The sequence below is a fragment of the Lepisosteus oculatus genome, chromosome 17 (assembly GCF_040954835.1).
Source record: "Lepisosteus oculatus isolate fLepOcu1 chromosome 17, fLepOcu1.hap2, whole genome shotgun sequence".
Classification (NCBI taxonomy): domain Eukaryota; kingdom Metazoa; phylum Chordata; class Actinopteri; order Semionotiformes; family Lepisosteidae; genus Lepisosteus; species Lepisosteus oculatus.
In genome coordinates, this window is record NC_090712.1 from 10,996,763 (window position 1) to 11,205,284 (window position 208,522).

Sequence of the window (208,522 nt, forward strand, 5' to 3'; positions counted from 1 at the left end):
CAAATTAAACTAGTGGTATGAATGTTTTTCAGAGCTTAATTATACTTTTTTTTTCTTAAGTTAACCGTGATTGACTTAATTTTAATTTTCCATTTCTAAGTGATATTTCCCTCAGTCAGTAGGCCAGTTCTCACTGTTCGATGTACACCTGTATGTCAAATGTCTAAATTCATGTTTTAAAGATTCCCTGGCAATCTCCATTTCAGCAATACTCTACCTGTAAGGAGATTATCTTTTTGTTTTTGAACTACATTTATTTGACAAATTATTGTCTCATATCTGTTCTGTATTTACATTTTCCATATGAACAGACACCTAAAGAGTTACTTTCTAATTTAGATATCAGTCTTTTAACACTCTAACACTGTATCCAAGTTCTCTAAGGCCACGTGTTTTAAACTATTTTCTGTATGTCCACACTTTCAAAATATATGTTTGGTTGTTTTCCTTTGCTCACAGTTTTTGTATAGATAATTGGATGACAGCATGTTACTGCCATGATCACAGTATGTTGTTGAATTGGTTAATGAACGAAAGCATTTAAACTGGCTAGAACAAGACTGGTGCTTTGCGTTGGTGGTCTGAAGACGGTATTCAGATTTGTAATCCTTACAGATCAGGTTATATTAATCCAGAAATACTACAGTCTCTAGATGGAATGCTTACACAATGTCCTGTTTTCAAACGCTTAGACACTTAAATTCCTACAGGAGACAATGTGGATTTAAGTGTTTTATATATAGGACCCTTTGTTTTTGAAAGGATCCACATTGGTTTTTCCCAGTGACAGCAGACACCTGGTTTGTTAACTAATTCCTGAAAAGGGAAATGGAGGTATCAGAGTTCAAAACAAACCAGTGGAACAAATTGTTTACTGCAAGCAAGTACTTACATTTTTTAATATAGCACATGGTCCCTTAGTTCAAACAGTTTTGTAGGATTGATTTAAAAATGTTTGTTACTTTCTGGAAGAAATGTAAGATCCAGTTGTAGATTGGATCTAACTAGATTGTGGTTCATCGGAGGAGGCTATTGTTACTTTCAGCATCTTTTCTCATTCAGGCTACTTGACTATGATACTACACTATTATATGGTTACACCCTACAGCACTCTTGTTTCAACTTCAAACTTAAAGCTAATACACTATATTGTAATAAACAGTACATACACAACACAAAATGAACACAATAAAGGACATATTATTTGGTATGCAAGATACCACATCCATTATCACTGAGGTAATATGTATAACGTCATCAACCATCGGATACAATTTGAGGTGACTATTCACATTTGTTGTATTTTTAATACCTTTCAATATTCCTTAAATGCAGCACTGTACATCACCGGTGTAAATGACAACGCATTAAACGTCTGAGATAACCTGATAATTTTCTTCCCAGTCTCAATTCAGAGTGTTTTCATGTACAAATAAGCACATTTTAAAACCACTATATTGTATTTCATGAAACACTTCAACTGTATCTATAACTTAAGATTTGCAACAAATTTTTCGGCAGAGGTTTTACCTCAACATACTCTGGAGCTAGGTTAGTTTTAAGTGTTGAGCTACAGCACCATCTGGTGGTTTTCTATTTTTGTGAGCTATCATGATTTTTTAAGTCAGAATTTCTTGGGGGTAAAAACTTATACATAGAAAATACCAAAAAGCACTCTTTAATGAAAATAACAGCGAACGATACACATATTCACAAGTATCACACACTGAGAAATGTTTGAATTGTATAATTTCTATTTAGTTTCCAAGTACTGTTAAACACCTATTTATGTTTAATCTATTGAACTTATGTAAGAAAAAAGAATGTAGATAAATCACACGAGAACTTTTCTTGTTTACATATTTTTATTAAACATTAATTAATTTCGACTAGTATGACTACATTAAGTAGCTTAATAAATACTTTTCTAATAACGGATGGATGACTTTTTAAAGTTATTAGTTTGCTCTACTGTGTATGGAAATACCTTGACGTGCTGTGGACTTTGCTGTAAAGCAGACAGTGGCTTTTTTTTTCTTCTGAGCACTTTTATATAACCATACAATTATCTGGTTAACATTATCATGCCTTTAATGGGAGTGTCACCATGGTGTCATTCACTGTGGGGCTGGGGCAATATAATGGCACTTTTCTCAGCGATACAGCAGAAAATCTTTGAGCTTGCACCTAAACAGCTGAGAAAATGAGGAATAAAAGTACTGAACTGTATGAAGACATTGGCAATGCTGAAAATGAAAAGGAAAAGGAAAAGCAGCCAATACTTCTTACTCAGAAAACAGATGGTGAGTATAAAATAAAAACTTGCTTATGTACAACGACAGACAGGTGGTTATCCAGCGAATATAACCTGATGTAAATGCATTGTGACAATCATATGATGTTATGTTTAACCACCTGCTGCTCACCTGTGATCAAGAAAAAAAATGTAATCTTCTAATGAAACTAGCTTGAACAACTAGTAATGTATCTGGAAAAAAAACAGCAGCTTTATTACTTACCTCTATTGTGGTTTGCATCGACATTAAACTATTAGCTCTTCAAACAGTGAAATGAAAAAAAAAAACTAAGCAATGATAATCTTTGGATTTTTAAAGAATGAATGATCTATTCCAATGTATTACAAAAGCAATAGAAATTTGAAATTTAGGCCACATAAGCAAAAGCATAATACCATTTTCTGCATTTATAATAGCAAATGTGTAGAATTCAGGTATGAACAGATTTCAATAATTAATTAATGTTCTTCTTGTACTATTATGTGGAGAATATTTAGTCATCTGTTGCTCAGACCAACTCTAAACTAGCAACACCATCATAGTGTCGCAATTCCACCTGTCTTGAAATTTTCAATTCACTTTTTTATTTGTTTCATTTTAATTCAGCCATTAACAGTTTAATAGTCACAGAGTATGAGATGCAAATATCACAGAGACCATTTCCATAGTTCTAATTTGCATTTTGGCTAGATAGCTTGTCATTGCAAAAGTGCCATTTTAATGGGACAAAAACCCACTTTATTGTAGTTATAACAGCTTTAACTGAATGTTTTATACATGCAATATCTGTGGTACTACTCTTAGATATCCAGGCACTTTTCCTTAATGTTTGTGTTAGGCTAAATTCATGTAAACTGCCAAGCATTCATTGTCAACAGTTAAAATCTTTGCAGCTTTGCAAGTGTTTTTTTACATACAAATATTGGCCTTTCAAATTTAATTGTTGCTGCTTGAGATACATCTTTCACATTTACCAAAATTATATATAAATGAGCTTCTGATAAGATACTATTCCGATCCCTTCTGTTATGTGCATGTATTTTTTGGAAAACTGAAAGAGAATTTTGTGGCCCCTGGAGACCCTTATATAATAACCTATATATTACGATATATTGAGAAATGGGAAATTTCTATAGGAACGTTATTTTTCATAATGACAGTTTGAGTGATTAATTTCATGGGACTAAGCTCATGTTGTCATTGAATTTTGGTTATGCGATTGTTGAAGCTAAAACTGGGATTCATATCTGATTCTGACATTATTCATTTGATTATTCAAAATGTCATTCCAGCTTTCATATTCAGCCATTATATTATGAAAGTACTGTGTTGGGTTCTGACATCTATCTAATTTCATTGCAACTAACAATGTCTGCTGGTGCCAAACCTGTGGGGAGCTTTCAGGATTTTGGTCTAGTGTTGGTCTTCTATATTTGCGAAGTTTGTTTATTTTTTGCATAGTTTTCAAAGAATGCTTATTTTCAGGGGCTAATTCCCCTGGCACATCCTTAGAAATATCCCAAGTGGTCCCTAAAATTGTCCTTGGAATCTTCTAGTATTAATCTGATCATTGAAATGATGATGCTGTGTTTGTGTCACTTTAAATGGGGGGGCATATGGAAACATAGAGTAGAATCGTCGATTCCACAAACAAAGGGATCACTTTTTTTTATTTCTAACCTGATTTTGTATAAAATCTAAAACATTACACTCCAAATCTGCTCAGGCCTCCGACCTATTCGACAGCAAGTCTTTACCGTTTTATAATAAAACATATATACATATATCATTTTTATAGACTCTCGGGTTCGCTTTCACCTTTAAACTTGGAGTAATTTTCAACAAGATATCTAATAAAGGAGCTCCACGGGCAGATATTGTATGCATCTCCTTACACCATCTCCCCCAGCGAAGGCGTTTTGGTTACGCGTACGTCTTACAAAACGACCCCGAGACTAGCGTGCGCGTTCACGAGGTCTCTACTGTTTCTACTTCCTGGTGCAACTCTGGCCAGTCAGCATTTAAGTGTGCTTAGCAAAGATGTGTATAGCTTCGGACGGTTTGTGAAGAGTTGCTTTGTGTTTGGATGAAGTGGATATATAATTGCTTTTGTGAGAGAAAATGAATTATTCTGGGTCGGACAGTGAAACAGATGACAATGAGCATCCCCTGTTGCCTGGAAACAAGCCTTTTCTTAAAGTTGAGAAAGGTATGTTTTTGTGTTTTACAAGTTTTAACTTGTGTTTTTCTATTTTGATGTGCACATTGTTTAAGGTATTCATGTACACTAAGTAAAATGTGTAGATGTTCGTTAATAAAGTAGGCATTGAGGCGTGTTGTATTAATTCTGTACATTCCCGTTGATTTGCTTCCTCGTTTAAGTTTTTACAATATTTTAATATTTTTTTGTGTGTTGCATTGTAAACGCAGTATTGTACAAATAGTAACACAATTGATCATGTTTATTACCTGAACAATATTCACGTTTTAAGTAAATAGGTGCATGTAATAAGAATTGTTGGGTTTCTTTTGAAGAGACGTAAAATAAGGATATGATCTTGTATCGCATGCCTATTGTTTGTAACATCCCTTTTCGTCTGAACCTAAACAGCTGACTAGTTCAACTTGTTTCACAGAAAATAGCAACTCTCTCTGCACATCTATACATTTATATAAAAATCGTTCCACAGGCGAAACGTAGTGTTTATTTTCTTTACCTCTCTGAATGGAATGAAGCTTTTCCAATTCCTGTATAAATGTATATTTTCATAACATGCTTTAGTCTTGAAAACAATCAAGGAACTGTTTACAATGTTTAGATGCAAATATTTGTATTAGGTTCACAAATAGAAAACCAATAACTTCCGAAAACGGTATAACCTATTGCTTTTGCCGTGTGCTCACCAAAAACCTTTCTATTTGCATTTCAATTCTGTGAACTGCACAACGTTTCCTTATAATGTCATACAATATCTGGTAAACAGGTAATCACCGCAATGTAACGTTACGATTAATAATGACAAATTTAAGCATTGTGTGTCGGGAAATTAAGACTTTTTAAAATTGCTAACTTATCAAAGGCAGACATTAATTTTAAATGGGTATTTTTTAATGCCATGCTTATAAAAAAACTATTACTTTCAAATTTTAAAAGCTATGGTAATATCACTGGGTTTAGAAGATGTATTCAGATCATCCTATACTACATTTTCATTATAATCTAGCTATAGTCTTTATTTTCTTGTTTAATTTCGTGGAAGGAACTATTATTTCCAAATCAGCTGATCTCCGATAAAGAGCTGGGCTGTTCTTGTGTGATAAAATGTTAACGCATCCTGCAGCTAGTTCATTCAAAAACCACAGCACTATTAGCTAATATGAGCCAGCAGCCATATCACCCTGCAACTCACAACTGGCAACCCACTGGAGCTCAGCAGGTGGGAGCCTGGTCAGTACCTGGATGGGAGACTTCCTGGGAAAAACTGAGGCTGCTGCTGGAAGTGGTGTTAGTGGGGCAAGCAGGGGGCGCTCACCCTGCGGTCTGCATGGGTCCTAATGCCCCAGTATAGTGATGGGGACACTATACTGTAAACAGGCGCCGTCCTTCGGATGAGATGTAAAACCGAGGTCCTGACTCTCTGTGGTCATTAAAAATCCCAGGGCATTTCCCAAAAAGAGTAGGGGTGTAACCCCGGTGTCCTGGCCAAATTTTCCATTGGCCCTTACCAATCATGGCCTCCTAATAATCCCCATCTCTGAACTGGCTTCATTACTACTTCTCCCCACTGATAGCTGTTGTGCTGTGCGCGTTCTTGCGCACTATGGCTGCCGTCGCATCATTCAGGTGGGGCTGCACAGTTTTCGTGCATTTTCTTTTCTCTTTCAGCGCCGCTATGCTGCTCGTCACGCTGTAGCCTTGCCATCCTGTCCAGCTATGCGTTCTTTGTGGCGTACGCACTGCGCGTCAACCTGAGCGTGGCCATGGTGGACATGCTGGACAACAACACGGTCAGCAATTCCAGCTCCCAAGTGTGTCAAGGACATGCTGGGTCCAGTCCCCCTCCACACAACAAGACGGTTGGTAGCCATTACAGTCCCTCCTGCATGTGCCCGGTTAAGCAGGGAGATGGAACAAGACAGAAAACAGTTTAGGACAGAGCTCTTAGGTAAAACGAAAGGAAAATCCTTACTATTACTGCACAGAGATTTTTTTTTTCAGTTGTTTGATTTGGTTTGCACTTCTTGCTACAGCTCTTCGCTTTAGGTAAATTTCTTTTTTACCATTTGCCGACAGAACATACTATTTTTAATAATTTGGTCTTTCATTCTTTCTTTCAGGGTGACTTACCATGTTTGTATTTAATCTCTCTAGCATTTTCACAATTTGGCAAACTATTATAATGTAAAGAAGGCTCCACAGCCGAAACGTTGTTTTCTTTTTTCTTTTTTTCAGCATGGAATAAACCTATTACTCGTTCTATTATAATTTAATGCCAGCTTGGCATAGGGTTCACTCAGAAAATTTAATGATAGTACAGATGTGTATTCCAATAAAAATATGCAACAATAGATTGTTCCATTAAAAGTGCTTCACAAATCATGTTAATATTACTAATTGATGCTCTTCTGTATGATATCCTCTTCTTCTGCTAGCTGTTGTTCATCTGTAACATTTGAAGCTTATTTAAATAATACCAATGTTTTTCCATTGTGTGACAGGCAAACGTGTACAACTGGGACTCGGATACCCAGGGCTGGATCCTCAGCTCCTTCTTCTATGGATACATTTTCACCCAAATTCCCGGGGGATACCTTGCCAGAAAATACGGAGCCAAGTGGTTCCTTGGGATTGGCATTCTGGGAACAGCTATATTTACACTGCTTACACCTCTTGCTGCAGATCTGGGGGCTGGATACCTCATTGCAGTTAGAGTTCTAGAGGGTATTGGTGAGGTATGCTTATTTTTTTGAAAACTTTCTTACGGAACTCTGTTGGTGAAAGTAAGCTAGTAGGTTGGTATGTGGCTCTCTATGGTGAGAAAACAGAATAGTTAGGACTAGTGCAGTGTTTCAATGGGTTTGAAGTTTCTTGCACACTAAACATGCAAGGATCTCTTTGAATATGTAGATTACTTAGAACTGTGCTTCTTTTTTTCTGATAATGAACGACTTTGTTGTGCCCACTAGGGAGTAACGTTTCCTGCTATGCATGCCATGTGGTCCTCATGGGCTCCTCCTCTGGAGAGAAGCAGACTCCTCACTATATCATACACGGGTAAGGCAGGTTCTTACATTTTTGTTTTAGAAGCCCATAAATGGAAGAGGTGTTAGTGGGGCCAGCAGGGGGCGCTCACCCTGCGGTCTGTGTGGGTCCTAATGCCCCAGTATAGCGATGGGGGCTCTGTACTGTAAAAAGGCGACGTCCTTGGGGTGAGACGTAAAACCGAGGTCCTGACTCTCTGTGGTCGTTAAAAATCCCAGGGTTTTTCTTGAAAAGAGTAGGGGTGTAACCCCGGTGTCCTGACCAAATTTCCCATTGGCCCTTACCAATCATGGCCTCCTAATAATCCCCATCTATGAACTGGTTTTATTACTCTGTTCTCCTCCCCACTAATAGCTGATGTGTGGTGAGCGTTCTGGCGCACTATGGCTGCCGTCGCATCATCCAGGTGGGGCTGCACACTGGTGGTGGTGGAGGGGAGTCCCCATTACCTGTAAAGTGCTTTGTGTCTAGAGTGTCCAGAAAAGCCCTATATAAGTGTAAGCGAATATAATTAATTGTAAAAGCATTTAAAAGTCTCTGATGTCTCTAAGTATAATTAAATACTTAAGCTGTAACATCTACAGATATTTTAATATGAATGTTTCACTTAATAAACTTTCAGTATAATGCTAGGCCTATGCATAGTTTTTATTTTTAGTTCAATCTGTCATCTTTTCATTTGAATAAACTTGTTTTTACAGGTGCGCAGCTGGGTACAGTAGTGTCACTTCCTCTGTCTGGGTTAATTTGCTTTTATATGGACTGGACATATGTCTTTTATATATTTGGTAAGTCTGCCATGACATTAGACCTTCCAGAGATTGCATGTCGTTGTATGGAAAATTCTTGAGGAATACCTTTATTTCCTTAGAGATGTAAAATGTAATTTTGCCTGTACTTGAAACATCTTGTTTTGTCTCCCTGGTGTTTGCAGGAGCAGTTGGTGTGCTGTGGTTTATATTGTGGACATTGTTAGTTAGCAACACACCTGAAACACACAGAAGAATATCTGAGAAAGAGAAGGCATACATAATGTTATCTTTAAGAAATGAGGTAATGAAATGAATTGCTTATGAAAACTGTACATGATGAGAGGCCTATTGTTAATGAGTAATGTAAGAACCTGAAAAAAGATGATGATGATGAGTACAGGTAACTCAAGCCTTCTTAGTATATCTATTACAGTGTCAAGCACAGACTTGGAACATCCCCAGAATCTCCAGCTCTACTACATGTCCTGATAATCCAGTCCAACCAGTTTCTATTTGTCTCCATTCTAAATATTGAATTAACTAGAAATAAATATTGTGGTCTGCTTTATATATTTGCATTATAAGTATAAAGACCTCATTCAGATCTCCCTTCACGTGTCATCCATTACTGTGTGCAATACTCCAAAGTCTTATGTATTGTACAGTTTCTATATAACATCTCTTTACTTGTATTCCTCACTTGGCTGTGCAACCATACATTCTGTTTTCCTTTTTCATCGATTCTTTGCATTGTCTCAATCCGTAGAGAGGTGATTCACCAGCAGCTTCTAGGTTCTTCAAACAACTAATACTTTTTTATTGTGCATCTCCTACAGTTTAATTGTCTTGTTTTTTTTTCTTACCTACTGTATATGCAACATTTTCTGTAGACAATTCTAGTTCTCAATTCTTGTGTCCATTTGTTTTGTTGCTTCTTCTTCTACAAAAAAAGATGTGTTAAACAAAATTCCTACTATAGATCCCAGGTTGGCTAATACAGTATGTTCCTGGTCAGATATGGTTTTAGTTCGCTCTAATGTTTCATATGTCAAGGTTACTGGCCTGTGCTTACCTGGTTCCATATATTCACTTTTTTCATATTACATTAGTTTTCTTCCAGTCTCACTGATATTGTCAAGAATCCTTAGGTTTGTATCCAGTGACTAAAATTACTATACAGGGTTCAATTTCTTTAACATTTGCAGTACCATAATCTGGAATGTCCCATGGTTATTTAGCAGTGGGCATATGTGAAATGCCTTCATTAGTAAAGACATTGCTGATGAAGTTATGAGGCATTATCTGCAACATCTTGTTGTCCACTCTCACCCCTTCAGTTTTATACACATTAATCCGTTCTTAATACTTCCCTGCTTCAATATTGGGGGAGAAAACAGGTAGCGATGCTTTTTCAAACTGGGTTTTGGCTATTCTATTTTCCTCTTTCAGAGCAGACCCATTTTCTCTGACCCTTTTATGAGCTTCCGAAGTGTCCTCCTTGTGCAGCTGTTATTACTGTTTTCTTCGTTAGACCTTTCCTAATGCATCTGATTCAAGGCCTTTGGTGAATTCTTAACATTGTTTTCCTAACCTTTGGAACATATTCTAAATCCGCAGCAAGATTAATCCTGCAAAACACGTTAAAGTTATTCTCTCCTATCCCATTTACTAATTAACTGTCTGGTCAGTGTTCTGAAAACTTTCATTTGGTTGAACGTAGCCTGTTCGAAATTAAATACCTTGCTGTCGTTTATTCTTTCTACTTTTCAGCGTGAAATTAACCTTTATGTGATCCTCTGTTGTTGCCCACAGTGTTAAATTAGTATTTCCTAGCAGTTTTATTCATGAGTCATATCGTATTTTGTGTTGTTTTCCCTTCTCAGCTGTCTCCCTCAACTAAACACATTCCCTGGAGGTCATTATTGACGTCTGTGCCACTGTGGGCCATTGTTGTAGCTCATTTTTCCTACAACTGGACTTTCTACACTCTGCTGACCTTACTACCCACCTACATGAAAAACGTTCTAGGATTCAACATTCAAGAGGTTAGGACTTTTTGAAACAAGCCTGGGTTTTTTTTATCTTTGTCTAAAAATAACATCTGTTATCTCTATAAATTTATTGCTGTTATTTCATTAGATAATTCCAGTAGAACTAGGGCTTTTTGTTAATTATAAATTGTACACTTTGAAGATTTGATTGATAAATCCTTAATGATTAAACATTTTTTATAGTGTCAGCATGTTAATTGTAAACAAATGCTTGGTTTTTATTTATAATCTATAGTACAAATATTATTAATTTATTTTTTGCTGAATGTCAATATGTAATTAACACAATTTTTTCCCATACAGAATGGATTCTTGTCTGCTTTGCCATATTTGGGCTGTTGGATATTGGCACTTCTAGGTGGTCAGCTTGCAGATTACTTGAGAGAAACATGGATGGTTTCTACTGTAAGAGTGCGCAAGTGTTTCTCATTGATCGGTTAGTTGCACAGAAATATCGTTGTTCTTGGAGAGCTCCTGTGATTTCCAAAGCCTGTTCACCCTGATAAATACAACTTGCTATCAGCATTGCTGTGTGTGTGATATGAAGATGCTTCAGATACTTACAGTATATAGCAGATGTTTTTACCATTAATTATTTTAGAGTTGCCAATTTAACCTTCTTGCCCAATTTGGAAATGCTGGTTGCTATAATTTGGCTCAAATTGGCCAGAAGGTTAACCTTCAACCAAGCCAAATAACCATAACTTCAAATTCTCAATAAACCATTTAATATGCCTATTAATTGGCTGTTGTCATTCCCGGTGAACAGTGTGTTGGGAGTCTAGGTCACATTCAGCTAGTGACTTGATCTAGGCCTTTTTGAAGTTGGTGCACTTTGTGGCTTACTTACAGTGGACTGAAGCTGTTATATACTGTAGGTATTGCTTCGGGGGTTTTGAGTGACCCTTGATAAATGCATGCTATTAACAGTGAATTGATAACATATGTACATGAGAAGAATGTAAACAATTATTACAATTAATTAACAAAATGATTGAGCTTTTAAGATGGGTAACAATGTTGTGCTAATAACTGGGCATTTAAAGTGTTCCTTGGTCGGTCGAATTAAGTAATTTGCTTCTCCTAAATTTAAGGATCACTGACATGAGATCTTAATAAAGAAACCATTCACCAAGCATATTTTTTTTCTTTAGGAATGATTGGACCAGCTGTATTTCTGGTGTGTGCAGGGTATACAGGCTGTAATTATATCCTGGCTGTGACTTTTCTGACAATCTCCTCTGCCTTGGGTGGGATCTCTGCATCAGGCTTTAGTATAAATCACCTGGATATTGCGCCATCGTAAGCAAATTTTCCACACTCATTCTTCTTCAACGAAAAGAATTTCTTATTGAAAAAACCTTCAGTTAACCTCTGCTGCTTATGGTTTCTATCTGTTCATTTGCTCTTTAATCTAGGGTAATACTCATTTATTAAAATATTTAAAATGTATATATTTTTCCTTCTCTTATTTAACACAGAAATATAGAAAATGTATGTGTTTTTGAAGTTGTTTATAAATTTGATTATTAATTTTACTTGTGGATGTTGACACATGATGCACATGTCCTCAAAGAAAATGAACTCCCTAAAAGTCTTAATGCTACATAAATTGAAGTATTGCACAGTGCTGAGAAAAAGTTTGTGAACCCTCTAGGCTGGTCTGTATTCTTGTGTTTTTTAGTTCTAAATTATTAGTACTAATAATTCAATATCTTTATTTAAGACTTTCATGAATTTTGTATATAAATGTATCACACAAAGAAGTGATACATTTGAATTATTACATTTTCTCAGCGTTGTATAGTATATAGTCGCGATTTCCTTGTAAAAACATTTTATCTGTTTTTGTCTTATTAGTTATGCTGGGATATTACTTGGAATTACCAATACATTTGCCACTATCCCTGGAATGGTTGGACCAGTTATAGGCAGAGCCCTTACACATTCTGTAAGTCTCATGAATTGGCATAGAAGTATTTTCTTTCTCTTTTAACAGTAACAAGCCTTTACAGAACTATTTTAGTTTAATTATTTAAGATTATGTGGCAACACTCGAAATAATATTTCTACTTTCTATTAATTATTTCCAATGTTTATATAAAGCATTCAGTAAACACATTGCAATGAAAAGTGACAGATGGAAACTGGCTAAAAGAGAAGAGATTTTTTAATCTAAAAGTTATGCTTTCACAATAATCTTTGCTTCTGTGAATGCTGATATACAGTACAGTAAGACATTGTTTTGTACTTTATTGCAGAACACTATTCCAGAATGGCAGACTGTCTTCTACATCGCTGCTGCTATCAATGTGTTTGGTGCAGTATTTTTCACCTGTTTTGGTAAAGGAGTGGTCCAGGGTTGGGCAGTTCCAGATTTTCACTCACATGGCAGCTAAGCTCTCGGAAAACGAATCACTTTCTACCGAAATCAGGAGACCGCGCTGACCAATGTGATATGCTTTTTTCTGTTCTGCTCAACATCGCCAAATTATTTCATTGTCGTCTAATCTTGTTTAAACATGTTACTCAGGATTTTGTCCTTGCACCAAATTTAGTGAGACATAATTGTTAGATTTTCAAACATTTGCTGACAAAAATCAAGCCACCTTTGTGCATCAACTAAAACTAAAGATACTGAATGGCATGTTATTGTTTGATTTGTGTACATCTTTGACATTATTTTTATTAATTATGTATGTTTAATTCAGACTAGTTTCTTGAGGGGGCAGAAGAAGATTAATATTGACTGCCAGTGGCAGTTTATCATCAAGTGTAGGTTTCCTGAGCAAAATTTGTTCTTTGAAGAAAGTATTGTTTATTCTAGTGAAATTGCACAATTGCCATTTCCTTGGGTTTTATACTATTTGTGTTTTATAGCAAAATCCCAAGGTTTTTTTTTAAAACATGGTTAACGTAGTAAAGTGGGGAACTAGTGAGTTACAGTTTCCTATTTGTTGATATTTGGATTTTAAGTACTGTCAAGTATTTAGAAATTTTATTCAGTGCCTTTATTCAGTGTAACATATCTGAAAGCATGATTCTTGAATATTTGGAATATTAATGCCAGTCAGATTTGATGTCTGCAGACGAGATTTCTTTTCACACTCATGTGCTTGTCAGGGAAATTGGAATATGACCCATATTCCTAAATGCAAGATAGAAATAGGACAAATGAACACTATAAAATGCATTATTTAGAAATATTAATTAGCTACAGTAGCTGTATGAAGGTAATTTGTCAGCAGAGAAGCAATGACACTATAACTAAAAAAGTGGTTTATTTTTCAAACCAGATGTTTGGCTTGATTTTGTTTGTTTTTTTAATTCTACACATTGTTTCCTTTTTTATTTCAATTTCGTAAAAGTTACAGCTGTTATTTGTTGTGATAAGGTGATACGTTACTGCTTTAACAGCAACAAAAAGTCAAACTTTATGAAGTTTTGCTCTACTTAAAAAAGCTGACATTTAAAAAAAGAAGTGGCATAGCTTAGCCCCTTTTTTCCTAAATATTTTTAAATTATAATGTTTTTAGTACAGTAGGTTAAGAAATGTTATTGTAGTGAATTCTAAAGACCTTTCTGTACTTCTGTGAATAAGCTTTTAGTATGTAATGGGAATGTGAAGTATATCACATTGAGGCATCCTTTTTGTACAAATATTAATACTCTTAACTTTAATCACAAATAAATAAAAGCACTTTATTTGTTCAGGAACGTGTACAGTGCTGAAAGGAGTAAATCAGTTTAACATGATATTAAGTTGCAAGGGAAATAAAAAAAAACTTTGTTACGACTATAATAATTTGTATCATTAAATACAAATTACTGGTGTATTTTATTTTGTGACAAATGTTAAAACCAATGTACATGTGTGAGTATCTCTTCATCACCAGAAAAAGGATTCTTGGAATTGATCACTTTAAAATGTAAAACTCTTTCTATTCTATTATTTTTATGTGTGGTTTAGTTGTACTATTTAATAAAAGTGTTGTGTTCTCACCAAAACGCAGAGTGCTTAGCGAACTGTATGAATTTATCATAAAAATCATATAAATTTTATGGCACCTGCTGTGAAAACTTTTCATTCTGTACACAATATTTCCTGGTCAATATTGAACTTTAAAAAAAAGTTCCTGAACTGCATGTATAAATGAAAGTTTGTCATAACGAAATCAATCAGCGCTTGTTAAACACCATGGCTTGTATTTTTTTGCGTACCATGAAATTAAGGAGACTAGACGAACACTAGAGACACACCTAGCAAGGGGACTACTCACAAGTTAAACTGCACTTTCACTAAAGATATCCTCAAACCTACTCTGCATCCACCTGCTTAACATCCCTATTAGCATCCTAGCAACAGAACCGCGAATTAATAAAAAAAGAGCGGTGGTAGTCTTTTTTTTTAACGATGATGTTTGCCCTCCTAACGATTACAGTAACGCTACTCTTAAATGTTTTCTCACCGTCCCTGAAGATGCTCTGTCCTGGCTAAGAGGGGGTATTAGAAATGTCAGTCCTGACGACAATTGCTGTACCCCCTCCCGACAGAAATATAAACGGATCAGCGGCGGCGCTCGCTCTTTTCCGCAACGAGCACGCAGAAGCTGGAGGCAGGTAGGACATTCTGGAATGATAATTGCAGCATCTTTGTTTACTGGGAAAGCCTCGTCTTTTCTTTGGCGCTGGGTGGCATGCTGCGCTGGAAATGAGCCAGCTACACGGTGTATTCACGATTGCGATGCATGTGTTAAAAACGTCTGGATTTCTGAAATGGTTATTAAGTTAGAAACACACATTGCGCTAATGAATAACAGCCTTTGAGCATTGAATGAGGGGAGAATATGGCGGCGATGGGGGGGAGGAGTAATCTTCAGACATCTCAATTATGGGACTGTCGCCCTTCACAGCAGTTTATAACCTAAATTTGCAGCTTCCTAATGTTTCATTGGCTTAAGCCGTTCCGTATCGTTATGGCTGATATTTGATTTTTTTGTAGTGGTTCAGAGCATCAGATTAGAATTTCACACAAGGTGTTTTTTTAATTGCATTTGCCCGTTTTTAATATAATAAACCGATTATGCCTAAAGACATTATATATTGCATTAATATTTAAATAAATAGGCTCGAGGGGGACAGCTACGTTTTAAAACGAGGTTGCAGATTTTAAAATAAATACCACATTGAAATACATAAATATAATCCAGGCAGACGTTTGTCAGTTGCCTATTCAGCAGGATCTGGCTGTTGGAAGCATTTGAGAAATCTATCATACAAACTGATGTTTTGTTACCGATTTAAATGTTTTCTTAATTCTTAATAGAGGCGACACCAATACTCGATTATTCCCAGTTACAGGAATGAATATCCTAATTTGTTTTTTTTTTTATTGTGTTGGTGTAAGATGAGCATGTCTGCCTTATCCCTCTGTTGTGTAATGTGAGCATGTACAGTATACGTCTATAATGGCTGCTTTGTCAAGGCACTGGAGATTTCCTACAAAATGGAGGGAACATTGACATATGCACAGTGCTCATCCACCTTGTACACAAATAGAAATCCGTGGAGTGCGAAATAGAAATGACGAATAACTGCCCATCTCCGGAGAAACGCAAAGCAGCTGTCTGGGTGGAGCAGCCTGATGCAATCTTGTGCCAAGGACTTGGCTGCTGAACTTGAGTAGTATTTGCTGTTCAGAAAATGCTCAGATGCCAGAGACTGTGGTTACAAGTAAGATATTAATGCTGGCATACAGTACAATTAACATAACATCACTTTATTAGCCCTGTACATTTTCTTGTATTAGGAATTCATCTTTTCACAAACCCCAGCTTGCTCTCCATGAGACACAGACAGGGAGAGAAGTTTGGGGTCAGAGCACAGGGTCAGCCATTGTACAGCACCCCTGGAGTAGTTGGGGTTAAGGGCCTTGTTCAGGAGCCCAACAGAGTAGGATTCTTCTGCCAGCTGTGGGATTTGAACCAGCAACCTTCTGGCCACAGACGCAGATCCTTAGCCACAGAGCCACCCCTATACTATACATGTCCATAGTATTACACTATAGTATACACCATACTATACATGTCCATAGTATTCATGACACCTGTTAAAGCTGCTGTGGTTATGGTCTGTGTATAGTTGTGGGATATTTTGTGTTCAAATGTGTAACCTTATGTAAATCTTGTGTTGTAGATTCTATTGTTTAGTATCATCAAAAATTCACAATGGGAAAGGAAAAGACTCACATCAACATTGTAGTGATTGGCCATGTGGACTCTGGCAAGTCGACCACCACTGGCCATCTCATTTACAAGTGTGGTGGCATCGACAAGAGAACCATTGAGAAGTTTGAGAAGGAAGCTGCTGAGGTATGTTCACGGTTTAAGAACACCTTCCAACAGTTTTAAAAATTAGAAAGTCTGGTATGGTAGGCTTTATTCTGAACTTGCAGACCATGGGATTACTGTACTTTATCAGGCAGGTGAAGTGATATTAAGCCCAGGTAACCTTGTGCCAATAAACTAGGTTGTATTTTTAATAGTGCCGCATGGTGTTGCTGAAGCACTTGTTACATGCCTGGTTTAAATAGCTTATCGTATGCTAATTGGTTTGTAGATGGGCAAAGGCTCATTCAAGTACGCTTGGGTGTTGGACAAGCTGAAGGCTGAGCGTGAGCGGGGCATCACCATCGACATCTCCCTGTGGAAGTTTGAGACCAGCAAGTACTACGTGACCATCATTGATGCCCCCGGGCATAGGGACTTCATTAAGAACATGATCACCGGTACATCGCAGGTTTGTACAACTGTATTATCAGTAACCGCCATGACAAGTGACCAGACAACAACAACAGCTCAGATCACCTCTCTTTGTCGCCACCTCGCTTTTACAGGCAGACTGCGCTGTCCTCATTGTTGCGGCGGGGGTTGGGGAGTTCGAAGCTGGTATTTCAAAGAACGGCCAGACCCGCGAGCACGCCCTGCTGGCCTACACCCTGGGTGTCAAACAGCTGATTGTTGGCATTAACAAGATGGATTCCACTGAGCCGCCATACAGCCAGAAGAGGTACGAAGAAATTGTCAAGGAAGTCAGCACTTACATCAAGAAGATAGGTTACAACCCCGACACTGTGGCTTTTGTGCCCATCTCTGGGTGGAATGGAGACAACATGCTGGAATCGAGCCCTAATGTAAGTCAGATGGAGCTTACTTGGCTGTCTGGTGTAGCCCATCTTAGGACACATTGCTTGGAATACCCTTTGTGATTTTTGAGCACCTCTTTCTTTTCACTTAAAGATGACATGGTTCAAAGGCTGGAAGATCACCCGTAAAGATGGCAATGCTTCAGGCACTACTCTTCTAGAAGCCCTGGACGCCATCCAGCCTCCCACACGCCCAACTGATAAGCCCCTGCGGTTGCCTTTACAGGACGTCTACAAAATTGGAGGTGAGAACTGTTGGTTTCTGTGTAAAGCAAGGTGTCAAAGGGACAGAGTAGCAGTCCGTTCCTTAACCCACGTGCTCTCCGGCCTTCCCAGGCATTGGAACCGTGCCCGTGGGGCGCGTCGAAACGGGGGTCCTGAAGCCGGGGATGGTCGTGACTTTCGCGCCGGTCAACGTCACCACTGAAGTGAAATCTGTCGAGATGCACCACGAGGCCCTGTCCGAGGCGCTCCCGGGGGACAATGTTGGCTTCAACGTGAAGAACGTGTCTGTCAAGGACATCCGCCGCGGAAACGTTGCCGGAGATAGCAAGAATGACCCCCCCATGGAAGCCGCTAACTTCACTGCACAGGTGGGGTTGTCCATAAGTGACTGAAAAAAAAAGAATATTAACTGGATGGGTGCTATTGGGGGGAGGGAGGCTGTAGGTTGTGTTGATTACCTTCCTGATCGGACAGCAGCATTCCTCAATCTTGTGCCATGTTCTTCTAAAGATCAAAAATTGACTTCAGTTTAGAATTTTGTCAGGAAACCAGAATCTGCATATTTTAAGGTTAAAACTAACATTTCTAGTGTCCAGAACTATGAATTGTTTTTGTTTTTATACAATGTGAAGTAAACATTCTTAATTTCTATCTGGAAAATAAAATTAAACACGTGCACATCAATTTGCCGTTTTTTAAATTGGCAGATTACATATTACAAGCATGAACGTATAAGATACAAAATAATGAAGCTTAAATGATTAATGAAAAAAAGACAGGTTATTGCAATTTAAATGTCATTTTGAGTATGTTGCAAAACGTATGCCAATCTAAAGTATATGCAGTACTCATGGAAGTCTAAATCTGGTGTCATCCTGGATTGTATTCAGTGCAGACTCACAGATAAAATCAAGCAGTCTCAATGTTGTAATACACACTGTACTGTTTATGTATTTTTAGGTGATCATTTTAAACCACCCTGGTCAGATCAGTGCTGGCTATGCTCCCGTGCTTGACTGCCACACTGCTCATATTGCCTGTAAATTTGCTGAGCTGAAGGAGAAGATTGACCGTCGTTCTGGCAAGAAACTGGAAGACAACCCCAAATCCCTGAAGTCTGGTGATGCTGCAATTGTTGACATGATCCCTGGAAAGCCAATGTGTGTAGAAAGCTTCTCTGACTATCCTCCTTTGGGTGAGTATAGACATCATGACTATTTTTCTAAAGCACTAGTAATAGGTTTAATTCATGCTGAAAAGACAAGAAGGAAAACGCAACATTTCGGCCGTGGAGCCTTCTTCAGGTTTTTCGGCTCCACAGGCCAAAACGTTTCCTTTCTTCTCTTTTCAGCATGGAATAAACCTACTATTACTAGTTCCTTTGCAGCCTATGCATGCTGACGCAGCTCCCCACCTGAATTATTTTTTGTATAGACTATTGGATAAGATCTGTTTAAAAACATTCTGGTATATCCGATATCCTAAGCATTCAGTCTTGCTTCACTTTTCATGCCTTAGCTTTTTGGTGGACTTAAAAGTAGTCTTGGTATGACAGATGCAATTAAAAAAAGTGGGACACACAGGACATTTGTAGAAATCAGGTTCTAAAATTCTGCATTTCTTGCTCATGTTTTGTGTTAGTTGGTTCTTTGCACTTGGGAGTGACTGCACTTTACATTTAAACAAAGTAAACAGGTTTTATTGACTTTTTTGGTGTATGGGGCAGACCTACTGAACGTGAAGTAAAAATAACAGCATTTGTTGACAAGATCACACTATGTTTGAACTGTAAATAGTATGTGCTTTACTGAATTGAAAAGATGGATAACTTTACAATAGCTGTATATAAATATGAAATACTCTGGAATATAATTAAGGTCAGTTCATCTTATAGTCTTCCTTCCTTGCTGGAAAGATGCAGCCTGGAAATATATTAATTCAAAATATGGTATATATGGGATTTTAACTGAATTTTAGAAGCTAGACTTGGTTTTATTTTTATGATAGTATATTTGTTTATTATTATCATTCATTTCCTCCTGTGAATATTTGGACACCAGATCATTATATAAAAATTAATGTGTTTATATTTTATTGATGCCTTTATCTAAATCAACTTGCATATGACCCCATTTCTACAGATGGGGTATTGGAAAAATTCACATTAAGTACCTTGTTTAGCAGTTCAACAACAAGCAGTGTCTTTACTGTTAAGAGTCTAAGACCTCACCACTAATCCAGCAAGGCTGTCACATCACAGATGACCCGAGGAAAAACTTCAAACATGTAAAAGAGCCAAGACTTCTGGTAATGGATTAATTTTCTAAAATATTTATTCAGATTCTACTAGCTGCAAAAACTTAAAAAAATAATGTTTCTGCACTCTACATTTTAAGAGCCTTGCAATTAAAAGATCATATCCACAATATGCCCAACAGAGAAGGACTGTTAACATGATATAGAGTTACATCTTGTTCTGAGTGTAGTAACATGCCTGATTACATTGCATTTTTGTAGACAGCATGGAAAGGCAGTAAAATACCAGGATGGTATGAAAGTCATCAGTATTTTAGCTCAGTGTTCTTCTTCCTTGAGGGTGAAGTACCACTTGCCATCTTCCTCTCCCGCAGGGCGCTTTGCTGTCCGCGACATGAGGCAGACTGTGGCTGTGGGTGTCATCAAGGCTGTGGAGAAGAAGGCATCCACCACTGGAAAGGTCACCAAGTCTGCCCAGAAAGCTCAGAAGGCAAAATGAATGCTGTGTTTAGCTGCCACCGCAGATGCACTTCATGGAAGACTGGTCTCTGAAACCTTTATTTCAATTGCCCATTTGGGTTTAATAGTCAAAGACTGGTTAATTATTACAATGCATCGTAAAACTATCAGAAGGAAAACAAAATGTTATGTGGACCATCAGTTTCAATCTGTATTGTGGCAGTGTTTTTGTTTAATTAGTCTGTACTTTTAAGTGGGAACAGCAACATGACCAACAGCCGTGTGGCAGAAATTGTTTTAATTCATTTAAACTGAATTAGGAAAATAGTGTGCTTCAGGGCACAGTTTTACTTAGGTCCTCAGACTTTGTCTTGCTTTAGTGTTTGTTTGCAATTAACAGGTGTTTATCTTCAGCTGATATTAAAAGTTTGGACAGACAAGTTGAAAGATTTTGTTCTAATGGATTTTCTTTTTCCTCAAGAGCATGCTTCCATCCTGTGCACTTTATGTTGTTTTATAAGCTATGTGGCACTTTTGCACTCCTAAACCTTGATTGGCAGATGCTCCATGCACCTTAATTTATTGTGGGCAAGGGCCTTTCAACATTACATTAAAACTGTTTAAACTTCTAAAAGAGTCCGAGTTGTTACTTGAGTTTTCTTTCTCATAAGCCTCAACTCCCTTTACAGCAAAATCTAATTTTAATGGATTTAAGAAACAGACAAAATTCACACATGAGTGTCAGGCAAGCCTCCAGACTACCTGCCCCCAACTGACTCAAGACTGCGGTTTCAGTCCAAATGCTCAAGGCTATCTTCTTGATTCGTTCTCTGCATGGGTGAGGGGAGTATATCCATCATGGCTTGTTGGTGAGAAAAGAAAGCATGTTAATTGGGGTGCACATCAGAAACTAGAACTTGAATATGGTGCGTCTTTTGCAAGGGTGTAGGAAATAACGGTATAAAAAAAAGTGTCAAATATAAAAAGAAAAGCTCTTGGAATTTTCAGTAAAATTTAATGTAAATGTACAACTGTATCAACCTCTGAGCTTGGTGAATCTAAGAATGATTAGAGTATACTGATTACTGATATATTACTACATTATGTATAAATTGATTTACACTATCTGCTTACATGTACTGCACGATGAAAATTTTCATTAGTACTTTGAAGATTATATGTCCACAGACAGTTACACACAGTATATGCATTTATATATTGTTTTACTGGACACCACTAATACTTAAGCCCCTATCAGCCCTGCTTTAACACTTGATCTAGGCTGAGACACTGTTCTTTTTGTATTACCACACTGACAGTTGTGGTGCATTATTCTCAATTCCACTTCAGTCAGTCTCACTTAAGCAAACCTTACTGACATTACAGCATGAACTTGCATTATTTCTGCACATAAACCCAAAAGAAAATTGAAATTCTCAATGCAATTACAGAAATCCAGATGTTTTCATGAATGTCATAGAGATGCAGTGTTTTGACATTAGTTAAGAAAACTGTCAGACCAAAGAGCTGTATGTAATACTCAGTGGGATTAGGTTTAGTAAAGAAATTGTGTGGCATTCTACAGTCAGTTGAATATTCCTTCATGAGGGATCAAATTAGAGCCTTTTGTGCCTTTATTAACAATTCTGACATGGAAAGGCTTTTATACAATGTACTTCTCAGTAATCTGAGAGGCATACCCTGCTCCAAAGAATAACAACAACATCCAACCCAGTGTTAAAACATATGAACCTCCAGGTTTAGACTATAGTGTACTAACCAATGTAACGATATAAAAACACCAAGTTGAACAATGCTGAAAAGCCATATTGGCAGGGAAACATTTTTTTTCCACCCAAAAATGCTTGTTTTAGCAGATTTTAGCAGGTTTAGCATTAGTTGACAAAGTTACTGTTATTGCGAACTGTTCATGGAGCAATTTACATTACCGAGATGTAATAGGCATAAATTCATCAGTGGAAAACTTCTTCAGTTCCATAGCTTTACTTTTAAGTAAGCACTTTTTTATGGATGTCTTATAGGCTAAGGAAAAAAATCATATTTCATATTTTGGAGATTGTATACGAGTATCAAGTACAGATTACAGTTTTGCACTAATCCTAGTAGACAGCTCCATCAAGTGGCCATTTCTCAAAATGCAGAAAATTGCACACCAAGCATTACATTCGTCCCCCCCGGATGGGTGCTCAAATCAGTCGGAACCACAGAGTATTGCTTGTAAATTACAAACTTAAATCTAAATATATTTTAAATTTAGTGAAAAGGCTGTGAAATCCGATTAAAATTAAAACATACATGAAAAAAAACTCTGCTGTTATGCGATTCATCTTAATTAGAATTTAGAAGTGTAACATATTATATAGGATAGTAATTAAATGAGATTTGGGATTGTTTTAATTATTTCGACGGTCTAATGATAGGACTCACAATGTCCTGTCCTGCAATATATTGATTCCATCAGCATCTGGAAAAAGAAAAGAAATTAAATTAGGGTATTGATTCTACGTTCGCGAAGTCGACATTCAATGCCCTCCATTTCTGTTGCAAATCAACCTAAAAATGATTTTAATCTAGAGCAAGACATGTTTCTACGAAAAACTGCATTATAACAAGAGCAACAAAAAAAACTAGGAGCAATAAGTAATTACGTTATGGTAATTAATTTAGCTCAACTGAAATTTAGAGACGAGGTGATGACCGCATGTCGTATTTGCGGGATAGATCTGGCGTAAACTCAACTTCGAGAGCGCAGAACACTATGTTCAAAAACACAAAGAAATTCAGAAACCGGAACAATAATTATGTCTGCATCAGGAATATTAAAAAGGGATTGTGTAATCCTGTTTTGTGAATCACAGTAGTGTCTGTACTTGTTGCCGGTTGTGTAAATCCAATTTTACTGGCAGGATTTTGAGAACTCCCGTGATTCATACACACAAACGTTTGTTAATTCACTTATTGTATTTTCTTTTACTGATGGTATGTGCAGAACGGTAGTAACTGATAGTATGGTAAACAGTAGTATTTAAAATTAAAGAATGTTACAATTGAGATATCTATAATAATATCAACACACAAATACAGGAATCATTCAGACATACTGTACAGTAGCTTGAGTAACTTCACGACGCACTTCACAGGTGAATGGGATATATCCCCTGTTCGCAAATACAGGTCAATTTAGCCGATTGTTTTGTCAGCCACCCAATATTAATATATTATACGAATCGGTTATATTACGCATACATGTGTACAGTATATAAGCTCGTACCTTTAACGTAAACATTTTAGACGAAATATTCTTATTCAACTAGCAATCCAAGCACGTTCACTGCATAATCCTAATAATAGTTTTATTTTAAATCACAAAAAAGGTAGCGCCAAAAGAAATGGTTACCGGATATTTTTTTAAAAGTGGGTGGAGAGTTGATTCAAAACATATTTCCGTTCAATAAAAGTAGCTTCTGACGTAGCAAATTATTAACACTCACCCACAGCCCAGGACGTCCTTTATGCCTTCTTAGCCGGGCGCGCATAGAAACCACATCCTAATGGACAAAAAGGCTAAAACCTCCAGTACCCGGGTTAAAAGCCCAGTTCGGGGCCGGACTTTAAGAAGTCCCCCACCAACGAGAAGAACGGCTCCACCTCAGAGAGAAAACCCACCTAAAACCAAACGAAGCGCAGACGAAAGCAAAGTAAAAAAACCATGCCCCAGAAGTGCGAAAAGTCCGACCTGTCAACGCCCTAATGGACCAGAGCCGCACAAGAACCGCAAGGCCCGCTCTCCGACCCGCAAGCCAGAAGCAGGTGCGCATCCGACTAGAGGGGGCTGCAGAACCGCCAGTGCCGGCGCCGCACCTGGGGCGAGAAGCCCACCTGCAGCCAAAGCAGAAAGACCCGGTGTAAGAGGCCAAACCGCAGCTGTGGAGAAGATTCTACTGTCGGTACTCGACAACTTAAAGATTAGGAAACCGGCCATTTCCGAAAGCACCAATAAAGTTAACGACGTGGTGGATGGCATCATTAAACACTTGAAATCGCATACATCCGAATACTTCAGCCAGATAGAAAAACTGCCTACTGGAAGCTACTACGAGAATGTTAAGGTACATGTACACATCTTTTTTTTTAATACGAGTTTAGGACAATGCTACATACTTGATATTTTGAATCACGTACACGGCCTCTCAAATGATAAAAACACTGATGTATTTTTGTTAAGGCAACTCGATTTTAGCAATTCATTTCTGAGCTATTATCGATATCCAACAGGAAGAACATTAAACTAGTTACACGTGCAAATGCTTTGCACACAAGTTAACTGTCCATAGACATTTTCAACTTCACTATACACTATAAATATAATGAATACGATAGTGAAATCATTTTGAAGTATTTTCAGCTCGTCTAAACGAACGGTAAATGTTCCCACATAAACTGGGTTAACCATGTTATGCGATTGTGTAAAATTAACATACTGTGGAAGGCAAGACAATAATTCGCAATGTTCTCCACAGATTTCTGAACCAGACGAATTTGATGTGATGCTCACTGTACCAGTTCAGAGAGTAGAGATACAACAGTTCGATACGACGGGAGCTTTCTATAGTGTGGCGTTTAAAAGAAACCCTCAGAGAAACCCACTGCAGCGCTTTGTACTTTCGGGTGGGACCATCTCCGCGAGTGGCATGCTCAGCGAGTTCAGGAGTCAAGTTAAGCAGGCTACCGAAACCATGCCAGGTCAGTAGTGCTTCATTTCCTTGTACATCATTCGAACAAAAATTCAAAAGGGTAAAATTAAGCATTCCTTGAAGTGCATTTGTGGGGATATTTATACCTCTCTCGATAAAGCGCATTTACGCTGTAATGACATGTATTACATTACGCTGTAATTACATTCACCTGGAATTCTATAATGAGAGGTTTCAGTTCCCAAAAACCTGGTAGGAATCCGGCATGTAAAGGCTTTAAAGAGCACACTTAAGAAATGGCATTATTACATCTCTGAAAAGGCGTGCAACTGGAGAGGAAGAAGAGGGGATCCCCAGCGGTGACCTTGGCCGTTAATGAGAACCGTCGTGTGATCAGCGTGGACATCGTCCTTGGGCTAAAGGTTCATATGCAGAGTTGGCCATCTTGCACCAAAGACGGCTTCAACATTGACAGCTGGCTGGGGACCAAAGTCAAAAGAGACTTCAAGATCGCACCGTTCTACTTAGTCCCGAAATACACCGGCAAGGGCAGTGATGAAAAGGATGGAATATGTGCAAAAGGTAACATTTGTGAGTCCTTGATTTATCGGGAAGAGACCTGAAACAAAGCTACATTCAATCAGTCATCTGTAGGGCACGCCAATAGGAATAATGCTAGGCACTTAAAAATGAATGGAATACTTTGTCGTTTTAATTATAGCATTGTCATATTTATGCTCCCAAAAATAAATATTAACCATAAAGCGTTTTAGTCTAAAGTACTCCTATTCAGAATAACAAATGTAGCAGAATTCTAAACACATTTAAGATTGAACTGCCATTTTTTGCCACAGGGCCCAGCTATTATATCATATTTACTAAAATCAAATTGAAAGCCACTGTACCTTGTGCACACCACATGCACTGTTATGTCAATTTTTATATAAAATTCACACCTTTTGAAAAAGATACATTTTGCATTTCATAAACATAATTAACTTGAAAAAACGTTTAATACTCTTGACAATGGATTTCTTAAGAGAATATTAAATCACATAACCTAATCATACACAAAATAATCACCTTGTTAGTGCTAAATACACTAGCACAGGAAATGAAAATGTCCTTAAGTGCCTTAATTTCTCATCTTGTCTAGCTGTACGCTACAAGCAGGTTGTGAGGAATGTTCTTTGTGTTTGTGATGTAGATGCATGGCGAATTTCTTTCTCACACGTGGAAAAGGGAATCCTGAAAAATCATGGCTCAGCCAAAACCTGCTGTGAATCTGGAGGTTCGCAGTGTTGCAGGTAAACTAACCAATATAACGAATGACAGTGGAATAAAAATCGCTTCACACACTACCAGTAGTGCTTAAACAGTTCTATGGAACTAGCCTTAGCAAACTCCTTTGTAAAAGAACAAAAAGGTAAATAAACATGTAGCATCTGAGGTATTGAAAAGCTAGATAAAGAGCTGATAGTACAGTAGCAGTTGGATCTAATGAGACAGATGTTATGCACAAACTGTTAAGTCTTTTCACCTGAGGCATGATATCGTAAAAGCCTAGAATGATGGGAAAATTACTAATGCTGCACCTATCAATAAGCAAATCAATTATAGACCATCACATCTTACTACTTTTCTGTATAAGGTTGTGGAAACAAGAATTAGAACTTAATTGCAGGGTTACATATGGCAAATACGATTTATGGGGACTGTGAACATGAATTTAGGAGAGACAGGTCTTGCTTAGAGTTCTGCAAAAAAGCAACACCTAAAAGAGAAAAACAAAGCACATATGGCATGGGTAATGCTCCAATTTCCTTTTGCCATAGGATATTCCTTTGTACTTACCTTTTGCCAATTATATTTCCCTATTAGAAATCTTCTAATTATAAATTAATTCAAGCTGCTTCACTTCACATCCTGAGACTGTTTTGTCTCATCCAGTACAATTTACATGTGATGCCAAATACCAGTCAAATAAGTATGAACTATTTACCCGGTTTATGTCTTGGTCTCTTAAAGGCAGCAATTCTTGTTCAGTGAAGTATACACTTCTTGATAAAAGCCACTAGCTTTTATTAATACATAACCTAAACAAAAATGATGCTCTGAAGTAGATCAATAACACTGTTCATTTTAGCCAATCTTTCAGAAGACAATTAACAGTGTTAAGAATTCACTGCATTACTCCCTAATTTTAATTATACACTGCAGTCTCAGTTTGAAGGCAGTTTAAAATACCATATAATCTAAAAGCAGACAAGGTAACTCTGGCTAAAAGAACCAATCTTTTTTTTAAATTGCAAACAAAGAACTAAACTGAAAACTGGAGGTGCTTTTTTTACACAAAATATTATAGGAGCATGGAACAAGCTATAAAGTCAATACCCTGACTTCTTTCAAAAAGCTACTGGATGAGATCCTTAGATTAACTATTATGATTTAAACAAGCCAAATGCGCCTCTTTTCATGCGTTTACAGGAGAACGTGAAGGGTTACACAACTTACTGCCATTGTCAGACCTCACATACCCAGGAGGCTGGTTTACAGGTCTCCCACTTTGCAGAGTAGACACAAAGAAGGAAAAAGGAGAGGAGAGAATGTGTGTGATGTAAAAAGAAAAGACAAAAGGTGAAGGCAAGAAATCAGTGGTGATGACGAAAAATGAAGGTTAAAGAATGGGAAGAGAGGAGACCCATTAGCTGAGGGGAGATGCCGAGAGTTTAAAATAGCTGTTAATGGGAAATGGTTGCAGCAGAAGTATAGCATGCTTGGCATTGCAATTTAGGCTTTGTAGAGTGCTAAAGGCTTTAAGTCAGGGTGTTTCAAATTGGAGTGTAGCTGCAGAAGAAAAATAATCTATGCCCAGAGTAGTTTTTCAAATGGAGGATAAAATACAAAGCCACATAATAAATTGGATATTCCGAGATTATGAGGTATCTGGGGAGAAGGATTTTTTTTACATTTTTTTAAATATTTCCACACACTGCAGTATCTAAATAATACATTCAGAGCACCAGGTTTTACCAGTTTTTCATGTTTTGATCAATTTGTGTGGATGTTTTTACCATTCCACAAACAAGACTGTTAATTCATTTTACATTATACACATAAAACATGCACCCATCAATACAATCTTAATATTTTGGTACCCATCAGGTTTGCCAAATAATTTTAAGTTCAGTATTCTGGAAGGCAATTGTAAATGCAGAACATGACCAGATGCAACCAATGTAATTAGAGGGTTTAGAAAAATAGATATAAACATCATAAAGATGATGTGACAGCAGCAGAAAACAGATGTTTGCACAATTATAAACGGGCAATAAAAATAGTAGCTTTTTTCCCCCCTCTGCTGGACTGCTAAAAAGATGGTTAAATCAAGGTAAAGCTCTTTGAAGCAGCTTATTTTTTCAGAGAGAGCAAGTTTGTTTCACCTCCGAATATATTTATACACACACATACACACACTTAAAACTGATTTTAAATTGTCCTCCAGAATCTGAATTTCTGGAAAACAACCAAATCATATTAAATCATGTTAGAATTATTGGTATGGAAATTTCTTAATTATATAAGTTTATAGATGCTGAGTTTCAGGGTTGTTAAGCAAGGAACTGTAGACAGTATGGAAGATGTACAATGGGGAACATAAAGGAGGAAAATCAATTTTCATCAGATTTGCCCACAAAAATTCAATTTTAATTAGCATTATCATTTAACACCGTTTTAAAGATCAACAACATAAGAATCTTTCTAATTTATTTTTTAATGTTATTTTGAATATAGTGCACTTGCTTCTTTGAATGCATTCGCAGGTTTCCTACTGTATTTAGTCAGCCAACTAAGGTGCAGGTACTTAAATACATTTGTGATTGTGGGGGATAGGTTGCACTTTCTTTTCAGAACTTTCTTTGTTGTTTTGCATTTATTACTGGTCTCAAATAGCCAGGGGAAATAAGCCCAAAGCTCATAAGAACATAGGTGTCTGCAGAGTGAGACTCAACTAAGACAGGTTCCAAGTAAAGCAGTCTAAAACTTTTGCATAAATAAATTTACTTTTGATTCACAGGAAACAATGTCTTAAATTATTAAAACACCTACTGCAAAAACTAAAAGAGGCCCACCCCAAAGAACTGTCCAAGTTTTTCTCCTATCAAGCTAAGACCACACTACTCCACGCTTGTGTGAAGAGACCGAAGGACAGTGACTGGGAGAAGGGGAATCTCAGCACCTGCTTTGACCTGCTGCTCCAGGATTTTATACAGTATTTGGATCTTGGGAAGCTTCCTCATTTCTTTATTCCGACTTACAATCTTTTGGATTCTGGATGTGATTCGAAAAGCATGAAGTCTTTAATACAATACATTAGATATGAACAGAATAACATGTTTCCCATCTTCTGTGAAAGAAACAGCAATTGGTGTTAAATGCTTTAAAAGGCGGCTTGGTGAAAAGATATTTCAAGAAAATGTTGCAGTGCCCAAGCAGAAAAGCTGTCAGCCCAAGACTTCAATTTCAATTTCACCCTTAGATAGGGTGGAAAATACTTGTTAAAGATGATTAAAAAAATTAACATCTTTCTTCGTCAGAGAACGGTCAGTGATGGGTAAATCAATACACTACCAAATATTTGCCCAATACCTGTTTCAATTTTAAAATTTCAACTAAAGAGGGTTATACTTTTAAATTGAAGAATTAGGGGATAGCGTGCCACTACTTTAAATCACCCAGAGATTACAAAGTGTGTTTCATCTAATTCCACAGTCTCGCCCAGTACATAAATGCAAATTGATCACTCTTAATAGGAATGGTTGGTGCACTGCAAATGATAAAAAGGAAACTTAACAGTTCTGCAAATATAAGAATTGACCACCTACTAACTAAAAAAAAAAATTCAAATCTACTTAAGACATTCCAGCTGTAAAAGAACAGTTAGAGTTGTGACTCAGTCATTGAGCCAGGCCACTATTCCTAGTGGAAATGCTGTACCGTAATAAAAAGGCAATAAACAACCCAACACATGACATAAACATCTTGATGTGTCATACCTCCTTCCAGCGGTTTACGGTTCAAAGACGGTAAGCAAACTGGAAACAAATACAAAACCTTTTGTTTTAGAATTGAATTTCAGTTTATCTGGGAAGTTCATGGAAAATCCCACCAAAGGTAGGGGATTTACCATGGCAGATGGGAATAAACATGGAAATCCACGCATACACATCAATGGGCACTGCACTTAACTCACTTGAACTGCTTAGTAAATTTAACTTTGTAAAGACTTAATTATGTTCTATGCAACTGCGGATCCGTCTTATCAAGATCAGTACTAATTGAGTACTTGGTTTACTATACAGTTTTGAACCAGAGAGAAAGATGTTAATTTGAGATGATCATAAAACATGGATAGGGATCCTAAAACTTTAAGAGGTCCATTGCTTTCATTGCTTGTGTCCAGTTAGAAAAATATGAAACTTAACTTAGTGTTGAAAAAGCACAGATGTGTACGCTATTTACACTTTTCTCAAAATATGCACTATTTCAGTACATATTTCAACTTGCATTGGACAGCAAACAATGCACAAATTTCACACAAGATACATTTTCATTTGCAATATCTTATAGTTCATACTTAGTTCTAATTTTCTAATTAAGTTATTGTACTGTTAAAAGCACAAACTGCATCATTTGTGGGAAATTCCCAAAGGAAACTTAGTGATCCTCAAGGCTATTTTGGCTAAATAGGAATTTTGGGTAAATTTTATCATCTAAAAAAAGGGACTTTAATAAATGGTGTTTCTGTAGTCATACACTCAAATAATGGTAACCACACAAATGCATAACAAATCTGAATCAAAATTCTTTTGCAGTGTATTTTTTTTTTAAAGTGGAGGTTAAAAATAACTCATATTTCAAAACCGATAAAACAAACGCAAATGTTAATGGTGTTCAATGTAAGAAGCATGGCAAGCCCTAAATGCAGAACTTTAAAAGTACAATTATATTGCCTTTACTAGTTTGCAGGTAGCCTTAAAACGGTAGATTAGAGAACAGAAGAAAAATCTGAGACCTATGTGATGACCTAAGAAATAAGAATAACTACACAATATTACTTATGTTTAGTAAAACCTGGTATAAAAAACCTTCTTATCAGTGAGCCATTTTCTGTATTATTATAATATGCTTTTATAAGTGTGAACAACACAAACTCTGATACTAACTGCACACATGAACAGTGTGTAACTGGCACACAATACTTTAGCACTGCAAAGCTTTGAGGATTCTAATGACCAAACTGGACAGTGCTCCAGATGATGGGAATAAATCGCAGTTCACCCACATGCTGCAGGTCAGAGTTTCCAGCTGGAGTTGGCACGCTGCTTTTCTCTGCCCCTCCTGCCACCCGCTCCTCTGCTGCTGCCCCCCAGCAGCTCCTTCTCGTGCTGGTGCTTCTCGTACCGCTCTGCCATCAGCACCAGCTCCTCGGGGACAGCCTGCAACACAGCCGCGGCGGGTAGCCAGACCACCCCTTAGGAAGAAGCTGAGGATGAGGCAGTGCAATGATCCATCCTGATACCATACTGTTTAACAACGTGCAGTGTGCCCAGTCCTGGTCACGGAGGACGAGTGTGTCCACAGGTCTGTTTAGAGCACCAGCTCCTAATCAGTTAGTTTAATTGTTGTTAAATCGGTCTGCTCAAGACAATGATGAGCATATTGAGGGCATTAAGAGCCAAGAGGAAACAAAAACCTGCTGATGCAGTAGCATTCCCAGGAGCTGGACTGGACACACTGGGCTTTATAGCATACATGTGCACTGCTTTTTGCTCCAGTTGATCTTTTGATAATTGAACTGTACGCTGTGATTTAACTTGTGTGTTAATCTGGCCTTTTCAAGTTGTTTTCAGCTCTGCATCATTAAGAAATGTTTAGATTAGCATGCAGGAATATTTGTATAACTCAGAAACTGAAACTTTTAGGGGCAGAAATCAAAGAGGTCCAAGTAATTACATTAGCTCTATTAAGCAACAAAGTCTAGCTGCAATAAATCCAGGAGACATTGTTGTCACTAGAACCAGGACTGGGAAGCATTACCCTAGTAGTAAGTTACAAACATGGGAAATATAAATCAAACCTTCTTGTTTGGTTGCACAGGACTTGAGAGTAAAAGTATCTGAGCTAATGTAGTTGCTGTAAGAAGCAGTTCTGATTCAGGCAGTTACGTTAACCCATCGGTCCACATGTACTACTGTTTTTTTTTACACTTCAAGTATGTATCAACTTCTTTGGAAAACAGGTGAATAATTCAGGTATGTGTAACAGTGACAGTCTGCGGTTAAACAAAAGGCATTGTACCTGGTTTGCCCTTTCAAGAATGTGAACAAGTTCGGAAGCTATTTTCCATTCTTGCCTTGTCACCAGGGTTAAAGATGCTCCTGAGCGGCTAAAGGTTTGTGGGGAAACAATGTGGAAGAAATAGATTGTACACAATGTAAATTGCAGTTTTACAGGTTTTGGAAAGCGCAAAAAAAGCAAACTGCTACTTATATACTGTACATCTACTGATGCTCTCCTTAAGTCAAGAGCTGCATCGATTATTGCTGCTGGCCAGAGGTTGAAGTCCCAGTTTCATCAGGCATTTCGACTCTTATCCACACCTGCTCTTCCTGCTAGGGGGTCAACAGTAATAGCCAGTCACTGCTCATCTTCTCCTGGCCTTAATTCCTGCACTGTACTGTGCAGTCCCAATTTGCTCAATTTAAGAGAACATTTAAAAAAAAAATCAAGGCCTCAACAACCAGAAGATGCTTTAGCACTAGAAGTATTTCAGATGTCAAACTGTGGAAGATGAGACTGAGGAAATGCGAAGGATTTTATGGCATACCCGGCTCTTCCAGTTCTCCCCACCCGATGGACGTATTCCTCGAGGTTTCTGGGGAAGTCATAGTTAAACACATGGGTGATGTCATGCACATCAAGCCCCCGGGATGCTAGATCAGTAGCAACCAGTATTCGCACTCTACCTGCCAAGAAAAAAAGTGCACAGCAATGGAACCGACTCCACAACCAGGACATCATACTTGTGTAGCACAAAAAAGCAGAAAATTACAATTAAATCCTAGAAATCTCATTTCAATTTATTTTTATAAAGCACCTTGCACAACAAGGTTGCCACAAGGCACAATCTAACTAGGAATAAAGAGCAAAATATCTATGAGTTATCCAGTACTTTTCCATTGTTAATAAAGTATTATTTATTTAACTGTACAATTCAGCCCACTCAGTAAACTGATGCTCTCACATTTCAATGGATTTGTTTCTGACTTGGCTTAGATAAAAAGCAGTTAAGACTCAGAAAGCACAAAAAAGTACAACTCGACAATAGAAAAGCAAGTCAGAGGCTGTATTTAATTCAAAGACTGAAGAACTTTAATGTCAGTGAAAACGTCCTAAAGAGGGCATACGAAAGCCTTCTCAAGGACATCCTGGCATTTAACATGACAGTTTGGTCTGGAAACCTGGAGTTGAAAAGCAAAGCAAAACTGTCCAGGACTGTGAAAACAGCAGGAAAAATACTTGGGAAACAGCAGGCCCCAGCTCAGCGATTTAGATCATAATACAGTTCTCAGAATGGCAAGGAGCATCCCAGCTGATTCCACACATCCTCTCCATTACCAGTTCATTATGCTCACATCGGGAAAATGGTATAGGGTACCAAATTCAAAGAAAACATCTATAAGAAGCTCTTCATCCCCTCTGCAATAAAACTGCTCAATGAATGTATGTAAATATAGTCCCCCCACTACCTATTTACACATTACCTACTGTTGTGATTTTCCTTGACTTACGTTTCACTTGTGTGTTTTGTACTTTTATGGGAGAAGACAAAGACAAATTTCCACGGTAGTGGATAATAAAAGTGTCTATCTAGACTTGAACAATTTCATTAGGAACTCACTCCAAAAATCAAAAGTAAACTGTTTGGGACAATTCTACATCTGTCTCCTAGTTACCTTTCTTAAAGTCATCCAGTGCTTGTTCTCTGTCACACTGGTCCCTGTCTCCATGTAGAGACTGCACCGGAATACCATGAAGACAAAGGTCACTTGACAAGTCATCAGCACTGTTAATGACACGAGGGTGACATGTTATACAAAAAAAATAAACCTTGGTTCCATTGCTTTTGGTAGAAATAAGTTTATTTTGTGCAAGTACCAAAAGAAGAGCATTCTTTCATTAAGAAATGTGTTATAGAATGCTGTGACACATCTTAGTAAATTGTATCATGAATTAGTGAGATGAGATAAATGCTTAAAATAATGTGAATACCACACTAAATATTTATTTTTGTCTAAATACAGATATGCACATTACATTTAAAAAAAACTGCAGTGGTTTCAACCCCAGAAGTTAATATTTGTTTAACAAAATGTATTAAAAATGGTTCAGGGTTTAGTTAGTATGAGTGAAGTCAAAGCAAGCATTCACTGAATAGCTGCTGCTGCCTTTCAGGTTTCAGTAGGCATTGATCCTTTAAGGAGGAACACACCCATTTACCATAATTGATGCATTTTATGCCAGGCAGCCATACTATGCAACTTGTGTAATGTTGAAGGATCCATTAATGTGGCCATACAACACCATGAAAACAGCTGGAAAGCAGAAATCATATATTGCTGTTAAATAAGGAAACTGAAGTAAGGTCTATGCTATGGGAAGAGCTAAATATTAAGAATACTGTACTGACAGTGCCAGTTTTTCTGTTTTCAAAAGTTTTTAAAAATGCTGAAGTGAGAGTAGTTTTACAAAACTGAAACTTATAGCTCTAGGTTTCTATTTCTTTGGAAGAAACACTTGCCAAGTTTCATTTTCCCCCTTCAAGAAAGTCATTATATGTTTACTTACACAAACCTTGATAGTTGTGAGTGAAAAACCAAAACTAATCTCACACTACCTTTACCCCAGTTAAAGGCAAGCAATTAAAACCTGATTAAACATTGAATGAGAAAGATAACTCACATCAATACTCACAAAAAAACAGCATTAACAGGGGCACTTTTATTTACTTTGAATGAAAAAATAACAGTCCACTGGTAAAACCATGAAAATTGGATTTTTGCCAATCAAAGTATTTTCAATTTAGTGAAATAATAATTAAACTCTAAAGATGCCACTTTATGTAGTATTTAAGATTACAAAACTTTTAGAACAATTTGGGAGACCACCGAAACTCATGGAATAAAATGTGAAAACCTTAGGGATATACTGAATGCACATTCAATTACATAAACTAAAACACAGGCTTTACATTCTTGATATACCTATACACAAGATGATTTAGAGTGGATTTAATCGTATGGATTGAATAGTAATCGTATTGGCTTTATAATATACTGCACAGAGAAATGTATATACCACAGAGACAGAGATGGTATTGCTCAAATCAGATTCACAGAAAAATGGACAGGAATGTTGCTACATTACTGAAAAGATTTGAAAGACTAGCAACAGACCAATTTCCCCCAATTTTTAGAATTTGTTGTAATATTTGTAGCACCATTATTCAATGGTGCTGCCACAACTACGGAAGTGGATTACTATTAATCAAGTCTGTCAGAGCAAAGTAGTCTATTAGGCATCAATGTTTTAACTTGTTTTAGCTGGCACATGTGATTTTTAGACTTGGTGCAGTCTTTCCACTTGTTTTCAGAGCTGCATAAAAGTGGGGTTAATGCATCAAAGAATCAAGCAAAAATCAGGTAAAAAAAATAAATCAAAGCCTTGCTTTTCAGACTTCTAAGCAAAGGATTTCAAGACCAACTTACACTAGTTTTTTTCCAACAAAAATTAGGACTTTGTCTTCCGGTCCCATCTTTTGGATGAAATCAAAAACATAATCCTTCTTCTCCTCTTCTTGTACGATAAGAACAGCTTGTTCAACAGAGTTCACCGCCTTTAAAAAGGAATCGAGTTAGCTCAAACATTCAAAATCCTATAAACCAGCTGGAAATTTTTGCCATTTCAGGAAGTCAAATCATAACGGAAGTAATCACTTCAAAGAAAACAAAACATCAGGACGAACATTAATGCTTAGTAAAATATTCCACATTACACTAGTTCTATTGGACAGCTTCCATCACATCACTAAAGAAAAGCATCCGCACTCACGGCTAAATCCAGAGTTCCCACGTACACCATCATAGGGTCTTTGAGGTAGGACTTGGCAAGACGTCGCACACCAGCCGGCCAAGTAGCACTAAGGGACACAATGCCAAGTGATGCATTTTTCAAATAATCAGTATGGAAGACCATTCACAATAGTGAACACGGTCCCAATGACACATGCTCAAAGCAGACAAAATACCAATCAAGTGTGTTACTGTGTACACATTAAGTTACTGCGCTAAGTCAATTTGAAGCAATACTTTCAAGAATTGTGATAATGCCATCAATCGAGGTCACTTTGAAGGACCGGCCTCACTGCCAATTTCTCCCTAGGCTAACGGAACTCCACTTAGCTTAAAATGGACAACCTTAGCCTCACCTTGTCATTATAGTCTGTCTGTCTGGCCGGATGTCCAGGATAATCTTCATGATCTGAGGCTCAAAACCCATGTCCAGCATGCGATCTGCCTCATCTAAGACCTGAGAACAAAAGCACAAAAAGGACTGTTGGTGCATCTTGACAGGTCATACCTCATACAACACCACTGTCCAGTATTAGTTCCACAGTACATGTACAATCTTCATAAAAGATTCGAATTTCCGAAAAAAGATTTCATTGGAAAGTTAAAATAAGCTTTAACCAAACCTGAGATACAACAAAGACTAAACAGATAACGGCCTTATGAGTGACCTACTACAGACAATATGACCCCACCCCCCAAAAAAAATAAACACAGAAAAGTACAGTAAGGTTACAGATCATTTCTGGTTTTATAAATTAATGAACCACATGCATTTGTGCTTTTCACGCTGAAAATAAAAATTAGTTGTCAATGAGTGTTTTACTTACTCACTGAAAACTATTCTTGAGTAAAGAGTACTTTAAGTTACTTGGCAAAACCTCAATGTAGAACAGTAAATAAGATAATGTATTAATTAAAAAAAACAAAGTAAGAGAAAATCATTCATGATGAGGAAATGCCATACCAAGTATGTTATGCTCTTCAGATTTATATACGCATTCATCTGAAGGTCATTCAGTCTTCCCGGTGTTGCAATGATGATGTCCACTCCTTGTGTCACCATGTTTATCTGGGATTTTCGGTCTCCTCCTCCATAAATACAAATGCTAACAAAATTAAGAGTATGCATTACATATTAATGTGTAAAATCCAGCTGTACTTATAAACTTACAGCCCTCAAATGGTTTTCCAGAAATCTTAGTAATTTCTTGGAAAAGATTAGCAACACCGAGACAAATTAAGGAATGCCCGCAGAGCTCAGAGAAACAAGATGCTGAAGAGGACAACACCAGGGATTCTCACAAGTACAATTTCATTTCCAAGGAATGGAGGTGTAGTTACTTCTGGTTACAGTTACCATAGACCTGTACCATCTTTAGACTGAAGTCCTCAGTTGACAGAAGTGTTATAATAGGCATTTAGCTTCCAAAGTGCCTTCGCGTAGAAGATTTGAGAGATGTTTGGATTGGACAGGTAGGTTCTTGGTTCAGACAACACCAATGAAGTAGCTGCTCATGGAGCTCATCCACACCCTTATACATTTATGAAACAGCATGCTTTCCTTGCCATCAGTTGAAACACAGAATCAATACCTTGTGAAACCTTTGTAGGTGTATTTGGCACACTCGGCCTCGATCTGCAAAGCCAGCTCTCTGGTTGGAGTGAGAACCAGCATTCCAGGACCATCGCGTTTCTTCCTTGAACTTAAAAATACACGTTTTCCAAAGTCAGCATTAGTACAACATTTAGAATAACACAGGTGACTGCTCAGGCCAGCAGGAGAAAGCGACTTTTTTTTTGTTATACTGGCAATGACATTGCGATACATTAGAATTTACACATTAGATTAAATTAGACAAATTATTTAATTTAATTAAATGACACATGAAATACATTAGATTACACTAACAAGATTAAGAGGGAATAAAATTCAAGCAAACTCCTAAAACACAAATTCCACTGTATTATGTAAGTGATACTGTATGCTATACTGTGTATTTACTTTTATAGTTCTTTGAAACTAAGAAATACAGCCAAGAGATGCACTTCAAAATAAGCCATTGCTGTTGTAAAAGTGATAAGGAAACAAAACGAATCAGACATGTTATTAGGTTTAAAAAAACACATACACAGGCTGCTGGTCCATATGGATGAAGCCAGGTAGAAGGTAAACCAGGGTTTTTCCAGTCCCAGTCTGGGCTATTGCAATTAAATCAATCCCCTTCAGTGCAACTGGCCATGCCTGTGACTGAGAGATTAACTTGGCTGATTATTTTACAGTACTAACGATCCACACAGCTAAATGAAACACTGAAATTGAGAAAAGATTCTATTAAAAAGTCATTTTAAAGGTTTTAAAAAGTACCAATGTAGTGAATATAATGATGAATTCCGTTTTACTATAACCAGTACCCAGATGCTAACTGAAGACCCTTGTGTGTTCACTGAATTCTAGAAAACACATATGTTTCCTCTGTTATGATTACTTTACAGAGATCTTTAAGATATTTTCTAAGCGAGAGATTATCCAAACTGTAACTCAATGTTTTGTTGTTAGTTTATATTTCATCAGGGGTATGAATGTGGATGTCATTGCATCTTTACATTTTTTTTTTCATTTTAAGACTTGGAATAGATACATTGTGAATGTAATTCTGAATATTTCCTATATAACATAAACAGTATTTAAGAATAAGGGAAAAAAGGTAAATGCTCAGTGAGGTCTGGATTACATTGAGTGATGATGTGCCTCAAGAAAACATGTTAGAAACCACCTTTACGTGATCTATTCATTACATACCTAATTACGTGAGGGAAAAATGTCAAAGTGTGCTATTTCACAATTTCATAATCTTAAGAAAAAAAAGTATGAGAATACCACCTAACAGAAAGCCAGAGTGTGAGATAAAGAATGTTTTAAAGATTTTAAAAACGCTTAAATTGTGCTAGGTGTATTTTAAACATTGCTTCTTAATGAAAGGTACAGTATCAGGCACCTTTATGGCAGGCTTTATTGTTGAAATTCCTGTTAACAGTGTTAAAGAGCGTTACCTGAATGGGTGTAGGCTTTTGGAATCCCACTTGGAGAATATTTTCCATGATTTCCGGATAATGGTGAAAAGCTTCCTCAAATGTTCTAACTGGATTTGGAATGGGACGCTTTTCTCCATCTTTCAAGTCATCGACATAAATATTGTTGTTCTCCTTTCTGTGAAGACGTAGTACAAGATATCAAACATACACTTGCCCTAATGAACAATCAACAGGAACATTGATGTTTTTTTTAAATAAGGATTTTAAACATTTGTAATTAACTCCATCATTCTCCAATGCTCATTAAGTGCTTCAGAAGAAAAATTTACTGGTTTGAAAATAATTCAGAATAACTACCTGATGTATTTTAGACTAATTGTTCACAGTACTCCTGTGAAGGCATAACTTTGCCAACTTTATAACCCAACATTAGTGGACAAATGGATATGACAGTGTGAATGGTACAAGAAGCAGAAGCAAAACTTTTCTGCATCCTGTATCACTGGTACAATAGCACTTAATAGCTTGGAGCAAAGTTCCCTTATCTTTTTACTCTTCCCGCTCTCCATTTGCAATGCTAACGACAATCGGGGGCTTTCCAACAATGGATCAATTCTAAAATTAAAATAAGTGCATAAAAATAATTCTGCTGGAACTAAATTTCTTCTCTGGTGTCCTAGTTTATTCAAATAACCTATTACAACAGTAGAGTGTATATCTTGTCAAGATTTATATGAATTCTGAAGAATGATGCTCCAATTCTAAACAAAGCAAGATATCTTTGCTCATCTTTGCTAGAATGGAAGGGAGCTTCCACGAAACTTGTATATAACCAAATTAACTTTATGCCAATTAACAAAATTGACATTCTACTGCAGAGCAAGTGGCCTGATTGACGTCTGTCTGCATGAAATACTGAAAAATACACAAATACGCTTACTGAGCAATTTGAATTCTACGTCCCAATGACTCATGCTCTAGTTCAGTCAAGTGGAATTCCCCCCCTTCCACCTCAGCATTATGGGAAGTTACAAAAGCACAAGTGAAGTGAGGACAATCAGTTTATACAGACACAACACACAAGAGTGTGTTTCAAATTTACTGCTCAGCTTGTTTAAACAAGGGGGGGGGATTCCATCACCGCCAACACAAAACCTCACTTCATTTTGTCAGCTAACTTAGATTTAGAGAATCCCTCACTTAACATTTAACAGCTGTTTAAATGACAAATTAAGGCTAATTAAATGCAAATATCCAGGGGTCATTCCAAAAATGTAAATGCATTTAGGACACCTGAATTCACTACACTGACTGGAGATGGAAAGAGTAGATGAGTTGGACGTCAAATGGAAGTGATCCTGCGCAAGACATCAAAACCATCTTTACCTCCACTTTTCCACTTCTTCTGCTGTAAGATTAGTTACACTCTCTGCCTCAATGTAGAACTCCTTTTTTACTGGCGGGAGATCTTTAATGGGAAAAATACAGTATAGCTGAAAAATATTAATCCAGCATCCTCTTAGCCCTCCTACAATAATCTACAGGTAAAATGTTGATTACTTTATAATTTAATACTTACATAATGGGTCAAGTCTGAAGTGAAACCATAATGCTTTGCTTTTATGCAATCATAAATCCAATTAAAACATTTGAAGGCTTAATATAAAAGCCTTTTCTTCAAGGTGAAATTTATAAACCTTAAGCTTTCAATTGATTTTATTATAAGATCGTTGCTGCAAAATATCTTCTATCCTAGTCATAATACTTTCTGCACATTAGCCAATGTAATGGTCACAACAGACCTTACAACAGAAGAAACTACAGCTATGAGGAGTAAAACAAAACTTACTTTCCCACTTCATCGCTTCATATCTATGACGGTTTTCTCTCAAAGAAACCCAGTCTATTGGCGGTGCTGCTGAAACCTCTGTAGACTGCACTGCTGCTTTACTCCAGCACAACTCCTTTCTTCCACTATTACAGGTGTCCCTGGAGCCTTAACAAAAAACCAACTCATTTAGTGACGGCAAGAGGTTCTAACATAATACCTTGCCTCCTGTACGTGTCTCTAACCCACCATGGTCAAAACTGTAAGAAAACTTTCTACATCAGTCACCTCTTCTGTAGCGCAAGCCATCTTCCGAATTCTCGGACAAGAGCTCATCAATCAGCTCTTTGGCTTTCTGTTGAGCATCACCTCTTCCATAGATCTGCACCTCACCTTGGTATTCTCCTCTATTTACCTGTGCAAAAGGTAGAGACAAGTATTTTGCTTGGATCTCAAATAATATGACTTGTTCTGGGGGGGGGGGGGGGAGAATGTTTTTTGGGGAGTGATAAGAAGGAAAAAATATATTTTTTTGCACCAGATTCCACAGCATTATTGGTATCAAGTAAGATGAATCCAGAACTTGGGTTGGCAGCAGGCACTTTAGCCCTTTCTGAATATGGATTATATGGATTTTCTAACCATAAAATCAGACATGCCAAACTTCCTGAAAGGTCCATCTTTTTCTTAATTATGCCCCCTTTTTCTTTTTACATTAGGAGTTTCTCATTACCACGTGATCGCAAAGCTCAGTTAGCTCTCACTCCACCGGTAACTTCCTTATTAGACATTTTGAAGGGGTGACAGCAACAATATTTCTGCATGTGCTTGCAGAATTACTTTACTGTGGTCCAGGAAAATTAAAATCCTAGATCCAGTTTCACTTGGGTGTTTTTCAAACATCAAGCAATTTTCCTACAACTCTAAGCACAAACTCTTTGACAAAACAATTTTTTTACAACAATCACAGGAAACTGGACAAATGCCATGAACCTCCAGGAATGGAGAACCAATGTGTACCGAAGTTTCTGCATGTGATGAAAGATCACTTGCTTTGAACGACAACTTGGTTAGTGACATCATCATAGTATGCATCATCATGCTGCATAACCTCAGTATACCACAGCAGCACATCCAATAGTGTATTGTAATGAAACTTCAGCAACCAGTGATAGCAAATAAGTTGCAGTCATGCAGAATAAAAAGACCATAATGGTCTCATATATTCCACATGAATGTCATTTTCTCAGCAGTGCAGTGGTTAGCATTGCTGCATCCTAGTGCTGAGGTTCTGGGTTCAACCTGGACCTGACCTGTTATCTCAAAGGAGTTTGTATGTTCTCCCCATGTTCAAATGGGTTTCCATCTACAGTCCAGAAACATACAGGTAGGTTAAATGGGTTCAGGGACAATTGGCCCTCATGTGCCCTGTAACGGACTGGTATCCCTTCCTTGTGCCCACTGGACAGGCTCTTTCTCTGTCCCCCGAGGAAGCACTCAGAAAATGAATGGATGACAGCAATCTGCAGAACAGCACATACCTATGAATCACACTGCAGCTTGCTCATCAGATTACTAGGTTACTTTCCAAACTGTGAGTCAGGACAAATCTTTCTAAGCAGCTAAACAACACTTTTTGAAACAAGATCTATTAACCTAGTTCAATCTACAAGCAATGTAATGTTTTGGGTGTATATTGTAATAGATGGTTGTTTTGAGCTTGTAACAGTGAAAACACGGTATATTAATAGGTTATTCCCGCATGTCTTCGCTGGAAATACACTGCTACGGCACTGATGAACAGTACTTTTTAGTAATACCATGGATCTACTCAGTGATAAACGTACTGGTCTTCCCAAAGGTTGGATTCTTTTAATTCGTAAAGGGTGTAATTATCAATGGATAATAAAAATAAAATCCACTTCCACGTTACCTTTATTCTTGTTCCGGTAGTTTCTTGTAGTTCACGGATTTTCATACCCCCTCGGCCTGTTTTGAAAGACAGTTTTACCTAAAGATCACGAAAGGCGCTTAAAAATATATGGCGTACCTGAAAGACACTCATTGCCCCATGGGATGCTTCCATAATTTAAGGGGAGAAAAGCACAAAACAACAACACTATGGACCGTACCTATTACTCTCCCAATTGCCGAGTTTTCAATTGTAAAGGTCAAGGCTGCAGTCGATTGCGATTTACTTCTCTCCCCAAATCGAGATCCGGCTCTGTTCGCACCGTCGCTGGAGCTCTGCCAACTTGGCTGCCACTGGAGCTCAACTCGCTCCCCTCTTCCATGTGGCTTTGGTGGACCCCATCCCTCTTTTCTCTCAAAACGACTGTTTTTCCAGGATTGTACCGGCTTCCATTCCCGCTTCTCAGCTTTAATTACACGTTGTGTCTCGTCATCGTCCGCTTCCCAATCCGACATTGCGGGTGCTACCTGAATATACCACTCCTCTACAGGTTTGCAAGCACGAAAATCCCCCCTTCCGCTTTACCTTTATTGCAGATTACACTCTTTTTCGGCTCATTACTGCCACCTACAGAGGTGGAGTAAAAAGTGCAACCACTAAAGTATATGTTCAGTTCAACGAGGTGAGTTAATCTAACACACAATAGAACGATTTTTTTTAATTTTTCAGGAATTGTTGCTATTTGAAGTAATTGATGTTGCTAAGAGTTCATCAGGAACAAAAACAAGCTGGTCTCTATTCCAATAGTTTTGTATCGTCATCGTCTGTTTCCCAATCTGGGTACTATGTGAATATTGTAACGCAACGGGGGCTCAGTCGGGCGCCCTTGCCGCATTAGGTCGGCCCCATCCCGACTGGAGGCTCGAACCCGGGACTCCCGCGTCTCTCTGAGCTAAAGAGAGATCTCTCCACAGCCCAGTAGCTGTAGTCCTGCTATCACAGGGAAGGGCGGTGACATCACCTGCTCTGTTACGCCGGCTCTTACACAGTGCCCGTCGGCCGTAAGCGTTACAATATTACGCTCTTTTACAGGTTTTCAAGCACGAAATAAGCCCTTTCCTCTTTCGCCTTTTTAACAGATTGCACTTCTTTTCAGCGTATCACTGCCATCTACTGTCTCGGAATAGAAAGTCCCATAACTAATGTCCAGATTTATACCCATGCTACATATGCATATCTGCATATCTCTGTACATATCATATACAGAGAGACTTTCTGTAAGAACTCCATTGTACCAGTACATGTACCGGTTACATATGGCAATAAAGTTCAAGTTCATATCATCACATATTGTGTGATCGTAAGAGGGTGGTTCAAGTAAGATCATTAAACTACATCACTGTGGATAAAGGCATAAGACAGGTTCCCAATAAGTGGAGGTCAATCAGCCATTTTGTATGGCTCTATTGCTCTGTAGTGACAATGTTGTCACTTCATGGTTTCTGGCATCAAATCCCTCTGTGTGAAGTTATCATTTTCACTAGGTTCTTTGATTTCCTCCCATAGTTGAAAAACCCATTGTCAAAATCATTAGCATTGTTAATTTGCCCCCTATATACAGTACATTTCATATATGTGTCTACGTAGGAGAGAATGTGTACCCGTTTGTGCCCTGCAACAAACTGTCCCATGACAGGCCCATGACATGGCCCTGTTAGCTGAAAGAGGTATAAAATGTTAGACATTTTGGTTGTGTCTATAAGAAGAGGGAGGTAACAGGTCTCCTGGTTTTACTAAAATATAAACAATATAATGTCATCTCTTAAACGGATCTAAGATCTTGTTGAAATCTCACTTATTTCAGATTATACACTTGTACTAATGCCAGAAGATAATTTCTGAAAAATCCTTTATAAACTTCTCATACATTTTTCCTTACTACTGTTTAAAATACTACTACAGCTTTACAGGTAATGGTGACTCCCCTTCACCAACACCCATGTGTAGCCCTCATCCGGATGATTGCTGAAAAGGATAAAAGTGCTCTGTCCTCACACCACTAAATAAGAGACAACAACATCCATTTCAAAGCACCATGGCAGAGCGTTTTACTTGTTGAACACAACCATCAGCTTTGAAGACATTGTTGGGTAGTTTGTTCCAGACTCACAATCAATGGTGTAAAAAGTGAACTGTACAAAAGACCAAACTCATACTGAACACTGATCACAGTTAGATTATAACTTTGTCCCATCTTGCCATTATTAGAAGCAAGCTCTACCTTTCCAGGCCTCCAGGGGTACTGTACCTCTTCTTGCCCAGTGGGACCTCACCATCAGGGTATGTCATTTAGAGATGGTGATGAGTGTTTTTAATTAAAAACATAAGTGACACAAGTGTACTTTTATGTCATCCATGTCATCCTCACCTATGGTCCTTAACTTTAGATAATGACCAAAAGAGCACGACTGTGGATACAAGTGATGGAAATTAGGTCTCATTGCAAGATTCCAGCTGTTTGGGAGAGCCTCTGAGTACAGCTGCTTCTTCTTTACTGTTCTGGAATAAGAAGAGCCAGTTAAGGTGATAAGGACACCCTTGGGAGACTTTCAATGGAGCTTTACTGGACAGATCCCACTGGCCAACCTAGGACATGCTAGAGGGGTTACTCCCCTGGGCTGGTCTGGGAACACTTAGGAGTCCCCTAAGAGGGGGTGGAATCAGTTGCCAAGAAGATGTTGCTCAGTCCTCCCTTTCTGATGCCGTGACCCACACCAGGAAAAGCAGACTGAACATGAATGAACGAGGAGTGCCCAATTACCCATCCATGTAGACGGCTGAAGAACTGCTCCACTGCATTTGTACATGTGCTGTGTTCTTTTCTAACTCAAAGCAACAATATGTCAAATAACAGATTTGCTCATTTTATTTACACATCTTCCCTTGTTATTTTATTACCTGAGGAAAACATTGAGGGTTTTGTAAAAGGGAACCTTTCAAAGTTATAGGTTTATTAACCCTCATAAGTATTCATTGACATTGCCTTCTCTTAGTCTTCACAAGAAAATATGAAACCATTAGAAAATTTGGTTATACTGTATATTTTGTTCTTTTTTTGTTATTTGTTTTAGGAAATAACACACAACAAAATGAAAACATACATCTTGCTTTCCTGGTTTATTGAAGTATGAGAAAAAAGTTAAATTGAGCAGTTTTTTAAACTACAGTTTATGTAACCTCTGTTATGTGCACATAATTTGTTGAAATAAATTAGATACATGAAACAGAACTTTAAAATTCTCAAGCATGTAAGTTAAGGCCAGTTTTGTGAAATAATTTACCAGTGAAATAATTTTTCTAAAAAATGTATCCATGTCTGACATGGCATTTGGGGATGGCAGCAAGAAAAAAATAAAAGCAAACTGATGTTTATTTCTTATCACAGCTTCAGATACCAACTTTTCACCCCACATTTGAAGTCAAAAAGCAAATGTTTAATAGTTTGAGTAAAAAAAATAATATGCAAGAAAGGCACCATAAAAGCATATTTGATTAAGGAAGGGAGAAGAAAACATTAAAAACGGTATAGTTTATGTATACTTTATACAATACTTTAGTTTTACACACTGTGTTTGGCTAAATGCAGACATTCATTATAATCTGGATCCTTGATCGTTTTAATGAGTCACTTGTGCCAAATGAGTATTGTTTTGGAGGTTTTAAAAATGTAGTTTTCTTTGATATACCACTTTAAGGAGTCTGACATGTATGTCTGTTATACACAGCCCATAGCATTACAAAAGGGATGTGCACTGGCATTTCTCAACAAATTGTGCTTCAATACACCTCTCTAGGTTCCAATAAGTGGCTTTTTCAAAGCACCATCTATGTTACACTACTATCCAGTACTTGTACCTCTCATACATATTAATATGCTGTAATTCTATATACATTCTACAGTATGATGTTAACTAACATAAGCTGTTGTATAATGTTCAAAAATACAACTTGGGAAAAAGGCTATCACTTTTCAGAGCACTTAAGATGGATTTAAGACTACAGTATCTTCCTGTCCAAAGGGTGTCACCACTATTTAAAAGGTACAGTATGTACATTTTGTATTAAAAGCATTTTCTTGAGAACAATGAATCAGTGGTAAACATCACTGACTCATAAAAAAGCATAAAAAAGACATTCAGAATATGAATATTAGTTGCAACAGCAGATAAATTATGACCTTGTGTGTTTTCTACGTAGCAGCCAAACCATGATTTTCTACTTTTTCCTCAGTACCTTTCTAGCAGCTGTATATTTATTGAACTGTAAACATAAAAGATTCTTTCTTATTGTAACTTTCAGCCGTGGAGTAAAAAAAAATATTTATATTGGCACATATGGAGAACAGCAGGCTAATAGATTGTGTATTTTAATGTGGTATGTAATCCTGTCCCCATAAGTATACTGTAATCGTAATAGCTACACTAACACTACAATATGCATCCTACTGTTTTGTCCTATAGACTCTTGTCAAGGCACTGCCATTTTTAAAAGGTCTTCCAATACATTTATCCTACCAGCGCATGATTCAAAATGGATTCTCACACGGATATTTACAGGCTACTTTTTCTGCTTAGTACAGCAGCAGAAAATCATGAATATTTCTATAATTATACCAAATGCCTTAATTTCTTCCATAGAAATTGAATCCATTTAATGCATTAAACACTAAAATAGTTACAATTTGGCTAAAGAGTTAAGATACAGAGGTGATGATCTCCGGGAGCTGTTTACCTGCTATCACCCATGTGATTTGTTTATATTTCATTATATTTTAACCAATAGAGAAAAAGACAGAAAATTTAATCTGAACTGTTGCATATCACTAATTGCAGCAGTGAACGTAAAACCAATTAAATAAGTAAGATTTGGCAGATCCTTGGTGCTTTAGCTGGACATATAATGCCTACGTTTCTATGCAATCTTGCTAAATGAAAGGGCTTGATGTGTTCATACTATCAATTAAATGTACTGTAAAATCTAAACATGCTCTGGTCATGCAGTTAGAGATCACGGGCTCATACCACTGCCTTTCGGATTCTTTCCAGATCTTACAAGATTTGTTCCGATTTCCATTTGTTTGTCATTTTGCCTTTTATGCTCTCTCTTTTTTAGAATAGTCCATGCAATGATATGTATGGTTAAAGGAAGTACTACATGTACAAATAAAAGTGGGTGATGCTATTTTAGACGGACATGAGGCAAGCTGAGGGATTCAGAACTGTCCCCAGTTTTGCTGATGCTTTGAGATGATCCTCCTATTCCAGTCCTTGTAAAGTCTTCAGAGAAAACGGTCTCCACTGTTGGCTGAGAGAGAAGATCAAAGCTCTCGGATTCAGCTCCAGCATCCAGATCCTTGTCTGTTATAAACAGCCTGGGCTCCTTCCAGTCAGAGCACATCTCCTGGCTCACCTGGGAGCCATTTGAGTCACTACTAGAAAGGCGAGTGTTGAGTTCATCTGTGGACTGCATCAGGTTTTGAACAGAAAGGGATTTCCCTAGGCCTCTGTCTGTTGCAGTGGGCACTGATACCAAGGGTTCTGTCTCCAGGCTCAGGTGCCTTCTCCAAGAGCCCTCTTCCTTTGCATTAGGCTTTGTCACCTGTCTGCTTTCTTTCGAAGCAACAAGGCAGGCAGTGACATCACCAGCAGACTCCTGGGTCGTGACTGGAATCATGCTTACAGGTCTGTTGATCTGCTTAAGGGGAAGCAGAGAGGGTATCTGCAATGATGTTGGCGCTGCTGGCTTGGACATTTCAGCCAACTGACTTGACAAGTTATTGGGCGTCAAAATTGGTACTGTTCCCTCATTCTGACTCATTGGCACCTGTGTGGGTAAGCTGTGCATAGTTGGTGAGAAAGAATAGTATGGTGCATTGTTCAGCTCATTTGGTGTCAGTATCAGCTGCAGGCCTCGTGGCATGTTGGCACTGGTAGATCTGGAGACACATCTGCTTATCTGTGCAGAGCCTGATGATGCATCCTTGCTTGCAATAGAGCTCTGATAATCAGAGGTCTGATCCAGCTCAAAGAGGGGCAGAGAGGCAAGAGTCAGTGCTGAGGAAGAGCCTTTGCTTAAAACTTGCCTATAGATATCCAGCAAGGAGTCCAGCTTCGTTTCTATAGATTGTACCTGTAAAGGAAATTGAACAAAAAGAAATCACAAATACAACTTCTGTCAATATGCAGTGAATTGAAGTAGCTTAGCTGTGCACAAATTGGCCATCTTACCTGTTTTTCCACTTTACACACTCGTCCCAGCATGCTGAGGTCTTCATTAGCTTCACTCTCCGGGAGAACTTTCTCTTTAGTTTTCTTATCAGCTGGTATTTGTCCTTTTCCTAGAATTTGGTCAACTCTGCAACAAAGACGGCAGATATTAAGGGGGTGAAAAGGTTCTGAAGAATAGCTTACTCAAAGCACCCACCACCACAGGACACGCAAAAATCTGGCAAATAAGCAAAGGACAACAAAAGCAGTAAGCATCTTTAATCTAGTCATTAGTTTTATAAAACAAATGATTCCAAGAAGGCAAGCATCTAGGAACTAAATCTGGAGTACTTGGATTTTCTTCAAAAAGATATATCCTAATACACTCCACTAAATTGTTATTGAAGATAAAATAACTATTTTGTGTAATATGCTATGGTATAATTTTATAATTAGCCATTGTCAGATTTGCTTGGCTTAAAAGCAAGGTTTTAATAATTCAGGTGGGTTGCTGCGTCAGCATGCGTAGGCTGCAAAGGAATAAGTAATAGGTTTATTCCATGCTGAAAAAAAAGAAGAAAGAGAACACAACGTTTCGGCCATGGAGCCTTCTTCAGGTGAGCCTTCTTCCACACCTGAAGAAGGCTCCACGGCCAAAACATTGTGTTCTCTTTCTTCTTTTTTTTAGCATGGAATAAACCTATTACTTGTAAGGTTTTAATAAGGCACACAATGCACTTTTCTTAGGAAACATCTACTAAGCTACTGAGAAAAATAAAAAAGTCAAAACCCTTTTTAAGGTTTGCAGCCTTATGTTATTGACTATTTCTGTTCAGATACTTTTGTACACAGAGTTTAAAAGTGATTTATACAGTTTATGCTGGGATGTGACACAGTTGCTATATGATACATGCAGGAAATTATTATTTGATGCAGAAATCACAAGGAAAAAAGATTTTGATTCCCTGATAAAAGAAAATATGAAAGTATGTTTTTCTAAAACAGGGGTTCCCAGTTCTGTTCCTTGTGTTCCACACACCTGCTGTTTTGTTCTTCCAGCTGTGCATTCACTGAAACTTTTATTATACCACAATATTAATAATAAGATTAATTTTTACTCTTGAAATATTTTCAGTTCTTAACCATGTTGGACCATTTTAACAATTTTAAGCAGAAAATAACTAGCAAAGGCTCTAATCAAGCAATTTGTTTTAGCCCAATTGTTCAATTAAGTAATGAGTTTGGCTAGAAATGAGAACCAGCAGGCGAGAGTGTCCCCAGGGCAGGTACTAGGAACCCCTGCTCTAACATCCCCAGTTTAACACTGCAGTTTCACAGTAAGGTGCCTAACCCTGGTGTGGACTGCTTTTTGCCATGTTGACTGTAATATAAGTGCAGAGAGGGGGAAGAAAAGGTCTTGACTTTGGTGGCCAGTTGCTGCTGTGGACCTACAATGGTGTCCAACCTGTGCAAAAGAGGGTAAATTAAACAGGAATAAAAAAACATAGGTACATTAGAGTATCCATTTAGGTTATTAGGAGAAGAAACAAGAAGCCATGGGTAATGTAGTTTACCTCTGACAAGTATATATCTTCATTTGTTAGGCATACCACAACAAGGCTGTTATATAGTGGTAGACAAGTAAAAAGTCATTTTCATCCTGAACAGTAATTTAGTTATTTCACGCCAAAACCAATAAAACAAAGATGCAATAAAAAACTGAAATAAAGAAACACATTATTAAGTATCAAATTTGGACCCTTATCAGTTGAAAATGATTTTTGTTATTTATGATAAAGTCTTAAGAAATTGAAATTTCTGCTCTATGAATCTTCAGGAAAGGTCTGTCTATCTTAAGCTGTCTGGTGACACAGAGTCTCCAGTTTTTAATCACGTGGCCTCTAACTTACAAAACAAAACCTGTTATTAAAAGTCACTACTGCCTTTGGTGATTTAAAGATATCATCTAGTAGAAATCTTTGGTTGTCCAGAACTAGGGATGTTTTCCCTGCTTTAAACCATATTTGTTATGTCAGACAGTCGCAATTTAACAGCTGAAGATGAGAAAATCAAATAGTGCCACTCACCGCGTCTGGAGGCTCTTGATTCTACACAGCATATCCAGATGACCAGCTGAATACTGTTCAATTACATCTTTTACATCATACGGTCGCAAAGTCTCCTTGAATTTTCTCTTTGCCACATGAAACTTCATAATTCTGTCAAGGAATATAGAAACTATGTAGATGAAAATGGCAAAGCTGACAACAGCCAAAGAATTCCAAAAAGAGAAATCAGATTGTAGCACACGAAAGTCAACGCCACCTTTTCTCTATCTGTGACATTTGTAGTGAACAACTATAGATGCTGTAAAAGAAAATTGAATATTTTGTATGTTCTGGACTTTGAGGCAAGGCATAAAAGAATGAATTGCGATGCCAACCTTATCCACTAGATGACGATGAACTCTTGATAGTCTCTATAGCTAGAGAGTATCGAGCGTTTATAACCCTCTAGGGTTTATAACCCTCTAGGGGTGTCTAGGATTGGCATCGCAGGAGTTTCATTCTCCTGCCACCTTACAAAAACATTTATATCCTATAATATTTAACCTGAAGAAGGCTCCACGGCCGAAACGTTGTGTTCTCTTTCTTCTTTTTGTCAGTTTTTACTTTTTTTCAAATTAAAAGGATGGTTTATAAGAAAGAAAATAACCACCATATGCAGTGCTTTTCCATCAATTTGGCAAATATTATAAAACATAAATAAGAAACACGGAATCAAAATATTATACGTTTGCTTCCGTATCCCTTTTCAAACACAGAAACGAATACACACCAGTTGTGGATGCAAACATCACTTGAACTTAACATTCTGACCAGGCAAATATCATACTCTCTAAAATTGTCTCCTAGCTATTACCTCTCAGATATGCTTTTTGAAGATGTGATACTCCAAGATCACACACACTTTACCTACACAGATTGTGTTTTAGCCCCAGAGCTTATATTTATGTTGTTATTTTTAGGAACGCGATACCTTTGGAATGTGTTGTTTGGGGAATTCAGAACGGAAAGGTCTGGGTTTCGCAGCGTAATGAGAGACATGCCCGACTGCAGCAAGTTGGCCGCAGATCTTTCCGAAACAACTGATCGCTGTTCTCTGTGGGAACTTCAGGCATCTGCGCGCAGTATTATTACTGCTTGGTGTAATACAATACTACAGCAAACATTGATTAGTTACGAGCTGTTTCCGCAGCATGATGTACATTATGTTAACCGTATTACAAGATAAACAGTTCAAAAGGAAACCTTTCATAATTTGTAATATTAATATATTTGAAATGAACACAGTTAGATGCACCTTTAAGCACATCTGTGTATCTGTATTTACTCCATATGAATAAATGTAGTAAAAATTTGCATTTAAAAAATGGTGAACTCTCATATATGGTGATGTATGGCAGCAATTAATGCTATAGCCACTAGAAGGCACAAGATAATAAAAAGTAAACAAAAACAGATTCTTATAATGATGTTGAAGAATAATATATATTAGTGATATAGTAAGAAAGAAAGTAATATCTGATAAGACTAGTAAAAGTGGTAAGCGTTATGGCTGGTTTTTGTAGTAGTGCATACAGCAAGAGCTTATAAATACATGTTGATACAGGTTAATATAACCTCACCAAATTATCAAAGCCAAAATTGATATTAAATGGGTATTTAAATAATTATAAAGTTGTAATGTCTTGTTACCATTTAAATATACCAGGCACAAAATTGAGGCAGAAAAAAACTTCAAAGAGGCCTCATGCCAGGTTCTATTCTGTTAAGAAAGTGGAAAGGTACTCAGACATGGAGCAAACAGTAAATAGTTCATGCAGAAAGTGTGAATATAAGCATTTCTCTGCCAAGCTGATTTAAAAAAAGGACTTGACCCAAAAAAGGTGTCATGTTCTGGAATGTAGAGCAGAACTATAAAGAGCGTTCAACAGTTCATCAGAGGGAGAGCTGAGCCTCATGTTCAGGAACAATGTCATTTTGGCAACATTAATTAAATGATGGAATTCCAACAACTAATAAAAGCGAGAAGTGAGAGTCGTTTTCTTTACCTCATATAAACGCAAAGAACCAATAGCATGATAATACAGCAGACACCAATCGCACACTTCTTCCCTTACGCGAAGGGAAAGGAATGTGCAACAAATAAATGAAGGTTTAAGTGGACCAGATATGAACATTATTCACTGTCAAGGGGGGTACTCTGTTGACAGGCGGCTGTGATGTCTATACAGAACTGACCTGTGTATGACAAAGGTTGGAAAGTACAGTAATGGGCACCAAGTGAACAGCTGACCACCTGTTTAACTCCATGCAGGGGGGGTCTAGGTTTGTGCATTTTCATGGTTATTCTTAGCTGTACTGATGATTTGTTTTGGTAAATAACTCCTTCTCGTGACCCCTGTGCAGATCTTGGGTAAATTAGAAGGTTTATCAAATTTTCACTTTGGTAAAGAAGTTATATAAATTCCTGAACCTACTGTATTGTAAAGATCCATGCAGTAGTCTTCTGCAACTTCAGAGTGGCACTTAATCATAAAGGCCTCATGATATCTGGGCTGAGGATAGCTACAGGTAAATTATAAATGGTAATGTTTTTTCTGGATATTTCATGATAATCTCCATTCACTGTCTTTGAACAAAACTAGGGTCATTTTACTGTTTTTTTTTGTAAATTAAGTAAAGATTTCTGATCATTAAATTGTACTGAACTTTCAGCAGTAGGATTTTACTCTGATGTCCAGATTCTAGTCCATGTTTTGTCAGATCACTCTTTAACTTCTGATCTTCTGTCTTGTACTCTCAATAGTCCATGTTAAAAGAAGGGATGTTATTTGTTACCACAGATATTTGGTGACAAAATGACAGCAAAAGACAAGTAAATAAGAATTGTTGCAGTAAGCAAATGAGCTCTCTGTATTACCACGCAGCTGCCTGTCTCCCCCACCTTTTCACTCACCTGACAGCTCTAATGACAGTTTTGAGAGCTGGAGTGAGATCCTCCACAGACACATCACAATGACACCCTTTCTCATCAAATCCGTCATCTGTTCCGAGATTGGTGTCAGCTGGAAGATAAATTGGGATTTTAGCTCAGTGACATCATTTGAGAAGGTGTTGAACACACTGCCTGACTGTTGTTAAGGCAATTCCGTGAAAACAAAGTCACAGTCCTATGTCTCGATCTCTCCTTGGTTCTCATTTGACTCTGACAGGTTAGCTTAAGTGCTTCTACATACAGTGTATATATATATAAAAAAATTCTAAGTGTGTTATTTCACTTTCAGCTTTTTCCAAAACAAACAAAGTCTTGAATAAAGAAGACTTGAAAGGAACCTTATTCAAGTATACAGATTCCTCAAAAGAACCGATGAAGTCAAACCACAGCACTTCAGACTCAACAGTAAAACATGAACCAGAGGGACAAGTGGAATCTACAGGGAAGGGCATTTATAGAACTGAGAACAGGAGGTACTTTTTATATATTTTAGGGGTTGTAGGAGTCTGGAAGAAGCTACCTAGCCAAGCTGTCAAAGCCCATTGTCTGGTTTCTGTCAGAAAACATCTGTTTAAGATCTTATGATCACTAAGATTATAGTTACCAAAGGAGCTACAGTAGGTAGCCAAATGGCCTTCTTTTTTGTAACTGTTCTTATCAGCTTAGGCTACTTCATGACGACATCTTTTCAAACTAACAACCTGTCAATTTTGCCCCTAGACACTTGGTGTGTTATAAGTCCCATTATGAATTTCTACATTAAAAGGCAGAAGAACAGTTGATAAGTATTATTCCATCTGTGACTCATTTGCCCGAAAGAAACAAATATGTCCTAGTTTGCTTCTGTAATGATATTTGCAGTCATCTTTGCCTTAAAAAGTAGCTTGAAGCCTCTTTGACAATGTCTGGACACCTAGTGCCTCCTATGTAAGGATGCAAAAGAAAAATATATTATGGCAAATCTCCCCAAAACAAGGAGCTATCTTTGCATTTATTTTACAGTTCAATTGGTTGTGTGTGGCTGGGGAAAGAAAGTAATGTAACACAACAGATGTTAAAAGGCACTTGCAATACTTACCACTTAGTTAACCACTCATTAATGAAGAGTAAGAGTGTTACTTAACATACTGTACCAGGCCTGTATATTAAGCATTTGGACACCAAAGAGTGAATAATAAATAAGAGCTAATATAGCTATATTACTAACAACTGACAAGGAGTAACTGAATAAGACAACTTTTTAAAACTGCAGTAGATAATGGTACACATTGGATAGAGGTTACATGTTGAGATGTAGAGTTAAGCATTTTCCACAGCTTTATTGCCATGGGTAAAATCTGTAAGCAATTTGAAAGAAAACGGGTCCTTAGAGGCTTGTCTGCTTTAACTACTACATAAATCTTGTTTTGTGGCTGCCATTTTCATAGGTTACTTATAGACTTTATAACCCCTAAAGCAACATTTGATGCTGCAGGGGACAAAAGTTATCTCTAAAAAGCTTGCTGATAACAGCAGAAGTTTTTGAAACACAACTTTTTTGTAGTAGACTCAGAATGTTAATAAGAAGTCTATTCTTAAATAATGAGCAACAGAATTTATATTATATCTTAGGTATACAGGAATGCTCTATTTTTCTGTACTGGAAATGGATTCATGTTAAAACATAACACTCACCACAGTAAACCACCAATGTACAAACAGCCTTAATATTTTTAGTGAAACAAGATTCTGTTGTGAAAATCAAAGACTCCAAAGGGAAATGTGACATTAGCAATATCAACCAATAAATGTATCCATAAGGCACTATTAACCTATAGTTAATTAAGTGCTGAATCTTTTACATTTCCCTGTAAATGTTACACCATCATATTCATATTGTGCATTTCCTGCCCGTATTTGAAATAAATGGTAATTTTTTTCTCCTGTAAAATGATGTTTAATTGGACTACACCTGCCACAGAAGTTGAACAGTTTTCCTTAATTAAATGCATCACAGTGTTCAGTAATACAAACCTATTTTATTTAAAATAGGTTGGAAACAAATGTGAAAAAGCTGTTTAATTTTTATGTTGAATTTCTTATTTTTTCATGAAACCAGGGATGGTGATAATTTGTCCATCCATTATCATAAAGCAGTTTAACCCTGGTAAGGGTCATGGCTATCATATTCATATTGTGCACCACATCCAAAGCCTGTCCTAGAAGCATATGGGGAACGGCATGACTACATCCTATGTGGAATCCCAGTCCATTGCAGGGTACACACACACACACACACACACACACATTTTCTGCATGTGTCCAGCAGGTGAAAGGAAATCAGAATATCCAGAGAAAAATCAGGTGGAGCCAAGGATACTACAGAGAAGGCATCACTCTCCATAATAGAACCCAGGACTAAGAAGCACTCTCTGCCAAGCCACTGTGGCCACTCAGTGATAATTCAGTTAAGAATAAATAAATGTTGAGAAAAACACTTGAAACTATACAATGTTAACTGATGTACTGAAGATGTCTGTTTGAATTTATTCTCCTATCAGAGCTTCAAAGAAACACGCGAAACCTGGGTGAAATACAGCACATAAAAATACACAAAAAATAAGTTAAAGGAATTGCATCAGTTATTGTCATGCAGAATAGAAATATTCTGTGCTTAAAAATAAAAATATAATGATCATATAGCACTTTCTCTGTTGTGCTAAAGCAACTTCCACAGAGGAATTTATTTTTGTGACAGTGGTTTTGTTGGTGGTAAAGTTTAATTTATTCCAGTGAGTTATCATCCAACTTTGTTTGTCATTTATCCTTCAGTGCAAATGATCAAACTACAAAACCAAAAGAAAATGAAAGAAAAAAACAATTTGACAGAGCATGAAGACCAATTTATACTTTAAGAAATGTAACTCTTGTGTCCATAATTCTTAAAAGAAGGATGCATGTTAGCTTAATTCATCCTGTTCGATTTCATCAAGTACGCCTGATTAACTGCAGAGGAATATCAATGGAACACATTTCAAAGTAAGGATTTATTGGTGCTCAAACAAGCACTGGGGCAAAGTCAATTGTGAAGAGGTATTCGTTGATTTATTGAAATGTCAGAGCTTTAGGACATACAGAAAGGAGAACAAACATCTAAGTGGCAGAAAAAAATGTAATTATTCAGTTCTATTGTTTTTCAATACCTTGACCATTCAAGGAAATGCTCAATTTTATCAAAAGCCAAATGAAAACGAAAAATGATCAGTCAAATCAAAATAGCATCACACTCAATGCCTGCTGTAGAGGAATTAAACCATTTTTGTGTAGTGTGTACCTTGATAATAGCTTATTTTTTATGGCATAGTGACATACAGTATGTGTTTGACTACTACAAAACAATGTAACCCTGAGGGGACCTGTTCTAAACGTTATAAAGCCAGGAGCTATAAGATGCAAATAACCATTTAGTTGTCTTGTGACATTTTTGACAGTCGTTCTTTTCTTGTCCAATTTGCAAATAACTCCAGAGCATGACTTGTTTGTTATAATATGATAAAGCACACAAGAAACCACTACTGCCAATAACAAAATTAAAAAAACAGGCTCATTAGGACAATGTCATTTCCTCTAAGCATGACACGAAAGGCTGCTATCTATATCCTACATGCAGAGGCAGAGTGATGGACCAGCATTCCTCTGCACTGTTCCTACAGTATATATTTATAATCCTATATATTTAATCGGAAACTCTAAAGCTGTTTACGTTTGGGAATGTTCTGTGAGTTCTGTCTGTAGTTTTATTTTACTTAGTCATGAAGAAATTTTATCTTTTCTCAAAAGAAAGCATGAATCCAAATCATTGTTAACTTTGCCACACACATTGAGGCAGTTCTATAGTTTTCCTAGAAAAGCATGTCAGTTAGTTTTATTAGGATGAAAACAAATGTAAAATGTCTCCGGAATCCCCAATCCTTGTCCCACTTCAGGATGACAAACGGAAGTGCTAAGGGACTTGTACCATCTGGAGTGGTCCTGGACTGGCTCTTGAGTCTCAGTGATGGGCGAAACCTTGTTCTGTCATTGAAACTCCAGCTCTTCTGCACCTTGGCTGGACTGGTGTCAGTGGTGATGTCAGGGCCAGGTGATCGCCGATCCCCAACAGAAGTTTGCCTGTACTTCATGCTCTGTCCTCGTGGACTGGCCATTCGTACCCGTTCCTTAAAGCTTAATTTCTGGCTGCAAGAGACATACAAGGAGAAAAACACTTAGTAACCACAATAGGGCCTGCAGTCAAAATGTTGCAAATCACATAATGTAAAAAATACAGTTACATCCGATTCACATGATGTAATGAAATTAGTAATAATAAGTGAATGAAAAGAGGTATAAAGAATTTCAGCAGAGATTGTAGCTAGCAAGTCTTTTTTAATTTATGCATACAATTCAGTGAGCTTTAATTTATTTTTAGTGCCAAGTATTATGTTTAAAACTTAAATTTAAACTACTTTTGACATATCTAATATACATGTATATACAGTATTGCTTTGACGTTTTTCTCCTATATAGTAAGAAACCAAGGACAAATAGAAAATCCCTACGTGTAAAGGTCGTGATTAACTTAACACAAATACATGTAGAACAAAATAAGGGCTCTGCATTAAACACACAATGCACTGTTTTTTGCTTATGTAGGATGCATAAAGCAGACTACTGATGCATGCAAGATGCTCCATCTGAACTGTATTTCCTTCATTCTGAGTCAAGAGAACTATGTTACATGACTGTTGGATGTACCCCATTCAGCTTAACACTGGTGGGTGAACAAGATATAAAAACACTTCCACCAGAGTTTCAGCAGTATGACTGTGATGGCGAGTTAGGATTAAAATAAGCATGTACACTGTTTGCTGGCCTTATAATGGGCACACCACAGCATATTAAACTCTTCACTTTATAACAGGAGCTACAAGTATAGAACAAAATCCACGTGAGAGTCTGTCAGCCTCTGGCTGACTGAATGAAGTAAAATGACAGCTACAGGTTATGCTGCATCCCTTGAAAAATAATGAAACTATAATCTGCAGATGCAAGAATGCAAACCAGCATGTAAGCTTGGGGTAAGCATCAAGACAAGCATGCAGAAGTCAGAGACAAGCAGCAAGCAAAAGATGAAGCTCAGAGCAGACACATTTTTCATAAGCTGATGCAGTTAAACAAATAGTTATGGAGAAAAATATACAGTTTGGACATCAACACCTCCAGAGCTATCTTGCAGTTTCCAAAGTGATCTGTCCTTAATTGTATAACTAGAAAGATTTACATAAACTCTGACTATGACTCGGAACAGAACACCAGTTTCAAGGCACATGTACTATACATGTTGCAGGAGAAAAAGTTGTTTTCTTATTGGGCTTAAAGTCCTACTTTAATCCCTATTTGCTTCTGCATTGTACAGTCATCACTTTTTCTTTTGCACTGATGGCTTCTAACTTTTACACCAAACTGAGGAAGACAGAAAATTGTCAGCTTTGAAGTTACTTGTGTATTTGAATGCTTTTTGTGTGGGATCATGTGTTAGAAAACAAACAAAACCACAGCAAATCTACCACTAGCAGCACTTATCTAGTATTTTGTGAGTGCAGTGAGAAAAATAGTTTTCATTCATCACAAAAATGGACATCCACATGTCTTTCACGTATATAGCAAAACTGACATTATTATTAAACCCTACATTATTAGTGTTTATAATTATACAAGTGATACTACAATGCAAATATTTTGCAAGAAGCTGTATTTGTTAGCAAGGATTAAAATCATGTATATATGCAAAGTTCCAAAATACAGTAAGCAAATATAAAACAGTAGTATTAGTGATGTAGCCACCATATCCTCCTCTCCATGCCAGAAACTACCATGGATAAAACTTCCACTTTTTAACAAGATGCTTGAGGGTAACAGATCATTATTTTTTTACAGCTGTTGCAGTATTCATATAAGACATTTCACTTGTCTTACTTAACAAAAAAATGTACTTATTTGTTGATGTAAGACACATGGTCTGACAGATATTTTATTTTCTGTGCACACTGTTTTGTATGGGCAGTACAACACAATTAGTTGTTTTTTTTCCAGAAGCATTGAGTTTGACTTGCAAATGTGCTAAGGATTCTTAAGGAAAGAAACAACAGACTGCTTCTTTGAGTACTTAAGCTATGAGATACGACTTCTGGTGAGAAAGACACACGGGTCAGTGAAGCCTAGCTAAGACACATACCATTGCTGCTGACATGCAATCCTGCAATTCCTAGTTAATGAACTGAATCGGACATAGGCTCCACAGGCCATATCCGAGGGGATTCTACTTTACAGCAATAACAAGTACAAGTTATTGAACTAGCCTATTTGCTGTTCCCACAAATGAATTGTAGCATGCTGCAAGCAAAGAGACAGGTTTTCTGGTAAGACATTTGGAGAGTATTCTAATCCTCACAAATGTGTATTTTGACCGTCTAAAGCCATCACTGAAATAATCTCAAAAGTGCTTATCAAGTGCCAGGCCCAAGCATGACATTTGATTCAGAGTTTGAAAAATAGGCAAGGACTTCAAAAAAAGATTGCAGAAGTGAATAAATAAATGTTATCATTGTATTGTAATCCAAATGTTGTGGAAAAAGTAAAATTTTTAATCCACTTAAAATGTAATTCACTGGAAATGAATAACTGTGATAATATTGCAGTGTCATAAATTCCTTTCATTTATTCAGCAATCCATACAAAGGGATAGCTTGCATTCTTTTTCTTTTGCTCTGAATCAAAGTGACCAGGTTGAAGGTTGATGCCTGTTGCAGGGCAGGGTTTGGAGATGGGAAATGAGCATGTTGGTTTGATTGGTCAAAGAGCAGCACAAGGTTTTGACAAGCAGTGTCAAAAACAAAACAACAAGTCAGACCCACCAAATCAAGAAAAAGTCCCTAGAAAAAGGGTAAAGGGCAAGAACATTTGGGTGGCACTTAGAATGAGTTTTCATTGTCCATGCACCTGCTGTTAGTTTGCATTCTCAAAGATCATGTGACTGGAGGGGATGCTGGGTACCTAGGTTTCCGTGACGTATACATCCTGAAGAGCTTCTGTTTATTACTAAGAACCTTACTAGGAATGAGGGGAGATAGATTATTACTTTTCATTTCACTAAGAAGAAAAAGAGGATTCCTTTTTCAAATAGTAACAGTACATGAGGGTAATGGTAAAACCAGTGTTAACAGCACATATACATTCCAGTGTGCAGCGTTTTTCAGACAAAATCAAGTGATGGACAATCAGTGCATGGTATTTAGACATCCACAACACTATATCAGATTGGGATCACCTTTAGCACTCCTCCAACTAAATGTGAACTTAAAAAGATTGTTATATTTTAGGGGGCATGGAAGGCAACAATTAGATTTTGCTTTAAATTTACAGTACTGGTTCTTTTAGGATTTTCTAGTACCTGTGTAACTCGAGCTTTGCAACACTGATACTGTACATTTTTATATGATGAGTAACATAAATCATCATTAAAGAAATTATAAGAAACATTTCATTTTCATTTTATTATTTTTCTACTGAAATTTCTACTGAAATCCAATGAGAGTTCTCTCCCAGGCAACATTATACAGCTGCACAGAATGTCTATATCTTAGATTTTCCTTCTTCTTTTAAATGCTTAGTACACCTCCCAGAAATCTCCAGTTTATGATCTAATTGATAAATTAAGAATGTTAACCATTTTCTTTGACAGCACAACGGTTAGTCATGTTTTAAATAAAAATAGTTAAAGTAAGTCAGAATTGAATTCGTAAAAATTGTTTAATAAATTATTCTGATTAAACTGCAAAACGATTAGCATTAGCCATGTTGTTTAATTCCAAGTGCACTCAATTAAATGAATACATTATTTCAGAAATCCACTTAAATAAAATAATATCCATACTCATCGGTCAATCAGAAGATATTTTAATGTAAAATATCCAGGGTTTTGGCCGATGTTTCTGTCCAAAAAGTCCATTTGATTGCTAATCTTTACAATACAATACTAATATTCTAATAATAATCTAAATATTATAAAAATACCTCTTGAAAGCACTGGTTCTTATTTAATAAATAATATAAATAACTCGTAATGGAAAAAGTACATCATCAAACAGTTCCACCAACTGGAAATCATCATCTTCGAAAGGCTGAACAAATAATTACAAATGACGCCAATTTTCTGTTTAAATATTTTGGAGTTTTGTCGACCTAGTTAACTTTATTGCCTTTACATATTTGAGTATTCCACAGTAAACCATTAGTCACTGTCAGCTGTACTTTTTGACAAAAAGCAGAATTTAGGGTTGCATCTGCCAATTTTTTTTTCACTTTTGATTTAGAAGTCTCAAAATATTTCAAGGAAAAAAAATCCACTGATTTGTAATTTGTGATATCTTAAATACAATCTCTGTTTTCCCCCATCCAATATCATAATACCGATTCTGGCATGCAGTTTTCTTATATAAATATATACTCCTCAAACAGTCAAATGAACTTAGTTACAAAGGAATTATTTTTTATCAAAATATCTCTTTAAACTACATTTAGATTTTTTATGCAATGGTATTTTACGAACATCTGCAATTACTTAGTGTGCCAATTCTAAAAACAACTTCAATCTCACGGTCTCGATCATCTCATGGTCAGTTATAAAAAAAACATATCTTGAATTTTCTTAGCAATAGAAATGAACAGAAATCTAATAATTTCATATAGATAAGTGTAACAAACCTGCTAGCAGACTCCCCCTGGTCTTTCCTTCAGAGATTAGTAAATAACAGAAAAGGGACAAAGTTAAAGAGATTAATTATTGAATATAACAGCACCCAGCAGTTAAAGAAAGATATAAAATGCATATATATATTGAAAATAAATCAATATATTCACCTGCTACTGCTGCATACAGAGGTATATTTTTAAAAACACACCACCAGGCACAATACCATTAAAGCAGGCCAGACAGAAGAAACCACAGTCATTCAGAAAAAATGGTCAATTCAGCAAGACAAACCACAAACTGGCAACACACACCAAGCAGACATGCACTTTATGCACAATACATACCAAGTCAGATTGTGCTAGAAAAGCGAGATATATAACAGGGACCTGCAGATTTGGTATTCTAGATATCTGGAGACTGAAATGCCTGTATTCACGTGAAAGCAAGAATTCTTTGTTATATCAGGAAAGAATATCACAAAATGCCCTATGATATGCTGTCTCTTTCAACACTGCAGGCTGTTATCTTGGGCATTCGGGGGCAGACTGTGGTTATTGTTGGTAAAAAGGGATTATTAATCTAAATGTAAATTTATTAGTATCTTCATCTATGTGTTCTCAGCAGATGGCTCACCCAATATTTCCAGGCTCCACTAAAATCTGCATTTACTGAAATGCTGCAAAAGAAAACATTAAAAGGAGCTTTCGCGACCTCACAGTTGCAGGCAAAATATTTGCATCTTCGTATCAGGCACATCTAAAACTTTTTAGATTATGTTAGTATGGAAATTACCTGTATAAGGATGTATTTCACCATACATGTAGAATGTTTTGGGGACCTGGAGAAGTACTTTCAAAATTGAATGTTTGGTATATGTGAAAAAATGTGTACAACAATTCAGCCTGTGCTCTACAGGAATAAAGGAGAGAATTTCTCTTTCTGTGGATTTGCTGTCAATATTCCAATAATGTTCGTAGCTATTCTGACAGTAACCACTAATTCGGGTGGAGGTAGGGTAAACACAAACCCATAAATTGGCAAGTTTGTAGCTATATTCGGCTATTAATTTCTTTGAACTAAATATTAGTTGTAACTATTACTTGGGCGAGTAATTAGAAGTTAACCACTAAACCCTGTATACACTATTAAAAGAAAATATCTAAGGGAGCCTGGACAATATTGGTCTGTTTGATGGCTGTGACCCTTTTTTATTAAAAGGCAAAATAAAGAAAAAAAAAGGCAAAAAATAATGAGAGCTTTTGAAAGAGAGAAAACAGACCAAACAGAAATAACAAATATTTAAAAGCTACAGGAACACAGACACCAAATACAACACCAGCTGCCATAGTTGTACCTACTTTGTAGGGCTGCAGGTATGCAAGGCCTTCAAATGAGGCTTCCAGGTAGCAATGGAAACCGAGTTCTCATCAGCCGCATAACTACGCCATACACACTACGTGCAGGATATACAAAACAAAAAAAAAAAAGAAAAGGAAAAAGAAACAAGGCCAGAGGGAGCAGGGATAAAACAAAACAAAAAAATTGAAAAGCAGATTAGTAAAACCCAATACGAGTCATTGCTTTATCATCTTTCATAGCACATATACATGCCTGAGTGGTGGGAGAACACTTTCATAGTATCGCCAGGTGGCATTCAGGTATGTTCGGCTGGCATCAGTGGAGTAAAACCGCCAAGCAGCCTGGTATAGGAGGAGAGATACAAAAGGCACAGAGGAACCACAACAAGTGAAGCGATATGTCAAGAGATAAAAGAAGCGTCCTACAAGCTTTGCTCTCAATGGGGCTGTTTCAACCAAAAGGCCGCATTTCACTCTGCGTCACATGGTATGACAAAAGAAAAGCATAGGTCACGCTAGCTTTGCCTCAGAAATTAAAGGGCATGGTGTAATGTAAAAAGAACCGAGAATACAGCGAAGAAGACAAACAAGACAACATGAAGTGGTTCAAAACAAAACACTACTGCTCCCCACTTCTAGTCCTGATTACCTCTCTGCACACAAGATGAAAGCTGTGAATGGAATAATGCGTTGTTGAGAGTCATTGGGTGAAATGACACATGGTACTACGGTATCTATTTGAGTTCCTTGTGTAGTTTGTATTCATAAGTGTTTGCAAGCAGTAGATGAGTTACTATTCCCAGTATCACTAATAAAAACGGCCATCCTTTTTGTTGTAAACACTTTCTCTTAAAATGAAGAATCATCCTCTAAATTCTTTCCACAGAACAATATAGTATATATACTGTATATAGTCCAATCATTCCTTTGGATGTACTGTAGTACAAATTGATAAGTATCAGCACTCTTGCATATTGGAACACTCTTTATATAAATAAAGTTTAATAAATGTGTGAAAAATAACAAATAACTATATGATTTAAAGGAAAACAAACAGTTGAGGAATAAAAAAATATATTATCCTTCACACAAGACACTAGGTAATATGTGTAAAGAATGTAAGATTGCAGGATTTGGTTCTTGTTGTAGAGAACTTTCATCTAGTCTCTATAATCAATGGGTTTACAGGGCTGTTTCAGAAAGGTTTTGAGCCACACTTTGCCAGTAGAATCTGAAAACAAAATTCGGCTGTGGGATAAACTCATTTGTTTAGAACAAAATATTTCTACAAAAATACTACATTTCAAATGAACAGATCTTATGATATTTACATTATATGCAGACATGGAGGTATTGTAAGGAAAAGAAAAAATGTCAAATGTTTTACATTTGTGTGTTATGTTGTAATAAAAAAGTGACATCGAAATTAATTAAGAAGATATTGGCAAGTGCAAAATGCTGGATACAAAATTAAAAAAAAACATTTTGAAGGAGTCGAAAACCTTCACTTCCAAACCAATGTGCTCTGTGTGTTGTATTGTAATAGAATATTTTTGGCTACCCAGCCTCATTTAAAGAACATTGTTGAGCTACTGTAGAAAGGGTCTAGCAAAAATGTTTTTTAACTGTTAAATACTAAGATGAAGTGTCCCATTAATAAAGTTAGAATTTAACTGTACTGGACATGTTTTACAAAATTCTAACAACCACCTAGTAATGAGTTTGTTGAGAAAGAAATTAAACATTAACTTTGAATGGCATTTGAGGAACATCACTCATTTGCATTGATGACTGATGGCATAACTTTGCTGGGAAAGCTTAAAATAAAATAAAAAAATGAACACTGAAATGGCATTAAGCAAATACTGCATACACTTTCAAAACAAGAAAACCTGCAGAGAATTCATGTTAAACTTCAGAAACAAAGTGATAGATTAGAAAAAGCCACAATACATCTCTGAAAATTAAGTAAAACTTATCGTTAATCATTAAAGCATGACATTAAACAATAGTGACACAAAAGGTACTCTGTTGATCTAATTCGGGATGTGATTTCTTGATTAAACCTTTTTAAAGATTCTTTTTTATAGTTCTTTTATAGTTTTTTATAGTTTTATATGTGATAGCTTTCCCCTTGCTGTGGTACTTTATGTTTATTTTTGTTTAAATATGTAATTAATAAAGCACATGGTGAATGTCACATTGTGGGTTACCTGGTTTGGTATATAAAACCAATCTATTGATCTTTACTCATATGCAGCATGGAAGACAGAGGTCATGAACAGGGTCCAGTTCATGGCCCTGTAGGCCATGGGTTATTTCATGGCAGCTAATGGCAGCTCATAAAAATAAGAGGTTGTGAAAAACGTGCTGGCTGTTTTAACATTAGGCTTTTTGTTTTTACGTAAGCAACAAAACTGGATATAGCTTATAAGGAATATAGCGGTAGAATATTTGATCTGAAATAAGTGATGTTTCCATTGTGTGTTGCAATTTTACATTATTTCTGCACTAATTAGTCTAGAGATTTGTTGAAAATACTGTATGCAGCACCACAAATTGTACATGTGACAGCCCATTCACCTTTCAATGGGCCACCTAGTGTCCAAAGGTCACCATGATCAGAACAGATGCTATAAATTAATTATGCTGACAAGGAGTGTATTTGTCAGTCTCTGAAAAATGCTGTACAGTCAGTCAGAAACAAAATATCAATAGAACACTGCTGGCAAAATAATGATAAAAAGACATTTGAAATAATTCTGCAGAATTAAGTGAAGGAAAATGAAGGAGATTTGGTGTCAAGAATATTTTTTAATAAAGATATTATAAGCAGTTTTACACTGAGTCAATGTAAGATGCCCCATGCTGCTTTGAAAAGTTTATTTACCTGAATTAAACTGGCTGCTGGGTTTCGTCTTTTTTCAAAATGTTTCTGTCGATGCTGCTCCTGTACCTTCAATGCAAACCCTGAGCCTAGAATTCCCTGAGAAGTAAAAAAATAATTTGTAGAAAACAGTACCCCTAAATTAGTACATACGGCACATAAACCATTCTAGATGCCTGTCTTCACCTAATTAGCAAATCGTTTTCAAACATTGTTGGAAGTTTTTAAGTAAAGATGCCACCTTCAGCATAATATCTCAAGAGTACCATGCTAAACACATAATTTCAGTATAAGTATTGTATACAAAAAATAAAAATATTGGAATAACTTTATTGGACCCCTCAGTTTGTAAGAAACAGTTGGTTTATATTTTATGAGAATGCACGGAAAAAGATTATAGGTCTCACAAAATCATGGAAGAAAGCATATAGTATAAGGTTTAAGAAAGGGTAGTTTTATCACTTAATTTAATAACATTTTTGCTAGTTTTCTATATTACAACTTAAAATGACTTTATTTTTATTGACTGAAGTAAATTCACAGACTGTCCAATCATTAATGTGTCTCTTATTTCCAGTATGTTTGGGTCTATACTGTCCACAAATCTAAAATTATAGTTGGTCCCCTAGTGCTTTAGTTACACAGCTCACTCGCAAACCTGCACTGTACAGATACTCACAGCAGGCAGAGCAAAAAAGGAGATTCCAAGCAGCGCGAAACCTGCAGACAAAAGTCTTCCTGTCCATGTGTGAGGTGTCTTGTCTCCATAGCCAATGGTGGTCAATGTGATCTGTAAATAAGGTTGGTCATAGAAGACTCATTAAGCTGGTTTCAAAGACAAAGTCCTGAATCATACTGAGTCTTCAGCCAATGAGATCACCAAATGATGGTGTTCTATATGTACCAAAGGCCAAATGCAGAAGTAGAGGGGCTGGAATGTTTGTTGCAGCTGATGGAGTACAATTAACAATGAACACAGAATTAGAGAATATTGTTTTTTATAGACAATTTCTGATTTACATTTATGTTTTCCTTATAATTTGTGTCTGCTCAGGTTGCAGCACTTTCAGCTGGATTGATTTGGTAAGTGGGTGGCACAGTGGCAGGGCAGTCGCATTGCTGCTTCTCAGCAGTTGCGTCCTTCGATTCTGGCCTGGGGTGCATTCTTTCCATTTTCCCACCCACAGCCAAACAGTCCAAAGATAGGCTATCTAGGATAACTGACATCTCCAGATAGTCCCCTGTAGTTAATTTTTTTGTTGAATAGTTCGTAATCCTGGTTTCCTACAGACTCAGCCTTTAATTAATTAAGATGTCTGAACTTTCTATGGAAAAGTGCACGATACTAGCGTAATTGGAGAAATGTACAGCCTAAATGCTATAAATATCTGTAACAAAATAACCTACTCATCATATTATAAATATGCAGTTCATATAAATAAGTGGTTCTGATAAAATAAAGTCTGTGCAAAAGAGTGTCAAATTTTGTCAGAGCGACATTACAAGGCAGCCTTTTAAGGTATTCCTTCTTGCAGAAGTATTGTATTTGTACTGCTAATGTCTCCCAGATGTCTTGGGTCACTGACAAATGACCACTCTCACAATATAATATCTACTGCACCCGCTGATATCTCATGAACATCAGCGTATGATTCGTGCAATCAGAATCCTTTGTGCTCTAATACTGGCCGCAGAAAAGTCATTTAAGAGTATTTGGTAACTTAATAGTCTATCATTTTCCCCCTTAGTGTGTTTATCCATGTGGAAATGTGACCCAACAGGAGTGCACACATTTTATTTCACTCTTATACACTCACAATTTCATTCTGAGAAGTAGCTTTTAAAATCTGGGAAAGGTGTTTTTATCAATAAAATGTACCAGACTCTTAGTTTTTGTAAGAGGCATGGCTACTAAACTACTACTAAAGTTTATTACTGAACATCCATCATAAACACTCTTTCTCATCATTATGTTACAATGGCAATTACTGAAGAAGGAAACAAAGGTGAAGTGTAAATTACATTTTTTCTGGAAGCACATAAAGCAATTTCAAAGCTGTATTTTGTTAAAAAGAAACTTTCTGAGTTTCTTATTCTAAAAAAAAATATTTTAATAAGCATTCCATAAAATGTCTATCCTTAAAACTCCTGCCCATAAATCCCTTTTGCAGGAACTGTCTTATCAGATGACAAAGAATTGCTTGTGCACTGCTGGAGTGTTTTTCTGTTTCCTAGGGGATATAATAAAGCAGGGATTGTTAAGTTCAAATGATCTATGGAAAATTCATACAGAAACAACTTTCCAAATATTTAGAAAGTATAAATACCTGCTCTGTTGATGGATAAACAAATTACTTTTAATTCAATTAGAAATGCATCAGAGTATTTACTTTGTAGAATGGACTTACTGTGCCCCACCACAGAGCGTCTGCATAAGTAGCGAACTGGGGGTTAGCTTCTTTTTCCACCAGGTAGACAAGAAATGATGAAAATATGAGAACAAGAAATCCAATATACCAGGCTGTGACCAGCTCCTGCAGTGACAAAATACAAAGTATACACAGCCAATTATAAATGCTTGAGAATGCGGTCAAAATCACAATCTATTATGGAATACTGAAGAGTTTGGAAGGTAGCTGCAAGACAAAAATACTGTGCCTTGTTATACATGATTAAATAATAAGTAACTAAAAAAAGTATTTAGTGATACCTATTTGATACTTATGTGTAAACGTTACATTCAAATATTCCATTTTAGAAAACAGGCTTTTAGACACAGAACAGTACAGCATTTTAAAAACTGCATAAAAGCCAGGAATTATTATTATAACATTAGAAAAGAGAAGGTCTCATGTGGGCGACAGAGATTAATATGCAAAATGGAGAGCTTTGCATGTGTTTTCTCTGGCAGGGGGGTTTAATCCCTTGAAGTAAGAACACAGATAAATGAAAGGAAGCATAACGCAAATTTGATGAAGCCAGACTCCTTAAAAAAGTTTCCATCATGGAAATACAAACCTGTTACAATCAACCTCCCGACTCCACAGATATTATAAAGGGATAAAAATATGGCTACAACTTCAGTAGCTCACCATATAGAATAAAAACAAGCAAAAAATAAAATTTAACAAAAGAAGCCTTTTCTTTAACCATATTAGTAATTTTAATAATAATGATTCCCATATCCCACTCTTTTTCAAATCTACCTCTTATAACGTTAGAATACGGAAGTGGAATACATTTTCCATTTCCTATTCTGCAGCTGAAAATAGTGCCATTTAATACAAGGATGTCTTAGGACTTTCAAATGGACACTGGTTGTCTGCTGCTCTGCAGCTGGAGTAGAAAAGACCTGCCTTGCTGTGGGCATAAACAACAGAGCCCAGCAGCTTCCAGGTGCCTCCTCTCCTGTCCATCCGCACCATGCGCAGGATCTGCAGGAATCGGAGACTTCTCAGTGCCGACGTAGCGAAAATGTTGCCCTGACTTCCAGCAGAGACCACGGCCACAGAGGCGATGAGAACAATGATATCTGGAAGGAGGCACAATAAGAGACAGATCAGACAATACTTAATAACTTATTATTGCAGATGATGCAATACATCATGTGTATTGAAGGGGAAAGAACTTCAGAATTTGTTTTTGAAGTATATGGAAGCCAGTGTTTCAGATTTCTGTACTATTTCTGTCAAAGATAGCTTTTTATGGTTTGTGTACAGGAGTATAGTTAAGATACATCTATTCATCATTGTAGTCATATTAAAATACCAACCAGGGAGTTGTATGTAGAAAGAAGATACTTTAGAAATCATGTACCAAAAATCATTACAAAAGAAGTTAAACTGACCGTTACGATCAACATAATGTTGATATGCTAAGTGGGTTCACCAAACCACATGAAAAAGGATTCACATTAAAATAGCATAACTAAAGAATAGATACCATTTAACCACAAAATCAATTTCAGCATGCAATTTAAAATACTTTTCATTTCGAGCAAGTGTTTAGCACGTAGGTACTGACAGGTTCACAAGCTTATTTCCTGCCTTAAGCTTTAGTTCCGTAACACTGATCAATTGCTACTGTCTTCATTTAATTATCCCAACAATGTTTTTCTGATGCCACCCATGGAAATCTATATTTGCAAGCATAAAAGGGAGAACACCTGCTAATGATGTAAAGGCCAGGGCAATTTATTTTATTAACACCTACAAAGTGAGACGATTTCTCGAAGACTTGGAAAGGGCATGGAGCACCACAGGCTAAATAACTACAGCGCAGTTCCTTTTCTATTGACGTAATGATAATTAACAAATTGATATAGAGTTCAGATTCCCCTGCTGTGTGTATAAAGACCTACAGAGCAGAAAGACCAAAAAGATCATCATGCTTCCACCATCCATCTCTGTTCAGAGCCAATATCAGCTGATAAAAAACACACAATTTCTGAATCAGTGTGTGGAGACAGATACCACATCCTGTATAGTAGAAAGACGTATTGAACCAGTGGTTTTGACTAAGTGAATAATCAAGGAGGAACATGGATAATCACTGAAGACAGCATTTCAGATGGCACCAAGATTTAAAGGCTGCAGGACATTTAAGAAGAAACCATTCCTTTTTTAAAATAGATTCCCCCACACACCCATCCATTTTCGAACTGCTTCAATCCAATTCAGAGTCATCCGGAAGCTGAAGCCTATTCCAGCAAGCAACAGGACCAAGGTGGGATGAACCCTGGACTGGACACCAGTCCATCACAGAGCACAGACAGACACAGACATGCACACACACACTCATGCCACAGGCAATTTTCAAAGGAGCCAATTCCTCATTCCTCTACCTCATTTGAACTGTGGGAGGAAACCAGAGCACCCAGCAAAAACTGACAGAAACCCAGGAAGGGCATACAAGCTCCCTGCAGATAGCACCCCAGGTTTAGAATTGAACCCAGGGCCCCAGCAACGCTGACCACTGTGCCACCCTGCTGTTCTACCATTACACACATAAAAATTACAATTACATACTTCTTTTGTATTCAGGGACTGGCATTCTAAACGATTGGATGTTTTTTCACTCTTTCTAGTAAAACATACTAGAATCCACATGTCTCTTGTAAATGGTGTCTCATCACATTAAGAGGGGCCTATAACTGCAGAGAATTAGAAAGAAATTAGGGACAGATATAATCATTGAAAAAATGATCCTGTAATGGAAACGAAACAATTTCATTACAGGCAAGCAAATGTTCTAACAATACTTTTATGTTTAGATCTTATCAGTCTGAGAAGCTACATTTAGATGCCTAAACACACTTTGAAATTGAATTGGCTGAACATCACATGTACACTTATCTCAACAACATCTGGACTTCTGATTTATCCACTTTTAAATCTGCAAAACCATCCTGATTCATGCCATCCGGTCTGCTGGACCTTTCCAAAAGCTGATGTGTATGCCATGCACTCATGGCTCAAAGGCATTTGCTGGTACTGTACATAATGTGATCACACGATCTTCTTCCTTCCCTGTTTATGTCATTTTGTAGATGTTTATAAAAACCTATGTTTCAGTATTTACTACACAATAAACAACACAACAAAAGTATATTAAAGGTGAAATATACTGAGAAAACACTTTTTTATTTGTTAAATATACAGTGCCATTGCAAAAGCATACTGATGAACGTAAACAAAAACTGGTCGGCAAGTGTGTGATGTTTACTGCGCACTGTGTTAACAACCGTAAAATCATAAGTTTTTACTGAGAATTTGCGCTGGTCAAACAATTTCAGACACAGTATAAGTAATGTCTTAATGACCAATATTCTATATTCTACAGATGTTTGTTTTTGGCATTTTAATAACTCCAAAGACAAAAGTTTAGAATTGAAGAAACTTATCTGCTGCAGTATTCTACTCTAGTTTGCATTACTCCACAGAAGTGTCAATACAATTGTATAATCAGTCCAATGATTAAAACCACAGTCAATAAAAAACATAAGCATTTCTTTGCATTTTAGCTAGGAAATTTCCACAAAATAATCTCACACTAAGCAAAGCTTTCTGGCAAGACCAACCCAAGAGGAATAATCCCTTCAGTCATTACCTGTCGTTCTGCAGCTCCTCTTATTACATCATAAAACTTGTGATTACACTTCAGCTCTCTATAAGTCTCACCGGAAAGTGCTTTAACTTGCCTGGGATCTAATCTAGCTTCTGAATTTAGCTGGGGAGGGGGGTTACACATGGCTGTAGGTAACTTCTGCTTTTGATGTGTTGACACAGACACCTTCAATTCCAGAGGAATCCAGTTTCTATGTAGTAACACAGAGAGGGTTATCATAAATCAGGGCCTGCTGTATTAAGTTGCTGGCACACCACTTGCAGGAAATTCTTTGGTCACATGGATTTATTTGACCCAGCATATGGAGGATGCCACTTCATCCAAAAAAACAAAAGAAAACAAAGCAAAGAAAAAAACAATTCACTACAGCCCTCTACTATATCTTCCAGCTAGCCGCTTGTCTGTTTGAAAAGTAGTCTAAGATTGTGTTATGAATGGTGTTCCTTTGAGGTGAGATGTTTTTAAACGGCAAAGTGGCTTTGAACCTTATTTAGGTAGGTTGACCATTTAATCTAGTGTCTCCTTTTCTGAGCAAATGAAAGAAGCCACAATTTTAGACTATTCATAAGATGATTGCTTGCAGTCCCTGTGCACAAACAACTTCAGTGTTTAATTTCACAGATGGAGCACATGAGAGACACGTATATGATTTATTAAGTCTTGTATAACCACAAGGAGTTTGGACTTTTTGATATGGGTGAGTGGAGTTTAAAAAACAAAAATGACTCATTTCCATCTCAAAGCAAATTAATCTTCAACATTTTCATCAGAAAACACTATTCTGCAGTTCCAGTCAACATGTGAGGAAGGTAGCAGCATCACAAACCAGCATTAAGTATGCATTTTTATTATTGGTCCTTGTGGTGCACCTCATCTTTTTGTTGAGAAAGCTTGATTACTCCGTTTTGTAAGAAGATACGTTTTTCTAAATGACAATGAATTTAATTTTTTTTATGTATCCCTTGATATTCAGGAGTATTCATGCTGAGTCTGCAAACGTGCTCCATACAGAATATTGAGATTCACAGTGAAAAGTGATTCACTGATTGGCCCTATCAGTTACTTTTCTATTCATTAGCTTTGAGCAGAGTGAACCCAATTGATCAGAGAAGTAGATACTCTATGCTTATGAAACAGTTCAATACTGTATCATTGGTATAAAGTGCGTAATGGAATACCACACTACATTCCCCTTTCTCTCTTATCAGGTGTATAGCTTACAGTCTTACACTTATCAAGTGAGGCATGGTTCTATACTGTACTGTAGGTGGACAAGTAATTTAGCACCTAATTAGTTTACCCCCTTAACCTACTGCTTTTCCTGATGGTGACTGTAAAAAAATATCTGTTGTTCATTAGAACATGAAAAGCTGTGTGGAGTAGCGGTTATAGTTCGGAAGAACTCCCAAAGGTTTTGGGTTTGAACGGTGGGCCGTGCTCTTGTTGCGGTTTCAATTAGATTGCTTCAGTAAAATTGACAATTACGGTATATAAACTGTCACAACTATACAGTACACTGCTCTGGAAAAAAGTGGTAATTGAATATTAATAATAATTCAGGCACAATTGACAGATTTTATTAGAAGAAAGCAATACAAGGTTTGATGACAAAAAGATGAAAGAAAAAGACCCTTCTACTAAAATGCTATTCCAGAATGCACTGTAATAGTTCTGTAAAGCACTTTGAGAAGCCACCTTAAAAGGAGCTATATAAAATAAAGTTTGGATATTACGGGACAGAACAACTGAAAGGCTCTCAAACCAACAGGAACAGCAAGACCAGGGTGGCTGTTTTCAGAAAGGAAGTTGACATTATTGCAATGCATCACAAGGATAACTTTCAATAGCATTCAAATTACACCTAGCACTGGGATAGCTCAGAGAAAAAGAAATGTCATTATTATTATGTCTATTTTTTAATTCTGTAGGAATTCTAATGTTCTGTAGACATCAAATTGAAGAGTATTTGCACTTTAGTAATATGGATGACAAAATTGTGAAGTATAAAATTTTGTTAAGCTACGTAGATGAGAGTAAACTTACATCATGTTATGGAGAGGAGGAGGAATCTTTTGTACTCTTGGTTTTAGAAGTGTTCAATGAAACTCTAGAGACAGATGATTATTTGAGTGTTGAAAGTGTAAAAGAATATAAGACATTTCCATAAACTACAGCGACAGCCTGCTCCCTTAACAACGGTGTAGTACACTTTTTGTAATGTTGCCTTTGAACAATGTGGTTTAACATGATCTATTGAAACAGGACTATTTGTGTCTTCAGATCTTCTCATGGCCCATAATATAAAACATATTTTTGTTTAAAATACAGCAAAGTGCAGAGAGGCTAACAACCAAATCTTCAGTCCTTCACTGCATATACCCACTTTGAGCCCTTCAACACACCTGTTGCCTTGGAGAGCTCTGCCTTGTGTGTGATAGTGATTTCTGATCCCACAGCATCATGCGCAAGACAGAATGCAGCAAACCCTGAGCTTTCAGAGACTGTAAAGCAGTGCATTGCATGGAATGGAGCCATTTTCAATAAGCATCAGGTCCAAATGAGGACTTCATTATATCCACAGAATTTAATGACTAGAAAATGCTTACCTATGACACAAAATGGCTTTCTTGCAAAACGGAGCCGTCCTTGCCACCCCCTGTAGCGGCAGCAGCAACCAGCAGACCAGATCCGAATGATGTACTCTAAACCGAACACGACGATCATGACGAACTCCTGAGAGGAGACAGGAAACACAGCTCAGCTGAAGGGGTAACAAGTTCCTCCTCTCTTCTTATTACATTTCTTTCTTCAAACTTAGTTACACTTGATAGACGAAATTAACTTAAGACTGTATACTTGTAGCGGACTACAGCTGTGTGTACTGTATCTTGTACAAAGTCTAAGGGCAGTCCTTCATCCTGTGTGTTCTTTATTCCCTAATTAAATAAAAATAAATTGTTTCTCAAACAGTGAGTTGCATATTTTCATTACAAATGACGATTCTGTTATAATGTTACAGAAAATTGCTTTTTTTAGTGGTAAGGGGATTTAGTTTTATATAAACACAATGGAATTTAATTATACTGCTCCAAACATAGTAATGAAATGGGACTTTATGATCAAATTCTAATTACTGTAACAATACACTTTACATTACATTCGTTAATGGTTTGTGCTCTACAACCATATACCATTAATAAATTCTTTATTTCCCAATGTAATGATACTGTGCAAAGGAAAGAAACTTCCCCCCGGTCACATATTGAAATATTTGAGCGTATAATGCAAAGATAATAGTTGCAAAATCATATTAAATTATTTTACACTAACATAACATTTTCATTTTATTAAGTTGTTATGATGACAATACAGTTCAGAAACATGATGGAATATAACACATATAACAAAATAGGATTACAATGAAGGAAATGGAAATTTTGTAACACACCCCCTGCACTACTTTAAGTTCATTTCTTGGTTTCAGTTCATACAGCTTTATCTTAAAGTTTGAAAAATTTACTAAATTGTGTATTTATCTTCAAGAAGAAATTAAAATATAAAACACAAAACATAGGACATTAATGGAAATGCACACAAACACAAACATCACAAATATATAACCATACACTGGCTTCACATTCTGTGTAATCTACAGTTAACTGTAATTCAGTGTCACTACTGTACATTGTTTCAGATTCCTCTATGTGACTTTTTTAATGGTGATCCTATAACTTTCTAAATGAAAGCACAGCATTATTAGTGGTTACTACATGTTCCTAAAATAGTTTTTTGTCAAAAATGCTTCTCGATTTTCTAATAAAATCACAAATTTCAAATCTTGCAAAAAAGCAAAGGGAAAACAGTACACAAGGCACAGAAAAGCAAAGAGGTTGTGTAAAAGGTTGCAAAAGGTGACAAGTGCGTAAATCAGAGACCAGTAGCAGAACTCATGTCCCATTATCTCATCTGTTCTACGTCTCTATTAACAGCTATGAAAAAAACAATATGCTGGTGGAAACGAGGGATAAAGGGAAGTAATTTACCATAAGATAATACTGATTGTGTTTGATGAATTGACTGCCTACTGTTGGGAGCAATAGGGTTTATAGCTAGGTTTGCATTTGCTATTGAGGAATAGTATGGAAAAATCAATATGTGTATGCTAATAAAAGGTAAGCCGCATACTGAGACATGCTTTTAAATTACAAGACAAGATGCCCTGTTTGCATGACACAGAAGTTCAGCTGAGAGAACTATTGCAATAATGTGCCTCTTTGTAATTGTAATCCAATTAAGTCTGAGTATACGTACAGTATTTGATTTATATTTAAAGAACAGACTGGAAGAAATACAGTATCCTGTCTGTTAGTGACTACCAGCTAATGACAGGAAGGAACTTATTTCCATGAATTTGTTCTTTGTGTATTTAGGAAAGTCCCTCAAGATTGAAGGACTAGCACTAGTTTGGTCTTGCCTAACTTAACAGTCAAGGATTACAGGAAGACCTAGTCTATGAAACTAGCAATTTTAGAGATAGTTTTACATTTTTTTTCGAAATTTTAACAAGCACAATCAAACACAAATATTGATCTAAACATTAAACATCTCATACATAAAACAGACAAAATATAGATCCCTATTATATTTTTGGATTGTGATTCATTATAAATCTAAACTCAAAGTCCTAAGTTCATCATAAACATTAACTCCTCACTGAAAGATCCTCAATAACTCTAAAACATACATGAGTGTGGCTTGAATAAATGGCACTCCTTTTATATTTTCTTTATTTAGCTTAAATCTCAAGGCGGCTAACTTTAAAGCAAACATCTGCCATGCCCCGGAGTGCAGCTTGACTTCTGATGAGGGAATAAAAGAATACTGTAAAATAATGAGCATATAAATCACATTTAATGACAAGCTTATTAAACAGTGTTCTGTTTCAGCTCACCAGGATGAGAAGATAACGGGAGGAGAGGTCTTGATGGACTGGGATGGTGGAAAGCACAGACAGGACCAAGCAGCCAAACACCAGAATAAACCTGTAAAAGAAAGCAAATAGCTTAGTGTTGGGAGGTGGCACTCATTTCATTACTGCAGAAATTTGAAGGGGAATCTCCACTACACTGCAAACCAAGCTCCTGAGACCTCAAGAGGACAAAGTAACAGTGCAAATAAAAAAAACAACAGAGGGGGAACTGGGTTGTACATTCATTTGTACCATGATATCCTTTTGATATATTATTCTGACATCCATTCAATTCTTAAAAAGAGTCAAAATCAGTTATTCCATAAAATAATAACGCAATAATGCATAATATTCTAAAATGTTATTATTATTGTCATTTAGATAATCATAAAACAACTGTGTTTGAGTTATAAATAGACAGAGTACATTAACTACTGTAGTTGAGGGCACTGAAGTTCTTCCAGTCTTTATGCTACCTTTATATTTGATGGCAAAAAATAGAATAGATAATAGAATAACAGAGTTTATTTGGTCAGGGCACCCATTGGTTTGGATCAATCCGGTAATCCGTTGTTAACAGAAAGGTCTGCAGGAAACCAGCCCTCTAGGACTGGAGTTCCCCATCCTTGACATCGGGTCTTACCACTAAAATTAAAAATCTGATCTGTTTGCCATTAATGATGTCTAATCAGACCTAATTACAAAAAAGGAGAATAAAGAAAGACAGAAGACAGATAGACAGGCATGGTATTTATAACATGATATTTATATGAAAAACCAAATATCCCAAAATTAATAAACTGTGGGTGACCTCAATTATTTTTTTACTTGTGCAAGATCTCCTGTTTAGAGGAAACTTATTTTATTTTAAAGGGTGAAAAGATTTAATGTATGCAATGACTTCCTTTATTAAATGCCGTGGAAATGCGAAGCAGCTTGACAACAAACTTGATTGTGGAAAAACAAAGCCAAAGGGAGGGAATGATTTACTCATGGAAACTTAACAGTTTTGAATTTGAATGCATTTGGGGTTTTTTTCAAACATATACAGTAGTTCCAAACAGAAGCTAGTAGATTTTAAAATTTTAGGAAACATTGCTTGGACATTCTTAAAACCTCAATAACTGGATTGCAGTGCGGGTAAAAGTGCTAGTGAGATAAATATTTTACATAAAAATCAGTAAAACTATGACTCATAAAAGTGATTATAAGTGATCATAATTAGGTAATTCACTTCCAACATGGTTTGGAAGTGTTAATTCTGAGGATTCCAGTCCTTAGCATTCACAAATAAGAAAATTATTTTCAGATTGTGAATCCCTCATCACTTTTTTTAACACAGCGGAAAAAAATAAAAAGTTAAGCCGTCGCATTTAGCTCAAATATCTCTAATCTGCCATCTTCATTGTTTTTTTTTAAACATAGCAAAAGATTAATAGTTAAATGTACAAAAGGAGAGCTGAAAGCTGGCTTTAATATTGTCAATGTTCCCACTTTAACTGTTTGAAAAAATCTAAAAAATCTATTCCATAAATTCCAAACGAAGTTATGTGGATTATTAGGAGGCCATGATTGGTAAAGGTCAATGGGAAATTTGGCCAGGACACTGGGGTACCTCCTCTACTCTTTTCAGGAAACACCCTGGGATTTTTATGACCACAACGAGAGTCAGGAACTCGGTTTTACATCTCATCTGAAGAATGGCGCCTTTTTACAATATGGTGTCCCGGTCACTATGCTGGGGCATTAGGACACACACAGACTGCAGGGTGAGCACCCCCTGCTGGCCCCACTAACACCTCTTCCAGCAGCCATCTTAGCTTTTGCAGAAGGTCTCACATCCAGGTACTGGCCAGGCTCACACCTGCTTAGCTTCAGTGGGCTACCAGTTGTGAGTTGCAGGGTGATTTAGCTAGTGGCACATGCTTTGCGGTCTGTGGTGACCTGTGGATTTGAACCCAGATCCCCAGTAGCCGTAGACCAGCACCCTACAGGACGAACCATAGCGCCGCCTATATGAAGCAGAATGATCATCAATAGCTTATAAAAGAATATAGAGTAAACTCATCCACGATTCTTAATGTTGCTAAGATATTCAATGTGTAAAAACAACAGTAATCAAAAAGTGAGTGAATCACTAATTAAAATACATCCTCGATCTTGCTTAAAACTGCCTTGTGAAGATCTTACATAATCAGTGCTCTTGCTTGTTTCCGGACTGAAAGTGTGCCCTTTATTTTAAAATTCAAATGTCTGTATCTTGCTTGTTTTGCTGAATAAACAGATGGTCTGTTCTATCATGCTTTTTTCTACTGACAGTAAAACACTAGCCTTGGGCAAAGAACTGCAGCAACTTATTCATCCTCAGTTTCTAAGATATTTTTAGCCAGAGAATTGTATTTTTTCTTTTTATCACACCATCACATCTCATCAGTTCAACACTGTCTGTACACATATGCACCAGTCTGAAAGCATGTGCTTATTGCAGTGCATTTGGGTAACTTGTTTGCAAGGAATTTGACTTTGGTTCTCAGATACAATCTCTCACAGCTGCCCTCAGTCCATCTCCATCAACCAAAAAAAACTGGAGCTAAGATAAATGCATTTGTAGTCATGATTCTGTTCTCTTAATACTCCAGTTTAATACTTAATTAGGGATGAAGGTGATATGCTAGTATTTTGTTATTACTCCTGTTATACATAGTAAGAATACATTAGACCTACATGGTTAGCACAGTATATCCCCTGGAGAAGATATTTAGTCCATATTGGATAGACAAATCATTAAAGCAAGGCTTCAGCTAGTGAGAAAGGTCTCCATATACTGCAGTCAGCTAAAAAAGTCACTTGTCTACCCATCTTACAGTAACTATTCCACCTTTCATATAGCAGAAATCTTGCAGCCTAAGGCACAGATTTTATATAAGGAACTACTTCTGCTGACTTCAGTTTAAAAATAGAAGCATGCAGCAATTCTTCCACAGTGTCAATGAGTATGCTGTATACAAATATTAAAAATTCGAAACCATTTGAATCTAATTCACCTAACACACATAATAATCAATTTAAGAATGAAAATTTTTAAAATTGCAGAAGGTTTATGTTCTTGTCTTTCAGTCTTGTCTCTTCGCCTAGACCTTGCCTTATAGTCATTTATAACAATTAAAATTAAGCAAAGTTTTTCACTTGATTATTTTACTTAATACCAAAAGTACACATTTCAAATCTATAAATATGAGCAAAATTAGAGTACTATGCATGACAGGTTTCCCACTGCAAGTTACAATTTATACTCAAGAGGTCTGCATATCTATGTGCTAGGTTTTATTATTTAATCAGTCGTTAATGTACAAGTGAAAGGATAAACAATAAAGATCTTTAATGACCTTGATTGTCTGAAGTAATTTTATAAATAGTAAAATCTTCAACAAATCCTTAAACCTTAATTAATAGTACTCTTGATTAATGTCTCTCTCCTCAAAGCCATAGCCATATGCCTGTAATCAACTTAATGTTGATAAGTTGCAAAAGTGATAATGTCATTTAATATATCCATTGTAAATACATATACATTAGTATTCTTTACTGGTTTATCCTTTTCACTCAATTGATACATTCCAAATTAATTCTAATACCCAACTTTTCACTACCTGGTAAGATTTATGTGTTAGCATTTTAAGTCAAGTTCTAAATAATGGAACTCCTTTCAAGGCCTAGTCTCTCAGTACTAAAATAACTTGAGTAAAGACCTTAACAGGATGAAATACACTGTCCAAGCCCAAAGGATCTTAGAAGGGTTACAAATAGAAGAAAGCCATTTATCCCATCTAGCCAGTTCAATTGCTAGTGATCTGAGAAACTCATCCAGCCATCTTTTGAAAGAAGACAAGGTATCATCTTCAACATAGCATGTTACAGAGCCCCATGATTCATGTTTCACTGTCCATTCTGAATTGGGTTGAGGTTGAGTTTGTCAATGATTTTAAGGATGTGAAGTACCTGAAGCAGATCCTTCTTTTCAGTACAAGCCTAAAAAGATTTAGTTCTTTTAGTCTTTCAGTGTAGGACATTCCTTAACACCTGGAAATCTAGCCAGGAAATGTGTCCAGTTGCTCTTCTCTGGATGATTCTAGAGGCGAAGATGACAGAAGGTCCATATGTCAACTATGACAGACATAGCAAATGATAAGGTGCAGAAGGTCGTAGTTCTGTCTCTTCTTTTCTCCATCCTTCCTCTCAGCCCCAAGAAAAGAAAGCATAGTCAAGTACATAAAGGATCACTTTAGGTGAACTGATCAGCAAAATGGTTCCAGGAAACTAAAATAACAGGCAAATATCTTAGAAATCAAATTTTCCACATAATAATAGACATGGCAGCAGAAGTGAAATCTAAGCTAGTAAAAACATAGGAAAAGGAAGGGACACCACCATAACTAAACAGCTTCAGGTATATGGTTTTGTACTATACAGAGCCACTAGTTCTCAAACAATGACTCTTTCATACTAAACATGGGCATATTGTAGGTGCTTGGCCTCCTTCAGCTGCAGACAGTTGACTTTCTGAACCTACTCGGGATATCCTGTTTCTAGTGTGGTCTTGCCTGTGATGAGAAGTTTTGGTTTGGATAGATGAGGAGGACATAGAACCATGAAAGCTGGTGTTGTGAATTCAATGCAGTTCACATGAAACATAGGCCTTAAGCACAGCATAATGTTCATCTGCTGTTTTTTTGCAATTCTTAAAGTACTATAGAGACAAATACCACAAATACTTGTCAAAACCTTAAAAGCATGCCTTCTCCTTCTATTATTATGTGCTTTATGAATGAACCTTGAAACAGAGAATAAATCAAAGAGACACATTTTCCAAAGAGGCTTATCTAGTAAAGTCTCCTTCTAGAATAGAACATCAACATGGCTTTCAACTGGAGTTCAACGTTTTGATGTCCCTTTGCTTGAGGTGACTAGGAGATCCCACAGAGATGCCAAGTGTGTCAGAATGCCACAAAAGGGAAACACAACTGCAACATGCGTGCGTTTTGTACGACTATGTATTGCAAAATGTGAGCTGTGGCTTTTCTCAGTACCGCGTATTTCTTTCTGGTGTTTCAGTTTTGAGAAGTCAGTACAAACAACTTGCAAGAAGATGATATGATGACCTAAAAGAAAAAAGCTAAGCTGGTCATAAATAATTACTGGATACTTCAACAGGTCATGCAGTGTAAAAATATTGGATAAAGCTGCTTCAGCAAGACACAGATCTTTAGACAAATAGATCATAATAAAGTTATTACCATTCCCCTCCTTAAAACAAGAGAAGCATTTTGTAACAGCGACATAACAAGATGCAGTCCTATTTATAAATGGATCTACTTGAAAGTCTTTCAAAAGATAACTGTTCACCTTTAAAATTGGGGGTTAGTTTGCACTAATGTTTCCATAATTTTAAAAACACAACTTTCAACCAATTAAGAATAAACTAAAAAAATAAGAGACCCCAAAAAAGAGGATAAATATATTGTGATTAACTGTCACAGTTTTTGCTAAAAAATAGTTGGTAAAATACAACTGGTAAAGTAAAAGAAATGTTTTTTCTACACCATCAAAACTGTATAAAAATTATAATTATTAGCCAAAATTCCAAACTATTTTGGTATAACAGGAAATTCTAAAAATTACACATGACAAGACTTTAATATGATGATGCAATATATTGAAAAAATTTTTTTGGGCCAATAGTGACTAAGTGCTGTTTGCACAAAATGCCAGGTAAAGGTGATTTCAAAACTGGACCACAAGCACTAGCAACTTCCTCAAAGAGTGATTCAGACCTTAAACCTTACCTGTTTTAGACACAGTGAAGGACACTCTCCCTTCTCTTTTCATCCACTACTTTCCAAAACAGACTTATACCAAAGGAGAGCTTATGATATATAGTATAGGCACTGTACATACTGTACTGAGTATTTAGTCACATCATGCTATTGCTGTTAAGGCTTTCCTTTGAGGAAGGTGTGTCTAAAACTTTCTTTTAAAGAATTTTCCTCTAACACCTTTTCACTTAACACTTAACACACATTCATATTTATATTAATCATTATATAAGTAGTTTGAAAGTGGAGATTTTATACATCTAAGCAAATATATACATTATATTCACTGTACTTGTATCTGCCCCATCCTCAAAAATACAAGGGAATTTTGTACACTAGAGGTCAGTCTTGTTAACTTCCAGTCCAAAATATCTAAAAAATATAAGCATGCCTATTTAAAATATAGCTAGCCAGAGCACTTTTCCAAACATAGAAAGAACATGCAGCCTACACACAGACTGATGACTCTAGACTGAAATCGAAGTGTTAACCACGACAATACTGTGGTACTAGGATCATTATGTCTCCTGTCCTATCTTATAACCATTTTATTATCAGAATGAAAAAAGCTATAACAATGCCACAGAATAAATCTGCATATTTTTGTTAAAAGCATATTGGGCTTGTGGGAGTACATTTGAGCACAAACAGTACAAGTCATGCATGTGACTAATACATTATCATTCTTTTATGGGCTACAGGACTAACCGTTAAGTACATATTCCATCTGGAGAATGATCATCAATTGCAATGGCCTGGATTATTTCAGAACAAGAGATGTTGTAAAGTGAAATGTTAGGCAATACAAAAGGATGTTTATTTTCATTTTAAAAATAGTCTTCCAAATTTCCAAATTTAATGCTGTGTGTATATATATGTGTGCTGTGCATATCCAATGTGTTTGCTGGTGTCAGATTATAATTTAAGTAAAATAAAAGTCGCTTTCATTAATTGGTTCCAATTGTCCTCCTCTTAAATCCGACTATCAAAACCAAAATACCTCAAAATAAAATAAAAACACAATACCTCTTTTTATTTTATTGATTGAACATCAAAACCGATAATTCTTCAAATTGTTTAGACCAAAATCTGTTATACTACATCCCGTCCTACAGTGCTGAGCTTACAAAATTGTTCCGCTTGAATCAATTTACAATTATGAGTACATTTCAGCACATATCTGGTAACACCAATATCATAATTAATAATGAAGATAAAATATGTTTTTCCTATTGAACAAAATCATTTTCTTCACCTTTCTAGGCAGGTAGCAGTCCACACAATGGAAACAAAGTTTTCCATATTTCCTTGTTTAATGTTTGCTACTAGTCTTTTTTATACCAAAAAATGATATATTCTGCACACCGGGAATCATCTGTTTTTACATGCTAAGGAAATGATTCGCCAAAGTTTTATAATAATAAATGGACAAGAAAATGACAACAAAAAAGAGCAGACACTGCATTTTAGAGTGGAAATAAAGCAAAAAATCCTTGGGCCAAAAAGAAGTTGGCTCTTCCAGCTGTTCCAGTCTGTGGCCAGTAAATTTTCCTTTCACATGATTAAGATAATTCATTTTCCATTAGATTAATATGAAATATAAAGAGGGTCACTGTCCAAAACGTAATATTGTCTGAATTATAACAGTTGAATTTTGAATTATTGAATGCTTTATACAAATACTCTCTGTACATCTGTGTTTAATATTTTCTGAGCTCCTAATTACCTTTTTCTGTCTGAAACTGAAGACATGAGTACTGTATCTTATTACAGGTGGTGCTAAAGAGTTTGCGTTCTTTCTGCTGCCTCTTTAGTGCTTGGAACCATCAGACAAACCTTTAAATATGGATTACTATTAATGCTCAATTACAAAAGCACATCTGGATCTATGTACAACTGAAAACACATACTGTAGAGTGTGTGGTCTCCCACTTCTTTAAAAATAACCCTAAAACAAAAGTTTTGCATGAGAGAAAATCATGTAATGGATGATGACTTTGCTAAAACATAAATAAAACTTAAAGCTTATAGTACGCTGATGTTGCCTTTGTGTATGGAAATGAATATTATATGTCTTTTGTCTTATCACAAAGTGATTTATTTGATTTGACTGTTAATTGATTTGCAAAGGTACCTTGGAATAATAACAAAATTAGCATAGTCAGTTGGCAATTTGACTTCCTCCTTGAGTTATGTAATGGCTTAATTATTGCTAACGTTGCAATCAGCTCTTTGTGTGTATTAAAAAAAATATTTATTCCTTTCCACACCAGTGCTTGTGAAGCAAATGAATCTCCAGGTTTGACAGTAGAAAACAGCTTTTTTTTGGCAGCTGTTTAGTTATGGGAATAATCAATGTGCTTGATCAATTTCAAGCACAAACATCACTGCAATATGATTAGATGTGTTCAAATGAAGCTACATTTCTTCATGGTAATTCAATAGAATTTTGGAATTATGCAGAATTCTGCATGAGTGTTGATAATATTTCCCATAGAGAATAACTCGGAGTACCTGAAAGCACAGTATGCAACAATACAGGTCTCAATGAGAAATAGCTTTATTGTATATTGTATATCTTATGGAATTACTTGTTCATTTATTCCAGTGGCCAGTTCAGTCAGTTCAGACACAACACTAAACCAGCTGTTGTACTTAATTTTTTAAGTATGACTATTAAACTGCCTTCGAGTCTCATATAGGATTGTGATTTATGGAACAGATGAAAGCAGTAGTAAGAGGGGGGACTTCTCCTTTGAAAATGTCGGTGTAAAGGGTCGTGAATGCAGGGTCAAGGCCTAGCGGTTCTGTGAGATCTTGTTTTCCTGCTGCGGTTTTTCTAGTAACCCAAGGAGAGCCGGAGTTCAGACACTGAGTGAGGTCATCTTTTTCCTCCCGACGGTTTCTGCACCTCTCCCCCTGACCAGCACAGTACCAGTCCTGTCAGATTCTTTTTCATACACTGGCAGAGGAGGTTGTTGGGGCGGAGCTGAGGACGAATATTATGTTGGGCTGTAGGGTGCAGAGGGTTAGAGCTGCGTGTCATGGAATGTTTGTGAGGAAGTCTGCTGCTTCTAGTATGTCTGGCTCTTTTACACTGACTGTATGCCTGGACATTCTTTTGGCACTGCTAATATATGCCTGACATCTGTAATGATTTCTTTTATTAAATATTGAACTGCAAAAGCAGCTCACTGACACAGCTTATGTCTTTAAAGGAGTACCATAAATCTAAGGTGATCAATTTCCATTTCAAAAGCTTTCAACTGTCTTTTTAAAAAGCGCTCTCCTGCTGGGAAATAGGCTGGTGTACTTTGGCTGCTTTTAGGCTACACAGCATGTCATAACAACAGCCTGGCACTTAAATCCTACGGTCCTTCTTCTACTGTTGAGATTTACAGACGGCTAAAATGAACCAAATTCTCTAAAGAAATTTCCCCATAAACAACCTAAGATGAAACTCATCCAGCTCAGATTTTGCCTGTGTTATTTTAGTGTTAAAACTGAAATCTACAATTTGCAAACTTGGGCAAACGGTCCCATCGTTCATCAATAATTAGCAGCTTGGGAAAAATGTGGCCGTTTATTAAATTGAGAACATGACAGACACAGAGTCATGTTTAATTGATTCCAGTTCCATCACTGCATTTGACTCTGATAAAATAAATGTCAACATAAATACTAAAGAGGCTAATTTCATTAGGCTGCTCCCATTCTGTGTAAACTTCTGAGATCCTGGTATATTTTATATGCATGGTATATGCAGTATATGCAGTTTAATTTGGAATATCTGTTACTCCACAGGCGCAGTAATTAGCAAATTCCACACAATGCCCTTGCAAAGCCTTTAATACTGGGCAAAAAAGATTAAAAAACCTGCTCATCTTATTCATCCTAAAAGGCAGAGAGCATACACCAGCGGCCTTTTCCCACTTTAGAAGAGTTTTCTAAGACACTTTTGCACTCAGGTGTCAATGTCATCTTTCCTGACTGCCTGCTCTCCCTCATAGATTTGCATAGTGGTTTAATTGCATACACATATGTTCCTAACTGCCATGTGCCATTCAGTGTTTGCCGCATTTGTTTGAGCTAAAAACAGTTTGGCTGTCATAATGGCTTCAATTCATATTACAGTGTTATGCAAGTTTCTTTTTTTTTGGTTTATGCTTTAAGTACATTGATGGTAGATACTGTACTCGCATACTGTACGTCTGTGAAGGTAAATCTTTAATTTGTCATGTATTCCACCTTCAAAGCTATCACACCTTAATTCTTATTCTGTTATAATGTGGTTATATAAACTCTGGTAAAAGGGAAATATTGGTTTTACTGACTTAATTTGCTATAATGTTTATTATTTAATCATTGGAGTCATTAAGAATGCTGCTGTATTTGGCTGTTGTACGTGTAATGCACAGCAGTGACCTGATCAACATCTGATGATGCACAATGTCTTGGTACCAAGACATCAGCTAAAGTAGAATGATAAATATAGCTGGATGCCTTAAGTCTAAAATACCCTCCCTTTATGCTGAAAAACACATGCTTTATGAAAGTATGCAAGACTGCAGTTTTAACATTGCACTACTGACTGTCCCTTAGGGACAGTAATATCTGACAGGCAGCATTGTAAAAAAGTATTTTATAAACATTTGCCTCTCAAAAGTATTTCATTTATAGATAACTTAATATAGGACTTTTCATTTCTTAAACCTTGATTAAGAAAGTTCTTAATGCTAAGAATGAATTCTAAAAAGATGAAAGTATCCACAGAACAGAAGGTTAAAAATTAAGACGATGTTCCTCCTGTTTTTCTCCACTGAAAATGACATAAGCCCGTTTCTCATTATTTTCTTATTCTGCGGGTGGTATCTTAAGTCTGCAGCAAATCAGATGTTATAATTTTTTTATGAATGGCCCTTAACCTTTATGCAAAAATCAATATATATAGACAAACAGAAGGATGTATTTAATCATATATAATTCGTTTAATTAAAGACCAAATATTTTTTTCTAGACACAGAATCCTTCTGTACTCTACATCATCCATTGAATTGATTTTATCTGAATAGATTAGCAGATTAAAATGGGGGGAAATATGCTTTAAATGTCCTTTCTTGAAAAATCATATTTTCTACTTTGCCCACTGTGGAGAATTATAATAGTGAGGCTTGATTCATGACATGGGAGTTGGGAACCTAGCTTTTAACAATCATTAAAAAGATGCTTATATTGCTTGTCTTTGAGGACATCTTGGATCAGCCTCCAAAATCAACTTTTTCTTCTGTCAAAAGTAATTCTTGCACACCAAACTGAGAACAATCCTGTACACAAAGAGTTGTGGAAGTATGGAATACACTACACAGCCACATCACTGCTGATATTCTGACTTCAACAAGCAGTTGGATTAGATCCTTGAATCAATAATCTACTGAAAAACAAGATAAACAGCACAGGCACTCATTTGTAACCATTCTTAAAAAAAGCCTCAGATAATTCTCAGCACCTGGAATATACTCATCCAATGTATTAAACCGGTTATCTCCTGAAAGACATCAGGGCAAAATACATTTAGAAGCCAAGGTTACAGGGCTGTGAGCTGTCCAGGGTGCTGAATCCACTGATTATAAATGTTTTATAAACCCTCAAATAGCATTTTATTATTGTGGAGGTTTGAGTTGGGAGCTATGTCAGTGTGTATTGGTTACATTAGAATGAGCAAAGGTTTATTATATGCTGAAAATTAGAAAGAGGAAAAACAATGTTTCAGCTGTAGAGGCTGCTTCAGCTGTGAGGAAAGGTGACATTGCTCATATCTGAAAAAGGTGCTTTAGCAGAAACATTATTTCTTCGTTTTACTTTTCTATGTGGCATTAACCTTTTTATAACATTGTTATGATTGTTATATAACTGTTCATTTTATTACTGTTACCATTTTATAGAATATATTGGTCACTTATTACTTACAAGCTCTACTTCCAAAGAACAATCTGAAACCTTTCATTCTAATACCTGCATGTTGTATAAACGTAATTCAAAGGTAATCTCAAGGGGAGTTATTGAAGTAAAAATCAGTTTAACTTATGTAGTTAATAATAAGTTGTTCTAAATATATTAATGTTTCAATTTTGCTTGTTCTATCATATTTTAATTATGCTGCAGGCCATTAACATGATAAGAATCTGGCTGAATAATGACTGATTCAATTTATCATTTGCACCTAACTGCAGATCTGGACAAGACCAAGTATGGACCACACAGTAATAATAATCTTCTAATTCATGTGCACTGAAAGGACCTGTTACTTGTCAATCCTACAACACAAACAGACAATGGGTCCAACACAATGACTGCTTTCATCTTTCTTCTGAGTTTTTACTACTACCGCTTTTCTCCTTTCTTCTATTTAAATAGCTACACCTACAGCATATATTTTTATTCCTAAGTCTCCTAAGTAATACTCAGGCCTTTCATCTATGTTATCTTTAAACCATTTCAAAACTGATAAACACTGAAGGCCACTCAAATTATTTCTGTTCACCTATCAAACACAGCTGGTAAAAATGATTGACTGACAAGAGCAGCATAAATCCTTACTGTAGCCCAATATCTACCACTAAAAATTAAACATATAAATTGGAGGTCCCATGGCCTTTAAAGCATTCAGCTTTGTTATGACTGCCTTATAATTAGTATTTTAACTGAAGGTCAAACTAGGTAAGAAAATCTTCTGTTGTGTTTTTTCTGTTTCTAATCCAAGTAGTATAACTGATAAATCAAATGACTTTACTTTGGACAAGGTTTAAAAGAGAGATAGAGAAAGAAAGACACTGTACATGTATTTGCCAACACTTTATTACCTTATAATCCAACTGTTTATAAAGTTGGGTACAATATTTTATAGCACAATCAGTTATACAAAACATAAGGTTTTATATCTAAGCAACTACTTGACAAAACAGAATCTAGCCAAGGTTTCTAACCGTAGATTAATTACTTGGGTCAAACTGAATTTATATTCTGTTTTAAGAACCATTTGAAGGCATGGGTTTTAAGCAGGATAGTTCAATACTTTTATCTTTATCAGTTATTTTATTAATTTTCCACTGAGTATCAGTTGAGCTTCTATTCATTTCCTAATATTCCTCTGATTCAAGACAGCATTTGTTTAAGATCTTTAAACTTTGGTTTCCTAGATCCGTACAATTTCACCAATTTATAGAAAATTGGAGCAATAAAAAGCCTACGTGAAAAGAAAAGTATTTTTCTTTTCTTAAAAAGACAGAGTTTTATCTGTGTGATGAGTAATGTGATGCATTCTGTTCCTTATACTGTATTATATTGGTGCTACTGACTGCCTTAAGAATTGTCTATCAATTAAATCATTCAGATATGCAGCATAATAAAACACAGTCTTAAAGATCTAATGGAAAAATCACCCCCTAAAAAACTTTTCAAGCCACACACCACTCACTCTCCAACATTTACGGAAATGGAAAGATTTTCTGGAACTATCACTTCGCCTTTGGAATTTTTTTAATGGGTGTGGGCTGTGCATTCCCTTCATTTCCACTGTACCCAAGATCATATAAGAAAAGCAAACAGTTGCCTTTCCTATTGCTTAAAGGTGGCTTTCTTTCTGTGACATAGTAATGCTTCATCCTTGTGAGAAATGTAAAAAATGTACAAAATACCACTTTAGCACTGTTAATCTAACACTTTGCAAACAAAGCTGGGTCTCATAAAACTGCTTGCTTTGACAAAAATTCACCAAACCAAAGAGAAAATTGCAGGAAATGGGTCTTTATATAAACCCTGACTCTATGACAGGAGTTCATGCATTTCGTGAATATATCATCTAAAATACATATAGTCACGAATGCTGTAAGTTTGCACAGTCTTTATGCGTAATTAGAAAACGTAAGGTAAAAAATATTTTTGAGTCATACTAGGTACTGTAGAATTAAATGCTGCAGAAATTGTAGTAAAAGAAAAAAATGAATAATCAATCAACAGAGACCTAGATCAAATCGGACTTTCAAGCCATCTAAAAAATTTAAAACCATGTAGCTGGCTTAACCAACTGCTTGCCTGGAACACAGTTTTAGCCCATAGCCCTGACGTCACTGGTTTGAGCCTGGTGCATGACAGCAGTGATACTGAGTGCTCCTGGGATAAAGTGGACTAGTCAGCCAAGGTTCTCTTCACCTTTAGTAAAACTTGTGTGACTTGTGGGGTGCCTGCAAACTGCACTGATGCCAGAAAAGGATATGCTGCTGCTTCGATTGGCACTAATTCCCCTGTTTAATTCTTCTGGCTCTGACAGGTGTGTATGTTGGAGAAGCAGGTCTGGAGGTACTCATTATCCCCCTGCAGTAAATGTGTTTTATCTGAAAAGCCTTAAATTTCGTGTTCTTCTGTAGGTTTTTTTTCTGTGAGGTTTGGAGACTGAAGTCTGTGTTTGGTGCATGGGTTTTTATTTAATAGGGAACATAGTTCTTATATTCTTCAAAAGGTAAAGTTTTCAATTCTGCAAACTTTTACTGGTGAATGGCATTCAATTACATACAGCATCCAAAGAGCTGTATGTACCAGGCAGTGCATATGTGCATGAGCATGACTGGCGTGATCAGTTCAAAGTTATTTAAGCTAAGAAAAAAAATCGTCAGTACTTTTTTACACTGATACGCTGAAATATATGGAAGCCGATTTCTCTCATACTATTGATGGATGATTACAAATTATGTTCACAGCAGGACAGATTTTTGCTGTTAAAAAGAACATGCAGAGCAAGCACAAAATGAGTCTGCCTGCTGTGATCTATTCATTTCGGAATAATTTTATTAGGCTAACTATAGTATGTGGCTCACTGTCCATTTGCACCTTGAAATTGGTTACAGGAACACAACAGGTTTTTAATTAATAGACATAAATGCTTAACCATACAGTTTGCAGAAGGCAATGGGACAAACATAACTTTGTCAGACTCTAATGATCTAAACTGAATTTTACATCACCAGAAGCCCCAAAACACCAGCCAAATTTCCATGATGTAGCAGACTTGAGTGGCTTTGAAGATGTGAGCCAGTAGACTTTTACTATTAGGGAAAAGAAAGCTCTTTTCCATGAGATGAATACAAATCCTACTTTAACAGGATCCAGATAAAAAAGCGTCTAACAGCTGACAAGGTTAATAAACTACACTGGCACACGCAGCATCACCATCAGGTTTCCATCAGCTCTAATTCCCAGGCTTGCCCTTTTTCCTCTGACTTCATGTAGCTGTGTTAAACAGATGTCAGGCACCATTTGACTGCATATGAAGCATTTTAGAAAAAAAAGCAACTTTTCTAAACCATAAGAAAATCCACTCTTAGAATGGGTATTAGTATAGTGATAAAATAAACATCTGCCTGTGCAAAGACAGCGTCAGATGGGCTGGAGTAATGTGCATGATGACCTAAGATGTTTTTGTAGTACACCCAGCCTTTTCATGTGCAGCTCAGTGTGCGTGTTGAATATTAAATACTTTTTCCTATAGTTCTTCTACCTCACCTGTTCTGAAACCCAGTTAAATGTCTAATAACCCCTGGTCATCAACGAAAAGCTTCATTTAATTGTATGAAATGAACTGTTTTATTAAGAAAACAAAACAATTGCATCAGTGTTCTCTCTACTGTAACAGTGAAGAAAAAGACAATCTTTCTGTTCCAGTCTAATTTCTTTGCTTGTTTAATACTTCCTGACCAGTGCAATTCTAACACAATGAAGGTTACATGTACTGTACTATGAATGTTTACTCAGGACACAGTTCATTCGTAAATCCTAGGTAAGCAAAGACTGTTGTATGATAAGAAGTTATGTAGTGGGTAAATACAGTAGACTCCAAAATGACATGGGATTCAAATTAATCAGCCGGCTTTAGAATTTTCACATGTTTCTTATAGGGCTTAATAGATTTGTATTGTTTTTAGCATTAAAAGCAAAGCACTTGCTTCATTTGAATTGACTATGTTTCACACTAAGATAGTTAACACGCTGTATTTTCTACTATGATATCAAAACTAAAGTTTATTTAATGCCTTTTATATGACCATTTCATAAAACTATATAGTAATATAAAATACAACAAAACAATCTCATATTTTGTCAAAAAAAACTCTCAAAGTACGGAATTTAATGAAAAAAATAATGGCCTTTTTTAATTCTTTTTTTATCTTTGCTTTGTAAACTCAAAAGTATTCTATTCAAATTCCACAGTCAGATTTTACCTCATTGTTTTACCTCCCTCTTCACTTTCATTAGCCTGGAAACATTCTGTCCCTTAAAGGCTTGCCTGAGGCTACACAGAGGTAAAGAGGCTAGTTTTTTTTAGGTACTGTACCTTTATTTTTGGATAAAAACAGTCTATGGAGCTTTGTAAGACAAAACTAAACCTGATCTAAAAATCCCCTATTAAAAATAAAGGCTTTGAGCAGAGCTAGCAAAAGTCTTGTGTCTTTAATGCTGCATAACACAAGTTATTAAGTGCACAAAGACCCAGAGAAATATGCATATAGGAGAGGAGTCAGGACAAAGTAGTTAGACAAACACTTGCAGTACTATTCTGCAAGTGTGATAAAAAATTAACCCAAGTTATGCATTCAGGTGATAAAAAATTGAGTTCTCTCATGAAAGCTATTAGTTGAAATGAGAGTATGGATTAAAAACTTTAGCATTGTGCTCAGTAACATTAAACAATTCTTTGCGCAGTTGCATTACCACTGACAACTGCTGCACAGAAATTTCCTTTTTATGGTATTCTTTGGTCTTCAAAGACTTGTGAAACTCATCAGACTTTAAGAAAAATTTCTGATGTAGGATTAAAGAAAGGATATATTACCCTCTGCCTACCAAAAACCCTTAAACATTTAGTTTATTTCTTATTTTGTTGCAAGTTCATTTATGTTTTACAGCTAACAGTAATAGTGCTTGAAGCCAGCATCTTTAGTTCCTATCACTACCTTTGAGATTTACGTAAATGTAAATAATAGTTCCACTGAGATTTGTATATTGTACTGTATATGGCAGTATGCTTCAGTTTTGAGACGTTTTGATTCTATGACTCTAATAGATTGGGGGTTCTCAGGCATGGTCCTGGAGTGCCAGTATGTCTAAAGTGTTGTCAGCCAGCTGGAATCTTTACTTTAATCAGCTTGTTATTGGCTTAATTCAACTTATTTACCAATAGATTGGTCTTCAGTTCCTGCTGTTCTTAAAAGACCTAGACCTTTTGCAGACACACCGGCCCCCTAGTATGTGGATCGAGATTAGAGACCCGTGGTTTAGAGAGAAAACCTCTAAAAATCTTATTTTTTTATTGTAATAGCATTGATTATTCATCCCTTAAAATTCCCTCCTCAAAGATCAAAATTTTCAGTAAAAGCAGGCATTCTTCAAAGTATTAAGTCATTAGGGCTTGTGATACAATAGGAATACACCTTCACAAGCCCTGATGATGCCAATGCATAATTGTTTTTGCTATATAAATTTAAATATGACATAATTATTTTTATATTACCAAAGGCATCATACTTTTACTGCAGTATCTGTTTAGATAACGACCAACGTTTTTATTCATTGTTGCTACATGTATCACTCTCTTGAGTAACATTTGCTCTCTCGTGATCAGCAAAACTGGAGCTCCTCAACACAAAGGGTGTCTATAAAAATAGAATGTATCCATTGAATTTTAATATTCCTCTTGATTATCCCACTTAGTATTTAACAGAATAAACTGTGATCATAAAACTGCTATCAAGTGGTACTAAGAAGGGGCATGAATAAAAAAAAAGAAAACAGACTGTACACTTTCACTACAGCCTCTTTTGCAAAGATGATTAGATAAGAGCTGATGAATTTTCATGCAAACTGATCACTGTTAGAGCTCCAGCACCTGCTTCAGTGTAAAAACAGCAGTACCTAAACACTGGGGTTAATGAGTAATATGTTGCTTGTTAAATCTTAAGTGATCGTTATATAAGCAAAATTTGTATCACAGAACACAGGTAAGGTCCTAAATCACAGGTTTTATCAGAAAAGCTTTACCTGTCCAAACAAGATATTCACACAAGTATTTATATTATAAATACAAGTATTTACACAAGTAATTATACCCATATTGTGTAATAAAGAGGGAATTTCTTGCACAAAGAAATTTTCATTTAACTTTCTATTTTTCAGAAGATGTACTTGAAATCGATGTTTTCTGACTTGTCTAAAAAACAAGTTATCTGTACAAAACAAATATATACTTTAATTTTGTTATATTTTTCACATACTGTATGTACAGCTCCAGAAAGAGGTACTTGATCCATCCTTGGCCTTACAGCTCACAGTGATGGACATCTGGAGAAGCTATGCTAACTTTGACTTTCCTCAAGCAATTTTACAATGCTATGGGATCTAGTTTGACACAACATTTTGAATAGATTTATATCTGTTTATATCTTTGTATGACGCACCTGATGCAATGAATCTATAAGTCCAAAAATCACTAAAAAAAAGACAGTCAACATTACATTTCAGAAACACCAAGCCCTAACTTGTGCAGAATGAACTACTGTATGCAGAAATCCCACTGTAAGTTCATCCTGAATAAAAAGACAGTGTTAACGTTATAAGAATTATTCCAATTATTATCTATTTTATTATTCCAATTATTAAATAGATAATTTTAATATTTTATCATGTAGCTTACAGTTTTCAAGGTGAATTTTGTTTTCTATTTTAAAATTAATTTGAGCTCAGCATTATACAGTAGTGGTTATTGTCACATGGGGTGCAGACAGTTAATTTTTAAAGATATTTGCTGATCTCTGTTTGGGTTATATGTGAGACTGGAATTGGTAAAACAGGCTTAGACTAGACAAGCTGTTAAGTCGCTTGCTGAAGATAAGACAAATTGGAAAAAAATAACGTTTTCATTATTGAAATTGAGGGTGCCCAGGTTTTTGAATGTTAAGTAATGCAGTAGTCCTTAAAATTAATTGCGCTCCACTAACACAATGATTAATAACAGAATGCCTCACTTTGGCTCATGGAACACTAAGTTAATTTTACTCATGTCAGGCTGATGAAACTAAGAAAAAACAAATACATAAAATGACTTCTAAATTTAATTTCTTTATTATGTGCTGCAAGACCAAATATTAACTCAATATTTTTTTATTCACAAAGTCAAAGTTCAAAGTCAAAATTCAAGTGCAAAATACAATCAAATGTTAGTTTTTTTAGCGATTTGCAAGAGTTGCATGTTAATGTTTTTATAAACAATGCATTTTATTGTACAGTATATGAAAATAAACTGTTCAGGTTCCTGTGCATTTTGCACATTTGGGTATTTTGATATTGTCCATACATATGAATACATGAAAAATTAAAATGTTTGTAAAAATAACGCCTTAAATGGGCAGGTGTCCAGCTGGAGCCCTTGCTGGGTCCAAATCCATGTGATTTATCTAACGTTTTTCTACACTTTCACTACAAACATCACTCTGAGCCAAAGTAATTTACTCTAATCAAATGCATATTGTCTACTGTCAATGTTCAATTATTGTATTGTCAGAATTAATAAAACTGAGTTATGCTACAGTGATAACAGCAGACAATGAGTTATCTTTATCCTACACTAATTTAAACGTATAATTAAATGCAATTTACATTAAACATGTTACTCATTAAGAATCTCATGCTACATTTTTTAAATCTGCATATTCAACTTAAAACAATATAATCAATATACATTTTTATTAATTATATATACATCTAATTTAATATATTAGTAGGTTTTATCATATTTGAAGAAAAAAAACTATAAAGGACTTCACTCCATCTTTACTGCTTGTTGGTAATAAAAGGTATTTGCAGTGTTCCGTGATAACACACAACAGAATGATACAAAAGTGTAACTCGCAGAACTTTATTTGTAATAAATACTCAAGCTGGTAATGAAATTTAAGACATTATTCATATCTTGCAAAAGTGTTTTTCATTCCTTTTTAACTACATCATAACAGTACCAAAAAAATTCCAAATACTTGTTTTGGAATTGTTATATTTCAGTTTTAAGCACTAGCAATACCAGTCTTTTTATTTTTTGCAAGGAAACACTTATCATCATCATTTTGACCTACAGAATTAATATTGCTTGGTTCCACTACCTCAGGTCAACTCTTGTTATTCTGAACTTTTTTTTTCAAAAATGCATAAGTGTATTTTTGGCAATGCAAAGTCTTATGTGAACCTATGATTAAGAAGAATGATTTCATCATGGAAACAGCAGCCAAGTCAGATCTTTCCTGGTTTATGAAAATCAGTTCAGAAGTCTTGCCAGTTCTTACATCAGGTTAGTTAAGGCAAAAATATTAAGTATTAATGCACTAAAAATATAAACAGCTATGTTTGGTGTAAATGGTTGATGTGGCTTCTCCAAGAATGAGTGGAAACAATAGTGAATGGTTAAAAGAGACTGTAGTGTTGTTCCCAGAAATGGGCTGCACATCTAAATCAAATAAGCCATCAATTCAGACACCAAACACACTCAGAAGAACAAGTCCAGAGCAGCTTGAAACTGAACAGCCAGGCCTTCTTATTCACTGTTGTTTAAGGTGCAGTGAATACTGTTGCCTAGAAATGGTGTTGAGCAGAGGAAAACACTTTAAGAGGTTGAATGGTGGATGGAAAATATACATGGAAGAGAAACAGCCTTGACCTTTTCCTTTGATACATTTCTTTAATTCAAAAGTTAAGACTAGGACTGCACCTGAAACACTCTTTTCATGTCCAGAAGCTGAATAGCCTGATCACCTGGCAGACGTGAAAAACAAGTCTTAAGTCTGTGACATACAATGCTGTACAAAAGCCTTAGATATATCAAATTACGTTTACTTATTACTACTCTTCAGAATCAGTGTTTCTTCTTCTTAATGCAGGAATACAATTCTATGTTAGTGTTCTACAGAGGCATTTTAATTTAAGCTAACATTTATTTTTTAGATAATCCTGACAGATCTATTTGCAGAAAAAAACAGTCTTTTGTTTAGTTTTTGTATACTGTAGCTTAATGGAGACAGGAACAAATGATGTTAATGAAAAGGAATGCCTGATACGGACTAAATTAGCTTTGATTGGTAACAATGATGGATTAACTACAGCAAAATATATTAGTGTCATGTGAAGCATACTTTGAGTTGTTATGATCACATTTTTTAATATTCTAATTCATTTGATTTAAAGACTACTTAAACTTTAATAATATAAAACAATAGTGGAGGCTTTGATTAAATTGTTAAAACATTCTACATATAATTGTGATGCTTCATTATGTTTAAAATGTTATGACCTTTGCAATGCATTGTAGATCTGCAGATTTTAGTCCACATGTTTTTTAAGGCTAGATATATGTTAATTTTAATTAATGGTTGGACACATCCTAACACATTAACAAATTATTATGTCGCTGACAATTGGAGTACCATGGACATCTCTTACAGGAATATACAGTATGTACTGTATATGTAAATCCAATCATTTGAAAACAGTAAAAATTACTAGCGAGCTAATTTTGCCTATTTAGTTTAAAAGATACCTTTGATTGCTTTTTGATTGTCGTAATGATAATCCATAAAAACATTTTGGACCATTTTAACTAATTAAAATAAAAATAAAAATGATAATCTCTGAAGGCTAATGAGTGAGTATTTGAATTACATGTTTATCCCCTTGGCTTTTTTTCTTCTAAAAATATCCCTGCAAGTATTAAGAAGATTCAGAACACACATGCAAAAGTTTGTAAATTGAGCCACCTACACAGATAAAGCTAGAAGCAGTTTGCACTCTGAAAAAGGAACAAGGTGCTTAGCACAGAATGAACACCAAAAGGTCAGACACACTCAGATGCATGCCACAGAATTCACACATTTATAGTACTGCTTTAAAGCACTACATCACAGTCACATAAAGAAAGGTGCCATGGTAGTATTGAAAATACTGCTGTATGATTCAGCTTAGTATGCTTTGAGTAGGTTTCCCTTATTCCAGGTTAACCACTCACACCCAGCCTATCCATTTGCACTGGGGGAGTACAAAACCAAAAAGACACTTCACTAACTGTTGGGTCCTAACACTGAAAAATCACTGAATACCAGTTGTACGGGCAAGCTGAATACAAGCTCCTTTTCTTTTACTTTCAATGCTTTAATATCCACACTTTTACATCTGTAAAAATATGTGAGCCTATATACACCCTCTATGAGAACCTCATTTATAAAACCAAACAAAAACGGAAAATATAGTACATTCAAAGGAGTTTAAACTTATTCCCACCAGCAAAATATACACTCACAATTTACAACAAAATAAGGGACACAAATCTGTCTTCATTGTGGCTTCTTCCAGCAACGTGGCAGTAAAATCTTCATTAGTTTAATAGGCTGAAGATTGCATGCCATTAAACTGCAGGAGTCTGAATATTAGAAGCAGCAGCTTATTCTGTAATTAACTAATTTTCCAATATACAGTCAATTGCTATAAGTGCTGTACACATGCTGGTTTCATTTAGGGATAAGCAAGATTGCAACCAGTCATACTAACTGTGGTACACTTTTTTGCACACTTTTCACTCCTGCAGCTGGTGTGAACATTTGCCCATTTTCCAGAGGAACCACAAAGTTCCTTGAGGTACATCTGTAGTTTGTGTTCAGCCCCTTTATAAACCAAGGTTCCTTGTACTTTATTCTGTGCTAATGACCATATGCCTAATGCTTTTAGGATTATAATGAATGTTATCAAACTTTATTTTCTGTCTCACTGGAATTCACTTAACCATTAGTGCAGATGTTAATCTTTGTTGTATGTCAAGGCAAATGAAGTAAATGTTACTCTGGTGTGTTGACAAAGTCATTTATAGTGATGCACAGGGGATTTTAAAGTGCAACATGCTGTTTACAACAGAAAGCTTTAGAACTGCACAGTAGTGCCATTTCACTAGCTTGTCAACAGGCCTGTGGATTAATAAGAAATAACTATGTTTAAACATTTTTATTTCTGTTCTGCGCTACTCACTGCTGCCTATCACACTTCAGGGAAACAATCAGAGCTCTGGATTTGTCACAGTAAACTATTCTCACTGAAGTCACACAATCAGTTTCTACAAACAGAAAATCTAATCTATAAAGCTTAATATGATCCACATAGAGGAAGACAGTGAGGCTTAAATGAGATTTTGATTCTTGTCACAGCAGGCCAGATTGAATTGGGGTAGGCTAATAAGGGATTTATAAAGTTTTTCCATGGAGAATGATTAATTGCAGTATACAAATCTCATAGTTATGGACATTGTGCCTGTTTGTATGAGGAAGAGTTGTTTGGTATCCAGGGGAACACTTTAAGTGGGTTTTCGAAAACAGAGGGTAAAAAGCTACACATGAAAGCTACACAAAAGGGGTTATTAGTATACCACTCAAACAAAAAAACACACCATGCAGATTTTAAGTCTTTTTATGTTTATTAGTGTCAACAAACTAAGCAATGGCTGTGTTTTTGTTTTGCCGAAATCAACAGAAGCTGTGAAAATTGTATTTTTAGTCATACAATGATGGAACTGTCACCGAGAATGTTAACACATCAGTTGGTATCATAGAAAATTATTCTAATATGTTTTACAGTTCATAATTGATTGAAAATAAAAGTTTTTAAAAAAAACATCAGCTGGATAAATTATGATTAATTAATAATTAGAATTCCTTGAATTTCTCTCCTTGAATTGGGCCTTGAAGAGATGGAATGTACAAATCATCTGATGCTTGGTTAATATCTTAACCATTGCTTTCTCCTATAGAAAAACTACCCAACTGGAATGCTTTCTAATTAGGTACAGGGCTAATATTATGTATTTCTCAATAAAAATAAGTCTACTGTTGTAACACCACACATCTTAACAGAATCACTTTCAAAATATCTGGGATTACTTAAGTTTGTGCTATTACCTCAATTATATTTAAACATAATACTTCCCTACAATTAATTAACCAGCTGTTTACCATGTTCCTCTTTTCCCTTATTGTGAACAGAGAAAATAATAAATACAGTAAATTCCCATTTAAGGAGGTGTAAGTGTGGGGAATCTTTTGAGAATGAACATAGCCGTGCAAAACAAGGAGACAAGTGTACAACTGCAGAGGACTTTAACTTTTCTGCTGAGATTTATTTCTCAATCATTTTAACATAGTTTTCTAGTATCAATTAGTCAATTAGACTGCTCCCACACTTTCACTAAGAAAGTGAAGAATGGCATAGACTGTAGTACTAAACGTTGCCAAAAGGAAAAATGCTTAACTAATACTTTTAAAACATAAAGCCATCAGCAAAACTGCCAAAGAAGTGATACAGGGCTCCTGCTGAAATAATGTAAAATCTTTAAAGAGACAGCAGGTGAGCATAAAAGCTTTGCACAACTCATGAGGTGGTACTTGTGTTTTACAGTAAATAAGAATCTTCTAGGAATTGTTTTAATAATGAGGGGCCTTTAAGCACAGAATTCATAAGCTTAAATTCACAAGGATTTGCCTGTGCATAAAAATCTACTTTAGATACCTACAATTTATAAATGGGGTTAGAACTAAATTACCATGTAAATTCTCTAGATCTACGCCATAACTGGAAAACACATTTTTGTAACTTTCCATTGTAAAAGAACAAGTAAATCAACACATCTGCACAACAGTTGCATAGACAAAAATAATTTTCAAGCTGCAAGAATTTCTCCTTTAAAAACCCTACAAATGAACTTTTCAAAGGAATAAAAAGCTGATAAAATGAATGCTGATTTGGGCACTGAAAATCCACTTTAAGAACGGAGCATGTTCTTGCAAGCAAGAGGGATTTATCACAGTACTTTCTCATGCCCCACATTCTCACATGGAAAGAATAAAAGGGAATTTATCAGTTGTGCATGCTACAATTAGGCAAGAGATCACAGAAGTCCTTGCAAGCCATATTTCAAAGACAGGACTAATTAAAGTCTTGAATGAACAAAAGCATATATCATAATAAAACATTTAATTAAAAATAAAAACCATCAAAATCCAACTGTAAAGTTTGCACTCTTGCACCTTAAGGGATCTATCCAGGTAGAAGGGCAGAATATAAACAAATGTTTTAAAAATGAAAGAAAACAAGAAATTCACATTTTAAAGGCAAACAGATGGATTTATAACTTTTCTAAAGAGGGCTGATTTCTGCATATTTTATTGAAATGTTTTTGAATGCCCTAAAAGCATATCTTGCAACTCTTCTTGCTGAACAGATTTATGATGATATAGCATATTTAAGAAATAATGCACACCCTGTCATTTTAAAAATATCTGCTTCAGGAGGGTGACATGAAAACTGTCATTTCACAGACCTTAGATTGTACCTGCACAGCAAACAGAAAAAACAAAACCAAAAGAAAATCCCATGGAGGGCACTGTGTTTTTAGATCATTATACAGTGCTGATATGATCTTTCACATGCGGTGTGTTGATAATCCGTCTCATTGAAACAGGAAATAATTTAGTACTTTGGGCTGCTTGTCAAAGAGCTCTGTCCATAAAATAAGTTGGCAGAGTTGTGTGACAAGCTCTGGCAGCCCCTTCAGTAGTGCTGACCTCTGTTACACTTACTGTACTGTTGACTGCTGCGGATGAGGAAGAACGTTACACAAGGCTTACACTAGTTTGGTTCTTGTTGAAATAATTTGACTTTAAAAACAAAGGACAACCAAGCCCTGCCTTGCAACAGAGGCAGAGCTCACGTGCAGCTGAAAACCTGTAAAAGAGAGTTAAGAGTTTCCTGAAATGGAATGGGCTTCAAATACTAGGGACCCTTTCATTTTCTTCACTTTCCAAAACAAACCCCTACGATCTCAAATTAATTAGCACAATACACTTCTGGCAGCACAACACAAACTAAATTTGATCCATTTGCATTTAATTTAACTTACCACCCATGGTGTTGACTTCCATACTCTTTTTGTCTGCGTATATAAGAAATGCTTTCATTATTCAGTGCTTTAAAGCAAACAGTCTATTGACAATTACACCACGATCACTTGTATTATTCTTTTTGTGCTTTATGTATTAAACAAAATTTTGATTATCATTATATAACAATGTCAAATCCTCTCAAACTTTCCTGTTGAATATATAATTGATTAATTTTAGCACACTTCAGAACCTTATGCCTTCACTTCCAGATATGTACTCTTTTGTCTCAGACACATCCAATGTTTCACATTCACATATCACATTCTGTCATTGTCACATTATGTATTGACATCATTCCTGCTATTATTACTTTCTTTTCAAAATCATAACACAAGGCACTTAAAATTAGCAGAAAATAGGCCAAGGGTTAATGCTCCTTTTAATATCTCAATACACTCCAAACAATTACGATTAAAAACAACTCCAGCACATTTGCCAGTCTGCAAATTGGTTTATAGCCTCAGGTAATACTCTTCACACAAAGAAACAACTGCCAAAGTGATCCTATTGTTATAAAGCAGCAGGAAATCATCCTGTCAAAAGGGATTACAGTTTTAGACCAACATAAAACTGATGTACAGATTTTTTTTTGTGGCAACAAGAGGCAAAAGTTTTGGGCAAAAGATGTAATGATACTTGGAGTTTCTTGCTTTTGTGTATAACCATATTTATATTTTTGCAGCTCATAAAAGCAGTTCCCGTTAGTTCAGAAATATACACTGCATTCAAAGGAATGAGTGTTGTTGTCTGTTAAAATAAGTTTAAAAAGATAAGAAAGAAATTATCAACCATACAAAAAACCGCTCTGCCAATGTTCTATATAAGCACAAGTGATAGAACGGATCATCTGGGAGCCTACAGTATATAAGCAAATTATTAGAATGATTTTCATTATACTTTGGGAACAGTGTTTTAAGTGCTGTTTTGTACTCCCTTTAATGCAACTGGGATTGTAAATGTGGTTGCACACAATTAACCTGATTGCTGCATTGCTAAGAAAAATTAAATACTTAATCTCTGTGTTGGGGATGTTTTAGACTCTAGTGTATATGGAAACAAATTTGTTTAAAAAAGATAAAAATACTACACAACTGAAAAGGGCAAAACTGTTATGAGTAATCATAATATAACAATCTAGGTGAAATCCAATTTTTTTTTTTGGGGGGGAGGGGGTTCAAATGAATGTAGTCTCCCAAAAAAACTATGTGTTCTCCTGCATGAAATCTGCATAGTTTATGTTTCTTTCAGGCAAGGGAACACAAAGTTTTGTGCGTGAACAGTCTCATTGATCAGAAAATCAGACACTCATCTGTCTCCTGTGAGAGGATGAGAGAACAACTGGAAACAGTAGAAAAGAGCCTTTTTTTAACTTAAAGATCTCAAGACTCTTATGAAAACTAATCCAGTTCCTTATCAACCAGAAATCTGATTAAAATATGCAAGTGGAACACTCTTGAAGAAAAAAGATATGATATATGTGATATTTGGACATGATCTTAATATTCTATATTAGAAATAATATTTCTGTCTTTTTTGAGATTTGGTTAACTGGATGTTTGTGAGATGCAAATAACACCGTGATGAGGGGATGTGTTTGAAGGCAGATGAAGTGTGTTGAAGTTTGCTTTATTAAACCCTATCAAATAGCCCAGTGTGTGTGTTTGTTAAGTATCAATCAAATCAGCTAATGGCTAAAACCCTCTCAGTGGCACAGAGCACAATGCATATCTTCATCTGGAATGTTCCAATTTATTGGCTGTTCCACCCAGGAGCCTTCTTATACATTTTCTCACTACTTCTTGAAGCAGCCTTGGGTTCTTGAGAACTTCACTACACTGATTTTGTTTTGTAAAATCTCACTTTGTGAATTAAAAGCAACATAAGGTGTAATACATACTCATTACAGTTTGGTTGAGTGTGCTCAATGGATCTGAAAATAACGTAATTAGTAGAAGAACTAATTTATTGTCTGTGTGCTTTGAACAATAAAGATGAGTCATTTAAAAATGGAAATAGAGAAGTAATGAGTACTGAGTTGGGGGTTAATTTACACATAATAAGCCAACATATGGCCAAGCAGAAGGATCTTTAAAAAAGAAATTTGAGTTGTATAAAAGCTTTTGCTTACCTGATAGGAAGGAAAATGCAACATGGCATTTAATAGGTGAAGCTATTGTGCATATACTGTAGTTATACTAAGTCATAAATCAAGTCTGGTATTTGGAAGCAAAATGAACATGTAAGCACTTCTGCAGATTCGTAAGCAATAGGTTGGAGAAAGAATGTGCAGGTAGAGTGGGTTTCCTATGGTTACAATGTCCAGTCAGTGAACTAAAATGTCACATAAAACCACAACATTTCAATTGTGCAATCAATTTAGGTTAAGCAAGGGAGCATCAGTAATTGTTTCAGAATCGGTAAAACACATCCTGCTTGCTGTAAGGTTTCCATGAATCAGAGCCAGAGCTGGTTGTGGTGCCAAATAAACAAGAATGGTTCAGTTCATCCATTAGATTAGACTATTTAGCAAAACTGTTTCAGTTTGTGCACCTGAAAGCACCATACGTTACTTTGTCTTATTGGAGTATCATGGAAGTTATTTGGACATTGATGTAATTCTTGTTATTTTCAGAACTGTCAGTATTATTTGTCTCTGCCAATAGATCATAAGGCTTCTCCAAGTCTATGCAACTTTTGACCTCTGCAGTGCCTCATCTAATTTCACTACGCACAACAGAAAACAGGTATGTAGTGCTACACTTGACACGGACTGTCATCTTGCAACACCCATAAATCAGAGTTTATTTTCATCCCCAATTGATTAATTGTCCACTGCAAATCATAAAATTCCAATTTTTGCAAAGAGTATTTACGATCAAGGGATTGCAAAAAGCTGTCTTGTCACCAGATCATCCACTTAATGCTATGTACAATACTTTTCCATCTTTTGAGAAAACATACTGTAAGAAACAGTCTCTATAGAAATCAATGAAATGTCGATGGTTAATTCAGCCTCTAAGCAGACATATGATTCCTGATTAGGAATCTGGAGCCAATGTATTTTTTAATGTAAGCTTGAAATAGCTAGCATTTTCCTCCTTTCATCTCCTTTGACATTCTCCAAGTGCCACTGCAGTCTCACCTTCAATTCCAGTCTTTACACACACAGCTTTTGTAATGCTTCCAATAGACAGCTCTGGTACATAACAAAAATCATTACATAAAGATACTACAAGCAATTTGAAAAAAAAAATGGAGAAGTACTAGCTTACTTTAAAACAACTGAAATGAGAAATATCCAGCCATTTTTACTTCTTCGGAAATTAAATTGCTGTTAATAGCAATGAGGATGAAACATCGCTTTTAGAGGTGCATAACCTTTCTGGAAGTGCGCATGGCACGGCAAGAAGAAATCGCTTGAATGCTAAAAAGGCTTGAATCTCCAAGAAACATAGTGAATTAGGGCAATGGCAGCCCCCAGGGCTTTGAAAGATGTGCAATGTCTTGCAAGTTGCAGTTCACATGTTGTTGGGTCAATATGCAGGTCAATGTTTAAAGCCAATACACTGTCCTTTAGAGGATAGACTGAGGTGCTTAAAAGAAATAAAAACTTCACAGGTCACACTAATGAGCTTCTGGATCCATTTTCCTCCCTGTTTCCCACTGTAAAGGTGCTGTGTTTTTAAAGGGCCAAATGTCAGCTTCTGCATGATTATAGTTCACACAATCAAGTCAGTCAGTCTCTCTGTTCAAAGTACAGATTATATTCGACCTTGGCACAAGATGTGTGGAGGGTATGAAAATCTGGCTTAAGGTGCAGCTACAGGAAAATGGAAAAATGGTATTTTTACTGCATTCATACAACCATCAATGTAATAAATTATGTGAAGAACATGTAGTACTGTCACGTTAGAAGTGACAGAAAATGATATGTGTCAAGTAATCAATGAAAGGCAGAATGCAAATGAAAGTGTCCAAGTCTGACAGCACAGGTTGCTGTGGTAACAGCTTGTGGAATTCAAATTAATGTTACAGAAAAACACTTGAGAGTCATTGTGAAATATAAATACAAGTGCTAATCTTAAATTACTATTTTAAACTACTGTTTTTGCAATACTACAAATTGTGATCAATAATATAGAAAATGAGCAAGATTAAAAACAAAATTCAATAGTTAATAGATAGCCTGAGGTAACAAATCCTATCCCTGGAAATCTTATATAAACATTGACAACAGTCTCATCCCAGAATGTAATCCTACACAAGGCTGGAATGATCCAATAACAATTCACCAGAGTTTGTTTATCTGAAAGGAATGTTTCATTTTGTATTTAAAAGACACATGCCAACAAGACCAAGTTGAAAATCCCCTTTCTCCTGGATCCAAACCTACTGTAGCAGTCTCAGTCAGGCTGATATGCACCCACATTGCCATCACAATTAAAACTTGCTCCCTGAATTCACTACAATATGTCTCCGCTGACACCTTAACACATATACTCACTCAAGCCTGAAATACAGTATCATGCCAGATACCAATTCATCGATCAAGTAAAAATGGCAACAAAAAAAAACATTAACCTTCTCCTATTGACAAGCTTATACTGTTACCAACAGTAGAGTATGTGGTATTTTGTATGCTGGTAAAAACACAATTCAAATTAGCCAGCAGCTATAACTCACAACTGGCAACCCACTGAAGCTCGGCAGGTGTGAGCCTGGTCACTACCTGGATGCGAGACCTCCTGGAAAAGCTATGGCTGCTGCTGGAAGAGGTGTTAATGGGACCAGTAGAGAATGCTAACTCTGTGGTTTGTGTGTGTCCTAACACCATGATATTAGGACTTTGATTTTTGGTTAATGTAAATAGGATAGCATGAAATGAGTAGGACTGTAGCCAAACCTTTATGAACGGCTCAAACCAAAAAGTTAATAATTAGTAAAATATTATATAATAATTACATTAAGTTATCCATAACAAAAGGAATGTCACAATAACTTTGAGATGCTAACTCAGTCCTCATTTTTCAATACAAAAAACACAAAATAAGAGGGGCAGATGGAAATATAGCGGTCTTTTTTAAAGAGTGATGCTGTACCATATTTCTGCAAGGTTTATTGGAAAGACAGTAAAACAAAATGTCAGATTTCTGCTGAGTAGCTCTTTCATTTGCTGTTTTTCTCTCAGGCAATCCATTCACTATTTTTTTCTCAGGCAATCCCCCTCACCCCAAAATAGAAAAGCAATAATTAATCAAAAGCTCCGCTGTATTGTAGTGACGTACAAAATCCATCACTCTCAGTGTCTGTGGCCTAAATATGGAAGTTAATGAAGTACAAAGGTAATGCCTGGCCATTATTTAAAGTGTGTGTTCAGCTATACCCAGGAAGAAATTAATCAAAACCGAGGTATGCAGATACTGTGCAGAACTCCGTCATTAAATCTCTTGTTTTCCTTAGCCTTTGCTTTGACTGGCAGCTGTCAGCACTTATACAAAACAAACCTGTTATACGGAGTCTAATTGTTCAAAGATTTCAAATTATACCTGTGGAGGAAAAAATTCAGCTGTTTAACTACATCCAGATGTGCACCAGAATGTGTGCTAAACTAACACCTGTGTCCTTCCCATTTGCTACTGCAGGATTTTACTTAATACAGATTACTGCATGATAAACATTGAAAACAGTACAAACCACAATATTTACACATTAGTACAGTACGTAACATTTAGGTTCTTTTAGCTCAGATGTCTAGGACTTGTTTTAGATACTTAAACACACCACTGAGTTGTTTTTTATTTTCTTTTTCTTATTGATATTAGCAATTATTTTATCTTTCTTGTAAATTAATTTAGAATAGCCCACTCTAAGATAGGAGAAATACTTTCCCCATTCATTCTTGCCAGCTGACTTTTAGACTTGGAACTTGAACTCAGGAGTTGACTGAAGGACATCATCAAAGTCCCCTGTGTCTGTGACAGGACCTCTTGGGCCAAAAGCACCTGAGTTTTTGGTTACACTTTATCAATGTTTTTCTTCCCATAAAGTTCTTGAGTGGCATAGTCTCAACTCCAAGCTGAAATATACAAGTGTTTCTTTTAAGTTGTATTACTGATGCAGAACATCGTTTCCCAGTCTCTTACAGGTTTAATGAGCACTTGCCAACACAATGAAACCAAGAAGAAAGCGCTTAGTTGTTTTCCTTAAAATAAGCAATATCTGCTATGTGAACAATATAATATGCCTTAAACTGAGAGTTGGGGAGGCAAATATCAACAGAATCTTTTTGCACCGTGCTAGAAAAAGCACAAAATTAATGCTTCTGCTCTGGCTGCACCACAGAAAGTATTGCTTTCATATATTGAATTTCCAATTCATTACCAATGTATTGATTTTTTACATATTTTTTCCAACCCTGAATACTTCTTTAAAAGTGAATTTTAGAAAACCTAAATGATTATAGATTTAAACATAATATATAATCTAAAACCATATAGATGCATACAGTATAAATAATATATGCATTTATACCTACAGTATAATAGCAAATACAATTCATAAACATCAAATTATATTAATTGCGCTAACCACTTGTTAAAATCTTCTATTCTTGTGCAACATATGATCGCCAAAATTTTTTTTATTACTGCTTACTTTACATATAAATTATGTCAATGAAACACCCTCTACTCTTAATTTATAGCTGTGTTAGCATACCATATAAAATTAATGCAGGCAAGAGAGCACATGCAGTATAAAGACAGACAGCATTCAGTATACTGCACTTTTAAAATACCCATTAATTGTACAACAGATTTCTAAGTAAACTATTATCAAGCTTAGCACATCCATTAATATGACTCCTATATAATGTATATTAATTCCAGTAATAGACAAGACCTGTGCCTACTGTACAGTATATGCAAAGGCATTTTTGGGGTAAGCAATATTATACTATATCTCACTATATACAGTATATTACACATATTCTTTGCTGTATATATATATGGAATTTAGTGAGGTAATTTGCAATTGCAGTAGCAAAAGAGCTAAACAGGATGAGAAACATTCCCAAGGGAGGGCTGCATGGATGATAGCCAGCATCCACTCCAGGGCTTGGAAAACTGGAATATAGAAAATGTGGCAAATAAGGACCAAAGGTTACAAATTATATCACTGGACTGATGATATTTCATATCTGAGACTGCAGCATAATAATGTCAGTTGGGCTTCTGATGATACCTGCTTTGTTGTTGTGCTTTTTTTCCACTTTAATGTTATCAGTAGGAGCTCTGCCAAAACACACTGGAGAACTGTTTCCTCGGCAGTACTTCTCTGGGTTTCTCATCTGAAATCACTCAGCGTTAACTAGCTGCATCTGTGGACAAGGGCTAAAAAATAGCTACTTTTTCATGCTATTCAAGAAAACCTTTTAGACCATTTTTTTACATAACTGAAGTATGCACTTTTGTTGGAAAATGTAGAAGAAATGGAATGACATAAGTGGTGGCAATATCCAGCCTAAATTAGCAGCACTTCATTTCCCATTTATTCTTTTCACCAACTTGTACAAAAAAACTAAAATGAAAATGAGGAGGTTGACTGCAAAGACACTCTACATTAAAAGTGAGAGAGATGATACTAAAACGTAAGTTTTCATTACAACATTTTCTGCTCTTTAGTGCAAGGCAACCCAATAAATACTAGAAGTTTCAGTCACTGATATTAATTCAATTCAATTCAATTCAAATCAATTGGTCATATCTCACAAATTGTTACAGTACGTTTAGTTACAGCATTATGAATACATTCATTACCTACTTCCTTTCCAAACAATTACTTCCTCCAATTTACAAACTATAGATGTAATGTGCTAAAATTAAGTTGTTTTCTTTCTATTACACTTTGGTTTCTTACTAACAATTATACTTTTGTCTAATGACATCAGAGGTCTAAAAACATTTGTTTCTTTAGGTTCAGGTCCTACAGACTAAAGAATGTTTGTGTGCTGTGACTGAAGACATAGTTTGAAAGTGGCAAAAAAAACTACAAAGGTAAGATGTAAATATGCATTTTCTAAATAATATTAAAGATATTAAAGGTTTTGACAAACAACTGTGAAACATTTAAGTGTGAGAGAAGAAAACTAGGATGACTAAAAGCTCTGAAGCCACTGAAGCCTACTGACAAGTTGCTTCATGTAACTTGAGAGACTGGTGGTACTGTATGAGGTAGTGTATTGGAAATTCACAAAGAAAAAATAAAACATAAAGCAAGTTTCACAAAAATAATACGAAAATAAGCTATCAAAATGATCACAAAACTTACAGCACCAAAATTGGATCTGCTAGAAAAGCAAAGCTAAGTACAGAAAAACAAATACAATTGATACCCATCAAATACTGTTTTTTCCCCTTGTGTTCAGAATGAAATAACATCAATCTTGAGGCACATAAAAAAGTACTCAAAAATTACTACTTTATCAAACAGAAGGTTTTAAGTTGGCTTTTAAACAGTTTAATTAAGGACCAGCACAATACGTGCAGTTCAGAAAATGCTGAAATGTAATTGTGAAGTAATTAAAGACAGAGCACAGGTAGAGTGAATTAGTCAAGCTCATACCCCTTCCCTCCCTAAGGCTAATTAATGTGAAGTGAATATTTCTTGATAGATTACCTCGGAGTCATGATTAATTACTTGCACAGCACAATTAAAAAATCCATAAAATATCTCTATTTCAAATATAATTAAAGCACAAATATTTGTATTACAGTTTCACGTTATTCTCCAGATCTTCCTTTTTCATTATAATAACCCAACACTGGATTGTTCAAAACATCAAAAACCATCTACACTGCAAATGTTTACAAAGTTTAATGAAAAGCTAATTTCGGAATTTCCATCTACAGCACAATAAATCAGTTTATCAGCCTAAAATCCAAAGGGTGATAATCCAGATTAAACCTCATCTGGTGTCAATATTGTTTGCCACTGAATCCTGTGTGCATTCTATGCTGCATGATACATTATGTGGCCAAGTGACAGAACTGCAGTATCTGAAGACACCTACAGTATGCAGATGTGTCTTGAGATATTGCAAATGACTGCAAATCACATTACAGAGGTCCTACATTAAGACTGCCGTATCTCCAGCTAAGAATATCCCATATGAACAAAAGATGCCATTTGAGATTACTGATGCGCTCATACTGTCAAACAAAGCTTTTCTTTTACATTCCCTGAGTCCTAAGCTTGTGATTCTTGGTGTATGGTTTTCCTGTAATGAATGGGACTTGATGCAATATAAATTTGCCCTGAGGTTGGGTCCATCTTTCACTATTCAAATAATTGCTGCATGAACAGGAACCCTATCTATGGATCATACTGGGATTTTGTTTTACAAAATTGTCTGTTCAATAGCTTGTTTTTTTTACTTATTTATTAAATAAGACATACACACTATGAACCATATCGCACAAACTACCAATAACACAGCTTGCTGTCTTGAACTGTCAAATATCAGCATACTGCAGTTCACCCCCTGTGTCTTCCTGTTGGAAAGATGTATTGTAAATTCCACGTGTGGCATAACTACCTTATTTCCACCTGCTGCAGAGCTGAAAGCTATTTTGCATGGAGTGAAAAGGAAGGAACACATTGTTATTGACATTTCTGTGAATTAACTGATATTCCTTTATTTAACCTTTAAAATCTTAAGCCTAATGTATTTTTGTTCAATCTGTGAAGGGGAAAACAACACTTTTTAGACAAAGAAAATTAGACATCAGAGCCTGATGCTATAGCAGAATGCTTCATTCCATAATAACTCAGGTGTCAGTCACATATTAACCATATCAAATTTGATAAACTGTTTTTTAGACTTCATTTAAAGTATGTATTCTGAAAAGCTGAGAGCTCAATATCAAACAGGTCTTGGCTGGGAGACCAAAACAAAAAATAGGCCAAAAAACAAGAGGGTCTTTGTCAAAATGGGAGGCAGGGTTTTCTCAAACACAGTTGATGATTTTTGCATTAAAACATGATTTGAATTCTGAGGTCTCTTTTTCTGTCAAAATGGTGAGAAATCTTATATTGCTTTCATTAATAACTTTCATGTGCGAACCTGATTCTGATTAAATATCAGAAGCATTACTAAGCTTTGTTTTTCTCCCTTCTTCAATAATGAATTACACACAATATCATAAATACTTCTGCCACAAACAGAGTAGAACAGATTTGCAGACTTATAACAGTAAAAAATGCAGGTGATGGTTTCCAATGTTGTATACACATAGTGGAAATAGAAGTGATAAAACTGATGTACAAAAGACTTGACGGTAAGACAATATTTCTACGGTGTTTAAGGTATTTACTTTAACATCAGTGGAACACACTTTAAATGAATTTTGCTTGAAAATGGAAGGATAAATCTTAGCCTCAGGAACTCCATGATAGAAAGTATCCACGTGAGTGTCTAGTAGACCACAGCAAACAGCAGATTTATTTGAATATTGTGTAATACATATACAAAACATATACAATGTCCTGAAACAGAAAAACAACAAGCAATTCATGATCCTTAATTATTTTTCTTGCAATTCAGTAACGATTTTCAAAATCATTCCTATAGACATACTTTTATTTAAAATCATAACATCATAATTAAATCCTAGTTCCGTATTAACCAGCTACAAGCATTGGTATGCAAAAGTTGCCATTTTGCAAAAGGTTTACAAAATACCACAGCATTTTGTAAGATAGTGTGAACCTGTTTCACTTCACAGGTATAACTAATTGAAAACCAGGGTAATCCAGTAATTAATATGAATAAGCTGTTGAGCGTGAAATGCCATGGGTGTTTTTTTCTTCTTCATATTACAGGTGTAATAGCAATGCATATCTATGATCAAGTATAGCCAGGTGTGATTCTGTGGAAAATAGAATAAAACATTGTGGAGAAAACTGTTATAAAAATTGATCCCATAGGTATTAATTAATATCGTATGCAATTTAATCATGTCTTCAATTTGCACTTACAGTAAATGTTCAGAACTTGTGCAAGACAGTGACAAAGTGGAAAATTCTATTAACCATTTCAAAGCAAAATATGTCTATAAAGTATGAATGCACAAATAATGTGCAGAAAATAATATTTCTAATAATTCTAAATCTTATCTAAATTTGCTCAAATGTACTTGTTTCAAGTACTGTCCTTTTACATAATTTTAAAACCAGTGAAGTTTGACTTTTGTTGTGTTACAAGATTGTTTTTGTGCTGAAAACATTTATACAAATATCAGCTACATGCTTTTTCTTGTGCAGAAATCTGGAGATGCTGGAGCTTTATTAAAAAAAATGTCGGCCTTATTTATACATGAGCTTCTATATTACAGGCGAAAGGAATGTGACTTATAACAGAATACTGAAGAAAAAATGCGTCGAGTAAAGAAATAAAAAGGAAGGCATTCGTACTATAAAAATGAGCACAATGAGATCAAATAATCAAAGTCTCTATATCAAATATTTTCTGTTGGAAAATGCTGCTACAATATCGGGATAGATTCTGACACACGTCTACAATAATGTAAAACTGAAAGGCGGAACTGAAAGGTGATACTGCTGTGTCGTCGAAGTCATGGATAATGGATGAGCAGCATTTGCAGAGTAGTGAAACAAAAATAAAAGATTTTGCAGTATGGCTTCCAAGAGAATGTTAGAGGCTTTAAAAAGCAGAAATAATTTTGTAGAGTAGAATTCCATAGATTTTACATTAACTAGACAGCATTACAAATTCCATACTTGAAAAAGACGATGTGCAACCTATGTGCTTTGAGAATAATATGGTTTTGGGAACCTTTTTAGGACTAAGTAATGCTTCTTATGCTTTTGGTTTTATTTTTGACATTGACAGCACATGTAATGCAACATCATCATATGTGTGTAATATTTGTGTTCTGAGTTTATCAGGTGATAAACAGTACTAATCAAAAGCAACCTTCTAAACTGTCAAATCACTTTCGATTTTCTTATCTTCAATTTGATTGAATTATTTATGTACCCTGACAAAACAGCCAGCTAACCTTTAGAAGCCATTTTTCAAAGAGATATTTCATAAAGTTTTGCGAAAACTGCTTGCTCATTTTTAGCTGCGCATTTTTCCTTCTTCAGCATTTCTTAGGAAATCAGCAAACTTAAATTGCTGCTTAGAAACGTACCACTTTGGTTTGCTGAATTCAGAGCAAGGCATCTTCTGCTTTTTGAAAAAATGAACAGGACAGCAGGGTGCAGCATGTTATGATCTGTATTTTCTTTATTCTTTGAAGACAAAAACATTCCAGGGAGATACCCTACTGTCTAAACATGTGGGTACTTGCAACAAAAGCAGACTCCCTAGCATGCAAAACAATTAGCATCATACCTTCATTTTAAAATTTCAAGGACAAAATATGCACTCAGAATGAAGTGGATAAACGCTGGACTGTCCATTCAATACATGGGAACCATTTTCTGTAAGCCTTTATCATCCAGGTAAGGTTCAAAACTTTTGTGAAAAATACAAGAATATTTTTCTTTTGATTCTAGTCCAGTCCATGTGCATACACTGGTGTGCTTAAATGTAACTTTTCTCTGTCTTGCATGCACTAGGACTGTTGCCTCTTAAGTCCAAATACTAAACCACTTCATACAGTGCAGTAACCGCAGACAAAGCCATTCATCCTCTTAATCATTATTCAACCCCATTCTATTAAAGAGCAACAACATATTCAATTGGCAAAAGGAATGGTATGCATCCTACACTCAACCAGTTAAACTCAATGTAAGGCAAACAAAACAAGACTAAAGATGTTAGAGAAATGTTTGGGGTCAGAAGTGTAATAGGATCCTCTTTAGTTGACAGGATGCACCTGCTACTTTCAAGAACATTTGCTGTTATGTGTTATGTGCTGTCATCTATATTCCTGTCTTTATCATTTGTCATTTGTTTTGGAAGGAAAAAAGAATGTTTTCTGTCTACAGCAAGCTACTTTTAGTTAGAAAAAGATCAAATCTGGCCCAGAAATAGGGCTTGAATCTTTCCTTTTCTTACCTTGTTACTAAAAAAAACCACTGAAACATGTTAATGAAAGAAGCGGTAATGTGGTGTATTCATTATATTAATGCAGAAGAAATAGGTGCCCCGAGGCCACAGGACAGACTTCTCACTCAGTTTGACCCTTTACAAAATGATTAAGATAAATACAGAAAATCTCCAATAAAATTATGTAGCCTGATCCTCACATTTAAGTGAAAACTGTTACAACTGCTGAAGGGCAATCTGAGTGATTTAGTCAATTCCATGAGAAGATTTTATTTCCATCCCTCGGTATGTATAGATAAAAGAAAAAGAAGTATGTTTGTTATAAGTGATTAAAATGACCTCCATGGTTAAAAGGGCTACAGGACTGGTGTTTTTATTTACTTTCCATCCTCAGTGGGATTTTCCTGGAATGTGCATATCATTTTGGTACCCATATTTCACTTAATTAACTAATCACATTCTATTCGTGAATGTTCTGACCATTACTCACCTTAAAGCTAAATCTCATATCTGGGAAAAAGAAAAGCATTTGTTACCTAGATCTTAACACAGGAGAGAAGCAGTGATTTATGTACGTCTACAAAAGAGTATATGCACTTTTTGAGGTGCTTACTCACCTTATTAATCCAGCAACTGTACCTTGATATCTTTGCTCTTTTTTTTGTAAGTTACATTACGGAAGTAAGGTTTGGACGAGTTGAAACAATATTTTAAAGAGGTTTACAATTCTTTTAGGATCAGACCCAATGTTTTCAAACAAACTAGTCATAAGAACACCCACATTTGTTACACAACTTACAGAATATTATAAAACATAGAGAAGAGCTCTGTGGCTCCTTACCATTTTACCAAATAGGAGAAAAGGAACACTAAAGAGAATCACTAGAAATGTTCAAGTACAAAATCAATTATGTTTCCAAATGGCATGGGATTCAAGCAGTGTTACATCACTATAGAATGTCCAACATACAGACCCACCTTCTTTCCAATATCATAAATAGTATATAGACGAAGACCATGTCTTGGAAATGTACAGCACAAAGATTTAACAGGCATGGAAGTATAAGTACCCTTTATTCTAAGTAACATAGTTTTACAACTACTAGAGGCATTTGGTGACTGCAGGGCAATTGGTGAGCTCAGCTGAAGTAACTTCTCCCAAGCAAAAAGACTCACAAACTTGAACCTTATAAAACAAACTACTCTAGTATCAGCAGGAGCCAACAAAAGACAAGCTACATGTGTTGCTGCTAAGAAAAACTTCTTTCCAACCAACCTGCCCTGCTTTTTTCCTTCACCAAAATCATCTTCCATTCACCAGGTGATATATGAGAATTGGTCAACCTTTATGAGTTTTTTATAGCAATCTTATTACCTGCTGTGTCCCATTTTCTTTTTATTCCTCACCAACCTTTATTTCAGAATCTTATTATTCAACCTTACAGGCTCCACAACTCACAGAAATAGCATGCAGATGTCAACAGATTAATTGATTTGTACTCTTACAATGAACCATTATGGAAATGGGCTATACAACTTGTCAGTTGTAGTACTAGTAGTAGTACCTGTAGTGTGCTTCTGATCCTAAAAAAATGAAAACTGTGAAAAAAGTTGTTTCATCTTGTACTGTATTTAATTTGCATGACATAACTTACAGTACAGTAGTACTGTAGAGCACTGTAAAAGTATAAAGGTCTAAAGATACCGCGGTTGACTTAATAATTTTAGCTTGTAACAGCAATGGAATTTCACACAGGAGCTTCTTCCTTAAGGCATAGGTGGCAGCTTGTAAACAGTTCCATTTTAATGGTTTCTAATGAGGGCAATATCCTAGACTCACAGCTCAACTACACATTGGGTGTATTTGTACAGCCTTTTAATTGAATTACTACTTACTTTGACAGGAAAAGGAAAAGGAAATACAGTACATCTGTTTTTTTCCACAGCTTCTTTCTATGTAAATATGTTCTACTGTAGCCTATTTTCCATAGTGTATTGTCAAAAAAGAATTTTGCTTTTCCAGAGAAAGTACATTTTCAGTTCATGGAGAGTGTAGCAAATAATGAATTATATTATATCTTAAATTATGTAAAATGTTTTATATATATAATACAAATATTATTTTTAGCACTCCATAAAGCTCTAAAATCTTTATATTTTGATAGCTATAACACTGTGAAGTTTTGGACACTTATTATGATGAGAAGTCCAGTGTGATATTCTAATGTGCACATTATTGTAAAAATACAACAGACAGCAATTATGGTAAACCTTGTCCTGACATGGAAATGTCAACATGGGTGTTTCTGTTATGACCAAGTAAACCGCAACAGGATTTTATGAAGTCTGAAACAGACTTTGATAAAATAGGCACAGTACATATAATATTCTGTTGACCACAAAAATGAACCAGTATCTTACATCTGTGAGGCTGAACTGAAAAACATAACGCGATACAATGGACTGAAGGCTTTTATAGAAGGGGAACTCCCTGAAAATCAATAGGTTAGGTTTCCAAACAAGGTAAAGAAATATACTTTACACATATCATGTTGCTTACTTTAAAGAGAAATTCAAATGTATTCATCCAAAGCTCTTCATTCATGTCAGTAATAATATACTGAACATAATATAATGTCTCTCATAGTTGTCTTTAAGAAAGCAGCCAAAAACAGCATGAATATATTATGTTGATGAGAATAACCTAAAAGATTTAAAATGCCTCAATCATTAATAGTAGCCTTATTGCCAGTGTCTTTAGAATGTGTTACAGCTAATTCAGTGATAATGCCAGGTCCAGTTATAGTTTTGTTATGAATTAGTTCATAATTTCAGATTTTCCTTTCAAGACTCCAGAGACTACTGCACAAATAATAGGTGTATTACTATATACTAATACCTGTGCTAATTTCCCAACTGTTACCAATCCTTTCTTTCACTTCTGCTATATTTTCTCTTCAACACATACAGTAGAACAGGGAAGAATTGGTCTCTACATCCAAGCTATTCTTCTGTTCCCCTAGTAATGCAGAACTTAGTGTTATCAAATCTAAAGTAGTGATGCCAGAACGTATAATAAAGGGGTACGAACTTTCCAAAAAACTCAGAGTGATCCAATTTATATAGAGAAGACTGCTACTGCAGAAACAGTTCACAAACACTATTTAATTTGCAACCACCAAAGCCATAATGTCATGACCTATCACTGTGTCATTCCATTCTTAAGACCATATTTCCTTTTACAGGTACTGTACTGTAACTCAAAACCTAAAATTAAAAAAAAAATCTCTATATTTAAAATACATAGAAAATTTTGACAAAACAGAAATAGGAGACAAGTTTAAAAACTGCACTATCGTACCGACTTGTCAGGGCTCCCAGATCATTTTTTTTGCAAGGCCAAACCTGTCACAGACAATTGGAGAGATGCTCTATGATTTCCCATAGCTTGCCTCTTTCCAATGTGAAACAATGAGTTAGTCCTGATTTAAAACCCAGTGCTCCCTTGTATCTGTAACTCAACTTGGTGATTATATGGCTTTCAATTAAAATATCTGATACCTGCAGGTATACAAATCAACAGAATAGTTTTCATTAATTTCACAAGTAATAGTACCTTCTAATTAAGCAATTAAATCTCAATATGTTGTAATAACGAAAAGTAAAAACAATACGTCATATGACACTTCTGTTTAGAGTCAGACATTTTTATTTTTGCAATTTCTAAAAGCTCATCTGTCAATATCTGAGTAAAATATATATTGCTTTACAGTTTCCTGGCTATAATTCACTTTCATAGACTGACATTATTGGCACAGCAAAGAAACGATAAAAAATCAGGTTACATCAAAATGCACGTCACAGTAAATGTTTAATGTTTTCTTGTTCCCTGCAAAGGCTTGCTGATTTGAGAGTCAGGGATGCCACAATCCTTTTCTTTGCTGCTGAAATGCTGAGTAGTCATGATAAATTATTTGATTAGCTTCAACACCACTTACTCAAGCAGTCTTTCTCAGCTAATTGCTTCAGTTAATCAATCAGTCAGCAAATTCCCCCATAACTGCTTAAAACAGGAATATTTTTTTTAGATTTTGGAACAATGACAGGCAAGGGTTACAAAGGCAGGCCGGCTGGCATTAAGCCCTGAGTCATACATTTGCATGCCTGTTAGAGTACTACAGATTGTGAAATTAAGCCAGGAAACAAAATGTCCCAAAAAATCTAAATAATATAAATGCCTGCTCCTGTCCTGTTCATTAGAGAAAAAAAATTGAGCTTTTGATTTCTAGGGCTAAACGTAAGTGCTCTCTCTAGATAGCACCTACTGTTCATGTGTTTTCAATCATAGAATTTCCACAAAAATGTGCTTGTTGAATAAACAAAATGCTTATGTAAGGTTAAAACACAATTATTACATATACATCAGCTTTTCATCTTCAATATTGTGTAAATCAGATACTAAAAAGCCTTATAAGTACATTTTCAACCAGATACAGTACACAACAAGTGTGGCTTGTGGCTGAACCTTAAAAATGCATATTTGTCTTAGAGAAAAAATATTCTTAAAAATAAAGACAACACATTATAAAAAAAAAGTTCAAATAAAAACCAGAAAGTGCTTTGACTGCTCAGTTCTCTGATACTAATTGCAGACTGTTAATCTCATGATCCTAATAACTTTTCTAGTAATTTTGCACACCTGCAGTTTTAAGGACTGACCTTGTTCACTGCTCTCTGTGAAAAAGGTCTGTTTCACTCCAAACATCTGGATATCATTCAGTAACAATCTCATTATCAAATTACCAGCACTGCTCTGTCTCTTCAGGGCCTTATTTTCACTGCGTGCTACTGCCACCTTTTTGCCCTAATCTCTGAAACAATCCATTATTAAACTCCTACAGGTTTATTACAATTGATGTTTTACGAGGCTGCTGCTTAACAAAGCCTGCAAAGCAAAATACAAAACAGAGAGCCCAAAGCCCTGGTTAATTCAAAAACCGTTTCCATTCACACTGTTAAAAGGGGTGTCTAAATGAAGATGACAAAAATAAATCTATGAAATGATTTGGAGTATTATCTTTCGCATTCTGTGATAGAAAGTATTCAGTGATACAGCTGGAACATTCTTGAGAAGCATGAATCCTTGGTATTTAGCACTGTTACACTCTCTCTCACATTTTTATGTTGTAGGTTATATTAAAAAAAATATATTTAATCAAAATATCTTTATCCAGTGGCATATTACAAAAATCAGATGATGAAGTCAGTTATAACTGTCTCGAGTTAGCTCTAAAGGACCAGCTGACTGCTATATTAATTATTTCTGGCCTGTAATGTATTTGGTATTGCTGCTTGATAAAGTAGCACATCTAACAGGAAGACTCTAGATCTGCATTTAATATCCTATTTAACCAAAAAACAGATACTTAAAGTCATTTCTACCTTACATTTTAATTTTTGTAAAGGAGCTTATTTGACATAATTTAACTTTAATTAGAAATTAAAACTAGGATATTCAGTGTTTGTCCTGTAAAAAAACAAAGCCAAGTACAGTATTATTTATCAGCGCTATGTAAACAAATAGTATTACAAGCTGTTAACTTCCAATGGTACCTGTAGTTGCCCTTAAATACTTCAACATTTTTGCTATGTACAGTATTTCTCTTTCTTTAAATGTATATGCATGCTTTTATAATTTAAATAAGCAATGATGAGATTTTTTCCTTATGTGTAGGAATTGTTCTGTGGTGTTATACTGTATGTATATGACAGGCTATATATTTTTTCACAATAAAAATGTTATTTTTAATTTATTTTGGAGTGGAATAATTTTTTGGGAATTTCTTTCATTAAGTGATGTGTTAGCACAAACTGGTTGCTGCACATTTAACAGAAAATTTCATAACATCAAGTTAAAAACTACATTTGTGTATATTTCATTCCCTCTTAGTGATCTCCTCTCACAAGTGCCATTTTTCTCTACTGTGTTTTTGTTGCTATCATTTATATACAGTATGTACATTTGAAGGTTTGTGTTGCTATTTTAGTATTTCTTTCTTTATAGCACTGTAGATTCCAGAAGGCCATCATGTTTAAATGTATGTGTTGCATAGCTGTGACTCTCAGGCCATATCTCAGTGCTTTGAATCAGATTTTCCTTAGTGACATAAACATTGAGTGAAGCAGTTATTCCAAGACGTCAGATCTAGGTTTCAGGTAGCTTGCAATGTGCTATTCACAGTCTCTGTCCCTAGCTGTGATAAATGCTATTCATGTTTTCCTAGTACACACTTCCAAAGGGAACCAAAATCGTGCTACAAGTGTTCTTATAATCCTCCCAGGGCTAAACATATCAAAAATGTAATTTTCTGCATTGCTGTATGACTAAGAGAATCCATATAAAAGGCTTATTAAACCAAATTCAGATTCCCACTTGAGGCACCAACATAGCAGCAGACCAGAAAAGTGATAAATGATATTAATAATGTGAAGTAAATTGATAAGCACTAAGCCAGGAGGATACTAACATTGTTCTTTCGATTTCAACTCTGGAAATAAAAAGAACAGTTCACATTAAAGTTGATATATTTGTGAAATTGAAACACATTTAGAACTGATAGCTGCCTAGAGACAAGCTATTCGAATTAAGACTGACATTTACCTTTTTTAGTCACAGTTCTTCCCTATTTGAAGAAGGCTATAAAGACATCCTTAAACCAATAACCAAGGACAAACAATACAGACCAGATGGAAATTTATAATGCATTTAACACACGTGTATTTCATATGCATGTACTGTACAGTATGTTGTAAATTTAATTCAATGAATTCTGAGAAGGTTCTTCATGTCATGTTTTTGTGCTTATTATACATGAGTCAGTATAATCCTAAACCCCAAAAATATGGAAATGTACTGCTTTGTATTAAAAACATCACACATTGTCTGGAAAGCCACAAAGTTAAGGTGGCTTTTACATTGCCTGAATAGCAAACCTAACTGACTTTACTGTGACTGACTTACCTCTGCCACACCTTTTAGATTCAATTGGTTTCTTCCTTACCATAGATGTGGTGTTAAAAAAAAGGCCAGAAAAAATGCAAACCTAAAGCAAACACAAATTTGATTTATTTCTCAAAATGATATCTTCTTAAAACCCAAATGTATTAAATATTTGAGTATATTCTACTGTATATTCTCAATATATTCTAATTTATTCTCAACACTCTAAATTATACAGTCAATCTGTGACTGAAATCTTGAAAGGTACTGTATGATGTTTCTACAACCTCTTCACTTGCCCCTCTTTTCCTCAGGCTGCTAGCTGTATTGGAGGGGCTTGTATTCCTGTCCTGTTAAAGGACACTGTTCAGGACACAACAAAGGGTAAATTTCCCCATATTTTCCCCATGTTTATAAGGATTTTAATATTGCCTTTATAGTCCTATAATTGAAAAAAGACAATGATCTCTCTGAGAAAACTGTCCCATTTCATTAATTTGCTTGATGACAAGCATGATGCAGGATAGCATGCTAAAGTGCTATCACACCGAACAGAGGCTCAGTTGAACGAATTAGCTTATCACAATCAGACAGGATTTATTGAAGAGCGTATTGCCTCTGATAGTGTCTTCTTTATACAACCCAGGTTAGCCTACAGTTTGTCTCCCCTTGGGCTGTTCTTTCATTAGATGCTGAGAAGACTTCTGATCTTATGATCAGCTGGAGTGGGAATATCCATAGTCAGTTCTGGATACAGGCTTGGGATCTGGTTTCATTAATTAAAATTCTATATACTAACCTTTCAGCCATTTTAATCATAGCTGAGTGTTCTTCCCATTTTGCTATTTCTAGAGGCACACATTTCCAATTGGTCTTTAGCAATCATGGCCTCCTAATAATCCCCATCTATAAACTGGCTTCATCACTTCCCTCATAATTTCTCCTCCCCACATTGGTGGTGGTGGAGGGGAGTCCCCATTACCTGTAAAGTGCTTTGCTGGAGTGTCCAGAAAAGTGCTATATACTGTAGGTTTACTTAGATTACTCTAAATAGATAAATAGTTTATATACTGTTATATGGAGATACTGTCTACAAATCTCTTTCTTATCTGCTGCAGATTTTAGACAATTTCTGTGCTCTATCAGGGTATTAAATGAATTGATCAAAGTATGTATCACTGCTATTATATTTTTCAGTGGAGAAAAGTCTTACCTCTGACTGTGTCACTGGGCAAACATTTAAGATTTCTTGGTATTGAGATTTTTTCAACTTTATATGCCATTACAACAAACAACATAACACTTTTGTTAACCTATAGACACTGACTTGAAAATATGGACCCATTTTCCCAATTCTCTTCAAGCCCATGTCACCATAGAAGAAAATAATGTGCTTCCTCTCTTGAAGTTGCTTAGTTCTATGATTCCATTCTAAGTGCTACTGCAAGAAAGTCTTTTGGGAGACCTGTCTTTGCTGAACTTTCAATTTTTATGTCTTCGCATTGTATCCATTGTTTGGTTTAATCCTGATACTCCTGTATCTTGGTGTCCAACTGAAGAAACTCTAGTCTCACCATACAGACTTCAAGATGTGCTTTGTATCACGGTACCTCTTAGATGTGCCTCCATAATTCTGCAGTTAAACAAGATTTGGTGTTCAGTTGAAGGATTTCACAATCAAGGAATAACTGCTACACAGAACATAACCTAGACACAAGCAAAACATTCGCTTTATGAATTGTTGCAGCTCAATTGCATATTGCAGTATATCTGTGCCGTGACTAGCTTTGTTGGCACATCTGACCCATGATCTCAGAAATACCAAAGGTAGGTGAATTGTTAAAGCGTACTGTACCTACGTTTGACAAATACAAAAATGTGCTCTGCAAAGCAGAGATAGCAGCAAAAATTGATTACTAAGGTGTTCATTCTGACAGCTCACAAAAACTGTTACAATAGTTCGCTATGGAAAAAAAGTGAAATTCAAAGTTTTACAGTAGTTATAAGTAGAAATAAAACCTGCTTTTTTATTGAAACAAATTCTTTTTTTTAGAACATGTATCCATCCATGCATGTGTATTGGCCATTTTACATAACAGAAAAAAACAAAAGAATAAAATTCAGCTATATTTCCTTTTCCTTTGAAGCTACAATACATTCAACCACAAAAGATTCCAAAGAAATCTCAAATATGCTCATGATAACAGAGATACAGAATGTTTTTCTACATATTGAATATTCTCCAGTCTCACTGTGCCACTTGGCCTCCTGTGAAAGGTGGTTTTGTGCTTTTCAAGAACTGTACAAAAATACAAATTGTCTTTATTAAGTATTACAAAGATTGGTGCATGTCTTTAGACTTAAAAATTAGAAAAATGATAGTACTCTCATGTACAAGAGTACCAGAAAACATCAAGATTCCAAGAAAAAAATGTCCTTGTTTATCCGGAACTCCTCCAGATGCAGGTAATTACTGAAAGACCAAAAGTCTTCAATTAGATTAATTTAGATTAGAGTATCACAAGGCTCTTTATTGCCTGGTTTGCTTGTACATGATCAATTATTAAGCTTGTACTTGATTAGTTTTGTAACAAGCAACAGCTGAATAATAAGATCATATCTTCTGACCAGTTCTTAATATGTTATATAATAATCTATAAGATGTTTTCTCTGGATGTTAATCAAGGACTGGCTTCTTGCAGTTCTAATTCAGTGTAAATGATACATCAACTATACCTCTTTTAAAGGGTTGTCATGTCAGACCTTCTGATGTCAACAACAGCATAAATTATTTTAGACTCCATATTGTTCTCATAAAAATGTATAAAGGACAAACAGTATCTGGGCAGTTTGGACAAATTCAATTAAATTTGATGTTGCAAAGAAATGTAAGTTTAATACATTAAAGAGGCAGAATGAAAGAAGACAATACTGGCAGAATCCCCCCCACCCCTTTATGTGGAATGAACTAGGGAGCTGCTTCGAGGGTGAAGATGAAGGAGAGGTAGGGTATGAGAAGAAGAGGGGAAAGGGGCAAAAGGGGTGCTTAGTAGGCAATAAATATGTAACAGGGCAGAAGGGGGTTTCCTCCCCACATTCTGTTTAAAAACACCTGTATTACTATACAGGAAAATGTGCACTGCAACATTTAACCCCACATGTACTGCTGATGAGATTTTAGAACTAAAAACAATTCACAGGAAATGAGCATTAGAATACTCTAGGTCTCAACGGAGCTAACAATAAAAATAAAAACATACGTGTTAAGATTCTCCTTTAAATATTTAATTTGACATCCTTAAAGGCAGATGTAAACTATAGCAGATAGCAAACACTATAGTGAGACCACCTTTATGTATTGTACTAGTACAGTTGAGTATATAAAAGATAAACTGTAGCTTTAAGTTCATGTATTATCGTGCACTGTACCCAAAATAAGAAAGTAAAAGTAGAACAGTGGAAAAAAATGCAACCTAGTAAATCAGGAATTATACAATTAGCAGCTAGGAATGCTAATAACTAAAAATTATAGCAAGGTATTTTCTCCTGCCCCGAGCAGTTAAAGCGTCTTTGTAACACTATTGCCAACAACACATAACTTTCTACTTTTTGATTCTGACAAGCCCAGAAAAATTCGCAGCTGCTTACAGTCCTCAATCAATCAGGGACTATTTCCAGCAACAGCAACTGCACTTCATACCACGACAGAGCAGAAAACACACTGTCCTCACCCACGGGTGCCATCGACTAATGGAAAGAAATAATTTAATTATGCAGCACAATTATAAATACACACAAACCAGGTTTGAAAACTGTGCATTGACTCCAAAAAGTGACAGACAACTTGATCAGACAACATGGAGCGACAAAAGAACTTCTTTACATTCATTGTGGGCTTTGTTTCCTGTGATAATTAGGTGTTATTAACAGTGACAAATGCCCACTGTTTTCAAACAGCAACTGTGGCACATGTCTCTTAAAATACTAACTCTTGGCAAGCAGTCACTGGAGTACATATTGGTTATGAAATTGCCCGGCTGACTATGAAATCTAGCTTGCATCTGCCCTCACAAAAAAAAAACCAGAAACTGCTCTTGATAAGTTGAGGCACATGGATGTTTGCTGTTGAACGGTCATGATCCAGGGATACAACTAAAGCAGAGATACAGAACAGCCGGGTACTTTCCTGGCCTCATAGAAATGTCCTTTTCTGACGGGCCAAAAGACTGAAATCTTTTTAGCCTTGAATAGACAGCAGGAGGAGCTAATTACAGACACTGAAAAACTCAACTCTTTGGAGTTCTTCAGAATTAAGAGTCAAACACAAACTAGAGGAAACAAATAGAAAACAAGATGAATTACTTTTAAAACTGAATACACAGCTCTCTTGTACACAAAGAGTTCAGAGAGTCTACAACAAGCTAAAGGAGCTTAATGGCCTTTTTTTGTTGAAAATATTACTTATGTTCTTAAATAATCCTGTCTGCTGCACGATAGTGGCATAAACTGGTAAAAGTAACCCATGGTTAAGTAATTATTATGGCAGACAATAGGTAATTTCCATATCCAAGCCACAGCAGCTCATAAGGTCAGAGCTTATCTCAGTTTCCATGGCATTCAACAGGCAAGACAATATGTGACTTCCTGCCCAAATTCCCAGTCCATTGCAGGGGTTGCCCCCCAACAGGTCCCCAGTTAGACAGCCAGGTATATTAGAGCAACTGAGGTAAAATACCTTGCTCAGGAAACAACAGTAATGTCTGCACCCAGAAACCACATATGATGACATCACAGACATACCCACTATACTATGCCTATTTCACATAGCCAAAGTTAGATTTGTGTACTAGAATGCACTGGTCTGTATTCCCAAAATATAACACAGTGATAACAAATGATAAAAATATGCAGTTTTGAGAGGGAATTGGGTGAAAAAAGCCTTAGAACTAAAACCAACATTTAAATATACTGTAAAAGTAATATAGCTGTTGAAAAATTCTGATAAAGAATAGATGATTGCAGTTCAGGTTATCAGTAAGTCCTATAAAAGGATGAGAGCTCAGTAAAGTGCTAACATTAACAAACCACCCACCTTCTGAAATCCAGGCAACTATTCATCTTTGGCACTGGGATGACTATACAATATAGCTGAGCTAAGCATAACAGCCTTTGCTTAATAATAATTACTCTGGATATTGGGCAACACTGTCATACCTTTTGAAATTGAACCCCATCTCTAGTTCCATCAGCAAATCTGCAGATATAAACATTAATCATCGTTATTTAAAGAAACTTACAGGCGTCCTTAACTTGCACCGTTTTAGTGTGTACAACAACCATCCACTACATAAATATAAAATGAATTATTACCATTCTTTTATTTCCAAAAAAAGGAGGTTTGAGAGTTCATTTCTTTTCACAACTGAACCGAACTCCAAGAAAATTCCTCATTCCATATTCCATATACTGTAGATAAACATACAGACCTTTAAGCAAGCATATTGTTAAAGGAAGTAATATATTGTACTTCCTTACACTGGCAAATGGGAAAGCACTGGTTGTAAAAACATGGCATAGTCAACATTCCACCAAAGTTTCTATAGGAGACTGTCTTCCCAGCCTTATCCTCTATTAATTTAAGTGTTTTCACATGTTGATAAAGGTAGAATACATACAGTATCTACTATGGAATGTATTAGAGGTTTATTGAGTTCACCTGCTGAACCATGGCAGGTTACTGCTCTCTTCCAACAACTTCAGTATAAAAGCTGACAAAGAAGAAATAGTCACTAAACCAAACATTAAAGCTCTGAAATGGAGCCCTGGGTTTCAGCAGCCACCCAACTCTCTCTATTCCATTTTCTCATGTAAACATACAGAAAAATAATAATCCACAGAATGATTTTCCATGTGTTTCTCTGATGTTTTCAAATGCCTGTAGATACCTTTCGTCTTGAAAATGCCTTCAAGACCATAATGTACTGCGGTCAACTTAGAAGGACATTTTTTTAACTGCTTTGGAAATAAATCATCCCACATTTTCCATTAATAAAATGGTGGAATTTGGAGAGAGAAAAAAAGAAGGCTTGTTTTTGTTTTCAAAAATGGTTGGAAATGTTTCTTTTTCCACAAGCAACTGTAAAATTCACTGAAAATGGGTGTTAATTCTACGAAATTTTCACAGCAAGAGAAATAATTTCAATCACTTGTTCCTCTAAACAAAAATTAAATGAAAGTTCAAAAGCAGCTGAGTGGTACAAACATCTGACACACCCACACAACGTCACCCCAACCCCCCACAGACAGACAAAAATGTTATATGAATCATTACAGAAGACCCAAGCAGGAGAAAGTGTGGAAATACTGCTTGTTTGTGAGACTCTTCATTAAAATATGCAAGACAGAGGCAAATAAACCACAACAGTAATTATACTGTACAAATCTCAGACACTGTACTGATCAATGGTTTCTATATATAACTGTCTGTTTATAAATATTCTGTTTAATCTGTTTTGTATTTTAATGTTAAACATAATAATTTACTTTTTTGCAACAGGGAACAACTATTTAATTAGATACCAAATATAATTATACAGAGAAATTGAAACAAAAAAAACACACACACACATATATACAAAAGTTCACATTATACAGGGATTATGTAATAGTCAGCTCTTAATCATTAAGGTCAGAGATATGTTATCCTGTGTGGGATCACTTTTTGTTTTACTATAGATTGACAGAGAGATCTCAGAAATAAGATGCACCTGTGTCTTCCCACAGATCCGTTTTGGGCAAATACATTTTGCTTGTTTAATTCCTCTGCAACTTCCAATAATAACTTATATATACAATGAGCAAAAAAGAAACTAGCCTATACATATGATTAATAACCAAGATGTTCTTATAGCTCATTCAACCAAGTTTCACTCAATACATACCTGGGATTTCTGACAGTCACCTCAAAATGTACAGCTACTGAAAAAAACCCTTTTCTCAGTCAATGTGTTGTTCATACAGTACATGGTTGCTTAAACACACCAGAAACAATAGTACTATTTGTCCTCACTATACTATTATAAATAAGAATAATGTAATACGTCAATTCAAAGAAAAGTCAAATTAAATAAATACTTTATGCCATAGTTTTCTGAGGCTGTCTATTCCCATATGCTCTGGTCTCCTCTACCACTTCCAGTCTCCAATGAGCACCCATTAATCACCTAGTTAATTAGCTAATTAATCAACTTATACACAATAATTAATTCACATTGTTCTTAATATAGGATGCCATTTGGAATACCCAGCATGATATCAGAAAAGCTATTGCGGAGAGAGCTTAATTCTAAGAACTGGGAGAGCTTCTTGCTTCAAAGCCGTTGTTGAAACGTTACTTTTCAAACTGCTTCCTAGTTCCCCACTATAAAGTAAATAGAAAAAAGTAAAATCCATAATATTTTGGCTGTGGATCCACACCTGATAAAGGCTCCAAAGACAATTTTTGGATATAATTTAAGTGTTCTCTGTCCTTTTCGAAGAGGGATTCACCTCAATTTGTTCTTTTGCAACCTGGATACTGATGGTAGCTGCAAACTCTATTTCCCAGTTCTAATAATAACACAAATGCCATAAAATGTAATGAATGAAGAAGTGAGAACCATCCATTTTTATTTCTTAGTCAGCTCGCAACACAGGTCTTGCAAAGTTTAAGTAAAGCCATACCACTATCATCCCAGCAGCGTAAAAAACTTTGGGTAGTGTTTTAGGTTAAAACACTTTGTCTCCAACTCTATCATATTTTATACATAGTCATAAAACACAGAAAGTACCTCTTTTCTACTTTTAGAAGCTACATACATTTGAAACCTGTGGCTGTGTTGTACAGAAAAGGCTGCATGCCTTACAGTATAATAATTTAGAAAACTGCAGGACGTTTTGTAAGGACTTTTTTATAAAGTAATCCAATATCTGGTCTTTTCTAATGTGCTCTTTTATGACCCATAAAGTGTTGCAGCATCTCAAAGACAACTCTTAAACTTTAGAGTGATACATGAAGTCAGGAGAAAGGCTGTACAGAGTAAAGAAGTCACGGTGACCACAATGCCTGTCTTTTGGCCAGTCTTCTCAATGTGCACTGGGGGTATGTGACGTACTTTTTGCTGGCTAAACCAAAGCAAATTTGGATTAACATATTTAAGACTAAGGCAAATAGAGGCAGTGACTCAAAAAATCTCATAATACCTTTTATTCACTCTCCATAATCCCATCTCTTTGCAAAAGCTTATCAGGCTGAGAACAATCTCATTATATCCCACAGAATGGGGACCATTATTAGCATTTCTGGCACATAAATCGCTTTAGACAGCCTACTCGTGTTTACAATAATGTGCCCTTTAATGATAATCAGTGCTTGTATTTGTACTGGGTGATTAGCCATTCAGTAGTTTTATATCCCTGCTATAACGAAACAGTACACTGTATAAACTAATTGAAAAAAGACTGTAAAAGACTGTACTGTATTATCAGATCTGTCAAGAACGACTGGCCAAACACATTAGGAGCTGCCAAGAGTGCTTTCCTTTATGTAAGCACTGTACATAGACACACATTGCATTTTCATTTAAAATGTATTCATAGTAATGAAACATCTCAATTGAAAATCATATAATCATCGCGGATTATACAGTTCTACTTCAGCTCATACACAATATAGTTTGTGCAAGAAACTACTGTGTGTTCTAATCAAGAAATGACTTTTTTGAAATATTACTTTGACCCCTTCTCTGAGATATTTTATGTTTCTCTAAAAGCCTTCACATTTTTGGATACATTTGCGGTACATTGTTAATTGTCCCAGTTCTACAGAAATCATCAAACACTGCCAACAGCACCAAAATGAATATTCAGAAAATAAGTGTTCTGCAGACACTGTCACCCTGAGACACATCAGGACAGCCCCACCCATTCAGCTGGACTAGTTACATAATGTGACAGAAGTGATCTATGGATGCATTAGAAGCTTGTTGACCCATTCGCAAAGATAATGAGGAAACCGTCACTCTACAAGAAAGCAGACACTTCCTGTATTTAACCGTGCTGTGAAATAAGGAAGAACACAAGTTTAATCTTCTAAACATTACATGCATAATCTGTTCAATACATAATTGGAAAATGTATCATGTTAGGTTATTTTTCCTTCTATGTACAGTATATGCAGTATTTAGTACCCAGTGTGTTTGTGTCAGCTTTACTTTCTTTAAATACATTTTTTTTCATTAAAATTCTCCCTTGTTCCACCCACAGGCAGTATTGCTAATGGATTTTAATTAAAATATACTTCTCAAACTACCATTTAAAAAAAAGGTGGTGTTTTTAATCCATATCTTTCATGTTATTACAGTAACATACTCCAATACATTTGTATTAATTGTAAACACTCACACTGTAATATCAGAGAATGTTCTATCAGCATTTAATTAACCTCATTCTACCACGGTGGAATAATCTGCTGTCTAGGGAGTGGCACTGTGTGTGCTTGGATCCTAATAGTATCCAGGTTCAAATCCCAAAAGGGGCAGAGATCTGCACTATATCAATGTGATTAGTTTCTAATTGACAAACAGAGTCAAAAATGAGTCTAATCAACAGAAAGGATAAGAAACACTCCTTTGTCATTCCAGACACAGGGCTTTTCCTATCTGTTCAACATAATGTATGTCCATTCTATTCTAGGAATATCTGGCACTCTTAACTTTAAGAGTGGCTGATACTCTAATTTATTAAATGCATGGATATTAAAAATCATCGGAGGAAAGCATCCATAAGCCACCTTTTGTGAGAGATCTTTTAGTTATTTAGAAACACAAACTGATGAGACATCAAAATTGTACAGCACAAAGGGCATTTTCCCTGTATTTTCACTGTTAGGCAAGTGCATCATGTTTAATTGTTTTGTTTAGAGATTAAATATTCTTGTAATTTGCTGAGTGTATATTCTAAATTTCTTACTAATTAGAAGTTCAGTCAAAGATGTTATGACGAACGTCCGAGGCTTAATTAGTTGGAATCCCACAGGAGTCTCCTTGGAGTGTTTCGTGAAGATTGTGGTGACAAAGATGAAGCAGTTTCTGCATATTACCAAGTAATAGCTTGCACAAGCTCTACTAACGCAGAACTCCACATTATGATTTTCTCTCCTCGTCAATACAATCTGCATTAGCTAAAGCTCTACTTCTTATCTGTCCTCTAGAAGTGAAGGCTCAAGGCTTTTCTACTTAAATCTTTAAAAATCTTGTATAATTTCTGTCATCTATCCACTCTGGAAATCATACTCAATCTGTATCGGTGGGAGTTCCTGCTGGAGCTGGTTACTGTGTGAAGTGAGTACCTTCCACATGGAGCATTACTTCATTGCCCTCCTGCTCAAAGAGCCAGCAAGGCTGTGGCATAGACAGCTTCAGTCATCTGCCCTTCTCTCAGAAAGTGCACTGTTACAGGAAGACTGTTCTAGGGGTTGGGTGACAAAGCTGGAGAGGTGCTAACCACGTAATGTTTGTTCAAAACAAGTGTCTGAGGATAGCAACAGACTCAAGATGATCTGTAAAGGAAATCATACACTTTTGGTATTATTTCAACAATTTTAATTGCAAACCAGTCTCTTAAAAGAAAAGATATGGAAAGAGAGAGCTAAACTAGAAGGACATATAAAACAGCACCACTTTAAGAGATAACCGGCATGGATCTAGAAAGGAAAGGTCTTATTTAACTAACCTACTGGAATTTGTTAAAGAAGGAACAAGTTTGATAACACTAAGAATAAGATATAAGACAGACAAAGGAAATGCAGAGGGGCAGATATACAGTCACCTCACTGCTTAAGACTCAGTAGTGAAACAAGGATATGGGGTCACAATTGGAAACTAAAAGATGAATAAATTAAAATGCAGAACAGTAAATATGTCTTTACACAACCAGTTGTGGGAACCCCAAATACGCTACCCAGACAAGTGGTTATGGCTCAAACTCTGGACTCCCTCAGGATATGGCTGTATGAAATTGAAGATTTAATTAGTTACTGAACTACAGTACCAAACAAGAAAGATGGATTGACTGGCTTCCTTGAATTTGCAACCTGGTGTTTATAATTAAGATTTGAAAAAGTCTGCATGCCAGTATGCATTCTGTACTGACTGCGTTACACATAACAGAAGTGCCTAGTCATTTCAGCATTTCAGATTAAATTAATATCTAAAGACTCCAGACAAGCCTAGATCTGTAGTGACACGTTTTTTCTGTCCAAGTAAAAACAATAGAGAAAAAATCTAGATTTTGGCACACTATAAAAGGAGTAAAGGACTAAGACTTTTAAGAGCCTTGTGCATAATAAAAGAGGATATATAATGCCAGCAGCCACACCACTCTGCAACTCACAACTGGCAACCTACTGAAGCTAAGCAGGTGTGTGCCTGGTCAGTACCTGGATGGGAGACCTCCTCGGAAAAACTAAGGTTGGGGGCTCACCCTGCGGTCCATGTGGGTCCTAATGCCCCAGTATAGTGATGGGGAAACTATACTGTAAACAGGTGCCGTCCTTCGGATGAGACATTAAACGAGTCTCTGTGGTCATTAAAAATCCCAGGGCATTTCTCGAAAAGAGTAGGGGTGTAACCCCGGTGTCCTAGCCAAATTTCCCAATGGCCCTTACCAATCATGGCCTTATATAATAATCCCCCTCTATGAATTGGCTTCATTACTCTGCTCTCCTCACCACTGAGAGCTGATGTGTGGTGAGTGTTCTGGTGCACTATTGCTGCCATCGCATCACCCAGGTGGGGCTGCACATTGGTGGTGGTGGAGGGGAGTCCCCATTAACTGTAAAGAGCTTTGAGTGGAGTGTCCAGAAAAGCGCTATATAAGTGTAAGCTATTATTATTATTATAATATTGTGAGATGAGATTAGAACAAAACAAACATGAGAGACCAACATGATCAAATAAGCACTGAGGGTAGGAAGAAGCCAATGCATTTGTTCTGAATGCGTAAAGATACCACAGCTACTGTAGTTTTTCTTCAGACCTAGTCAGCAGTTGTTACTGTTTTAAGTTTTTAGTCAGTTGACATCCACCCCCTCTCAATTCACAACTGAGGCTTCATGTGAAGCTTGTTCCTTCTGCAAAAAAAGATTGTGACTACACAGCTGAAAATTCTCTAAAAGCACCAGTCAAATTAATTGATTAAGCTTGATTAATACCATCACTATTGCATACAGTACCTTTTATGTAATAATTCACTTGGGACTTTATTTGTGCAGTTGCTGTGATGCACCAATGGTCTGCATCTTCTACTGGCAATGTGGTCAAGACCCAAAACCAGCGTCACAGAAAGTCGACAATTCCAGTTGTGATGTTAATCATGGTGACATCATAATTCTTGGCGCATGACAAGGTGAAAAACTAAATGAAATGAAAAATCGAGAAATTAAAAAAGAGGAGACTAGCCCAGATAACGGTGCAGACATTAAGAAAGTGTTTCTAGCTTTCTAATAGAACCTTTCATTAAGACAGACATACGAATCATCCTAAAATCTTAAAATAATGTGATATTACATTATGAAACCTGCATAATACACAGAGAGTTCTAACATAGACAATATCTATGTTGGTAAGGCATGTTTATTTGTAATTGGGGGTAACAGATTGGTGCAAAAGTGCAAATCAAAAGAATGGCAATCTCTCTCCCAAAAAATAGGAAAAAAATCTAATTAATTTGGAATCAGGGGCTCATTTGTTTTAATTATCAGACCACTTGATTCTCAGGCATGAGAAAGTACTGTAAACTTTTTTGGGTTCTTTTTACTTGAGATTACAAAAGGTATCAATCGCCTATTTTATTCCTTTTCAGACCCTTTCAGACTAGAGAGCTTTTAGAAAAACCCGGCAGGAGCATTGGATGAATTTCAAGCTATAACACATTTCGTTATGCAAGTACATTCTGAATAGAAGCATGGAAGCTGAATAATTTCTGTATTCACGGTTTACAGGAAAGAAAGAATGGCATGATTCACACGTCATCCAAAACCACTTGGTTGTGTTGTTGCCAGATTACTATACAGCTCTCAGAGTGTGCAATGAAATGAATCCCAGTACCTCAAGGCAGTTCTTGATTTATTTGCATTGGGAAAGTAGAAGCTACTGCTGATCATACTGTGCAACACACCAACACACAGCATATTTGTTTTACAAGGATAAAGCAACGTACAAAATGTAGCGACACCATCATTTTGTTTTAGTTTAATAAAACATTAAAAGGGTAACTAAGCTAAGCACACTCAACATTGCAAGCAAACAGAATTAAACATTTGAAAGTGAAAGGAGCATGCAATCACAGGCCCAGTATGTATTTAAAGCAGTAATTCCATCTCAGGGACTTAACTATGCTATATAGCACTTTACTTTCATTCTAAATTGCTCCATCACATGCTAAGATGGAATCATATCTTTTCCCATCACTTTTCCAGCTAAATATCCATAAATATCAATATACTGTTAATTAATGTGTGCTGTATATACAGAATTTGCTATAACAGAGGAAGGTCACTCTAATGGAATATAAAGAACAAAACCAAAATGTTAAGCTTCAACACAAAGCTTTGACCAAACTCAGCATGTGACATACACATACTGTACATAAGAGATGGGCCTTTGAAAGCCAAATTCTGTTGAGTTATGAAAAAAGTTTGCGTCCCAACCTTTTTTGGTATTTTAAAAGTTTATGTACTGTAGATAGTACCAGACATATTACTGAGGGCCAAGTTCTGCACTTTATTGAGTTCAATAAATTTCAGGACTTAAATGTAAACCGTAAACAGCACAAAAAGAAGACCAAATACTGTTCAGTCATACAGAAAATATATTTAAATTGCATTGCACACTATATATGACCTTAAGGCTTAAAGCATGTGATCTTATTTTCAATAACCTACTGTACAAATGGGAATTTGGTCAATCCTAATTACAGCTGTAAACTTAAACGTATGATCCATCACTACTGTAAGAAACAGTTTAATGTTGAAGACGTTACAATGTCGTCAGCCGGTCCTCACATTAGTTCATCTTGTGAATTACATTTTCTATGACAGCCCCTAAAGTTGATACTATTACAGTACTTTTTACGATTATCTTATTGCTATAATAGTTTTAAACAGTGTTTCTGGACCAGCCTGCCATAGCAGAGTGGCGTGTCTTTGACACATTAACGGGTATTCTGAGGAAATTTGGAAAAGTCTCATATGAAAAAATAAAAACTCAATAAAATTGAATGATGTTTATGTATATGGATTTGTGGATAAACCAGAGTGCTCTGTTGCACATTTGGTGTACACAAGACAGAAGGCAAGTGGTGCAAGTTATGTTTTCCAAGTACTGTACGTGTTTTGTGACGTACATGAAGAACAAACACAGAGAACATCTGAGTGTGGCTGGGTAAGAGCTCCATGTTTCACTGCTATTAATTCCTGCTAGGATACGATGTCTAACCATATCTAGGCAAAGTCAGGTTAAACACTGAAAGAAGTTTTGTTTAAAATATAAACAATAGTGTCCTCAGGCCAGTGACTTATATATGCGTGTAGATGGGGGTGGTGTGCTGCAGAATTTTTACATTTATATTAAGCGAGTTCTGGGATGGAAAAGGTTGAGACAGTGGAGAGACTGTGGTCTAAATGGCCACTATGAACTCTGTAGGTGATGCACTGATATAAAATCATGTCATATTACTGAGCCACAGGCCTAATTCCCCCACGTTTTCATGCAGTCCACCAGTGCTTTCATGACAAAAGTTTGGGTATTTTATTATGTGAAGTATTTCTTTTCAAATCATTACAATTTGTAATTGTCAAATGTTAATCAAACTGACTTAACCGCTCCTCCCCTCATGGCTGCAGAGAAGTGATGAGGAGCATGTGCATCTTCTTCTGAAACATGCAGTGTTTAGAGCCATTCCTCACTTTCCACATGGCCAAATTCCACAGGATCTACAGCACAGCTGAGCATTTATTGGAGGAGCAATGGGGTTCTGACTGACTGCATAGTTAAGTTAAACTTTATTGTCATTATGCTCATACACAGGTATATGGTATAACGAAATGCTATTTAGCTAGCTCTCAGACAGAAAGTAGTACAAAAAACAACAACAATACAATTGTATAAGAAAAAAAAGATAAAGTGCAAAACAACATCAGTTGTGCAAAATCATACATCAACAAAATGAAATAAAGGATAGAACATTATGGGGACTGAACTTCGTGACGTAGAGGTAGATTTCAATGGTAGAGGTAGATTTCAATGTGTGTTTGAGTTTTGATAAAGAGAGAAGGCACTGTAAGGGTTCAGATTGTAGGTGAGAGAGCCTAAGAGTTTCATAGTTTGATAGTGCGAGGGTAAAAACTGTCTCTGAGTCTGGTAGTCCGGGCCTGAATGCTCTGGTACCATTTTCTAGATGGTAGAGGGTCATACAGTCTGTAGCTGTGTTGTGTGGAGTCTTTGATGATGCTTAGAGCTTTCCTCAAGCACCATCTGTCATAAATGTCCTGGATGGATGGGAGAGCAACCCCAGTGATGGACTGGGCGGTTTTCACCACCCGCTGTTGGGCTTTGGGGTCAGCAATACTGCAGTTGCTATACCACACTGTCATGCAACCTGTCAGTATGCTTTCTGTAGTTCATCTGTAAAAGATAGTGAGGATCTGGGGAGACATCTTAGCCGTCTTCAACCATCTTAGGAAGTACAGGCGCTGTTGCGCTTTCTTAATCAGACAAGTGAGGTTCTCGGTGATATCGACGCCAAAGAATGTGAATACTGACCCCTTCCACTTCAGTCCCGTTGATGTGGATAGGGACATGACAGTTTTGCCGTTTTCTGAAATCAACTAGCAGCTCCTTGGTTTTGCTGACGTTGAGGGTGAGGTTGTTGTCTTCACACCACGTTGTAAGGAGATTGACCTCCTTACTGTAGGCCCTCTCATCATTGTCTGTGAGTTGGTATTATGTTTGGCTTTCCAGTCGTGGGTGTAGAAGGAATAAAGCATTGGACTAAGCACGCAACCCTGGGGGACCCCAGTATTCAGGGTTAGTTTGCCAGAGATGTGGTTTCCAAGCCTGACAGCCTGGGGTCTGCCTGTCAGGAAGTCCAGAATCCAGTTGCAGAGGGTGGTGTCAAGACCCAGTGCACTGAGTTTCTTGACTAGTTTCTCTGGAATGATGGTGTGATGGATGATGGAATGAAGTCATAGAGGTAGATACAGTAGCATAACTGGGGATTCCCTGATCAGCTCAGGCACACTCAACCCCTTTTGCACTTGGTCAACATGCGTGCCATTTGACTTGGGAATCACAGTAAGCTAACAACAGTCCAGACTGGTACTGGCAATGTCAGACTTATAGGGCTTGACCTGCCCTCCGAAATGCCTGTTCTGGAAGAACCACTTGGTATCCCCAAAGGAACTGTCTGAGCACCGTTAATACATATGATCTTCACGACACACCATCTTCATCTAGAAATCAGTTTTCATTAATGCGCTGATTATTAACCAGTACTTTATTAAAGTTAATAATATCTGAAGACTAAATGATTAAAGGCTTTACAGATAGTATCTAGGTTCACGACATGTCACGGTTCATTTTGTTTTACAGCTTAGCTAGGAGTCAAATTGCTTCATTAGAAAAAAGTTTTCAATGTATTTATAGTAATGTACTGTAGTAATATGTGCTGGTGGAACAACAGGACTGGCCCTCCTTTTGTTATTCACTCTGTTAACAGCAAATACATGTTGAAATGAAACCTTCTGCTTTTGCAATAAAGAAGCTTAGAATGGCAAGGGGAAAATGAATGCTAACTCCAAAAATCTCCAATACAATATACTGTATAAAACAATGCATACGCTGACACTACTGAATGAAACATAATCATGCATCTGATAAAAATTAGAAAAACATCAACTACCAGTGTGCTTTAACTTTAACCACTGTCATACAGAGTTGTCGGAAGATTTCATGCACTGCGTTTTCAATTAGCTGATAATAGGTTTGTCTAATTAGCATTGTGGGAGAATTATTTTATGTCAATTATAATACCTTTATTAATACTGCCTGAGTGTCTGTTTAATTCTTCTGCAAAATCTTTTACTCAGAAATAACCATAGATTAAATGTCACTGCAAATGGCATCACGACCATTAATTTTCAATTTGTCTCTGTTCATCGGCTTGCACAGGGAAGATTAAGTTATATTAATATAGGGATATATTAATTAGAGTCAGAGATATGACAGGCCAGAAGATGTAAACGACAATGTGGATGATAGTGATAAGGACAAGAAGTGTAATTGAATAAGTTCTTTACTGTCACAACAATAGTAAATGTACCATAGTCCCATTTTCTCTAACCTGTCTGTGACCCTTTCTGTTACACTTGCTAATATGTACACTAATGAAAAGCCATAAAAAAAGGTCTCAGAACCCCGGGTATAATGACACCAAGTCAAACCACTTCAAATAAAGTATATATTGACTGAATAAAATCAGTTCACCTTAAACTCGTTACAAACTTCTTAAGCTTCAATTAACCTCAGCTACTATAGACACATCCTGTTACAGCTTTTTTCACTGTGAAATTTAGACAGTATTTGTGAAAGTGTTAGCGATTTAATTTATCTCAGAGTCTTTTGTATTACCCACAGCATTTTGAATGCATAACTGTTTAACTACAGATTAAAAAACAAATTGGGGGACAACAAATTTTACAAGATTAGGCTTGTAATCAATGGCAGTGTAAACACCAACACTAACTGAATGTTGCCTTGTAAAAACTCCATTCAACTTGGATTTCCTTTCAATAAAGTCCTTAAATCTGAACAACATAAAATACTTTAATGAATTAAATGCAATAAAAAATGAACAGATATTTAGGAAACACAATCTTAAATGTCAAAATCCAGCTTTAAAGTTAAATTGCTCTAGTCACTTCTTTTTAGAAATGTTGAAATACAACAGTCTAAATCATTGATTTTATTAGCCCATGTGGTGTCCTTTCCACCTGCTTTTGTTGAAGCTGTGCACAGTATCACCCTTTTAAAAGGTAAGTAATTGGGGAAAAAGCACTATAATTGCAATTTCTGTGAAGACCAAAGCACTCATTCACCTTTTGCTTCTGATGTCATGTGAGTCACATCTAGGCTATCGTGGCTGTTTTTAAAACACAATGACACTTTTCTGCATCCACACTCCACTGTAAGTAATTAGATACAGTTCAGTATCTTTGACCATAAACAGACGACCTTTACATTTTACAGCTTACTACGACCAGTTAAACATTCAGTGTCTTATTTACTACACGCTATATTGCACTGGAAGATTGGAGAGTAAAATTTCAATAGTCAGCAATTAGATATAGAGAATACACATCATTAAGCTTCATTAATGTTCACACAACTTTAGCTCTAGCTGCAAGGAAGCAGTTTTCATTTTTAAACTGTTTTTTCAGACTACAAATTAGGGTATTTCAGATCAGTTTAAACTGGATTGTGTGATACAATTTTATTAGATGTATTATTTCACACTTCTTATTTTTAGTTCTGCACAGTCTAGACATCTGCAATAAAGGAGGTGTGCATTAATTAATTATAGTTTTATCATCCTATTTTTTGTTTAAGGATTTAATAAATACAAAGAAATTCATGTAGTCATTCATGGAGTCCAATGCCCAGTAATATGTCTGGTCATGTGTCAATTTTGTTGAAGGTTAGAGTAGTATAAGTTTTGTCATTTTTTCATTCACAAGGTTTTCATTCCCACCCAAAGAAGGTTCCACAGCCAAAACATTGTGTTTAATTTCTTCTCTTTTAAGCATGGAATAGACCTATTACTTGTTCCTTTGCAGCCTACGCCTACTGACGCAGCTACCCATCTGAACTAAGTTCATTTGAATTTTATGTGGTTATTTGCGAGATTATCAAGCAATGGGAAAACGTATAATGGATATCAAGCTATTACTTTTAAGAAAATTGTTATTGATATGTTCACACACTTTTGTGAACGCTACCACACAACATCCACCTGAAAGTTCTATTTTTATTATTTTCTTGCTTGGCTTTTTACTAATGAGAAAAAAAACATAGCAAAAAAGGATGTATTTATCATAAAACATTAGTAAGAAAAATGGTCATCTCATTTGTAACAAAACAATATGACTGATGCCCGATAATAAACTAGTAATTTATTAAAAGAAATGGAGAGAAGTAAACAACATAGGGAGACACTTCACAGGGCACCACTTAAATACTGTCTAAAATCAATTTGACAATGACGTCAGGGCAGGACAGTCCTCACGCTTAGATGGATTAACGGAAACTTTCTGGGCAGTAAGGCATTCATCTGCTAGAAAGTGCCGCTGTTTTCTTTTCACCGAAGGCCAATATCTGTGCCAGCAATAACAAATATAAGATGATCCCAAATTTGTAAAGCAAGATGTTTAGTGTAATCCTAACAAATTTCTTCTCAACTCTTGCTGTGCCTCATCACTCAGTGCTGAAAAAACGCCTCGGCACTTGAAAAAGGGAAAAACAGTGAGACTTTGTGAACATCACCTCTACAGATTTCGCAAAAAGAATTTTAATGGCTTGTGTGAAACAATATCAATCATAAATCAAACCAACCTGTGGGTCAAAACATCTGAAGTTATTGTACAATTATTGTGTGATTCAAAACATATCCATAATGCTCTATCAGTCTTCTTAAAGCAGCTTTCTGAGCCATAGAAAGTAACCTTCTTCTATACTGGGCCCTCCTCTGTGCAATGCCCAATGTAGTATCAGTGAGCACACACAAACATGAGGAAACGTTGGACTGGGAGCAATATATGATATAAACAGTAATGTGTTATATAAATTATTAGGCTGCAACAGAACACATTAATAAATTATCCTGTTCTTTGATTGCTAAATACTGTTTAGTTTCTGAACTTGTATTGTTCATGTGTGATTTCTGTTACACACAAGGTTTCTTCATATTTAAGCTTTGCAGCACACCTCAGCTCACTTTTTCATACATTCTGTAAGTGTGCAAGCCAGCAAGCTTGGCAAAAACAATTCATTTATATATGCTCTATAGCATACACAACAACTGTAAACCACACACATCAATCTCTAGTTCTTAAAAATAAAACTATTATAATACTCAATTATCTATGTGGAACCATTTCCATAAAACCCTTTTTAAAAAAAAGACATTTATAATTCAAAAGATAAGGTCATTTATATAAGGCTTTTGTATGATACAAATACGGAAGGTATTTTAGTTAATTTCGATACAATAATGATGAATTAGCAATTTTTTTAATTCCTTCCAGCATCCATTTGGATTTCAGATATTGTATTAGAAAACAGCACACAGTTTCACCTCTGACACACACTGACCTTTATACTTATATATAAAAACAAAAAAGCAAAAATGAACAGAGCTCATCAGCAAAATGCCATGTGACAAAAAAGGCATTTTACACAGAAACAAGCTTCTATTTTTGGATGATTAATCAATTATCCTACTGTTAAAATATTAAAGGCAGAATCTAAAAAAAAAAGACATGAAATATGTAGGCCTTCATTAAGCTCATGCGGAGGAGTGAGAAAATAAAATGAGTGAAAATTCATTCTTAATGTGGCTGAGTCCAGCCCAGGCAGTGTCAAAAGTGAGAATACACATTTTCGCCTGCGTCTAGGGTCTAGGCTTTGAATCTGGCTCAGGCACTTCTTGATGTGGCTACACACACGTGTTCAATCCAGCAGTTCGTGACACAAGAGCTGCAGATGTTGTAGACACCAGCTTTGCTAGCACAGCACTGCTGCTTCTGCTGCTGCTCCTCTGTTCTGTCTGTTTTCTCTCACAGATACTACAAATTCAGCACAGTGACAGCTTCTATTAGTATCTGTCAGCAAGTGCATAATAGCAGTGGGGAAACTGTGACTCAAACCCGATCATCAGCAAGATCATGTTCACTCATTTTGGCTGCTTTTGCTTCCTCCCACCCTCTGTGAGAAGGTACTGTTTCAGCTTCTCCATGGCAAGATAAAGAAAAAAAACAAGACAGTGTTTTTTATTAGCAAAAGCAATGCTAATAATCTTTGATCTCCGTTTTAATATTTCCAGATGCTTTGTGTGACTATTAACTATAATTGCACTGTCTGCTTCATTTATAAAGCAACTTCATCAAGTCCTTCAATCATTGCTTAACAAAAAGGGGAATGTCAGTCGTACTTATAGACTGACTTTTTGCCCCAAAAATGCAGACAATAGTATTTATCATATAAAATATAATTTCTGTCTAGACAGAAATAAGGCTTTAGCCTTCTGTTCGCATTTTAAATATATATATACTGTATATTTCACAGATGTCAAAATGTAATTGTTCAGTGTAAATATTTATTCAGCACAAAAATATTTAGGATGTCAATTCAAGAAAAAAAATCCATGCCAGTGTTTCATTAGTGTTTATAAAATAAGCTACTTACATTTGCACAGATGTTGTAGTGATTAAAAAGTGATAAGCTTGAAGAAACTTTACTGACATAATGAACTCAATTTTCTTTAACCAGTCCCCTTTAAATGACTACTTGTGTTTGTTGTTTCCTTTTCCCTAAGGCTTGATTTTCCATTTGTGGAGTTCGTTGTTTTTTAGAGTTATTTAACTTAGGCAGGTCTCAAAATACTGCTTTCCCCACCGACTGACTCATTTTTATTAAAAGATACCAAAGAGCAGCTCAAAACTATTTTGTAAACCCTAACTGGTTTTTGGTTAATAAGGGTCAAGTGTATGTTTTTTTTTCCAATTGTAATAAGCGGTCTAACCACATGTCTTTTTTTAAACACTCAGTAACCCATACTGTGCCCATCATTGTTTTTGGAAGAAACAGTAAACAATATAAATGTCAAAACAGCTTAGTTATGACCTCCAATGTGATTGCTTGATCAGGTAGAACTATAAGTCTGACATTTCCTGTCTTATACTAAATACAGTAACGGTCCTTATGATGCACTGATGTCAAGGAATAGCACATAAATCTTGAAATCCTGGACGATATGTTATTGTAAACTTGAACTGAATTAATCTGTGAGTGTCTAATTTATATTCTTCTTTAATTAATACTAATTTCCTTAGATCATTCCAGCTGCAAACAGTATTCTTGAGACATCTTCCTCTGCACATAATGATAATAATAATAATAATAATAATAATAATAATAATAATAATAATAATAATAATAATAATAGTAATAATAATTGCTTACACTTATATAGCACTTTTCTGGACACCCCACTCAAAGCGCTTTACAGTTAATGGGGACTCCCCTCCACCACCACCAATGTGCAGCCCCACCTGGATGATGCGACAGCAGCCATAGTGTGCCAGAACGCTCACCACACACCAGCTCTCAGTGGAGAGGAGAGCAGAGTAATGAAGCCAATTCATAGATGGGGATTATTAGGAGGCCATGATTGGTAACGGCCATTGGGAAATTTGGCCAGGACGCCGGGGTTACACCCCTACTCTTTTTGAGAAACACCCTGGGATTTTTAATAACCACAGAGACTCAGGACCTTGGTTTTACATCTCATCCGAAGGACAGCACCTGTTTACAGTATAGTGTCCCCATCACATAGACTGCAGGGTGAGCACCTCCTACCTCCTACCTAAGTGGCCCCACTAACACCACTTCCAGCAGCATCCTTAGTTTTTCCCAGGAGGTCTTCCATCCAGGTACTGACCAGGCTCACACCTGCTTAGCTTCAGTGGGTTGCCAGTTGTGAGTTGCAGGGTGATATGGCTGCTGGCCATGTATGTTTAAAACACCTTTACCTTATTTAAATTTTCTAACTTCCCAACAAAAAGGGCCCTTGTGTTTTTTTTTCCTATTTGTATCACAATAACCTTTCAAATAGCTTATCAAGAAACATGGAATTTAAATACACCACCTTACTGGAACAATTCAACTAAACTGTTCTGTATGTTTCACTGACTTTGTGAACGGATGAGAAAATCAGTTCCCGTGTTTAATCATTAATTAGATTAATATAATTCAGTTGTACAATTTGTCTCTAAACAAAATCCCACCAAGTGATGCCAGTGCTGCCTTCTGTTCATTTAGAAAGATATATTAATTTCCCAACATCCTTTTGCTATCTATTTTCTAGTTCCACTTCATTAAAATGTAATTACTATAGGCACCCTCCTGGTAAATTAGAATTGTTTTCTAAACCCTTAATTAAAGCAGTTTGAAAACTGTTAAACAGTGTCATTTCAGTCTTACTTAAATTACTGCAAAATGGTTATAATGTTTTTACCAAAATAATATACATAATAAATACACAACACAAAATGAACTGTAAGAAATATCTTGTGTCACTAAAATTCCAAATACCATTTAGGACTAAAAACATTTCACTGAGAATAACCCCCAAGAATAAAGGGTACTGAAAGATTTATGGAGTTTTTACTCAGTAAGGCTTAACCCTCAGGGATAACCTCAGAGACCCCTGTACAGATTGAGGATTAACTAAGGGGCAGCTGCACAGGTGGAGTTGGGGTGGATGCAAACTGACATATATAAAGGGAAGAAGGGTATAATGTACAGTATTTATAATGTTTAAGTGAGCAAATGGTATCAGGATTGATTACTAATTACTGAGAGCTTATTAGTCCAGCATTTAACTTTTTTCAGTTTACATTGAACTTCATCATCCCTCCTGAACTTTCTGTATAAACTCCAAAAAACACATTTGGTATTTATGGACATCACAAACTTGACTATTTCTTCTTATCTTCTTTTCCTAATGATACTCACACATTGTAACTAAATCAAGACAAATGTTACCTTCACTTGTTTTCAATTTCAACCATGACTGACACGTCAACGACAAATAGGAACTGTAGCTGTGTCAGCACGCGTAGTCTACAAAAGAACAGGTAAACGTTTAATCCATGGTGAAAGGAAAAGAGACTCAATGTTTTGTCTGTAGAGCCCACACTGAAGAAGGCTTCACAGCCGAAACCTTAAAAGCTATCTTTACTGAGCAGTAATACGTTAAGCCCACACAGCTACTTCCTATAAATTTCACATACTTACTATCTCAAGGTTCACTCATCACAGATCTCCACTCTATCTGTTCTTTTCCAGGTCTTCAGAACCACTTACTGAGCCGTCTCCAAATCTCTCCCTAATCTTTTAACAATTTTGGATGACTCGAGTGTTCTATCAGGGTATGAAATTAATTGGTCAAAATCAGCCTAACTACCATTAAGATTTACAATGGTGAAAACTCACTTATCTTCAATTGTGCCTGTAGTTAAACACTTCAGACAATTCGATATTGAAATATATTCATTTTAACTTGCTCTCAGAAAATGTATTACCATTTGTTAAAAGATAGACACACTGATGTTCAGATGGATACATGTTCCCAATTCTCTTCAAGCTTGTATCTCAAAAATAAAAATGAATGTCCTCTCTTATTTAATATTTTTCAGTTCTATGACCATGGGTTTTGCATTATACTTTTCCATGTCTATTTTTTTTTAAATGAATAATAAACACTAGTCCACAAAAAAAGTCTCAGATCTCAGATACATACTGTGTGACTGTTCGAAACAAGCAGTCCTGATGCTGTGGTCTAGAAGCAGGTATAGTCTGCAGTGCAGTGTAGTGTTGTCAAGAAGGGTGCTTCTTGAAGAGCAAAGCAAACAACACACTCAGTGACAGGACACCATCAAACACAAAAGCTTTCTCATTTCATTCCATGAAAAAACATTGACTTTTAAGTATAATGTTAATTTGAAATTTCTGGGAGAGTATACTGTAGATGAATATTATTTTTCTATTCTTAGACAACAAAATGTCATTTTAAGTAACGGATTAATGTGTGGCCTCTTTTTATTTGAGCTAAAATAAGCTTTAGGCTACTATAGAAAGCATTCCACTTAAAGTACACGAGAGGATCACAACTGCTTTTAAATACTACACAGTCATCAAATGGGAATTGGACATCTTTGACACTTCATTGGCAAGAAGAAAGGATGCAAGCCCGTGGCTATACTGTACTGTACTGCATGTGATGGCCCAGGACAGTTTCAGGACAGATTTGATATATAAGCAGATTACCAAGTTCTACCACTTAAAAGATATTTGAGAATGATTTTCCTCTTTTAAACTTTACAATTTTCACTGGCATTACAATCCTTACTTGTAGAGATTTCACAGTAGCAAAGCACATAAAGTTGATAACTGGTCTTTTATGTTTTTGTCAGTGGTCATCCTTCCTTAAAGCAGACACAAATTTAATATGAAACACTGACTGTAACACTTTTTTGCATCATTGTTCTAATCATAAGCTATAACTAATGGTTTTTTAATGTTTAATTTCGAAAGTATATTTTAAGCCTTGCTCTTCAGAGACTACAGCTCATTGAACAAAAAGCTAAAGCATTCTTCATTAGCCTCCAGCCCCAGGAATTGCATAATAACAGCTCACCGATATTGCAAGGCAAGTTGACAGGCAGATAAAAGTATATATCATTCAAGTACTGTATTACAGTATAATCAAGTACTAGAGACCTTGCCTAAATCTGTGAGACAGAACTACAAAAGATCTGAAACCAAAATCAGAGAATTAATTTTTTTGTAGTGGATTCTAAAAATGTATTTATAACATCCAGAAAACAATGCCTAATAAAAAATATATTAAATATAAGAGATATAAATTATATTGTCTCATATAATATAAATCTATATAATATAATGTAAGAGCTACAGCAGAACCCACTCTTGCAAAACTTGAAAAAGAGGTCCTCCAATAAATAAATGTTTGAGATCATTAAATATGCAGCCTTTCCATAGTATAATTATTACTAAACAGCTCTTTAATTTGAAGACAATAAAACATTCCGATGTTCCAGCATGAATGTGTACTAACATCAGGAAACCACAGATTCTCTCTCTTTACAGTGCAACTCTGAATACCAATCCCTTTTTTCCCTCCCTTGAGATAAACATGATTTAATTGCCTGGACACCCCTGCTGACATGAGAAAAGACTCTAGAAAACTACCCTCAAATAACCTAAAGTCCAACTGAAGTGCACTCAGTACACATTAACCTGCGATATGAGGAACATTAATTTCTGTAATCTGTAACTCCACGGGTTGTCATTATACAGTATGTCCTGACCTTGTGCTTCAGCCTCATGGTCTGTTTCTGATGTAGGTTCTATAAAGTCAGAAAGATAATCATCCAACCATTAGCAGTCTGCTTGCAGTGGTGAGGGTCACAGCTGACTGGCTATCATTAAATGAGTAAAATAAAAAATACATTCTGAAGCTTCACCCTAATTTTTCTAGAACACAATAAATAAGTAGATTTCTTATTTTGTTGTTGGCTTTGACAGGCTGATATGATATCTGTGCAGCCCACCCCTACCATGTGAAAAACCTGGTTTATTTCTTCACTCCTGCGTCTCTGTCAAACACCACATGATCTGTTCTGTGTCTAAAGTCACATTATCAATGGCATTTCAGAAATGGGAAATTGAGAATCTACAAATGGCTTGAGAGCTCCCACTAAAAAAAAATTGGATATCTTGAGAAAATATTTTTTTAAGAAATAACATAGGGTAACATAAATCTTATCATATAATGCTCAGTAGAGCATCATGTAGGGTGAAGAACGCAATTCCCCTTCACATAATTCCTTTTTCCCAGGGAAGAAAGTTGCCAAATGCAGCTATTTGAACAAACTTGCTTTTATCAGCATTTTTTTCCCAAAAGAATGCAGCTAAGTTCCTTTTATATTTGGTCACCAAGTTCCTTTTTTAAGTATAATATTTTAAAAACAAATGTTAAGAATGATCTCAAAAAATTAAATGGTATGATTTTTTTCATTTGGGCCAAATATGTTTTCTGTAAGACAATACAGCATAGAAACACATAAATATCATTTCAGTGAAACTGGAGAGAATCTCGTTGAAAATGTGATACCAACAGGCAGAACAAAAGATCTCTGAGCTTCCTGTGGTGTTTAATCTTATTTAGTGAGCTTTAAATGTAGACAGAAGGCTGCAATATTGCAAAACGTTACACAATATTAGGTCAATTAACTTCATAAAACAAACACAAATGAAAAAATGAATACTATAGCACTGGTGAAGAAGAACAGATAGAAGTGAATTAAGTGTGGGTGAAGATGAGCAATACATTCTTATGATATGATAGAACATCTTTAAGCAAACTATACATGTTTAATCATCTTAACAAAAATATTAATCTGAATCTTAGTGTAGTTTATTTGCTTCTCATGCTTTTAGAACAGTCTTCAAAAGTGTCCGTACAATTTAGAAAACAGGCTTCAATATGCCCAAAATATTTTTCTCAACTAAAGTATGGAAGCCTATTAGCACCACAGAGAAAAACATAATTGCATTTAAACCTAATAAGAATTGTGTTTAAATGAGATAAAAGTGCGTTATTACGAGATACTCCTGCATAACACATCGCCACCAACTGGACTCTAAATGCATAAGTTTGTTGCCTATGGCAGCAGCTTGTGTGGCATCTTAGAACTGTTTTTGGATTTTGAGGGTTGAATTCCGGCATTTCATTACGTTCATGTCTGTGCAATCTCACACTCTTCACATGACACGTTCCTTGCTGTTTGCTGTGCATATCAAAATTCAAATGTATGTGTTTTTCTGCTTAAATACAGAATGATTGTAAACCAACAATAGGTATAACTCTTACTGTTTAGTCATTGTAAACATATTCTGCTCAATATTTAAAGGAAACAACCTACTGTATCTACATGTTTCTGCAGATCCACATCAACAATAAAATGTTTGCAAAGGCGTGTCTTTTATATTGGGGCAATATATAGATTTAAACACAATGTTATCTCATTTAAACGCAGTAATTATTTTTTGTCTGTGGCGCTGAGGCATTTTTAAATACACCTAGTAATTTATTTTAAACAATTTTTTTTCTCCAGGAAACATTCAAATACACATGAAAAATAAAGCGACTGAAACCGGAAACTTCATAATGATAAACATGTTTGTGATGCAGACTAGTCATTATGAACATACCAAATGATTAAAACAATCTAACCAGTTTTGTTTCTTGAGAACAACTCATTGCTAATTGGATAGACTGTCAATGTTGTGTTTTCTTTCGTAATGGAAAATTACAGAATGTAGAATATGTGGTGCATTTTAATAACACTACACTGTGAGACAGCATATGCTTTAAAACGTTTTTTCAGAATTAAGAATTTCAGGCTTCAGAGGAATCTTTACAAACCACATTTCCCCCACGGACAATGTTTAGCACTGACACCCTTATTAGAAACCCCTGCTTTACTGGGGGAACAAGACTGAATATCAAAGACACAATGTACTGTATGAAGAACCGTGGTTTAAGGTCTGATTCAAAAGACTTACCCTTATGGCACAGTAACTTCTATTTTTTAGCGGATTGAAAAGTGTGCCGTCAAGATGCCCATCCACATAATATGAGCTGTGTGATGTATTGTACTGTTGGTTGTTAAAGCCAATTAGAATCAAAATAACATCCGACTCTATCTGAGCCCGTTGCTGCTGCAGGTCAAGATGACTATGGTTACTGATAACGGTGCTGCACTAAAATGATGTAATCAGATCTCCAAAAGTCCAAAATTTCCCATTAACACAAACAACCATAAAGTACATCTCTAAACTCAAGCCACTGAATGAAGGTACAGTACATCTATTGCACAATCAGTGTATTTGCAAGCAGTATAAATCTTATACACAACAAGACAATACAGATAAGAAATAACTCCTAGAATCTACAGGAGTGGTAAAGGCTCTTATGATCCAAAATTATATCAAGGGGACTTATGACCCTCACACTGTAGATACAGAGCAGAAGAGTAAAATATAACACTCTCCCTGAATTTGAGTACACACCGTCTCTTTTTTCAGTTCCAACAGCCATGCAGTTTGTAAAGTTTGCAAAAATTACGCTGCTTGACACTGTTTCTTAGGGTCTACGTAACATAGCCAAGCCAGGAAGAGGGGGACTCCCAGGTCTTCCTGTTCAGAATTTCCCTTCCAGATGTCAGGAGTGTGGCCTTTTCTTAGAAAGAGCAGACATGCAGGGCATGGTGTTTAGTGCCTTCGAATCAAACAACGGTGTCTCGGCTGCCTTTTATCACTCCAGCCCGCCCTCCTTGTGGCACAGCTGCAGGATGCCACACATGTACTGCCGTCAAACGCTTTCCCCAGATGTCAACACTGTCAGCATGTTTCTGGGGTATTCAACTGATGCACCAGTTTCGTTTTCTTCTATCAAAAGTATTTTGAGGACTAAATTCACCCTAGACTTTATTTAGCTGAGATATTGTCCAACGACAATACACATTTTTGGTTGCAGTAAACGTTACATAGGAACAAAAGCAGAAAAATACAGTTCAAGAGATACTTGGAAAATGTCAAAGCTATAAAATGCTACTTCTGTATACACAGTATCAACATCTGTAAACCTGCCATTTCTAAATGTGTTTTTTACAGAATTCTTCATTTTTATGATTTTTTTTTTGCAGAGGAACATGCACTTGGATAGGCAAACTAAGAGAGAAAAGGCAGTCAAGGAAGTTCACCAAGGGAAGTCAGTGTCTGAAGTCAATAATAAATGATTATGGCAGCTGGAACTGGAGAGGTGTCTGCTCAGTCGCAGCAGGAGACGTCTTAGTTCAGGATGTGAGTTCTGACAGGCGCTGGAGACTGGAGATGATAGGGTATCATCAGGGGAAGGGTCAGACAGGACCAAGCGTGTGAAAAGAACAACGTGTACAGTTAAGTCAATCCATCTGACATCCAAAGTGCTAAGTATAACATTCTTAGATAAGAACCTGTTATACATTTGACCTTCAAGGAGCTTTTTTATGTTTTTAATTGACAGGAGTCAAGCTTGGTGAATGGCATGGTAGTTATCACTACAGCCTCATACTGTAGTTCTTGGGTTCAATGCTGGTCTAGGACACCATCACTGTGGCCTTTGCATGTTCCAGCTGTAGGTTCATGTGGGTATTTGCTAGGTGCTATGGTTTCCTCTCACTGCTCAAAGACATGCTGGTTCAGTTAGCTGTGTATCTAAATGATCTCCGTGTGTGTGAGCACCCTGGCAATGGATTGGTGTCTCATCCAGAATGTAGACCCACCTTGCACCCCATGCTTCAAGAACAGGCTCCAGTTGCAGCAACTTGTACTAAGAAAAAGTAAAGACCAACAGGACAGATTATGGTTTCCTATGAACTATGTAGGCCTCTTTCTGAAGGTTTTGTTTGATGTCACCAATAGATAAAAGTACATTTTTTGCAGCTTAGATTAAAAATATACCTACAGCAAGTTTTTGTGATTCTTTCATCGTGGAATTAATTGAAGTATTCAAACTGTTCATAACATAAGGGATGGAGGACCCATCAAAATTATTCAAATGGTCTCGGAAGCCAAATAAAAAAAGCTAATTATGGAAACACAATCCTTCAGTTCATGAAGCGCTATGAAATTAATGTGGAATGATGCTTACTTAAGGACCCACTATTTAATGTATGCAACTGAGCCCCCCTAAAAAAATAATCTACCACATAGTGCTTTTTAGTTTTAAGGGACAAAGACAAGGGACAGCACATTTTGTGCCACATTGTACTGTATAAGCAGCTCAAAGAGAAGAACATCAATTTATAAAAGCACAAGGAGAACACCTTCCAGGCTCAACAAGAGCTAAAATGGAGTTTATTTCAAGAAACTCATTATCAAAAAGGGAAAAGCTGGTAAAATAAATCATTTTGATCACAAAGGACTACGAGACAAGAACAAGAATCCCTGAGGGGAAGGGCTTCAAACCTAGATTTAAATAGATACTGTACAACGCACACTTGAATGTTGCCCATAAAATACTAAATACAGAAACATCCCTTCTTCCACAAGCAACTATTCCCTTTTCATACATTCTCAAATTAAGAAAAAGAAGACTTTAAAATCACAATGATACAAAATCTTGCAAACAAATGTGTATTTACTGAAGCTTAAACTCTGAAACTGTACACTCAGAGAATGCACTCATCAAGTTCTCATTTTTTTCCTTTTTCTGTACAGATTTTAAGGTGATCCTACTATTATATACATTTTAACAGAATTCTGACAGTTCTGTAGATTCATCTTAACAAAGAGCTTGTCCTTTCCTTCTGTGCATCCTCCAATTTTAGGCCAACAAAATTACATTTACATATGTAAAGCAATGTCAACGAATAATCTGTGACAGCCACTGGCAAATATAAAACCAAACTTTGTTTTCAGAATGCACTTCCCAACTCAAAGCAAGATCTCTTAAAAGAAAAAAAAACAGAATTCATTTAAAAGAAATCTTTCCAGTGGAAACAAGAGTTGTTGCCCATTAGAACATTGATCCCAGTGAGTCTAAAATAAAAAAAGACTGAGAAAACATACCAATGGCCAGCCTGTAAAGCAAGTTAAGAACCACAGTTCACTCAGGCAGCAATTGATATATTTTTTAAGGTCATAAATCTCCTAACGTCCTCTTCAGCAACATGCCATGCTCTGCAGACACAGGGGACTTGGCTCTTCAACTACCCAGACCAACAAATAAGCATCAGTGCAACATTACAAATAGCCTTCTTTTCTACAATTACATTGGCTTCTATCATGGGACCTATGAAAGCCTGAAGAATCTTGACTTTGGCACAGCTAACAAAGCATTTCAGAGATGCTTTTCAGAGATGAAACCCTCTAATTTACTTTCACTTTATTCTTCATGTTTCACTGTTGTTGATATGTGCGAATCAGATTCACAGTTTGCCACAGCTTTTACATTTCCTCTTTATTTCTAAAATACATGCAAACATTAACCGTAAGGAAAAGAAACATACACCATGATGCTTTCTTACAGAAAACTAAAGTGTAAAACATCCATTACATCATAATGCTGTGATGCAAAGTAACTGACTACAGTACAGTAACTGTACATAGGGAGCCTCTCTTGACCTATAAATGTGTGGGCCCAGTCAAATAACACAACAAATCCTAGTACCAGCTCCAACTATGGGTAAAAAATTAAAAGTATTATAAAAGTCCATCCATCCAATTTCTAACCACTTCTTCCAATTCAGGGTTACTGGGGAGCTGGAGCCTATTCCAACAAGCAATAGTTACAAGGCAGGGTACACCCTGGACAGGATGCCAGTCTATCGCAGGGTAATATCAAAGTATTAAGCAAAACCATAACCGGAAGGAAAGTACTTGGAAATATACATAAAATATCCAATGATAATGATTCCCCAGATTTGTGCCTTAAACTTGACCATAAGTACTGCTATGACAGTCACCTTGAATGTCCAGAAATAAGAAAAGTGAACTGAACTACTGAACTAAGTATTGTACCACCCTGTACAGTACCTTCACTCAGTACCGCCATGACAGTAGCTCCTCAAAAGGGAAAATGACTGAATTGCAATGCTTTTTATTAACTAATCCTAGTCTGGTCAGAAATACATTTTTTAGAACAAGAACAGAAAGGATACTAAAATCCAATGTCCAGCTGAAGCTCAGCTTCATAATTAATCAATTATTGTCAGTTGAAATGACAAAACTGAATAAGAATCATAAACAGTGAGAGTTTAGAGTTCTTTTATTTAGCTTTTCATCTCTTCTGACAGATGAACTGTATTTATCACCTATGTTGCTTTTTATTGCATCTGTTTGATATATTTATTGGGAATAAAAACTGGAAGAAACAAAATGGGAATGGCAGACAAATCTAGAGAAAAGTGGCATGGCATTCATCTGATGGTTATTACACTTAATAAAATTAATTTATATTTGTTGACACAAATGATGATAAATAAGGTTCTAATTTCTGCATGGGGCCATGATGTGAAATCCAAAAATCCTTATCTGTTTCTGTGTACTCACCTTCCTTGAAAAAAACTCTTAAAACTGACACCACAAACAAACAAAGATTTGGCCTTTCAATTGCAGGAATCATCTCCTCACTTTTTCATTTAAAAGAACAGGCTGATGTCTTTGATTATCATTAAAACTAATTAAAAATGATTAAGCTGAGTTCAGCATCTGCACAGATCAAAAGAGGTACTCATTGGAAAGGACAAAAACATTACTCACAATTGTTGAATAATAAGGCTTAGTATCTATTTTATTATTATCAGCATGTAGTGTTGTGCACGATTCTTCCTGAAAGCAGTACCACTTACTGACATACACTATAGAATCCCTTCCAGTATGATACACTATGTATTGATAATGAGGAGTTTCCTTTTTAGCATCAGCAAGATATTGAAAAAAGGAACCTGTACAATATGTGTTCTTGATGCTATTTAATGAAACTGAATAGAAATATATTGCAAACTGATAATTATCTGTATATAATGCATTGTACAGAATAATTTACATACAGTAGACTCACACGATGGTACAAAAATGTTTTCTGAAGTCAGAAAACACTGAACAAACTCCAATGATGCACATAACTCAGCTTTCAATGACTATTTAAATTTTTTTGTTGAAAATGCTTTAAAAACCCTCAGCGGACCTAAGCATTTAACATGGCTCGTGCTCTTGGAGAAACACAAAGAGAAGAAAGGAACAGAGAGATGTTCCTCTCAGGGTACCTCAGCATTCTATGTTAGAATTTGTACAGACAGCAGCAAAACGCCAGTGTTTTCCAAATTATTTTAGGAGGGCTGTGTCACGCATCAATAAAAACTTCAGAAACTAAAGAAATAGATTACTTCATTGTTCACTGCCGTCTTACACAAATTCTCTTAAACCCACCTACTGAACAAGCTAGATTAGCCAAAAGGCTTCTTCACATTTGTAACTTTGTTTTCTTCTTAGTTTCACTTGCAATCAAAGCCAACAAATCAGACATTTTTCAGTTCCTTTTCATACACGTCAGATGAACTTTACACAAACTTAAATGAAAGCTATTTCCATATCCCTTTTCCAGCAAGTTGTGCATGTTTTTAATAATATTAACTTTAGAAACTACTCTGCGGAACATTTAGGGTAACAGATTTTCTGTTAACAATGTAATGTATTTTTGGTAAAATAACATGATTAATCTATCTGTGTAAAACTCTTTCTGAGAAATCAAAAAAATCCCTGGACTTTAAACATTATTCCATTACTTTTATAATAGAAACAGAAGAAACTAAACAATTAAGCCGAATGTCACACTTGTTTGGAAGATGAATGATTTCTTCTTATTAGATTTTAATCTAAAGTACTGACTAATTTAAAAACATTGAAAAACTTTCTGCCAAAAGTATTGCTTGAAATACAAATAAGAGCAGAGAGCCCCACATGTAGAAAAACATGATATTGATTATTCGTTAATAACCATGTTCCTGAAGCTCTTTTATCTTAAAAAATGAATGCTTTTGGTATGTTACAAAAAGAAACAATTTAAATGATTCAAAAAAAGGGTATTCACTTCTAACAATATCCCTACAAAAGCGTAACTGCAAGAATCATCCTATCGTGTTACTACTGTACATATAGCGAATTACAGGGACTATGGAGGTCATACAGCACTTTGCAACTTTTAATAACCTACGGGTAACATACTGGTTTTATATGGGAGCACATAAAAATAATTGATAGCTATGATAGCATCATAGTAAATTACTACTAGTAATTAATAGTTTCTAGCAGCATTTCTTAAATTTCAATGCAGTATCTTCTGGTGTCCATGTATCTATCCATCCATTTCCTAACCGCTTTATCCAGTACAGGGTAGCAGTAGAGCTACAGCCTATCCTCACAAGCAACGGACACAAAGCAGGATACGGCCTGGATGGAACACCAGTCCATCGCAGGCACATACAGAGACACACTCCCACCAAGGCCATTTTTCTCAGAAGTCATTTAATCTACCAGAATGTCTTTGGACTGGGAGGAAACCAGAACACCCAGAGGAAACCTATGTGAACACAGAGAGAACACACAAAATCCACAAACGTAGCACCTTATGTCCTGAATTGAACCCAGGGCCCCCGTGACACAAGCCAGCAATGCTAACCATTCTGCCACCATGCTGCCCTACATTGGAGACATTTAACAATCATATCTGTCACAGTTGTCACTTTTAGTTTACCATTGTCATTCAGCAATGGCTTTTGAACACATGTACTAAATGGTCAAGGATTAATGTAGTGTCCTGACAATTGTTTGTCTTTCATATTATGGGAACAAAATAAAGTCACTATTGGGAGTTAAGGATGACATAAATTGGATCTTGTTTCTGATAAGCAACAGAAATCAGTCATATGCCAGAATAATATGCAGGCTTCTCTGATTAAACCAAATGACTTCTAAAATACAACCCAAAACAACAATGGAAGTTTTCAGAGGCAAAGTACTTTTTTGTAAAAGGAAAACTAACTATAGAGTTGACATTCGTCCAGAAGAGTTTCAAGCATGCTGTTAAATTTATATTTATCCTGTATCAGCTTCGGTCTTATCACTTCATCTGGCAGAATTCTTCACACTACCACACCAAATATAAAGTGCGGCAGGTGGATTTTCCCAGCTCATTCCATGGAAAAGCAGTATATAGGCAGACAACTGCAGAATCATCTGAGAAACATTTAAGGCTGGCAGGAGTCCACTGGGATATGCAAACTAATACTTACGTATACTAAAAATCATATTAAAGAGAAACTCTGTATTCTAATGCGTTGAATTAAACATTCCAAAATTTTCAGGATTTATCACACTACAAAAAATTGCATAAGTTTAATTTTCTTTGTCGGCATGAATAAATCGAATCCAATGGAAGTCATTAACGACCAATAAGATTCATAAAGACTTTTATGGGTGGGCTAGTCATGTTTTACGCACAAAATCTTTGAACAGAAATAGCATGAAAGGGGACTTTCTATGAAAGATTGGAACATTTTAAGAAGACGAATTTTAATGCCCATATACAGTAAGACCCACATCTTTCGCCTGTTATTAGACAAAATTTATAGGGTAATTAGAGAAATTTCATAGTGGTACAACCCAGAAGGGTTTCATGCACCATGCAGCTGCTGATTTAAGCAATAAAATATTTCCAGCATGCATATTGTTTTTCATGATATCTTAAAGGATCCTGTTTAACGTTAACTTAGTATGTGTCATATTTTTAAGTTGGAATAAGTAAAAAACGAAAAATATAAAGGTCTGTTGATTTGTTGCCACTATGGAAAAGGACTCAAAGCTTACATGTTCCTGTTCCAAACAGGACTAAAAGCCAATGTAATGTCAGAAAAGTATAATGTAAACCAACAGGAAGCCACACACTGGGCTGTCCCTTCACTGAGCATTAACTTTCAAGCCAGAAAGGAAATATCTTGTCAATATTACAACTATGGCTGATGACTACAGCTCCTGTTGCCAGTCACTGAACCATAGAAAAATCTTCATTTGTGAGCAGCTATTTATAGAAAGTCCTTGAATAGGCTGTTTTTATGATAGCTTGTTCATACAACTGACTTAACGACTCCTGTCCATTGACAGATTGATGAAGCTGTCTCCCACCAAAGTTGTGTTGATGGTGTGCTTGATAATACCTGACCTATAATCATTGATTATATAGAATCCTAGATGTACTGTACTGTATTATACCACTGTCATGAAAAAACAGGCTAATTAATAGAAGTGCAACTTTATTTGACATGTACAAAGTAATTATAGTTCTTAGAATTGAATTGCTGCTTTTATTCTCACCAAGACATTTAGGAAAAACATTTTAAAAATAATAATTATAGAAGGAAAAACAGCTACCTACAGTTTGTGCCCCTGTATTATTAATAAAGTATTTTATTTCTCAGCTACACATACTGTATGCATCACATTGTATATATGGAAAACAGCTAATCAAAAAAAGTTTTGTCCTCAGCGTGCCTGCTTTTTAAAGTTGCAGACATTCAATTATCACTTTAGACTTCTGGTCTTATTTAGGACGCTACGAATAAGTGTCTGGGAGAAAAGCAACACACAGCAGTATGATGTTAAATATCAGTGAAGCTATGCACATGAATCTGTGGTAAAGCAACAAAAGATTTGACAGAAAAACATTTTTATACTGCTTTTCTACACCATTTTATACTGCTTTTTATAGTGCAGGAGTTTCATGTGTTTGGTGCATGTATCTCACTATCTTTTGCAGGATATAACACTAAAGTAAATCTTGTAAGTGCTTGCAATTCACATAAAAAGTATAGACTTTCCCATTTCCAAAAAAAAAAACCCAAAAAACAACTGCTATTAATTCAGGAATCATAGTCTATTACTGTTCCTCCACATTACACCCTACATGATCCTAGAAAGTTAAAGAACAGCAAGGGAAGTCACACACATTCAGGATTAAGTGTGGTGGAACACTGCAGCACCATGCACTAGGCTAAAACTAACTGATGCAGTGCTTACTGTATGTTAACACTAAGAGAAAATACCCCTTTCTACTGGACATCCCCTGTACATTCACTTATTTAAAAACAGAAAACACTAATGATAAAAATAATGGAAATGAACTAAAACAGGAAATATATAAAATAATTCTAAAGTAAAATTAAAATGTGTATGCAGACAATTAAATATTTTAAGAGCTCTTATGTGAGATTTACTGAATGGGATCACATTACCTAAGAATTACTTTTTATGGCAAAACGTAGTGTCCTAATGCTTCCCAGGTGAGAACTGCAGCAGCACACTTTCACCAGTGTGAAAGTCGGTCAGCCAGTATACTGACCAAGAGAAAGCTTTGCATTCCCGTTTAGGATTCTGTAACTGTATACAGAATGCATCTTCAGCAAAGGCACATTGGGGGACCTTTTTCTAATTACTATTAGATTAGGGCATGAGGATTATTTTTTTAAACTTCACAGGACATCTCACTCTCAACAAACAAAAGATGTTTGAGCATCTTTAGAAGAGGCAGTCAAAAAACAATTTAGTTAAGTAATGTTCAACCAAACACCCCTGCTTGCTACAAAACTTGTTGGGGGTTTATTAATACCTTATTCTGTATATGGAAAAATACCACCCTAGTTTCTTTATGACCGACAAGATCTGTATCATTATTCAAAATATACAGTATTAAAGCCTGATACAAGAAACAATGCATCTGATCACCAAAGCTGGAACCAAAACTGCACTGCATACCACAGAGAGATATAGATATGTTCAGTTTAACAGCCTTATCTGACTCTAACTTGATGGTTGTATTGCTAATGGTTCCACAACTAACGTACTTAGAAAAATAACACATCGTGGAGGAAAAGGTTCACCACAGTGCTTACAACCCCCAATTCTCCAGAGTCCATTAACTCATTTGTGAACAAAATTAAGGCTTTCCTTATTTTAAACAGTCCTGACACTAGCAATTATCATGTGGACACAGCTGGAGTAGGGCCAGAGTTACAGAGAACTGCTGACAAACATCGGTTGCTATTAGAAATTGAAATGGCAACTGCACTCATTCCAGATGGGGATGTGCAGTCCCTCTTTTGTCAAACAGCCCCTGCCTATGACCAGCACAAAAAAAGTGCTTCACATGACAGACTACTACCAAAGACCCCTTTTAAGCAACAGCAAAATTACTTTGATACATGCCCCTTCAAGCATCTCATTTCCCACTTGATAATTACCGATCAAATTAAGGTTCTAAATTTAAATACATTTCCAAGCTGACTCCAGCAGTTTAATTTGGACGTCACGGATCCCCTGTCAGCTGGGAGAGATGTCACTTACAGTTCTTCTGCTACCGCTGATTGATGGACAACTGCAAAGTAATTCTTGTAAAAGCAGTTTCAAATGAAAAAGACATTGCTTCTCAAACAGGTATGCTACCTTACCAGTTTGAAGGCTGTTGAATGCCCTGCTGGGCTGCCCGCTTTACTTTACTGTTTCTAAGAGCAGATGTATATCATTGTTGTATTTCTCAGGGGAGAAAATGCTGAAGCTTGTGCATTTTAAAAACTAATACAGTCACCTTATAATATAAATCATATTTATGTGCAGTAAAAAAGAATATTCCAAGCTGGTCAAAACTGTGTTCTGGTCCATGCCTGAAGTGTGGAAATGGAGACAAGTTGAGGCATGGGACCACTCTGGCCAGCTGACAAGTGACGCCATACTGTGTAAGGTGAATGTGAAAAAGCTTTTAGTGAAACCCAGTTAATGGAGAATCATAGCTAAGCTGATAAGTATTGGCTGAGATTCCAGGATGAGAATGGTGCCAAGTTATCTGCCACTCATATGCAATACAATACTCCAATTGCTTATTTATTTATGTGTTTCAGAATCATTTACAAATTAGCATTCAAGTTAATACCCATGAAGTAGCTCACCTACTGTAGCTCTCCCTGATAAGAATACACAAATAAGTAGTTAATCTTTTGTTTATATTATAAGAATGCTTGCAGTTGAGAGATATCAGATTCTTCCTTGTATTTTTACTATGGCATATACTGTAAAAGCACAATTCACACATAAGGCAACAAAGCGTAGTCTGTTTTTCTGAAATAATCCTCAACAAGTAAATGCCAGCTTCTTAATATGACAAAATAAAAATAACAGTAAAAACATGTTTTTGAAGTACCCTGCCATTTTGGTCCAATACGGTCCCTTTAAAGTTTAAAATGCAAAACAAATATGTTAAGTGTTTCAGTTCAGAATGATTTAATATTAGTTGCAACACTAAGTTCCATTTGTTTAGTTCCAGTGCTGCTGCCAAACATATTTAACAGATGTATTCTGCCCCAGCCCATGACAGCAGTTCGTATCATTTACAGTAGGTGATGTGCGAGGTGGCTCTGCTGTGTCAGAAAACCATCATTTGATGATACTCTGTATTTCATGAACAAACAATATCCAATTGAGATGTATTTAAAAGTAAGTTTATAGTCAAGTTAATTAAAATTATAGGAACGAAAGAAGCATTGTTTTTCAGTTAAAGAATGACAGGGACAGGTAATCTTTCTCCAATAAAAGTGACAAACAACAAAACAGGAATTTTGCCTACCCCAGCAGGGCAGTCAGTCTGGTAAGGGAAAAGCTTGACAGGTTTTCAGGAAAGGGGGATGCAAGAATGACAGCTGTGCCCTTAATGCAGCATTCTCTAGAAATAATAATTCTTTACACTCATACAGCACTTTTCTAAACACACACCCAAAGCACTTTACAGGGGACACCACTCTACCACCACCCATGTGCAGCCCCAACTGGATGATGCGATGGCAACTAAACTGCGCACAGCACGCACTCCACACTTCAACTATCAGTGGGGAGGAGAACAGAGTGATGAAGACCAGAGGGAAATTCAGCCAGGATGCTGGGGTTAAAAGCTCTGGTCTTTTTGAGAAACACCCAGGAATTTTTAATGACCATGGTGCTTTTTTACAGCACAGTGCTCCCATCACTATACTGGGGCATCAGAACCCACAAAGACCGCAGGATAAGCATTCCATACTGGTCCCATTAACACCTCTTCCAGCTGTAACCTTAGTTTTTCCCAGGAGGTCTCCTATCCAGGTATAGTACTTGCCAGGCTCACACCTGCTTAGCTTCAGCGGATTGCCAGTTGCTGGCTATATCACATACCCAGGATCCTTCAATACCAGGATATTTGGAAGAACTAGGAAGTATGCCTAAGCCTTATATTTGTTCATTTGCTACTAATAGACCAGAAGCATCAACAAAAAAATAACTTGTTTGAGGAGCAGACAAGGCTGAGTCTTTCCATGTTTCAAGCTGGACTTTGGTTCTCCAGGGAGATATCATGGACATGCTTCATTTACATGGCCTCAGTTGACACCTCAATATTATACAATCCATCTTCCCTGCTGTTTTTGTTTCAGGCCTCAAAATCTATCCCGACTGAACTGTGTCTGGAACCTCCCCAACAACCTGATTTACCTTAAAACCAGCCATCTTCTGTTTCATTCCTTCTTCAACTGATTATTCTACCACATTTCCTGGCCTGAATGTTTTTTTTTCCAATACCACTCTGCAGATAGAAAATGAAATATGTGGACCTGCCAGCAAATTAAAATCAGTCCTGAAGACATGACCCTCGACAAACCAGGGCTTAACGCTATTTAGACAAACATAGGAAACTTCTCTGCACACACCACTTTAAATAAACATTTGAAAAAAGGCAGAGATAATATAATTCATATTGACTTATTTTTGGAATTTTGGTATTAAAAGAAGCATTTTTTTATTAAAATGAAAATGAATTTTCAAGATTAACACATATGAAACAAATTTTGGGGAAAAATAAAAAAATAAATTACTTTTTATGGTTTGGATGTGATATTAAAAGCTGGAAATTTCAAGAAACCAATAAAAAGTATTCTGAAAATAATTTTCAAAAGCTTGCAAAATAAAACCTTTATTGATATGTTTTGTTTTCCAAATGTAATAATTCCACGCTTCGCAAACATATTTAAAATGTGAATATTAACTTCAACAGCAAAATAAAACATTTTGTTTTAATTGTAGGTACAAAACACATGAAAGCAGATATAAATATTTATATACTGTACACAAACAGACATAACTGAACAAAGCTATACATTTATTATCATTCAGTGTGTTTGTCAGCAGCCATATTACCCTGCAACTCACAGCTGGCAACCCACTGAAGCTAAGCAGTGTGAGCCTGGATGGGAGTACTTGGATGGGAGACCTCTTAGGAAAAACTAAGGTTGTTGCTGGAAGTAGTGTTAGTGGGGCGAGTAGGAGGTACTCACCCTATCATGTGTGTGGGTCCTGATGCTCCAGTATAGTGATGGGGACACTGTACTGTAAAAAGGTGCTGTCCTTCGGATGAGACATGAAACTGAGGTCCTGCCTCTCCAGGGTCATTAAAAATCCCAGGGCGTTTCTCAAAAAGAGTCGGTGTGTTACACCGACGTCTTGGCCAAAATTTCCCACTGGCCTTTACCAATCACGGCCTCCTATAATCCCCTTCTATCAATTGGCTTCATCACTCTGTTCTCCTCCCCACTGATAGCTGATGTGTGGTGAGTGTATTAGTGTAGTATGGTGTGCACCTAGAGTCAGGACCTCGGTTATATGTCTCATCTGAAGGATAGCACCTTTTTACAGTACAGTGTCCCCATCACTATACTGGAGCATTAGGACCCACACACATGGTAGGGTGAGCACAATGAAAAAGTAAAAAGATGCAATACCATTTACCATAAATATTTTTTGCAAACGTGCAAAATACGGACAATGGATGGACACAAAGAGAGAAAGTGACTTTGTTTCCTCTGTACAGCATATCTGAATCAAGGACTTCCAAAACAAGGACAGCAGCAATACCTGTACTACTAATACTCTGACTATGTAAAAACAATGACACATTTAGGCAGAAATCAAATGTCTTTCCCATTCTCAGAAAGACAAACCTAACAAACTAAACACATTCACATATGCAAAATATGGGCTGTATCTAAAACCCTTATGTAACTTGAAAGGTCAAATTTAATAAGCATAAGGAAAAATTACAACAATACCCTCAGTTAAGACAGCAATATCATGATTTACTCAAACAGAAATCCAGACTGTAAGACTAATTATACCTTTTAAATATAATCACTGTTTTACCATAACTGTGAAGTTAAGCATTATGTGCCATAAAGTATTTTTAATACTGCATTTGTTTTCCACATCCACCCGCAAGAAAACAGAACACATTTAATTATGTGTTTTCAACAAAGTCATGTATTGTTTTCAAACTACAGTACATACATGAAGACTATCTTTTCTTATCTTACATAAATTTGACTGAAATCTGTAAAAATGTCCTGAAATTTATAAGTCAGTTATCCACTGTAGATATGAGTCACACTGTGAAAGCTGTTGCAAGCAAATAGCTTGCTTCAGGTTTTGCCATAGCACTTCAAAGGTGTTTTAGGTTTGGACTTTGACTAGGCCCACTTAAATGCAAAATGTATTTTTCTTCTTTCTGTTGTAGATCTTTGTGAATGTGTAGAGTGACTGCTTTGCTATGGGATGCACATTTGGCTCAGCATTCAGCTAACGATTGGTTGAACTTGCATTCCTCTCCAGAATTTGCTGATACAACAATGATGGCAAGCTGTCCAAATCCTGAGGAAGCAGAGCAACCCCAAATCATGATATTCCCATCACTGTGCTTGACAGTCAGGATATACTGTATATAAAATAGGAATAATATATATATAATATATATATTAGGAATACACTTACACAGCGCTTTTTCTGGACACTCCACTCAAAGCACTTTATAGATAATGGGACTCTCCTCCACCACCACCAATGTGCAGCCCCACCTGGATGATGGGACATCAGACAAAGTGCGCCACCATGCTCACCACACTCCAGGCTATCAGTGGGGAGGAGAGGAGAGAGCCAATTCAAAGATGGGGATTACTAGGAGGCCACAATTGGTAAAGTCCAGGGGGTCAGGACACAGGGGTAATACCCCTATTCTTTTCGAGAAATACCCTGGGATTTGTAATGACCATAGAGAGTCAAGACCTCGGTTTTACATCTCATCTTTTTTACACTATAGTGTCCCCATCATTATACTGGGGCATTGGGACCCACATAGACTGTAGGGTGAGCACTCCATACTGATCCCGCTATTGCCTCTTCCTGCAGCAACCTTTCCCAGCTTTCCCAGGAGGTCTCCTATCCAAGCACTGGCCAGGCTTACACCTGCTTAGCTTCAGTTAGTTGCCATTTGTGAGTTGCAGGATGTTATAGCTGCAGGCAGGATGAGGTTCTTCTTTTGGAAACCTGTTTGGTTTTCACCACACAAACTTCATTATGGGCAAGAGGTTCAACTTTAGACTCCTCTGATTAGAAAACATTCATCCAGGTGCTTTTGGCAAAATTGAGTTGAATGGCAATGTTTTTTTCAGAGAGGAATGGCCGTCCTCCTATGAAAACCATTCCTGTTTAGTCTTTTCCACCGGCATGAACAAGGCTCAGACATAAACACTGACATTAGCCATAGTAAGAGAGGTCTGAAGGTTCTTTGTTAAACTAGAGTTCTTTGTAATTTCCAGGTTGTTCTTGGGAAGACTGGCAGAATGACTGGTCTTGGTTAGAATCTCCGTAGTCTTGAATATTTTCCTTACAGTATCTGTCTGATAGTGGATGAATGGAAACCCTAATGTTTAAACATTATTTATATGTAACCGTCTCCAGGCTGAAGAACATTAATTACTCTTTTTCTGATGTCCTCTGAAATCTTTTGTGGCACAGTGTGTTACCACTAACGTGTAAGGTAAAGACCAGACTGACCATAATTTAGGACAGCACTACCCAAACCCAGTTCTTTTTTACATATTACCTAATTATTTAACCATCAATCTGGATTATACCATAAACAGTGCTAACTAAACAAGGGGCTCACTTATTATTCCATATACTGTATACAGTAGTACACTAATTCTCAATTTTATACTTTCTTTAACTTCATACACTATGGCATCTCAAAATAATTAAGATAGTAATATAAACCCTTCTAGTAATCTAAGAAAATAAAGTTTCTTTGGGGTTCACAATCTTATTTCAGCAGTATAATGTAATTAAAAGAAATATACGTTTTGTGCATTGTGAGCCACTTTTCAACAACAAACAGCACCCATTTTAGGCAAATAGAGTTAAGAAAGGTTTAAAGGCTGTTCAAGTTTTAGATACTGTAGAACATTTTTTGTTTCAGTTTTGTGTACCAGAAGTATTTTGCATATTGTAGCTCTTTTCAGCATCCGGTTGTGGTCAGCCATACTTAGCTCTGAGAGACCAAATCATACCATCCAAGTCCTGAATCCTCTTACACAAGTTACACTTCTGTAAATGTGCATCACACACTCCCTCTTCCACAGGACCTAATCTGATCGGCCTCAGCTGTACCGTTACAGTGACAGCAACGAACGGAACCACTGAAGTCAAATGTCAATCATCCACACATTTCAGTCTGTGGTTTTAAGACGGAACCACAGAGCACTTTGCTAGCTTTGATTCAAGGTATACTGCTTCAAGCCTGTTTGAAGCTTCTCGATAAAGAAATGCATCCTAACACGGCATCTTCTCTATGATCAAAACAGAAGACAAAGCATTTCAGGCTCTACTTCTTTTGAGTCACACTGATTGCTTGGCTACAAGTGCAAAGATATTTAGACAGATTTTCCAGCTTAATAGAGCTAACATAATATATCATACCATACACAAAATTAATTTTATTTGCTTTTTAGTGTCAGTATTTAACACCCCAAGCTGTGTTCAGGTCCATTGTTGCTGCACCAAAGTGATTTCTGAGAAGAACTGCTCTATTTTCCTTCTAGTTGCACAATAGAAGAGGTGTTTTTTTGCGTGATGGTATGCTTTCCAACAATAGCCAGGGCCAGTGATTTGACAACAATATGATTAAGCTGATCAGACTTGTAAAAGGAAGTGTCTATCAGATAATAATGTTCTATCAAGATCTGCTTCCTGAGAAGAGATCCAGACACACAGCACAAACTCAGAACTATAAGTTGTTTAAATCTGAAAAAATGCTTGAACAAGGACAGCGCTCAATTTCCCCTTAAAAGAATAATTAGGTTATAAGATTTGTTTTCATAAGAAATTATATTTACGATACCTTTCTCCTCTTTTTCCAGCGAATTACGTCAAAAAAACATCTGTTTACCCGGAGAGGCGGCTGCTGTTGTTTGTATGTCTTTGATGATTAAAACTCAAAACAAGATGCCTCTTGTGAATGAGAATGAGGTATAAGAGATACACATTCAAAACAAAGTGTGTACTTTACCAGTTCGATTCAGGCATTCATTACAGCCTATCCAGATATGATATGGATTTTCTTAATTACATTTTAACAGAAGCTCTTCTTACAGCAAATTCACACAGATGAATATAAACAGAATTAAGGTAAACATCTTGATAGCCTGCAAGGCATTATCTAAATATTCAAAAAAACAAGCAATAACATTTAAGCCTTTAAACTTAAACCTATAAAGGAACTATTTAAATTCTAAATCGAAATCTCTAAGGGTGTTACAAAATTGTAAGGTGTTGGATTTTGTGTCTCCAAGTGAAATTTATCTGAAAATCCGTAGTACAGCCAGCCAGTTCATGATCATAACCAAAATCACCAGATTCAAATCAGAAGCTAATACTGAATATGGTAAGAGTTCCTATCTCAATTAAAATGTTCCATAATATTGTTTCAAAACACAGTTTTAATTAACTGAAAAATAAACAGAACAAACATGGAACATTTTGTAGAAGCACATTGCTATTTTTCATTATGCATAACCTTAATTTCCAATTGGCACAATTTGTTCTAGAATCCTACATTCTGAACCACATTGGCATGAGTAAGGTGCAACAATTTGCCTTGCAAATGTAATTTAAACAAACAACACAATACATGGAATCATATTTTCAACAGGGAAGGTATTAAAAAGAAGCTGAATACTGATAGCAAGCAATTATATTTTATTTTTCCTTCACTGTAAGTGCAACAAATCAATGTGTTATGTTCAGTGATATTTCCAAGTGCCAGAGCCATTAGAATTCGGTCAGGAACTGGAAACACGCACTGTTGTGACCATTAACAACTCCTAAGTTTCCCAAGTAGCTCCTGCTTGATATACAATAAAACAAACTCATAAACAATAAATTACTCTACAGGCATCTGTATAAGGTGTTGATAAAATAATTATGATAAACTTTAAATTACAAATGAAAGATGAAGTTTATCATTTAAGTGCTAGGCTTCAAATAAAATACCTAAAGTGCAAAGAAAGAAAGTCCTATGAAGACGTTATACAGTACTGTTGTACAACACATAGGTTATGTTTTTAAGAAGTCATTAAACAACCTTAAAACATATGGGCCATTTTATATTACTGATCAAAGGGCATTTAGCATAGCCCAATGCACGAAGAAAGTCTACTCACAACTACCCTGCCCCAGTTTTCTAGCCACTGTCCTTTTCAGATCCTTCTTCTTCCAACACTTGGCTGCTGACAGCCAATACACACACACTCATATTTGACTCAAATAGTAACAGTTCATAATAACAGTTCTCTCCAGAGTTAACTTATTGCAGTGGTGGCTGGCGTGAGGAAGAGACCAATGTCCCCAGCTTTATTCCTAAGCTGTATGGAGAACTGGGCCAAAAGTATAAGCTGTAATTGTTCTGATGTTGAGTTTACAGGTTACAGGTACGGCGTTGCTAACATGTTTAAGAAAGGGCTTCAGATGCATTTTGTCTAGAAACCTGGAACTTCCTTGTCCATTCTAATCCATTTATACTTATTGCACTCATCCTGTTAAGCCTCTCATCTCATTGAACTGTATTGTTGTGCACAGAACCACAAAGTAGTGCCAGATCTTCACTCTGACTCAGCTGTTATTGTTCATTATTTGAAATGGTTTAGTTTCCATTAAGTTCTTTAAGTAGTGATTCAGACCTTGAGAACCAAGACTGTGATGTTCTCCACACTATGGTAGAACAGGATAAGGCTTCAATTTTAATATCTGCATGGCAGAAACAGTATGATTCCAGACTTGTCCTGAAAAATTGGCAGTCACAATTTAACATTGGCCCTAATGAGCTGTGTATGGCAATTAACAAATGCAAATGAAGTGATCATAATGTACTGCCTGCAAAAGAAAGCAGACTAATTGCAATTTTTAGCATTTGAATCTTAAGTGAAACTTAAGTATGAATTACAATTCAAAGATGAAAAACACAAAAAGCTCCACTGCACAATCTACTGTATACAGCAATCTGATGTTGAAATGAGTGAAATTACCGTTTGTACAGAAAAATATTCGGAAATGTCAAAAAACTAAAATCTCATGTAAACAACAACGGCATAATGAGGACAATTAGGGAAAGCAAGCAACCCAGTTCTTTCAGATCCTATTAAATTTCATGTAAAACACTGTGATTTTTTATGTCTGGTACAGTAGGTGTGTTTACATTACTTAATATTTCAGTTTAATATGAAACGATAGCTACAGCAATGACAGTTTTGTATACTGTAAATTCAAATGAAAAGAAAAGTATTGTGCTACTGATTTCAATAAAAACAGTATTTTTTTCCTTTTGGAACATAATTCCTTGCTGATTCTTATGACCAATAAAATCAATAGAACAGTGGTAAATGAGAATAAAATATCATCAAGACAGAGAAATTATGTTCCACTTCTACAATACACACTACATGTTTTATTGAACTTTTTTGATACTAGTATTTTCACAGTAATCATATTTTTGCTTCCAGCCACAGAGGAAACATGCCATTTAAATATAGCATTCTTCTTGTTTGAAAACAATTGTTGAAACATGACTTTAAATGCTTAGAAATGAAGATGTAGTTCAAATGTCTAGTCAAAATTGGAGTTTGTGGAAAATAAAAGAATGTATCACAAAATGTTGGTATCATGTCCCTAAATTAAAATGAAAACGCCAAATCCCCCCAAAACATCAAATTCACATCATCAAAGACTTATTACGATAAATGTCTTGCCTTCTTTCTTGGCAACTATTGGCTCTACACGCAAGGCTCCAGCTGCTTCCTGCTTCATATCAGGCCATGTGGTTGCTAACTGAACAATATGACATCTTTCACATAACTTTCTCCTGCTGCCTTTAAAGTACCACGTTTTACTGCCGAAAAACTGTGTTTTCAGTTCAATAGGAGCACATCAATTTCCTTCTTATGCACTCGCATTGCATTAGAAATAAAATCTCACACACCTGATAATATAAATATATTAACTAAAATATTATTAATATCATTAGAGCACTTTTTCATGTTTCTGTATAAATGTACAGTCATTTAAAAGTCATGCAGATAAACTATCATTATGTTCAAAAAAGGACAAAGAAGAATTAGACTGAGCACACGAGATAAAGTCAAGATCTTATTTGCTTAACTAAGAGCCTAAATTTCGAATTGTGACACAAATAATTAAGTCCTAAGATGACAGAGCTAAGCTGTATGATTTCTCCCTGCCTTCAAATGGTGAAAGGGAAATGGACATCACTGACAACGGAACAAACAAACCATTACATTGATATGTCCAGTTATGCCACAGTCCACCAGATGAGAACATCAAGCATGTTCTTTCAAAATATCTATACTTCTGCATTAATGTATTTTGTACCCAGACGAATCATTTAACTATGAATTACACTTAAAATCAAAGCTCACTGGCTTGAAAACAAACTTTCAAACCTGAAGTAAATCTTATTACATTAAAACTTCGTTTTGAAAATATTTAAGAGTTTCAAATGTTTGCAGCAGTCTAATTTTGTTCAGAGTACCACAACTGCTCAGACAGCCCCCCCCCCCCAATAAAAAAGAAAAGCTTACTCATACAAAAACAAAATCTAGACCAGAGCATTCGCTTCTTGCCAAAGCAGTGATTAAGGTTCGATGTGATAACAGCAATAATTTATACCTCATTTAAATCCCTACTTAAGATGGTCTTGGAAAATTATTTTTGCAGCAGCTAAAACTTTGTACTGGCACAAGGACCATACTTTCCCCAGGATGTACAGTATATTCTTTTTTTGTAAAGGACTGACTTCTTCAGTTTTTGTTTTACTGTGTACTTCGAGTGACAGACACAGGAACACTCATCCCTTTTTTGGATTCTTCAAAGATTTTTGGCTTCCGGAATTTCAAGTCATGAGACTGAATCAGAGTGGAGAAAGATGTGTCTATAGCGTCTGGTTAATAGCAAAGTTTGACACTGTTTCTTCATGTGCATTATCTGATCGCAGGTGTTGCCATTAATGGCTTACTGCTTCAAAGGAATTTAAACTGTATTGTCAGATTTTCTTTACTTTAGTATTAGCTGAGGTTTACCCCCCTAGATGTGTTTATAGTCAATGGAAAGTTAGGTTACTGTCTAGCATGCACAAAAGAGAAAATTGCCTCCTTTGTTTTAGAAGTTACAACATTACAACAGACATTTTGCAATAGACTAAAAGCAAGTCCAATATCCTGCACAACCGGGTCTTCTGCAATTGAAACTGGAATTCTGGATTAGTAATCGAAGGATTTCCAATATTATTATTTACAGACCATAGTTATGAGAGCATGGCAAAATATTTGAGATGGTAAGAGTAAAGGCCGCTTGCACGGATACATTTGAATGCTGACCATACAGAACTTTCCACATCTTCCAACACAAATAAACTAAGTCTGAAAACTACTGGACATGGAAAATGGAAAGGAAATATGCTGCTTTTGATGCTGAATGTACATATATGGAACATATCTCTATAAAAAGTAACTATTAATTCTCTGACCAGAAGTCAAAATAAAACACGAAAAAAGAATTGAAACCTAAGAGATACAGAATGCAGAATTAAAAAAAGCAAGGTGAACTACAATTTCACTAAAGCATTCGCAACCATAATTTCGAAGGATAACTGATAACCGGCACTGAGAAAATCTGATTAATTGTGAGACAGAACACAAAAACGTACTCTGAAAATTAAATAATAATAAACTTTATTTTATACAGCGCCTTTAAAGGTGGCTTCTCAAAACGCCTTAGAGATTGACAACAATAATAAAAAAAATAAACAAGATACTATATGCCCAATATGAAAACACAATGAGAGGAGACAGTAGATGGTGGTACTGAATACAGTAGGAGCAGAGGGGTAAAGAACCAGTTAAGTAAAGGCTCTTCTAAAGAAGGTTTTGAGTCTAGAAATTATAATTATGACAACACAGCAAATACTGACAATCTAGAAAGTGAAGCATCAAATCCATTTCTTTTCAGAGTTCTGAATAGTGCTCTAGATCCAGGTAATGCAATTCAGCTGGAGGATACACAACTTGCTGTTCGCCAACCACACCCACCCCAGGCCTGGTGCCCGAAGGAGTGAATGTTATCACTAAGTGCTGTGTCCACTCTCAAGCTGGCACTACAGCTCTCAGTCTGAGTTCTTAGACCACAATACAAATAATAAACCGAAAGCAGAGCCATTTTGGCACAGATTTCCCAGAGGACATGAGTACATTTGTTCATCTGTCCAAGGGGGACACATTTTGCATTAGTACATCAAATGGAATAACATAACACCCACCCATAACATAACAGCTATCAAAAATAATCCTGAGATAAAATTAGGAAAATTGTGCGTGTCATATTTGGTGTCACAAATCATTCTAGAAAATGACTGAATGCCAAATTTAATTCTTTAAATAAAGAACAGAATTTAAGAGGAGGTCTGACTCTAATCTCGCAGACCTCCGTCGACCTACAGCATTAAAATTGTGTTTCTAGCATAGCCGTTGCAACATTTCATGTTGTTTCCCTCCCTCTGATCCTTCCTCACTCCTGTACCTTTTACTTGGTCCATCCCTCATGAAGGGGGAGGTTGACAGCCTCATCATACTGTATTTCGCCTCTACTCAGTCTTAATTGGGGTTTAACAGAAAGGAATCAGGCTTTTAAAGCCATGGCTTTGCACAAAATACCAGGTTGCTCTTGTGATCCCTTCACTAATTCCCAAAAAATTTAAATACAAACCTTTTATGTAATCAGAAACAAAAATGTGGTTTTCACAAACCATACATTATCAGTTTGTGAAATACTCTAAACCTGTCTCAAGATAGAGGAAGGTAAAGGGGGGAAATACTGTACCACTAATAATAACAGGCTTTTTCTCTCAAACTCTGAAATACATTTAATCAATGTTATTGAGATGTTACAGCTCAGAAAGCTAAAAAAGCTCATCTATCATTGCAGTAAAGCACCTTGTGAAGGTTTCGGGACACAAGCAGTAGCATTTTGGGGATTTCCCCTGAAAGGAACTGCTTTGATGTTGGATTAGCTACGGAAATAAAACAGGAATCCACTCCTACATACAGCTTAGAACTTTAAGCAACAGTCTAGAAGAGCCAAACTGAAACAACATACTTTTTTCACAGAGCTTCTGAATGCCAAACTCTCCTTCAGATGGGACACTACTCAAGCCCATAGCTGCCTTCTCAAAGATTTTCGACATAAGCGACAAATCCCCAATCAATGCTCTACACAGCCCCTCACCCCCCTAACAGCTTTCAAAATTGAAAACAAAACTGACACTTTTTATACAAGGGCAGTACAGATACAGTAAATCAGAACCCTCCTAGGTTTTGTTACTTTAAATCCTGCAATAGATTGAGAGGGGAAATGGCATCCATGATTTCCTTTGAAAGAATCTATTTCAGTCACTCATAAAGCCTCAAAGCTTGATAGGTTTATCATGGAACAATGCTTAGGAAAAAAGTGCTTAGCTTCAGTAGATTCAACAACTTCATTAAGTCATGCTGAGTTTCCCTTACAAAAATAGCAATGTTTTCTGTAGAATTCTCCCAATTCTCTCAGGACATTTCTAGAGAAATCTATAGCTCATCTGTAATTAGTTTTCATAAGGTTTATTCCTCACTATGTCACTATATTAATTTATTTTTAACAATATTTTAAATACAAATGATTATTTTTCATTACAGTGTTTCAACAAGTGTATATGTGGTATCTGTCTACACATATTCCACTATTAGTATTCATACTGTACCCCACAACATTTTACACTCCAATAACAACAAGAATGCCCAGTATTCATTCGCCGAGGTGTTTTGTATTTATTCACATTCATTCCTTGTAATGCAGTTCTTTATACAGCTCACAAAGTGGGCCTTTATACAGCGTAACTAGAGTAACAAACTTTTGGCTTTGGATTTCGTTGCTACTAGCAACGTCCACTTTAGGGAAAACTTAATATTCATTTGGTTAGGTGGAATGTGAGCATGGGGTCACCACTGTGGCACTGGCAGGAGCAGACCTTAAGCTTGTAAAGCTCCCTTTGAATAAGACCAGCTTTTAGCTGTGTGAACCCCACATCAGTGTGCTTTTTGCATCACATGTTAAACTCTACATAAACAGGTGATTTAAAAATGTTAACTATATCAATAACAGTCATAACATCTGAAAAATATTGTGGTACACTACACACCACTGATTTAAAGATCAGCAAACAGCCTTTAGACATTCTTTAAGTGCTAAATAATACCTGGGGTGAAGAAGAGCTTTTTGATCTTTGACTTTGTGCCATTTTCCATTTAAAACTAATTTGTTTGTTTTTATAAATTTGACTATAGTTCCCAAGAGGGATTTCATTTTCATATGATTCTATGAAAGCTCTGAGCAGCTAATGAAGAGAGATGCACAGAAAATATTTCTTAAACAGGCACCTGAGAGAGTTAAATTACATAATACTGAGTCAGACGCCTGAAATAATTCTCATAGTGACAGTTTATCAAACATTTTTTAAAAGGTGACATTTTTTTCCATTCATACTATCATAGATAGCTATTCATTTATACAGTACAGTATGTAGGGCAGGTTTTCCTTACAGAAACAAAAATCCTCAGTGATACAGCTAAACATTTGTGCACTCAGTAACAGATTTCACAGTTTCTTGTAAAATAAGAATTGATCTGACATCTGCAAATACAGTATCAACTATTTCTCTGTAGTGTTTATGTTTCAAAAACAATAAAATGTTTTTTTCCATTGCCACTTAAAGATTTAATGACTGGTGTGTTCAACTGCTCGAGCAGTGAGAGAAGAGCTCTTTTGCAAGAGCCACAGACCAAACATGGAGCTAAATTGAGAAACTATAAGAATATGCTTTAAGAGAAAATATTAAAGGCCATGTGACTAGTAAGTACTCCTTCTCCATCTTTACCACCTGAGTTTTTTTAATCATAATTTCTTGAGGCAGGTAACAGGTAGAATTAGTTCTGAAATTCACCCAGATAACCACCCTTTTTTCAAGTTCAACCCACCTGGTCTCGTTTTAACAATCTTCCTCATTTCCATCAGTTTTGATGATCCTCACAAGAAATACCTCTGCAACCACACCTCTTCAAATACAGCAACTGTTATTAGAAACACCACCATATTCTTACCATGTCTGTCCTTTACCTTGATCTATGACCCAACATGGCACAGCCGGCTTAAGATGGCATGAAGGTGGTAAGTGACAGCTAAAACAGTAGGGTCAGTAGGGCTAAGATTCACACCAGGACTCACAATGTAAACTAAAAGGATTTTTCTGCATCTTAAATTAAATTCAACACTTATAATGAAAACTAGCCAGAAGATCTCAGTCTCCCTGGAGCCTCTTAGTGTTCCTGTGCCTGAATTCTAAGGCCACTGTGAATTACGGGTCGCTGTTAGACTGGTGACGTGGAAAGCACCCATATGGAAATGACCTGGAAGCTATTTCTGACCAAAATACTCAGTTGCTTCTCTTCCTCACTAATCCAAAATCTGGTGCAGATAGTCGGAAAGTGTGCTTTGGATGGAGAGGCCTTTATTATAAGTACTGTATGTTCTGTGGAAGAATTGGTATTCAATTTACTTCAATCCAATTTTTAAAACATTTTTTCAGGCCTAGGAATCTCTCTCAGCAAGGTCAGGATATTCCATCTGAAAAAGGTGATACTGTCTCGAAGCCCCATTTTCAAGTGACTCAGCTAGTACATAGGATGACTAGAGGCATACAGTATATGGGAAAAGTAATGTATCAACAGGGTTTATTCATTTAAGAAAACCATAAAAGTACCAATATTAATGTCATGGCATGATAGGGAATATTCCCATGGTCAAAAACAGTATTTAATTATTAGTTGAGTAAGACCATTTAATTAGTACAAAGTACCAGGGATGTCTAAGATTGTTAAAATACAATTTTCTCAGTGATTATAATAATAAATATTATTATGACAACACAATTTGAGAAAAATAATAAGTGAACATATATTACTTACTGAAAAGAGAAGAAACGTTGCGTTTTCTTTCTTCTCTTTTCAGCATGGAATAAACCTATTATTTGTTCCTTTGCAGCCTACGCATGCTGACACAGCTACCCACCTGATATATTTCTTACTATTATGTTAAAGAAAATAAAAGACACTTCCAGTCAAAAATGTCTCAAAGAAGGAACATTACATACAAAACAATTCAGAGAAAAGAATGCAGGCTAGACAAGCTTCTGGGAAATAGAATGAACATCAAACATATAAACATTGGTTACTTCAAAACAATTCCTATGTCATCCCAGGTGCTTGACTTTTTTTTAGGAATAAAAACCAGACTCCATAATGAATTGGACTGAACCAACACTATATGGGGGAGTCTTAGAGGTTCTTTACATTGCTTACTTGTCGAGAGCATCAGCACAGCTGTTTGAAGTCATCACTTCAGGAATGTGATCTCTCACACAGGACTTTTCTAGCCCAATTTGTCATACTGGATATTTTATACTTTGGCTAACCTTACAACCTGCTGATACACAAACCTCCCAAGTGTGTAAGGTTTGTACAGGTCTTACTATGGTCATATCGTTCCTACATTCATGTTCAAAATTGCAGGGTAACCTACTCTGTTTTGCCCACAGAATTATTTTTGTAGTCTTTGATCATATTTAATACATAGCTAGCACTGCTATTGCTATGCTGCTATTGAGATAACCTCAGAATTAAGCCATTTTGGAACATGTCATTGAGACCTTGTGACCTATTTTAGCCCTCCCATCAAACTCAATAACTTTGGAGTCAAAAATAAACCCTGAACATCCCTGTAATCCAGACAAAAGTTTGTTTCCACATGCCAGTATTGGAATATTACTATTTCTATTCTAGACCTAAAATTACCTACTGAAGAATATTAAATCTATTTATAAGGGTCATATAACCATTTAAGGTATTATACACAGTGGTGCACACAAACAATTCAGAACTGAAAAGCAATTACTAACAGAAAAGTTCACATAGTCAATCACACCATCAAATTCAACACATTTGTATGTATGGGGCAAAGTATGTGTCCAAGTAGTATCAACTTAAATTAAATGTGTTAGATCTGTGGCAACAGAGTGTATTGTCTAAACCTAGCTGACCTACAACTGCTTTATAATTTGCAATTCTAATGTTGTAATATTAATGATAATACTAAATGCAGCATGGTGACACAGTGGTTGACATTGCAGCCTTACAGCGCTGGGGCGCTGGGGTATTATCTGCATGGAGTTTGTTTGCAAGTTTCCTCCATCTGATCCAATTTCCTCCCATAGTCCAAAGAAAATTTATCCTGGTGTAAGTGTGTGCTTGTTTGTGTCTACATGTGCCCTGCAATGGACTGGCATCCTGTCCTGGCTAGGGTGTATCCTGCCATGCACCTGTAGCTTACTGTTTTAGGCTCCAGCTCCCCTGCAACTCTGTATTGGATAAAGTCGTTAGAAAATGGAAGGATGGATGGAGGATGGACTCTTGATTAATCAGCCTATACAAATATATACTGCATACAATATTATAGAGTATGTGCACTGGAAGAGTCAACAAAGACAAATACTTCTAAAACTTCATTCTTTTGAGTTTAAAAGGTGGATCTTCCATACAAACGTATACTTTTCCATTTGTAACTGAGGGAGGAAAACCTCTTGTGAGCAAAACAAAGTGGACTTTATACACAACTGCAACTATGGTAATATCTGACAAAATAACTTCAATGGCACACCTTTATCAGTGCTGTGCCTTGTTTTCATTACATTAAATGAGAATATACTGTAAATATAAATAAAAAGATCTTAACAGCAGTTAAAAACTGAATTTGCCCATCAGCTAGAATATCATGGTTCATTTCCTGTCATTTGGGTTGAGAATAGGTCAGTCCTAAATAATTTTCTTATTTATGCAGGCCAATCTTGTTGTATCAGCTGAAAGGAAACAAACAACAAAGTATAAGAGAAGTCTACCAATGCCAATAAAGGTTTCCTTAATTCTGACATGAATCACGACCAATTACTCATGCCCAATAGCTCTTTCTTAACTACTCTCAATATTTTAAATCAGACTACTCTGTTAATTAAAATTGAACTCTGGCTTTCTGTGGAAAAGCAATAATGCTGCAATAATATACCATATTTTTGGTACATACAGTACATAAGTACTAATCTTTGTGTGCTTTTTAATATGTTATCAAGTAGATATTGACATATTCATATATCCATTGCAACAACGTTATTTTAAAAAATATTCTGTATATTTAAATGCATTTTAAGCCATATACAGTATATATAACTATATTTGAGTGTTAAGTGCCTAAAAATCCCATAGCAGCTTTTAAAGAACAAAATTTAGTATTCATTTAAAAGTTTTCAGATTAAGTTATTTTATAAAAAATATTTCTAAATAATGTCAATGTAATGAGTATATTAGGAGTTAGTGTATCATATTTTGTGTTAAAAAGACTTTCTTCAGTAATTATACAGTAGCGTGTTCTTTACAAGTGCTTTTTTCCATCTTATTAGAGAAATTATACATTACACAACATAACAATAGCTAAACTCTGTGCATGGAAAACCAAGGCTAGGGTGTGGCCTTCGAACATTTTACAGGGCTCTAAAATGTGAATTCAAAGGATACTTTTTTTAAAGTAATGAGGTTTTTCATAGCAGTATAACGAGAGACTACTATATCTTTCAAAATTTATGGTGGTAGGGTTGAGGCAAAAACAAAAAAGAAAACAGAACAATATTCAAGCACTTTAAAAAATAATTAAACACTCAATTTACTTTCACTGAAAAAAACAACCTGTTTGGTTGTAAGCCTTTGTCAAACAGAATTCAGCTAATGGAATTTTCAGAAAAACCTGATGTTTTCCCTCTGCTCATTGGTACAGTAAATACTGTATCAACAGATACACACCAAGATCTAAGTGGAAGAATTAGATAAGTGGTCTTTGTATGATGCCTTATCACAAAATGAGATGCATGTGCGCTCAAAGTTTCTGTCTACTAGCCAAAGACAAGAAAAAAACAAAGAAAATAGTTGGGTTTGCAAAGAAAATAGTTTATTTGATGATTAATGAACTTATGCAAACATTTAGTATATCTATAGCAGGATCAACGATAAGACTTATTCATTTCTTTGCAGGACTTCACATACTTTGCTTTTATTGCTTGGAATCTGTTGTCCAAACATAATGATAACTAGACAGAAAATGAACAGTGTACATTCCTATGAAAGAAGATAATGAGTTAAACCCTACTTTATGTATATCATCAAGAAAACCTTCTTCCTCTACAGCACTTAACCCTAAGTACTGCAAGCTATTTAGACTTTCTGATGTTCTAAGCAATGTCCTGTCTTATATCAAAAACCATCAGATCGTAATCAATGCTCAAAACCTGCTCATTTCAAAGCTGTTAAATGTAATTTATATTCAAACTGAAAAATGACTTTACTACACTACAGAAATTTTCCATTTTGATATCTTATTAGTTATCAGTTGTTCTCAGAATGTTCACATTGACTTAAGAGTCAGTTTTATGTAGAAACTAACTCTGCATAATGTCACACAACAGCTGCCACACATCACTGGTGGCTATGTGCAAAGCTCTTCGGGGTCCTTTGTGATAAAAAAAAACTACACAAATGCAATCAATTATTTTGTACAAGTCTGTAGAGTTATTATTTATTTATAAGTTAAGAGCTACAGAACTTTAAGATCTGCAGCTTAAAGCTCCTTACACAGAAGGTTCCTGTTTATTGGTACTAAATAAGATCAGATAAGACATTATGGGGCTTACTGAATAACTTGCTGTTTTTTTTGTTTTCATTCCTGATGTCTTTAATACACTGTACACAGGTGTTCAATGGACGCTCCGGAAAGCCTTTCTTGATCACACTGAAAAGTACATCCCATTCTGAGCACTTATCAGATCTGAAATGGCAGTGCAAGTAATCCAAGTTGGAATCCACTGTATCCGTTAACAAGATCTTTAAAAAACACTCTGTCATAAAGAGTTGTCTGCTGAACTTTGTCCAAGAAGATAGCCAGATGTCTCTATAGACATTAAACCACAAAACTCCAATAATTTTGTGTGGCTTTCTGTACAGATGTTTAGGGAATTAAATCACAAAATTACTTTTTAAATGTTTCAATAAGTTAAGTGTATCAGTTTCAAGCTTAATAAACCTTAGGTGGAAAATGACCTACAGGACAATCTATTTTCTAAGTAAAATTTAACCTCACTGGTCATGAGCTTACATGGCTTTTAAATACAGTACATTTCAATACTTTTTTATTCAAAATTCCACACTCACACTCTAAAGAATTATAAAGGATAATTCCCTCTGTGCAAACATAAAGAGCTAATGAGGAAGCCTATACAGCTTTCATTAATATTTTTTTAACTAACTTTTTTAATTTTAAAATGTTTTAATTTTTTTAACTGCACTGATGTTTTTACTCTGCTATGATTGTAATAAAAAGTAGTTTTTCATGTCCAGCCGTTTTGAAAAGATGCCCACTTAAGAAACTGAGTTCCAACTTCACAATAAACTGTTTCATGCAAAAACCCCAACAGCTTTGTTTTCTGCATACATCCATTATTAGCAAGCTATGTACATGGCTGAAACCCTAACACAAGATTAAATGAACAGGAAAGCGTTGTTTGCAAAATGAAAGCGAGCAGCACTTCCTATTTTAAGACACATAATTAGCAAGAGCTTTAGAAACACTGAGAAATGCAAGTACGTTACTTCACATCACAGGGGAAGGAGCACATCAATGTACTCTTAAAAAAAACATACTGGTCACTGCTGTCTGTATGCTGTACTAAATGATTATTATACCATACTAAGCTTTTGTTTTATAAATGCTTTACATTTATAACAGAACAACTTTAAGGATTTATTTAAAAAAAAACAGATGTCTTTTTACTCCACAAAAAGCAGGACAATTTCTTCTCATTGTGAAGGTATTATTATCATATTTGAGGTTACAAAAATATTGTAATAGAATAAACAGCAAGCACTAAACAGTGCAGAAAAAATAAAATGTGTAGATGTCCAATAGTATATTAAAAAGGTAATCAAACTCTATTTATGTTTCCAGAATGCAACTATACACTTGAAAAGATTGGTGGTAAAATTAAAATGCAAATGTATATGTTTTTGATAATGTCATTGGACAATCTGAAATATTTAGAATTAAAAAATCTGAAAGTTCTCACTTACTGAAGGAAATATCCAACCTACGTTATTGTTTGTTATGTTATTTTTGCAAACATCTCAGTGAGAAAGAGCAAACTGAAAACATATGGGATTGTATGTACAGTCTCAAGCCCACTTGGTACAACCTTTTGAGAACAAGATTGCTGACAGGATACACATGGAGTTCTTGACAGCACACCGGCCAACTGAACCTTCACCTATACATAGCAGAGTCAAAGCTACAGCCCCCAACTCCTCCTGACAGTGTAAGCTAAAGAATGCAAGCTCAACTCTTCAACTGCAGAGGCTGGGAATCCCTCTATTTTTACAGCAAACAATTAAGTTCCATAAACCTTTTAATGCTACTGTACTTCTAAGTGAAAGTGGGACTATTAATAAACACAGGAGGGGAACCACATACAGTACAAGCAGCCACACTACAGAGCAGATCAGGTGGAAAAGTGAAAAATAATTTTGCCAACTGAGCTTATGGAAAGTATGACCTCTAAATTAAGAGCATTAGCTACAAGAAGTGGTCCTCATATAGCATTAACATCTTTGTCCTTGTGATGCATCCTACATCTTTTCCAAAACATGGGTGTCAATCTCTCCTTTAAATGTGTTTTTAGAATGAATGATGAAAAAAGCAAGGTAGACGTTCATGCTCTAAATGTTCCTAAGAAGGACATTGTAAATGTTCATAATATCCATAATCTATGAATTGGCTTCATTACTCTGCTCTCCTCCCCACTAATAGCTGATGTGTGGTGAGTGTTCTGGTGCACTATGGCTGCCGTCGCATCATCCAGGTGGATGCTGCACATTGATGGTGGTGGAGGGGAGTCCCCATTACCTGTAAAGTGCTTTGAGTGGAGTGTCCAGAAAAGCGCTATATAAGTGTAAGCAATAATAATAATAATAATAATGTTCCAAAGATACAGTGTGAGCATCAACAAAAAACTATGGACTTTTTAATTTTGGTGTGATGACTATTCACTTGACAGAGAGCGCTATCTCAGGAAAAATGCTGACATTATTAAGGGCATTTAGATTTTAAAGGCATTGACATTGAGAATGGGAAGGCCTGATTTTTATGAGCTTCATTAAATGCAGTCCTTAAAAAGTCCACTTATTACACTTCCTAAGCCATTCCAAGTATCCAGAATATTGCGCTACAAAACTATACTGAAAATGCCTATGCCGTTTTAAAAGAAAAATCTTCAACTATCCCCATTACAAATAAATAACATTTGATCTCTACACTCAAAGAAAATGAAATGCACAAAAATAAGAGAGGTGCTTTACTTCTCAAAATTTTAGATAACACGAAAACGATTTTCATTATTTTAACCACCTCCATCCAAACTGTAGAGTATTAATTATGTGTAAAAACACTGACAGAATGAATAACAAAACAAAGACCAGAGGGCAAATGGGGGAAATGTGAAAGTGCATTTATCCTTAAATAGAGAATAGGAGGCACTTACAGTATTTACCCAAAATAAGGGAGAATGGAAGAATCTGCCTAGCCATGTTGTTGAAATACCCTGGTTTCTTTTAATAAATGGCTGGATGAGATCCTTGCATCAATTAGCAACTAATTAGCAACAGGGCTAGAAGAACCAAATGGCCTCTTCTCGTTTGTATCCGTTCTTATGCTCTTACTCTTACCCGATACGGAGACATTTTCATAATTGCAATACATAAACCTGCTGAGACCATTTCTATGGAAGACTACACAGTAATGGACAATTATTCATATGAATTCTAAATGGCTCTCATTGAGCTACATCAAGCTGCTCCTCTATTAGCTGCTGTAATAGCTGCTCAATCTGCTGTCAAGCTGCTCTTCTATTAGCTGTAACCTGGAAAAATAGTGAGCCCATAAGATTACACAACAGCTGCCAAACTGTGTAATGCCTGTACAGAATAGCTAAATGCAAACAAACTGCTAAAATTCCAGTCTGGGGAAAAAGCAACAGAGCAAGTCTTCAAATGTATATTGGAACAGAAACTTATCATGATTGACAAAACAAGACCAATAGATTGGTCTATAGATCATTGTAAACTGTAGCTTTTACACAGAAGAGCCGAAACATCTACAGCAGAAAGTTTTACAGGTTGCAAATAAGCAAGTATTATCAGGAGAAAAAAAAAGATTCATGACTGACTTCACTGTGTGCTGTGTGAGATCATTCTGATGACTTGGCAGTTTTACAATGCTAGGTCTCTAGCTGCTAGTGAAGAATATAACACTGAGAACATGTATCCTTTTTCAGTCAGTTTTTTATCTCACACATATTTGTAAGGATAAGAGGTTATTAATCCCAAGTAAACTGAATAGACATACTGTGTTTGGAACAAGTGCCTTTACCAATCTCTATTCATAAATTATGGAGCTTTTCAACTTACTGTACATACAAAACAATGCACTAAAAACACAATATTCCACCTCAGTGATACAACTCAAATGTGTGAAGATCAATTATTAGAAAGAGGTATCCTAAGAGGTGCCATCAGCACTTTATGATCTACTCTTTATTTCAATTTGTTTACTCATGTTGCTTGATTTACTATCAGAGAAAGAGCTTAAGTTCTAATATATATGTGCAAATGTCACGTATTTATGAATAAACATACAGTTCCAAGCAACAAATGCACAAAGTTATCAGGAAAATAATGAGATCCTTTTGGAAGGAGGTGCATTTATTTTATTGAACAGACATGGCACATAAAATCATTGTGCTCATATTGTACATTGGTCAAGAACAGAGCTCATCAACAGGGTCTCTACTGTAAAAGTCAAAGGTTAGTAATGTGTATGGCCACCATTGGAAGAAATACGAGCTGTCTGTAACACACGCTTTGTACAAGGTTGCAGTTTGTGCCTTATGGTATCCTGTTCCATTCCTCTTGTAGAGCATAAATATGAATGTGCCTGTTCACTGGTCTCTGAGCCCTAGATGCCACACACCATTTCAGCTCATCCAAAAGTTCAATGGCTCATCAGCAGGACATGCATAACAAAACTGCCACATTATCACCACCAAATGGTCATGAAATCATCCTAAAAGATTGCCAGAGGTACTGTATGTCAATGTCATATTCTCTGCCTTTATTATTGCATCAAACCATAACTTTTGTGACTGCCACTCCTTTCTTACACAATATTTTGACTTTTTTTATTATGCACTATTTATGTACTGTATAATGCAAAGAGTATAGTGAATATTAAATTACAACACATACTTCTACCACAAATAAAGCAAATCATTTGCTGATAATTTTATGAATGAATAAGAACCGCCTATTTAGTTTTCCCCCAGTCCTTACACTGGCATCAATTACTTGACAGGCTTTCAGAACTAACCCACCTCTTTAATTCTTGAAGGCACTCTATAATTTCTTAATTTAAGATACTACTGACGTGTCTACAAAGACCATCTGTGCTCATTAAATCTGTGCTCATTAAACACTTACTGTATGATCAATAAATAAATGTATCTAATGTGTAATTTCAATGTATCAAATGGGACCTATGGGACCTATAAACATTCCTATAAAATTTTACAAACAATATCAATGTCTAAAAGGGGTAATTTCTCCTTTATAATGCATATCTAAACATAAGGGCAGAAAAATAAATTTATATTTATTGCTTAAAGAAACCATGATGTAGGTCCCAACCTATAAATACTTTACCTTAAAAATAATGTTTATGTGAGGACTTAAATCCATTCCTTAGGTCTGTTGAGTACTTATTTTACATTCAACCTTTTTCAAAAAAGGTAAAGAAATATTATGAACAAGTTGTACAAACTTGATTAAAACCATTTTTGGTACCTCCAGAACCTGATACTAGCTTATTACATACAAACAAAACAACCTGTGCTGGAAATCAAATACTTACATTTATTATAAGTTTTCCAAACCTTTGCCATCTTTCTTTTTGAAGTCACAATATAAAAGGTAATTTTCTGCCTCTGTTGAATGCTTTACTTTAGTGAAAAACTAAAAAAATGTCAATACTTTGCAGCACTAACTGCAATAAGAAATGTGAATTATTATGTTTCCTTTGTGTACATTTAAAGATTTGGCAAAAGGATAAAATGAAATTTGGTTGCCATGGTTTTCTCAACATATGTTATTCATAGTTCTGTTTTCAGATACCTAAATATGAAATACTTTTTATAGTTTGATTATTGTAAAAGACTAGGTTTTATAATCTCTGTTGTGTCAAAAGTCCTTTACCTACTACTGTAACTTTATAAAGGTTTAAAACTACACAATTTCCCAAGTAGCATTATACTAACAGTGCATTATTCAGTAATACTTTAGACCTTTCTAACTTGTTAGTATGACTTTTTTCTACACTAGCAGTTTTCTTGTTTTAATTAATAAATAAAAAAACATGCTCCCTATAGCTTAATAACACAAGATGTAGGACCCACTGATTGGGTCCTATCAGAGGAGCTACTGTACTGGTTTAGAAATGTTCAGCACTTAAGACAAAATAGGAACCTTCTCAAATGACCAAGCAACAAATCTGAACATTAACCACAAAAGAGAAAAACTTTTCTTCCTTTAAAAATCCCCACTCTTTAAGACGTACACACAACCAAAATCAGACTTACATCTGTTAGCTGTCAAAACGGCAGGGAAAAGAAACATCTTTTCAGTAAAAATTTCTACTTAACATTCTCAAAAAACATTTTGGAAGAAAAGCCTTGATTAAGTAGGCTGTTAGTTTAGAAAGAGCTGTTTAAATTTGGGCAGTTTTCCCTGAATAAGTTATTTTAATGCTAATAATCCATTCTGAAGGATAATAATACATTTTACTAAATCACCAAATGACTCACAAGAACTCACAAGAACAGTGAAAATAATTTTAAAAATACTGTCACTTTAAAAAGTGAAGATTTGCAATTGAACTTGTCAATGCCAAAAAACTACCACAAATAACTTTTTTACAGCTAGAAAATAAGTGTCTACCCTATCATTCTTATGTAATGATCATCCCAATGAAGTGCACTTACTGTATCACATGCTATATTCATCTCCACATTTATATACTCCACAGTATATAAACTAAAAGCCTGATCTAACCATTACACTGCAATATTTTTTTAATGTTTTCCTCTGAACTTTGATCCTGCAATGACTAGTGATTTTACTCCTAGATGCATTCTTAAGATGCCAGCACTTGAAATGTAAAAGTCTACAAATCTTTTGATACTCTCAACATTTTACAACTGGTGTGCATACAGTACACTATCCAGTCCACTTTCTTCCCTTAATATTTATAAAGAGAATATGCATTCTGATTATTTCCCTCCTTTGTAAATGCATATGGATTTAATGATGATGAATCAGTATTGTTAAAATTATAGGAACAAAACTAAGACTTATTTGCATTTATGCTGTACTATTCATCCCGAAGATCTCAAAGCACAATACAGTACATATCAGAGGACCCACTGCATCCACTACGAAAGACAACTCCCACCTGAGTCACACACACTACTCATTCTGTACCAGCATCCCCCTGAATAACAGATCAGTTGATATATGTGTGAAATAACTTCACTAAATGACTTAAAAAAGTTCCTAAATATTGAATTAATTTGAAGACTAACTTAACTAAGACATTACAAAGCTCTAAAATGGGATAAAATAGTTAACTACTGTATAAAGCTAATTAATCTTTATTTTGAAAATGTATGGTTAAGGCAGAATAAACATTTTGAAGGCTTGCAATTACAGTTCACAGGTGGGTTTTTTTCCTATTTACACAGGAATACAGTATACCATATGAACTTCCCCAGACTCTTTGACCGGAACCTATTGAAAAAGTCATTTTCAGAACATCTGACATTTCCTTCTATCTTGTGGTAAAGGATTAAACATTTTACTTTGGATGCTTCACCTACAGTACTGTTCTTTGAAAACTTGTAATTTCAGAGTGTATCTTAAATATTTTGCTCCACAGTCATGATCATCATGTCATTTCATTCATCCTGAAATTTCACAACGTCTACAACCAGGTGACCAGCCTATAATCCGACTGAATGAATTCATACTGCTAACGTGCTACCTGAAATTGACTTTGGTGCTCTTGTTTTTTACAGCAGCATTAACACCTCGTAACTTGATATCGGATCTCAGAAGCTAAGCAAGTTTGAGCGTGCTCAGTAATGTAATGGGAGTGCTCTAAGGAAATCCACGTTAAGAGGTGTTGGCGGACCAGTAGGTGGTACTTTTCCCCCTGGACCAGAATTTCCAAACCAGTGCCCCAGTATGGGGACTGGGAAGTGAACACTGTGCTGTAGCAAGTGACCTCCTCTGGATGAGACATTAAACCAAGGTTCTCACTACTCAGTCATTAAAGGTCCCATGACACTGTAAGTGTACTGTAGAAACAGCACTTCAGTGTTGAATGAAGCGATTGTCCTCCTGCATGTTAAGTGCTTTCCTAAGACTACTTTTTTAGACTGTATTTAGCATTCAGCCCTTGGAGGAAGAGGTCCAATTGGCTGCTTTCATCACTTCATGTAGTACCCTATCATTTTTTGTTGTCTTTTTTTTATCGTGTTATACAGCAGAACAGAGATGGTCTGTTTTTCCCCTACAAATCACCCACGTTTAAAATGCCGCAACAGGTGAAAAAGCCATTGTCAACTTCACGAGTTATGAATATCAGCCTATTCCAACATGCGTGTAGATTGAAGTAAAGCGCAGTAACGTTTTAGTCCTACGGATTAACTGTACTTACACAAAGGCGTGGTAGATGAAAGCCCATCCCCGGGGTCTCTCCAGCACGTTATACAGATAATTTTGGAATCTCCGGTAACGGACGTTCCGCCTGCAGCTCTGGTTGCTACTGTAGGAGAGCGGCTTCCCGAGCAGACTCAGGCGGGCTCCCTGCTTTCCAGTTTGGCTTTCGGGACCCCCCACACCTGTCGCCGAAGGCGAAGAGCCGGTGCCGAGAGGCAGCAGGCCGTCTCCCACCCGAGCTGAGTTCTTCATCCTTCTGCCGGACTCCACATCTTTCATGTCGTACACTTCAGTGCGATGCCCAGGAGAAGTTTTCATCCAGAGCCCAGATCCACCCTCATCTCCGCTGTGGTTGCGGGGCATCGCATCACCAGCGCTGGCTGGAAGGGCGCTTCAAGTTCGGAGGGCATGCACATGTAGAGTTTTCGTAATCAGGTTTAAAAGACAAAAAAAAGCTTTTTACTGCGTTGAGTTTATAATCATACAAATAGCTGCAATCAACTGACTCCTTCTTCACCTTTTTGAGTTAAGGTACTTGGCGTTTAAGGATCTCGCCTTTAATCCACATCGTTTTCGCATGTCATTTTCTTGTCTGTTAAACGATACTGACGTTCAAAAACGGAGTAAAAACACTGTAACCACAGGGGATGATTCAGCTTTATATACTGTCCATGACAATAGTCAGGATAGGAAGTGTCAATAAAAATATGTATTTTTATTAGGGTCAGAAAACTTAAAAGGTTGCCATGATATGACATCCAAAACACAGGAGGTCTTTTAAGAAAATCATAATTGAAACTGATTTGTACACATGAGCAAGAAGTGCAAGCTGTTGCTTTCAATCCAGAAGTCCCAAATGGTCTTTCGAACACACTGTCTTCTCCTATTAAATTACAGCGTTATTCCAATGAATAAATTCATGTTCATGATTAGATCTTTTGTGAAAGTTTTGAAACGTTTTCCGCTTCCTTTTTAGGAGGGTTAAACGAAATGCTGATAAATAAAGGTAACCATGCATAAGCAGACACGATTTCACCAAGCAATGTGATTCCTTGTACTGTGTTCTTTTTTTTTACATTTTCATGTCTTGTAAACTCGAAAAAAATAAATTTATATAAAAAATAGTCCAAGATTTATTGATTGCCATCCTGGAATAGTGCACTGAAATGTCACGTTAGTAAACAGTTTTTATGCATTTATTTCCTTGAATAAAAAAGTCGATGCGTTAATTTTTCTTTAATTGGCCATCAGGTTAGACGTCAAAACTCCCCGAAAAAACCCCGAGCCGTACACTTCCAATTCACGGAGAAACTAGATCGTAATTAAGTTTCCATTTAGAGTTCAGGGAATACTCAAGTCAAAAGGCAATAATGTGAATTTGTTATCCACATTCAGTACAAATAGTGACGATCATTTTCTACTTACATGTGTATCCGTAATCAGCAGTGCTGCTTCTCTGAGATTATCTTTCACAGAAGGGAAACAGTAGTACATCAAACTCAGTGAAACACATCCATTTTCAAAGTCTTTGCTTTTCATTCAACCTATTTTTTTCTTCTCCTTATTTCGCCTCACATAATCTCTTTCTTTCCAATAGCTACCGTCTCCCTTTCCGTGCTTCTGTATGCTTAGGCAATGTGCTGCTGTCAGAAAACCACGTGACCCAAACCGAACTAAAATACACACGCACGGTGCCGGAGAGGTCACTTACTGCCAAGTTGGCAAACTGATACAATACATCCTAGCAAAAGTGGTTAATACGCAGACTGAGAAGTACCAGCGTAAATTGAAGGACAGCCCTCATCACTTCACTGTAACTCTAGGCTTTTTGTAAAAAGGGGGGAACTTCTGCTTTATCAAGTATTGTACTACCGGGTTCTGGAACACTTATATTTTTCACGACTTCCCACAGCTGGCCAACGTATTTTGCATATTCTGAAATATATGCAAAACAACTAAATAATTATGTAAATGATATAAACGGAAACATCCATAGGTATGAGTAGGTGTAGGATATGTATTGGTCGTTTTAGAACACCCTAGATTTTAGTTAACCCTAATTTACGAAACAACTGAAGAGCCACAGAAACTTTTCGCATTGTAAAACAATGCATGCCCACTGTACCACAGACTAGAATAAGGGGCGCAACTTTCTGCCAGCAGTGGAAGTTGTGAAAGTGATACAGTATAGCAAGTTAGTAATGTTTCCGTAAACGATTCCTTGCTCCGCCCGGTTAACTGATCATTTGATGAAATGAAAAAGTTCTGCTTTACTACTGTAAATACTGTACTGTACCTCACTCTTGTAATACAAAGTAAACATTCTCCAATAAATCAGTCATACATTACACTTTATATATTTTACAATATAACCGTTGTATTCAGAGGTCATTCATTTAATTCTAGGATTCATACCATCAAGGTCACGACAAAGTTAAACTTTTGGTTTTTCTTTAACCAATTCCAATTAAAAAGGATATTAATCTATAAGAAGAGTTCTTTGTAAATTAATGATCACTCAAACTACGGCAGTTGTTCAGCCCAAGTATGTCCTTAATAGAACATGTATATACTGGAGATAAAAATTAATTTGTGTAGCTCAAAATGGTGTTTGAATCCTAGAACTCTAACCTGTCTATAACCCTTTCCTTATTAAACAATGTATTGTATTCCAATACCAACACGATTATGGCATTAATTAGTGAAAGGAACATCATGTTTAGGGCTGATGTCTTTAAACTTATTTTGCCCTCCCCCACCCAAATATGCAGATGTGTAGTGTAAATTGCCTATTACTTCAATGAACATTGATTTAGTGCTTAAATTAAGCCGCAGTGACTTAATTATTCCATGACCATAGAAAGATTAAGAACACTGCTTTACATTTTACAGTGGACAATATAGTATTTTAATTATTAGAATTATCAACAACCTATACTGTATACTAAAGTCTGTTACTAATAAAATAGCTGTAAGCTCTTAAATTAGACATCTAAGTGTTATACATTTTTTCAAATTAAATTTTTAGATGAGTGTATATTCTAGTTAAAATATCTAGAATATCTCAACTGCATGATGCAAGAAACCACTTTCCTGTGTGCAATCAGGTATGACATCTCGTGGGTCACAGTTGTAATGGCGTCTGTGATGCAACACTTGAAATGACCATGGAGCACCATCGTAACAGTTAAAGCCTCTCTAATTATGGAGGTCCACACTTAAATTAGGGAAACACTCAGAGTCGTATAATCCAAACCCATTATTTCGCCATGCGAAAAACTCTGCAACACAATGCTCTGCCATTAAAAAATGCTTTTCTGATTGAGCAGTCCATGTCTGATGAGAAGCAAAGGCTTGTAATATACTATATTGCCTGTGTGATGATGGGACCGGGCAATTGGTAGTATAGGTGAAGTTATGAAAAACAAGCTCATGCATGCTGCTTAACGAAACAGAAATGCTAAAAGAGCAGTTTAGAAAGACGGCATGTTTGCCTAATGCTTCTGCATCTCCTAAATGAATATGGAATGAGAAAGAGGATGTACAGTATTTAAAAACAGGAAATTTATCAGCTACAGACTCGATAGGAAGTTACATCGTAAGTTGTGGTTATTTGCACCAGGTTAAGTAAAAAACAATTCTGTTTTCTTCTTTTACACAGAGGTTTTGTGAAGTTTGTATAGCCATAAATGCAGTGGTTCTTTAAGTTAAAAATAACTTTCATTTCATTGTGTCAATATCTTATATGTCATGTACAGTTATACAAGAAGCTTGGCAAAGCACAGTAATACAACTTTCCAGTGTTTACTTATCAGGACGTCCAAAGCAAAATTCAAGTAAATTTCACAAATGCTGTTGCAGTTTTCTTGCTGATTTAGGTTGCACTTGAAAATGTACTGATTAAACTAGCCTTTTCACTGCTCCTCAAAAGACATTGCATTTATGAACTGCCATCAAGTCTGTATTGATTTTGGATTTCTTCAAATAATGCACCTAAAAAACAGAAGTGATAAACCTCAATATAAATTAAGAGCTAGAAGATTTCATTTAATCTTCAAGGAACTCTAATTATATGGTTAAACTGTAACAGATTATACACTGTATACACAGTGTATACACTGACTAAACTGTATACAGATTTTTTTGATGCTACTAGAAAGATAGCCTAGCTTCTGTATGTAGTACTGTACAGTATGTTCCTTTTCCTTACATGTTATAGCATGCAGTATATACTGTATATCTTGTAAAGCATTCTAATATTCACTAATGAATATAAAAAGCTTTCATAAAATCAATCTTGGGGACTTTCAGAGGAATGCGAAAACATAGTAATGCTCTTCTACTGTGAAAAAATTTTGTTAGAACAACTCGGACAAAATGTATAAAGTACACTCTTGACTTCATCTGTAGAATTAAGTAATTGTTATAAAATATGTATGATAAATACTCGCTCTTTAGTTGCCCATCAGATTAAAACAAACAAATGAAGTATAGGTTGAGGGCTACAGTCCTGTGATTCCAAGTTCAGGTAGTGCAACTTTCGGGCTTGGATTCAGGTTCAGTTCACATTTGGGTAGTGTCAATCAATTAAGGTGTAAAGAAACTCCTAGGGATTGTGCATAATTGCTGGGGTTGGTTGCATTGAAATTAGCTGAGCGAGATAATTTCTAAAAATAGGACAGAACATGGTCGTTGCTAAAATGTATATTATACTTCAGACAGCAAGCAACTTTCACAACACCAAGTGATTCCTGTTGTATCACTTGGTAGCATTAAGTATAGAATATTGTATTTTATTTATGTGATACTTTGATTCCTGCAAGGACAGTGTCTGGCAAAATGAAAAGGATCAAAGATGTTGAGTAGTGGTTTCCTGGTGTGTATAGTGCTGCTGCTTTACTTGCTACTTGTTTGCAAACACTCGTGGATTTCAAAGAAAAGCTTTTCTATAAGATGATTCCAATGTACAGTATATGTTGCTGGGTTAGATTGTAAAAGTTGAGAAAATTACATTTACATGTTCATTGTATTTGTATAGCACTTACTGTGTTAAGCCACCTTATTTGTATTTCAACAGTTAATGGAAATTTTGATCTGTAGTTTTTTGTGCATAGTTTCACAAACTAAATTAGCTACAGTTGTCAAAAGGCCTATTTATAACTGATTGTTGTGTCTGAAATATAAAAGACATCCGATATACTCTAGACAAGATGTGGGATTCTGATACTGATGGAAACAATACAGTAATTAAACATTTTCTCCTCCTCACCTAAAGATCAGGAAAAAATAAGTGATCAGAATAAGTTAGAATTGCCACATTTATTTTACAGCTTTTCCTTGATATAAATACAAGATACATGAAAACCATAAAATAATACTTTCTTTGAATGAATTGAATGGATTACAGAATTGTCATGAACTACTCTTTTCATTCCTTTGTGTCAGCAGTCTGTCCAAAACGTTCAGTTCTGCTTCAAAGTAGCCTGTAATTAGAAACAGCTGACTATCCCCAAACAGGGTTTTCACAATAGGCACAATTTCAAAAGAATCGATCCAAGTCTGTTTAGGGTTTGCAGGATTGATAGCATAATATAAAGTAAAACCTTTTCAAACAGTAGGACTGATAAAACCTTTTACCTTTAGTACTGAAGCACTAATAAAATAGCGCCTCCCTGTGGCTACTTAAACGAAGGCATTTAGCAATGCGACGTTTTGAATGCCGTTATGTTCAGAATATTTTAAGCAGCCAAATTGGATTTTTTTTATAAGGAGGCAATGACAAATTTATTTTATATATGTACATACATTCATTGTACGCTAGGCGTTTGTTCATGTTTTGTAACAATTACAATTTACAGTAGCTGGTTCCACTCTATGCTTCTTTAAAAAAAGAGCCTCCGTTTCAGTTACTCTTAATACAGTACAGTACATACACAAACATCAGCTACCATATTTTTGTCTTCTCCAGTTTCTGTCAAAAATTCTTAAAATGGCTACTACAAAAATTTAAATGTTTATTAATAATACTCAATATTTTGTTATATATTGTGGTTATGTTTATACAGTATGTACTCTCCAGTTCTGTATTCGTCTCCAATTTGAAAAACCTCAAATGGAGAGGTTTTTTTTCTTGCATTCATAATCACGGTTCTTGTAAATAATACCAAATAACATCCCAATTTTGCGCACAACAGACACATAAATCATTTTCTTTGAAAAAACAAACCGTAGTTATGGGGTTTTGCAGAACTTGATCATGTAATTTCGCAAAATATGCTTGAATCGTGTTTTCAATAAGAATGATATTTAATTAACATTTGTTTTTCTGTTAGAACAATATGCTTATCTAAAAAAACAAAAACAGTATTGCATTACTTGTATGGCAGTTCACAGCAAGAAAAATAGATTAAACTCGGTTAATTAAATCACACAAATTTATATCAGAAGGGCATACAGTACTTTGAAAATGCTGCCGCGGCATTAGTTTAATAGTTTTCTTGATGGTTTCACCGTGCTGATTTCATACAGTAAGTAGTTTATGCAGCAGTTAACAGTGATAATAAAAGCCCCCATAGGTTAATTAATTTCATAGCGTTCACTCCTGATATTTTAAGGGAAGAAGCAAAAGATCATTTGGGCAAACATCAAACATGTTACACCTGGCTCCAAAATCTTAAAATCATAAAACACGAAGAACACGGTATAATGGGGTTTAAAAATACGCATACATTTCTCCTTCCCTTTTAATGGGCTACGTCTCAACACTTACTGTAAGTGCTCGTACCTGGAATTAAGTACATTTCTGCATTTATTTAAATAAATTAAACTTCGCAAGAGCGCTTCATTTAAGGCCTCTACTGTATTCAGTGGTTTCTAGTCGCACTATCAGATCGTGAAATAAACTATGCCTCCGGGAGACTACCAAATCGCACTTTCTAACTGACCCCCTTCCACACTAAACCATTGTTTTCGCTTCAACACAGTTGCCGCAAAAAGTAAAGGTCCTGTTGAACAGGTGTAAAATATCGTAAACGCACTTCTCCAGCGTTCAGCGCTTGTCTACTACGTCAGAGTTTCTGCAGTACAGTATGCGAGAAGGAAAAATGAGCAGACAGCACCACATGACAAGCACTTGACCAATGTTCCTTTCCCAAGAGTAAGAGTTTTGGACTAAAGAGTAACTGGATTTTGGGAAATTAGGGTTATGCAGACGGGGGAATCACTCTAAAATGCGTTTTGTTAATGTTAAATGTTCTGGGTTTGTTCTGGTAAACGAAATAGCTCCAGATAACCTTGCGTGTGGGCTCACAGTAACACTCAGCCATTAAGATACATTACAAAATGTGCAATTATGTTCTTTGAGGGGACCAGAATACAGTAATTACCAAAGCAGTGCTCAGATTCAGGAGTCTTTATCAGACAGTAAAGGACTGTCAAATTACACACACATGGAAAATTCATAGGCACTTTATTTCACAAATGCTAAGACCTCTTCTGGAAGTCCATCAACCTGAAACACATTTCTGTAGAATTCAAGCATGGCACAACCTCGAAGGATTGCGTGAGTCCAGACATATTCTCCAATAACCTCAGTCATAAAAATACTCAGGAAATTATATGGCCATCGGGATCAAGGAGAAGGGAAATGAATAATGAGTCCTAAAATTTTGGTAATACACCCATTTGAGATTGAGTTCTGCTCTTGGTCTGCTTTTTAGCATATTTGCACGAATAGGCATAAATCAATTTTCATATGTAGACATTTTTCACAGCTGCTGTGCAGTATCTTGCAGTAGCCTGATACTAAGCAGGAGCTCTCTACACCCTGACAAGCAGTAAAGGTGAACCAGAAGCATGCATGCTGGAAGCCTGTTTCTCAGCTCTTGTTAAATGGGCTTGATTTGCAGCAGGGACAATCTTGACTTTGTTTAATTGCTCAGAATATATATATAGATACATCCAGCAAAATGGCTTTGATTAAGTAGACATACCATGCTGTCAAATGAAAATAAACTGTATGTTAACCCAAGTAGAAGTAAGAAATATTAGTCTATTTACTGTAGATCCTTTTATCTTAAAAACCTACCTTTTGTGTATGGTTATCTGAAGTAAATGGCTTCTTTTATTACATCCAAAGGCCACTTCACTATAGATCTAAAACAAAGGTTCACCCACTATTAATTTGCTTTAAGAAACAGTTGCTTTTTCTTAAATTTCTGCCAAGCCACAGACTAAAAAAAAGAAAGCCTTAAACATTTCTACCCACTTTCCTCCCTAGTGCTGACACACCTTTTATACAAATAACACTCATGTGAAAATCCTCACATTCCACTGAGTGTCCACCAGAGTTGTTGAAACCAGGTGAGAGCTATTTACATATTTATTATTGATACCATCTGCATTGTGGCCTCTAGTGGCAGCTCCATTGTCACTACAATTGTTTCACGGGGTATCCTTCAGTACCACATGCAGTAACATCCTTGAATCGCTACACTTACTAAAATACCGTATAAATGGGAATTCCCACAGTCACTACTGTATACAAGAATTTGTCTTCAATTAACTTCTGAGAAATTGCTACCAACGTCATTACTGGACATCTGCTAAGGTGGTAAATATCTTTCAGTATATTCAGAGTACTGCGACTCATGAATTTACTTTAAACACATTCACTGTCTCACTTTAAAAAATTAGATTTGAATGGTCTTTCCCAGTGTTTAAGAACATATAGCATTAATACTATCATTACTACTAACAATAATCTAATTAGACTTATGTACCTCAGGCTCCCTTCACATAAAATTACCCAAACATCTGCCAGGTACTGTACGTGTCCAGTCCTGAATGTGGTCTAAAGTTCTTTTGAACTTCTTTTAACTGTATTCTAATCTTCCTAGTTTGGTTTCATCTATGACCTTCATCAGTTTGATAACTATAACAAAATCTGGTATAATCATCAATACAAAACAGGAAGAGTTGTGGTCCATATACAGATTCCTGGCGTACGCCACTTATTACTGTACATCACCCTAGTCTGAGCATTCACTCCTAACCCATACTCTCTATTTCCTGACCACTAAACAATTCTTAATTCAATTATAAATATTGTATTAAATGCCTACTGTCTTCCATTGCAAATTAATTTTTTATGAAGAACTTAATCAAAACTCTTCTGAAAATTGAAATATATTGTTTAATCAGCTCTGTTTTTTGTTTTTATCCATTACTGATGTCTGAGACCTCCATGCCTGAGAAAATTAACCCGTGAAATATTCATTTAATGCCAGCCATTTCTGATGTATTGTATTCTGACTCTGACATAACATCTGTCTTTTACTAGATAGTGTCATTGGACATCTGTATTTTCTCCTTCTGCTCTCCCAACATATATTGATCAATTTCGATGGCAAACTGCATTGTCGATTTTTCAGCATTTTGTTCTGCTTTGTCATTTTTTCTGTGCCACAAGCCACATGAAGCAACAAGTGTTTTATGAATAGTATTAACAATATTTCATCAGTGCTTAAGAACCAAAGCTGGCCCTAGGCACGCTTTTCCTTGTGTTTGTTCCTAGTTTTCCTCATGAATGTCAACCATCTTTTTACATTTTATACATAGTACTTCATCTTTTTTCTCACATTCTGTTTTTTTCTGTTTTATCTCCCATTAGTTATTATTTTAAACATTATCTGGTTACACCTGAAACACTATTGCAGACATCTGATTGAGAACTGGTATGTGTTATATAGAAATGAGGAAGTTCAACTGGTTTTCTCTCCATCTTCAACAAAATTGTGGAAATTTTAAAATTAGTATTATAAAGGCAAAGCATAAACATAAAATCAACATAAAATCATGGCTCAAGAAATAAGTGTCTCAAATAAAGATTTATGAAATGAAAATCAAGCTGCATTATTGTGTGTATGCACTTATTGTGGATGTAAACAATCTTTTTTTCTTTTTATAGATGTTGCAGAATAATTAAGATTTAGCTATCTTAGCTGTATATTGTTTTTATACCTTAAAATTGTAAGTAAATATCCTTAAAAACAACATAAAATATAAGGATACTGTATATGTATTTAGAGTATGAGGTCTTTCCATACTCAAAACAGTGATCAAAAAAATAAATCCCAGGGGAAAACAGATGATCATCAAGATACAACTGCAAAATATTGCCAACAAGATAAATCATCCTTCGTTAAAAAATCTCAGAGGTTCTCCACAAGGTCATTAATTAAGTTATCCAATAATTTTTAAATCAGTGCTTTAATAGGTGCTGATTTATAAAGAAAATAGCTAAGCAATTGGTTTCCTAGCTCTTGTTTGCTAAAGGGAATATGATCACCATAATTCTTTATCAAGCTGCATCTAATAGCAACATAATAGGTATATATGAAGTAATAAGAACCTATTCTTAGGCATATGTGTTTTCTTTTTATTATGATAAATATTAAAGCTAAATGGAAATTGAATTGTATTTTTCTGTTGTTTTTTTATATTTACCATGCAATTTCCCTGATATTTATCTACTCAAGAATGGATTTGTTTTTCCTGTGAATTGCAGATTAGTATCTTCTAATAACATATTCTGTTCCCTGTTACTAATAAATTCAGTATTTTTCTGCCTTATGTACTTAAGGCCAAAAACAGTAGCTGAGTTATTTAGGTCATGAGAGAGATCGCTTCAATATTTTCATGTACTTCTTAAAGAAATAAATACATGCATACGTCTACTTTTTCATAGTTTTTTCACTGAAGAGTTTTTTTTATTCACTTCTCACAAGAAAATGTTTCAGAATTGCAATAGTAATATTGAGAACATTTGACAGGGTATTGGACAACTTTTATTACAGTAACTTTGGGGGTGATTTTTTAAAAGTAGTTAAAGATTTGTATCTTTTCATTTAAGGAATATTTCTCTGCTGTGCCCTAATTATTATTGTATAAGCTTATTCTGATGTTAAATAAAACACTCTTGAGTTTCACAAACATGAAATGTAACAGAAATAAAATAGCAGAGAAATGTAAATGTAAATCAGCTTCATTGAGTTAATCAAGTCACAAAAACATGTTGTATTACTACTGCATTTTAGTTAACTATGGTGAATAATAAGCTGGGACCTACAAATAGAAATTATATGTTGCTGTATAAGTAGACATCACTCTTCTCTTTGGACCAGAATTGTCATACTGGCAACACAGAGTGGTGACCAGGGGCACAGTGTTATAAAGATTACTGCACTTCAATAGTAGAGAGATTGAGCCCTTGCTTTGCATATTGGAAAAGCAATATACTGTATAAATGCAAGCATTTATTTTTAAATACATGACTGATGTTAAATTGTTGTGTTCAGTGGTTGATACCACTGGTGACAACTACTGTATCACCAAATTACAGCAGCAGTAATTGTTGCTACAGCTCCATTTGCTTTTTTCTGCATAAGCATTTTCTGGAAACATGTTTGAATTCATCCAACCTCAGTATTACAGCAAAGAAAATATTTCTCACGCTCATTATTGTGCCACTCACATGAGATCCTCTCACCCCCCCTCAAAATATTTTAACTACAAAAACACAAACTGTGCTCAGACGTCGAACGTGATGGGCAAATGAGTACCAGAGATTAGTCTGATCTCTTGCTGAGAGTTCTTTCCCATCACAGTTATAAGAAACAAGCCTTTATCTCTGCCAGCATAATGTCTTGGAATAATAAGGCCTCGTCCAATGAACTGTAAGGAAATGTAAATACAATAAATGAAAAGGGGGCATACAGTAGCATATAGCATTCCTCCCTTGCAGGTCCTGAGTTCATTTCAGGATACGGGCACCCTCTGTGTGGAGTTTTCACATTCTTTTCACTGTGGGGTTTTGCTGAGTGCTCCGAGTTTCTCCCCCAGTTTCAAGAGATATGCTGACTTGGTGTCTCCAATTAATTCCTGTTTACCGTGCAATGGATCAGTATCCCATCAAGTGAGAAGTCTTTTACCCAGTGTTTCGCATGAATATACAGTAGAAATATTACAAACAAGAGCAAGTCATTTAGCCACTCCATCTAATTCAGTAGTTAGTAACTGCATGGTTCAGATAAAGTGGTTAGGTTGCTTGTTCAGGGCTCAATGTTCCCACACACCTTTGCATAAAAGTGTTTCCTGTTCTTGATTTTAAGTGCAATAATTTTATTACAATTTCAAATACCCTTACCAGGAATAAGCAGCTGTCTGTTAAAGTGTGTATGAGTAAAATAAAATTGTGGACATCGTTTAAGCCAAACAGCCAAACAGGTAAAACCTGAATAGAGATAAAGGTAATTTATCAGATTGCAACAGAAACACCCAAAAGGAAAAAGAAATCAGACAGCTGATTTGTCACATCAGCACATGTGTCAGTTGATATGTAATCTTTAAATACCACAAAACAAGAGGTTTTCTTAGTTTCACAATGCACAGAATGATCTTACTGTTTCTTCCCCAGTAGCTTGGAGACTTGTGGCTCAACTGTGAAAGATCTTTTTATTTTGATTTGGACCACAAATTACAAAACTGCAATGGGACGGTAAGAAAGAAGAAGAGCATTATAATAAAACACTCAGCTTGAATTCCACTAATTTTTGTTACCTACCAATTTGTGGGTCATGTGGCTAAATTACCACCCATATTTATCTTCTTACAAGATGCAGATTGATGCTTCCAGTAATTTGTATATGTCTAATGCATTCCATAGACAACTGTAATACCTCTCTCTTTCCACACACTATGAGACAAACACTATATACATCAGTATATACTGTTCATCAGCACAATTCTGCATTGAACAGAAAGGGTGAATCCAATTACTTTTTGTTTCCAGTTCTCTGAAAAGAAGTGCATACATTTAAAGGTACAAATATAGGTTGAAAGAGCCAGTATAAATGTGCAAAATATGTATTTTACTTGAGCACTTTTTTACGTTATTTGAAGATGGAAATCCTGCCTTTACAGCAACGTCTACTGTAGTTTACAGTAAATACTGTAGTTTAAAATTCTTAGCTAATTGGTATAGTAACTTTGGAATCAGAAACCAGCACAACATCCTCTTAGACTGTGAAAGATGTAGTCAGTAGTTTAAATTTTCAAAGTGTGGACAGGAAAACTTTGAATCTTTTTATAGATATTGGGAAAATAATTTAAATATTTACAGAGCTGGGATGGGTTAGATCAGTAAACATTTATTTTAAATATCTTAACCGGTTTGCAGTTTCACCTCCAAACACAGCACTGTGTTTTCACTGCAATACTTCAATTGAATCTCATATTTTCTACTTTACTACTATGCAAATATTAGGGTCACAGTGCTATAGGAGAAAACAAATCTGCTTTTAAATTCCGGTGGGGGGGACATTTTGTCTAAACCTTAAACTATTCATAATCAATGAATCAATGAAGTTTATTACAGAGAAAATTTAGGATGTGATATATGGAAGAAAGTAACCTTCATTTTGACTTCTGTCACTATATCCTGCTATATTCATGAAGAAGGCAGGAAGAATACATAGTTTTATATTTGTAGATTTGTGATTTCATTTATATTTTTCGGCATCTCCACAGAATAGCCCTGTTTAAGAAACCCATACTATATGATTCAAAATGACATGGCCTTACCTTGAAGCTCAGCGAGAACTGAAAGGAACCTGGCGCGCAAGTTTCCATTTGAAACACAAGAGTAACGACTTCCTCCGACATTTAGGCAAGATGTAATCAGTAAAGACAAAAATCAGGGTTTGTCTGGTTGTGGATAAAGAGAGGAGGTCAACAGTAATTTGGGACAGATCTGCTATCAGAAAAGCAATGAATAAACTGGACTGCCATGATACAAACTTTCACTTGCAAGCCAAACAATATAAAACTGGGAGTACTTAAAAGCAAAACATTTAATGTAGAATTCAGTATAAGTACTCTCGGGTTTAATGTTTTAAACAAATGCAGTATTCAACAGTTTAGCAAAAGTGCAGTAAATGTACAGGACTGGCTAATCATTATATTTAATGTGCCATTTTTAAAGTTCCAAAAACATTTTACAAGACTGTGATACTGGTAACATTTGTACACTGTAATGTTACAAATATTAATAATATCATTCAAATACACTTACTAACTACATTATCCTACCAACCTAAAAATAATTCTTCTGTGCTGTGAGAAAGTATTTCTTAATATTGTTGGAGAAAAACTGCTTACATTAAAGCTACTATATAGTCAATACAGTCACTATATAGCTACTATATATATATAGTGACCACATGCACCTGAAACATTTTAGCTATATAGATATATATCATGCAAGTCAAGCCAATCTTGTCCTGCCAAATTGTTGCAGGATCCTTTGATTTTCCTGTAGCCTGTCACTCTTACACTTCATAAAAATGAGTAAACTTGGGAAAAGCTGACATTTGATTTTACCCATTAGTACTGAGCTGACATTTCAGAACAGGACCTCTATAAATATGACTGTACGTTCTAAGATTAAAGCATATAAGAAAAAAGACAGCTTACAGCAGTACAGGCTAGCGTTTGAAGATTTGGCATTGACATGGAACACCTGCTAAAAGCTTTTCATAAAAAAGGTAAAATTCCATTTGATCATTCCTTTGTCCATATGTAAAGTAGTAATGTAAAAAAAAGACCAAAATCCATATTCATATTTTTTCCTTTAATGATTTTTAGTGAAATCTTTTTCCACAACAAATCCCTGAAGAAAGTATATGAGGCAATGTTAATATGAGTAGATTTCACCTGGAACCAGTTAACATTAATGTAAAAAATGCCATGCCTTCTAAAAAGAGCAATAACCATAAGTCCAGAAAGTCCAATAACTTAAATTTAATAATGTACTTACAGCTCCCACAGAAATAACACTTTAATTTAATTTAATGTAACTAATTTGTTTAAAGACAGACTGAATGAGTTACAGTTAGACAATTCTATGTACAGTATTTACAGTATAGTTGCAGGTTGAAATGGTTGACTATTTTCTTGGTATATGAATGTTCCATTTGAACTTTTAATCATAAGTAAATAATTCATTAACATTAGTTCTGGGATTTTTGGTTCAAAAATTACTTTTAAGTCTTTCTATAATTAATGAGATTCCTATTCTTTTTGAAGCATAAATTTAACAAAACACTCAATTTATTTCACACATCAGCATTTAACAATTTAATCTGACACAAAAAAATCCTGAATACATGGAAAATGTATTCATTTTCTTTTGAAATTAATTTTGCCTTTTGGAAAAGTTTGTAATTTAGAACTTTTCATATTTAAATACCTCAATGAACTGGGCACAAAACTACATGTGTATGAAGAGACCTTGCTGTGACCTTGGCACCTTGGCTCTTAGAGCAAGGATAACACCTCCTATTTCATACTTGAAGTAATTTGTTAAGAGAAAAATATTTAAAAAGCAAAAGGCCAAGGTGCTCTGGTAAGATAAGCATCTTTCCACTAGATGGGGTACGTAGAAGTATGATTGCTGAAGCACTTTGTGTGCTCTGTGCTGTTAAATAATTTCTATCCAAATGGTAGAAACAAATAAGGATACATCCAAATTAAGCAACAACAATTAGTATTAACTATTATTAAGTTTTTAGGAATAATAATTAGTTCTCAGTGTCTCTTAAAGCTGAAATCCAGAACCAATAATATTCGATGGTGATGGCTTTCTCTAAAAACACATCATAAACCAGAAACGTATTCTTTGTAAGAAGAATTTGTATACACCTATTTTCCCAAGTCTAAGTTAGCCATGCTTTGCTAATGAGCTCTAATGAGGGCAAACTGGGTGTCTGTAGCTGCTAAATATGCTATCATATACAAGCAAAGCACAATCAGATGGTTCTACCTTTCACCACAGCAAAAAGGTTGAGAGTTAAATAATATTCATTCCCATCATTAATAGCAAAACCGTGCTCTTAAAACACACCATAATCCTGAAAAGCGATGCTGTTAATATTTTGTTTACCTAGAGAATGTGAATTGAGCAATTTATAATAATCATTGCATTTACACAGTGCTTTTTTACCCCCAGTCTGGAAAATTTCTTCTTATACTGATTCGATAGCATCTTGTGCAGGCATTGTATAATAAACTCCCATACACTCCGATGCAAACCCCCTTTATTTTACTATTATTTAGCTATGATTTTTTGTTTTTATAAGATTTTTGTCTACAATGATTAATGGGGGGTACTGTAAAGTTGATTTTACATAACCAAACAAAATATTTGTCAAAACAGGGTTTTCTTGTTTCATTAGAAAGCAAAATGGAAATTTGTAAGCCCAAGATTAAGATTTTTTAAAATCGTTTTATACTATGGAGTATACATAAATTATATTTAGTGTCTCTGTTTCTGATACTTAGAATACATGGGTACTGCTTTAATTTGTATGACTGGTCCAACTAAAATGTTCTAGAATTGTTACCCATCTTGTCCAAAGTTGTGGGAATGTCCCAGGGCCTGAATGACCCATTATTCTCAGTGGACTGTAAAGTAGTAAGAGGTCCGTCCTTTTCCTCAATGTGCACAATGGGAAAGAAAGCTAACTTACAGTAAGTGGTCACTCAGGAGGAAAGTTTTTTGGCGTGCATGCCTTCATTGCATTGCAGATAGTGACAACAGACCAGGTGCTGAACGAGACTCAGCCTCAGAGGTTTATATTCATTTCATGGCAAGTAAGAAAAAAATCGACTTAAGAAGCAAACGTTTGGCCCTCAAGAAGCTACTGATCTGCAGAGTGGTCTCAACTCATGTTGGCTGAAAGCTCCCAAATCTCTGTGGACATCTGTGAACATCCAGTGGGATTAAAGCCATGATGAACTGCA

General features: G+C 35.9%; 5 protein-coding genes across 15 annotated transcripts; 3 read left to right on the forward strand and 2 right to left on the reverse strand.

Annotated features, from left to right (window-relative positions):
• The first annotated feature begins 4,287 nt into the window (after nucleotides 1-4,287).
• Nucleotides 4,288-14,789, forward strand: slc17a5 (solute carrier family 17 member 5). The gene is made up of 11 exons (XM_006638618.3): nucleotides 4,288-4,506; nucleotides 6,184-6,374; nucleotides 7,017-7,250; nucleotides 7,485-7,572; nucleotides 8,262-8,348; nucleotides 8,495-8,613; nucleotides 10,196-10,357; nucleotides 10,667-10,799; nucleotides 11,518-11,665; nucleotides 12,224-12,314; nucleotides 12,625-14,789. Exons 1-11 carry the CDS (start codon nucleotides 4,419-4,421, stop codon nucleotides 12,760-12,762), a joined length of 1,479 nt encoding a protein of 492 aa, XP_006638681.1. The 5' UTR covers nucleotides 4,288-4,418; the 3' UTR covers nucleotides 12,763-14,789.
• Nucleotides 14,790-14,894: 105 nt separating this feature from the next.
• On the forward strand, nucleotides 14,895-21,141 carry eef1a1a (eukaryotic translation elongation factor 1 alpha 1a). 2 transcript variants are annotated; one of them, XM_015362924.2, is made up of 9 exons: nucleotides 14,895-14,983; nucleotides 16,559-16,734; nucleotides 16,982-17,161; nucleotides 17,259-17,555; nucleotides 17,662-17,812; nucleotides 17,904-18,160; nucleotides 18,753-18,987; nucleotides 20,008-20,099; nucleotides 20,423-20,512. In XM_015362924.2, the coding sequence occupies exons 2-9, from the start codon at nucleotides 16,591-16,593 to the stop codon at nucleotides 20,444-20,446; spliced, it is 1,380 nt and encodes a 459-aa protein (XP_015218410.1). In that variant the 5' UTR covers nucleotides 14,895-14,983; nucleotides 16,559-16,590; the 3' UTR covers nucleotides 20,447-20,512. The 2 variants fall into 2 exon arrangements, with proteins under 2 accessions (XP_015218410.1, XP_015218409.1); XM_015362923.2 differs by lacking the exon at nucleotides 20,008-20,099 and having other exon boundaries at nucleotides 14,898-14,983; nucleotides 20,423-21,141.
• Nucleotides 21,142-22,904: 1,763 nt separating this feature from the next.
• Nucleotides 22,905-44,140, reverse strand: ddx43 (DEAD (Asp-Glu-Ala-Asp) box polypeptide 43). 3 transcript variants are annotated; one of them, XR_011182325.1, is made up of 17 exons: nucleotides 43,411-44,140; nucleotides 43,212-43,267; nucleotides 41,567-41,693; nucleotides 41,300-41,446; nucleotides 40,837-40,918; nucleotides 39,469-39,625; nucleotides 38,547-38,665; nucleotides 38,010-38,120; nucleotides 37,382-37,523; nucleotides 36,774-36,874; nucleotides 36,398-36,485; nucleotides 36,055-36,182; nucleotides 34,243-34,352; nucleotides 33,114-33,252; nucleotides 32,585-32,672; nucleotides 31,569-31,769; nucleotides 22,905-22,992 (listed from the first exon to the last, which is right to left on the reverse strand). XR_011182325.1 is itself a non-coding variant. In XM_015362918.2 (17 exons), the coding sequence occupies exons 1-16, from the start codon at nucleotides 43,703-43,705 to the stop codon at nucleotides 31,579-31,581; spliced, it is 2,034 nt and encodes a 677-aa protein (XP_015218404.2). In that variant the 5' UTR covers nucleotides 43,706-44,139; the 3' UTR covers nucleotides 22,905-22,992; nucleotides 31,569-31,578. The 3 variants fall into 3 exon arrangements, 1 of the variants encoding a protein (XP_015218404.2); XR_011182326.1 differs by having other exon boundaries at nucleotides 31,569-31,757; nucleotides 43,411-44,139; XM_015362918.2 differs by having other exon boundaries at nucleotides 31,569-31,722; nucleotides 43,411-44,139.
• cgasa (cyclic GMP-AMP synthase a) lies at nucleotides 23,941-30,261 on the forward strand. Its single transcript, XM_006638757.3, has 5 exons — nucleotides 23,941-24,637; nucleotides 25,049-25,271; nucleotides 25,544-25,804; nucleotides 26,430-26,529; nucleotides 29,301-30,261. The coding sequence occupies exons 1-5, from the start codon at nucleotides 24,080-24,082 to the stop codon at nucleotides 29,656-29,658; spliced, it is 1,500 nt and encodes a 499-aa protein (XP_006638820.2). The 5' UTR covers nucleotides 23,941-24,079; the 3' UTR covers nucleotides 29,659-30,261.
• A 2,208-nt stretch (nucleotides 44,141-46,348) lies between the features above and the next one.
• kcnq5a (potassium voltage-gated channel, KQT-like subfamily, member 5a) lies at nucleotides 46,349-193,485 on the reverse strand. Of its 8 annotated transcripts, XM_015363166.2 has the most exons (17): nucleotides 193,088-193,485; nucleotides 191,661-192,053; nucleotides 78,610-78,700; nucleotides 76,265-76,391; nucleotides 70,889-71,064; nucleotides 69,941-70,066; nucleotides 68,212-68,322; nucleotides 67,536-67,631; nucleotides 64,646-64,740; nucleotides 63,299-63,325; nucleotides 61,589-61,645; nucleotides 58,515-58,732; nucleotides 54,479-54,587; nucleotides 51,544-51,675; nucleotides 50,808-50,921; nucleotides 49,478-49,604; nucleotides 46,349-49,379 (listed from the first exon to the last, which is right to left on the reverse strand). In XM_015363166.2, the coding sequence occupies exons 2-17, from the start codon at nucleotides 192,023-192,025 to the stop codon at nucleotides 48,429-48,431; spliced, it is 2,922 nt and encodes a 973-aa protein (XP_015218652.1). In that variant the 5' UTR covers nucleotides 192,026-192,053; nucleotides 193,088-193,485; the 3' UTR covers nucleotides 46,349-48,428. The 8 variants fall into 8 exon arrangements, with proteins under 8 accessions (XP_015218652.1, XP_015218659.1, XP_069035926.1 ...); XM_015363173.2 differs by lacking the exon at nucleotides 191,661-192,053; XM_069179825.1 differs by having other exon boundaries at nucleotides 191,661-193,485.
• Nucleotides 193,486-208,522: the final 15,037 nt, after the last annotated feature.

Bases quoted from the DNA above. Each gene is read 5' to 3' on its own strand.
- slc17a5 (XM_006638618.3), top strand. From the start codon at position 4,419: ATGAATTATTCTGGGTCGGACAGTGAAACAGATGACAATGAGCATCCC. The intron at 8,614-10,195 runs GTAATGAAATGA...TTCCCTTCTCAG, and splicing joins TGTTATCTTTAAGAAATGAG to CTGTCTCCCTCAACTAAACA. The intron at 11,666-12,223 runs GTAAGCAAATTT...TTGTCTTATTAG, and splicing joins CACCTGGATATTGCGCCATC to TTATGCTGGGATATTACTTG.
- eef1a1a (XM_015362923.2), top strand. From the start codon at position 16,591: ATGGGAAAGGAAAAGACTCACATCAACATTGTAGTGATTGGCCATGTG. The intron at 17,162-17,258 runs GTTTGTACAACT...TCGCTTTTACAG, and splicing joins TGATCACCGGTACATCGCAG to GCAGACTGCGCTGTCCTCAT. The intron at 17,813-17,903 runs GTGAGAACTGTT...CGGCCTTCCCAG, and splicing joins GGACGTCTACAAAATTGGAG to GCATTGGAACCGTGCCCGTG.
- cgasa (XM_006638757.3), top strand. From the start codon at position 24,080: ATGGACAAAAAGGCTAAAACCTCCAGTACCCGGGTTAAAAGCCCAGTT. The intron at 25,805-26,429 runs GTAACATTTGTG...TTTGTGATGTAG, and splicing joins GGATGGAATATGTGCAAAAG to ATGCATGGCGAATTTCTTTC. The intron at 26,530-29,300 runs GTAAACTAACCA...TTTGATTCACAG, and splicing joins GGAGGTTCGCAGTGTTGCAG to GAAACAATGTCTTAAATTAT.
- ddx43 (XM_015362918.2), bottom strand. From the start codon at position 43,705: ATGTCGGATTGGGAAGCGGACGATGACGAGACACAACGTGTAATTAAA. The intron at 43,268-43,410 runs GTACGGTCCATA...CTTTCAAAACAG, and splicing joins GGCAATTGGGAGAGTAATAG to GCCGAGGGGGTATGAAAATC. The intron at 38,121-38,546 runs GTATGTGTTTTT...TGTATTTTTAAG, and splicing joins CATATGGACCAGCAGCCTGT to TTCAAGGAAGAAACGCGATG.
- kcnq5a (XM_015363166.2), bottom strand. From the start codon at position 192,025: ATGCCCCGCAACCACAGCGGAGATGAGGGTGGATCTGGGCTCTGGATG. The intron at 70,067-70,888 runs GCAGGTCTTTTC...TTGTCACTGCAG, and splicing joins TTGTTTATGCCCACAGCAAG to GAGCTGGTCACAGCCTGGTA. The intron at 50,922-51,543 runs GTGAGTGGCACT...TCTTTTGCACAG, and splicing joins ATCAAGAGCCTCCAGACGCG to GTTGGACACCATTGTAGGTC.